This window comes from Mustelus asterias, chromosome 7, assembly GCF_964213995.1.
Source record: "Mustelus asterias chromosome 7, sMusAst1.hap1.1, whole genome shotgun sequence".
Lineage (NCBI taxonomy): Eukaryota > Metazoa > Chordata > Chondrichthyes > Carcharhiniformes > Triakidae > Mustelus > Mustelus asterias.
The window spans coordinates 62893102-63181459 of NC_135807.1; the positions used below are offsets into that span (position 1 = coordinate 62893102).

General features: G+C 43.0%; 1 protein-coding gene across 1 annotated transcript; it reads left to right on the forward strand.

Moving 5' to 3' along the window:
* Positions 1-93269: 93269 nt before the first annotated feature.
* Positions 93270-215365, forward strand: sntg1 (syntrophin, gamma 1). Its single transcript, XM_078215494.1, has 17 exons — positions 93270-93344; positions 95689-95823; positions 112928-112984; positions 125637-125694; positions 125800-125843; positions 125963-126004; positions 137590-137692; positions 141694-141776; positions 147818-147948; positions 149128-149257; positions 154240-154278; positions 162434-162550; positions 173478-173549; positions 185961-186113; positions 200961-201053; positions 207782-207892; positions 214397-215365. The coding sequence occupies exons 1-17, from the start codon at positions 93270-93272 to the stop codon at positions 214526-214528; spliced, it is 1575 nt and encodes a 524-aa protein (XP_078071620.1). The 3' UTR covers positions 214529-215365.
* Positions 215366-288358: the final 72993 nt, after the last annotated feature.

Genomic DNA, 288358 nt, shown 5'->3' on the forward strand with positions numbered 1-288358 from the left:
CGAGCTGGTCAGGTCCTAAAGGATATAACTGCTAGACTGGGTCTGCAGCAGGTGGTGAAGGAACCAACAAGAGGAAATAACATACTTGACCTCATCCTTACCAATCTGCCAACTGCACCTGCATCTGTCCATGATAGTATCGGTAAGAGTGACCACTGCACAGTCCTTGTGGAGACGAAGTCCCACCTTCACATTGAGAATAACCTCCATCGTGTTGTGTGGCACTATCACCATGCTAAATGGGACAGACTTCGAACCGATCTAGCAACTCAAGGCTGGGCATCCATGAGGTGTTGTGGGCCATCAACAGCCACAGAATTGTACTCCAGCACAATCTGCAACCTCATGGCTGGAATATCCCCCACTCAACCATTACCATCAAACCAGGGGATCAACCCTGGTTCAATGGAGAGTGCAGGAGTTCATGCCAGGGGCAGCACCAGGCATACCTAAAACTGAGGTGTTAACCTGGTGAAGCTACCAAACAGGACTACTTGCATGCCAAACGGCAAAAACAGCAATGTTAATGCTAAGCGATCCCACAACCAACGGATCAGATCTAAGCTCTGCAGTCCTTCCACATCCAGTCATGAATGGTGGTGGACAATTAAACAACTCAATGGGGAGGAAGCTCCACAAATATCCCCATCCTCAATGATGGAGGAGCCCAGCACATCAGTGCAAAAGATAAGGCTGAAGTATTCGCAACAAACTTCAGCCAGAAGTGCCGAGTTGATGATCCATCTCGGCCTCCTCCAATGGTCCCCAGCATCTCAGATGCCAGTCTCCAGCCAATTCGATTCACTCCACGTGATATCAAGAAATGGTTGATGACACTGGATACTGCAAAGGCAATGGGCCATGATAACATTCCGGCAATAGTACTGAAGACTTGTGCTCCAGAACTTGCTGCTGCCCTAGCCAAGCTCTTCCAGTACAGTTACAACACTGGCATCTATCCAGCAATGTGGAAAGTTGCCCAGGTATGTCCTGTACACAAAACGCAGGACAAATCCAACCCAGCCAATTACCGCCCAATCAGTCTACTCTCGATCATCAGTAAAATGATGGAAGGGGTCATCAACAGCGTTATCAAGCAGCATCTGCTCAGCAATAACCTGCTCAGTGACACCCAGTTTGGATTTTGCCAGGGTCACTCAGCTCCTGACCTTATTACAGCCTTGGTTCAAACATGGACGAAAGAGCTGAACTCTAGAAGTGAGGCAAGATGACAGCCCTTGACATCAAGGCTGCATTCGACTGAGTGTGGCATCAAGGAGCCCGAACAAAACTGGAATCAATGGGTATCGAGGGGCAAACTCTCCACTGGTTGGAGTCAGACCTGGTACATCGGAAGGTGGTTGTGGTTGTGGAGGGTCAGTCACCTCAGCTCCGGGGCATCTCTGCAGGAGTCCCTCAGGGTAGTGTCCTAGGCCCAACAATCTTCAGCTGCTTCATCAATGACCTACCCCCCGTCAGAAAGTCAGAAGTGGGGATGTTTGTCGATGATTGCACAATGTTCAGCACCATTCACGATTCATCAGATCCTGAAGCAGTCCATGTTCAAATGCAACAAGATCTGGACAATTTCCAGGCTTGGGCTGACAAGTGGCAAGTAACATTTGTGCCACACAAATGCCAGGCAATGACCATCACCAATAAGAGACACTCTAACTACCGCCCTTTGACATTCAATGGTGTAACCATCACTGAATCCCCCACTGTCAACATCCTTGCGGTTACTATTAACCAGAAACTCAACTGGACTCACCACATAAACACAGTGGCTACAAGAGCAGGTCAGAGCCTAGGAATACTGTGGCGAATAACTCACCTCCTGACTCCCCAAAGCCTATCCACCATCTACAAGGCACAAGCCAGGAATGTGATGGAATACTCCCCACTTGCCTGGATGGGTGCAGCTCCAACAGCACTCAAGAAGCTTGACACTATTCAGGACAAAGCAGCCCGCTTGATTGGCACCACATCTACAAACATTCAATCCCTCCACCACCGACGCTCAGTAGTGTGTACTATCTACAAGATGCACTGCAGCAATTCATCAAAGATCCTTAGACAGCGCCTTCCAAACCCATGGCCACTTCCATTTAGAAGGACAAGGGCAGTAGATAAATGGGAACACCACCACCTGCAAGTTCCCCTCCAAGCCACTCACCATCCTGACTTGGAAATATATCGCCGTTCCTTTGCAGTTGCTGGGTCAAAATCCTGGAATTCCCTCCCTAATGGCATTGTGGGTCAACCCACAGCACATGGACTGCAGCGATTCAAGAAGGCGGCTCACCACCACCTTCTCAAGGGCAACTAGGGATGGGCAATAAATGCTGACCAGCCAGCAACGCCCATGTCCCATGAATGAATTTTTTAAAAAAATATTTGTCATGAAACAAGTGAAAGGTACTCGGGAAGCAATAATGGGAAAGATGTGGAAGTGGTGCTGATCAATACATTTTATGTGGCATTATAAACAAAGGTAAATTAGCAACATACCATTTGTTAAACACTTAAGCTCATACTCTTGGTTCTTCATTAAATGAGCCGACATTTCCTATCATTTCCATGTGATGTATGGCTTCAACAGAGGTAGATGATGGATAAATAAATTGGGAGACAATGAAGTGGACTGAAATTGAAAGGGGAGTGTTGCTTGGAAGATTGAGTATGGGTAAGGAGAGATGTGATGGAGAATGATTGGCAAAACAGGGTGAATGGAACTTTGGTTTATGCCACAGGATATCATTGAATCAGAAAATGTACTCACTTGTCCTTGAACTAGATATGTCATTAAACGGCTTCCAATAGTGCATCCAAGAGCTAGACACAATGCCTCTGCTACTCACCACCTCAACTATCTCCCACATTTACCTCCTTAGTGTCATTTACAGGTTTCATTAATGATACTATCGCTAGACTATTAATCCATAAACTCAGCTAATATTCTGGGGACCCAGGTTTGAATCCCGCCACGGCAGATGGTGGAATTAAGAATCTACTGATGACCATGGAACCATTGTTGATTGTTGGGAAAACCCATCTAGTTCATGTCATGTCCTTTGGGGTAGAAAATCTGCCGTCCTAACCTGGTCTGGCCTACATGTGACTCCAGAGCCATAGCAATATAGTTGACTCTCAACTGCCCTTTGAAATGGCCTAGCAAGCCGCTCAGTTTCAAGGGCAACTAGGAATAGGCAATAAATGCTGGCCAGCCAGCGCGACATCCATGTCAAATGAATAAAAAAATTCACCACCCACAGACTCCCTAATCCCAAATTTAGAAGCCACCTTGGGTCAATATATCGCTCCAGCAAATCATCAGTGACAATAGTATGATTTAATGGAGAAGTAAAATGTTTAACAAATGCATTTATAATTCAAAACAAGAACAGAGGATGCTGGAAAAACTCAGCAGGTCTGACAGCATCTGGAAGGAGAGAAAGCAGAGTTGACAGGTGTTTATAATTCAAGCTGTTAACCTATAATTTCAAAAGTTGAAAAATATATAAAAGTTATAATTTCAAGAAATTGAAGTTTGAGGAGATTTGTAGCCAATAGCAAAATTCTCTCTTTCTCAAGGATAAGTACACAATGCCCTTTCATGTTTTGATAAGTAACAAAGCCGGTTAAGAGATTTGGGTCTGAAAGAGCAAGGAAACTGAAAACAATCTGAGATTCCCCAGCTTGCTGTACAAAATGTACTCATGTGTTTTGAGTCAGAGAGAAATGTTCAGCAGTGTCAGTTCTGCATTATCCAGTGAATCTTCATCTTTATTCTCATATTGTCTGTGGAGTTTTCAGCAGGTTTTCAATTTATTAATGTGTTTCAATAACATGGACACTCACATTACGTTTGCAATTATTGAAAGTGCTTTGAAGTGGCAAACAGGTTAACTGAGGCTGCCAGGGCACAGCAACCCAAATTGCAAGACCATAGACGTATCTGCATTTATTCCGGGAGACCATACAGTTTAAAATACTAGACGTATAAATCTTCTACAAATAAAAGGACATCTCTTGGTTCATTCCCTCGAACATGACAGCACAGCAATCCACTTTCCTCCTAGATGACTGTGCTAATTATTATCTTCTGACTGATTAAGTTAGTATCAAATAAATGTGCCCTTTGCTGTATGCTTCTAACCTTTATGATTAACAAAATTCAATGTCAATGCATATTTTAATTTATTTTTAAGAAATACAAAGTGAAAACAAGATAATTGGAATGTAAGGGGTGAGGTTGGAGGGGCATGTATGTGCCTGTCATCTAATCTTGTGCTTCTCCTCAGTGCAGCCTGAGGATCAATGTCACATGAAGATATTGCTCGCTGATTCTCTGCCAAAGGGGATCATGGGGCTGAAGCACCCAAGGCCCTCACCGACTCCCACCCCCCACCCCCCCACCCTCTCATGGCAGCTTGTTCCTAATCAGAAGTTGCAACTTTCTGCATCATTGGAGATTGTTTGTGCAAGTTGGTGTCTTCTATTTTCTATTGGTGCCGTGCTTTCAGGTGGAAGCCCAGAGATCTGGTATATGCAGAACAGCAGTATCAGGCAGGTGGGATCTAGCTACCGCTATTTCGCTGGGACCTGGCTTCATGTTATCCATGATCAGTGGGATGGTGGGCTTAATGGTTGTTGCCAAATTCTGAAAGGCCTGATGCAGCACCATGCGTCGTGACAGCCATGGCACTGATGCTCATATGCAAAGGCACTTTCTGCTCTCTCTCCGAGTGATGTGAGAAGTCTCACAACACCAGGTTATAGTCCAACAGGTTTATTTGGTAGCACGAGCTTTCAGAACACTCACCTGATGAAGGAGCAGCACTCTGAAAGCTTGTGCTACAAATAAACTTGTTGGACTTTAACCTGGTGTTGTGAGACATCTTACTGCCTTCTAGTGATAACAGCAGCATCAGCAGCAGTCCACATGGAGTTCGAGGCACCAACAGCTGCCAGGTTCCTTCCTTGCTGTGATTACAAACTGACATCCCTTCAATCTATGGTGTTTCGGCAGTGTCAGTTCTGCATTAGCCAGTGAATCTTCATCTTTATTCTCATTTTGTCTGTGGAGTTTTCAAATGATGCAGCGGATCTTTCAAGATTTTAATTTATTTTTAATTTTAATAATCCAGAGATGTTGCAGAGTCTATTAAATTTAAGGATCACACTAATGAAGACTGTAAAGCATTGATATGTCAATAAAGATTTAATAATTCAAATCAGAACCTAACTGCTTCTGTCAGTCATTATGAAGCTTTTACTCTTGCCTCACGCAGCAGTTGAACAGTTGAAGTGATGAATCTCAATTTTTTATGCCTGGAGCACAAAACATGGTTGACTGGGGATTAACGTGACACAAAACCCAATTCATTTGTAACCATCAGGAAACACAGATTTTCATCTCATTTCCTTAGGCTGAATTGGAACTTGGGCCTTCACAGGTGAAGGGCAGGGAACAAAATAAATGCTTTGTTATGTTTACAAAATATATGCATTTGATAGTTTTGCCAGTAGCTATCGGTTAGATTATGCACGAGGGTGAAGCAGAATTATTTGTCAGAAATCATTAGGCATTCCCTCCCACCCCAGTTAACTTTTATTGGAATTTCTGTATTAATATCATCCATTAGGAATTGCGGTTGTGCCTTTTATGAAGGGGCAGTTGATGCAAGACACTATAGAATGTCAACAGAAAATAAAATCTTCTGACATCCATATGGTGTCTTCCCAAGGGCAGGTATTTTTTTAAAGCTTTTCATAAGAGTGAGTTGAAAAATGTCAAAGGACTGTTCCTTGGGAGGGCAGTACACTGTGTTAATAACATTTTATTTCCGTCCAATATTTCCTCAGCATTCAGTACTCAGAACTGAACATGGACAATTGCTGGGTTCAGGTACTGCTCTAAAAATAGGTACAAGTAATATGTGCAGTTGTCCCTGTGTGGTCACTATTCGATTAATGTAAAAACACTAATACAGGGTGGAGATCTAATTTTATTAAGTTCCTACCTTATAGACTTTTCCAAATTCTCCCCAAAAAATTCTAGGTGTCGAATTCTCGTGAAAACTGGAGTAATTCACACTTTTTTTCAGTGCGAGTTCAGAGAAGAATCTCCCACACTGCATTGCAGAGGGGGCGGGGCTTATTCCTGCTGGAGAGGCTGAAATCAACGCGCTAACTGGGCCACTGCGAATGCGCTGATCTGTCAGCACCAAGATCGGCACATGTGCAGTAGCCCCGCACTGCCAGCCTCCCGATTGAGGGCCAATTCGATTGCTGGTCCTCAGTCAGTAGCCTGTAAAGTATTGGCACAGCAATGCCTAGTTTCACCAGGTCTTGCCATTATGTGACCTCTCCACTGACCTGTGAATTTTGGTAGACTCAGTTGTGGGATTGTGTGACAGATATATACCCAGTATAATTGCGTTATGGAATTTCTAACCCAAAGTCTATGAATGACAGGGCAATATAGGAGGAGAATAGAAAATTAAATTGCTGAAAATTGAACTGACGGGCAAACATTGTCAGATACAATAGTTAAAAGGATTGATTTGAGTTTAATTAAAATATGATTTATCAATTGTTATTCTAGCCATTTGATTTTCTGTTTGCTTTTTAGACAAATTTAAGTTCCATGATTCATTGCTTCGTACCAAACAAACTTCAGAATGTGAGTTGATCAAATCAACAGTCAATCTTGAAACCAGCGGAAACTTATGAGATTCATATACGCATGACATGCAGCTGACATTTAGTCCACAAAATATCCACGATCGTGAAATGTTTGTGCAAGATTCTTTAACATGCATTCAGAAAATAAATGCATAGGGCAATGGGAGAAGGAAGCTGTTCCATCAGCTTTTAATAGATAGAGCAACATAGACCTTCAACAATTTTATTGAACAGGAGAGCCAGCATAACTGAACAGAAGAGAGATGCTGATTAAAGTTAGTCCACAGGAGTTGCAGTTATTGTCCTTTCTAAAGAGTATGACTTGGCTCAGTGGCAGCTCTTTCACTGTCTGAGTGCTGGAGTTATAGATTGAAGAGCCAGTCCAAAACTTCAAAATATAACTCAGGCTGACAGGTATTCAAAGAATCATAGAATGACACAGCACAGAAGGTGATCATTTGGCCTATTGCCTCTACTGGATCTTTGAAAACGCTATCCAATTAGTCCCACTCCCCTGCTCTTTCCCCATTGTGCATCAAAACTTTCCCTTTCAAATATAGATCCAAGTTTCCAGTTATTCCTGAAAGTTACTATTGATCTGCTTCAGATTGCACAATCCAGATGATAACAACTTGGTGCATTAAAATAAGTCTCTTCAGTTACTGCCCCCTCCACTGGAATTTTTGTCAATTATCTTAAATCTTTGTCCTCTACGAGGTTGATAATCTCCCTACCGGCAGAAACTCTCCATCTATTCTGTCAAATGTCCTCGTAAGTGTGAACTCCTCTAATAAATCTCTCCTCCAAGGAAAACAATCCTCGTTCCTGGCAGAATTCTGATAAATCTTTTTCTACTGAAAGCTCTGCTCAGGTCAGTCAATGTCTGTGGAGAGAAGTTAACGGCGGCATCTATTCTTGTTTCCTGTCTTGTCCACCTAACTAGCCTGCTGAGAATTTCCAGCCTTTCCTTATTTTTATGACAGATTTCCAGTATCTGCAGTATGTTGACTTGCATTTTTATTCACTGCTTTTGTCACTCTTCACATTAAAAAAAATATGGGACCACTGATTTTATTTTCAAGAGCTGTCCAGCTTCAACGCCCTGAAGCCCAATCATTTTACATTCTAAATGGCCTTCTCCAGAAGGGAACTATCTCACTCTTTCTATATGTTTTTGGATCTTCATTCTTACTGAAGCCATACTGTTTTTAGTTCCTGCTCCAGGAACCTATTCCCAGCTATCAATTTCATCCCTCTCGTTGGCATTAGGCAAATCTCTTTGCAACCTGGTGGCTGGATTTTCCTATCCCGTGAAGGAGATCAGCAAAGAAAATGGTAGCAAAGCAGTTTGGTCAGAATTAAGTCCCACATTTGTTTTCAACGCTGTCCATTTAACACAGTACAGGGAAGGGAATGAACAGTTGCCCTTCTCAATGGCAACTAGGGGTGGGCAATAAATGCTGGCCAACCAGTGACTCCCATGTCCCACAAATGAATTTTAAAAAGACTCTATTGAGTCTTCAATTAAGCTGCTTGAAGTTGCAATAGCAAGGCCACAAGTTTTACATCAAACAACTTTCCAGCAGGCATCAATCATGCTCAATGAGTGACGGCATGAACAATAATGAAAGTGAGGCCCTGGGCAATTAAAATCCTTGGAACTATATTTAGATCATTTGATTCGGCAGATAGGTCTCAATGTGTGTACAGAAAAGTTGTAAGAATTCATCAAGGGAGAATAGAAAGGCAGGGGTCACCTCTGAGATTGGGAATACAACTGGCATTACCTGAGCATCGGAATATTGAGCCAGGCTCCTTGGACAGCGTCTGGGTGACAGGAATGATGCACCCGGAAAAGGGACTTTCGCCATTACAAATTGAGGCCATTGAGGCACTGCAGTAGCAGTATGCACAGTGAGGAAGGTTCCCGGGCAACAGGAGGACACCAGCCACAAAGCTGGGGCCATGCTGAAGAAGATGAGGCTTCCCAGACTGCAGGTTCTATCGGAACAGGCAAAGCTACCTGGACATGACAGAAAGGCAGTGTTGAAGGAAAGTGCAATTCTGCAGGGAGATGGTCACAGATACCTGTCAATCCATTGCTATGCCCATCCAGTTGCAGTCAATGCATCTGTGGTCTTGAATTTATTTGCCATCGATTTCTGGAGCATTTCACAATCAGCTGCACATCATTCCATCATGATGGTTGCCGATGCCCTCTTTGGCAAGGCTGGAGATTACCTCAAATTCCCCAGCAGTAGGGTCTCCTAGACTCAGAGGGCACTTGGGTCTTCCATGATTGCCTGTCAGCCACAAGTATAGGGCATCATTGATTTCACCCATGACAAGGCATCCTGTGATAGGCTGGAGGAGTCCACCAACAGGAAAACCTACCACTCCAAGAATGTACGGTGGTGTGCATCCACAAGAATAACATTCTGCATGTCCACGCATACCTTCCTGGAAGTTGCCATGATGCACATCATAGAATCACTTATTCTCCACCAGTCAAGCCTTCCACTGAATTTCCATCATATCTCATTCCATTCTGGGGGTCAAAGGCTTTGTTTTGATGACTCCTCAGCCCTGTGCATGTGCCAGAACTGAGTCCCAAAGGCAATGATGTTCATCTGCTGACAAGAAACCTCATCTACCTTGGCCTGCTCAAGACATGCGTTTGGTGCCTGGACTGTTGGGGTGATGCCTTGCATTATTCACCTGCTGAAGTTTCTCACATGATCATGGACTACTGCATGCTTCATAATATAGCTCAGCAACATTGAGTGACCCTTGAAAAGGTGAAGACAGTGCAATGTAGAAAACCCTCGGAGGTGGAGGATGAGCAGGAGCAGGATGTGGGAGAGAATGCCTTCTGCATGAGTTGCTCCAAGTGAACATGGAGGTAGCCAGGCCCAGGCTGTCACAATGAAGTTTATTGTTAGGGACAATCTGATCCAGTAAAGGAATTGTTGAACATCCCAGATTTTAACTTCTCCACACCTTCAATAGCCTAAGCTCTAAACTTTGTAATATCCTCCCTACATAAATCCATCTGTTGACCTCACTCTCCTGAAAGCCTACCTCTTTGACCATGTTTTTAGTCATCTTACTTAATATCTCCTTAAATGGCTCAGTGTCATAATTAACTTTGTGCTCACCAATCTATCTCTTACAATTGCATTTGTTCATAACAGTATTGGTATGAGTGACTGCTGGACAGTCTTTGTGGAGACAAAGTCCCATCTTCACACTGAAGACATACACAATTGTGTTGCATGGAATTACCAGTGAGCTAAATGGGAAAGATTCAGAGCACATGTGGTAGCTCAAAACTGGGCATTCATGAGGCACTGTGGGTCATCATGAGCAGCAGAATTATATTCAACCAGGACCTGGAACCTCATAGCCTGGCATATTCTTCACTCTGTCATTACCTTCAAGCCAGGGGATCAATCCTGGTTCAATAAAGAGTGCAGGAGAGTACCTCAGGTGCAGACATACTTAAAAGTGAGATACCAACCTGTGAATCGTCATCATAAGATAATGTGCATAATAAACAGCAGAACCAGCATTGCAATAGGTAGAGGTAAGCAATCCCACAACCAATGGGTCACAGCAAAGCTCTGCTGGACTGCCACATCTAGTCATAAATGGTGATGAACAATTAAACAGTTAACATGAAAGGACGGCTCCACAAATATCCCCACCAGCAAATGATGGGGGCAGCCAGTACATCAGTACAAAAGACAAGTTGAAACATTTGCAAACATCTCAGCTGGAAGTGCTGAGTGGATGATCCTCCGCCTGAAGTCCCTAGCATCATAGATGCAAGTCTTCAGCCAATTCAAGATTTCCAAGTGATATCAAGAGATGGCTGAAGGCACTGGATACAGCAAAGTCTGTGGGTCTATTACAACATCTCAGCAGTAGTAATGAAGACTTATGAACTAGCTGCACCTCTAGTCAAGTTGTTCTCGTACAGCCACAACATTGTCACCTAGTTGACAATGTGGAAAATTGTTCAGGTATGTTCTGTCCACAAAAAGCAGGACAAATCCAACCCAGCCAATTACCACTCCATTAGTCTACTCTCAATCATCCGCAAAGTGGTGAAAAAGGTTGTTAAACAGAGCTATTAAATGTCACTTATGCAGCAAAAACTGGTGTTCAATTTTGGTTTTACCAGGACCATTCAACTCAAGAGCTCATTAATAAGTTGGCCCAGATATGAGGCAAGGAGCGAGCGACTACCCTTGACATCGCGGTAGCATTTGATTGAGTGTGGCATCAAGAAGCCCATACAAAATTGAATTCAATCTGGATTAGGATGGAAAACTCTTCATGGATTGGTGTCATACCCAACACAAAGGAAGATGGTTGTATTTGAGGCTAATCATCTCAAGCCCAGAGCATCATTGCAGATGTTCTTCAGAATAGTGTCCTAAACACACTCATATTTAGTTGCTCCTTCCATCATAAAGTCAGAAGCGGGAATCTTCACTAATGATTACAGTGTTCAGTACCATTTTTAACTGCTCAGATACTAGGGCACTCCGTATTCATATGCAATAAGACATGGGCATCATTCAGACTTGGGCTGACAAATGATAAGTAACATTCATGCCAGGCAACTGTCAGACAATGACCATCTCCAACAAGAGAGAATCTAACTATCTCCATTTGACATTCAAAGGCATCACCTTTGCTGAATCCCCCGCCATCAACAACCTGGGTATTACTATTGACCAGAAATTTAAGGAACAGCCAAATAAATACTCTGGCTACAAGAGCAGGTCAAAGGCTGGGAATTCTGTGGACAGTAACTAATTTTCTGTCCCACCAAAACCTGTCTGCCATCTACAAGGCAGAGGTTAGGAGTGTGATGAAATATTCTCCACTTGCCTGAATGAGTGCAGCGCCAATAATGCTCAAAAAACTGAATACCACACAAGGCTAGCCATTTGATCAGCAACCCATCCATCAACTTAAACATTCTTTCCACCATCTCCAATGCACAGTGGCAGCCAGTCTGCACCATATACGATATACTCTCTAGCAATTTGCCAAGTCTGTTTTGAAAGAACCTTCCAACCCGTGACCTCTACCACTTTGGAGGATATGTGCAACAGATTCAGGGAAATACCAGCATTTGCAAGTTCCTCTCCGAGCCATATAGCGATTAGGGATAGGCAACAAGTGCTGGCCCAGCTGGCGACTTTCACAGTCCATGAAAAAATAAAAAGAAGCACTCCTGTGAAACACCTTGCAACATTTTATTAAGTTAAAGGCGCTATATAAACTTAAGTTGTTTATGGCTGCAGTGAGTTATGTAACTTCCTTTATGACTGTTAGTGGAATTAAACCTGCCCCATTTATTTTGCAGGGCAAACACCAGGCACCAATGGCAACTGAAAAAGATGTGCATAAGATCAATGTTAAAAGAGGAAAGTACCATTTCTAGACCTTCTCCAACAGCTAGGGAAGGAGCAGATGGTTAGTTTTATGCACACGAGATTGCTGTCCTATATGCAAGGCCGCAATCATATTTGCAGAATATGCAGACATCATGCCACTGCATGAGAAATGTACCACCCAAAAACATTATCCAACTCTTTTCTGCTCCCTATTCCTATCCTATGCTATCATTGGGTATCAAAGTCTGCAGCATGCTATAGGCAATAATTTTTCATTAAGTGACTTTTCCTCCCTGAAGTATGCAGCAAAGTACAAGGCAGCACAGGTAGGAACCAAAGCAGTGGTGCAGGGTGAATAAAAGAAAGCTGGCTGCATGAACTAAGTCAAGCAGAGCAAGAGAGACAGAAGGAAACTTTAGGAGAAGGATGTGAGGTATGACTTAGAGGGGGAACATTGTTGGTGTGAGCAAGATGTTCACACTACCAGAATGGAATGGGATGGAATAGATTGCTGAGCGAACCGGAATGAAGGAAGACAAAGGCAGGGCAGGTGGGAAAGTGCCAGATTGAAGGTGGGATGCCACTGTGAACTAAAGGGAAAGGCCATGAGTACCAGTGTGACTGAGAGGGAGAAGGGTAGCACCATGAACTTGAAATGAAAATTAGATTATACATTTAACATGCAATTAAATTATTTTTGAAAAATTTAACAATCAAATTTAGCAACAATTAGTACAGATATATGTCCATAAGGAGTGAAGGAAAATGCCTACAGTTTTGCCACAGTCTTTTTCAGTTTCCCAGTGGCCATACCGGTACAGTTCGCAAATCAACAAAGCCCAGAAAACAAACACAGGAGGAGCATCTGCATTTGCTACGAATGACGCTGTTGCTTCCACAGGAGATTTGTATTATTTATAGCACAAGGTTGCTACTGAAATCAGGCCTGATGTTGGCAGCAGCACTGAAACAGAAAGAGGCCATGAATTTAACAACATCTGGATCGAGTTGGAAAATGGCATTGAAAATTCAAGTGAAATTAAATCACTATGAGTATTATCTGTTAATATTTATAAATGAAACCGTACATAAAAGAATCCGGAACTTTACTGCATTATTTATATTTCAGTAAATTATTCCAGTTTTTTGGGGGGCAAAACATATCTATTATATTGGTGCTCGGAGTGTTGAAGAATGTTCGAGTTAATGAATCCTGAGGATAAAAGTGTCCTTGTCACCTCCTTGGCTGTGCAACAGGAGCAGAACATAATTACCTGGCATGAACAGGATGTACAATGCAGTCGAGGGATGTATTCAAACAAAGTGAGTCTGGAAATTTGGAGCAGAGCCTGAAAATTTTGATTCATGAATTAAGTATTGTGAAGTAACTATGCAAGTGTCAAAGCATCTTCCTGTGGCATTTCGAACTACACCATCAACCAATTTGAAATCATTTCTTCCATTAGGCTATTAATAAACTTGGCATGAACCTTGATTGCAAGGTATGTATTAGGTACATCTTTGTATGATGGAAATTTGGACAATTTCCTCATTTGATTAACAAGATGTGCTTACATATGTACTCAACTTAGATATTTTTGCCTTCTAGGCTATAAGGTATCAGCTATAGGCCACCAGGGAATTATGTATTACATTGGATGCAAATGATCATTAAACTATTGTTAAACCAGGATACAAATCCACAACTATCAAGTCGGCTGTGGAAATGAATTGTTATGTTTACCTGTATAGTTCACTGCCTATATTTGCTGCTTAAACTGCTGAGTGTTTCCAGAATTCTCTGTTTTTATATGATGTAGTAATAGTTTCATGAATATGTAAAGATTTTCTGCGGTTAGTATTTCTAGTGAATTTGTAAATGCACTTTTGATTAATTGAAACATATTGAAAAAGAAGAGCTAATGATCAGAGAAAATAGTCCTCTGTCTGTCTATGTTGTTGCGGGTAACAATGACAAATAATTGTTGCAGTACAACACTGGCAACTGCCCGGCAAAATGAAGAATTTCCATGGTAGGTCCTATCTACAAAGAGCAGGACAAATCCAACGCAGCCAATTCCTGACCCACCATCTATTCTCGATCATCAGCAAGTGATGGAACATAAGAACATAAGAAATAGGGGCAGGAGTAGGCCATCTAGCCCCTCGAGCCTGCCCCACCATTCAATAAGATCATGGCTGATCTGAAGTGGATCAGTTCCACTTACCCGCCTGATCCCCATAACCCCTAATTCCCTTACCGATCAGAAGGGATCAGTGACAGTACGATCAGTAATGTTTCCAGCAGGGCCACTGAGCTCCTGACCTCATTGCAGCTTTGGTCCAAACATGGGCAAAAGAGCTGAACGCAAGAAGTGAAGTGAGAGCGACTGCCTGGCACATCAAGTTTATATATAACTAACTGTGGCATCAGGGAGCCCTAACAAAATTAGTCAGTGTGAATCAGGAGGAAAATTTTCTATTGTTTGGAGCCATACGTGGCACAAAGGAAGATGATTGTGGTTGTTGGAGCTCAATTATCTCAGTTTCAGGACATCACTGCAGGAGTTCCTCAGGTTTATATCTGAGGCCCATCTATCAGTTCATTCATCAATGACCGTCCATTATAAACATCAGAAGTGGGGATGTTTGCTGATGATTTCACGATGTTCAGCACCTATTGCGTCTCCTCAAATACTGAAGCAGTTTATGAGCACATAAAACAAGGCCTGGACAATATTCAGGCTTGAGCTGATAAGTGGCAAATAGCATTCCATCACACAAGTGCCAGGCAATGGCCATGTCCAACAAGAGAGAATCTAACCACCTTCCTGTAATTGACATTTAATGGCATTAGCATCACTGACCACCAGCACCGCTACCCCCCCCCACCCACCATCAAAACACTGAGTGTTACCATTGTCCAGAAGCTGACTAGACGACCATATAAATACTGTGGCAACAAGAGCATGATGTGGAGATGCCGGCGTTGGACTGGGGTGAACACAGTAAGAGTTTTAACAACACCAGGTTAAAGTCCAACAGGTTTATTTGGTAGCAAATACCATTAGCTTTCGGAGTGCTGCGCTCCGAAAGCTAATGGTATTTGCTACCAAATAAACCTGTTGGACTTTAACCTGGTGTTGTTAAAACTCTTGCTACAAGAGCACGCCAGAAGCTGCAAATTCTGTGGCAAGTAACTCACTTCCTGACTTCCCAAAGCCTGTTCTTTATCTACAACGCACAAGTCAGGAATGATGGAATACTCTCCACTTGCCTGAATGAATGCAGCTCCAACAATACTCAAGCAGCTTGCCAATATCCAGGACAAAGTACCCTGCCGGATTGACACTCCATCTCCTTCAACATCAACTTACTGCATCACTGATGCACAGGTACAGCAATGTGTATCATCGAGAAGATAAACTGAGGAAACTTAACAAGGCTCCTTCAACAACACCTTCCAAACCACAAGCTCTACCACCTGGAAGGACAAGAACAGCAGATGCATGGCAACACTGTGATCTGTAAGCTCCCTCCAAGTCACACACAATGCTGACTTGGAACTATATCACTGTTCCATCACTGTCACTGGGTCAAAATCCTGGAACTCCCTATCTCTCAGCACTATGGGTGCACCTACACCACATGGACTGTAGCAATTCTAGAAGGTGGTTCACCACCGCTTTCTCAAGGGCAATTAGTGGTGGGTAATAAATGCTGGCCTAGCCAGCGGTGCCCACACACTGTGAAAGAATAAATAATACAAAGTAAACAGGAACTTTGAATCAAACATCCAAGAAACTAGGAAATTAAAAATATTGAGAACTGGATTGCATTGTTAAAATTGGAAATGAGAATAGGGATGAAAAATATAACCTGAAATGCTCAGATTTTAATTGCAGGAATGGGCAGAGGTAGGTTGGATACACTAGTCACTCAAAGTAGGTGGCATTAAATAAATCTCACTATAAAAATGACGAGTGTAATCCTAGATATTGGGTGTTATTTTATGACTTTTTGTCTAAGTGTCGGGTAGGCACGGAACTGGGAGAGTTCCAGATCTATGGTTTGGGCGCATTCTCAAGCCCCCCCCATACACATTCTGGCTGCAAGGTTTTGAGTGAGTCAAATGCTTGCTGCAGAAGCCCGTGGGCGGGGCTTAATGTGCCCGACAGCCGATAGAGGAAGGTATTGCGCATGGGCAGACCTCTGATTCTGTACAGGCGCATTAACAGCAGCAGGGGTCTGACAGACAAAGAGCGCTGTCAGGCCACTGCTACTGCAGGCTGCCTCAAGTACACCCCTCCGCAATCGCGGGGGCCCTCAGACTGACATGCAGCCCCCGCCGCCCAGACCAATCGTGGACCCCCCTCCCCTGCCGATCGCAGCCCTGCTGCCCTCCCCCAGCAATCGCGGACCTGCTGCCCTCCCTCCACCGATCGTTGCAGAGTGGCAGCTGGCCCCCTCCCCCAATTAGCCTCGTCCCCCTCTGGCCATGCCCTCTACTGGACCTGCCCCCTGGCATTGCCCAGTGGGCATTGCCCAAGTGCCCAGTGGGCACTGCCAAGGTGCCAGGCTGGCAATGCCAAGATGCCATGGTGGCACTGTCCAATCTGGCACTGCCCAAGGGGCACCTCCACCTCGCCTTCGGCCTCCCCAGGGGGCCTCAGTGGCCTCCAGTTCCACCAGTGAGGCCAACACGGCTGCAGGCATTTTCCTCGCTGGAGAGAATCTCTTCCAGTGAGGCCATAAAGGCAAGCGTGCCCGGATGATTGCGTGCCGGGCTTGCTAATCACATTAAAATGAGCATTTTAATCAATTTAAATTCATAAGACGGTGGCACAGCGGCTAACACTGCTGCCTCACACCGCCAGTGACCCAGGTTCAATTCCGGCCTTGGGTAACTGTGCGAAGTTTGTATGTTCTCCCGTGTAACCCGGGTGCTCCAGTTTCCTCCCACACTCCAAAGATGTGCAGTTAGGTTGATTAGCCTTGCTAAATTGCCTGCTTCTACAAATACATATAAAGCAAAAGAGTAACTCGGGAGAGAGTAGGGCTTCTTAAGGATCAACAAGGTCATCTATGTGCGGATCCACAAGAGATGGGTGAGATCCTGAATGAATATTTCTCGTCAGTATTTACTGTTGAGAAAAGCATGGATGTTAGGGAACTTGGGGAAATAAATAGTGATGTCTTGGGGAGTGTACATATTACAGAGAAGGAGGTGCTGGAAGTCTTAAAGCGCATCAAGGTAGATAAATCCCCAGGACCTGATGAAGTGTATCCCAGGACATTGTGGGAGGCTAGGGAGGAAATTGCGGGTCCCTACCAGAGATATTTGAATCATCGATAGTCACGAGTGAGGTGCCTGAAGATTGGAGGGTGGCAAATGTTGTGCCTTTGTTTAAAAAGGGCTGCAGGGAAAAGCCTGGTAAGTACAGGCCGGTGAGCCTCACATCTGTGGTGGGTAAGTTGTTGGAAGGTATTTTGAGAGACAGGATCTACAGGCATTTAGAAACGCAAAGACTGATTAGGGACAACCAGCATGGCTTTGTGAGTGGAAAATCATGTCTCACAAATTTGATTAAGTTTTTTGAAGGGGTAACCAAGAGAGTAGATGAGGGCAGTGCTGTTGATATTGTCTGCATGGACTTTAGCAAGGCCTTTGACAAGGCACGGCATGGTAGGTTGTTGCATAAGGTTAAATCTCACGGGATCCAGGGTGAGGTAGTTAAATGGATACAAAACTGGCTTGATGACAGAAGCCAGAGGGTGGTTGTAGGGGGTTGTTTTTCAAACTGGAGACCTATGACCAGCGGTGTGCCTCAGGGATTGGTGCTGGGTCCACAGTTATTTGTCATTTATATTAATGATTTGGATGAGAATATAGGAGGCATGTTATTAAGTTTGCAGATGACACCAAGATTGGTGGCATAGTGGACAGTGAAGAAGGTTATCTCGGATTGCAACGGGATCTTGATCAATTGGGCCAGTGGGCTGACAAATGGCAGATGGAGTTTAATTTAGATAAATGCGAGGTGATGCATTTTGGTAGATTGAACTGGGGCAAGACTTACTCAGTGAATGGTAGGGCGCTGGGGAGAGTTCCAGATCAAAGAGATCTAGGGGTACATGTTCATAGCTCCTTGAAGGAGGAGTTACAGGTGGACAGAGTGGTGAAGAAGGCATTCAACATGCTTTGTTTCATTGGTCAGAACATTGAATATAGGAGTTGGGACATCTTGTTGAAGTTGTACAACACATTGGTAAGGCCACACTTGGAATACTCTGCACAGTTCCGGTCACCCTATTATAGAAAGGATATTGTTAAATTAGAAAGAGTGCAGAAGAGATTTACTAGGATGCTACCTGGACTTGATGGTTTGAGTTATAAGGAGAGGCTTGATAGACTGGGACTTTTTTCTCTGGAGCGTAAAAGGCTGAGGGGGATTTTATAGAGGTGTATAAAATAATGAGGGGCATAGATCAGCTAGATAGTCAATATCTTTTCCCAAAGGTAGGGGAGTCTAAAACTAGAGGGCATAGGTTTAAGGTGAGAGGGGAGAGATACAAAAGTGTCCAGAGGGGCAATGTTTTCACACAAAGGGTGGCAAGTGTCTGGAACAAGCTGCCAGAGGTAGTAGTAGAGGCGGGTACAATTTTGTCTTTTAAAAAGCGTTTAGACAGTTGCATGGGTAAGATGGGTATAGAGGGACATGGGCCAAATGCGGGCAATTGGGACTAGCTTAGGGGTTTAAAAAAAAGGGTGGCATGGACAAGTTGGGCCGAAGGACCTGTTTCCATGCTGTAAACCTCTACGACTCTATGACTGTAAATAAAATAACCAGCTTCTCGCCCATTCCCAGAGAGTGGCTGATGGTGCCGGAAATCCTGAAGTCGTAAAATTCCACCCATTGTGTCTCAAGGCATAAAATACTAAAGCTAAGTGAGGATGAGTAACTTCACAAGACTTTAATTAAACTGCAGCTGAAGTGTTTTGAATTGGACATTCCAATACAGGAATGACATAAAAACAATGGAAAAGTTCCAATGTAGCTTCTTACAAAGCATAGTGAGCAAGCAGGAGAATAGGATTGAAAGTTCATGTCAAGAAAATATTAGGTTAAGTGCCGGGGTTGTAACATTCTATGATATTATGGAATTGAAATATACTAAATTGGACTAATCCAGATGTTTTCTCTTGGTTTTATCACTCTCCTTTGGTGTAACCCATTTCTTGAGGTCATTTTAAAAAATTCATTCATGAGATATGGGCGTTGCTGGCTGGCCAGCATTTATTGCCCATCCCTAGTTACCCGAGAGCACTTGAGAGTCAACCACATTGCTGTGGCTCTGAGTCACATATAGGCCAGACCAGGTAAGAGTCCCAAGGCTAGCCACACGGAGTCCCGCCGGCTATGGCGAGGTCTGCAAGGAATAACAGACTACAAGATTGAGGCATGTAAAATCACCGGCACCAATGCACCCCTCCCCGATTCGCTCAATGCATTCTATGCCAGTTTCGAGCAAGAGATCAGCAAGAGCACGACCTCTAGCCTGGAAGCCTCGCACTAATCTGAACCTGAGGTCACCATTGCAGACATCAGAGCAGCCTTCTCGAAAGCCAAGCCATGGAAAGCGACTGGCCCGGATGGGGTACCCAGATGAGCACTCAGATCCTGCATGGACCAGTTGGCAGGGGTATTCGCAGGCATTTTTAACCCCTCTTTACACCAATCTGAGGCCCCTACCTGCTTCAAGAAGATGACCATCATCCCTGTACCAAAGCGTGCCTGAATGACTATCATCCGGTGGCTCTGACATCCATCATTATGAAGTGCTTCTAAAGATTAGTTATGGCATGAATGAATATTCCCAGATTGCCTGGATCCACTATAGTCTGCCTACCGCCGCAACAAGCCCACAGCAGATGCCATCTCCCTGGCCCTACACTCAATCGTGGAACACCTAGATAACAGAGACACCTATGTCAGACTCCTATTTATTGACTACAGCTCAGCATTCAACACTGTTATTCCTACCAAGCTCATCTCCAAACACTGTGGCCTGGGGCTCGGCTCCTCCCTCTGCAACTGAATCCTGAAGTTCCTAACCCACAGACCACAATCAGTAAGGAAAGGAAACAACACCTCCTCCACAATCATCCTCAACATCGGTGCCCCACAAGGCTGTGTTCTCAGCCCCTTACTATACTCCTTATACACCTATGACTGTTGGCCAAATTCCCCTCCAATTCGATTTTCAAATTTGCTGATGACACCACTGTAATGGGTCGGATTTCAAACAATGACAAGACGGAATACAGGAAGGAGGTAGAAAATTTGGTGAACTGGTGCAGCAACAATAATCTCTCCCTCAATGTCAACAAAATGAAGGAGATAGTCATCAACTTCAGGAAGCATAGTGGAGGACATGCCCCTGTCTGCATCAATGGGGACGAAGTAGAAATGGTCAGGAGCTTCAAGCTTCTAGGTGTCTGGATCACTAACAACCTGTCATGATCCCTCCATGCAGACATTATTGTTAAGAAAGCCCACCATCACCTCTACCTTCTCAAGAGAGTAAGAAAATTTGTCATGTCCGCTACAACCCTCACCAACTTTTACAGATGCAACATTGAAAGCATTCTTTCTGGTTGTATCACAGCTTGGTATGGCTCCTGCTCTGTCCAAGAACAGCAATAAACTACAAAGAGTTATGAACAAAGCCTAGTCCATCACTCAAACCAGCCTCCCTTCCAATGACACTGTCTACACTTCCTGCTGCCTCGGAAAAGCAGCCAGTATAATCAAGGACCCCACGCACCCCGGACATACTCTCTTCCACCTTCTTCCGTTGGGAAAATGATACAAAAGTCTGAGTACACGTACCATTCGACTCAATAACAGCTTCTTCCCTGCTGCCATCAGACTTTCGAATGGACCTACCTCACATTAAGTTGATCTTTCTCTACCCCTAGATATGACTGTAATTGTACATTCTGCACCCTCTCCTTTCCTTCTCTATGTACGGTGTGCTTTGTCTGTATAGTGCGCAAGAAACAATACTTTTCACTGTATACCTATACATGTGGCAATAATAAATCAAATCAAATCAGAAATAATTTTTCAGCTGTACAGTTCCCATCTGGAGAATTATATTCTGATTTGGGCACTAAACCGAAGGAAGTGTTGGCCTTGGTGAATATAGAGTTTCAATTGAATAGTGGCCTCAGAAGTGGGTACAGCATAGTTTTACCAAAATATATATTTTTTATTCATTCATGGAATGTGGACATCGTTGCATTTATTGCCCATCCCTAATTACCCTTCAATTGAGTGGCATGCTAGGCCATTTCAGAGGAAATTTAAGAGTCAACCACATTGGTGTGGATCTAGAATCACATGTAGACCCGACAAGGTTGGCAGATTTCCTTCCCTAAAGGACATTAGTGAACCAGATAGGTTGTGACAATCCATAATGGTTTCATGGTCATCATTAGGCTTTTAATTCAAGATTTTTATTGAATTAAAATTTCACCATCTGCCATGGCAGAATTTTCACCCAATTTCCCAACAGCATCGACCTGGGTCTCTGATTACTAGTCATGTGACAATGCCATTATGTCATCACCTCCCATAATACCAGGGTTTAAAGGGTTAACTTAGAGGACAAATTGAATAAACTTGCTTTGTATTTCTTTTAAGATTTGGGAGTGATCTTATCATGGACTTTAAATGATGGAGTGGTTTGATAGAATTGATACCAGTGAAAATGCTTTCTTTGTCATGTAATCCAAGACAAGGAGGGATAAGCTTCTTAGAGCTAAGCCATTTATGAATGAAATCAGGAACTACATTTTATAAAAAAGGATGACGGAAATTTGGCACTCTTGACACTTGGATGCTGAGACAATTGAAATGTTCAAGACAATCCTGTTATGATCTGGTTCGGGTCCAGTAACTTTTTGTCTGAAGTCGACAAAGTTAGAAATCCAGTTACCCGCTGGAAGAATAAAGCTTCAAGATTCCATGGATTTAAACAAGCAAAATAAACTTTACTATACAACATCAGAAAAACAGCTCAATCTACAATATCTATCTTATACTCTAACATTCAGAATTAACAGGAGGTAAATATGAATTAACAGGCAAACTGTTGTTGAATACATAACACTACACATTCAATGACAAATGCGTCCAAAAACAGATCCCATAGATTTTTCACTAAACCACCCAGATGTCAATGGCCACTCTGAGTCACAAACTTTCAGTAAAACCCTGTCTTTCTCATGAGGGATTTCAATTCTTCACTTTGAAGATCTAGGGCAGAATTTTCCTGTCCCACCCGCCACGGGAATAGTAGCAGGTGGGACAGGACCATGTAAAGATATGTTGACCTCAGGCAGGATCTTCCGGTCTTGAGCTGAGCAAGGCCTGCAAATCCCACCCCTAGTCTCTGAATTCTTTCAGAAGTCACTCTGACCTGGACTGCCTCAATGACTGCTAAGTTGGTGATGTTTCCATTTTTTCTCTTGAAACTGCATTCCAAGGAGTTCATAAAGCTGCACTCCTGCCTCTAATTACTGGCATAATTCCAACTCTTTCACAGACAACTAACTTCAATAAGCTGACACTGCTCCTGGGTTGCTCCAAATCCCAGTCACTCGGCTGCACTAAGTTACAAATGGATCCCAGGGCTTCTACTGAGTTCTAACCTTCTCCGGCATGGACCCAGTAGCCTTCCACAACCCTCTCAACTCCACCTGAGTCCTCACTGTACTGAAGAGCTCCACTGGAATAGTAGAAGGTGAACTAGATCTCCTTGCTGTTTTCTGATGTTCCAATTTTTTGACTCGGTTTTCAATTGCAACCAAATGTTTGACAGTTTCCAACATTTGCTGTTTTTGTTTTAAACCATATTTGTTCCCCAGTTGATTGAAAATTGCTCTGACGAAAGGTCATCCTGACTCGAAACGTTGGCTCTATTCTCTCTCCACAGATGCTGTCAGACCTGCCGAGATTTTCCAGCATTTTCTGTTTTTGTTTGTGATTGAAAATCGCTTGGCTTCAAAATTTATCCTGGCAATCAAAAGATCTTGCTAGCTAATCTGAATATCATGCTTTGCACATTTTTAACTTTGAAATGTATGGAATGAAACAGTTGATGCTTTTAAAGTTGTTAGTATTTAATGGTAGGGCAGAAGGGTTTCATCTCTAGCTTCCAGCTCCTTTCCTAACTTATAATTCCCAGCGTGAGTACAACATCGCACTGAATGCCCAAAAACTCAAATAACATTACTCACACTTCACGGTTTCAATACCAGGTGAAGAGAACCTGTTTCCACCCCTGCCCATGATTTAAGGAGGCTTCAGTCATTTAGCTTTTCTACAGAATGATCTCAGATATCTGGGAAAATTACAACATTTGATTTGAATTATTGTCACATGTATTGGGACACAGTGAAAAGTATTGTTTCTTGCGCGCTATACAGACAAAGCATACCATTCATGAAGTACATAGGGAAAAAGGAAAAGGATAAGGTGCAGAATATAGTGGAGTAAAAGATGAAATTCGAAGGTATGCCGGGGACAGCTCACAAAAACATTACCTCGCTCGGCGTCATATTTTATTATTGTCTGCAATTCTTTGCACACGTTATAGTTGCTCATACTTGACTGAAATTGCTGGATAGAAACCATTGGCTAGAATATTGCTAATAGCAATATAAGGAAATACTGCAGAGGCATGATGAACTTTTTTTCCCATTTTATTCTAAAGGCACAGATCATCCTTCAGAGCTTATTTTATTACACAAGTCATTTTACAGTCATTTTAATTAATTAATTTTTGGCCCTTTGTAATATAATGCATGAAATATTCTGATATGAATAAATGTACATCTCCTTATTGCTCTTATGCCTTTCTTCATTCCAAATGCATGAGAGAACTGGAACAGAACTTCAAAAAAGAAGTGAGGATGTTACTTATTACCAAAATGTACATTTGATGCCAGTTCATCCATTAATGACTGAAAAATGCATTAAAGTATTTAAATGAAAAGCCTGTATGCTGTAATTGAATGAAGGCACTAACCTTTAACTAGCAAGCAGCAGCATGTCATATAAATTCACAAGTTTCACCAAGCATTGTTTCTACCCAAATGTCTACTAATAAATACATTTAGTTTACAACAGTTACTCTATAACCTGCTAAATTAAATAAGGAGTCAGCTTCATGGATACCAGTCACATCTTCCAGCTTTGCTCTTAACTCACTACTGGTAATACAAAGCAGCTGCAATAAACTCAAAAGGAAACAAAATGTTCTTGCTGATTACTCTTTACTGCTGCTTTCTGCCCATCATTTAAATGTTCAAGTCAAAATCTTGGCAAAAGGTTATCACGCAATATAAGCACATATGAGGATGTACTTCTTATATGAGTCAGTAAACAATTAGATAAGCCATAAGACTGTTAACTGCACTCCTTAAAACTTTTAGAAATGGTAATTTATCTTAAGCAAAAACAATAAACAGATGGTTTTGCATTATTTAGTTCCATTTACTTTAATAGAACTGTATGTTAAGTGGGCCATATATCAGCTGGCCAGTGTAATGACACCAGGTTAGTGCTACCATTCACAATGAATTTCTGTTCCTCATATTAACTCAACAAATGGAACACTGGCCAGGGAAATGTGGTGATGATCTTGGAACTGATGAGACATTTACAGTAAAATCTTTATTGCAACTACCTTGTTGACCTGCGTGTTTTCAATTTAACCAAATGGAATATGCAATAATTCAACTTAATGTATTAATGATTATTTTTTGGTCTGAAACCGTATGTAATGTTCATAATAATCTTATAGAATCTTGAACACCCAATAAGAAAAACTTCAGTATTTGATCTAATGTGGCAGCTTTTTCAGTGCAAATGAACGAGAGGCCTAAGATTTGTTTTAAATTTATTCATGGGATGTGGGTTTTGCTGGTTGGCCAGCATTATTGCCCATCCCTAATTGCTCATGAGAAGGTGGTGGTGCACTGTCTTCTCGAACCGCTGCAGTCCCTGTGGTGTAGGTACACCAACAGTGCTGTTAGGGAGGGAGTTACAGGATTTTAATCCAACAACAGTAAAAGAACGGTGATATATTTCCAAGTCAGGATGGTGAGTAACTTGGAGGGGAACTTCCAGGTAATAGTTTTCCGATATGTCTGCTGCTGTTGTCCTTCTAGATAGATCATGGGTTTGGAAGGTGCTGTCTAAGGAGCCTTGGTGAGTTCCTGCTGTGCATCTTGTAGATGGTACACATGGCTGTTATTGTGTGTTGGTGATGGAGGGAGTGAATGATTGTGGATCGGGTGCCAATCAAGCGGGCTGCTTTGTCTTGATGGTTTCAAGCTTCTCGAGTGTTGTTGAAGTTGCACTCATTCAGGTAAGAGGAGATAGCACATGATGTGTGCCTTGCAGATTGTGTGGGCAGGCTTTGAGGAGTCATGAGGTGAGTCACTCACTGCAGGATTCCTCGCCTCTGATCATCTCTTGTAGCTACAGTATTTATATGGCTAGTCCAGTCATTGTTGTCATAGCCTCAGAACCTGATCATAATGCCAGATTATTCATAGGATTGAGCACATGGACTGATATGTTATTGTAGTCTTTGAGCCAAATATTTATTAGAAGGTGAGAAGGGATCATAGGAGAGCAGTGGTTGGGGGATACCAGCAAATCTTGGAGATTCAAAGTGCCTGGCAGGACCTCATTATCATTTTTTATTTGGTTTTCTGCCCAGCAGTTGGTCGGCAGATGGACAGACTGACCAGCTGCGGGAAATGAACGACAAACGGGAAACCCAGCAGGGAATTGCATCGAGCAACCACTGGGACAGATTGTGGCAAATAGGAAAGGTCGTCAGTTGAAAGGGGAGCGAGCCTCAGATTAGCAATCAGAAAGGAGAGATTGCGGATTGAAGGAAGGTTGGGTCATCCGATTGCAGCAATCAAGCCTCGGAATTATTGTTTATGGGAGCAGGGGGTTCGGGTCAGCACTGAGGAGAGGCCACAGTCGGCAGAATGTTTGCTTGAGGGACCGGGGGAACACTCCTGTTCACGCTGGCTCACAAGGAGTGCTATAAAAAGCACTTGCCTTCTGCAGCCAGCTGCTCCCAACTCCATTTAGCTTCCAGCTTTCCTGGACACTGGGAAATCTGACCTTACACTGTCAAATTTACTTCAAACATCCAACTGGAATATGGAAGCTTGATTCAGATCTTATAGTCTGGTGTCCTACCTCTCGAGAGAGGGACATAGATATGCTACTAGGAAAATGATAGGCAAGTATACAGCTATACTAGGCTGTGCTTTGTAAATTTTATTAATCCCATCTCTGACCATTTTCTAACCATCAAAGTGAATCAACATCAATATCACATTGAAGTCCAAATTGTAACCGTAGAGGTCAGCTGATGTAAATCTTTTGAGTATATATATGTGTCTAAGTTGTTTACAAATGTATGAGCAAAGAAACATCATTTTAATTTTTTTTTAATGCCTCTCACATTGTACACAAGTAGTTGTCTTTGCTGCTGGATTACCAGGTTTGTTGTTTTAGATATTGTGGAGGTTTGGGATGTGACATGCAAAATGCGCTGGACTAATCTGTGGGCCTGACTGGAGTTGGATTCTGAAATCACTCTGGGCCCAATTTTACCATCAGGTTGCAGCCGTTTTCAGGTGCGGAAACTTGGTAAAGTCAGGCATGAGGCGAGTAGCATGATCTGCACCCGACTCCGCGCCAGTTCCCCCTTTATCAAGGTCCAAAAATGGCTGCAATCAGACCACGCTCGAAATGTTCGTGATGGCCATTTAAATGCATTTGCATGCGTTTAAATTGATTTAATGGACTGCATGCTCAGCTTTACTGGCACTTCCCCCTTTACCACCACCTTCGCCCATCCGGAATCGGCACAAAACAGACATGCTCCATAAAAGTCCGACTCCGGCACTCCATCAATGAGGGTTAGTGAGGAGGTAAATGCCTAGCATCCAACGGCTCTCTGCTCCTTTCATTGCAGCTATTTTGTTTCTCAGGTTCGGAGGGGGGGGGGCAGGTTTCAAGTGTATGTGGGGGGTGGGGGGGCTGTTGCTCAACAGGGTGTCCGATGTCTGATTCGCAGCACGGACCCGGGTCTCAGCATTGACCTCGGGTCTTTTGGATGCTGCTGGGTCCTAGTGCACTCAGCACTCTGCCAGCTGAGGGATGTGCAAAAAGCCCTTGCAAATTGCACTGCTGCAGCCTCTGAACTTTTCAAGTTGCTATGATTCTGGGGAGCATGTGGGTGGGGGAATGGGGGCTGCCACTCTGCCTGAGATCAGTGCGGGTGAAGGGGGTCCACTGCCACTCTGCCTGTGATCAGTAGGTGGAGAAGGTAGGTCCGCTGCCACTCTGCTTGAGATCAATGGGAGGAAGGGGAAACGGGGCTGCAATTGGTCTGGATGGCAGGGGTGTGGGGGGGATAAGGGGGTCAGTAATGTTGTGGGGGTGGGACAATGTCTGTCGGGGGGGAAGGGGTGGCATTATCCAGCCTGGGAGGGTAATGATAGAGGAGCAGCATTCTATCTTTTTTTTGCGCATGCGCATTTGTAGGCTCCAATGAGAGCTGCAGGGTTTCAGGCACGTTACGCCCCGCCCACAGGCTTATGCAGCATGATTCGGATGCAGGCAGAGTGTGTATGGGGACGCCTGAGAACGGGCCTAAAAGTTGGACCTGAAACACTCCCAGTTTCAAGTCCGCCCAGCACTTAGAATCAAAATGGTAAAATAAGGCCCTCTGTCAAAGCAAGATGGCCGCTGATATCTATCTGCACATGCGCAGAAAACTAATGACATCTTTTTCACAGGGTGGGATTTTACGGCCTTGCTCGTCCCAAAATCGTAAAATCCCGCCCGAGGTCAACGAACCTTTCCATGCTCCATCCCTTGCCCGCTCCAATTCCCATGGCGGGCGGGGTGGTAAATTCTGGTCAAAGTATCAGTTGGATCATATTTGGATACTGAATCCGTTTATCTAGTTTCTGAGTCCCGAGCTGGGCGTAGGGCCCGGCTTCCCCACAGTTTTCGGGGATTGGGATGCTGAGCGAGGGAGGCTTCCGATCCACCCAATGGTGGATTACAACCTCCATATCCACGTCATGGCAGCGCTTGGGTTTCTCCCCGGTGACAGACTGAAGAGCAAGAGATTCTGAAACTGTGGGAAGGCGATTCCCCTGACTGCCACGGCCCCCCATCACCAGTTGAATTAGAGTCTTTTCCTCTGCCCCTCATCCCAATCCCCAACTCCATTCCTCCATCTGCCCCACTGACTTGAAGAAGGCAGGATTTTAAAATCACTGTCTTGATAAGCATCTCTGCTCCTGGTGGTCCATTGCTTGCAATTACATCACTGAGTAAAACCGTGCCATTGTGCATACACGGCATTGCCAGCAAACATGGCCTTCTTAAAGTTACTGAGTGCTAAAGTTTGGACAAATGGATCAGCATTATGAATTAGTTTCACATAGGATGCCTAAAATCAACAGAGATGAGATTCATCTCATCTGGCTGGACTGCAAATGAAACTGTGATAAAACAAAAATGGGGTAACTTTCTAACTTCTTACCACTGGTGGGAGCATTGAGTAACTCATCTCCTGAATCCTCAAAGCCTGTCCACCATCTACAAGGTACAAGTCAGGAATGTAATGGAATACTCTCTCTGTGCTTGGATAAGTGCTGCTCCGACAACACTCAAAGAGCTCAAGAACATCCAGGACAAAGCAACCCACTTGATTGGTACCTCATCCAAAAACATTCATTTCCTCCACCACCGATGCACAATAGCAACAGTGCACACCTTTGACAAGATGCATTGCAAGAACTCACTAAGGCTCCTCAGGCAGCATCTTCCAATCTCACAACCTGGCCTGAGTTTTTATTATAGACTCTGGTACGTGCCAATTTTCAGTTTTGCCCACTGCATCACTACAGATATGGGGACAGTGGCATAATGGAATTGTTGCTGGGCCAGTAATCCAAAGCCACAGGGTAATACCCTGGGGTCCCAGGTTTGAATCCCACCTTGGCAGATGATGAAATTTGAATTCAGTAAAAATCTGGAATTAAAAGTCTAATGATGATCGTGAAACCATTGTCAATCATTGTAAAAACTCTTCTGGTTCACTAATGTCATTTGGGGAAGGAAATCTACTTGTCTGGCCTATATGCGACTCCAGATGCAGAACAATATGATTGACTCCTAAATGCCCTCTGACTAACTGCCTAACCCTAGTAAGCCACTCAGTTCAAGGGCAATTTGGAATGGGCAATAAAAGCTGGCCCAGCCAGTGACACCCACATCCAATGAATAAAAGAAAGTCCTTGACTGGTTAATACTTTGAATATCATCAATGTGGATATAAAAGTATCAGTAATCGCCATTAGTTACACATTGTTGCCCAATAGAAATTTGATTTTGATTTGATTTATTATTGTCACATGTATTAACGTACAGTTAAAAGTATTGTTTCTTGCGCACTATACAGACAAAACATACCATTCATAGAGAAGGAAACGAGAGAGTGCAGAATGTAGTGTTACAGTTATAGCTAGGGTATAGAGAAAGATCAATATAATGCAAGGTAAGTCCATTCAAAAGTCTGACAACAGCAGGAAAGAAACTGTTCTTGAGTCGATTGGTACGTGACCTCAGACTTTTGTATCTTTTTCCCGATGGAAGAAGGTGGAAGAGAGAATGTCCAGGGTGCGTGGGGTCCTTAATTATGTTGGCTGCTTTGCTGAGACAGCGGGAAGTGTAGACAGAGTCAATGGATGGGAGGCTGGAGGCTGTGTGATGGATTGGCTACTTTCACGACCTTTTGTAGTTCCTTGCAGTCTTGGGCAGAGCATGAGCCATACCAAGCTGTGATACAACCAGAAAGAATGCTTTCTCTGGTGCATCCGTAAAAGTTGGAGAGAGTCGTAGCTGACATGCCAAACCATTTTAATCACATGTGCTAAGTTACATTAGAAAGATATTTAGGTTGCAATTGTGAATAAAGAATGGATATTATCGAAGGTGATGCATTGACAAACAGAAACTTGGGGACTTCTTTGGATTTGAAAGCATTACTGGAGGAAATGCAAGTATTTCTGGGGGCTGAGGAACCTCTTTTATCGCTGCTACTTATGCACTTGTCAGTTCAAGGGCTACAGAAAGAAACACAAATTTTAAGAAAACAGCCCGCCAAGGAATTTAAAAGATCTGATGAAACTTTTCAAACTGGGAGCAGAGGGAGAATAGCAAACCGACTATTATCTGCTCTTTGAGAATACAACATTTCAATAACCTGAGTTCATCACAGCTGATGTCACCAACAAGTTATTTACTTGTTCACGGGATGGGGACATCGCTGGCTGGGCCAACATTTATTCCCCATCCCTAGTTGCCTTTGAGAAGCCATGATGTGGAAGTGACGGCTTTGAACTGGGATGGGCACAGTAAGAAGTCTCACAACACCCGATTAAAATCCAACAGGCTTATTTGGAATCATGAGCTTTCGGAGCTCTGCTCCTTCATCACCTGATGATCATGATTCCAAATAAGCCTGTCTTGTGAGACTTCTTACTGTGCCTTTGATAAATAAGAGGAGTGCATGCAGGGGGTCCAGGGAGAAGCCACTCCTGGCAATGAGGAAGATGACAAATGGAGACAATCAGTGCTAAGTGCTGCAACTTCCCTGAGGAACTTGCTAGTTCATGTTCATCCTCTTACTCTGCTTGCGGAATTATTTCATAGAATCATAGAATCCCTACAGTGCAGAATGAGGCCATTCGGGGAGAATGTGCGACCACAATCCCACCCAGGCCCTATTCCCATAACCCCACATATTAACCCTGCTAATCCCCCTTGACACTAGGCTCAATTTATCATGACCAATCAACCTAAATCGCACATCTTTGGACTGTGGGAGGAAACCAGAGCACCCAGAGAAAACCCACGCAGACACGGGGAGAATGTGCAAACTCCATACAGACAGTGACCCAAGCCGGGAATTGAACCCGGGTCCCTGGCGCTGTGAGGCAGCAGTGCTAATCACTGTGCCACCGTGCTGCCGCTCTGTGACGACGGAGCACCAGCAATATTGGTAACTGCTTTCTCTGCAATCTTCGGCTGCAGTTCAAAGCACTCGGAGCATTAGGCAGTCATAGCATTTCTTTGGTCCAGCTCAGTCTCTGACCTGCCTGCATCATCCCCTACCATTGGCAGCTGCAAGATAACAGAGAGAAACAGCACTTTGAAGTTGAGGAGAATATAAACTTCACCTATTGGTCTGATTTAATCAGTAAATGTAATTAGAAAGAAGAGCTGAGACAGCATGATATTGTAATGGTTAATCTGTTGGGTCAGAGGCAATTACACCTCACTGCCTCACTGTGTTGTGTTGAAGTGCTGGTCCAGAACAGTGCCTTTGGCACTGATGAAGAATATCGTGCTATGAAGAGTGCTGTAAAAACACAATCATTTCCAGAAATGATACGAATCATTCACAATTGGCTGCCACTGGTGTGAATTAGTTTTAGAGTAATTTACTGATCCATTTGCACTTGTTTTCTCACATTTTCTATACGTGTGCCATCATTTATACCCCCTACAACGTTCGGAAATGCAGAAACCTTAATCATACCCTTCATCCCCTATCTCTCCAACCCACTCCAGAAAACACTATGAAGTAAGGAGAGATTTGAATTCATGCTGTGCCTTCCTTGACACCCCAAAGTGTCTTACAGCTGCTAAAGTACCTGTAACGTAGGAAATGTGGCAGCAAATTTCTGCACACAGCAAGCTTCCACAAACAGCAACGTGATAATGACCAGATAATCTATTAATTTGTGAAATTGATTGAAAGATAAATAATGGCTGAGACACCAGATATACTGTTCTTCAAGTTAGTATCATGGGATCTCCTCCATACACCCGAGAGGACAGGCAGGACCTCATTTAACATCTTATCGGGTACTAAACCAGACTGTCAGCCTTCATTTGGGTGTGAGACTTGGCCCCAGAGCCTTCTGACTCAGAGAGAAGAGTGTTACCCAGTGAGCTATGGCAGATGCTGAATTAACTAATCCAATGTATTTATTGAAATGAAATGTGTAGAGTAGATACAGATCAGCACAAGATCATGGGCAATGAAAACCATAAAATTACATGATCTTCTAAAACTATATTCTGAAAAATGAACAGGGTCAAAACATAAGATACTAACTGCCAATGAAAAGCTGATGACAGTGACTTCCCTGCCGCTTTTGGCAAGAAACTGATCCAAAAAGTGTGATCTGTATTTATAATTTCTTCATCCTGTAAAATAGAATAGGTGGACAGTGCATCCTTTACTTCATGTTAAGTATTGCCAATGACACCACATCTAGAAAAGTTGGCTCTGCACTGTAATCTATCTGAAGACCTTTTGATCAAATCATGCAGACTAACGGGACTGAAGGTGGACAAGTCCCCGGGCCCGGATGGAATGCATCCCAGGGTACTGAAAGAAATGTCAGAGGTAAAAGCGGATGCGTTAGTGGTTATTTATCAAAATTCGTTGGATTCTGGGGTAGTGCCGGCGGATTGGAAAATGGCTAATGTTACGCCGCTGTTTAAAAAAGGAAATAGACAAAAGGCGGGTAACTACAGGCCAGTTAGTTTAACGTCTGTAGTTGGGAAAATGCTGGAATCCATCATTAAAGAAGAAATAGCAGGCCATCTGGATAAGAATGGTTCGATTAAGCAGACACAGCATGGATTCATGAGGGGAAAGTCGTGCTTGACGAACTTGTTGGATTTTTATGAAGATGTGACTAGTGCGGTTGACGGAGGGGAACCGGTGGATGCGGTGTTTTTGGATTTCCAAAAGGCATTTGATAAGGTGCCTCACAAAAGGTTGCTGAAGAAGATTGGGTCACACGGAGTTGGGGGTAGGGTGTTAGCGTGGATTGGGGATTGGCTTTCCGACAGGAAGCAGGGAGTTGGAATAAATGGGTGCTTTTCTGGTTGGCAGATGGTAACTAGTGGCGTGCCGCAGGGATCAGTACTGGGGCCTCAACTATTTACCATTTATATAGACGATCTGGAGGAGGGGACTGAGTGTAGGGTAACAAAGTTTGCAGACGACACAAAGATAAGTGGAAAAGTGAATCGTGTGGAGGGTGTAGAAGGTCTGCAGAGAGATTTGGACAGGCTGAGTGAGTGGGCGAGGATCTAGCAGATGGAGTATAACGTTGACAAATGCGAGGTTATTCACTTGAAATAATAGCAAATTGGATTATTATCTAAATGGAAAAAAATTACAACATGCTACTGTGCAAAGGGACCTGGGGGTCCTTGTGCATGAGACGCAAAAACCCAGTCTGCAGGTGCAACAGGTGATCAAGAAGGCAAATGGGATGCTGGCCTATATCGCAAGGTGGATAGAATATAAAAGCAGAGATGTCTTGCTGCATCTGTACAGGGCATTGGTGAGGCCGCAGCTGGAATATTGTGTGCAGTATTGGTCCCCTTATTTGCAGAAGGATATATTGGCCTTGGAGGGAGTGAAGAGAAGGTTCACCAGGTTGATACCAGAGATGAGGGGTGTTGATTATGAGGAGAGACTGAGCAGATTGGGTTTGTACTCGTTGGAATTTAGAAGGCTGAGGGGGGATCTTATAGAGACATATAAGATAATGAAGGGGCTGGATAGGGTAGAGGTGGAGAGATTCTTTCCACTTAGAAAGGAAGCTAGAACTAGAGGGCACAGCCTCAAAATAAAGGGGGGTCAGTTTAGGACAGAGTTGAGGAGGAACTTCTTCTCTCAGAGGGTGGTGAATCTCTGGAATTCTCTGCCCACTGAAATGGTGGAGGCTACCTCGTTGAATATGTTTAAATCACGGATAGATGGATTCCTGATCGGTAAGAGAATTAGGGGTTATAGGGAATCAGGCGGGTAAGTGGAACTGATCCACTTCAGATCAGCCATGATCTTATTGAATGGCGGGGCGGGCTCGAGGGGCTAGATGGCCTACTCCTGCTCCTATTTCTTATGTTCTTATGTTCTTAAGAAAAGAGGTTTATTACTATGCTGGAAAAAATAAACCGTATGCTGGTTATATTTATTTTGAACAAAGCAAATGGGCAACTAAAAATCTGAAATGATGGAAAAACGTAGAAACATAGAAGATAGGAGCAGGAGGAGGCCATTCAGCCCTTCGAGCCTGCTCCGCCATTCATCACGATCATGGCTGATCGTCCAATTCATTAGCCTAACCCTAATCCGAAAATGCACATGCTCCTTGGAAATGATTGATTAGGGGATTTTCACAGTAACTTCATTGCAGTGTGAATGTAAGCCTACTTGTGACTAATAAATAAACTTAACTTAATTTTACACACAATTTGCATTTGCAACTCGAGTTTCTGCAAACCTCAGCGCTAGATTTAAAAAGATTGGAAATAGGCCCCACCCACAAAATTGGTAAGGATTCCCCCAGTGTGGATTCATCGCTGTAGGAAATTTTCACTAATTGTGCTCATTTGTAACCATATAGGAATACTTTAAAAATTAAACTCCACTTTATAAACTTTTAAATGTGTTTTTGCTTTAATTCACTTGGAAGCTAATTCATGTATCCCACTATAATGAGAAGACATTAAAATTCATGATAAAACTGTACAAAATAAATTTAAAAATTGGATTACTAAGTGAAGAACGATTGGCATTGAGTAAAAATGCTTTTTTGTGGTAAACCTAATTTTAGCTCTTTACATCAAACTTCATCATATTACTGCTGTTAACTCTGTGTCAGAAGATTTTTAAAATGTTACCCGCTTCCCGATTGTGGTAATTCTTGGCAAATTGTGCTTTCTTTGATAGGAAAATGAGTTTGAGCAGAAACGCAAGGAAAAGAAACATTTCTCAAAATGGGCACAATTTGTGTGTGGCAATTGAGCACAAATTGGAACCTTTACCCTTAAATATATAAGGGAAAGGAACCCAGGGTTTGGTGGAATGTACTTGGAGTAGAGATCCAGGTTAATCAGGCCATAAAAATTGCAAACAAAGCACCGGGATTCATTGTTAGTGAGATAGAATTGAATGGATGGATGGATGGAAAAGCAGATAAAACAATGTAAAATTGTTATGGAAGTCAACAATTGGGGCTGAATTTTCCGGAGGATCAGAGGGGATTGTGTGGCTGAGATGAATTGTTCTCGCTCCCAGAAGGAAGCCTGTGCCGCAGTGATAAAGTGCTGCTGGCTGGCTAATCTAGATGTGAATGGAACCTCTGCTCCTCAGTGGGATGAATTTCCACCCTTGGGATTGGCTGGCAGCTCCAGTTGTCCCGGCAACACCAATGCTCAGGAGGGGGCACTCCTGGAACTGCAAGGAAGAGCAAAAAGAGGAATGATGACTGCCAGAGACAAGTCCTTTAGGGTGGGGAGTGATACATGAGCCCAGGAAAGAGAAGAGGGGGTGATGGAGGTTCTAGGTTTTGGAAGGCAGGTTATGAGGAATGGGGGGTGGGTTGGGGATATCTTGAGGAGTGCTCCTCATGCACACAGGACACCACCTGAATGATGTGCTCTCACCCTTCCGCCCTGCCCTTTTTTAACCTGACTATTGCAACAACCACCTGCCCACCCAACTGCATTATGGTACAGGCAGCATAATATCCTGGTCAATTGGATTGGTAACAAGTTCACTTGACCTTTAATTCTTTATTTATCTATGGTCGGCAGGCTGCCAGTTTTGCTGCCCGCCTACCTATTGTATTATGGGGACAGTTCGTGGATGGCCTGGAAAGTGATGGGCTGGGCACCTCTCATATTTTAAGTAACCTCCCCAGAAATTATATCCAGCGGGGGAATCGGAAATTCCAGGAGTACAGTGAACAGTTCCAGTCTCAATATTATAAAATTATAGAAGCACTGAGAAGGTGCAAAACAGATTCACCTGAACATGATCGTGAGAGCTTATCCCTTTCAGGAAAGATTGAATAGATTTGGCTCTTTACTCTAGAAAATAGAAGACCAAGAGATGACCCGATGGATGCCTTCACATTATAGAAAGCTTTGATGGGGAATACGTAGAGAAGATGTTTCCAATTCCTGTTAAATAAGAACTATAAGCCATAAATATGAGGTAGTCACTAATAAATTTAGTCAAGAATTCAGGAGAAAGTTGTTTACCCAGAGGGTGGTTCGAATGCGGAACTTTTTACCTCATGTTTTATGATGCTGATTGAGGGGTAAAATTGGTCAAGACACCAGGGATAACGACCAGGCTCTTTTTAGAAATTCCATGGGATCTTTTACATCTATTCAAGTTGGCAAATAAGGCTTTGGTTTAACATCTCATCTGGAAGACAACAGCACCTGCCCTACCTCAGCAATGCATCTTTGTGCTTCAGCCCTGGAGTGGGACATAAACCTGGGACCTTATGATTCACAGGTAAGAGCGCTACTAGTTGAAACACAGAGAGAAAGGAATAGACAGACATACTAATAACTAATAGGGTGAGATGAGGAGAGATGGGTTGAAGCTGATTTGGAGTGTAGATACCAGCAAAGACCAGTTGGACCGAATGGGCTATTTGTACGCAGTACTTTGTAAAATATTGTCATTGTACAGCCAGTATCCTGATGAGAAAGATAAATTGCAGATGAATGCATAGTTCCTCGTGCTGTTGCCCTGTGTATTTCATGCTGTTGTCCAATGTATTTCCAGCATTTTCTGCTTTTTTTAACATTTATTGCAAATGATATGCAACATATCACAGTTAGAACTGTCTTCAGTTAGTTTAATTAGTAAAGATAGTGGAGTCTGTCCATGAACAGAAGGTTGTAGGTGCTGCACTCAATTCCTTAGCAAAACATAACAGTGTGCACAAGATTGTCAAAGAGAATGGAATCTCAAAGACAGTCTGTCCCATTGCTCTGGATTACAAGATTCTGCTGAATGCGAATACTGCAATTATAAACAAGGAAAATGGAGCACCAAGCAGAGGGAGGGCACCGGGGTAAAAGATGTTGTGTTGGAGGCCTTAGAGATGGAAGTGGACTAGTGAAGAGATCCATTTTCCATGTGGAGCCATGCAACCCTCAAGGACAACAGTCAGAGGGGTTGGGACCAGGTGACCAGGGAGGCCAATTCCTGGATTCTGGACCTGAAGACCTGGCAGCTGTGCCGCAAAAAGCTTAATGTCCTCACAGAGGTGATCAAGGTAAGCATCTTTAATAGACATCTCATACCCACTTTACCACCAACCCCTCATGCCACACAATACGCCATACTCTCATTACTCACCATCATCAGTCCCTGGCATTCAGACTTCATGCCTAAAACCCACGTCACACTCATACTCATCTCCCACTGTTTCACACAGCCACAGCTGTGTCAGGCACATCCAAACACATTGCAATGCAATCTTTAACATTCTTCCCTCTTTGTACTAAGGTAAGGTCACACACAATAGAAGGAAAAGAGCAGGAGGCAAGGATCCTATATCTCTTAAAACCCCTGGAGAAGGTAGTTTTCCATAATGTGGTGGCTGGGGTGGTACTTGTGGCATCTGATGTTGCTGACAATATTGAGGGTGATGATGTGTTTCTGTCTCATGACCCTTCTCAACTCCCAACGAACCTTTTCCTGTTACCTGGCATGGCGGGCCAGTTGTAGATATTGTGGCCATGGAATTGTGCTTTTCACCCCACTTCCCCCACATCAGGTTTCTCCCAGTCATTTCATCTGACGCTCACAGCCACCAATTCAGATACTGGTATTGCATGTACCTCAAAGGCTTTGTTATCAACCTGTGGTTAATCACTCAGCATGATTGGTTTGCAGATAGTCCAGGGGAAAGGATCGTTCTTGTGACAGTTCATCAGAGGATAAGAGCACAGGCAAGTTCTGCTTCAGAGGTCTCAGATGAGGACCCTGATGGGTGGAATACACTCAGATACTGATGGGCATTACATTGCATTGACTGTCCTACTAGACAGCCTCCTGCTACTGTCAAAGAGTCTGCCTGAAACATGGTAGAGGACGTCACTGCAGATCTTCCTTTCTCTTCATCCTCTGCCTCATTTGCCTGTTGTCTTGCAGACCCAGAGACACCACAATTGCAACCCCCATTTATGTTATGGCTTTTGTTTGGATAAATCACCAAGTCCTCTGTTCTCCCATGAGTAAGCAGCAAATCTCACTCCAACTTGAGTAAATTTCTGCCAAAGACACACCGAGACTTTGCAATGGCAGAAAACCTTCAAAATGACCTATCCTGCAAGTTGGGTGCATGGTCCTCTAAGTAGTGTTTGGGATGTGCCCATTTTGCATGTGAACTCTTGCCGTTTGGTAAGGGACAAGTATACCTGTGTGGGGTAAAAATAGAAGACCTAAGTGGTGCCTTGACAGCATCGCTTCTCATGCTTCTGGCTCATGCAGGGGATGGATGCCAGAAGTGGCCAGAGGTGCAGCACACCCCAGTGGGAGGGCATTCAGCTTACATAGCACAGTCTCCATCAGAGCTACAGATCCAAGCCCAACTTGTCAACAATCCAGTCTGCTGTGGTCCATCTGCTGTGAATATGCTGAGCTGAGACCAAAACACATGTTCAGGGAAGCTCTCCGGAGCTTATTTACCATGAAAAGAGATTCACTGATGCACACAAAGCAACAGCTTAAACCAATAATCAGATATTGACCTTTGCATTGGATCACTGTCCTGTTGTACACTATAATGTACTTTAAGGGAATAATTTGTTACAGATTTAGAGTTCACTAAACATTGCATTATTTAAACATGACAAGTACGTCCTCTGTGCATTTCAAATTTGTTCAACTATAAAGCCATTTAACCAATGGAAAAAAAGTAGGTAGATAAAAACCTTACTTATTGGTTTCATCTCATCGCTCCAAGTTTATCCCCCTTCTGCTGTTTATATATGAAGATGAAGCACATGTATTATAAAATATACTTCAATAACTCTCACTGCAATCTCAGTGAAGCATGGAAACTTGGACTTCACAATGACTTTTAATTCCAAACATAGCCAAGGAGATATATGATATAGAATGCAGCAAAGAAAATGTCTGGTTGACATATATGCGGATGGTAAGATGCTGAAATACTGAGACCCTGATCAGCCACTATAAACGTAGTAGCAAGGTATTTTTCCCAAAACAACCAGTCAGACACCAAGCCTATCAGAAATCCCAGGATTAGCAATGACTTTGAAGAAGACTTGAAATAAACTTGAAATAGACTTGAAACATTAACACTGTGCTCTCCACAGATGCTGCCAGACTTGCTGATTCTTTTCAGCGCATTCTGCTTTTATGTTATTGATGCGCGTTATCATACACGAGGCTTGATGCTCAGGAAATAAAGGCTTTTATTTGCTGTAACAAAGCAGCTAACAATTATATACACGATCCCAGACTGAGGGGTCCCAGCCAGAGCAGGGACCTTTATACCTCTCCCAGGAGGCGGAGCCCAACTGGGATGTACCACAACACTACAATACAAAGGTGTAACTACCCCACCCTAACCCCAACAGCAACAAGTAGCACAACCCATCCCTAACCCAACAGCAACATATGTACATACTTGTAGTACTGGCCAGACCCTGGCTCAGTACTATCCAGTGGGAACCAACGATGGTTCACCACATTCACCCCTCCTTTGAAAACAAAGGCCGGCGGGGTACAAAAACAGAATAATTTGTCATCAGTCTATAAGTTCAGACGGTCAGGGGGACCGCACCGTCGTTGTGACCTCCTCAATACCGGCGGTGACACCGGAGTAGGCACTTGCGGTGGCGTTCTCCCCAAGGCGATGTCCAGCTGTTCCTCCACAGACTCACAGGCCGGTTGACCCTGAGGTGACGGTAATCCATGGAGTCCCGACACGCCCTGAAGTGGCGACCATCCTCTGGACTCAGGCAAGCTGTACACGGGAGTAAAAGGGTTCAGCAATGATCCCGATGCTGCCCGCGCCGTGTCCGGGGGGGAAACAAGAGTTAAGGGGTTTGTAACAGGGGGTATGGGAGTGACAGGGGTTGCTACGTCCCCTGCTGGCGCCAGGTCTCGGATCGAGACCGTGTCCTCTCGCCCGTCAGGGTATGCCACATAGGCATACTGAGGGTTGGCGTGAAGGAGATGGACCTGTTCGACCAACGGGTCGGACTTGCGGGCCTTTACATGTCGCCGCAGGAGGACAGGTCCTGAGTACGTCAACCAAGACGGTAATGAGGTCCCCGAGGAAGACTTCCGAGGGAATGAAAACATCCTCTCATGGGGAGTAGCATTGGTTGCCGTACACAGTAGTGAGTGAATAGAATGGAGCGCATTAGGGAGCACCTCTTGCCAACGGGAGACTGGAAGGCTTTTTGACTTCAACGCCAGTAAGACAGCCTTCCAGACTGTAGCATTCTCACGTTCCACCTGTCCGTTACCCCTAGGGTTGTAGCTCGTGGTTCTACTAGAGGCAATCCTGTATGAGAGCAGGTATTGCCTCAAGTCATCGCTCATGAACGACGAGCCCCTGTCGCTGTGAATGTAGCCGGGGTACCCGAACAGGGTAAAAAGATCACGGAATGCCTTGATAACCGTGGCAGCGGATGTATCAGAGCAGGGAACAACAAAAGGGAATCTAGAGTACTCGTCAATGATGTTGAGGAAGTACACATTCCAATCTGTTGAGGGAAGGGGGCCCTTAAAATCGACACTCAGTCTCTCGAAGGGACGAGTGGCCTTGACTAAATGTGCCCGGTCAGGTCGGTAAAAGTGCGGTTTGCATTCCGCGCATACCCCACAGCTTCTTGTTATGGACCTGACGTCCTCCACCGAGTAGGGCAGATTGCGGGCTTTTATAAAGTGGTAGAGCCGAGTGACCCCAGGATGGCATAGGTTATTATGGAGAGCCTGCAAACGGTCCTCCTGTATACTGGCGCATGTTCCACGCGAGAGGGCATCCGAGGGCTCATTGAGTTTCCCTGGACGATACATGATGTCATAGTTATAGGTGGAGAGTTCAATTCTCCACTGCAAGATCTTGTCATTCTTGATCTTGCCCCTCTGCGTGTTATTAAACATGAACGCCACGGACCGCTGGTCCGTGATCAGGGTGAACTGTTTTCCCGCCAAGTAATGGCGCCAGTGCCTGACGGCCTCCACAATGGCCTGGGCCTCCTTTTCCACCGCTGAATGCCGGATTTCGGGGCCTTGGAGGGTGCGGGAAAAAAATGCGACGGGCCTGCCCGCCTGGTTAAGTGTGGCGGCCAGGGCAAAATCAGATGCATCGCTCGCCACCTGAAAGGGGATGGACTCATCAACAGCGTGCATCGTAGCTTTCGCGATGTCGGCTTTTAATTTATCGAAGGCCAATCGGGCCTCTGGCGTTAGGGGAAAAGTAGTGGACTTAATGAGCGGACGGGCTTTGTCCGCGTAATTGGGAAACCACTGCGCATAATAAGAGAAGAAGCCTAAGCATCTTCTCAGTGCTTTTGCACTAGTGGGCAAGGGAAGTTCAGAAAGGGGGCGCATACGGTCTGGATCAGGGCCAATGACCCCGTTTTCCACCACGTATCCGAGGATGGCTAAACGGCGCGTACGAAACACACACTTCTCCCTGTTGTAGGTCAGGTTCAGGCGAGATGCAGTGCGTAGGAAATTCAGGAGATTTGTGTCGTGGTCCTGCTGGTCATGGCCGCAGATGGTGACATTATCCAGGTATGGGAAGGTAGCCCGCAGCCCGTTCTGGTCCACCATTCGGTCCATAGCACGCTGGAAGACCGAGACCCCATTGGTGACACCAAAGGGAACCCTGAGAAAGTGATACAAGCGACCATCCGCCTCAAAAGCTGTGTATTGTCGGTCCTCTGGGCGAATGGGGAGTTGGTGGTCGGCAGACATGACGTCTATGGTGGAGAACACCCGGTACTGCGCAATCTGATTGACCATGTCAGATATGCGCGGGAGGGGATACGCATCCAGCTGCGTGTATCGATTAATGGTCTGACTATAGTCAATGACCATCTGGGGTTTGTTCCCGCTCTTGACCACCACGACCTGCGCTCTCCACGGACTAGCGCTGGGTTGTATGATCCTTTCTTTGAGGAGCCGCTGAACCTCAGATCGAATGAAGATCCGATCCTCAGCGCTGTAACGCCTACTCTTAGTCGCAATGGGCTTGCAGCCTGGCACAAGATTCTGGAACAGGGAGGGTGTGGTGATCTTCAGCGTCGAGAGGCTACAGGCGGGGCGCGTTGGGCAATTTGGAGGCTGCCGTTCTCCCACTGAAAGTGAAGGGAGTGGCCCACCGTACTGTAGGGTTACACTCCTCAAGTGGACCATGAAGTTAAGTCCGAGAAGTATTGGCGCGCAAAGGTGCGGCAACACTAGGAGCTTGAAACGCTCGTAAACTGTGCCTTGCACCGTTAAAGTTACCACGCAACTCCCTAGCACGGTGACAGACCGGGACCTCAATGCGATAGAAATTGTCTGTTTGACAGGTTGAATCCGGAGTCCACACCGCTTCACAGTGTCTGGGTGGATAAAGCTCTCAGTGTTCCCGCTGTCAAACAGACAATAAATCAAGTGCTCATTTACCTGGATGTTCATCATAGATTTGTCAAGTCTATGAGGCTTGGCCTGGTCCAGGATGATCGACGCCACCGTTGGTTCATGAGCGCCACTGCAGGCAGCTGAAACCGACGAGGATGACCCCTGCTGGTCGTTCGCGGTCGGTGCCGACCAACATGGCCGCTCCCATAGGTCGCACATGGATGATGGCGCCAAACTCAGTGACCCCTGGTGGTCACACATCTCCGACTCCGTCGACCGTAATGGCGTCATCCTGGCCTCGCACGTGGACGAAACCCTTGACGATGTCGACGACGAAGAACCGGGCTCCGAGGAATCGCAGGCCGCACTGCTGTTCCTAGATTTAGATCGGCACACTTTCGAATAGTGCCCCTTCTTACCGCAGGCGGAGCACAACACAGCGTTAGCGGGACACCGTTACCGAGTACACTTCGCTCCCCCACAGAAGTAACACCGCGGGCCGCCCGGAGCTGCTGCCGTCGTCTGGCCCGAGTGTGAGCACGCCATTACGCAGCATTTCGAACCCGAGGGACGAAGAGGGATTGGCGACTGCTCCTGCCACGTTGTCTCCACGTGGTCTTCAGGATACAATACTAGGCTTTTGGAGGCCGTCTCCAGCATTTCCGCTAGCTCTATTGCCTGGGTAAGGTCAAGGTTACCTTTCTCCAGTAGTTTAAGTCGAATGTACGACGATCCGACTCCCGCCACAAACGCATCTCGGGCGAGGTCATTCATACTCTGCTCAGCCGACACAGCTTTGCAGTTACAGCCCCTGGCTAGCTGTAGGAGCTCGTTCGCGTATTCCTCCATCGTTTCGCCAGACTGCCGTCGTCGAGTGGCTAAGAGGTAACGAGCGTGTATTTCGTTGGGCGGTTTGATATGACGCTTCTTCAGAAGCTCGAGGGCCTTTGTGTAATCGGTGGCCGCACGGATCGCGAGGTAGACAGTGTCGCTTACCCTCGCATGGAGGACCCGGAGTCTGTCATCATCTGTGGTGACCGCTGCGGAGGCTGCCAGGTAGTCTTCGAAACACTTCAGCCAGTGGTCGAAGGTGTTAGAGGCACCCACCGCACGTGGATCTAGTGTAAGGCGTTCCGGCTTCAGTATCTGCTCCATACTCTTTTTTTTTCTTCGACGAGAGTTTATTTACAGCAAATAAAATTGATGCGCGTTATCATACACGAGGCTTGACGCTCAGGAAATAAAGGCTTTTATTTGCTGTAACAAAGCAGCTAACAATTGTATACACGATCCCAGACTGAGGGGTCCCAGCCAGAGCAGGGACCTTTATACCTCTCCCAGGAGGCGGAGCCCGACTGGGATGTACCACAACACTACAATACAAAGATGTAACAACCCCACCCTAACCCCAACAGCAACAAGTAGCACAACCCATCCCTAACCCAACAGCAACATATATACATACTTGTAGTACTGGCCAGACCCTGGCTCAGTACTATCCAGTGGGAACCAACGTTGGTTCACCACAATTATATATTAACTTTTTAAAATATTGCTGGGTAGGACACATGTCCTGCCAATTATAGGATCCCAACCAGTTGTTCGATTGACTTTAATGGAAGAGGAAATTGAGCAGATTGTATAATGGACAGCTGATTCCATATCATCAGTTTTACACCCCCACTAAAATTGAGAGTTAATCCCATTTTATTATTCTAGCCTAAACTCTGGTTTTATTTAGACATCAGTTCCATTTGTGCCTATCAGAATTTTCTGTATAAGTTATCCTCCCATGGTAGCAGTTCTGCAGTATAAAGGGAGCACATTCTGGAGGATTATTTGGGTAGTACTGATAGTCCTGTCTGGGGACTCAATCAGTTGATAGGTTGTGGACAACTTGCTATAGACTCCTGGCCAGTACTATAGCGGCCAGGCCAAGACTCACTTGGCCGGCAGCAAGTTACTTATTAAGGGGAATGTAGGCAATCACAGAAGGTGGGAGCCTAAGTGGCCAAGTTTATTCTTGTGGAACTCATTCGCCTTCTGATCCAACAAAAATAAATGTAACATTGCTATTGGTCTTCTCATTGTTCCATAAATCTAAAACTGGGCATTGACACCACACACTCCACCCAGGTGCTTCCTCAAGTAGCAGCTGGTCTCCTTTATCTGTTATGAGATCACTTTTTGCAAATTAAACAAGCAGGCTCTCTGACTGCCGTGCAGTCGGCACCATCAGAATTGCACTGGTCAAATCTAGAATGCACATGGTGCAATACATTTTTCCTTGCAATTTTTGACCACTGGCCCATTTCCAGCTGGCAGATTGAATAATAATCTCCCCCACTGATCTGACAGCGTGACTGAGATGAAGCAACATGTAAGATTGAAAAGATGTGATTGAATGAGGTCCTCAGGATTCATGATGGGAAGATCAATTTAAAGCTGCCACAATCAGAGGTATCTGCACTGGGGTTGGTGATCCACCCTGACCACATCTGCACTGTAGCTGACAGGAAGACCTTTCAAAGCCTTGTTATATTCTAAGAGATGATTGTCTCTGTGATGGATACCTATCTCATCAGCTTAAATCAGGATAAGGCCTTTGACAGAATAAACACAATAACATGATGGATGTCCTTTCCAAACTGGGATTTGGGGAGGCTCTGCAATTGGTTCTGACATTAGTGATGCATTTTCAATCTATGGGTGGGAATTGGAAATCTGGAGTCAGGCAGGGCTATTCTCTCTCCTCTCTCCTCTATCTTGTTCACATGCACTTGCTGAGTTCATCAGGAAGGATGTGAGTTTAAGATAGATGACAATTTCAGGTAGTGGAGGCACCAAACTCAAAGCCTCCCATCACATGGACAGTGTCGCTATCTTCTACCAGTGTTCAAACTGATGAGCATCAGCGACTAATTCGATTTAGCCTCAGAAGCAAATTAAATAACGGCAAAAGTGATGACATATTTTTGGGAATTGGACTGACTAATCCTTTGGTGTCTTCACTATCAGATCAGACTACCTGAAGGTGCTTGGGATGTGCTTCAAAGCGACCATGGCATGCACTAGAAAACTTAAAGGATCAGGTAGCCATCGTGAAACAAAAATCAGGCATGTGGGAATAATGCTGTCTCTCTGTTGAGGGCAAGAAGTGCACATCAGCTTGAGGCGATCTTGATGTTGATGTACATGGTGAAGGCCTGGCCCACACCCCACTTCTGCACCCTAGTGAATACCTGAGCCATCGTCTGCTTTGTCTAGGGATTGGAAATGGACCATGTCTGCAGAGTACAAGTCTCTAGACAAGGAGACAGTGGGGGAGTGGTGGAATGTACCCAATATCTCATCCTCATCCTGACGGCAACCTTTGTATGTAAGGGCAGTAAAACCTTCAGTGTACAAACACCAAGGGGACGATCTTACTGGCTCACCACGCCAGTCGATTGGCATGGTGAGCCGATAAGATCGGGTGAGAGGGCTTTGCGTCGATATAGGGCACAAGTCAATTTCAATATTTATGACCTAATTTAAATCTAATTAGTGAGTCCCAGCCACAATCGTTGGTGATGACCAGGGTGTGGGGGGGAGAGGGCGGGTGGGGAGCAGTGACAGATCTCACTGCACACAGTGCACTGGGAGATTGGGATACCTGCACAATGGTGCCTCTAGAGCTTAGCAGCCGGCTTCTTGGCCTGAATCACACTTGGCTCATTTTTTTCTAAGTGCCATATCATTGCGTCTGGGAGCTCACCCAAAATATGGGTGCAATTCTCTCCCGTTTTCATGCTCGTTTGGCACTTAGACATTTTTTGGTAAGATCGGCTTCAAGTGTTACTACATGCTGAGGTTTTAACTGTCCCTGGTGTTGTGAGGGGTAGGTCTAACCATGTTGTTGCAGAACGCTCCAAACCACCTGTCCTTCATGGAGATCTTTATGCCAAAAAACTTTTGACCACAAGTGTGTTAGGCAGCGGTATTTAAGTAACATCCTCAAAGCCCTGTGGGAAAGGGAGATGGTGAATCTTGTCAGATGGTTGCCAGAGCAGACTACCAAAGTCATTTGGCAGAATTCCTTATCACCAGAGCATCCAGCAAGCACCAGGACATATCTTGGCTGGTGGTGAGAAAGACCCTCCCTGTTCAATCCTTTCTGCACACTTGGAGTCTCAGCCTTCTACATTTGCTCTTAAGGAGCCTATGGTGGGGAAGAGATCATCATCTAGCTTCTACTTGAATGTGCCTTTGTCAAGAAGATCTGTAAAGAGATGCAGTGACTTTTGGTGAAGTGCATCCCAAACAGCTCAGTGTCACAGGACTCTGTGCTCCATGAGCTAACCCGAACCCTAATGCAGTGCAAAGAGTTGCCTGTCACACAGAGCTGCAGACTGGTATATCCGAAGGTTCAGGACTACGTGGTGAGGGATGCACTAAAGCTAGGGGCAGCCGCAGCAAAGGCGCAATGTGGAAGTCTAAGGTCTTTCAGTCATAATACACCGAGGGGCTGGGAACTGGGTGACAGCCTGATATATAATGAATATTATAAATGTTAACTGCAATTGTAAATATAGTGAGTAACATATAATATTGGAAGATACGGATTTGGTCTGCACCTTACGTGATGTCAACTTTGAATGGTCATATAATGTAGTTTCAAACATCACATTAATAAAATATATTTTTGAGAAAAAAAATCAGCAGTAGTGGGGCAATACTGGCCTCAGAATCGGGATAGTAAACCTACCGCCCAATTAATGCAAATATTCAGGCCCTAAACTAGCCCCACCATTCCAGTACCTAGCTGCAGATGTTCCAGCAAGCTGACATTCTCAGGCCCACCAGGGACAACTGTTCAGCATTTGCAGCTCACCAGTTGAACTCAAATAAGGCCCAAGTATTAACATTGTGGTAGACTCAATTGTTGGACACTCCAAAGTCAACAGCTATTCCTTTGTATGTTTTGGTATTAATCCAGCTACATCATACGTTTGGGTTCATTAAGCCTTCTCAGCTGGTTCCTCCAACACTTACTATTTAAGCAAATAAAACAACTGTGTACCGAAATAAATAGAGGCTAAATCTATTCTTTGTGAACTGTTCGATTTTTAAAATAATTAACTAGTAGTGCTGCTCTTCCTTAACCATAGGGATAAATAATTACTATAAAACAATAACTGCAGATGTACTTCTGAACCTCTATTGATTTGCATTCCACAGTCTAAATCTAGGAAGATTGAAGATTTATTTGCACAATTTCACCCTTTTGAGCTAAAAGCAATTTACAAAACAAAGGCAGGCTTTTTGTGCCTCGCTTACTTCTACTAACAATCACAGCTTTCTTTGTTGAAGGATCAACATTCTTCTGTATGTCTGACTGAAATCTAATGGTATTGATTTTTAAACAGGCTCATCTTAGTAACCAGTTGCAGATCACTACTAGACATTTGTGAGGGCTTCTACTGAGTTCAGGCAGATTTCCTGTATATTCACCATAAACCTTTACCCTACCAGGTCAGAGTGAATGGTAGACATATTTGTCATATAAACAAAGCAATTTAAAAACACGTGAACGAGATTATTCACTTTATAGAATGGACTTATCTGCCAAGCTGCCAACATTCCACAATCCATTTTGTTAGGCACATTCATGCACATTTTTAGAGCTCTTTCAGATTGAAGCATTAAGCAGGTAGATAAATCCTTTTCTGTTGAGATGACTGGCATTAGTGATGCACAATGAATCCTATACATGTTATCCATACACATCTACACATAAGCTAATTGCAGCATGATATACACCACAAGTGGGATGATTGTTTCTGACTTTTGCCACATAGCCAATAGCTTAGTGAGCAGTAGAAGAAGCAGAAGGCTTGACTAATCAGTGTGAAGGACATTAATTAGGTCCAGTTACAGGTCAACAATTTCCACTAATTAATTACCCATTCAATGATTTTTAATAGTAGTGTAGAATTAGTTGCCTGTGTTTCTGTGTTATCTGATCACAATCACCCTGTATAGCATTCAATGAATAGCAAAGAAGTAGCTGTTGTTGCTTTAGCTCCCCTCCACATACACGCTCCACCCTTTTCTTTTTACATTCTCTCCTTCCATTTTCTCTCCTTACACCAATTTTCCCTCTGTGCTGTTAACTATCGCCCCACTTGCACTCCTCCCCTTGATTTCTATTTCTTTCTCCCTCCCTTGCCCCATATTTTTCTCTCTCCTCACCAGTTCCCCTCTATCCTCCATTCCTGTAGCCTCACCTATTGCTCCTCTCCTCCTTTCCCCTGCCCTCCCTTCCTGATCAGAGCTTTGACGATTAGCCTGCCCCCTCTGCTGTCTTCCTTCTGCCTTTCCCTCCTTCTCCCTGTCTTTTTGTCCACTCCTTCCTTCTCTGTTACTTTTCTTTTCCTATAGAACATAGAACATAGAACATAGAACATTACAGCGCAGAACAGGCCCTTCGGCCCACGATGTTGCACCGACCAGTTAAAAAAAAACAAACTGTGACCCTCCAACCTAAACCAATTTCTTTTCGTCCATGAACCTATCTACGGATCTCTTAAACGCCCCCAAACTAGGCGCATTTACTACTGATGCTGGCAGGGCATTCCAATCCCTCACCACCCTCTGGGTAAAGAACCTACCCCTGACATCGGTTCTATAACTACCCCCCCTCAATTTAAAGCCATGCCCCCTCGTGCTGGATTTCTCCATCAGAGGAAAAAGGCTATCACTATCCACCCTATCTAAACCTCTAATCATCTTATATGTTTCAATAAGATCCCCTCTTAGCCGCCGCCTTTCCAGCGAAAACAATCCCAAATTCCTCAGCCTCTCCTCATAGGATCTCCCCTCCATACCAGGCAACATCCTGGTAAACCTCCTCTGCACCCTCTCCAAAGCCTCCACATCCTTCCTGTAATGTGGGGACCAGAACTGCACACAGTACTCCAAGTGCGGCCGCACCAGAGTTGTGTACAGTTGCAACATAACGCTACGACTCCTAAATTCAATCCCCCTACCAATAAACGCCAAGACACCATATGCCTTCTTAACAACCTTATCTACTTGATTCCCAACTTTCAGGGATCTATGCACACATACACCTAGATCCCTCTGCTCCTCCACACTATTCAAAGTCCTCCCGTTAGCCCTATACTCAACACATCTGTTATTCCTACCAAAGTGAATTACCTCACACTTCTCCGCATTAAACTCCATCCGCCACCTCTCGGCCCAACTTTGCAACCTGTCTAAGTCTTCCTGCAAACTACGACACCCTTCCTCACTGACCCCTTCTGGTTGTAAGTGGTGGATAGCAAGGCAGATTTACATTGGTAAGTTGTGCTTCAAATGTGGACATTGGGATTTGTATTGAAATTATAGACAATTGAGAAAATATGACTAAAATGAGGGCTTAGATAGATACCCTACAGTGCAGAGAGAGGCCATTTGGCCCATCGAGTCTGCACCGACCACAATCCCACCCAGGCCCTACCCCCATATCAACCCACTAATCCACACATCTCAGGACACTAAGGGGCAATTTTAGCATGGCCAATCAACCTAACCTGCACATCTTTGGACTGTGGGAGGAAACCGGAGCACCCAGAGGGGACCCACGCAGACACGAGGAGAATGTGCAAACTCTACACAGACATTGACCCAAGCCGGGAATCGAACTCAGGTCCCTGGAGCTGTGAAGCAGCAGTGCTAACCACTGTGCTATTGTGCTGCCCATTCTGTTACATTCTGTTTCCACTTCTAATCAACCCCTGTCCCTTAAACCTGCTTTACCTGAAAATTACATTTCGTCTTGACTCTGTTTATGTGTAATGACATGAGAGATTGACTGGTGGCCATTAAAAACATACATGGCTTATTTAAATGTAGCAGCATTCCCAATTAATCATAAATGCCCTATGCCTAAATACAAAATTATCAGATTTCCCAAACCAGCGACCTTTATAACCTTTCTGAATGATCTGGTAAAATTTAGTGCCAGTCTCCAGATAGATTTTTGATGAGCTGTAAGGATCCACCATAAACTGAAACCACTTAAAATTTCTTTCTTGTAGGATTTTTGCCTCTATCAAGAAGAGAAAATTAATCCTTTCAGAATAGAATGATTGAAATCTAGGACCCAAAAATTAGCAGTGCCCAACTGTAGCCAAGCACAACTACCGATCTTCAGTGAACTGTGATAAATAAATAAACTTGACAGTAGAAATGATTTCAAATCAATATTTTAAGAGATGCTTTAATAACATCTGCCTTTAGAAACTACCGTCTAAGCTGTGTGTCTCATCATTTTGTGCTTACACTTCATGCAGTAGATAGACTACAAATTAAAATATCTTCATGTACTTTTATGTGGCACTTGAAGAATCTTAGCTTTACATTGGCAATAGTCTTCTCAAGACTCAGTGTCATGCATGAACAACAAGCAGGATCTGAAGTGTTCTCAATGCTTGGAATATACTAGGTAGTAACATTTTCAAAGACTTTATAAATCATACCAGAACAAGAAATGTGGTACACTCCATTTAGACTACCTTTTGTGAAAGGGTAATGTGATGGCTTATAGCAGACAAAGCTTGTTGGATTTTCACACCAGTGTTTTTGATGCAATTTAAAATACTATAAATTGCCACGTAAAGCTAAAATGAGCACATTCGAGAAACCAATGATTCTGAATCATGTTTTAACATATTTGTGCAATAATAATTTTATCTTTCTCATAAATATCACAATCATCATTTCCATGTTTACGGACAATATACAGTTTTAACAATCTTAATCATTTTCTATAAATAATTTTAGTGTTACAGATGACATTTTGCTGACATAATATAGGAGAGCTCTAAATATCCCTGTTAAATGGAGGACATTAGTCTAAAGCAATTTAATTCAGTGTTTTCTCTTTAAAGTTAATGATTGTCGTCATCTACATATTATTAGTACCAGATCTAAATCAGCTACAGAGGTTGGTTGGTTGAAGAATTGTGAAATGGGCAGTGAATGTACAGTAATTATGGAGCATACAACCATATTGATAAATATCAAATATAAATGCGCATTCAGGGATTAACTCAGTTTTCAGAAATAATTAGCCCCTCCCTATTTCCACTTCAAATAACCAATTTTTATTCATCATTTCAAAATCTATATTTTTTTGTGAGACTGCTATGGATTTTGTTTTCCTAATTTGTATGAGGTCATAATAATGACAGCCCTGGTAAGAACTGGAAAATAACAGCTTACTGTGATTTGTTAGGTTGTTGCATCTCCTGACACCTACAATACTCTCCAATTTTGATCAGCGGAGGGTGAGTGCATTTAATTTGCAGATATTGTATTACAATTGAGTCAGAAAGTCTCCGTGACTTCTCAATAGTAAATATTTTTACATAGCCTTAAAAAGACAAGGTGATATTTGTTCATTATCAAGCTGAAATGGATTTGAAAATATTTGTATCTCAAACTAATACTACTCATCCAGAGATATGTGGAGAGTAATGCCGTATAAGCACTCTGGCAGATTTTTCTTTGTCTAGCTCTGATCTAGCGATATTGAATTGCCTTTTTCCAGCTCTATCTGCTGGATTGATTGCCAGATTATTGCAGTAAAGATCCTGGTACTGAAACCCTGAAGTATTTAGGGTGCAGTTCCCACAGTACAGCTTAATTCCAGTTCCATTTGATCACTATTTGCTACAGTCGCATTTAATTTAGTGTTAACTATCTCACTTGAATGTTGCTTTCTTCCATTGGAGATAAATGCATTGTTTCATGTGAGCCCTATTTAAACAATGGCCAAAATTTTACAACCCCCTCACCCCCCACCCGCCACCTGCCATGGGAATCAAAGCGGGTGAAGGGCGGACAATGGAAAGGTCCTTTAACCTCGGGCAGGATTTCACGGTTTCAGGATGAGCGAGGCCAGAAAATCCCTCCCAATTAGTTAAAAGCAGATGTCACCGTGCCAGCAAAACATGGATTTACGTCAATTACAATGAAGGGAACTTTCTGTTCACTAAAGAAATACACACTCTGATTCTGGGATTTCACATTCTAAGTGGGAACCCACAACACAGAGAGCATCAGTTAAAGATGGGGTTACAACAATGTTCAAAAACAGGAGTCCCCGATTTAAAAAAATCACTCAGCAAGGAGGAGGTGCAAGGTTGAATTCCCAGTTCATGCTGATTAGTTCATCATGAACAAAATGGTGTCATTGAGCTGGCCAACTGGCTCTTCTATCCTTCAGTAGGCCAAGTCAGTTAGGCTTCCTGCTAATGATCCAATTAACTCTGAACCATGATAACTTGTATAGACACTTGATCGCTCTGAAGTGATGGTTTCAATGATAAATATCCTATGAACACTGACAGTTTAGTTTCATATTACTCAAAATAGATATTCTACAGCACAGGGGGAATGGAAAGATCCACTGGGTTCCTGATATCTTAGGTGAAAGGTAACATATAAGCTCTTAACTAGTGGTACTGTGACTCAGGTGAAGATAAAATGAGAGGCAACGCAAAAATAGTTTGCTTTGCCGGCACTTTCTGGAACTATGGCCAGTTTCCAAGGTGAGCCCACCATGAATATTTAAATTTAAAATGTAGGCTCTGCCTACCCAGACGAGCAGTGGAGAATATCCTGATAGTTAGACCCATAAGTCTTTGGGTCTGGGATCACAACTTGTCTCACTCCTCTCATACAAATATCTTCTGCTTCTTCTGGTCAGCCTGACTCTGATCTAGCTTGTGTTGTGAGTCTGAATTCAAAGCAACTCCAGGCATTATCACATGGCTGTTGTGATCCAAATGACTTTGTTATTTGCAAATTGATTGCTGCATTTCCTGCATTACATAGAAACATAGAAAACTACAGCACAAAACAGGCCCTTCGGCCCCAAAAGTTGTGCCGAACATATCCCTACCTTTTAACATAGAACATAGAACATAGAAAGTCACAGCACAAACAGGCCCTTCGGCCCACAAGTTGCGCCGATCACATCCCCACCTCTAGGCCTATCTATAGCCCTCAATCCCATTAAATCCCATGTACTCATCCAGAAGTCTCTTAAAAGACCCCAACGAGTTTGCCTCCACCACCACCGACGTCAGCCGATTCCACTCACCCACCACCCTCTGAGTGAAAAACTTACCCCTGACATCCCCCCTGTACCTACCCCCCAGCACCTTAAACCTGTGTCCTCTCGTAGCAACCATTTCAGCCCTTGGAAATAGCCTCTGAGAGTCCACCCTATCCAGACCCCTCAACATCTTGTAAACCTCTATCAGGTCACCTCTCATCCTTCGTCTCTCCAGGGAGAAGAGACCAAGCTCCCTCAACCTATCTATAGGCCTACCTATAACCCTCCATCCTATTAAGTCCCATGTACTCATCCAGGAGTCTCTTAAAAGACCCTATTGAGTTTGCCTCCACCACCACTGACGGCAGCCGATTCCACTCGCCCACCACCCTCTGTGTGAAAAACTTCCCCCTAACATTTCCCCTGTACCTACCCCCCAGCACCTTAAACCTGTGTCCTCTTGTAGCAGCCATTTCCACCCTGGGAAAAAGCCTCTGAGAGTCCACCTGATCTATGCCACTCAACATCTTATATACCTCTATTAGATCTCATCTCATCCTACGTCTCTCCAAGGAGAAAAGACCGAGCTCCCTCAGCCTATCCTCATAAGGCATGCCACTCAATCCAGGCAACATCCTTGTAAATCGCCTCTGCACCCTTTCAATCTTTTCCACATCCTTCCTGTAATGAGGCGACCAGAACTGAGCACAGTACTCCAAGTGGGGTCTGACGAGAGTCTTATATAGCTGCATCATTATCCCCGGACTCCTAAACTCAATCCCTCGATTGATAAAGGCCAGCAAACCATACGCCTTCTTAACCACCTCCTCCACCTGTGGGGCCGATTTTAGAGTCTAATTACAACAATGATAAACTTTGGGATGTACTGAGATCATGATGGGTGGTACAGAAATTGAACTGCTTTCTTTATTTTCTCTTTTCCTTTTGTGTTTTCTTTTTCAATCCTTTCCAGGCAGTGATCCAGTCACACTGGGTGAGTTAAATAGTCAGGCAGAGTTGGAAGCATGAGCAGAGTTACCAGCACAAATATACAGCAACATGCGCAGGTGGAAGATACAGCCCAAAGAAAGAACTCATTGTGCAGGCAAGACCCCCTCCCATTCTGCTGAGGAGGACAGAGATGTGGCATTCAGTGGCCCAACCATGCAAAGAAAACTACTACAATAGCACATGGGTAGCCTACCAAAGAATTTCAGTGCCACAGCTGAGAGTGTGGAGGCACCTGCCTCCAGCTTGAGAGATGTCAACTTGCACGGCGCCAAAGCTTCCAGTGCAACATCCAAAATCTTGGAGGCCACTCTCTCCCACATTGAATTTTATTAAGTGATTCCCCATTCTGAATTAGTTGCAGAATGACTTCCAACAGCTGATCCTGCCACAATGGTGCCTGACTTTAAATAATGCAAGCTATCTTCACCTGGAGTTGTCTCTCATGGCTTGTTGAGATATTCAGCCCCTCAACAGTGCGGTTAATGCTGGCTGCAAGCTGCAATCATTTTAATTGGCATGAAGTTGGCATGCTACCTGCATCTGAAGCAATGTATGCAGGTTCATCCTCCAATGGATCCCAGTGCCTATTTCAGGGGCAATCACATTTCTTCTCCCGCTTTCTGATTGCAGATGACGCCTAATTTGAGACTATTCCAGCTGCAGTCAGTTTATTTTTTTCTTAACAATTATTATAGTGAAGATGCTGCATTGGATACAATAATGTTGAGATTGCCAAGTTTTTTTTTTGGATTTCCAATTAAGTGGAACACAATTGGAAAGTGGAAATGTGTGCAATTGGAACAAAACAGCTGTTATTTTTCCTCACCTGTTTTCTGGAACATCAATGCTTTACCACCTCCTTTGAGCCAAAATTTTGCAGGAAAGGTATACTATCTTAGTCAACAGATTTTTACCTAAAGATTGCTGTGATGATGGATTCATGCATCACTTTAATCCTGGTGTTCTGTTTATTGTTTCATGCAAAGTAAAATGTGTAATCAGGAGCTTGCAATCAGATACAGTTACATCTTCATTAAAATGAGTTTCAGTTTATGAAACGAATGACCAAGTGAATGAATGGTTTATTATTTCTTGTTGTTATACCTGTTGTTATACCTGTGCATACCATTGTGTTACTGGCTGGGTATTTGGGTGTGCCAGTATGATTCCACTTTGGCTATCTATAATTTATTTTTCTGAATGGTGCAAAAGTGACAATTTGTTAGAAACTAACTTGATTGAATTCTTTGACGAGGTAATGGCAAATGTGGATTAAGATACTGAAGCAAATATTATATGTTATGGATGTTTGGAAGTTATTCAGCAAAGCACCACAAAGGACATTTGTTAAGAAGTTGGAAGCTCATGGTGAATCCATCTAACCGACACATCTTTGGATACTAAGGGGCAATTTTGCATGGCCAATCCACCTTTGGACATGTGGGAGGAAACCGGAACATCCAGAAGAAACCCATGCAGACACGGAGAGAAGATGCAAACTCCATACACACATAGTCACCCAAGGCTGGAATTGAACTCAAGTCCCTGGCAATGTGAGACAGCAGTGCTAGGCACCATGAGGCAGCAGTGCGAGCCAAAGTGTCACCATGCTGCCCCAATTCAATTTCAGCTTAACGTTCTAGCTTAGTTGAATACCAGCTAAATAGTTGTCAGACGTCTATGGATTTAAATTGCTACCAGCTGAAGTGAAAAGTGACTGCTAGTCATGTGCATCATTGCGCAAATCACTTAGGAGCCTGATGTTCCTCAGAGAGCTTTTGGGCTGGATATGGTGTCTGTTTACTGTTTCAGCCAGTACAACAGATAAAATAGTCCATGGTTGACAATAATTAATCGTTGAATTATATAATAGCAAATAGCTCCACAATGTTGAAATATACCTTATGCAGGTGCAGTAGAAGAGGCTGCTGTGATACGATGACAGGCACCTTTAAGGGAACATGTCTTAAACTACTGTCAATCGTTTACATCCTTGATGGGATATGATGTATTAGTCCCATGACTTGTAGTTAGTATGCAAACAGCAGGATTGAAATTAGATGTACTATACTTAGTCTTCAGTGAGTATTTTTTGCATATAGTCTTATCTTCAGCTAAAAAAATCCACATTCTTGTTTCACCAATCCTTGTGTCTGAATAGTATGTTTACGTTGAATAAAATGAAGAAGAATGTATCAGAGGCAAACTTTACATCAACATTAAGCCACTTACTCATTCTTGCCGATATCATTCAGTCCTCAAGCCGACCTATTTCAGCACAGAGATCATTTCTTCCCCTCAAGCTATTCTGGAAGTCAGTGAAAACCAATGTTTAACCCAGTTTGACTGCTTGGAATTCTTGCGCATTACCATGATAATTATTAGGTCACTTTGGATTATTTAGTGTATTTTGAATTGCTACCTTTTAATTAATTAGAAATATGCTTAATAATTAAGCTCTCTTACTTAGTCCCACCGAGTGAGTGACCTACTCAGTTCTTATATTCATAATTTCAGAAAACTAGGCTGATGTCATGACTCAGATTCATTTTCTGTGTTGTGGATAAAGACTTATCACTCAATGACCCAGTTTCAAAGACAAGTTGCTATTTCTGTACAAACAAAGTACACTCAATACTGTATTGATAAACTCAACTTTTTTTTGTTGTCAGTATAAAATGCAATCAACTGTGAAGTCTAATAATGTTAGTCTTCAGGCATTCCAGTAAGTTCATATTACTCTGCAATAATAAGAAATATATATTGCACCTCAGTACAGCTCCCCATCGTCTTGACCAGGTCAGCATCTTCCAAGCCAATGTATAATTACTTGTAAGTACCTACGCTAAATTATCTATCTTATTTATCTATTTTTTTTATTTTTCATTTCTTAAACTACTTCCAGCATTTTTAGCCCATGTACTCAATTTATCCACGATCCCATTGAATACCAACAGATTTGACTACATTCTGTTTGGATAACTTTGTTTCACGAACGGATTTTATTACTTAGTAAGAAATTGATGTCTACTTCAATTTTGAATGATATAGTACAGAATACAGACCAGACCCCTGACTCTGTGTGACTGTGTAAAACCAGTGATAACTTATCTAGTGGTTATATCTCATTCGATATTCATTTCCATTGAAGTTAATAAAAATAAAAACTGGGAGAAATATAAGATCGGTTATTGATTTGCTCTCACTTTGCGCAAAGTCAAAATCTATCTCATATGTGCCCTAATTAGAACCACTGCATACAAATCTTTGAAGGGGGCAGGACAGGACGAGAAGCATATGGGACCCTTGGCTTTATAAATGGAGTAAGAAATCTCACAACACCAGGTTAAAGTCCAACAGGCACAAGCCACTAGCTTTCGGAACGCTGCCCCTTCATCAGGTGAGTGGGACTTCTGTTCACAAACAGGGCATATAAAGACACAATCTCAATTTACAAAATAATAGTTCGAATGTGAGTCTTTACAGGTAATCAAGTCTTAAAGGTACAGACAATGTGAGTGGAGAGAGGGTTAAGCACAGGTTAAAGAGATGTGTATTGTCTCCAGACAGGACAGTTAGTGAGGTTTTGCAAGCCCAGGCAAGTCATGGGGGTTACAGATAGTGTGACATGAACCCAAGATCCCGGTTGAGGCCGTCCTCATGTGTGCTGAACTTGGCTATCAGTCTCTGCTCAGCGACTCTGCGTTGTCGTGTGTCGTGAAGGCCACCTTGGAGAACGCTTACCCAAAGATCAGAGGCCGAATGCCCGTGACCGCTGAAGTGTTCCCCAACAGGAAGAAAACACTCTTGCTTGATGATTGTCGAGCGGTGTTCATTCATCCATTGTCGTAGCGTCTGCATGGTCTCCCCAATGTACCAGGCCTCGGGACATCCTTTCCTGCAGCGTATCAGGTCGGCAACTTTGGCCAAGTTGCAAATGTATGTACTGTGTACCTGGTGGATGGTGTTCTCATGTGAGATAATGGCATTCGTGTCGATGATCCTGTACGTCTCGCAGAGGTTGCTGTGGCAGGGTTGCGTGGTGTTGTGGTCACTATTCTTCTGAAGGCTGGGTAGTTTGCTGCGGACAATGGTCTGTTTATAAATGGAGGCATAAAAGTTCAAAAACAAATAATTTATGCTCAGCATTTTGAACATTTTGTTAGATCTCAGCCTCAGTCTTGTGGGTACCAAACTAGAGGCTGCAGGGGAAATATATTAGAATGGTATCAGGGATGAGGAACTTCAGTTATGTGTAAAGACTAGGGAAACTAACGTTGTTCTTTTTGGAATAGAAAAGGTTAAAGGGAGATTGGACAGAGATGTTCAAAATCATGACATTTTGACGTAGATAAGGAGAGATTGTTTCCAGTGACAGAAGGGACGATAACTAGAGGACACAGATTTAAGATAATTTGCCAAAGAATCAAAGGCCACATGAGGAAAAATACACACATTTAATGGGATCATGAATGATTGGGTGGTGGAAACAGATTCGACAATAGCTTCCAAAAATAAATTGGATAAATATTGAAGGGAGAAATTGACATGCCTTTAGAGCATGAGTAGGGTATTTGGACTAATTATTTAGCCCTTTCCAAGAGATGGCATTGACATGGTCTGAATTGTCTGCTCTTTATTCTTTGTGTATATCATCATTTGGAAAAGTACAGTTAATGAGGATGAATCTGTTAAGGGAAGGTCATTCATATCTCTCTGATTTAATTGACTTTTTTGAAGAGGATCCCCATTTGATGTAATCTATGTGGATTTTAGCAAGGCTTTTTGACACGAACCCTATTCCACAAGGACATCAATAACTAAAGAAAAATCATGATAGGGATAGGGCCAATAAACTGGCAGAAAGATGGAATAATTACTTTGCCTCAGCATTTACTGGGACACTGAGGTGGACATAAAATATTAAAAGAAGAGATCAAAAAGGTATTAAAGACATTTAAAATAGAAATGTGGCGGGGAAGATAATGAATAAACTAATCAAACTTCAAGAGGATAAAACCTTGGGTGCAGATAGATTGCATCTGTGCATATTAAAAGAAGTTAGGGAAGAGATTGCAGAGGTTTAATTACATATATATGTAACAATTTATTAGAACAGGGATTATTGCCAGATGACTGGTGGGTTAATGTTAGCTTTATATTTCCAAAGTGACTCAGAAAAAATCCCAGGAACTATAGATCAGTTAGCTTAATGCCATGATAGGTAAGATAATGGGATCTTTATTCAAGATGTAATAGAAAAAACAGCTAGAAACTAAAAATACAATAAACAGTCAGCATGTATTTCAGAAGGGAAGATCATACTCAAGAAACCTCATTAAATTCTTTATAGTAGTAACAGCAAGAGCAGGCAAGGGTGATATAGCAGACGGATGTTTGGATTTTCAAAAAGCCTTTGATGGTTGGCCACGTAGTAGATTAAGATCACAGCATTAGAAGTAACAGCCTAGCAAACTGGCGACAAAACAATAAATAGAAAACAGGGATTAAGAGTAGCTACCCAAACTTGCAAAAGCTGGGAAGTGGTGTCCCACAGGGATTGGTAATGGAACCATTGTTTTTCCTATTAACACTTGGACTTATGAATCAGAGGCACAATTTAAAAAAAATTACGGCTGACACCTAAAAATGTGGAACTGCTGTCACAAGGAGTGGTTGAAGCTAATAGCATGGATGTATTTCAAGTACAATTTGGGGTCTGAAGCGAGGGCTGGGGTGGGTTGGAGGTGGTCGGGGCCTGGGGAGTGGCTGAGTGGGGTGGGGCCTAAGGGGACCCCATATTGTATTGCCTCTCTTGCGGGATGAGGTCTCTGGCAGCGAGTGAGGCGGAGGGGGGGGGGGGTGTCTGAATATCCTCATATCTGCATGGTATGGGGGCTGACCCATGCTTTAGTGATGGGGGGAGGAAGCCACCCTTGTGCTGAGGGGCGCTCCCCTTGTCTGCGGGGGGTCACCATGTCTGTGTTGGGGGAGAGGGGTCTGTCTCTGAATGCTGAGATCAGCAGGCGTTTTTAATATCTTGCATATTTTTACATATCAAAGGTGGTTGAATTCCACCTGAGGCACTGCCCATGCCAATGAGAAACATTCCAGTTTTCCCGCTGGTGGGATCACTTAGATGAAAAAGTGGGAGAATCACGCCCATGGATTCCCCATGCATCCCCTGATCCATCCATGGCAAGTATGACATTAGTCATCCTGCATTCTAGTATTCCCATTTGCCTTTCCTTTTTATAACTCTCAAAAGAATCAACCAAATGATTATTAATTTCTTCACCTTTGGCTCAATGTCCATTTTTGTCCAATTGATAAGGCAAGAGATCGAAAAAAAAATTGCACTCCAAATAATAGGGATATATGATCAAGGTATTAAAGTGATGAAGAATTTGGGCAGAGTAGGTCAGGAAAAACTGTTCCCATTGTTGGAAGGAGCAAGAGCAGAAAAGGCACAGATTTAAGGTAGTTGGCAAAAGAAGCAATGGTGACATGAGGGAAAACCTTTTTCACCGAGCAAGTGATTAGAGTGTGGAGTGCACGGCCTGAGATTGTCATGGAGGCACATTCAACCGAGGCATTCTAGATGGTATTGAGAGCCATACATCACAAAATGAGGCCCTTCAATCTATCAGATCAACACCAGCCATCACCTATCTAACCCCATTTTCCAGCACTTGGTCCATAGCCTCAAACATTGTGAGGGTTCCTGTCTCTAACACCCCTTCAGTGAGGTCTAGATTCCTACCACCTTCTGAATGAAACAAAATCCTTAAATTCTTAAATCTCCTCTCTCTTGCCTTAAATCTATGCCCCCTGATTATTGACTCCTCTAGTAAGGGGAAAAGTTTCTTCCGGTCCACCCTATCTATGTTCCTTCTACTTTTGTACATCTCGATCAGGTTTCCCTCAGCCTTTTCTGCTCTAACGAAAACAACCCCAGCCTAACCAGCCTCTCTTCATAGCTGAAACGTTCCACCACAGGCAACATCCTGGTGAATCTCCTCTGCACCCTTTCTAGTGCAATCACATCCTTCCTCTAATGTGGCGACCAGAACTGCACACAAAGTTCTAGCTGTGGCCTGACAAGCATTTTATACAGATCCATCATAACCTCCGTTTTTATATTCTTAACAACCTTATCCACCTGTCCTGCTGCCTTCAGGGATCTTTGGACATGCACCCCGAGCTCAGTCTGTTTTCTGAAAATGAAGAATATGCAGGGCTATGGGAAGAAGGCGTGGGAATGTCATTAGGTCAATTGCTCCTACAGAGAGTTGGTGCAGACACAGCAGGCCGAATGGCCCCCTTTTGTGCTGTAACAATTGTGTGATTGTGCGAATTGCCATTCCTAATTCTTGTCAGTGCTGTGTAAAGTGTGGAGTACACTTCAGACTTTTCCTACTGGGATAATCATTGGCTTGTTTTGCTGGCTTGCTTGTCTGGGAATGGTTGAATTGAACCTGACCTTTGAGTCCACTTTTGGAGTCTTCGAGCCATTACGACTTGTATATATATATATATATATATATATATATATATATATGTAACTTTGGGTCATATTACTGTTATTATTTTGGGTATTTAGTCTATTTTTTAATGTTGGTAGTATTTGCACAAACTTGTTAGCAACAGCAAATGTGTTGCTAATGATAGTCCTGTCAGGGTTAGTGCCAAGACCTGAATGTTATTCATTATTGCTTTAGGTCATTGTGAGGTGGTCATTAGTAGTAAGTCTAAAATGCGATCTGATCAGTGCTGCATGAAATACCAGTATCTATTCTTGGTTGGGAGAAACTATACCCATTCATGAAAGGATCGAGAATTGAGAGGGCAAAGATTTAAGATAACTAGCAAAAGAAGCAAAAAAAATCTTTTCACGGGTGGTGAATGTCTGCAATGCAATGCCTGAGCATGTGCTGGAGACAGCTTCAATAGAGGCATTCAAAAGGGAATTAGACTGTTAGCTGAAAGCAAGAATGTGCAGGGTTATGGAGACAAGATGGGAGAACGGCAGTTGGTAAATTGCTAATTTGGAGAGCCAGTGCAGGCACAATGGGATGAATGACCTCCATCTGCACTGCACAGCAACAATTCTGCGATTTTACATTGTGCAGATATTTTTCTATAAGCTGATATTGCAGTTGCTTTTCAAGCATCATAATGTTTTCTATTAAATCCAGCTCATTTTGCAGCTTATTATATATAATGGGATATTCTTTATGCTTTGGAGGCCTCATGAAAGTTTTCATCCATCATATTACCATAATCTACCATCTTATTATGTCCTCAGGGAAGTCCAACAGGTTTTCTATGCCTTTCATATAGCCATATTGACTTATGATTATTACTTTTACTCTTGTTAAGTATGCTATTGTTACTTCCTTTCAAAAGACCACAGAAGTATTTCCAACCACATATACCTTTCTGGAAGGCAAGGGCTACTGTTTCTGATTTTTAAAAACAATACTTTCCAGTCTTGAGGGTGTACTTCTGTGAGCTGATAAATACGTTTATCCATTCCTTTTAACTTCACTTTCTTAAGTATTTTTAGCTATGTTTCATTTTGTTCCATTTTCTTTTCAGGAACATACAAGCTTTTTAGCTTTTATTTAAATTTAAATTTCTCCTTGAATTCAGATGAATCTCTTATCAGGTGCAAAATACAATAAACAGCAGAATGAAAACATTTTTTAGTGAAAACTATTATTATAAAGAAATAATTTGCATTGCTTGTAATTTTTACAACCCATCTTACCTTTAATAGTGCCACATGTTTTCATCATAATATCACAATCTAGTCCCTAACTTTGGTTATGTTCCTCTTATATGCATTACAATTACATTTGATAGTCAACCTTTTTATTCTTGTAATATAATTTTTAATTTTATCATCTTCCTTTTTCCCCATACTCTGAAATCTTTCAAAAGGTTTTATTTTATGCTAAATTGAACTCCCCAATGTTATCATTCAGGTCCACAATAGCTATAGGAATATGTAATAAATATGGACTGCGAAGTTCAACCCCACTAAAGGTGGCACTTGACCTCCAACATGGCATCTGTGACATGCATGTTCATGGACACTTCTGGTGGTAACCACTGTTGGTGCCATTTTAATAAGGATGCAAGCACATGGGCAAAGCTTGTCAGTTGGGAATCGGCAGAGCGTGGCATTAATCAACTTGCATCTCAGATTTGACATGCACGCTCTCATTTTTTATTTCAATGCTCCAGCTAACACCATCACTTCAACAAGCACATCTGAATACACATTCAGCAGCGGGAAGGAGCCCCTCCTAGTGCTAAGAAAAAATCAACTATTTTCAGGTTAGTTGCTGATTGATATTTTGCTGTCTTTGGTTGCCATTGTGGAAGTTTTTTTATTTTCCCTGTAACATTTAAGTTGTTGAAGTCCACTTTGTCCTGACTCAAGAATTTTGCACAAATCACTTACTCCCAAGAATGGTGCTGTAGTTTGCATCTCCTTTGGATTACACTATAATAGGAAAAATGAGCAGATGTGACACTGAACAAGACAAGCTGCTGGGAGAGGGGATGGGGCAGTGGTAGATGGGGAAAGGCACTCAACAAGTGGCCACGTTGGGCAAGATTGTTTAGGGAACAATTCTTTTTGATTTGATTTATTATTGTCACATATATTGTATTGGGGGTGATTCCCCAGCCTGAGGCCGGAGAACTCAAGTGAAGGCCGTGTAGCGGGATTCCCGTTTGGCGCCATGGCCTCCGCACGTCTCCGGCTGCCGAATTTCTGGCGTCATCAGCTCCATGCCAGAAATCGGCGCGGGGCTGAATAAATTATGTTAATTCTGAATCTGTAGGGGGGGCGGGGGGCGGGGCGGGGGGGGGGGGGCGGGGGGCGGGGCGGGGCAGGGGGGGGGGGCGGGGGGGGCGGGGCGGGGGGGGCGGGGGGGGGCGGGCGGGGGGGGCGGGCGGGGCGGGCGGGGGGGGGGCGGGCGGGGGGGGGGGGGGGGGGGGGGGGGGGGGGCGGGGGGGGGGGCGGGGGGGGGGGGCTACTCGCACCGGAATTCGACAGTTCTGGAATTCTGTGCATGCGCAGTGGCTCCAAACTGTAAACCTCCCGTTTGCTGGCCAACAATTGAGCTGGCCAACCATGGGACCACCAAAGTGCTGCCCATGCAGGATCCCCCACAGCCCAATCGCGGCCTACACAGCAATTCCTAGGCCAGCCCTGATCCCCCCCCCCCCGACTGTCCCGGAGCACCCTGATGTCCAGCCCCCACCCCCCAGCAGTGGCGATTCCCCCCATCCCCCTTATCCCGGCAGATCCCCCCTGCTAATCACCCCCCCACCCCACCTGGGGCCAGGCCCCCCCCGGAGGCAGGCACCCTCCCGGCAGACCAACCCCCCCAGCCGGCCCCAATTTCTGCCCTTCCTTCATCCCAGACCGATCCCAAAGCAGAGTGGCAGCGGGATCCCCCACCCCCACCGATCACCCTAGGCCCTGCCCATGATAGACCCCACCCCTTGGTGATGCCCGGCGGGCAATGCCAAGGTGCCCCCTGGGCACGGCCACTTTGCCCCTTCGCCAGTGCCTGGGGGCACAGGCCCAGGGGACACCACCCTTGCTGCCCGACCCCCTTGGAGGCCCCAATTGCCCTCCCTTCATTCTAGCGGGGTCTCCAGCTAGTTCCCTGAATGTGGGGAGTTAGTCTGAACCCTGCGGAATGAAGTACTCCTGGCGGGGTGGGAGATTCGATTGAGACCTGAAAGGTCCCGATAATTACCTAATATGCATATTTAAAACAGTTTCAAAACAGATTGAAATGACTTACCTGCCTTCCCGCCGGTTTCCAGCATGATCTGGCTGGTGCCTGTTCGCTGGCTGTGGGAGATGCGCATGCGTTCCTGGCGCATGCGCATTTTCCATCGCGACGTGACAGAAAAGTTGCAGGTCGCAATGGGAGAATCGCGGCCATTGTTTCTTGCGAGCTAATCAGACAAAACATACCATTCATAGAGTACATAGGAGAGAAGGAAAGGAGAGGGTGTAGAATATTGTGTTACAGTCATAAATAGGGTGTAGAGAAAGATCAACTTAATATATAAGTAGGTCCATTCAAAAGTCTGATGGCAGCAGGGAAGACGCTGTTCTTGAGCCGACTGGTACGTGTTCTTAGACTTCTATATCTTTTTCCCCATGGAAGAAGGCAGAAGAGAGAATGTCCTGGGTGCGTGGGATCCTTAATTATGCTGGCTGCTTTTCTGAGGCAGTGGGAAGTGTAGACAGAGTCAATGGATTTACTTGGACCTGAGTGAGAAGCAGTTTCCAAGTCACTAAAGATATCCTGGCTGAAATTTGTCATCTGCACCAATCACAACTGCAACCTCAGTGTGGAATGAGGGTAACATTGCCAGTGTCTGTGACAGTGTGGGGTGAGGGCAACATTGCCACTATCTATGACAGTGTGGGGTAAGGGCGACAATGCCAGCGTCTGTGGCAGTGTGGAATGAGGGTGACATTGCCATTGTCTGTGACAGTGTGGGGTGAGGATGACATTGTCAGTGTCTGTGACAGTGTGGGCTGAGGGTGAGATTGCCAGGGTCTGTGACAGTGTGGGGTGAGGGTGACATTGCCAGTGTCTGTGACAGTGTGGGGTGAGGGTGACATTGCCAGTGTCTGTGACAGTGTGGGGTGAGGGCGACAGTGCCAGTATTTGTGACAGTGTGAGGTGAGGGTGACATTGCCAGTGTCTGTGACAGTGTGGGGTGAGAATGACATTGCTACTATCTGTGACCGTGTGGAGTGAGAGCGACAGTGCCAGTGTCTGACCTTGGCCATAAACCTTTATGCAATTGGCTGTTTCAAGGCTGGCTCCCAGCTTGCTGCCTGTTCAGGCTCTGAATTCCAAGCGAGTTGAATACATTCATTCTCTCTTAAGAGGGATAAGCAGGCAGAGTGAGCACGTGGCTTTGTGAAGATTGCTGGTTTTCCTAACGTGAAGGAACTCCATGCATGTCATTTTGAGAGCACTGCCTATTAACTCTGGTACCAGAAGCTCTACTTCCTCATTGTAGAGGTGGTATGTGGCCAAACACAGAAAATCATGCAGATCCATGCCCTGTAAAGTTGCAGCTGTCATGATGCCTTCATCTTTCAGCAGTCTGCTTTACATTTTGAATTTGAGCCATCACAACAAACTAAAGGGTGGCTATTGTGCAACAATCTGCTGATGATGTGGCTCAGGACTCCAATGTAGATCTTATGATTACCGAGGCAGCGTACAGACCACAAAAGCCAGGACTCCGTGGGGCTGACGCGGATGTCTCGTCCACCAGTTGGAGCACTGTGCGACCCTCTGTCAGTTCCACTGGAGATGCTTGACAGAATCAAGTGTCTTTCCCTGTGATTGAGATCCTCAGCAGCGGAAGTCCCACCAGACAGGAGCTACCAGTCAATCAGAGGCCGACAGCTCCTCATGTCACCAGCTATCCACCAACCAGCCAAGGAGGAGAGGGAAGAGGCAGCCAACACAGAGCATTTCTGGCAGGGTTGTCTATGATTCACGTATCTCACAGGGTTTTTATTCCTGGGATGTGGGCATTTCTGGGAAGACCAGCATTTATTGACCATCTCTAATTGACCTTGAGAAGATGACAGCTTCACTCCTTTGGCGATACATCCACAGGACAGCTAGGGAGGAAATTTAAGGTTTTTTATCTCGTGACAGTGAAGGAATTGTAATGTAATTCTTCGTATCAAGCATGTCTTGGAGAGGAATTTGAATGTGGTTGTGTTCCCATGTGCCTGCTACCCTTGTTTGACTAGGTGACAGATGTTGGGGTTTTAGAAGGTGCCTCTAAGGGAGCCATGGTGAGTTGTATATGATACACACTGCAGCCACTGTGTGTTAGTGATGGAGGGAATTAAAGTTGAGGATAGTGAATGCAATACTTCTCAAATAGATTGCTTTGTCCTGGATGATGTTGAACTTATGGGCATTGTTGGAACTGCAGTCATACTGGACTGTGTCTTGTAAATGAAAGGACAGGATTTAGGAAGGCAGGAATGAGCTTACTTACAGATTTTCCAGCCTCTGACCTGTTCCTGTAGCAGCAGTGCTTATATGGGTGATCCCATTAGGTTTCTGGTCAATAGTAGCACCAAGCTCATGATGGGGATCCAGCAGTGGTAATGGCTTTGAGCGTCAAGTCACGATAATTAGGTTCTCTGTTAGGCCATCATCTAGCACTTATATGGCTTAACTGTTACTTGTAATTCATCAGCCCAAGCCTGAATAGTGCCCCATCTTGTTGCATGCAAAGATGTTTGGCCCTAGGACACAACCCAGGGGGAAACAGCTGTATCTGTGGATGAAGTCTCCAAGAACCACATCCTTTGTGTTAGTTATGACTTCAGCCAGTGGAGAGTTTTTCTCTAAAATTTCATCAACTTCAATTTACCTAGGGTTCCTTGTGGCTACACCCGGTCAGCTGCTGCCTCGATATCAAAAGGAATCACTCTTACCTCAACACTGGCCTCCACCACGTTTCATGCCTTTGCCCTGTTTGAATTCTGACAGAAAGAGTTTTAACAACACCAGGTTAAAGTCCAACAGGTTTATTTGGTAGCAAATGCCATTAGCTTTTGGAGCGCTGCTCCTTCGTCAGATGGAGTGGATATCTGCTCACAAATAAGGCAAACAGAGACACAAAATCAAGCACAGAACACTGATTAGAATGCGAATCTTTACAGCTAATCAAGTCTTAAAGATACAGACAATGTGAGTGGAGAGAGCATGAGGCACAGGTTAAAGAAATGTGTATTGTCTCCAGACAGGACAGCCAGTGAGATTCTGCAGGTCCAGGCAAGCTGTGGGGTTACCAATAGTGTGACATGAACCCAAGATCCTGGTTGAGGCCGTCCTCATGCATGCGGAACTTGGCTATCAGTTTCTGCTCAGCGACTCTGCGCTGTCGTGTGTCGTGAAGGCCGCCTTGGAGAACGCTTACCTGAAGATCAGAGGCCGAATGCCTGTGACCGCTGAAGTGCTCCCCCACAGGAAGAGAACAGTCTTGCCTGGTGATTGTCGAGTGGTGTTCATTCATTCATTGTCGTAGCGTCTGCATGGTTTCCCCAATGTACCATGCCTCGGGACATCCTTTCCTGCAGCGTACCAGGTAGACAACGTTGGCCGAGTTGCAAGAGTAGGTACCGTGTACCTGGTAGATGGTGTTCTCACGTGAGATGATGGCATCCGTGTCGATGATCTGGCACGTCTTGCAGAGGTTCCTGTGGCAGGGTTGTGTGGTGTCGTGGTCACTGTTCTCCTGAAGGATGGGTAGTTTGCTGCGGACAATGGTCTGTTTGAGGTTGTGCGGTTGTTTGAAGGCAAGAAGTGGGGGTGTGGGGATGGCCTTGGCGAGATGTTCGTCTTCATCAATGACATGTTGAGGGCTCCAGAGGAGATGCCGTAGCTTCTCCGCTCCGGGGAAGTACTGGACAACGAAGGGTACTCTGTCCACCGTGTCCCGTGTTTGTCTTCTGAGGAGGTCGGTGCGGTTTTTCGCTGTGGCGCGTCGGAACTGTCGATCGATGAGTCGAGCGCCATATCCTGTTCTTATGAGGGCATCTTTCAGCGTCTGGAGGTGTCTGTTGCGATCCTCCTCATCCGAGCAGATCCTGTGTATACGGAGGGCTTGTCCGTAGGGGATGGCTTCTTTAACGTGTTTAGGGTGGAAGCTGGAGAAATGGAGCATTGTGAGGTTATCCGTGGGCTTGCGGTACAGTGAGGTGCTGAGGTGACCGTCCTTAATGGAGATGCGTGTGTCCAAGAATGCAACCGATTCCAGAGAGTAGTCCATGGTGAGTCTTATGGTGGGATGGAACTTGTTGATATCATCATATAGTTGTTTCAGTGATTGTTCACCATGAGTCCAAAGGAAGAAAATGTCATCGATGTATCTAGTGTATAGCATCGGTTGAAAGTCCTGTGCGGTGAAGAAGTCTTGTTCGAACCTGTGCATGAAGATGTTGGCATATTGAGTTGTGAATTTGGTCCCCATGGCTGTTCCATGTGTCTGGATGACGAACTGGTTGTTGAAGGTGAAGACATTGTGGTCCAGGATGAAGCGGATGAGTTGTAAAATTGCATCTGGAAACTGGCAGTTGTCAGCGTTGAGTGCTGAGGCCGTTGCAGCAATGCCACCATCGTGGGGGAAGCTGGTGTAGAGTGCCGAGACATCCATTGTGACGAGGAGCGCTCCTGGTTCAACTGCTCCATGTGTGTTGAGTTTCTGTAGGAAGTCCGTAGTGTCACGACAAAAGCTGGGGGTTCTTTGTACAATGGGTTTCAGGATGCCCTCGACATAGCCGGAGAGGTTCTCGCACAGGGTCCCATTGCCCGATACAATGGGACGGCCGGGTGTGTTTGCCTTGTGTATCTTCAGGAGGCAGTAGAGATCTCCAACGCGGGGAGTATGTGGGATGAGAGCACAGAGGGTGCTCTGAAGGTCCGGATCAAAGGTCTTAATCAGAGTGTTGAGTTGACGGGTGTGTTCTTTGGTCGGATCTGTGGGTAACTGTCTGTAGTGTTCCTCGTTGTTCAGTTGTCGGTACACTTCTTTGCAGTAATCCCTTCTGTTCAGTATGACGATAGCCCTATGACGCTATGACAACAGATGAATGAACACCACTCGACAATCACCAGGCAAGACTGTTCTCTTCCTGTGGGGGAGCACTTCAGCGGTCATGGGCATTCGGCCTCTGATCTTCAGGTAAGCGTTCTCCAAGGCGGCCTTCACGACACACGACAGCACAGAGTCGCTGAGCAGAAACTGATAGCCAAGTTCTGCACACATGAGGACGGCCTCAACCGGGATCTTGGGTTCATGTCACACTATCGGTAACCCCCACAGCTTGCCTGGACCTGCAGAATCTCACTGGCTGTCCTGTCTGGAGACAATACACATTTCTTTAACCTGTGCCTAATGCTCTCTCCACTCACATTGTCTGTATCTGTAAGACTTGATTAGCTGTAAAGATTCGCATTCTAATCAGTATTCTGTAACTTGAGTTTGTGTCTCTGTGTGCCTTGTTTATGAGCAGATATCCACTCCATCTGACGAAGGAGCAGCACTCCGAAAGCTTATGGCATTTGCTACCAAATAAACCTGTTGGACTTTAACCTGGTGTTGTTAAAACTCTTACTGTGTTTACCCCAGTCCAACACCGGCATCTCCACATCATGAATTCTGATCCCAGGGTGTCATGTAATGCCTTACTGTCCAGTGTGCAATGATTGGCAGAGGAGATGAGGGAATAAAACCAGTAAAGGACCTATGTAAGTACTCTTAGATTGTGGTCATGCATTGGTCCCAAAAGTTAATTTAAATTGAAACAAAGATTTATTTTTCTATTCAGGCAGCTTGTCAATGCATTTTCTAATTCTGAAATTACTCAGAAAAATAAAATGCAATTCCCACAGGTAAAGTTATCTGTTTTTCTCAACCTGCATAATTGGCAATCCTTTTACATTTATGGAGGCACTAATTGATCTCGCGTGTTACCACAGTGCTACCACTGGCAAGAGGGTGTCATTAAATAATGCAAGTAAGAATTTGCATTTACGTAATGTATTTCACAGCCTCAGTATGTCCCAAAGTGCTCCACTGCCACTTAATTAAGTACCTTTGAAGGATAATCACTTCTGTAAGGAAACACATCAACCAATTTGCACATAGCATAGGTCCCACAATAAACAATCAAGTAAATGGTTTGAGGTGAGATATATATCTTTACAAGGCTACGAGGAAAACTCCCTTGCTTTTCTTTGGCTGGCAACTTGGGTTATTTTGCATACAGCTGAGAGGAGAAACAGGACACAGTTTCACATTGAATCCACGCCGAGTTCACGTAGGCAATTTGCATTCTAAATATAGACATATGAATTTATAACAGGAAGAAATGAGACAACAAGTGCATGTAGATACAAGGTATCCAGTATATTATGGATTATTGTCTATTATTCCTCTTTATGCTTCAAAAATTATGTTAACATTAATGTATTATAATCCCAATAAAAACAAAGAAAATACATTCCCCGCAACAAGGATGTTGCTCAGTTGTTAATGTTTATGTAAATATATCCTCACAAATAACCTTAGATACATAATATTTGGATATTAAATATGGATTTAATCCTTCAGTAAGGGAAATCAATCAAATCATGAGAGTCAATGTCATTGTTACATTTTGCAAGCAGGGAAATTCAAGATTCAGTAGTTAAATACAACTAACATGAATTGTTTTTATATTAATGTTTTGGTTTTGTTTTTAACATGGGTCATTCTGAGTGCAGGTGGAGTTTGATTTGTTCAAGGACATTTTCTTCAGTGATGTTTGGCATTTGTTTATCACTACAGTGGAATCTGATTTTAGGAATACAGCAAAAATGGAAAGCTCATGAAATTTAAAAAAGCCTACAAATTTTCACAGAACATGGGCATAGTGGTTAGCACTGCTGCCTCACAACTCCAGGGACCCCGGGTTCAATTCCAGCCTTGGGTGACTGTGTGGAGTTTGCACGTTCTTCCCGTGGAGTTTGTGCATTCCCCCTGTGTCTGCGTGGGTTTCCTTTGGGTGCTCCGGTTTCTTCCAAAGATATGCAGGTTAGGTTGATTGGCCATGGGAAATGTGTGGGCTTCTGGGGTGGGGTGTGGGAGAGGGTCTGTGTAAGATGCTATGTCAGAGAGTTGGTGCAGACTCAATGGGTCGAATGGGCTCTTCTGCACTGTAGGGATTCTATGATTAAGAACAAGCATATATTGCTGTCTGTGTGTGCCAACATTACCGTGCATATTTAAAAAGTATTACATTTTGCTAGCTTTACATTATTGACATTTTTGCCGTTCCTGCATCTCACTCCAATTCTTACCAATGAACAAAGCCAATCATAATTACGTGTTTTGTAAGCACACATAAGAAGATTGTGGAGATAAAATAAATGTAAATAGAATTTTAATCATTAAAGATTTGAATATATTTCACAGCTTTTTATCTAAACGTAACTAATGACAAACCGAGTCTGTTGTAATTGCGGCGATTGAATAACAGAAAAATGACTGTGATCCTGACAATTCAATCAAGCATTGAGATGTAACCTGATGAACAAAAAGCATATTCAATCATAGACTAAAGTTTTAAGTCCAATTATTTTATGTTTTGAAGTATTCTTTACCAGTATTCCAAAGATGTGCGGGTTAGGTGAATTGGCCATGCTAAATTGCCCCTTAGTGTCAGAGGGACTAGCTATGGTAAATGTGTGAGATTGTGAGGATAGGCCCTGGTGGGATTGTGGTCAGTGTAGACTCGATGGGCTGAATGGCCTCCTTCTGCACTGTAGGATTCTATGACTCTATGGGCCCAATTTTATCATCAAGTTTTGCCTGTTTTCGGGCGTGAAAACTTGGTAAAGTCGGGCGTGAGGCGAGCAGTGCGATCCGCGCCTGCCTCCGTGCTGGTTCCCCCTTTACCAAGGCCCGAAAATGGCCATGATCGGGACCATGCCCGAAATGGGCGCGATGGCCATTTAAATGCATTTGCGTGCATTTAAATTGACTTAATGGGCTGCATGCCCTGCCCCGCCCACAGGCTTGTGCAGCTCGATTCGGAATCGTGGATATTTTTTCAGGCAGAGTGCGTATGGGAGCGCCTCAGAATGGCTCTAATAGTTGAATCTTCAACACCCCCAGATTCATGTCTGCGCAGTACTTAGAATCAAAATGGTAAAATAGGGCCCTATGACTCTTTCGTCAAAGCAGTGAATATTTAAACAAGTTATTGTGGTTAATGAAGTTAACAATTTAAATTCAATGATGTCACCAAGCTTGATTTTACCATTTTCATTCTCAGTGCTGAATCTGGGCGCAATTCAAATCCGACTTGGAAATCTGCTTTCAGGCGCTCCCATACGCACTCAGCCTGAAAAAAAAATCACGTATCTGAATCGGGCTATGGGCGGGGTTTAGCACACCCGAAGCGATCGGAGCTCTGAACTGCGCATGCGCAGTTAGAAAAAAATTTGAAAAAGCGCGCCAGTGTCAGATCGGTCCCGGGCCGCAAAAAGCGGAGAAAGCGGCCCGGGAACGAAAAGCAGGAGTGATGGTGCATACACACATCACTGTCCGCCTCATCCACCCACCCCCCCCGCTACTAAGACCGATCGCGACCCTCTGCCCCCTTCCCCCCAACCGATCGCCCGCAGAGTGGCAGCGGACCCCCCTGCCAAAGACCCATATGCCAACCCCCACCAATGTGCGATCAGGCCTCCCCTACCCATCAGAAAGACATCTTACCCGCCTCCCTCCCCCCCTCCCCCAGAGAATGATCTGGCCTCACTCCACCCCCCTCCCCCCCCCCCCCCGAGAATGATCTGGCCTCACTCCCCCACCCCCAGAGGAACATCTGACCTGCCTCCTCCTCCCTCCCCACCCCCTCACCAGAGAATAATCTGACCCGCCTCCCTCCTCCCCCTAACCAGACAACGATCAGCCCTGCCCCCCCCACCACCACCACCACCAGACAACAATCAGCCCTTCCCCCCCAACCAGACACTGATAGGGCCTCCCTCCCTCCCCCCTCCTCCCCACCAGAGATACATCTGACCTGCCTCCTCCTCCTCCCCACCCCAACCAGACAACGATTTAGCCTTACTCCCCCCTCCCCCCCCCTCCCCCCCCCCCCCCAGAGAATGATCTGGCCTCACTCCCCCCCCTCCCCAACCAGAGAATGATCTGACCCACCTCCCCCCCTCCCCCCCCCCCCCTCCCCCCCTCACCACCAGTCTGAGTCAGAGAAGTTGGAAGCTCTGAACTCGTCTCTTCAGCAGTTGGAGCGCCCGATTCCGACTTTTATTCAGCAGGTTCATTTTGCCGCAATTCTGGATCGGCGAACGCGGTGGTAAAGGGGGAAATGCTGATAAAGTTGGGCGGCAGTTCATTAATTCAATTTAAATGCATGCAAATGCATTTAAATCGTCGTTGCGCCCATTTCATAGAACATAGAACATAGAACATTACAGCGCAGAACAGGCCCTTCGGCCCACGATGTTGCACCGACCAGTTAAAAAAAAAAAAAAACTGTGACCCTCCAACCTAAACCAATTTCTTTTCGTCCATGAACCTATCTACGGATCTCTTAAACGCCCCCAAACTAGGCGCATTTACTACTGATGCTGGCAGGGCATTCCAATCCCTCACCACCCTCTGGGTAAAGAACCTACCCCTGACATCGGTTCTATAACTACCCCCCCTCAATTTAAAGCCATGCCCCCTCGTGCTGGATTTCTCCATCAGAGGAAAAAGGCTATCACTATCCACCCTATCTAAACCTCTAATCATCTTATATGTTTCAATAAGATCCCCTCTTAGCCGCCGCCTTTCCAGCGAAAACAATCCCAAATCCCTCAGCCTCTCCTCATAGGATCTCCCCTCCATACCAGGCAACATCCTGGTAAACCTCCTCTGCACCCTCTCCAAAGCCTCCACATCCTTCCTGTAATGTGGGGACCAGAACTGCACACAGTACTCCAAGTGCGGCCACACCAGAGTTGTGTACAGTTGCAACATAACGCTACGACTCCTAAATTCAATCCCCCTACCAATAAACGCCAAGACACCATATGCCTTCTTAACAACCTTATCTACTTGATTCCCAACTTTCAGGGATCTATGCACACATACACCTAGATCCCTCTGCTCCTCCACACTATTCAAAGTCCTCCCGTTAGCCCTATACTCAACACATCTGTTATTCCTACCAAAGTGAATTACCTCACACTTCTCCGCATTAAACTCCATCCGCCACCTCTCGGCCCAACTTTGCAACCTGTCTAAGTCTTCCTGCAAACTACGACACCCTTCCTCACTGTCTACCACACCACCGACTTTGGTGTCATCAGCAAATTTGCTAATCCACCCAACTATACCCTCATCCAGATCATTAATAAATATTACAAACAGCAGTGGCCCCAAAACAGATCCCTGAGGTACACCACTTGTAACCGCACTCCATGATGAATATTTACTATCAACCACCACCCTCTGTTTCCTATCCGCTAGCCAATTCCTGATCCAATTTCCTAGATCACCCCCAATCCCATACATCTGCATTTTCTGCAGAAGCCTACCATGGTGAACCTTATCAAACGCCTTACTAAAATCCATATATACCACGTCCACTGCCTTGCCCCCATCCACCTCCTTGGTCACTTTCTCAAAAAACTCAATAAGGTTAGTAAGGCACGACCTACCTGCCACAAAACCATGCTGACTATCACCTATCAATTCATTACTCTCCAAATAACTATAAATCCTATCCCTTATAATTTTTTCCAACATCTTGCCGACAACAGAAGTGAGACTCACCGGTCTATAATTCCCGGGGAAGTCTCTGTTCCCCTTCTTAAACAATGGGACAACATTCGCTAACCTCCAATCTTCTGGTACTATACCAGAGGCCAACGACGACCTGAAGATCAGAGCCAGAGGCTCTGCAATCACTTCTCTTGCCTCCCAGAGAATCCTTGGATAAATCCCATCCGGACCAGGGGATTTATCTATTTTCAGACCCTCCAGAATATCCTGCACATCCTCCTTATCAACTGTAATACTGTCTATTCTACTCCCTTGCAACCCAGTGTCCTCCTCAGCTATATTCATGTCCCCTTGCGTGAACACCGAAGAGAAATATTGGTTCAATGCTTCACCAATCTCCTCCGGTTCCACACATAACTTCCCTCTGCCATCTATAACTGGCCCTAAACTTGCCCTAACCAACCTTCTGTTCTTGACATACCTATAGAACGCCTTAGGATTCTCTTTAACCCTATCCGCCAAAGTCTTCTCATGTCCCCTTTTAGCCCTTCTAAGCTCGCTCTTCAACTCCCTCTTAGCCAATCTAAAGCTTTCTAGTGCACTACCCGAGTGCTCACGTCTCATCCGAACATAAGCCTCCTTTTTCTTTTTAACCAACAAAGAAACTTTTTTGGTGCACCACGGTTCCCTAGCCCTACCAATTCCTCCTTGCCTGACAGGGACATACCTATCACAGACTCGCAGTAGCTGCTCCTTGAAAAAACTCCACATGTCGGACGTTCCCAGTCCCTGTAATCTCCTAGTCCAACCTATGTTTCCTAATTCTCTCCTAATAGCCTCATAATTACCCTTCCCCCAGCTAAAACCACTGGCCCGAGGTTCATGCCTATCCCTTTCCATCACTAAGGTGAACGTAACCGAATTGTGGTCACTATCACCAAAATGCACACCAACTTCCAAGTCTAGCACCTGGTCTGGCTCATTTCCCAGCACCAGATCCAATATAGCCTCACCTCTAGTTGGCCTGTCTACATACTGAGTCAAAAAACCTTCCTGCACGCTTTGAACAAAAACTGACCCCTCTAACGAGCTAGAGCTATAACAATTCCAGTCAATATTAGTCAAGTTAAAATCCCCCATAACAATTGCCCTATTACTTTCACTCCTAAGCAGGATTGACTCCGCAATCCTTTCCTCAACCTCTCTAGAACTTTTAGGAGGTCTATAAAAGACTCCCAACAGGGTGACCTCTCCTCTCCTATTTCTAATCTCCGCCCATACTACCTCAACAGATAAGTCCTCATCAAACCTCCTCTCTGACACTGTGATACAATCTCTGACCAATAATGCTACCCCTCCCCCTCTTCTACCTCCTTCCCTACTTCGACTAAAACATTTGAACCCCGGGACCTGCAGCATCCATTCCTGCCCCTGCTCTATCCATGTCTCTGAAATAGCCACAACATCGAAGTCCCAGGTACTGATCCACGCTGCAAGTTCACCCACTTTATTGCGAATACTCCTGGCATGAATCGGATCGCGGCCATTCCTGGGTCTCAGTAAAGTGGCCATCTCCGCGGACGCAGGCGCGGGGCATGTTAATGGCCTCGCAGCCGACTTTACCACGTAAAATAGGGCCTATTACATACAAAAACAATATATACTGCTGTTATAGAGATTAAAACTTCATTCAGCTCCTGTCCACATCAACCAATATATAATTTAGATCTGTATTAAGTGGCTAGCCAAACTGAAAATCTCTGGTGCAGTACAGTCTTGCTACTCTGTCTGATTGACTTACTAGTGTTCTATATATAGATACGTAGCATATGCCACCAGCTTTAAATTTGCAATGAATTATTATCCAATCTATTGTCTTGAATGTGTGTTACTGCTGCACATCATTGAACGGTTAATGTTGCCTTCTGTTTCTGAAATGAAAATGAAGGTTTGCTTACAGGAATTTACTGTGATAATTAGAACAAATTATAAGCACGTCTCTTTGGAGCAGATGCAGCCAACATTAATGTCAAAGTTGCTGTTGCATTTCAGAACACTGAATGCTTCAAAGTCGAAGGAAAATATTTCCTAACATGCTAAGCATCAGGAACAAACAGCTGTCTAGAGTTATAAACAAATCCTCACAAACATCTCTGCAATAATTAGACACTGAGAACATGCGGTCCACACAGACCATTTTAGTACAGTGCATTGTCCCCCAGCATCACTACTGGCATGAAATCCCATTGCTATAACCAATGGCTTTTCAATTAATTTAGCTTGTGCTAAACGCAATGCTGGACCTTCATTAAACTACAATACCAGGTGTTGTGCAGTTCAATGACAGTGAAGGGGTGCCCCAATGTAACTATAACTGTTTCAAAACCAGTCTGAAAATATTGCCGGTGCGGAATCAATTTAAATATCGATACAGATAGTTACATATCTAAGAGCTAAGACTATGAAGAATGTGCCAAAAGAATGGCAGAGTCTTGTGTAATGGAATGTGTAAGTAACGATAATTAGTGAATAGTGAATCCATTTTCCTGGAATGGAGATGCAACTCCAAGTAATGTCAACTGAGATATAATCTCAGATAGATCCTCAAACTATGATCACTTCAAGCCATTAGAATTAACTCCTTCAAATAATAGCTACATTAATATCTGATTCGAAATTAGTCCATATATTACATCAATAGATATGTTACATAAATAGATAAATACATAGATGATCAAATAATACATGTATCAATGTGTTTCCTGCACTTCTGGGATTAGTGGAATACCATAGAAATGCTGGATTGGAATTACCTATAGATATGCTTTTGAATTTGGCTTGATTACTTGTTAGGAATTAGGAAATGTTAAACAATACTTTTTTCTGGAAGACTAAATAAATGCATTGAATTCCTTGACAATCCACATTTTTACAGGTCTGGGATTAAGGTGTTAAATTACTTTTTCATTCTCCTTTTTATTTGCTCTTCTCAATAGTAAAATTACTCAGTGTCTGATTTTCTCCAAATATAAACCTGTCCACATGAGTCTTGTTTCAACCTTTCATTACCTGTAATACCAGTGACATGCTTAAATAGTAATTTCTTGAAGGATTTAGAGATTTGAATAAGACATCTTCGAAACATAAAGTAAGTAGGTTTATTTTGTTCATAAGCCAATTTACTTCAGGGCACTTATTCCCCCAGCATCAACATCAAATCCATCGCTAAAATTAATGGTTTTTCCACAAATTAATGTTTTATTACCCACAGTACTGAAAAATGTAAGCCCAGATTTTGCATTTGTGAAGCTGGTTGAACTGTCTGATTTGGCCATCATTATAACTGTGAAGCTGTCAATTCCTCTGGTGCCCTGTAGAAATGATGTGGCGTTGGACTAGGGTAAACACAGTAAGAAGTCTCACAACTTCAGGTTAAAGGCCAACAGGTTTATTTGGTAGCACAAGCCACTAGCTTTCAGAGTGCTGCTCCTTCATCAGGTAAGTGATGAACTCCCACTTACCTGATGAAGGAGTAGCGCTCCGAAAGCTAGTGACTTGTGCTACCAAATAAACCTGTTGGACCTTTAACGTTGCCCTGTAGAAATCCAGAGGATTCACTACTTCACTAAAAAGTGGGCTGTTGAAGTCCCCAGAAACAACAACTTTCTTAAAATCACTAAACTATTGAAAATTTCCATTTTATTCTATAGTATAGCTGTAGAGTGCTGCATCACTGTGGTGTTAGTCATGGACCAGTTAGTAACATGCTGCCTCTGAATCAAAAAGTTGTGAATTCAAATCCCACACTGAGGGAGTACTGCTCTGACAGAGGTGCCACCTTTTGGATGAGATGTGAACATAAGAGGTTCCATTTTCTCGAAGAGCTGAAGAGTTATCCCCAGTGTCCTGGCCAATATGTATCCCTCAATCAACATCACAAAAACAGAGGGCGGCATTTTCCCAGAATTCACAAAGGCTGATGGCAGGCAGGAAAAGTGCCGTTGAAGCCTTCAACAGCAATAGTGATTTTCTCCATCATTTAGTCCTGGAATTTGAACAAAAGACCTTTAAAGATCAGGTCCCATGATGTATTGCTGGTAGGCAGCTTTTAATTCATCCGCCCCGTCAGCAACTTAGATGAGGATCGGGGAGCCATTTAAGGGCCGCTCCAGCACAGAGATCAAAGGAGTTCACTCTGGAACTCGACCCACAAATCCACTGGCATTACCCCTGGCATTTCTGGAACTACCCCAGTACTGGCTCCTGCCACAGGCTTAACACTGGCCCTGGCACAGCATGGACACTGCCCCCAATAAACTCACCTGAGCAGTATTGGGACAGTGTCAGGGGGGAGTTCAGGGAGCCGTTCTCAGGCAGTGCCTGGATAGTTTCAGGGGGCAGTGCTCACGGTCAAGGCCCTCTTTTCCTTCTCCCACCCCACAGATTCCTGCACTTACTGAACCCAGCTGAGGTGAACGGCAGCAGAAAATCCTGGCTAGACTATCTGGTCATTGCTGTTAGTGGGAGTTTGCTGTGCATAAATTGTCTGTCAGTTCAGTGACAATGCTTCAGAAATATTAATGGCTGTAAAGTGCTTTGGGATGTCTGGTAGTCATGAAAGGCTCAATATAATTCTTGAAGGGCAGCACGGTAGCACAGTGGTTAGCACTGCTGCTTCACAGCTCCAGGGACCTGGTTTCGATTCCCGGCTTGGGTCACTGTCTGTGTGGAGTTTGCACATTCTCCTCGTGTCTGCGTGGGTTTCCTACCAGGTTTCCTCCAGGTGCTCCTGTTTCCTCCCACAGTCCAAAGATGTGCGGGTTAGGTTGATTGGCCATGCTAAAAATTGCCCTTATTGTCCTGGGATGCGTAGGTTAGAGGGATTAGTGGGTAAATATGTAGGGATATGGGGGTAGGGCCTGGGTGGGATTGTGGTCGGTGCAGACTCGATGGGCCGAATGGCCTCTTTCTGTGCTGTAGGGTTTCTAAGATAATGCAAGTCTTTTTTGTTAAATCCTCCCAAATTAGTTATCCGGTGAATGGTGTGTAACTGGGCTTTTAATGGTGTACTAATTCATAACTATTGCTGAAGAACCTCCCTTGTGTTGGTAAACTAATTTTACATTTGTGCAATGCCAAGTTTTTCCATTATGATAATAAATCCATTGGTTTATTCTGAGAAGATGATTATAATTTTAACATGTATTTATTATATTTCAGCTTCAATAAATGTGTCCCAATCATTAATCCACACTCTGAAAAATGGCTAAAAGGTGAAAGATAATTAGTGAATTTTCTTGCTGTTTACTGCCTATGAGAATTCTTTAATGTGATTGGCTACTTCTCATTGTAACTGGATGCCTGGGGATCCCCTTGACTTGGTGCCAGATTCGAATTAATAAAAGAAAATGTGAAATTTACCCCACAGGAATCACTCGTTCTTTATGGACAATTTTCTTTGAGTTTAGCCGTGATCGCTGTTGCTTTGCTGTTGACTGCAAAATCTGGGCTATTTAATATTCCAATGTTGGATCATGTACGCATTTCTTCCATCAAGTTATAATCATTGGATGTACTGATAAGCCATGCTGCAATGAGGGAAGGACATTCTAATACTTAAGACACTTGCTTGTGTTTTTCTCGATCAAAGCATAACCTAATTTATATTCAGTTCTTTTTCTGCTAATTGGAAATAAATTTCAATCTTCATTTTTATTTTGTAAAGCAGGATGTCAATGCATTGAGGGATAGAATATGCAAACAACTTTACATCATTTGCAACTTTCATCAATTATGCAAGCCCTCTCGTTCATTATAGCTTTATTAACTGCTCTCTGACGAGGCTGATGCCTTTCTCTCTCTGTGTGTTTTACAGGGCAACATTTTTCTTTGTGCTGTAGCACATGGATTTCAGGGCTGGGGTTGAGGAGGTAGGTGCAGTTCTGCCTTTCACCTTGCATGTTGGAATAAGACAAGATGGGAAAACTGCCCTGCATGTGCTGCCAGAATAGATCTTTGCATGGCAAATTTTATCTCCGGGGGACAACAAAAAAACTTGCAATATATTCCAAATACTGCTTCGAATGAATGCATTGAGAATGCAACAATGCTGCAAAATGTTTCAATGCCTCCGGCTGCTGGACACTGAACAAAAGTCCAATTATTTCAACAGGTGAAAAAAGCTGAACTGTTTACCTGTGATGAATTTACACAAAGGACAAGGCAAATGAAGAAGAAAACTATTAGAATTGTAAATATAACAGTTTTTTAATAGACTTTGAGCAGATTCTAGGAAAAACTATTTAAATGGCCCAACAAAATGACAAAGAAGTTCATGGAAGGTTTGTAATTTGTGTTAGAATTCTGGCTAGAATTACTCCTTAGGGATGCTTTATGCTCTTCTTCAAAATAATATAATGGCATCTTTAAGTCACCTGAAAGGGCAAATGGGGTCTTAGTTTAAAGTCTCATCCAAAAAATAACATTTCCTATAGTGTGACGATACTGTGCCTTTAAGAAATGCATTTATATCATGGTTCTTGTGGAGGGTATGCTTAAGAGTTTGCTCTGTTTAATGAGTGGCACTCAGGCTCCAAGCAGCCCACTGCTGAGAATGCAGAAGCATAATTGATCTTCGATTTGGGGTATTTGTTTTAATTTGAGCTAATGAAGTTTTGGTTTTTTTTGGGTTGTCCCCTGGGGTTTCAGAGGCGGGTTTAATTAGGTTGATTGTCAAGAGGGACACATGTGCTATTGGGAGGAGATGGGCTTACAGATGCAAGTAGGCAGTTTCTGTTTGGATCTCTAAGGGACAGGAGCTCTTCTCTTTCTGGAGACTGTAGTTTGGGACCTGCTATAAAATAAGTATCTCTCTCCAAAGGTGCTCCGGAGGCTGGAGGACTAGCAGCTTGTGTACCAGCACGTAGACCTGTCATTTGCTAACTGATTTTGAAGAAAAGTTTACGTCTGAGGAATATTGTTTAAATTGGAACTAATAGGTATAAACTAGCAGTTAAGAATGATATCTTGTCATGTATAAGTATTTCAACTGGTAAAAGTTACACTAATTATTTTTGTTATATTTAAACTGTATTGTTAAATAAAGTTTGATTTGATAAAAGTTTCCTAGTTGCTCAAACCTGTAGTGAAACACCATATCCTCACACTAATGCCAAAATCAAAAATTGGGATCTAGGCTAACTTCATAATAAGTCTCACAACACCAGGTTAAAGTCCAACAGGTTTATTTGGTAGCACGAGCTTTTGGAGCACTGCTCCTTCATCAGGTGAAACTACCAAATAAACCTGTTGGACTTTAACCTAGTGTTGTGAGACTTCTTACTGTGCCCACCCCAGTCCAATGCTGGCATCTACACATCTTAACTTCATAATATACTTTGGAGTCTCTGAACTGGTCCCTAACAACAGCATTAGAAGTACCTCAGTACTGTACTGGAGTGTCAGAATAGATTTTGTACCTAAGTCCCTGTTGTGGGCTTGAATCCACAATGTTCTGACACCATGATAAGAATTCTACTAACTTCAGCCATCTTACAGATGTGGAGGTGTAAGTAATGAAAATAAATAAGGAGCAGGATGAACATTAGCAATCATGGAACTGCATTCTTGAAGGCAGGAAGTATAAAACGTAGCTGCAGATTGTTGTCTTGGAGATGTGAGACAGACAATTTGGTGTTGGTCTGCGAGAGAGAGATTGTGGGCAAGATTTTCCATTCCCCCCTCCTCGCGGCACATTTTGCGGTGGCGAGGGTGGTCCACCATTGGCCAGCGGCAGGATCTTCTGGTTCGCACTCTGCATCACTGAGGTGGGGGTTTGCCATTGGCAGGTGTGAAGAGAAGTTGGATAAACTCGGATTATTTTCACTGGAAAGACACAGGCTAAGGGCGTCCTGATAGAGGTCTTCAAAATTGAAAGGCATTGATGGGGTGGATAGTCAGAGACTTTTTCCAAGAGTGGAGATGTCAATGACAAGAGGGCACAGGTTTAAAGTGAGAAGGGGGTAAGGTTAGGGGAGACGTGCGGGGAAAGTTTTTCACATAGAGGGTGGTGGGTGCCTGGAATAAACTGCCAGTGGAAGTGGTGGAAGCAAACATCTTAGCAACGTTCAACACGTATCTTGATAGGCACGTGAACGGGAGGTGGACAGAGGGATAGAAACCGTATATTGGCGCAGGCTTGGTGGGCTGAAGGGCCTGTGTTGTATTGTCCTTTGTTCTTTATTGGAATTGTGTTTGTTTAGTATTATAACTTACTTAAAGCTGTACATTTAGTTCAGAAATTGTGCATTGTAGGAAATGTTTGCCCTGTGCTTAGAAATTTCCTGAGTTCAAATGTTGGAGCAAGTGAACTGTGAGATACCTCAGGGAAGCTTGGTACCGATTGGCTTTATCAGTGAATGCCTGATCATTATTCAATACAGCCAAAATCTTACATTCTGAGTAGTAAAGAAATTATTGGAGCAAAATGATTTAGTTTACGTGAAGTCTGGGAAATATATTTATTCAGAATGGTTTATTTTTGTTGAAACCATTACCGTATTTTAAACTGCTGTTGAAGTTTATTCATGTTACTTACTTTCCACATTAGTTTTGCTCAGCTAGTAGCATTTTTACTTCTGAAAGTTTGGGGTTCCAGCCCCATTATGGACTTTAACATGTAATCTAGACTGAAACTTCACCAAAGCACCAAAGAGCGCTGCATTATTGGCAAGGCCAACTTTTGGTTAAGATAGTGGCCCTGATTTGGTCGTCAGTGGAGAAATACTGCACTCTCTGCTAAACCTGAAGAAACCCACCCATAAGAATCTAATAACATTTGTGGCATAGATTCCATTTCTCTTGAAATTAACTTGAATCTGGCATTAGGTCAAGAGGATCCCTAGACATCTGGCAGATATGATATTATCAGGAAGAGGCCAATCAGATTAAAGAATTCTCACAGACAATAAGCACCAAAGTTAAAAACACTGATTACCCTTCACTTTTGAATATAATTTTGCAGAGAGAAGAATAAAGAATGGGATATACATGTGGGATTAATCTAGAATTTGTAATACAATTTAAAAGAAAAAATCAAAATGGGTGGAATTTTTATCACAATGTATGTGGGTTTCACTGGCTACATCAGTATTTGTTGTTCACCCCTAAGTGACCTTGAGAAGGTGGTGGCAAACTGCCTTCTTGAACCACTATAATCCACATGGTGTAGGTACAGCCAAGTGCTGTTAGGGAGGGAGTTTCAGGATTTTGACCCAGCAACAGTGAAGGAATGGCAATATATTTCCAAGTCAGGATGTTAAGTGACTTGGAGGGGGAATTTCCAAGTGGTGGCGTTCCCATGTGTCTGCTGTTCTTGTCGTTTAAGAGGGCAGAGATTGTGGGTTTGGATGATGCTGTGAAAGGAGAATGGGTGAGTTCCTGCAGTGCATCTTGCAGATAGCACACACTGCTGCCACTGTCGGTTGTGGAGGGAATGCAAGTTTCTGGAAGGGTGCCAATCAAATGTGTTGCTTTGTCCTGGATGGTGAGTGTTGTTGGATCTGCAATCGCCCAAGCAAGTGGAAAGTATCCCAGCACACTCCTGCTTGTACCATGTAGATGGTGGACAGGCTTTGGGGAGTCAGGGAGTTGAGTAATTCGCCACAGGATTCCTAGTATCTGAACTACTCTTGTAGCCATGGTATTTATGTGGCTAGTCCAGTTCAATTCCTGGTCAATGTTAACCCAGCGTGTTGTTAGTGAGGGATTCAGTGAAGCTGATGTGATTGAATGTCAAGGGGTGATGATTAGATTCTCTCTTCTTGGAGATGGTCATTGACTGAAACTTGTGTAGCGTGAATGTTACTTGCCACGTGTCATTCCAAGCCTAGATATTGCCCAGATCTTGCTGCATTTGGACATTGACTGCTTCAGTATCTGACAAGTCAAGAATGATGAACATTGTGCAATCATCAGCAAACATCCACACTTCAGACATTATGATGGAAGGAGGATCATTGATGAAGCAGTTGAAGATGGTTGGGCCAAGGACACAAGCCTGAGGAACTCCAGAAATAATATCCAGAACCTGAGATGATTGACCTCCAACCCCCACAACCGTGTTCCTTTGTGACAGTTATGACTCCGACCAGTGGAAAGTTCTCTCCCTGATTCCCATTGATTCCAGTTTTGCTATTGCTCCTTGATGTCTAGGGCACTCGGTCAAATGCTGTCTTGATTTTTCGTTTTGGCTTTCTTTGCAATTTATTCCTCTAGCTTGCTGATTGAACTTCTTGTTGTTTCTTCTGCATTCCATTACTTTAGTAAATTCCTTCAATATTTTACTCTCTTGTCCACATCCTTTTAATTCTATTGTTGTCAAATTCATAATTGGTTATCACAAGAAAAACACCTGAAGCTTAATGGGTAAATTTAAATGATCCGATAGAAATTATCTTAGCTATTGAAGTGTATGTAATTCAAAATTGGACAGCTCTGGTAGAGTATCCATTCAATGTCATTTTTATGTTGGGGTTGTAATTGGCTGGGTTGGATTTGTCTAACATGCTGTGGACTGGACATAGCTGGACAATTTTCCGCATTGTCCCGTAGATGTTAATGTTGTAGCTGTGCTGTAAAAGAGCTTGGTTCGGTACGTGACTAGTTTTGGAGCACAAGTCTTCAGTTATTTGGTCAACTGTCCTGTGGATTATGAAATCTATGTTCATGCAGACGTTCAGTTATGAACAAAATATATGTAATAATTTTCTGTATTTAACCATATTATGGCGGTCATTGAGGATTAAAGTGTCACCAATGACCTTGGAAATGATCAGTCCAAAAATGTAAGTTCTCATGCGTGTAATCAAACAATTCCCCAATTTTAACAGAATGCATCAGTAACGTTCCTTCAAAATACCAGCCAGAATTTAAACAGGAAGAAAACCAAACTACATTAGAATATTAAAATGCATCACCCCTGATTGTGCTTCATACAAAATGTTTGCACATTTGCTGTTCTATAAAAAGGCAAATAAAAAGATGGAATCATTTTCTCCAGAAATGATTATCTTTTAATAAGTTGCCTGGGGTTTGTCTCAGTTTTTAGCATTGTTGGAAGATTTTTTCTCCTTCACAAAATAACTTTAATACTCCCTGGAAGGAATATTGCTTTTACTTGTAGCTTCTAATATTAATGCAAAGCTAAATGTTGGCATTAAGCATTTAAAATCATCTTATGCATGGGGCATGTTTTCCAATTTTTTTTTAATAATGTCAATTCTGATGTTAAACTACTGAAAATGGGAAATAAACTGTTTTTTTTCCTTTTCTCAGCTACTCCCTGATATCTGCACCAAGACAGAAGTGAAATTGGTAACATTTTTTTCAGAAGTCTGCTATTTTTTGTTAAAGTTTCGTTAGTGAGTTTTTTAAAGAATAATTGTGCAGGTTTCTAATGGATAAATTTATATAATCAGATAGAAATGATTCCCATTGAAATTGAATTCATCAAAAAAACTGAATGGCTTTGGTAGAGTATCCATTCGGTATTATTTTTTCCCCATACAATTATTACATTAACTAGTTTTGTGTTGCCAATGGATAGAGAAGACTGGTCTAATCACCCACCAACTACCATTGGAATTTTAAACAGTCTATTTCAGTGGGCTGATTGGTACATAATCAATGGAGTAGCACTGATTAAAGGAAGCTTTAAACAGAGTTAACTGTTTAAAAACTCCAGTGTGCTGTTCTGATGGATATTTCATTTCCCTTCTACCAAAATGAAAAGTCCCACTTTCTGGAAATTAACAGAATCATTGGAAATGTACAAGAGGCCAGAATTAATCAAATAGTTAATTTAAATATCGCCTCAATTACTTCAGGCTTTACTGCCAGCACTGTTCCCTTTGCAGAATGCTGGGTGCAAATACAGATCACAGAATTGGCCCTGTAATTTTCAATGACCTTTTTTAATGACCGTCCTGACCAGCAATACTGCGCAGGAGTAGATTTTGTTTTAAAGTTCAATCAAAATTATAGAAATGTATGGTACACAGTTTTTAAAAGATTAATTGTAATTTGCCCTTTGGTTTTCATTTCAACGTTCAATTGATTTCACATACTAAAGAAAATACTTGTATTCTTATACTGTGGATCTAAAAGCAGCCCATCACAATCTGGAACTGTCCTTATCACTGAATCGTGATTTGCAATTCATTGTTCTGCTTAATTTCCTACAGCCAACTGTTCTCCAGATTTGGATTAACACCTATGGCTGCCATTTGACTGGTTAGTGGCTGTTATACCACTTCAGGGATGCAAATGAACATTATTGTCCTGATTGGTCAGGTTTCTTTTGCTATGGCGAATGGAGTCTTACTGGATGAGCTCACATGATAAGTGTAATATTTGACCTTTACTTTTTGTGCCCCTAAAGTTGAAGGATGTTGGTCCTTGAGAACGGAATACATTTCAGTTCAAGCTCCAAAGTCAGCACCAAGCACTACCAGGTGATATATATGGCACAGTTAAATGCCAATTAAAGTTCCTTTAAGTCTGTCCCAACAATGTCCTTGAGCCCCAGTTTCAAAAGAATATTCTTACAGCACCAGTGTGTCACTTTTTCACACTAACCATCCTTTGTCCTGTCTGAGTGAATTTGCCAATCAGAGGTAAATGAGAAACACTATTGTGCTCTGGCTGTGTCCACTAGGAACTAGATTAAGACGTCCAACATAATTTTGTATAGGACCCTTACACCTAACAAAGAAAACTTGCAATTTTGAGTCTGGATTGGACTTAAGCCCAGTTTCAGAGGTAAAATGTCATTGTCTAACATACTGCACAGCTGCCTAGTATTACCAAAATCAAAGGTAAGATTAACACTCTAGTTTCTGAAAACAACAGCCATAGTTTTTAACAAAAACAAAGAAAGCTGGAAAATCTCAGCAGGTCTGGCACCATCTGTAGGGAGAGAAAACAGAGCTAACGTATGGTGTCTTCGTGACCCTTCATAGTTTTTAGTACTGTCAAAAGGACATTGACATGAAATATTAACTCGATTTCTGTCTCCATAGATACTGCCTGATCTGTTGGGTATCTCAAACGATTTCTTTATTTGTATTTAAGATTCCCACATCTGCAATATTTTACTTTTGAATCCATATTTTTCACATTGCACTGACATATCATCACAACTTAATTGTATTCACGTATTTTTTTAAATTGAAAAGTGGACAATCACAGAAGTTCTACAACACAAAACCATGATATGAGACAGTCTGCATTAAGAACATGAAAAGGATTTGATATTCATCTTCACCCATGATTTTTTTATTCATTAATGGTTTTGGCGAGGGAAATGTGTGTTTGAATTCCTAATAGATGCTTCAAGGAGGCAAGGATCTGCACAACAATTCTCAATGTATAATCTCAGCAGGTATAATCTCTCCTTTGTTCCAGCAAATAGAATGGTGAGGCTGGACTTACTTTTCAAACTAAAATAAGCATATTTTGACTTTAGACAATAGAGTAAGTTGGACAAAATCTGCTGGCAGTTAAATATCTACCCAAATTTTTAACTCCCAAGTTTGAATGGAAGCTAAAATCCTGGAGAGATGTGTTCTGGGCAGCTGAACTTGTATTGTTCCCTTTACAGTACTGGCCAACATCAAAATTACCCCTTGCAAATTAAAACCAAGTGCAGTCTTCAAATTAATCATAATTTGACAGAGGTGGATTAGGGGACTGAGACATGCAGATTGTTGTCCGTGACTTGGAGTGCCCTCCAATCAAAACAATCCAAATCACCAGGGCGTGGAGATTTCCCTTGATTTGTCATGTTGAGTTAGCAAACATAAATTAACCATAACCTCCCGTTCTCTTTGTACTTTGCCAATTTGATTCGATTTGAGTCTCCGCTGACTCAACGGAGAGATTATTCTCAAGCCTACCCACGGGACGCCAGAATGTTGTTTGCATTAGACCGGCAACGATTATCGGCTCGGTACAAAGAGAAGAGGAGGCAGGTCTGTTTCAATTAGTAATCCATTTTATTACAGTTGTTAGGCAGCTAACATATAAATCATCCGTCTGCTTAAAACATAAGAATACTGTTTGTATCAAAACGATGCAGCCTAAATGCACTCCCATTGGTTTCCATGACAACTCCTGAGTAATCACAGAATATGAGAGAAACTATCGGATCAGGAAAGCTGACACTGGCCAGGTGTTCGTCCTCTCTCTGGATGCTGCCTCCACATCTTTGACATAGGGTCTTCCTCTTCTGTGTGGTTAATCTCTAGCGTTTCACTGCAGCTTGTTCAGGAATCTTCATTCTTATCCTGTTCCTTATCTTTTCCAAGATATGCTGCCTCTTCCTTATTGGTTTAAACTTGTTCAGCTATTTCGTATCCAGCCCTCATTGGCCCCAGCCCAAGGTCCGAGGTAGAATTCCCTCATTGTTCTCTGGCTAAATAAGGACATATGCCTTAGAAATTTCCTTTGTAACTCAGTAAGTTTAACCAGTTCAAGCCAGTTTCAAGTTCTGGGTCACTACAATTCAAGCAGATTTGCAGACTATAGCTGCCCCTGTAAGCCCCGGCCAACAAAATGTAATTCAGTCCCCATTTTCAAGTCATACACTCTGTCCTTATCCCTAGGTTATAATTCAATTTCATATTATTATTTAACACCATGTAGAAATACTTGCATCTGTTTGAGAAATGGAAAAGTAGAGTTGGTTGGAGAATAGGAGTAGTCTATAATATAAGCTAAGGAGCTGGGAGATGAAAACCATCATTTGCAAGAGGGTTTAATTACAGGGTTACAGGTAATTTTCATTGGAAATGCAGCATAGGAATTTATAACGGAAAAACATTGGCAGATACTTTATGTGTTAGAGGCTAGAGGAAAAGATTGCATTATAAAACATGAATTTAATACTGTAAAGGATTATATCATCAATGGCCACTGCAGTATGTAATTGAAAACCTAATTTGGTTGCAGGAACAAAGCACGAATTGGTCATTGCTTTATTCCTTTGTCAAACAATCTATTGAAAGTTAGTATTCATTGTCACAACACAAAGCAATAAAATACTGGAGGAGTATTTGCGAAGAATATTCCATTAGGAAAGGCATGATTCTCCCTGATTGTGCTGTTTAACAATATTCAATCAGCAAACATTGTTTATTTCTGTTTCCCTCAGCTGTTGTGTCTCAGGAGTGATTCTAAGTCTATTCTAAATCGATTTGATTTACCAATCCATTAGTATAAAACAAGGAGAGTACTGCAAATCTTGGGTATTTGCTATTCATTTAACTTTTCTAAAGCAAAATATCAATCCATATCCCAGAACATGTACTTTACTGTCTTTGTTGAATAAAAAAAACGGAACTGCTAATTTTCCACGTTGTGTGGGAGCTGACATTTTTTTAATTCAGTGTTTCTTTTTGGTATGGAAATTTGGTTTGTCATTTTGTTATGGTCTAATCAACATTTTCCTTCAGGTTGTCAATCTTTCTTATGTCTCCTCCCCACTATCTTCCAGTGGGGGATCTTTATACTGCTCTGAATCACTAATATTGAATCCAATCATTGGTTGTCCAAATCCTATTAATTAGCCTGCAAATTGCAACTGATGACAGCATAGAACATACAGAAAGTGCAGGCAGATTAGGCACTGCTGCGGCCATGCTGATAACAGACTTACAAGGCACGCAATTCAACAAAGCGGCAATTTCACCATTATCTATTATGCACATAGAATTGGATACGAATGAACTGAAAAGTCATCACTGCCTTTACAAGAACCAGAAGGACTTTCAACTCCTCCCAAAATAAGGCTGGGAGGGAAGGACCAAACCATGTTTTGGGTTGGGGTCTCATTTGAATGTAGTTACTGAGATGTTGGCATCAGTAAAGTGTTCTGCTGCAGTTCACTGGTGGGAGGGCACAAAATCTTCCCTTGCCAATGTGGGTAAGGGGCATAGAGGTGAGCGGGAGCCAAATTCAAGTAGAATGTTGGTAGTAGGCAGCATTCCTGCTGTGGAAACAGTGGGGGCGATTCTCCCTAAAGTGCTGAATTGGCGAGAAAACTGGTCTAGATCACAACTTTTTTTCAGTGCAACGTCAGACCTGAATCTCCCCACTCTGTGCAAAGCAGAAGTCCCAATCGTGAATCTCATTAAAAACCTGGGGGGCGGAGCCTATTCACACCAGAGTCTGACAGCTCTGGAACTCTGTGCATGCGCAATGTACCCGATCTGTCAGACTCCCGTTTGCTGGCCAGTTCAATTGCTGACCAGCCCAGGACCCCTGCAATGCTGCCCCTCCAGCCCTGCCCCACAGCTCAATCGCTGGCCTCCATAACAATTCCCGGGCCAGCCCTGACTCCCTCCCCCCGTGCCCCAGAGCGCCCCGATGTCCAGCTCACCCCCCAGTAGTGGCGATCCCCCCCACCCCCCTCACCCCAGCTGACCCCCCCGGGGTCAGACCTCCCCTCGGCAGACCACCAGTGCGCTCCAGTTGCTGGCCTCCCTCCAGCCCAGACTGATCGCAGTGCAGAGTGGCAGTGGGACCCCCCACCAATCACGGCTAGGCCCTGCCCCCATGGTACTGCCCGATGCTCACTGGGCAATGCCAAGGTGCCCCTTGGGCATGGGCACTTTGCCCCTTGGACAGTGCCACGGGGCACACACTGGCATTGCCAGTATGCCTATGCCCAGGGGGCATGATTCCCCACCGTCCAACCCCTTGAGGGGCCCGATTGCCCCCCTTTACTCCGGTGGGGTCTCCCGCTAGTTCCCCGAACATGGGGAGCTACTCTAAACCCCGCCAGAATGAAGTACTCTTGGCAGGGTGGGAGATGCTATTGGGCCCAGAGGATTCTGTGCCGGGCCCGATAATCACATTTAAACTACATGTAAAATACGTTAAAAACAGGTTCAAGTGACTTGCCTCTCTTCCCGCCGGTTTCCAGCGCGGTCCCGACTGCGACTGTTCCCTGGATCTGGGAGATACGCATGCGTCGGGAACGCATGCGTGAATCTGGCGAAATGGCCAACATGATTCTCCCGACTGGAACCGCCAGAAAATTTGTGAGTCACAATGGGACAATCGCCCCCAGTGTTTCCACAACATCTTTCTTGGCTTTTTTGTGGAGTAATTATCAATGGTCCGTTCAAGGACACTTCTTTATAGTTGCAGCAGAAAGCTGTATCAGGCAGACTTTGAGAGGCAATGGAGCAACAGAGGTGCTCTTTCCCCACCCCTAATTTTCAATGATCAGACATTAATTTTACAGATGAGAAGTGGACAGCTGGCAGTTGATAATTCTCCCGCTTCCTTTCTCGTTATTCTTTGTCCTGTCCGGATATACTTCACTTGCTGATCATTCAGATTTGATCCAGCTGTTCACCCATATAAGTTATAGCATTGTTTCTATGATTAATAGACGATGCTACCTACATATACAATTCTAGAATGCAAGGCCTGGATTTTACAAGGAATGTACTGCTCACACCCACACCCCACCACCACCACTGCCCCTACCAACACCCATCAGAGGGAAAGTTGGCTCCAAACTGTCTGACTTTAAAAATGGCCACCCTACATTAATAGCGCAATCTGACTGGCAGCATCTCCAGTAGTGTCAGCAGTGTCAGCAGAACCGAGTGCTGCTGGGACTGTAACGAGGCCCACAGAGATCGAAGATGGAGACTGGACCCAGGTGAATCCTGGGATTTAAGGGCAGCAAGGAATTGGAGTGAGGAGGGATTTGTGTGGCCAATAAAGGTCAAAGACAAAGGCACTTGACTTGAAGAAAGTAAATTGTAGTGAAATAAAAATATAAGGGAAAACTGACCAATAGAATCATAGATATATGTAAATTGGATATGGAAAGAGTACAATCTAGTTTGGTCCAGTAAGGAAAAAGTAGACTCTACTTGTACTGAGTTCCACAAAACAAAATCAAATTTGAAACTAAGAACATAAAATGTTTTATGTAGACGTGTCAGAAAATAAAGAAGGCCCAGACAACCGTAAAGAATACACAGGAAAGTAATAACAGGAAATTTGAAGGAATATAAGAGAATATAATATTGTCACTGGACTAGTTATCCAGAGACCTAGGGGACCTGGCTTCAAATCCCATCATGGTAGATGGTGAAATTTGAATTCAATAAAAATAATCTGGAATTAAAAGTGATGCCCATTAAACCATTGCTGCTTGTCATAAAAGCCCATCTGGTTCACTAATGTCCCTTAGGGAAGTAAATCTGCCGTCCTTACCTGGTCTGGCCTACATGTGACTCCAGATCCACAGCGATGTGGTTGAGTCTTAAATGCCCACAGAGATGGGCAATAAATGCTGTCCAGTAACACCCACATCCCACGAACAAATAAAACAAATATTTCCAGTTGTCTTCAGCTCTGATGAAAAGTCACCCAGACTCAACATTAGCACTGTTTTTTCTCCACAGATGCTGTCTGACCTGCTGAGATTTTCCAGCATTTCCTGTTTTTGTTTTACATTAACATATCTGCCACATAGTTCCAAACTTCCATTCTCAGGTGTATTAACTCTAAGCTTCATTGATCCTACACAGACCTCATCCTCACCACCCTCCCCCCCCCCCCCACCCCCCACACACACACATACATACACACACACACACACACACACGTACCAAGGAGCAGAGTCATTAGTTGGTAATTAGACAACAAACAAGTGTTGGTCTGAACTCACTTTGGACAAACAACAGGTATCAGGAGCTACCATTATGTGGCATAATGAGTAATGCAGTTCACCAGAACATGTGAAAGACCATTGCCATTATCCCTCTGGCGTTACTGAACGATGATTTCATCAATTGATAGTGCAGATCTTAAGCAGCAGCTGCTTGACTTTCTCCAATCCAATCGTGGTAGGCACTGAGCCCTGAATATACAAGTACATGTTTTCATAACTAGCCTCCAGGAAATGCCTGCCAGCAGCTGTCATCCCAGGTTTCTGAGTTTACAGTGCAGATGTACAGCAAACATCTGCCTCCAATGTGATGGGTGGACCCTGTACTAATTTACAAGTGGCAGTCTCTGAAAAAGATGACTATTTGAGACATTTCATTTGCATCAGAAGCCCCATTTTCGAGTTGAACCAGTTCCTACAGGGAAACAAAAAACCCTGCCTCCACGTTGCCAATACATTTGAACATTTTAAAATCTGTGCTTAATCGTTTATGGGGAGAGGCGCCATATTTTTCATTCATAGTACACAAAACCATATCTTTGAAGGCTTTCTAATATTATTTTATACACAGTAAATCGTGTCGGAGTGCAACATTCTGTCTGTCGTATTTTGAAGTCAGACAGGAAGCTGATATCTCTTATAACAAAGGCAATGTCAACTTTGCTTAAATCAATCTAATCTTCTTTTTCAAGACAAAGACAGGAATTTGTTTGCTCCAAGATGGAACTCAAGAACCTTTTGAAGTGCGATTGCACTTAGCAAAGGACATTTTAACAATTCAGGAGCAAGATGTTATCTGTGTGTCCAGTGAAGCCTTCTATTCTAGTGTAAGTGACCATCTTTTGTTTCAAAAATGTTAATAATTGAATTCTGTTACCTTTGTTGTTTAAGATGAATGCTATTCATTTTCAAGGCTTACCAATGCTTGGAGATTGATTATGTTTTTGTGTTGGTATATTAATTTTACTAGTTTTATTGTGAAATGCTTGGCATTTATTTTATGGTCCAGTGCCCAACATATCGTATGGTAAACAATTTGCTACATTTTGTGCTGTCTCAGTCTGCAGGAGAGAAAATGCAACATATGCTTTTGGGATTTGTACGATGCCTTATGCCTTTGTGAAAATTTGGAGAATAAAACATAGCATGTGTGAAAATGACAGCAAGCTTCTATCAACATAAGGCAGCTTATTCTAATGACATTGATAAATGTCAATGTGGGTTTTGTATTTGTTTGTTGATAGAGATTTTTAGTTCATTAAAGATTAAGCATGAATTGACTTTCTGTCTTCTGCCAGTCTTCAACTCTGCACGGAATTCTTCCTCATTGCTTCACTATGGCCGGAATTCTCCGTTCTCACACTCCCCGCTATCGCTACTGCTGCCAGCGAGAATGGAGAGTTTGGTGCTCAGCTAAATCTCCATTCACTGCAGCAGAAACAGAGAATCCTAGCTGCGGGCAAGGTCGGCAACCGTTGCCGGAATTTCACCGCCTCGCCCGCCCGAGGCTCGTAAGATCCCGCCCGAGGCCAACGGAGAATGCCGTTCTGCGAGTCTCGCCTGCCCGCCTATCGGGCGAGGCGAGATAATTCCGGCCCATGTTTTGAATAGGTTTGTTTTTCTGGATATCAAAACTCTTATTGAAGTGAACCAAAAGCTGAACAGGATTTAAAAGACAAAATCCAGAAACAGCACTAAGGAAAGAATCAGGCAACAATCCATTCCATCATTTATTTTAGGGGAGATTTTGAGATATACTCAGTACAAAAGTGGACTGTGCTGTCCCTGTTTTTATGCATGATTCATGGAATCCCTACAGTGCAGAAGAGGCCATTCTGCCCATCGAGTCTGCACTGACACAGTACCTTACCCAGGCCCTCTTTCCCCCTCCTATCTCTATAACCAATTTACCATGGCTAATCCATCTAACCTACACATCTTGGGACACTAAAGGGCAATTTAACATGACCAATCCACCTAACTTGCACATCTTTGGACTGTGGGAGGAAACAGGACCACCCAGAGGAAACCCACGCAGATACGGGAAGAACATGCAAACTCCACACAGACAGTAACCCAAGGAATTGGAATTGAACCCAGGTCCCTGGAGCTATGAGGCAATGCTAACCACTGTGTCACCTGGAACTCAACATTGGGTCTGTGATATAGGCGCACATTCTCAATAGGAGCTGTGATGATATTATTTTGATATTTGGATTTTTGCACACATGCCTAACTCTCAACAGCAGTATACAGAGCAGACACATCATGACAACAATCATTAAATGGAGTATTGATCTGATAACAGTGCTTCCATTTTCAATCTGTGCATTCCAGCCAACATGCTGAATACTATATTAAACAGAATGATGCCCACCCCCCAGAACTATCTAAAAGGATCATGAACTTGCTGATTTGTTGTTGGATTCTTTCTTCTCACTTTTGGTGCACTTGTACACCGTTTTAGAGCTTTCTTTTACTTGGCTGCAATTTGGTTCTTTTAAAAACTTGTGCTGATACAAGTTGCCTCTTGGGTGGCTTGGAAGGTCTTTGACTCAGACTTAATCATAACTGGGAGAATGAAGAGGCTCCATGCAAAGCAGGATAATCTGCTAGAAGAAGGAGGAGGAGGAAGAGGAGAAAACATCTCAGCGACAGATCATATCCACTAAGGTTTTTAGGAAACAATTTGCTTAACTTCAGCAAGGACCAATACTTGAGACGTCTTCAATTCATAGACGAGGCCATGATGGAAATCTGCCAACTGCTGCAGCTACAACTGTAATCTCAAAGCAGGGCAAGGAAAACGTTGCCTGTGAATAAAAACAGTAGTTCTAGAAAAACTCAGGAGGTCTGGCAGCATCTGTAGAGAGTCCACTATTTTTCTTCTTCAGAACTGAAATGAAGGAGAAATGTTTTATTTTATTAAAAAAGGCAGGGGGAGGGGGAGGGGAAATCAGGTGGAGTAAAGAGGGAAGTTCAGGGATGGTTTAGAGATTGAAGGAGATTAAATTGCAAAGAGGTCAAGGAACAAATGGCAAAAAGAGTGGGAATTGTAGTAGTAAAGAATCAAAGCATTGTTCCAGACTAGGCGTTAATAGCAGAATAATGGTCAGCACTGCCTGAAAGCAAAATAGCAGAATGTGTTCATAGCAGAATAAAGGTCAATGCTGCCTGAAAGCAAAACCTGGAACTGGATATAGACTGGCACAAGGAGAAAAAGCACAAAATGAAGGACAGAGTTCATGGCCTGAAGTTGTTGAACTCATTTTTGGTCCCAGAAGGTTATAAAGTGCCTAATTGGCTGTGTATGCAGTGTATTGCAGTTTGCAATGTACTGCTGCATAAAGGAAGTTACTAAGGCTCTGAATGCCAAGCGGAACAGTTCCATCTCAATCCTTCTTGTCAGAAAAAAACAGGTGGTGTTAGTTCAAAGCTTTGCATGGATTTCAAGGCTCCTCACAGTACTATTGATTGTATGCACATTGCCATGTGTGCTTCATCTAAATTTGTCTATTTTCATGAAAAAGAGAGGATTTCTGCTCTTTCAATGTGCAGCTCAACACCTTCCTATAGTCCTACACTCCGTACCTTTCCTCTACCACTGACAATCGCATCATCCTCTTTCTGACAAAACAAAAATTAAAAACACCAGAAAATGCACATTCTAAACCAATTTTATAAGTTAATTCATGACAGAATGTATACAGGATTAAACCAATCTCTCAATTGTGCATTTCCTTAGTGCCTGTTTTCTGTGTCCTAGTGCTTCCACAGTGGTTGCAGCATAGGTGCAAGGCTGCTAACCTCCAATTGGATGGGGACCACCAGAAGCCTTGGGCCAAGAAGGCCTGGCTTCAGACTGCACAATCCCAGGAGATGAATATACGTCTGGAGTGCCTCCTGCAGAAAACAGACTTCTCTTATCTTCTTTCCACCTAAGCCTCCAATGCTTTATCTCAAAATCTTGGTGCTAACACTCCCACGCGTTCAACTATTGTTCAAAGTATCACGGCCCAGAGATTCAGTTTTCGGAAAAGCCCCAACATTTTTTACAGAAATGATACTCTTTTAAGTGGCATTCACCCTCAATGTTGGCCTTATGCTGATGCAGGCAGTGCTGGTTGCAGGGTTGTGCAGTGGGATGATACCGAAACTTTAAGAAATGTATTCGAGCCATGTTCTTGTGCAGGATCTGTTGTAGCAGTTTTATGCACTCAGAGCCTCTCTGTCCACCGAAATCCTGTATTTTTGCTGCAATTTGAACTAATGTTGCTTTGCTGTTTTCCTCTGTGATTTTGCAGATTGGGGCTTGATTGGGATGATTGGCGGGTATGGTCATGTGACAGCAAAGCTGGGCTTACACAGAATATTCAAGTTTAGATGCTGCTTTTGGAGTTGAGAAAGAGCAATGTCTTTTGGGACATGGTCTCAAAATAAGGGGGAGCAGATTTAGGACTGAGTTGAGGAGGAACTTCTTCACCCAAAGGGTTGTGAATCTGTGGAACTCCCTGCCCAGTGAAGCAGTTGAGGCTACCTCGTTGAAGGTTTTTAAGGCAAGAAAAGATACATTTTTGAACAGTAAAGGATTCAAGGTATATGGTGAGCAGGCAGGTAAGTGGAGATGAGTCCACAAAAAGATCAGCCGTGATCTTATTGAATAGTGGAGCAGGGTTGAGGGGGCAGATGGCCTGCTCCTGCTCCTAGTTCTTATGTTCTTTTCCCCTCTCAAGTTGGAGACTGGAATCTGCCAGGAAATTAGTCTCCTTTTTTTTGGAGATTTTGCTGTATGAGAGTGGATCTTTCTCTTGAGAAATGATGCTTTGGAAACTGCAGAGAGAAAGATATCCTTTTCTGTCTCTGGGGTCTGGAGACTGGGAGCTGCTGGAGGCTGGATTTGCTTCATAGAATCATAGAAACTCTACAGTGCAGAAAGAGGCCATTTGGCCCATTGAGTCTGCACCGACCACAATCTCACCCAGGCACTACCCCCTTATCCCTACATATTTACCTGCTAATCCCTCTAGCCTACACATCTCAGGACACTAAGGGGCAATTTTAGCATGGCCATTCAACCTAACCCGCACATCTTTGGACTGTGGGAGGAAACCGGAGCACCCAGAGGAAACCCACACAGACACGAGGAGAATGTGCAAACTCCACACAGACAGTGACCCAAGCCGGGAATCGAACCCAGGCCCCTGGAGTTGTGAAGCAGCAGTGCTAACCACTGTGCTACCGTGCCGCCTTCTCTGAGGTTTTGGTGTTTTGAAGATATATCCTTCTCTGAAAACTGTTGTCGGGATCTCTGTTCCAGAGGTATTATAAAGCTGAAAATCCAGCATCACATGAGCACACTTGTTTTTGTGCTAACTAATTCTGAAGAAGGATGCATATCTATGGGGTATTGCTTTAAATTGGAACAACAGAGATAGATCACTGTTAAGAATTATACTTTACCATGTCTAAATATTTTAATTGGTAAGTTATGCTAATTATTTTTGTTATATTCTAACTGTTCTTCAATAAAGTTTGTTTTGAATAAAGTTTCCTCGTGGATCACTTGACTCATTGCTGGAGTGAAACACCTTGTACTCGCCCTAATACCAAAATCAAAAGTGAAATCTTAGCGTCTAGTCTAAGTGCATGATACACCTTGGAGTGTTTATAAGTTTATTTATTATCACAAGTAGGCTTACATTAACACTGCAATGAAGTTACTGTAACAATCCCCCAGTCGCCACACTCCGGTGCCTGTTCAGGTACACTGAGGGAGATTTTAGCATGGCCAATGTACCTAACCAGCATGTCTTTCAGATTGTGGGAGGAAACCAGAGCACCTGGAGGAAACCCACGCAGATGCAGGGAGAATATGCAGACTCCACACAGACAGTGACCCAAGCCAGGAATCAAACCCAGGTCCCTACTTGCCACTGTGCTGCCACTGTTTCTGGTCTGGGCCTTAACAACAGTGCATTCATTTAAAGCAAGGGACAGCATGAACACTGCTGGAAGCACAATTTATGGCTGAGGGATTACTTGTGTACTGCAATTCCCACAGCTGGTTTCATGGGTTAGTCAATTCAACCCATGTGATGATCACAAAGTTGGCTGGTGCTCTGCTTAAGATGTTCTTTTTCAGATGCCCACAAGTTTGCAATCTCTATCTGTAACCTTTCAGAATTGCATCCATTGCCTATTCAGTAACAGTGAGATTGCTACCTGTGCAGTAGTATTTGAGTGGCTAAGGCACTCTTCTAGCTTTTCTTCTGCATACTTTCTAAAAATCTTCCTCTTTTGTGTCAATTAACTAATTCACATGGCTATGCCAAGTAGGTATCTGGCTGTGTGGATCTCTAATTCAAGATATTGAATAATCTACATCTATTTTCAAGGTGTGAAGACCGCTGGGGAACCTGAGAGGTCAAAGGTTGTGCACTGTAAGATCCAGATCACAAAGCCAATTTCACAAATGAGTCTGGAAATAGGTGCAGGTGCACACTTCAACATTTCAGGTGTCCGACATGGCTGACTAAGAAGAGGCCCTACCTAATGTTGGTGTGGCCTGCATATGATGGTGCAATTCAGGTGTGGGTTTCCCCCGCTAAAATTTCATTTTTGCCCCCATTTTATACTCAGTGAATGGACACAATAATTGTTCCTTTAAGGGCAACACAGCTGAATAAGGGTCATGTGATCTAGGTGACCAATCGGGACCCAGAGCAGGGAATCGCCCAAGGGAAGGAGTTCTCCCGGTGCACAAATACTTTGCAATTGGCTGCAAACATGTAGCTGACTTGTAAATAAATCCATTTTTATTCTACTAATGAAGCCTCTGAAAGTTCATCATGACAAGAATATTCAATTTAGAACTGAATAGACAAAACATTCCCAGCTCACTGGAAACCAGTTCAGGGGTGAAAAGTATGAAAAAGTCCCAGAAATTGATGCTGGGTCGAATCCTAAAGTGATCCCATCTTCTTCAGGCTTTCCCTGGTGCAGCATCGATAGTGAGTGGGGAACGCCTTTGCACCTAAATAATTAAGCAGTTGTAGTTGATAGGAAGCCAACAGTGAGGTGCTTTAGCTGTTGATCCTGGATTTCCCAGCCTTGGAACCTACAGCAACTTCCCAGGGCAACCAGTGAGTCACAATGACAACAGCTTCTTGAGGCTGGGAAGATTGTTGAAGAGTTGCAGACTTTGGCATTGAGAGACTGCTGGTTGCTACACTTCTCTCAAAGTGTTTTCACTGCTTGGCAGTGAATTGCCAACTTCTTGGAATGTACGTCACCTATCTGGCACTTTACTCACCTTCAGCTGCCAGCCTTCTTCATCGCATGGGGCCATCTTTTGCAGCACCACCTTCCACCTCTGCTGAGTGTCAAGAGTGGACACCACACCACTGCCAACTGGTCTAAAAGCAGCTGCTGCTTTCTCCTCAGTCACCTGGCCTTCACAGGGTAGATGTGATAAACATCACGATCCAGCTGCATAGAGCTGAAACCCCTAAAATAAGGTCAGCTCTCCTCAGGTCATACCTGAGCACTAGTGTCTCAAGAGGCTCAGGTTCTCATGGCAGATTGTTGCTGGCATCTGAAACTTCCTGGAAAAAGACCTCCTTCCCAGTGAAGCAGGTAGGTAGGGCAATGCAAGTGACCGATAAGATGTACCTCCGGTCTCTGCCTCTTGCTAAGCTGTGAGCTCTCTTCTCCTGCAAGGAGAGGAAGCAGAGAGTTGTGAATGCAGGCTTTGGTGGAGCAGGGGAAGGACAACAGATTGAGGGTGAGTATGGGTGTTGGCTGCTCAGTGAGATACCTAGAGCATTGAGTGGAGTTGCTTGGTGTGTTGACTTGAGTGCTGTGCAAGAGAGTACTGGGAAAGTCAGGGTTGGGCTTGGCATCTGAAAGTGTTATGCTATTCACCATTTCACCATCTTGAGGTCCATGGTGCACTGTCTCCAGGTTCGAGGGATCAGACTCCAGATGTTGACTTGCTTGGGCACTTCCCACGGTAGCACAGTGGTTAGCACTGCTGCTTCACAGCTCCAGGGACCTGGGTTCGATTCCCGGCTTGGGTCACTGTCTGTGTGGAGTTTGCACATTCTCCTCGTGTCTGCGTGGGTTTCCTCCGGGTGCTCCGGTTTCCTCCCACAGTCCAAAGATGTGCGGGTTAGGTTGATTGGCCATGCTAAAAAAAATTGCCCTTAGTGTCCTCAGATGCGTAAATTAGAGGGATGAGTGGGTGGATATGGGGGTAGGGCCTGGGTGGGATTGCGGTCGGTCCAGACTCGATGGGCCAAATGGCCTCTTTCTGTACTGTAGTGTTTCTATGATTTCTTTCTATGATTTCCATTCATGTCGGCTTTGGTTGGCTTCTATATCCCACCCTTGGGAAAGCTCATCACAATGTGGAGATGCCGGCGTTGGACTGGGGTAAACACAGTAAGAAGTTTAACAACACCAGATTAAAGTCCAACAGGTTTATTTGGTAGCAAATGCCATTAGCTTTCGGAGCCCTGCTCCTTCGTCAGATGGAGTGGATATCTGCTCACAAATAAGGCACAGAGACACAAAATCAAGTTACAGAATACTGATTAGAATGCGAATCTTGATTAGCTGTAAAGATTCGCATTCTAATCAGTATTCTGTAACTTGATTTTGTGTCTCTGTGTGCCTTGTTTGTGAGCAGATTTCCACTCCATCTGATGAAGGAGCAGCCTGTTCCGAAAGCTAATGGCATTTGCTACCAAATAAACCTGTTGGACTTTAACCTGGTGTTGTTAAAACTCTTACAAAGCTCATCACGGCATTCCTTCAGATTCCTCAAATGGACATCTGGGCATGAGTGAGTTTTCCGGATGAGTGTGGGTGGAGGGGTTGAGCGATGGGTGGGCAGTCTTCCCAAGTCTACTTTCCATTCCTGTGCTTGTGGAAGTCTGAAAAATCCAGTCATTGGTGAGCTTTTCCAACCCATGTCATAGTCCCTTTAATTAGAAATTCTTCCTTCGACAGAATAGACGCATCATCTGCCCAACCCCACAAATTGGTTGGGGAATTCAGAAGGAAAATGACAATTAATTTGCCCTGGTAATGAGCAACTGCCAGACACACCATTTAATGAGTTCCAAACTTGAAAATTGTCCCACCATTCTGGCAGGGCCTAGGGTGAGAAGATTCCATTCAAAGCTTCCGTCACCATCTTGAAATATTTTAGTGCTAATTACCAATCCAAAAGAGATCCATTCAAAAATCTGACACATGTCCCATGGTTGAGAGTAATACTGTTGTATGTTGTTTGTGATTGGCTAAGGAACTGTTGCAAAGACAAAAATCTGTCTGCACAATTACTTTTTATTGTATGAACATAACTATTTACATATGTACAAAACTACAGATGTTACTCAGTCGAAGCAATGAGCTTCCTCAACTCTTAGTCATGTGTGTGTCTCTCTGACATTATCATGAGGGCGGTACATTTTCTCCAGCCCAACACATTAACCCTTTTGGCCCTGAATACCATAACACTAATCTCCCCCAAGTCTTTGTCCAAATACATTTTATATTTATATTAATGCTATCCCTTCTCCCTCTCTGACTTCATACCTTTAAACTTTCTGGAAATTACACCCTGATCATGTTCTTGTCAGAGTTGGAACATAACAATTGACGTATAAACGAGGTTATCGGGTGTCAATCAGTTTAAACCATGAACTCTCTCCTTCAACTCTTAGTCATGTGACTCTTTCATCATGTGAGTGGTACATTCACCCTTTCAGCTCTGAGCACCCAAACACTACAAACATCATAGAATCCTACAATGCAGAAGGAGGCCATTCGGCCCATCGAGTCTGCACCGACTACAATTTACCCATGCCATATCCCCATAACGCCATGCATTTACCCGAGCTAGTCCCCCTGACACTAAGGGGTAAGTTAGCATGGCCAATCCACCTGACCTACACATCTTTAGACTTATCCACCTAACCCACACATCATTAACAAAACTAATAAGACTCACAATTATGTACACAAGACAAAAGAACGCCTCAATAGAGATTGACCCATGGAAGTATTGTCCACATAATGAGATATAAAACGTATTAGAAAGCTGGCACAAAGACAAAAATGAGAGAGTTACTGAATATGAACTTTGAATTTAAATTGATAGCCTTCTTGTAACACACAGCCATTTCAAGATGAAATGATTCTGTAATACTCTAGGTTCCCAGTGTTGTGAAGTCTGTCTCTTGTATTGTCGAGCAGATTCCATTCCACCAGATTAATTGAACAAGGACCCTTCAGGTAAAATTGTTGAAATTTTGGGTTTGAGTTTACTTATTGCCACTGTACCTTCCCCCAAGAATGGTTCTCCCTTTGTTAGTGGAATTCATATTAATCCAGCAGAAATGGTGCCATGAAACATACACTAATTTCACTTACCTTATAACACACTAAGTACTGCTTTCAGATGCAACACTGCATCATTGGAATGAAGACATTACATAGAAACATAGAAAACATAGAAGTTAGGAGCAGGAGGAGGCCATTTGATCCTTCGAGCCTGCTCCGCCATTCATTATCAACATGGCTGATCGTCCAACTCAATAGCCTAATCCTGCTTTTTCCCCATAATCTTTGATCCCATTCCCTCCTCCGATCCCTCCTCCGATGGGGAGGAGGGATCGGCCACAGACTGGCAGTGCCCCCCCCCCCCCACCCCCAGGGGCAGACACGTCACTCCCCTTCTCCGTCCCCCTGCCCCCCCCCCCCCGGGGCAGACATGTCACTCCCCTTCTCCACACCGCACCCCCCCCCCCGCCCCAGGGGAGACACGTCACTCCCCTTCTCCATCCCCCCCCCCCCCCCGCCCAGGGAAAGGCAGAGCAAGGCCAGGAACGTGCAGGAGGCTGTCGACGATACTACAGATCGGAAGGATGGTGGAGGGAGACCAGCGATCAAGCTAGGTCGGGGGTGTGCCTCCCAGGGGGTTCCAATCCCGGTGAGGGGGGTCTGCCAGCGGGGCCTGCCTCCCAGGGGGGTCCGATCGGGGGGGGGGGGGGGGGGGTGGGCTGCCGGGGTGGTTCGCGGGGGGGGGTCTGCGAAGGATGGTCAGGGGGGGATTGGCTTCGGCGGTTCCCCTGCTGAATTGGAGTCCCATTCGGACTTTTATTTAGCAGGTCGTTTAATGCGCGGACGCGAAATGGGCCGCAACCTGGTAAAGTTGGATTCGTCGGTAAAGTTGGGCGCGAGCTTCATTGAGCCGATTTAAATGCATGCAAATGCATTTAAATCGCTGCGCTGGCCGATTCGGGCGCGTGCCAGACCCGCCGCGCCCGGATCAGGACTCGGTAAAGACGGGATCTGCCATGAGTCGGGTGCAGATCGCGTTTTAGGCCCGACGCCCAACTTTACTGCCGGGCGCGAAACTTCGGTAAAATCGGGCCCAATGTTTTGGCATCAACTACTTCTTGTGGTGATGAATTCCACAGGCTCTACCCTGAATCCTCAGACTGACCCCTGCTTTTGGACTCTCCCATCATCGGGAACATCCTCCCTGCATCTACCCTATCTAATTCTGTTAGAATTTTATACATCTCAATGAGATCCCTCCCCTCATTCGTCTGAACTCCAGCGAAAACAATCCTAACCTAGTCAATCTCTCTTCATATATCGGTCCTGCCATCCCCGGAATCAGCCTGGTAAACCTTTGCTGCACTCGCTTGAGAGCAAGAACATCCTTCCTCAGAAAAGGAGACCAAAACTGCACACAATACTCTAGGTGTGGCCTCACCAAGGCTCTGTATAATTGCAACAACACATCCCTGCTCCTGTACTTGAAACCTCTCGCAATGAAGGCCAACATACCATTTGCCTTCTTTACTGCCTGTTGCACCTGCATGGCTACCTTCAGTGACTGGTGCACAAGGACACCCAGATCCCGCTGCACATTCCCCTTCCCAATTTACAGCTTTTCAGGTAGTAATCTGCTTTGTTTTTGCTTCCAAAGTGAATAACCTCACATTATCCAAATCATATTGCATCAGCCATTGATTTGCCCACTCACCCAACCTGGTGAGTGGGCAAATTATACCTGGTTTCCTTTGCTTGTTAAACATATGTTCATAAAACAATAACATCTTAAAAATGATTGGAAACATACAGCTACAAGTGATCTTCCGATTTGAGCAGACAAATCAATTTTCTAATTTCTGTCCCTATACTTGATGGACTTGCTATTTATCATTCTTTGCAGCAGATTCTATTTTGAATGTAGTGGATAGGCTTTGGTTCATTTTGTTTTTGTGTTAAGTATTTTCAGCCTGAAAATATGATAAGAACCTATTGCCCACACCATGCCAGTCATTAGGCACTTGCAAAAACTCCTTTACCCAGGTAGTGTCTGACTCCTTTGATCAGAAGTGTGCTCGTGCATCTTGGACTTCAGTTTGCACCACTGGGAAGCTGTGTAGTGTTAACAAATGCATACCATACAGATTAATTTTCCCCCCTGATGCACGACAATCAAGCACGAGGTACAAGGCTTCAGTGATTGAAGGCTTTTATTGGCAAACAATGGAACTATCTAACACGAGTACACCAATCCAGACTGGAGGGGTCCCGCCTGAGCAGAGGGTCTTATACCTCTCCCCAGGAGGCGGGGCCCGACCGGGATGTGCCATAACAACATCCACCACAGGTATATTAATCCCACAGTGTAAACACCCTAACCCAACAACATTATAACAACCCCCACAGTGGCAACACCCTAACCCAACTGTAACATTGGAATAACCCCACAGTGGTAACCAACGATGGTTCACCACATTCACCCCTCCTTTAAAAACAAAGGCCGGCGGGGTGCGAAAACAGGTCACATATATACAAAATTCACAAGTCCAGACGGTCTGGAGGACCGCACCGTCGCTGTGATCTCCTCAACACCGGTTGCGACACCGGAGCAGGTGCTTGCGGTGGCGTTCTCTCCAAAACAGCGTCCGGCTGTCCCCTCGAGGACTCCCGGGCCGGTTGACCCTGATGAGGCGGTGGTGCAGGGGATCCTGGAACCTTCTGTGGTGGCGCCGATCTCCGAGTCTCAGGCAAGCTGTACATGGGAGTATAACTGTTATGCACTGGTCCCGGTGCTGACCGCGCCACGTCTGGGGAAGAAAGAAGTGAAAGGGGGTTCGTGACAGGGGGTATAGGAGCGACAGGAGTTGCTACGTCCCCTGCGGGCGCCAGGTCTCGAATCGAGACCGTGTCCTCTCGCCCGTCAGGATATGCCACATAGGCATACTGAGGGTTGGCGTGGAGGAGTTGGACCGGTTCGACCAAGGGGTCGGACTTGCGGGCCCTCACATGTCGCCGCAGAAGGACGGGTCCTGGGTACGTCAACCAGGCTGGTAAGGAGATCCCCGAGGACGACTTCCGAGGGAATGGGAACATCCTCTCGTGGGGAGTAGCATTGGTTGCCGTACACAGGAGGGAGCGAATGGAATGAAGCGCATTTGGAAGGACCTCCTGCCAACGGGAGACTGGAAGGCCCCTGGACTTCAGCGCCAATAGGACAGCCTTCCAGACTGTAGCATTCTCCCTCTCCACCTGTCCGTTACCCCTAGGGTTGTAGCTCGTGGTTCTACTAGAGGCAATCCCGTATGAGAGCAGGAATTGCCTCAAGTCGTTACTCATGAACGACGAGCCCCTGTCGCTATGTATGTAGCAGGGGTACCCAAACAGGGTAAAAAGATCACTGAATGCCTTAATCACTGTGGCAGTCGACGTGTCCGCACAGGGGACAACAAACGGGAACCGGGAGTATTCATCTATGATATTGAGAAAATAGACATTCCGGTCCGTTGAGGGAAGGGGGCCCTTAAAATCCACACTCAGCCTCTCGAAGGGGCGAGTGGCCTTGACCAATTGTGCCCGGTCCGGTCGATAAAAGTGCGGTTTGCATTCCGCGCAAATCCGACAGCTTCTCGTTACTGACCTGACATCCTCCACCGAGTAGGGCAGGTTGCGGGCTTTTATGAAGTGGTAGAGTCGAGTGACTCCAGGGTGGCACAGGTCATTGTGGAGGGCCTTCAAGCGGTCCTCCTGCATGATAGCGCATGTTCCGCGCGAGAGGGCATCCGAGGGCTCATTGAGCTTCCCTGGACGATACATAATATCGTAATTATAGGTGGAGAGCTCAATTCTCCACCGCAAGATCTTATCATTCTTGATCTTGCCCCTCTGCGTATTACTGAACATAAACGCCATGGATCGTTGATCCGTGATCAGGGTGAACCGCTTCCCCGCCAGGTAATGGCGCCAGTGTCTGATGGCCTCCACAATGGCCTGAGCCTCCTTCTCCACCGCTGAATGCCGAATTTCGGGACCTTGAAGGGTGCGGGAAAAAAACGCGACGGGCCTGCCTGCCTGGTTTAGTGTGGCGGCCAGGGCGAAATCCGATGCATCACTTTCCACCTGAAAAGGGATGGATTCATCCACCGCGTGCATCGTGGCTTTCGCAATGTCGCTTTTCAAGGCCTTGAAGGCCAATTGGGCCTCCGGCGTGAGTGGGAAAGTCGTGGACTTGATGAGCGGACGGGCTTTGTCCGCGTAGTTGGGGACCCACTGCGCATAATAAGAAAAGAAGCCGAGGCATCTCCTCAGTGCTTTTGTGCTAGCGGGCAAGGGAAGTTCAGTAAGGGGGCGTATACGGTCTGGATCAGGGCCGATGACCCCGTTTTCCACCACATATCCAAGGATAGCTAACCTGCGCGTACGGAATACGCACTTCTCCCTGTTATAGGTCAGATTCAGGCGAGATGTAGTGCGCAGAAAGTTTTGGAGATTCGTGTCATGGTCCTGCTGGTCATGGCCGCAGATGGTGACGTTATCCAGGTACGGGAAGGTAGCCCGCAACCCGTTCTGGTCCACCATTCGGTCCATAGCACGCTGGAAGACCGAGACCCCATTGGTGACACCAAATGGAACCCTAAGAAACTGATATAGACGACCATCCGCCTCAAAAGCCGTGTATTGTCGGTCCTCTGGGCGGATGGGGAGTTGGTGGTAGGCGGACTTAAGGTCTATGGTGGAGAACACCCGGTACTGCGCAATCTGATTGACCATATCAGATATGCGCGGGAGAGGATACGCATCCAGCTGCATATAACGGTTAATGGTCTGACTGTAGTCGATGACCATCCGGGGTTTGTTCCCGCTTTTAACCACCACGACCTGCGCTCTCCACGGACTAGCACTGGGCTGTATGATCCCTTCTTTGAGGAGCCGCTGAACCTCAGATCTGATAAAGATCCGGTCTTCAGCGCTGTAACGCCTACTTTTAGTAGCGATGGGCTTGCAGCCTGGTACCAGATTCTTAAATAAAGAAGGTGTGGTGATCTTCAGTGTGGAAAGATTGCATGCGGGGCGCTTTGGGCAATTTAGAGGCTGCGGCTGGTTCCCTACTGCCAGTGAAGGGAGTGGCCCACCGTACTGTAGGATCACACTCTTCATGTGGACCATAAAGTTTAGTCCGAGGAGAATTGGCGCGCAAAGGTGCGGCAACACAAGGAGCCTGTATCGCTCGTAAATTGTGCCCTGCACCTCTAGGGTTACCATACAACGTCCTTGGATCGGTACAGACCGGGACCGTGATGCCATAGAAATTGTCTGTTTGGCAGGTAGAACCCGGAGTCCACACCTTTTTGCAGTGTCAGGGTGAATAAAACTCTCGGTGCTCCCACTGTCAAACAGACAATACACAGTACGACCATTTACCTTGATGTTCATCATCGAACTGTCAAGCCTGTGATGCTTTGTCTGGTCCAGAGAGATCGACGCCACCGTTGGCCCCCGGGCGTCACTGCATGCAGCCGAGGTTGATACTGAGGACCCCTGCTGGTCGCTCCTGGTCGTCGTCGACCATGATGGCCGCCCCCATGAATCGCACGTGGGTGAGGGCGCCAAGCGTAGCGACTCCTGGTGGTCATCCTCCTCCTCCGTCAGCCACGATGGCGCCGTCCTGGATTCGCACGTGGTCGGGCCTCGCGGGTACTGCGACGTCGAAGGAGATTGTCTCCGCTCTGGAGGGTCACAGGCTGCACTGCCGTTCTTGGGCTTCGACCTGCAAACTTTAGCATAGTGCCCCTTTTTACCGCACTGGCTGCAGATCGCCGTTTTTGCTGGATACTGTTGCCGTGGATGCTTGGCTCCTCCGCAAAAATAGCATCGCTGGCCGCCTGGAGCTGCCGCCGTCGTCGGGTCGATATGGGAGCGCGAGCCCGTGGGGCGAGGAGGGATTTGTGCTTGCTCCTGCCACGTTGTCTCCGTGTGGTCTTCGGGGTACAGAGCCAAGCTTTTCGACGCTGCCTCCAGCATCTCAGCCATCTCCATCGCTTGGGTCAAGTTGAGGTTCCCTTTCTCCAATAGCTTAAGCCGGATGTACAAGGACCCTACCCCTGCTACGAACGCATCTCGGGCGAGGTCGTACATATATTGCTCAGCCGACACATCTTTGCAGTCGCAGCCCCTGGCAAGCTGCAAGAGCTCATTGGCGTAGTCCTCCATGGTTTCGCCCGACTGCCGACGTCGTGTAGCGAGGAGGTAACGAGCGTGAATCTCGTTGGGTGGTCTCGTGTATTGTTTCTTCAAGAGCTCGATGGCCCTCGGGTAAGTGGTGGCCGCACGAATCGCAAGATAGACCGTGTCGCTTACCCTCGCGTGGAGGACCTGGAGTTTGTCGTCGTCCGTAGTAACTGCTGCAGAGGCTGCCAGGTAGTCCTCGAAACACTTCAACCAGTGGTCGAAGGTGTTAGAGGCACCGACCGCACGTGGGTCCAGCGTCAGACGCTCTGGTTTCAGCATTTGCTCCATACTCTCTTTACTGTCGAGAGTTTTGTGTTTGCCAATAAAATTGATGCGCGACAATCAAGCACGAGGTACAAGGCTTCAGCGATTGAAGGCTTTTATTGGCAAACAATGGAACTATCTAACACGAGTACACCAATCCAGACTGGAGGGGTCCTGCCTGAGCAGAGGGTCTTATACCTCTCCCCAGGAGGCGGGGCCCGACCGGGATGTGCCATAACAACATCCACCACAGGTATATTAATCCCACAGTGTAAACACCCTAACCCAACAACATTATAACAACCCCCACAGTGGCAACACCCTAACCCAACTGTAACATTGGAATAACCCCACAGTGGTAACCAACGATGGTTCACCACACCCCCTCTACCTTTTGCACATGCCTTTGCATGTAATTCTCTAATCTTTCCAAAAGGTGGACTGAAATACTTTACTGAGAAATTGCTAAGCTTCTTTACTGATAATTCTAACATACATACATAGTGACAGTCAAATCCCACCTCAATTCAACTGACCACACACAGTGCTTGAGAGGAAAAAACACCAATATCTTCCTATCAGTGGTCTCACTAACTTTGCAGCTTAGCAATTCCTGACTGGCTCTTGTTTGAGATGAGTGAGTTTCTCTTCGCCAGGATCCCTCTTTGGGCCTAACTATGCTATGACAATGCATTTCTTTGTCCAGGTTTTCTATGCAACCAGCTGTTGGGAGGGCTGTCATTCCAACTTCTTCCATGATGAGTGAGGCTTTCCCTGCCAACAGCTGAGGCTCCCCCTATTGGCAGGTGAGACGCCCTACCAGCAACAAGAAAGACTCCCGTCTGCTGGTAGTTGAAATTCCTTTTGCTGACAGCTGAGGTTCTCACTTCCAGAGTGTGAGATTCCCTATTGCCCTCATGGATTCATAAAATACTTCAGTAGATTCGTGTGAACCTTCCACTTAAGAAGATACTAGTTATATCTGTTAGAATGTGACATTTTATATGATGTGAAAATTGTTTAATATTTGAGTGCTTGTGTTTACAGTGTATTACACAATCTAAAATCCAAACTATTATATTCCTTCCATAGGAAAGAACAGTTACAATCAGAAGACAAACAATTGGAGGATTTGGTCTAAGTATAAAGGTGTATTTTTTCAATTGTTGTTAATTATTTGAAAAAGATTTTTGTTTAATGTCTAGTCACTGATATTTTGTGTTGTCAAGAAAATTGAAAATCACTTATCCAGTTAGAATTAATTTCCTTTGCATAATTTTTCAGTTAAGGCCCCATCTGTTCCTCTCTGCTCCTCAATCACATAATTATCAGGTGTGTGGCAATAAATACTCCGCACTGCCTTCTTGTCATACAGCTTGCTCAACCTGCAAACCAGAAGCCGTGTAATCTGGGAAGTGTCTCCTGCCCAATACATTTTCACAACTTCCCCAGAACAGCCAGCTGAGACTTTGAACAATTCTTTCTGAGGGGAAGGTTAACTGTGAAGGCCTGTTAAGAATGGGTTTTGTGGGGTTCAATTCTGTCTAAGTGCCTCCGGCAAAGTGCATTGCCCACCCGTTATAGAACCCATCTGATTTTCGTTTATAGAACCCATCTGATTTTCGTTTATAGAACCCATCTGATTTTCATTCCATTGATTTCAATGGACTGATGGATACCATGACTAATGGGCAATCCAATTTCCATCCATTTGATGGAAGTGAGAATTTGCCTAAAGATTTTCCAGTTGGGATTTAAGTGCTTTATGTCTGTAATTGACAAGCAAAACAATTTGAGTCTTTCTTGACCCTTAAGCTTGAAGCATTTGTGAGGAGAAAATTGCGCTAATGTTAACCAGGTGAACTCTGTATTAACAAGTGGTAAAGTCCACAAAATGTGGTCAGCAGAATCACTACTTGTTAACATTAGGCTGTTGTCAATTTCATAGGGTTCCCCTTGAATGGCTGGAGCACATGCCTGCTTCATGTGCTAGGCCTCTAAATTATGGAGCTGGGGTTTTATCTCATAGTTAGGACAATGATTGTAATTTTAATGGACATGTACATGCTGTCACTGAGAAATCCAAACAGCGGTCCTTTAAAGGGGCTACTGCTGGCTGTTCCATAAATAACCCTATCAAGTTTTCAACTTTTACTTTCATGGAGCTGGCATGTTCCCCTTGATTCTACAAGGATGCTGTGACCTGCTGCTGATCTGGAATTGTTTCCTATCCTTTTAATGGTCCCTCCTCATGTCCTGATTAAGTATACATGTTAACCAAAATTGCTCAGGCCTGATATCAGTGAACTGCTTCTGGACATCCATTTGGCACTAACAGCCCACCGAATCCAAGGAGGCCCAACCATCAATGTAGTTCCAGTTTCTTTGCTCCCCAGAATGGACAAGTGTCTGGGATGCACCATTAGTCAGCCACCCGTCAGTTAAAATCTACCTCAATCTATTTTCAAATCCATAATACTTATGCCTGTGACTGTATGTTTAAAAAAATGTAATCTTTGCTTTCACATGATGCTTTTGGTAATTTCAGGCAAAATAAGCACATTGGCCCAAGTTCAGGACTTCAGAGAGTTTTAAGACCTTAAGGGAGCTGTTGCCACTTGTGATGTTTAATGTAGCTTGAAACAGATGTAGGGAATAGCACATGACTCAATCAGCCTTCATCTTCTGTAAAGATCAGATAAAACCATCTGTCATTCATCATCTTTATTTCTCAGTATCTAGTGGCTATTTCTGGATCACAAAAAATGATTTTAAAAATAATGATCTTGTGCACCATTTGCAGTCTGCAGCTTTCACAATTTGACATTATATCAGCAAAAAGACCCGGAGGTACATTGAACAGTGATGAGGCACGTGCACTTCTGGCAAGCAACACAAGGGCATTGAAGATACCTTTCTATAGGAAAAAGTGTGGGGGAGGTGTGAATACAGCACAACCTACCAATAAATATCACTCTGGACATTGAGAATTTGTCTGGATTGATAACAAAAAATAAACAGCAGCAAAACTGACAGCTGATTTTAGAAATTATTGGAAAATAAATTATGTGGAGTGGAAAAGAATCTCACCTACGTTGCACTATTATCCAATCTCGTTTTAAACTAATTGATTTGAAGATAATCGCGTACCTGTATATTTTTGCAGTTTTGCAGTTAAAAAGTCAGAGCCAGTACAAAATGAGGAAGGAGAGGGATATATTTTCTTTAACAGTTCAGAAAATACTTAATAATCTTAATCATGAACCATGAATTATTTTAATTTGAGTAGTTTTATTTACTGTTAAATGAGCACTACTCTGTAGCTTGTATTTGCAAACAATTGAATCAATCATTGTGTGAATAGCGAGCAAATGTGAAAAATTCTAATCCACTTTAAATAATTAATACGAAAATGGTAAACAACATCCCAAAATAGTGAAAATAGGAGATAATGCGGCCGGGATCAAGCACAAATTTTAGTTTTTAGCTGCATTCTCATGTCCTATGCCAGTTTGCTCTGTTTTGAATACCTATGCAGAGATAAGGCACAACAGGCTCTCTATTGTACTTGTCGGTGTACCATGTAATAAAATGTTCTGGAGAATAGTGGCACTGCCAAAATTGATGGTGGAATATCCTAACAATTAGCATGCTTTAATAAGAAAATATAGTAAAAAAGGCCTGTTTCAGATCTGGTTGTATTTAATGTATGTATGTTACGGAACAAACATTAGGGCCAAATTGCTTTTTGAACTACTTACATGACATGCTGTTGTCTTAATATTCACAGAACATGTTGAGAGCCAACATTATCTCTCCTTGTGTTTCAATCTGTTATTAAGTTAATTAGATTAGCTGCAGGTATATCTTGTACTGTCGGTGTAACTGAGCCAGTAATAGCATTAGATGTTCTCTTTGCAAGATGCAAAGGAAATAGGTGCTTGATTGGTTTCGCATAGAAATGCAATAAGAAATCAGATGTAGCTAATCTTCCCAGTTCATTTTAATCCATTAACACTGTCAGGGCATTACATTTTCCCTTCTCTGATGTGTGTTATTATTTTGAATACCTTTTTAATCTGTGCAAGAACTTAATGTAGTTTTGGTTCTGTTTATGTGCTAACCTCAGCCATCAATGTGCATGCCAAATACCAGTGCACTGCAACATTCATGCAATATTGAATCAGGCATTCACCAAAATAATCTAAGCAAAATTATGGTACGGAAGAAAATAATGATACTATAGAGTGACAGATGCTCAGATCCACATGCTTTCCACCCCAGGGTTTAGAGAAAATAGGTAAGAACATTGTAGATGCTCTAATTATAATCTTCCAAAGATCCCTCGGTTCAGGAATTGTTCCTTTAAAGTGCACGTCACCATTTAAGAAAAGTGACAGGAGAGAGGTATAAAGCAGTTGGCCTAACATCTTTTGTCAGAAACAAAAAATGGTGGGAAATCTCAGCAAGTCTGACAGCATCTGTGCTAAGAGAATAGACCCTTTGGATCTAAGGGAATTAAGGGTTATGGGGATCAGGCGGGTAAGTGGTACTGATCCACGTCAGATCAGCCATGATCTTATTGAATGGCGGGGCAGGCTCGAGGGGCTAGATGGCCTACTCCTGCTCCTATTTCTTATGTTCTTATGTTCTTATCTGTCAGAGCTCCGTCAGACTGGGTGACTGCTTTGCAAAACACCTTTGCTCAGTCCACAAGCATGACTCCACCCTTCCTGTTGCATACCATTTTAACTCAACACCTTACCTTCATGCCCATATGTCCATCCTTGGCCTGCCGCAATTCTCCAGTGAAGCCCTCCGCATACTGTAGGAGTAGCACGTCATCTTCGGGTTGGGCAGGTTGCAGACCTCGGGACTCAACGTGCAAGTTACACAGCTGTAGATTGTGACCTTTCTCCTCCATCTTAACCACCCCTTTTTAAATATCCCATATATGTATTGCCTCAATGCAACCCCCCTCCTTCCCCCTCATACCAAGCCATTTGTCTTTTGTTCTTTAAGTTGCTACTTTTCATTGTGAGCTCTCACGCATTCTCCCTTCCTTCAGTTCTGACGAAGAATCAAAGGACTCAAAATATTAACTCTGTTTCTTTTCTAATAGACCTGCTGAGTTTTTCAGGTGTCCTCTGTTCTTGTTTCAGATTTCAGCATCTGTAGTATTTTGCTTGTTTTATTATTTATATGGATTTCCGGAAGGCATTTAATAAAGTCTGTCTTCGACTGTTAAATTAAGTTGAAGTTCCTGGAATTGAAGACACATGATTGACTTGGTTAAGAAATTGATTGAGTGGCAGTGGGTGGCGAGTAGGGAAATGGACATGTACTCCAGGTGACAGATGGGGTGTCTCACAAGGATCTGCATCAAGGCCTTAACTATTCACTATACTTATTCACAACTTACATGATGGGATATAAACCAGATGCTCAGCTTTGCTGATGATACAAAGATATATGACATTGCAAGTGCTGTAGAAACGTAGACATAGAAGATAGGAGCAGGAGGAGGCCTTTTGGCCCTTCGAGCCTGCTCCACCATTCATTATGATTATTACGAGAAGGAAGTATAATATTATGAAAAAAGATATTATTCAATAAAGTGAATAGGTAAATCTTTAGCAAATGGACTGCAAGGGAAGTTAATGTGTTATCTTGTATTTGAACCTAAAATAGAGAGAAGATGAAACTTTCTAATTAGTGGAAAGTGAGAAACAGTAAACTTCAAAGACACCTGAGAGCAAATGTTATGGTCTTGGCTGCCATGGGAATCAGAGCGGGCAAGGGGTGAACCATATAAAGGTCCGTTGACCTCGGGTGGGATTTTACGGTTTTGGGACGAGCGCGGCCATAAAATCTTGCCCTTGGGGTCCAGGTATATAGATCATTAAAGTATCACAACCAGGAATAGAAAATAATCAAAAGGCCTACTGGAGTGTTGGCCTTTCTAGAAAGAAAGAAGAGTACAAGGGAAGAGAAATCATACTTCAGCTATACAAAGCCCTGGTTGGGTGACACTTGGTCATCACACCTTAGAATACATTGGCAGAAAATGCTTGAAAATCTCAGTAGGTCTGTAGAGAGAGAATAGATACAATGTTTTGAGTCTGAATGACCCTTCGTCAGAGCTAACAGCAAAGAAAATCAGAAAGGATTTATACTATGAGGGTGGGAGGGGGGGGACAAAGGGAATGTAAATAAGAATGAAGAAGGCTGAGAGAGGTGCTAAGAGTGCCCATTAAGTGATCAGAATGTGTGAATGTCAGAGCAGAGATACAGATGGGTAAGGCAGTTGCCCTGAAAGGGAGTGGTGATGGGGGAGGTGGGGGGGGGGGGGGGGGGGGGGCAAGAAGGAGAGTGGGAATGGAGAAGTGGAAAAATGGAAGTGAGAATAAAGGATGATAAAATGGATGAATGAGATGAAAAAAAAGAAACAATGAAATAAAACAAATGGAAATGGGGTGAAGGTGGAGGGGAGACTTCATGCTCTGAAGTTGTTGAATTCGATGATCAGTCCGGAAGGTTGCAAAGTGGCCCAATCGGAAGATGAGGTGCTGATTCTTCAGTTTGCGTTGGGCTTCACTAGAACATTGCAAAAGGCCAAGGGCAGACATGCGGACAGGAGAGCAGGGTGGTGTGATGAAGTGGCAAGCAACAGGAAGGTCTGGGTCCTGCTTGCGGACGGATCAAAGGTGTTCATCAAAGCGGTCAACCAGCCTGTGCTTGGTCTCTCCAATGTAGACTAAACCGCATTGGGGGCTGGATATGTTGGCCTTGGAAGGAATGCACTGTAAATTTATTAGAATGATAGCTGGACTCCAAACATTAAATTCCAGGAGAAATTACACAAGCCAAGGTTGTATTCCCCTGAATTTAGACAATTAAGAGGTGGTTTAACAGATTAAAAGAATCATAGAATCATTGCAGTACCAAAGAAGGCCATTCAGTCCACTGTGTCCATTCTGGTTCTCTGCAAGAGCATCTCAGCCAATCCCACTCTACCCCATGTCCTCTGTAATTCTGCAACTACTTTTCTCTTATAATTATCCAATTACCTTTGAGATTCCCATCTCATGTCTCCTCTGGTTCTTTTGCCAATCACCTTAAATTGGTGCCGTTGGGTTCTTGATCCTTCCATCAATGGAATGGGTTCATGATCTCTTTTAAACACCTTTATCAAGTCTCCTTACATTCTCTTTTCTAAGGAGAGCAGCACCAGCTTTTCCAATCTATCCTTGGAACTAAACCCTGAACCATTCTCTCAGATCTTTCATCACCCGCTCTAAAGCCTTCATACTCTTCCTAAAGTGCAGAATTGGCTACAATATTCAAACTAAGGCTGAACCATTGTTTTATAATGGTTCATCATAACTGCCTTGCTTTTGTAATCTATGGGCCAGCGGTGTCTTTTCCAGCAGTGGAGGTGGCTCACCATTGGCCGCTGGTGGGATCTTTTGTCCTGCAAATGTCTAAAGAGTGTGGCGTGGTTTGCCCATCCTGCTGCTGGGTAACCTACCATAGGGGTCGCCTTCAGTGGAATTGGAAAATCCCACCAGTGGAAGGGTGGGAAAAGTCCCACCCAATGCTACTATTTAGAAACCCTGGGATCCAATATGTCTTATTAATCACTTTCTGAACCTGCCCTGCCACTGTTTGTACTCCTGCACCCACTTTAGAATGGTACCCTTGATCTTAAGTAGTCTGTCCTCACCCTTCTTCCAAAATGTATCACTTCACACTTCTGGTGACATTTTCAAGATATTAAAAGGAATAGGTAGGGTAGATAGTGAGAAACAATTTTCCCATTGGGGGGGTCTTGAATTCAGAGGTGTTGTCAAATAATTAAAGCCAGACTTTTCAGGAGTGATCCTAGGTTACACTTTTCCACCCAAGAGGAGGTAGAAGTTTGGAACTTACTTCCATGAATGGCAATCAAAGCCAGATCAATGTTTTATTTTTACTGGGTTGATAAGATTTTTGTTAGCCAAAAGATTAAGGGATATGGGACATAGTCTGTTTCATGAAGTTTGGCCATTAACCAGGCATGGTAACATTGAATAACAAAACAGGCACTGGGTAGCTAAATGTCTCTTCCTAGTCCTATGTTCCTAAAAATAGCAATTGTGGCTGCAATTTAGATTGGAGATTTACTAAGGAATCATTTGTGATTGATTATTGTGAGATAGTGGAGTCAATACACATTAGAAAGAACTAATGAGTTCTTATTGTCAATTTAACAAATCTATTTAAACATGACAACTTGAAGCAGAAACATTTGGCAGAAGAGCTCAAGCTCATTATCCCTTAGACAAAACATACCTTTTCCCTGCATACAGAATGATTCTCTCTCTAATTGAATAATTTCATTTGTATTTACAAAAATGACTACATTTGGATCCTTTTTGTTCTCCATTTTTCTTCTTCTCCTCTCATCTTCCCGTGAAGACTTTGATTTCTTGCTGAGATATTGATGTCCAGGATCGTTAGATATTGAACAGAAGTGGCAAACCTCTCCCATTTCTTCCCCTCAATTGACAGATGCTGAGGTCAAATGTAGAACTGATACCGTCACCTCAGATGAGATCAGAAAATGCAGCATAGACCAAGCATTTAACCTGGAATCTTACTAGCCTTTGCGGCATAGTTAGATAAATCTGCCAGCAAGCTACGATTTTTGTTCTGATAATATAACCATTAAAGTAAATATTCACTATCACCCCTTGTAACAAGACCTGGATTTTCTAGTCCGTTGACGTTATTTGGCATGGACCTTGAAGAAACCTGCCCACAAAGGGATGTCTGTGGCGTGGATTTCCCCTTTCCCGTTGTTTAGTTTAATCTGGTGCCAAGTCTCAGGCATCTCAAACAGCCAGCAACAACAATTCTCATTGACAGCAAATAGGAAGGTACAAAGTATGGGTTATTCTTCACTTTCCATTTCGCAGAGAGCAGGGTAAATATTGAGACACTTACATGGGATTAAGATAGAAGCTGAAATATTATAACCAAGCTCTTTAAAATAGTTATTTATTGTTTTAAAACAAATCTATGGAACTTTCTTTCAGGGACAGGGCGGATTTTCAGCAAAAATAACTTAGTGCACCATGAAAAACTCTTTCAAGAAGCCAAACCTTTCCAGGGTTTTGTTTTTACAGCAACACTAATAGTGTAAAATCAGAAAGTTCACCTCAAATCAGGTGATTTCTAGTAGAACCTGTGAAGGAATAAAGAATCACTGATCGTAGTTCTGGATTTTCACGTTTTTCTATGCATGTTTGAACACCAGGGCCGGAATTTTCCCAAAAACATTCTAACACGAGAAAACAGGAGTCCTCCACGCTGGTCTTTTCGCTGGTCTTTTCACCGCCCCCGCATCGCAATCTTCCGGCACTCTGTCACTTTTTAGACAGCTGGGAGCTTTGCGCTGGTATTGGGGGCGGGTTAACGCAGAGCTATGCATGCCAGTAAAGCAGGCTTCAGGGCATTCAGGCACCATTCCGCAGGGCACCCTGATCTTCTGCAGGTGAACCAGGAGACCACCGCCCCCACGCATGACGACCCTCCCCACCCCTGCCCCCCGCACGATAGCCATCCTCCCCCTCCCCCAGGTCATTGTGCATAGCACCCCTGTCACAGCCTCCCTCTGACTCAAGCCCCACCCCCTTGGCACTGCCCCGGCACACTTAGTGCCCAACCGAGCACTGCCAGACTGACAGGTGAGCACTGCCCATTCATGCCCCCGACCACCGGGGGGCTTTAATGGCCTCGGATCTTTCCTGCATGGCCATGAACCTGGTCCCCACTGGTGGAGACCAGCAGTGATTCTCGCCGGTGAGATGTCACGCCGGTGAGGTGGAAAGCACCCGAGAGCGGGGGAAGCAACTTGCTAATTATATGGAGATCCAGGCACTCTGTGCTAAAGAGCTTCCTGCCCTTTCTGGGCATTAAGCTGTTGTCAAGAGTAAAACGGGGCCTCTGATATAATCGTCCCAGTTTGTCAGGCTGATGGATGGGCATGCTGAGCTGGTAAGATTGCGCCCAGAAGTTGGTATTAGTTTTATGGTTGTAATGACAGTGAGCACGAAGAGAGGGATTATCTGTCCGTGCTCCCGCCAAGACCAAAGAATCCTGCCCGAGGTCAACAGACCTTTGCATGGTCATGTTCTGCCCGCTATGATTCCCGTGGCAGACGGGACTGGAAAATTCTGCCCTAAGTTTCAGTGTCATTACAACCATGTAATCCAGGCTAATAAATGGCTTGAGTTTCATGCTAAATGCACTTTGCTGAACCAGGCTTATTCTCATTAAAGAGGAAAATTTCATTGTAGCAGCTTTTACCTTGTTATGACAATCTCATAAGCAAACGAAAAACATGAAATTAATAGTATGTCTATCAGAAGGTAGTTCCTTCAGAGCGGAAGTTCAGAGAATATTAGCATTAACCTTTAAATCTTTCCCAAAATAAATCCCCAATTTGAATTCAAAACACTTGATACAAATGTCAAGCTTAGATAGCTTATTCCCATTTGTTTTAACTAAGCTGTTACAATGCCTTTATGACAACCAAGGACTTTGAGGTTAATAATATTTAGCAGATGTTATTAATTATTGAGAAAAATCTGGCAAGGTGTTGAAGAATTCTGTATAAATATTGTAAGCTCTGTAATTATTACATGTAATAATTATATTGACTGTAATTCAGAGGCCCATAAATTCTCCATAGTTTCTCTTGGTGGGTCCTGTAATTTCACTGGAAGTGGGGTGAAGCCCTGTTTATAGGATTAAACAAATGAGGGATGAGACTTTAATGGCCAGAAACCATTAGTTTCAGTTAGTAAATGCAGATGTACAAAGCCATGTTGCTCTTAACGGCTGGGTCGCATTAACTCTGAATTGGTGACAAGTGACTTTCAGCCTCTGGAAAACTGGACAGTTCCACTGGAATGCTGGTGTGAGTAAAGGGGTACTACGGGCATCTCATGCTAGGATGGGTGCAGTACAAAACAAGGGATGCCCAAGTCTGGTTTGCTATGTCATTAATTGTGCCACTCCATAATTTTTTGGAACATTTGATTTGCTCCATTGATGTTCGTATCAAAATCAATTTGAAGATAAAAAACTTTGGCTCTGACCTCATTAAAATCAATGGGAATTGTGCTTTTCCGGCACTTCAATCAATTTTCACTCCACTGCCACTTACACTTGATGAAGTGGCGAGACAAGAATATGATTTATAGATCTAAGACCCAATTTAAACTCCCAATTGTTGAAAATGTATTAATGATGCAAATAGTAAATAAGTAGGCTCTTTTGAGTATCCACTTCCTGGGATTTTACGTTTTAATATTGCTGATCCATGACCCAGATTTTGCAATAGCAACGATGGTGAAACTGTCAGCATTTACAATCATTACTTCCCTGAATCCGACAGCCATACAAGCGCAATTAAGTGCGTATATCTAGAAGTTGCTGTTAATGATTCTGTTCTTCTCTATTGGGTGCGTTGTTGAAGTCTCACTGGAGTGCAATCATTTAGAAATTCTGAACAGATGAGAATTTGCCCTTTTACGTTAGTCTCACTGGGAAAAGCCATTGAAAAAGTGACACTTTGTTGAATGATGTGTAACTGGGTTTTCAATGCATACTCAGGGTGTGATCTTACCGGCCGTTCACACCACGCTCCCACTGCAGCGAAGTCGGAGAATTTGCCTCCCAGCAAAATATCCATCCACTGCAGCGGGATGGGAAAATCCCGCTGGCGTGAGCAGCCATAACATTCCGGCTGAAGTGATTATTGCTGATAAATCTTTAAATCCCTGAAAAGCTAATTTTATATTTGTCCAATTTCTCCTCGGTTTATTTTTGATATTTCAACTTCTACCTGAATCCCATGTTTCCTATTTATTTGACTCTTTATGAGATGTAAATGTGATTGGCTACTTGATGACATCAGTGTTTCTGAGTGTCTGGGGATCCCTTTGACTTGGTGCCAGATTCAAATTAACAGTGAGAAAAGAGAATTCCATGCAACAGAGATAGCTGCATGTCTATCAGCAGCTTTCTTTGAGGTCAGCCATGAGTGCCGCTGCTGCACCGTTGACCCCAAAATCTTGGTGCATATGTCTGAATCCCACTCATTTTATGAGACTTGTTTTCTGAATTTAAAAATTGCTGAACCTCGCAGAAGCCACTACCATAACAAAAACATATTTTCTCAAAACTCTGAGTTGCTTGTTAATAACTATTTTTCAATTGGTTATGATGTGCCTATAACTCAAGATCATTTCAAGTTCTCTACTCAGAGATTTACATCATTGTGACAATCTCTACCATTACCTCAAGAACACTAATAAGTAAATGCAGTCACGCGTAGAGAAAGAGAATGAGTGATCTTCATTCCACATTGTGTTACAACCCCTGTAGAGACCGATAACTTCTAAAAAGAAAGGTATCCTCACAACACCAATGCAAAGAAAACAGATGGACACGATTTCACTTTTTAGAAGTGTTACTGTAACAATCAAGTCAAAATCACATAATTTAGACATGAATTAATAGGCAAATTATATTTAAAAAGGTAAATTTCACTTTAAAAGATCAGTACAACAAAGATATGCCTCACATAGTTGCAAGCATTTGCATCACTTTCTGCACAAATGTGTCACCAGATGCAATCTCACCATCTTTCCAACTCAGTATCTGGTACATAGGACCTCTCACTTTTCTGACTCAACAGAAGTCACTTTCAGCAGCAGACATTTTGATCCGAGGTCCTTGGATACGGTTAACTCTGACCAGGCACATGTCTACATATCATCTCTCACTTGGGTCATGACAGTCCTGATCATTGTTCTCGAATTTCTTTTCAATTGACCAAGCAACACACCTGGGTGAATTATCTGGTCTTCTGATACAAACGCCATGCTCATTAGTATTCCTGAGCTGTTCACACCATTTTTCAGGATTCAGTCTCTTTCACTCACTTCACCAAAATCGTCTGCAATTATAGTTTCTTCTTAACGTCCAACTATGTGTAGAAAGCTTTGCTTGCTTCCCCCTGACATGAAATCTGTATTCAGAACTCCAGATTCTGAAGCCAGCTGTAATTAAAGCTCTCAATTAGCTATTTATTTACCCTTTGCCTTTCAGCTCTCATCCCCTCAGCGACCTCAAGTCAGGTGAGCATTTCTACAAACTGAAATGCTTGGTAGGAAGCCCATTTACACCCCTTTCAGAGTACTTGCCAGTTTCACTTTGGAATGAAAGAGGCACTCCTAAATGAAAGCGCAGGATTTTTCCCAAAGCACAGGAATCATGTGTATGACAAAATATATCAGGGTATCAAAAGCACATCCCAGTCTTCCTCATTTGTTGGTGACAGAAACAGATTTAGTGTTGCTACATATATGCTGGATAAAGTAGAAGCTTGGAAATTATGATGTGCTACAATATAGTATGAGCATCTAATACATATTTTAATCAAATCCATCTATCCAGATTTTTGAATACCAATAATGACCCATTGACAAGATTAGGCACAAAATGCTTGTCTTCCAATGATGCCCATAACCTGTGAACAAATTGAAAGAAACACAATGAGAAGCCCCATGACATCTCTTCTCATTCACATCGCATTTCCATTTAATGTCACTGGTTTTATTTAAATGGTACAAAAGTAATTCTAACCAAGCACCCATATAAATGCATCTGTACTACTGCTCCTTATTGACAAAGATCACTTGATATTTCCTATTTGTAATGTTCTCTTCCAATTCTGTTTCTTCAGGGTGGAGCTGAACACAATATTCCCGTCATTATATCAAAAATCTCAAAGGAACAAAGAGGTATGGCATATTTTTGTATTAATTTATGGTGTTTTTATTTTCAGATCTCTAACTGAAATGGTTTGACACTAGACTTTTTTTTCCCCTCCTGTCCTATTTACAAAGCTGACCTATCCGGCTTGCTGTTTATTGGAGATGCTATTCTTCAGGTGAGTAAACTGCAATGTTTTCTTATTTAAGTAATTACTGCTGACCACAGATAATTGCAGTGAATTTAGGTTTGTCAGCAATATCTTTTCTTCCTTTCCTGCTTTCCCTGCACCATTAGATAAATGGAATAAATGTTAGGAACTGCAAACATGAAGAAGTGGTGAGTACAAGAATTTCCGATTTTTGTTCCTTTCTTCGGCTGTAAAAAAAGCATGTTATAATCAAGCTCATTCAAAAATGCATATACAATTTGACAGCTGTGTTAAACTGCCATTTTTTCATAAATTAAGGAGTTAGATTTATGTCTACATGCCTGGAGCATTGTTTATACCAAGAGGCATAAGTACCAATGTGATCACTATATACCACCAACTTCAACTTAGCAAAGTAAAATATAAGGAGGATTGTGAATGGGTAGAGCAGGCTCAAAGGGCCGAATGGTCTTCTCCTGCCCCTATTTTCTGTGTTTCATTTTATCGGATGAAACATCACAGAAAACTTCCTGAAATACATTATAAGAGTTAGAGAATCTGGTGAACTGGTGCATTGGCGATAATCTCTCTCTCAATATCAACTAAACGAAGGAGATAGTCATTGACTGGAGGAAGTGTAGTGGAGAACATGCCCCTGTCTACATCAACGGGGATGAAGTGGAAATAGTAGAGAGCTTCAAGTTTTTAGGTATCCAAATCACCAACAACCTGTCCTGGTCCCTCCATGCAGATGCTATAGTTAAGAAAGCCCACCAATGCCTCTACTTTCTCAGGAGGTGAAAGAAATTTGGCAAGTTTGCTATGACTCCCACCAACTTTTACAGATGCACCATAGAAAGCATTCTTTCTGGTCGTGTCACAGCTTGGTTTGGCTCCTGCTCTGCTCAAGACCGCAAGAAACTACAAAGGAAAGAAGCTCAGTCCATCACGCAAACCAACCTCCCATCCACTGACTTCCCGCTGCCTCAGCAAAGCAGCCAACATAATCAAGAACCCCAAGCACCCCGGAAATACTCTCTTTCACCTTCTTGGGAAAAAGATATAAAAGTTGGAGGACACGTTCAAACTGATTCAAGAACAGTTTCTTCCCTTCTGCCATCAGACATTTGAATGGACCTACCTTATATTAAGTAGATCTTTCTCTACACCCTAGTTGTGACTGTAACACTACATTCTGCACCCTCTTTCCTTCCCTATGAACTGTATGCTTTGTCTGTATAGCGCCCAAGAAACAATGTTTTTCACTGTATACTGATACATGTGACAATAATAAATCACACCAGAAACAAAAGGGCCTGGGCAGAGGTCACTGCCAAGGTCAGTGGGTACAATGTGGTTGTACCAAATGTTGCTTCAGTGCTGCAAAAGGTTCAATGATCTTCTACAGCGATGGCATGGACCCGTGCAGAGAGGTGTGATGGGGTGCCCGCTCCTCAGGGCATTCAGGGATGTAAGTGACTGTGTGTCAACTGGCACTGAAGTCTGCCCTGCCAAGGCTGGAATGTTAGCACACTTGGCCTCAGCGCATTACAACGTGCGTGTATGATTATGACACGGCCCGCTGTGAATGTGAGTGATAGTGTGTGTGTGTGTCTGAAATGGATCTTCAGGGAAAGAAAGCAAGTTGGAGCCCTGAATAACAGGTGGTATTGTGCCCAGCCTGTATGTCCTCATCAAACATGAGAGTGATGCACTTGACCTTGAGTGCCACCAGTTAGTTTGCTCCTCTGGTTGTGGAGAGGCAGGAGTCACGGATGAAAGCAAGATTACAATGCACAGATGCTTGTGCATAGGCACTGCAAATATTATGGAATCCTCATATCTGAAGTGGAAATTTGCAGCCAAAGTACCCATGGAAGGCAATGCAGATGGCACCATGTTGCAGGTCTCCATTGTGTCTTCAGCCCACCTAGCATGCATCGTGACTATGATGATTGAATGTACTGGTATGTTGTCATTCTCCATCTGTAAGTGCCACTGGTAACCCCAAGGACTCCCCGTTAATTTCCACAGAAGACATCACATCTGCACCGATGTCACACTGTTTCTTGGAACAGGTTCCAGTGCAGATACCCACACATCAATGGGCATTAGGTCATTGATTTTGTGGGGTTGTGCACAGTTGTGAGGACACTTTACACTCGCGTGAGGAGCTGGCTGATGCAGAGAGGTCCCAGGGCGCCGGCAGAAGAAGCAAAATCAAATGAAATTTGGGGACAACTCTGTAGTCACACAACATGAACTTGCAATGGGAATGGAAGTGTTTGTGCTCCAGGGGCCTTTTATCTTTTATCCTGTCCTTGGATGAGAATTTGATAAAAACATGTTTGCATGGGGAAAACAGGTCAGCAGCAATGAGCTGCAAATTGCATGGGCAGTGCAATATTGTTGGCCACTGCCTTGCTAGTAGTCTTAATTGGCACTTTAATTGTTTCCAGGCTCACATCCAACTTGCATGCATGCTGACCTCGATTTTGCACTCATGCACATCATTGGGAAGCACATCCAATTTTAATTGATGCTACTTTGGTGCGTGTCCACCCTCCGAACGTAAAATTCAGGCAATTATTTTTTTTTTAAATGTCTCTGTGACAACGTACATGTGAAGTTAATTATTCTGAAGCAATATGTGTTGAAGCAAACATAAACAAACATAACAGTTCAGAGATAATTGAGGCTGACACCAAGTGAGTGCTCGAAAAAGTATTTAGGTACTTTAATTCTGCACAAGTAACTTTGAAATATGATTAACACATTTTTGCCAGTTAGAAGACAAGGGCATAGCAGTTTGGCATGTATGCACAACAAATTACAAATGCAAACATCAAATAAGCGAAGTGTACGGGTTTCAAATCAAACCGATTCTCGAATCAAATAGGTATATTGGGCAGAATTTTCCCATCCTGCCCGCCACGGGAATCATAGCCGGCAGGGGGCGGACCATACAAAGATCCATTGACCTTGGGTGGGATTTCCCAAGACTGTATTTGGAGTCAGATGGGACAATAAGAGATACAGTAATATATCACACACACTCTCACTCACGCTCACAGCGGGCCATGTCATAATCGCACACGCACCTTGTAATGTGCTGAGGCCAAGTGTGCTAACATCCCAGCCATGGCAGCGCAGAGTTCAGTGACAGTTTACACAGACTCTCTTACACCCCTGAGTGTCCCGAGGAGCGGGCACCCCACCACACCTCTCTGCACAGGTCCATGCCATCTCTGCAGAAGATCATTGAACCTTTTGCGGTACCGAAGCTACACTTGGTGGACCACGTTGTACTCACTGACCTTGGCGGTGACCTCTGCCCAGGCCTTTTTGTTTCTGGTGTAATTTATAATTGCCACACATCTTACAAACCAGTGAAAAGTATTGTTTCTTGCGCGCTATACAAAGTATACCATTCATAGAGAAGGAAAGGAGAGGGTACACAATGTTACAGTCATAACTAGGGTGTAGAGAAAGGTCTGCTTAATTTAAGATAGGTCCATTCAAAAGTCTGATGGCAGCAGGGAAGAAGCTATTCATGAGTCGGTTGGTACGTGACCTCAAGCTTTTGTATCTTTTTCCTGACGGAAGAAGGTGGAAGAAAAAATGTCCAGGGTGCGTGGGTCCTTGATTATGCTGGCTGCTTTTCCGAGGCAGCGGGAAGTGTAGACAGAATCAATGGATGGGAGGCTGATTTGGATGATGGACTTGGCTTCGTTCATGACCCTTTGTAGTTTCTTGCGGTTTTGGACAGAGCAGGAGCCATACCAAGCTGTGATACATCCGGAAAGGATGCTTTCTATAGTGCATCTGTAAAAGTTGGTGAGAGTCGTAGGGGACATGCCAAATTTCCTTAGTCTTCTGAGAAAATAAAGACATTGGTGGGTCTTCTTAATCAAAGCCATCGGTGTGGAGGGACCAAGACAGGTTGTTGGTGATCTGGACACCTAAAAAGTTGAAGCTCTCGGCCATTTCTCGACCGAGAATGGAAGGAGCAAATCAGCAGAGAGATAGCTGACAACTGCAAGAAACACAAAGTTGTGATAGTAGGGGATTTTAATTTTCCACATATAGATTGGGACGGGGGTAGAGTTTGTAAAATGTGTTCAGGAGAATTTTCTACATCAGTATATAGAGGTGCCAACTAGAGAGGATGCGATATTGGATCTCCTATTGGGAAATGAGTTAGGGCAGGTGATGGATGTGAATGTGAGGGAACACTTTGGATCCAGTGTTTCAACCTGATCATGGATAAGGATAGATCTGGTCCTCGGGTTGAAGTTCTGAACTGGAAAAAGGCCAAATTTGATGAAATGAGAAGGGATCTGGGAAGTGTGGATTGGCACAGGCTGTTCTCTGGTAAGGATGTAAATGGAAAGTGGGAGGCCTTCAAAGGAGAAATTTTGAGAGTGCAGAGTTTGTATATTCCTGTCAGGATTAAAGGCAAAGTAAATAGGAATAAGGAACCTTGGTTCTCGAGGGAGATTGTAACACTGATTAAGAGGAAGAGAGAGTTGAATGAAATGTACAGGTAGCAAGGAACAGATCAGATGCTCAAGGAGTATAAAAAGTGCAAGAAGCTACTTAAGAGGAAAATCAGGAGGGCTGAAAGAAGACATGAGGTTGCTTTGGCAGACAGAGTGAAGGAAAATCCAAAGAGCTTCTATAGGTATGTTAGGAGCAAAAGGATAGTGAGGGATAAAATTGGTCCTCTGGAAGACCAGAGTGGTAGACTGTGTATGGAACCAAAAGAGATGGGCGAGATGCTAAATGGTTTTTTTGCATCCGTATTTACTGAGGAAACGGGCATGGAGTCTACGGAAATAGGGCAAACAGGTAGGGAGGTCATGGAACCTTTACAGATTAAAGGGGAGGAGGTGCTTGCTGTCTTGAGGCAAATCAGAGTAGTATTCCCACAGACCTTGAGAGAAGCTAGTGTTGAACTTGCAGGGGCCCTGGCAGACATATTTAAAATGTCAGTATTCATGGGGGAGGTGCCGGATGATTGGAGGGTGGCTCATGTTGTTCCGTTGTTTAAAAAAGGTTCCAAAAGAAATCCGGGAAGTTATAGGCCAGTAAGTTTGACGTCGGTGGTGGGCAAGTTATTGGAAGGTGTGATAAGGGATAGGATATTTGGATCGACAGGGACTTATTAGGGAGAGTCAACATGGCTTTGTGCGTGGTAGGTCATGTTTGACCAATCTATTAGAGTTTTTCGAGGCGGTTACCAGGAAAGTGGATGAAGGGAAGGCGGTGGATATTGTCTACCTGGATTTCAGCAAGGCCTTTGACAAGGTCCCTCATGGGAGGTTAGTTAGGAAGATTCAGTCGCTGGGTATACATGGGGAGGTAGTAAATTGGATTAGACACTGGCTCAATGGAAGAAGCCAGAGAGTGGTTGTGGAGGATTGCTTCTCTGAGTGGAGGCCTGTGACTAGTGGTGTGCCGCAGGGATCAGTGTTGGGTCCATTGTTGTTTGTCATCTATATCAATGATCTGGATGATAATGTGGTAAATTGGATCAGCAGATTTGCTGATGATACAAAGATTGGAGGTGTAGTGGACAGTGAGGAAGGTTTTCAAAGCTTGCAGAGGGATTTGGACCAACTAGAAAAATGGGCTGAAAAATGGCAAATGGAATTTGACGCAGACAAGTGTGAGATATTGCACTTTGGAAGGACAAACCAAAGTAGAACATACAGGGTAAATGGTAGGACTCTGAAGAGTGCAGTTGAACAGAGAGATCTGGGAATACAGGTACAGAATTCTCTAAAAGTGATGTCACAGGTGGATAGGGTCGTAAAGAGTGCCTTTGGTACATTGGCCTTTATAAATCGGAGTATCGAGTATAAAAGTTGGAGTGTTATGGTAAGGTTATATAAGGCATTGGTGAGGCTGAATTTAGAGTATTGTGTACAGTTTTGGTCACCTAGTTACTGGAAGGATGTAAATAAGGTTGAAAGAGTGCAGAGAAGGTTCACAAGGATGTTACCGGGACTTGAGAAGCTGAGTTACAGAGAGAGATTGAATAGGTTGGGACTTTATTCCCTGGAGCGTAGAAGAATGAGGGGAGATTTGATAGAGGTGTATAAGATTTTGATGGGTATAGATAGAGTGAATGCAAGCAGGCTTTTTCCACTGAGGCTGGGGGAGAAAAAAACCAGAGGGAATGGGTTAAGGGTGAAAGGAGAAAGGTTTAAAGGGAATATTAGGGGGGGCTTCTTCACGGAGAGAGTGGTGGGAGTGTGGAATGAGCTGCCGGATAAAGTGGTAAATGCGGGGTCACTTTTAACATTTAAGAAAAACTTGGACGGGTTCATGGATGAGAGGGGTGTGGAGGGATATGGTCCAAGTGCAGGTCAGTGGGACTAGGCAAAAAATGGTTCGGCACAGACAAGAAGGGCCAAAAGGCCTGTTTCTGAGCTGTAATTTTCTATGATTCTATGGTTCTATTTCCACTTCATCCCCGTTGATGTGGACATGGGCATGTCCTCCACCACACTTCCTGAAGCCAATGACTATTGCCTTTGTTTTACTGACACTGAGGGAGACATTATTGTTGTCACATCAATTCACCAGATTCTCTATCTTTTTCCTGTGCTCCATCTCATCGTTGTACGGTCGGGTGGCCTCCTTTTGCCATTCCTGAACATGAGAATTAGTCATTGGCACTGACTTCCTTCACCAGGATTCCCAGGCACTCATTGGAGAAATGGGGGAAGAGTGTCCACATGACCAGCCATTCCACCTTCCATGACCACCAGATGCTGAGGCCATGACAAAACACTCGGGCAGTTATTGGATTTCGTCCACTTCCGACCCCATCAATTGTGCATGCACTCCAAACATAATAGGTGCAATTTTCTCGGCCCACTGCGCTGTGTCTGGGGAGAGGGATCTGAAAGGAGAAGGAACTACTTCTCACAGAAGGTGGTGAATTTGTGGAATTCACTGCCCCATAGCGCGGTGGAGTCTGAATCATTAAATGGTTTCAAGAAGGAGACAGAAATACTTCTGATAAAAAAACGTGTTAAAGGGATATGGGAAACTGTTAGGTATGTGGATTTGAGATCAGGAAGAGATCAGCCATGATCTGACTGAATGGCAGAGCAGGCTCAAAGGGCTGAATTGCCTACTTCTGCTCCTAATTCCTATGTTCCTATGATATTAATCTTCATATAGATTGGGCAAATCAAATTGGCAAATTTATGATGAGTTCATAGGATGCACTCAGGACAGTTACTTAGAACAATATATTCTGGAACCAACCAAAGAACAGGCTATTTTTGCATTGTGCAATGATACATGATTAATTAATGATCTCATAGCAAAGGATCCTCTAAGGAAGAATGATCATACCATGATACAATTTTACATTCAGTTTGAGGGTGTGAAACACGGGTCTGAAACTAGTGGCTTTAAATAAAGGTAACTTTATAAAGGTATGAAGACAGAGTTGGCACCAACGGACAAGGAAAATAGGACCAAAGATAAAATAGTACATAGTTAATGGCAGACATAAGATACTTCATATCTCTCAATAGAGATATATTCCATTGAGAAAGATCTCAAGATGAATGAACCATCCATTGCTAATAAATTTCAGGATGATATCAAATTGAAGGAAAAAATGTACAATATTGTGAAGACTAGTGTTTGACGACAACATTAGGGAAATTGTAGAAACCAGAATAGGATGAGTTAAAAAAGGGAAATTAGAAAATGAGAGTAAACCAGTAAGATATGTAAAGGAGACAACAAGAGCTTCTATAAGTAGATAAAAAGAAAGGGAATAGCTAAATTGAAGGTTGGCCTCTTAGTGAATGAGATTGCAGAATTAATAATAGGACACAAGGAAAAGGCAGAGTCTTTGAACAAGTACTTTATATCTGTCTCCATGCCAGAAGACGTAAAAAGCATCCTAAGAAATGTAGGCTATCAAGGGACAAGGGGATAGGTAAACTAATGGTTGACCATTAATGACAGGCCAATTAGTTTAACCTCAGTGGTGGGGAAGCCTTCAAAATGATTGAGTGACAGGAAACAAAGAATAGTGCGAAGGTTTTTTTTCAGACTGGTGAAAAGTTTGTAATAGATTACCGCAGAGATTGATGTTAGGACCCCTGCTCTTCCTGGTAATTAGTAATGAGGCATACCTTCTGGTGGAGAGCATAATTACATCATTTTCAGACGATACAAAATTAGGAAGTATTATGAGCCGTGAGGAATATAGTGCAGAACTTCAAAAGGACAAATTAGTGGAATGGGTGTACAAGGGGCAGATGAAACGTAATGCCCAGAAGTGTGAAGTGAATCATTTTGATAGCAAGAGCACAGTGCAATAATATAAAATGAAGTCTACAATTCTAAAATGGGTGCAGGGACAGAGGGACCTAAGACTTTAATGTGCATAAATCATTGAAGGTGGCAGGACAGGTTGAGAGAGTGGTTAATAAAGAATACAACATCCTGGGTTTTATCAATAGAGGCATAAAGTGAAAAAGCAAGGAAGTTATGTTGGACATGAAATGTAAGTTTTCCCTAGGCTCATCAATGGTGATCCCAGGATCGTAGATCGTGTGACAGGATTACAACCTGAACCTCATCCTGTCAATAGGAAATTTATATGGGAGTTTTTCTCAAGGGAAATTCAAATTTCTGGTCCTGCTGCCTCAGTTTTGCTGTTTCCTGCCTCCATAACCAGCTTCTTTGGGACACTAAAATCTAGTCCAAAACCTGCAGAGTGATAGAGATTTAAGTGAATGAAGAAAACTTTGGCAATAGAGTATTATGCAGAAAAGTGTGAGGTTACTTGCATTTTGGGGGAAGAATAGGAAATCAGAATATTGTTTTAAAATGGAGAGAGACTGCAGTACAGTGAGGTTCTGATGTCCTTGTACATGAATCACAAGCATTTAGCATGGAGGTATAACAAGAATTATGGAATATTAATTATTCATTATTATATCATTATTGCAGCCACACATAGAATACTGTGCACTCTTTAAGGAGCAAAATACTTGTGTTGAAGGCAGTTTAGAGATGTTTCACTAGGTTGATCATTGTGTTGAAAGGGTTGTCTTCTCAGGAAAGGTTGAGCTGGTTGGGCTGATACTCATTGGAGTTTAGAAGAATGAGAGTGACCTTTTTGAAACATGCAAGTTTCTGAGGGTGCTTGATAGGGTAAGTTTTGAGATGAAGCATCCCCTCGTGGGGAAATCTCAAATTAGGGGGCACAGTTTAAAAATTAGAGGTCTCCCATTTAAGACTGAGATGAGGAGGAATTTCATTGAGGGTCATTAGTCTTTGGAATTCTCTTCATTAGAGAGCAGAGGAGGCTGGGTCATTGAACATGATCAAGGCTTAGTTAAACCAATTTTTAATTTAAAAAGGGAGTCAAAGGTTATCAGTTCAGCCGTGATCTTATTGAATGAGAAAGCAGGTTCAATGGGCTGAATGGCCTACTCCTGCTCTTGCTTCTTAGGCGCTTATCTTCTAGGTCTCAGCCCCACTGCTGGTCATGACCTCAGAAATACCTGCTCCAATTATGATGATCACCATTTTCTCCATGGGTTTGAGGTCATGAAGCCAGGTCCTATCTCCCACTGGTTGGCTGCTGTTACCTTCAGTTGTGTACAATCTTGTACTGCCAAAGATGGAAGCGTGTCAGTGACTTTGGTGCAATGTGCTTGTGACTGTCATTGTTAAGTAGCTGACTGTGAGTGTGCAAAGAGTTAGACATGGGTATGAGGCTTGTAATAATGTGTATGTCAAGCTATGAATGTGAGCCATCCTTGATAAGGTTACTGAAGGTGATGTATTGTTGAAGTTGTACAAGACATTGGTAAGGCCACACTTGGAATACTGTGTACAGTTCTGGTCACCCTATTATAGAAAGGATATTATTAAACTAGAAAGAGTGCAGAAGAGATTTACTAGGATGCTACCAGGACTGGATGGTTTGAGTTATAAGGAGAGGCTGGATAGACTGGGACTTTTTTCTCTGGAGCATAGAAGGCTGAGGGGTGATCTTATAGAGGTGTATAAAATAATGAGGGGCACAGATCAGCTAGATAGTCAATATATTTTCCCAAAGGTAGGGGAGTCTAAAACTAGAGGGCATAGGTTTAAGGTGAGAGGGGAGAGATACTAAAGGGTCCAGAGGGGCAATTTTTTCACACACAGGGTGGTGAGTGTCTGGAACAAGCTGCCAGAGGTAGTAGTAGAGGCAGGTACAATTTTGTCTTTTAAAAAGCATTTAGACCGTTACATGGGTAAGATGAGTATAGAGAGATATGGGCCAAATGCTGGCAATTGGGATTAGCTTAGGGGTTTAAAAGAAAAGGGCGGCATGGACAAGTTGGGCCGAAGGGCCTGTTTCCATGCTGTAAACCTCTATGATTCTAAGATTCTATGTGGTGAATGGAGCAGTGTCTGAGGCTAATAGTTTAGTTGCAATGATATGACATATGACGGCTTCACTGACTTTGACCACTTCTTGCAGCACGGCCTTCAGGTCCTCAGGATAACAGTGTTTACAATGATTTCTTTGGCTATCTACTTCCATTCCTTGCTAAACATTCATCTGGAGGGCCTTCTAGACCTCATTCCTCCTGTCCACCCCCCGAACCATGGTCTCAAATGCTGCATCAGAAAATCTGGGAGCCCGCCCTCTGCCATGCTGCACCATCTTCACTTTTATGTACAACAGGCATTCTTATGCATTGACTTCCTGCATGTGTTACAGCCAGAACGCACCACCCATTTCAGAGGTACAGGCTGGATTTAAATAATGCAAACTGGCTTAGAGTAGTACTTGCTGTTGAGGCATGCAACCACTGAAAGGCATGTCCAGTACTGGGCTCCCTTTCACCGTCATTTAACTTAGCAGGCAGTATGAAGTGTATCTGCACTATTTTGAATGGTTAACTATGCATCACGATGCCCGTGCCTGGTTTTTGGTGGTTATTGAATTTTTAGTCCTTGATCTTTTTTCATTTCTGTTTAGCATGTGCTCTTGAGAGTGAAATTCTGATGTACTGATGTCAAAATGTAGTCTTTGTCTCATTCCACCAACACATAAAGTAAAAGTAAAGTTTATTTATTAGTCACAAGTAAGGCTTACATTAACACTGCAATGAAGTTACCATGAAATTAGACCACTTGCAAATGTGGCTCATGAGAAGTAGAGATTATTCATTATAGTTTGACATTACTTTTTGATGTATATAATTCTTAACAATGATCACTGGTCTTTATATCTAGATGTACTTCAGTGTGTATCACTTTCATTGACCAACAATGTCACTCCTAGTATTTACATATTGTTGACAGTTCTGCACATATTTGTATCTTGCAAACCATTCTATTCTCTCCACCCATCTCACTGTTTTCTCTTTGCAGGCAATAAAAGTGGTAGACTTGCTCATTCACATATTCACTCTGTTGGGGGAAAAAAAGCAAAATACTGTAGATGCAGGAGATCAGAAATAAAAAGGGTAAGCACTTGAAAAACTCCGCAGTTCTGACAGCACTTGCGACAGACACTGCCAGACCCTGGGGAGTTTTTCTAGTGCTTTCTGTTTTTATACACAACTTTTAAAATTTTGGTACTTGTTATTTTTATTTATTTTCACTGACAGTTGAATGTTTAAGCTGATAATGTTACCACCCCTTTAGATAAAAATATTCAGTTCTAGCTGCTGGTTAAACTAATTCAATGCCGTTACCTTTACCCATGCCTTGTAATGAACCACAGGTTCAAGTTCTGCGTAATGCGGGCGAAGAGGTAACTCTCACAGTTTCATTTTTAAAGAGAGCACCTGCCTTCTTGAAGCTCCCTCTGTATGAAGACTGCACATGTAAGCACTCTTAATTTGTTTATACAATGAATTATACTGACTAAACACTGCTATTATTGTTCACACAGCGTTTGTCTATCATTTCATTGCACTGGTCCTCTAACTATTTAATTATTCAGCTTGTGCAGAGGGTCAACTTGAGTTAATCAGTATGTGATTTAAAAAAAGACTGCATGAATCTTTTTTGCTTGAACGCTGGGCTTAGGTCAAAATTTACTTGATTTAATAACCAATGGTCTATTGAGTCGATGGTACATTTCCCATATTTGAGGTGACTGAATCCAAAATTAAATTAAACTGACTTCTGCAGAATAGAAATGTACACAGCCACTGAAAAGCAGACTAGATTTTAAATCAATTGAGTTTGGTCTGATGAGAGTCAGATAAACACAACTATCAGTCTCCCAAAGGCAAGTGGTGGGGGAATGAATAACAGTACATCCTGCATTGCAAAACTCAGAGCTTCCGAATTCTGGATGCTCGGATCCTGGTGGTATCCCCCAAGTTGTGGTGGGGGATTCCTTAGAAGATCCCATGTACTGATTGTACGGAAATTCGTGGTACATTTAGACTTCTGAGGGGCAATTTCCCTGCGTCTGGAATGCCCCTGAAATTTTGGATTAGGGTTGGAGACTTCAGGTGGTTTCAATATACTTACTAGAATAGTCACCCAAGGAAGTTAGAAAGATTAAAACCAGTTCTAACTCCCAACTAGACTCCCCGACTACTCTTCCAGCTATTCTGCCAAGCCCTCAACTGCCTCCATTGGCTCCCCGAACATCTCCCTAAACCACCGACCAAACTACCCCTCTAACCCCTGACTACCCACTCCAACCTGACTACCACCCCTGACCCGCCTGAATATTGTCCCTGACCTGACTAATTCCCAGACCTCTTGACTACTCCCCAACTTCTGAATACACATCCGAACCCAACTACTTCCGACCCCTCTGACCCACTCTTCACCCACTCACCTGCTCTCTACCCCCTCACCCACTTTCCTTACATCCTTACCTTCTCTCTGTAGCTTCTCAAAGTGGCTTTGGGACATTTAAACTTACTGGAACACAGCAGCCAGTGTCATAAAAAGGGAACATAGCTTGGCTTCCCATCCCACCATCTTCCCACCTAATCCTGAGCTCACCCCCATAATATGGAACAAGGAGGGGAGAGAGGCTCAGAAATCAGCAACCAGCCCCTCTATACTAAAATGACCAATTAAGGGTCGACTAGGTTTGTTATCAAGCCTATTGACCCCAATACTACACTGCCCATGCCATAATATGTTTGACGTGGACTGGAGCGGGAACCTCAATTTTTACGCACAAATAGTTAAAGGGCAGGAAGGAAGGACAGGGTGGTTGCTCTTCTGGGGCTGCACCTTGCCGATTGTGGGGTGCCCTCCCCCTTAGACTGAAACCCCCTCTTTTCATACCTGTACTGTATCTTAAACCCTCCCAGTCCAAGATCCCGGAGGAGTCCAGCACATCAGTACAAAAGATAAGTCTGGGCATATCATGGCCATCTTCAGCCAGAAGTACCAGATGGATGATCCATCCCAGCCTGCTCTTGCGATTCCCAGCATAACAGATGCCAGTCTTAGCCAATTTGATTCACTCTGTGTTTTTAAGAAGCAACTGAATACAGCAAAGGCTATGGGCCCTGACAACATTCCAACAATCATGATGAAAACTTGTGCTGCAGAATTAGCCACGTCCCTAACCAAGCTGTTCCAATACAGCTGTAACATTGGCATCTACTCGGCAATGTAGAAAATTGTCCAAATATGTCCTGTCCACAAAATGCAGCACAAATTCAACCTGCAATCTGTCTTATCAATCTACTCTCAATTGTCAGCAGAGTGATGGAAGGTGTCATCGATAGTGCTACCAAGCAGCACTTACTCAGCAATAATCTGCTCAGTGACAGTCAGTTTGTGTTCTGCCAAGGGCATTCAGCCCCTGATCCCATTACAGCCCTTGTCCAAACATCAACATAAGAGTTGAACTCAAAATGTGAGGTGAGACTGACTGACTGCCTTTGACAACATGGCAGCATCTGACCAAGTGTACCATTGTGCAGCCCTAGCATGATTCAAGGTAACGGGAATCTGGGGAAAGTCCTCCATTAGTTGGAGTCATGCCTAACACAAAAGAAGACGATTGCAGGTTTTGGAGGCCAATCACCTCAGCCTCATGTCAGCATTGCAGGAACTTCCTCAGGGTAGTGTCCTGGCCCCAACCATCTTCGGCTGCTTCATCAATGATTTTCTCTCTTTCATATGGTGAGGTGTGGGGATGTTCACTGATGATCGCACAATGTTCAGCACCATTCGTATTGATACTGAAGCAGTCTATGACCATATGCAGCATGACCTGGACAATATTCAGGCTAGGGTAGCAAGTAACATTCATGCCACACAATTGCCAGGCAATGACCATCTGCAGTTATAGAGAATTTCATTGTCTCCCCTTCACAATCAGCATTGTGCAACTGCAAAAGATTATTCTTTTTCTGCATGGCCTAAGCAACATATTTTTCCATAACTCTGAATCAGGCTATAGAAGTTCTCTACTCTTCTCAACTTCTTCTGAGCTACCGCTTTTCACAGCAGGAATAACGACTGTAGCTGTTTCATTGCTTGAGAGCTAAATGAGCTTTCTTACAGATGAGCTGATACTGGTGTATTCTGGTGCTGAGGCTAACAAAATACTATTGAATTAACTCACTGACCTGAGACATTTTGCTGCTGGGAAAATGGTAAAATCAGCAAACTAAAACTGGAAAATAACACATCTATTTTTTAAAATAAAAATGTCTAAAAGGTTTGATAAAGCAACAAATTATCTTTTGATCACTCTTAACATTCTAGATTCGATATATTTCCCACTTTACTTTAGGTTTGCTGTTCGAAAGTTGTATTCTCTTCATTAAACAATTCGATACAATAAACATATGAAGAAAATGGATTTGTCAGCCTCATGGATAAGAATTGTTCCCAAGGGTTTTCCTTCCTGCTACAACTTGATGTTTTTATTGCCTTTTTTGACATTTTGCCACAGGCCAAAAGGTTTCATGAAGTCCAGGTGCCCTCAGTGAATTCCCAGGAAAGCATCAGAAGAAAGATTTGCCTTTTCATTATCACTGAACATCTCAAAGTGCACTGCAGTATCTGCCTTTGCTTTTGTGTTAAAGCCCTTGACTGGGACTTGAATCCAGATCCTGAGGACTCAGGAGGCAAGAGTGCTATCAACTGAAAAGCTGGTTGATGCTGTGATGAATTACTTAATAAGTTGCCCTACCTGGAACCATCTCAATATTTGTTGACAACTTGCATTAAATAATTCATATTATTTCAGGTGGTGTGTTCTTAAATCAAGTCTCTTGAGCAATATTAGTAATAAAAAAAGGTATTTCTCATGGTCACATCATTAGCACACTCATGGAAATGTTATACAAATATCTGCCTTTTTGCTAAATAGGGAACAAATGAAAATATGCCATATTAATGAAGCTGTGAGTAAATGTATAGTTCCTGATCTTCTTATACATGACAAACTCATCAATTGACCACGCATTCCTCTGTTCATCAAACACAAATGTAGAAATGGGTATAAGGTAATATTCCAGATCAATGTGAGGGAGGATTGTTTTATGCAATGATGATTTGAACATGGCTATGAAGATGATCAAATACTCCTTTGAAACTGGACCATGGAAAAGAACAAGTCACATGTTCTGCCTGATCAGGTTAATATGTCATCTGAGTAAGTATATAAACTTTTCTTCATCATGAGTTTAAATAAATGAAACAGAATACATGATAGGGAGGATTGTACATTGGATGGATGTACCACATGACCGTTTTTAATCCTGTGCTTCCCTGTTGTGTTAGCTGGAGGAATGCTGTAGTTTTGGATCCTTCCATAATATTTCTGAGCAGAAGGAAAACCTAAAGCAAACAACCTCAGCATATCAAACTATTTTACATTTACTTACAGGTGTCCCCAGTGACCAAAGCAGTGGTACATCTTCTCCACTTTGTGACAGTGGATTGCATCTCAATTACCATCCCAACAATACAGTAAGATGCATTTCTACCTCGAAAACTTAGGGTTTTTTGTCTTTAAACTAGTTGAATATGCAGTAGCTTCGATCCTGAAATGTATTTTTCTACTTATGTTATTTCAACAAAGGTGGTGGCGATGAGTACAAAGTGTTATTCCTCACTTTGTACTCGTGGTTATTATTTCACAAAAGCAGCAAACAAGGGAGAATATGCCACAGTAACTCAGTCACAAACTTCTTTCCAATATTCTCAACACAATAGGCAATTATATGTACTCATTTATAAAGATGTCAGAACCTTGGAGCAGTACCTGAGTTTTCTGTAGAATTCTTTGATAGGGGATTAATAGAATGCCAGCAGAAATTGTGTAAATGTCTAAAATAACCTTTTACCACATTTATCCTGGGATACTGTCAATCAACGACCAAAGTTATTAGAAATCAGTTGAAATTCAGGTGTGTGTTTTTTATTGTGGCCTGAAATGATACTGGCACTTAGGGCAACATGGTGACACAGTGGTTAGCACTGCTGTCTCACCGTACCAGGGACCCAGGTTCAATTCCGGCCTCAGGTCACTCTCTGTGTGGAGTTTGCACTTTCTCCCGTGTCTGCGTAGGTTTCCTCTGGGTGCTTTGGTTTTCTCCCACAGTCCAAAGATGTGCGGGTTAAGTTGATTAGCCATGCTGCATTTGCCCTTTTGTGTCAGGGGACCAGCTAGGATAAATATTTGGGATTATGAGGATAGGGCCTGGGTGGGATTGTTGTCGGTGCAGGCTTGATGGGCTGAACAGCCTCCTCCTGTACTGTAGAGATTCTATGATTCTCTATGGCACTTCTTCAAATCACCGTTTGCTGGGAAATGAGCAGAATTTCTTGAAAAATGAGATAAATGTCTAACAATGCTTTAAATGAAGAAATACATTAATTTACAGGTAAAATAATGTACTGTAAAAATGTGACAAAATGGTGAGCTAACAGTTAAAGAAATCAGACAATAAGAGATGACATTAGGTTGAATTTGAATCTCTCAACACTGCAATGCATGAATTATAAGGTATATTTTTCAAATGACTTCTCAACTGCTACTGGTGTGTATTAGTAAGTTTCTTAGGTACATCAGTGCTCCAATATGCACTGGCAATGGTGAGATACCTCATCATGGGTAAGGACTTGGAAAATCTACTTCGAATGCTTTTTGCATTGAATCCTCACAAGTTTTGTCATATGTATTTTATGAAACCATTGGATGACACATTGAAATGCATTCAGGTTTCTTGACTTGGCTGTACTGTGGTAGGAACAATACTGTTTTAAATAATAAACAAAGGCTGAGGTAATTCATTTATCCTTGATCGGTGAAGTTTGGTTGATTCTGAGAATGGGAGTCTTGTCTACTAATTGGAGCAACTGTTCTTCAGTGGGACACAGTGCTAAGAATTAGCACTCCAGAGACAATACATTGCATATAGGGTCATAGAATCTCTATGATGCAGAAGGAGGCCATTCGGGCCCATCGAGCTTGCACTAGCAACAACCCCACCCAGGCCCTATCCCTGTAATACACGCATTTACCCTGCTACTCATCTTTACACTAAGGGGCAATTTATCATGGCCAATCAACCTAACCCGCATATCTTTGGAATGTGGGAGAAAACTGGAGCACCGGGAAGAAACTCACACAGACACGGGGAGAACTTGCAAACTCCACCCAGTCATCCGAGGCCGGCATTGAACCCATGCCCCTGTGAGGCAGCAGTGCTAACCACTGTGCCGCCTTGCAAAATAAAATTCACAGAGACTAACATTTCTGCTGAAACATCATTGCACGGATAAGGTATGCAATTTTAATTGTGCAAACTGGAAGAGTGTCATTAGTGGGTAGCCCTTTCAGATCCTATAAAATAGTTCCTTTTGCTCTCACATCAGCTGTGACCTACAGATCTTTATCTGTAGATGGTGAGTCCCCTGTTCACACAGTTGTTCAATTTTCTTGGATACTGCACAAATCCACAGCTGCTGAGGCCCACATGGTACTATTTATACCAATTGAATGTCTGTGCAGCTTGTTCAGCAGAATTCTTGCAAATGCACCTGAGCTTTTAGAAAACTCACAGTATAGAGTTTTGTGTTCTTCCAAGTGCAAAAGGTGAAAAAAAGAAATCCTATTTAAGCCACTTATGTGCACTAAAAGGAAATACATTTCCTTTGTTCTTACATGAGAGCTAACAAACAGGTTTTCAATATTCCTGCTACAATGTTGCTGAAGTGTAATAAGGATTTTTGTATTGATTTTGAGAAATTTTTTAGGATGTTACAATATGTTATGTTGTTTAGGATGTTACTTTAAACCCAACAAACCTGGCCTAACTGTCAAAGTATCTAGAAAAAACATTAAAATCTAAGTATGAGCAAATTACTGCTTCTCTATGGCAGGATTATTAAACCTCAATGTGATTGACTTGATATTCACATATCATTGTTTCAATATAAGCTGAAATAAAAGAAATGTCAGGGAGTGATTATAATGAGACCACAAGAGGTTGGAACAGAAGGAGGCCATCTGGCCCCTCGAGACTGCTCCGCTATTCAATAGGACAGATAGATAGAATCCCTACAGTGCAGAAGGAGGCCATTCAGCCCATCAAGTCTGCACCGACCACAATCCCACCCAGGTCCATTCCCGTAACCCCATATACTTACCCTGCTAATCCCCCTGACAGGGTCAATTTAGCATGGCCAATCAACCTAACCTGCACATCTTTGGAGCGTTAGAGGAAACTGGAGCACCCAGAGGAAACACACGCAGACACGGGGAGAATGTGCAAACTCCACACAGACAGGGACCCAAGGCCGGAATTGAACGTGGGTCCCTGGCGCTGTGAGGCAGCAGTGCTAACCACTGCCATGTCCACTCTCCTGCCTTTACCCCATAACCCTTGATTCCTTTACTGATCAAAAATCTATCTATCTCAGCCTTAAATATACACAAGGATTCTGCCCCCACAGCTCCCTGTGGCAAGGAGTTCCAAAGATTCACAACCCTCAGAGAAGAAATTCCTCCTCAACACAGTCTTAAATTGTCACCCCTTTATTCTGAGACTATGCCTTCTGGTCCTAGACTTTCCCATGAGGGGAAACATCCTCACAGCATTTATCCTGTCAAGCCCCTTAAGAAAACTATATATTTCAATGAGATCACCCCACATTCTTCTAAATTCCAGTGAGCAGAGTCCCAACATGTTTAATCTTTCCTCAGAAGACAATCCTTCCATACTGGGATCATCCAAGTGAACCATCTCTGAACTGCCTTCAATAGAATAATGGGGTGAATTCGCCAGCCTCCCAGCTGTGTGTTTCTCGGCAGCGGGAGGTGGTATGCTGTTCACTGGTGGCAGGATTCTCTGATCCCATTGTCAATGGGATTTCCCATTAGTATCACCCCATGCCGTGAAAGCCATGGAAGGGGGTGTGCTACCAGCAGGACTGGAGAATCCCACCATCATGAAAGGCAGGGAATTCCTCCCAATATCTTCCCTTAAGTAAGGGGACCAAAACTGGTCACAGTACTCTAGATGTGGTCTTACCGTTACCTTGCATAGTTGCAGGAAGACTTCCCGACTCTTATGTTTCAACCCCCTTAAAATAAGGGCCAATGTTTCATTAGCCTTTCTGATCACCTGCTGCACCTGTGTGCTAGCTTTCTGTGTTTCGTGCACAAGTATCTCCAAGGCTCCTTGTGTTGCAACTTTGTGCAGTTTTCCTCTATTTAAATAATATTCTGTTCTTTTGTTCCCCCTTCCAAAATGAATAACATCGCATTTTCCCACATTATACTCCATGTGCCAACTTTTTGCCCACTTACTTAACCTATCAATATCTCTTTGTAAACAGTTTGTATCCCTCTCGCAACTTGCCTTTCCTTTCTACCTATTTTTGTGTTGTCTGCAAATTTGGCTAAAGTACATTCACTTCCTTCCTCCAAGTCATTAATATATATTGTAAATAGTTGTGGTCCCAGCACTGATCCCTGTGGAACCCCACTGGTTACAGGTCACCAACCTGAAAAAGAACCCCTTATCCCCACTTGCTGTTTCCTGCCCATTAGCCAATCCTCTATCCATGCCAATATACTATCTCCAACACCATGGGCTCTTGCCTTATGACTTAACTTTTTGTGAAGTACCTTGTCAAATGTATTCTGGAAGTCCAAATACAACACATCTACTGATTCCCCTCTATCCACTCTGGTTCAGACTTCCTTGAAAAACTAAATTAGTCAGGTACAATTTCCTTTTCATGAGGCCATGCTGATTCTGCTTGCCAAATATGCCACTGTTACTTCCTTAATAAATGATTCCAACATTTTTCCAACAATAGATGTTCGGCTCATTGGCCTACAGTTACTTGCTTTTTGCCTCCTCCTCCCCCCCCCCCCCCCCCCCCGCCCCCTTTTTGAATTGGAGTGACACATTGGCAATTTTCCAATCCTCTGGTACTTCTCCAGAATCCAAGGATTTTTGGAAAGTTACAACCAATGCATCCATTATCTATGCAGTCACTTCTTTTAGGATCCTCAGATGCAAGCCATCAGGGCCAGGGGACTTCTCTGCCTTTAGCCCCAGTAGTTTGTCCAATACTACTTCTCTAGTGATGGTACTTAATTCCTCCCCCATATTCTTTAGTACAGTGCAGCCCACTGTGATGGTTGGGGTCCATAAAAGCGCGGTCGCGAAAAAAGCAGGGTCGCACTAAATCGGGGTCGCGCTAAATTTGCCAATTATGAGTGAAAAAAAAGGGTCCCATGATTCATCGCGTTATATCCGAATTTGCGCTAAATCGGGGCGCGTTAAATCGGGGTTCCACTGTATTAATGGGATATTCGAAATATCTTCCACTGTAAAGACTGATGCAAAATATCTTTTTATCTCCATTTCCTTGTCCCCCATAACTCTCCTCATTTTCTAAGGGGCTTATGTTTGCTTTGAACTATCTCTTCCTTTTTATATATTTAAAGAAGTTCTTATTGTCAGTTTTAATATTCCTTGCTCGTTTTCCCTCGCAGTTTATTTTCTTTCTATGTTTTGGCCATCCTTTGCTGGATTCTAACCGAATCCCAGTCTTCGGGGCTATCACTGACTTTTGCCTCATTGTACGCTTTCTCTTTCAACTTAATACTCTCCTTAACTTCCTTGGTTAGCCATGGTTGGTTTATCCCTCTCTTAGAATCTTTCCTCCTTACTGGGATATATTTTTGCTCAGAGTCATGAATTACCTCCTTAAACATCTGCTGCTGCTGCTTGCTTACTGTCTGTCCTGCTAATCTATCCGCCCAGTCCACTTTAGCTGATTCTATCCTCATTTCATTTAAGATAAACAGTTGTTTCAGACCCAAGTTTCTCACTCTCAAACAGAATATTAAAATTATCATGCTATGATCACTACTTCCTAGGGGATTTTTTACTCTGAGATTATTTATTAATCCTGCCTCATTACCCATTACCAGATCCAAGATAATCTGTTCACTGATTGGCTCCATGACATACTGCTCTAGGAAACTATCCCTAATGCACTTTGAATATATTGTTGTAACTGCCCAACTTGATTAACCCAATCAACATGAAGATTAAATTATTAGTCACCATAATATTGCTCTATACTTTTTACATGCTCCTATTATTTGCTGATTTTTACCCTTTCCTACAGTGTGGCTACTATCTGTGGGTCCATACACTACTCCAATATCTTCTTTCCCTTGCTGCTTTTGACCTCAACCCAAATGGACTCGACATCCTCCGAGCTTAGATCATCTCTCAAAACTGACTTCATTTAATCTCTTATCAACAGTGCTACCCCACTACCTTTTCCTTCCTCCCTGCCTTTCTGAAAGGTTAAATATCCCTGGATATTAAGTTCCCAGTTTTGATCTCCTTTTAACCATGTCTCCGTAATGTGATCATATCAAATTATCTCAACTTATATTTGTTTGCAGAAAGCTTGGCAAAAATGATTATGAATGAGTCACAGTTAGAAAGTGTAACGTACATAATATTTTTCAGGATTCATTATCGTGTTCTTCATGGCCCACATCATCTGGCTTAAAGTGGGAGAAGCGATGGTGTGATCTTCGGTTGATCCCCCTTCTTCATTCTCGTTTGTCACACTATATTCCGGGAACTGATATTTCCAGGTAATGGTACTAATCATTATTTATTTTCAGCAACTTATTGTTCACAGTTGGCTTTTTGAATTGAGGAGCTGCAATTATATTTAAACTTTAAATATTTAGCAAATGTTCTTTTCCAGAATTATTATGGCTTGAATTTTCCTCCTGATGCTGTGACGGCAAATTATATTCCTGGATCAGGGCTCATTGCAATGGGCCTACCCTATATTAAGCTGATCTTTCTCTATACCCTATTTGTGCCTGTGCCACTATATTCTGCACCCTCTCCTTTCCTTCGCCTCTATGTACTCTATAAACTGCATGTTTTCTCTGTATAGCATACAAGAAACAATGCTTTTCACTCTATACCAATACATGTGACAATAATAAATCAAATCAAATTAGCCAGGCAGTGTGAGTAACATCTCTGCCTTAATGAAAGAGTACTCACTGCCGGCCAGGCAGGTGTAACAGTCCCACTGCAGCATGGAAAGAAGCAGTGAGGGACTTTAATGTGACAGAATAACTCCAGAAATGAACACACATACATATATTGTAGATCTAAATGATACCAGAGTCTAAAGTGCAGGAGTGAACACTCCAGGCTCACACCCTTTATTACTTGTCAGCTATGACTGCACTATCTAGACCTGCTGCGACCTTTCTCCAGCTGGTCTTGGAAACAGCAGGAAAAGGATATGTGGGTGGGAAATCAGGAAACCAGAGCCCAGCTTCCAATCATGAATGAAAATTAGCAGCAGATCCAGTGGATCTGAGAAACATGGTCCAGGATGAGGAATCAGTGGTACTGTTCAGTGTTCCATTTTTCCCACCATTTCTGCTGCAGTCCCATGTGATTCAGGGTGAGATTGCAGAAGACTATCCAGCTCATTGTGCCAGCCAGCTGAGCAAACAGTAAGTTATGTGTGATGAATTCTGGCAAAGTTACTTTTCACATCATTGATGGTTAGTTTCAGTCTAACATCAAAAAAGTGCTGATTTTTTTTTCAATGTTCTACATTGGAGTTAAATTGGATGTGAGTGATTGTTGGAATTGAAAGAAATGCAGAGGGGTGGACAGAAATCCTGTCTTAAAGGAACTTCACCCCAAAGAGAAAATTTGGGATCAGTATGTCTAAACCTTTGCTTGCAGTTCCATATTGGATAACATTTCCATTTATATGTTTTCTGGCATATTATTAGGCCAAATGCATTTCAAATAATTGCTGTGGATGGAGTATGCAGTGGTGTTATTCAGTGCCTCACTGCTGAAGATTGTATAGATTGGCTACAAGCACTGGCAATTAATGTATCCAACCTTACCAAGCACAATGTAAGTATACTTGTCTGCACTTCAGAAAAAAATCAAAGCTTTAGCCTCCCATCTCAGCATGCCAATGGTTTACTATAAGTGACTTATCTTGTTTGTCAATCGGGACATAAAAGGTTGATAATTGAAGAAAATTGTCCACATTTAACAATGGCAAAATGATGATGAAACAACCATTGGCTTGGTATGTTTCTAAAATGCTCACAAGTTCTGACAAACTTTGGTTATAATTACAGTGAGTGAGAGTAATGCACTATAGAACATTTACATGCTTATTTAACATTTAAATTATAATGTTCAATTAATATAATAGCATGTTTAATTACATCCTCAAAATCGCCTTGTTTAATATTTGATTGTGGTGTTGCCCTGATTCTGCTATTGTTCCCAATAATAGTTGTAGAATTAAAGAAGGGTTTATGCAGGCACCTTAAAACCACAAATTGTATCCCCACAATATTACTTTTGAAGATTGGATCTCTTACCGTCCCTGTCCCTCATCTATACCCCACACAGAATGGGCAGAGTGTAGTTGCCCATGTCCAGATCCAGCAGGCAGAACTGAAAGTCCATGATCCCGTGCACCTACATTTAATTCAAAGGTATTAGTTAGTCATAAAATGTATATGTCATATATGTTAATGTGTTATACAGATATTTTAAACAAATAATATTACCGTCCCACCCCTTTGGGTTGGCATTGCCGTCTCATGTCCTCCCCGCTATAGGGATAATTCAGGCCTTTGCCCCTGAGTTTGGGATTTGGCATGCAGCATCTCCTTTGTAATTCAATGCACCCACTCCTCTCATCCCCCACTCCCTGGCCAGCATCAAACCCGACTCAGTGCAACTCTTGGATTTTACATGAGCTGTCTATATTACCTGTAGAGACCACTGTGTGACTTCTCAATTCTGCTTGATGAAGCTAACCCTCATGTCTTCAAGAATATCAATTTGGATAATCTTAACCCAGTCCACGACAATCAACATTTAACTACCCAGTTGAGCTTTAATTGAAACCTATTTGACAATATTTGTCTGAGGTGTTGCAGAGACTGATATTGCCCACACTAATGCAGTAGGAAATGTTCTTTCAGGCTGTAGTTTGGTTGATTGCATTTAAAATGCCTCTGTGCCATAGCTGATTTGTGGTTTGGGAATATTCAACATTTCCACTGAGCAGAAATTAAAAGAAAATCAATTTCAAAAATGGTAAAGTAGCAGCTGGGAGATTGAAAACAAAGATTTTATTACACAATTGATATTCATAGAAATCATAGAAACCCTACAGTGCAGAAAGAGGCCATTCGGCCCATCGAGTCTGCACCGATAACAATCCCACCCAGGCCCTACCCCCATATTCCTACATATTTTACCCACTAATCCCTCTAACCTATGCATCTCAGGACACTAAGGGGCAATTTTAGCATGGCCAATCAACCTAACCCACACATCTTTGGACTGTGGGAGGAAACCGGAGCACCCGGAGGAAACCCACGCAGACACGAGGAGAATGTGCAAACTCCACACAGACAGTGACCTAAGCCGGGAATCGAACCCAGGTCCCTGGAGCTGTGAAGCAGCAGTGCTAACCACTGTGCTACTGTGCCGCTCACAGTAGAATAAATAAATTATTCTACCAGCGACGCCCTGAAGCTTCAGTTATACAACACAATTTTCATCAACTTATTGTATTTACAGATGGCAGCAATGCCATCTTCAGTACGTCTGTAGCTTGAGCAAAACTATCCAAGCAAGATTATTTTATGAATATCAGTGTAGGACTTCCTTGACCACCTTTCATCACGTTCCCATCTAATTTGTCCATTTGGAGCCGTGTCAATGTCACTCAAAATGTCCCAGAGCTTAAATTCAGCATTAAAATAGGGCATGGCATAGCTTTTCCAATCTGGAATGTGTATCTTCATGTTTAGTGGACCTCTTAACAAGTTATATTATTATTTTTCTGACTGTTAAGCCTTCCGGTCTGGTTTACTGCAGCTCTTTTGCCTTTTATCCTAAAAAATGTATTTTCGAAGTTATTTTTTACCATCTTTTTTGCAGCAGGAGAGTAGACATAAAGACATGTACACATAAAGTCATAAACAGCTGCAAAATCACTGAAAGTCGGACTGTAATTGAGATTCCAGCATAAGGTTTTGGAAAAAAAAGGGGCACGTAAAGTTTTGTTGGTATTTTGGGAGTAACAAAGCATCTAACTGTAATCTACAAAATCCCATGATGGTTGCCAAGTCAAGTTGAAATAAATAATGGCAGTCAGTTTTAACAAACCCTAAATAAGTATACTAAAATTGCACTGCTGTAACATGAAAGGAGACATGCTAGAGAGATCAGTAGGCATCAGAGTTAAACTACCTTTACCCATCAGGTGCCAACAGGCACACCTACACCTTCTGTAGGTTTCAGATCATCAGTCATCCAGTTACACATTGCAGCAACCGGCCTCAGCAGTGCCACTCTCACCAGTGCCCTCTGCTTTTCTGTGTCTGTCACCTTCTCATAGAATCATAGAAACCCTACAGTGCAGAAGGAGGCCATTCGGCCCATCGAGTCTGCACCGACCACTATCCCACCCAGGCCCTACCCCCACATATTTACCTGCTAATCCTACTAACCTACGCATCTCAGGATACTAAGGGGCAATTTTTAACCTGGCCAATCAACCTAACCCGCACATCTTTGGACTGTGGGAGGAAACCGGAGCACCCGGAGGAAACCCACGCAGACTCGAGGAGAATGTGCAAACTCCACACAGACAGTGACCCGAGCCGGGAATCGAACCCGGGACCCTGGAGCTGTGAAGCAGCAGTGCTAACCACTGTGCTACCGTGCCGCCCCGAGCACACGGTAGCACATTCCTATGTGCTCACATAGGAATCCTTTTTAGTATCATCAAATAGTTCACTGATGCATTGTTTAGCACGGCTAGTACTTCAAATAAAAATTAGAATGCTGGGTTGAAGACATACCTTCAATTCGTGTACATTATAAGATATTGGGTTTGATGTTTGGGTGCTTGTGTATGGCTTCAGCAAGAATGGGTAAGAAGGAAGACAAGTCATCAGACCTGCATGTTTTTATTCTATCAAGGGATGTGAATGTTGCTGGCAAAGCCTGCATTTTGTGGATAGGTCAAACCTGACCACTTTTTCACACAGGCAGATAAATCTCAGATGTGGCTGGTTCTGGAGCATAAGTCTTCAGTGCTATTGTTGGAATTTCATCTATTTCTGTGTCTAGGGCTTTCATCCATTTCTTGGTATCAAAGGGAATGAATCGAGTTGGTTGAAGACTGGCATTTGTGATGCTGGGGACCTCTGGAGGAGACTGAGATGGATCATCCACTCACTGTCTTGGACCGAAGATTGGTGCAAATGTTATGTCTTTTGCACTGATGTGCTGGACTCGCATATTATTCAGGATGGGGATATTTGTGGAGCTTCCTCCTCTGTTAGTTGCTTAATTGTTCACCATCATTCGCTTCTGGGGCGACAAGACTGTTTTAATCTACTCTATTGTTGCTGGGATTGCTTAGTTCTGCCTATCTAGCCTTGTGCTTGGGAGAAGCCTGCATATTCCCATAAAGTCGTTTTGGTTCTGTCAAGAGAGTCAACAGTTAATAATTTCTGAACCAACCTTCGTTTAGGGTATGTTCTCATTTATCATTTGTTTTTTTTGTTATGTAGGTGATAAGCAATCTTAAGATTGGTGGTGTAATGGACAGTGAAGGAAGTTATCTAGGATTGCAATGGGACCTTGATCAATCGGACCAGTGGACTGATGAATGGCAGGTGGAGTTTAATTTAGCTAAATGCGAGGTGATGCATTTTGGTAGATCAAATCAGGGCAGGACCTACTCAATTGATGGTAGGGCATTGGGGACAGTTATAGAACAAAGAGATCTAGGGATACAGCTTCATAGCTCCTTGAAAGCGGAGACAGGTGGACAGGGTGGCGAAGAAGGCATTCGGCATGCTTGGTTTTGTTAGTCAGAACATTGAATACAGGAGTTGGGATGTCTTGTTGAAGTTGTACAAGACATTGGTAAGGCCACACTTGGAATGCTGTGTACAGTTCTGGACACCCTATTATAGAAAGGATATTATTAAACTAGAAAGAGTGCAGAAAAGATTTACTCGGATGCTACTGGGACTTGATGGTTTGAGTTATAAGGAGAGGCTGGATAGACTGGGACTTTTTTCCTTGGAGCCTCAGAGGTTTAGGGATGATCTTGTAGAGGTCTATAAAATAATATGGGGCATAGATAAGGTAGAGAGTCAACATCTTTTCCCAAAGGTAGGGGAGTCTAAAACTAGAGGACATAGGTTTAAGGTGAGAGGGGAAAGATACAAAAGGGACCAGAGGGGTAGTTTTTTCAGACAGACGGTGGTGAGTGTCTGGAACAAGCTGCCAGAGGTAGTAGTAGAGGCGGGTACAACTTTGTCTTTTCAAAAGCATTTGGACAGTTACATGTGTAAGATGGATATAGAGGAATATGGGCCAAACGCAGATAATTGGGACTAGCTTAATGGTAAAAACTGGGCGATATGGACAAATTGGGCCCAAGGGCCTGTTTACAAACTGTAAAGCTCTGTGACTCTATATTACAAACTGATGGGATTGTACAGTAATAGACAAATGTGACTATCTACAACTCATGGTTGGTAAGTGATGTTGTAGCATGCATGTAGATTATGTTTCAGTGGTTTTTTGCATCAAGCACTTTGAACATTTTCCAATGCTTTCAGTTATAAATTACAATATGAACAAGCGCCCTACCCTAGCTCTAGGCATTAATGATCTGCACAGATGAATAGGTTTTAAATGTGTTACATAATTACAAATGAAACAATAATGTAAATGTTATATTTGTATGATCTTCAATTCATAAGGTTTTTTTTTAACTGTGCTGCTTTGCTACCTTGCTCACAAATTAATAATTCTAATTTAATATTTTCCCTCAGATTAAAAAGATAAACAGGAATTTTCCTGTGAACCAACAGGTAAGTTGGAACTTCTTTTAAAAAAAATCATATTGACACATTTGTCAGGTTCATTATATTTTGATTGTGTTTTTATCTTTGGAGCAAAATGTCCTTGAAATAAAGGCTAATGAATGATCCCCTATGTACATTAATTGCTCATGAATTCATTATCAACATTATTAATGAGGTTCTTTAGGAATTCATCAGCTTGGACTGTGCCACCAAGTAACCCTTGGAGTGCTGAACATTTTTTGCTGCTTTAAGTACAATACTTTTATATTCTTTGAGTTTAAATTCACTTGGCACAAAACTGGGGGTAAATTTGGTCTTTCAATTCAGATTCAGTGAATCCTATATTCTCTCAATCAAAAGTTTAAATTTAATAAGGGATCATGCAATTCTATTCAAAGATAATTTTGAGTGAAATGGCGAAGAAATTGCAGATAAAATCTAATGGAGATTAAATGTGATCTAGTCTATAGGTGCATAATATTTGTAAATGTGTATTCAGAGAGTGTTTCATGAGCAAAGTAGAGAAGTTAGTAATGTGCGATTATTGACTGAGAGGATGCTGCCAATAAGTCTTATTAAGTACATGGGTGCATTTTGAGATTGTTTGACTGTAGAGCAAACTAACTTATTCAAACCTCATATAGATCGGGGTGGTACAGTGGTTTGCACTGCTGTCTCACAGCACCAGGGACCCGGGTTCGATTCTAGCCTTGGGTCACTGTCTGTGTGGACACATTCTTCCCGTGTCTGCGTGGATTTCCTCTGGGTGCTCTGGTTTCCTCCCACAGTCCAAAGATGTGCAGGTTAGGTTGATTGGCCATGATAAATTGTCCCTTAGTGTCAGGGAGATTAACAGGGTAAATACATGGGGTTACAGGGATGGGTCCTGAGTGGGATTGTTGTCAGTGCAGGCTCGATGGCCTCTTTCTGCACTGTAGGAATTCTAGGGTTGTATGATCATTCATCATAGTCAGTTATGAGCAGCTTCACTTCGAAACAATTGTTGTTTTGATGAAGGTTTAGCGAAGAGCTACAAGGATGATTTCAGGACAGGCTCACTATGACAAGGACGCTCACAGAGGTGAATTGCCACGTGGACCAAAAGGAAGATGAGGGAAGGACATGATCTAACTATTTAAGATATACAAAAGGACTGCTGGGACATTAAGACAGAGGACATAGCCTAAAACAAAAATCAAAGTTGCAACAGAGACAAGAGATTAGATTTTTTTTTTCTCTACGAGTAGTGGCCGGAATTCTCCAACCTCACCTGCAGTTGGGATTCTCTTGTCTCGCTGCCGTGAATGGCAATTTGGCTGAGTGCCAACTTCTCCATTCTCACTGGCAGTGGTGGCGGGGTGTGTGAGACTGGAGAATTCCGGCCAGTGAGCCGGACAAACAGAAAGTCAGTAAGTGTACCAAATGGTTTGTGATGAACACTTTCACATCAAAACTGGATAATTATCTGACCTGAAATGTGAACAAAGGTTACAAGTCAAAGTGAGGTGGAGTCTGGGTTCTCCACAAGTCAAACTGCAAAGTCTGGAAGTCCATTGATACTGAGCTCTTTTAGAAGAGATGATCACATACCTTGCAGAATACAATCATTTACTGTTGCTGCGAGCAAGAAAACGTCATTTGTGGAAAACTACTGCCCAGAGTTGAATATCGGAGAAATTTGAATGTTTAAGTATCTTGGAGTTTTACTTCATTTATAGTGGGGATCAATGTGAAATCATTCAAACCTTTCCCTCAGGTAACAAAATAAGTGGGTTGAAGTTCATGATAGGCTAAAATGTACATGGCCAGTGAAAGGATTATAATTAATAGGGACTAACTCCTCTTTCCGGTTTTTTCCCATCCAACAAGGTATTTTGACTCCCAATTGCTCAATGCAACCCATTGATCTGTTTATGTTATAGTATTTTTTTCATTTAATTATAATATTGATGTACTGTCAGCATTTGTACAAAAGCCATCAATTTTATCTGGTGTAAATGGCCTGTGACCTTACAGAATGACAAATTTATAATAGTGTTTTATGTTCTTCTTGGGAGAACACTATTACAATTCTAAATCAAAGCATGGTTTTAAACAAAGGTATTGATCAAATCATGCTGCCTATCATGTAAGATTTACCTTTCAGAACCTTTATTAAGAGGAGTTGTAAGCAGTTTCAGCACTTAGCTGTGGAAGTTTAAGGAGAAGATACTCGGAGGTATACTTATTGTTTGTCATACTCCCCTGATATGAACTAACAATATAGTTATGAAAATATTAATTGTCTCTGAAAAAACAACAAATTATTCTGCTCTGATGGACGTGTGCATTTCAAGGAAAAACAGCCTCTTTGAGAAAATTTACAATCTGAATCACAGAATTTTTATGTCACAAAAGGAGGCCATTTGGCCCATCGTAACTGCACTGGCTCTCCAAATGACACCAGCTAATTCCCTCTTGAATGTCTCGATTGAAACTACATTCACAACACTTCCAGGCAGTGCATTCCAGACCTGAACCACTCATTGAGTGAAAAAGTCCTTTCCTCACAAATCCTCTCTGCCCAGTATCCCAGACCTACCTCACTATAGGATCCATTGGTCCTTCTTGTTGGGACTGGTTGCAGTCCTGGCAGTGCCCACTACTGAGCTATTGGCACTGCTAGAACTGCTGGAATTGCTGGCCAATTAAATTTGCTGACAGCTCCCTAGGATGAGGCTTACTCCCCAGCAGAGGGCAGGAGTCCCACCCGCCACTAACTGAGCCCACATGCAGCGTGTTTTGGCTGCGGGATGGGCTGGCATGGGGCAAGCCGGCTTCCAATCATCTTTCCTTTCGGGGTCAAAGATGGGGGTTAGAGGCATGAACTGTCCAACTTCCCCCAGAAAATGCAGCCCGCGGAGTCTAGAAGTCCATTGATACTGAGTTTGGTGTAAACGTAGAACAACGGCAGATGTGATTTCATAGAATCATAAGCGCAGAAGAGGCCCTTCGGCCCATCAAGTCAACACTGACACATTAGAAACACCTAAACTTCCACCTAATCCCATCTGCCAGCACTTGGCCCATAGCCCTGAATGTTATAAGGTGCCAAATGCTCATCCAGATACTTTTTAAAAGCTGTGAGGCAACCTGCCTCGACCATCCTCCAAGGAGGAGCATTCCAGATCATCACCACCCTTTGGGTAGAAAGATCTTTCATCACATTCCCCTTTAACCTCCTGCCCTCATCTTGAACCTAAGTCCCCTCATGACTGACCCTTCAACTAAGGAGTACAGCTGCTCCTTATCCACTCTGTCTATGTCTCTCACTGAGAGATGCAGTCCGGACATATTCATTCAAAGTGGAGACCCCCAACCCAGGATAATATAATTAGGAATTTTCTGGAAGCTTGAGATAGCCTGTATTGAGGCTTCAAAGGTGGCAGCTATCTTAGTCATGTTGTTAGAGTCCATTAAGAAAAATGGCTCCAGATGCTTCCATACAAACACGGTGCATGTTTGAAGTTGAACAACGACGATCCCTAAAAGGATTCCGGTAGAACTTCCTTTGTCACCATCCTCAAAACATCTGTAGCCATCAAGCTATGTTTTTAATGCAGATGACTATATTTTTAGTCAGAAAAATGTGATTTTCTTTTAAATCACAGTTAAAGAACTTCATCAATGTGTTGGTAAATTCTTGTAAACTATATCCATTGGAAAGACCTTTCTAATTTAAATACCTCAAAAAAGAAATATTGGGGCCAGCTTTCTACCCTGCACTCTCCTCGACCCCCCACCCCTCCTCAATACACACACACACACATTCACACAGACTCCCTACACATCCCTGTCCACATCCATCTGAAGTGCCCTCCTTCGATATGACATGGAGCTGCCGATATTTCCAGCTCAGGCATTAATACAGCACCGATGGTACTACAAGCACCATCACACCACTTCTTCAGAGCTTGCACCAGAGCCAGGGACAGAAATGATCGTGGACTGCAGGGCCATCTGGCTGCTGTCCAGAAAGACAAACTGAATGTAGTTGACAATTCCAACCTTTCCCTTTTGTTGTAAGCTCATCATATTCGGACACCCTCAAAGCTGGTGAGCTGCCTACACAGAGCACATCCCGCACTGACTGTTCATCAAATCAATTTAAATTGGGCATAACCACAAAATTGGCACAGGCCCTAGACCATTTCCTTTCAACAGACACCTGGATCACTGCCCTCCTAATGCTGACTTCCCATTGTTCTCACTCTCTTGTCAAAATCAAATATACTTCCTTCCCTTGAAAGCTGCAGCAGTCTTTCTCATAAATGATATTTCAAATTTCTTCATTGCTTTGAGTTTTGAATTTAGTTGTCTAGAATTCCCTGATTCATATCTCATTCGGACATCCTTTCCTTTCTCATTTACAAGAGCAGGTTAGATGTTAGCTAAAATTAAAGCCCATGGAAATGAAGGTAAATTATTGACCTGTTCGGGATTTGGTTAAGTTGTAGAAGACAGAATATAGCGATAATTGATATGTACTTGAATTGGAAGGAGGTGACTAGTGCTGTCCCACAAGAATCTGTGCTGAGGCCAAAACTATTCAATGCGTTTATTAACAGCTTAGATAACACAACAGTGAGCCATATTTTCAAGTCTGCCAACGGCACAAAAATAGGTGGCATGTGAAGTAATGTGGACGGGAGCATAATATTACGAAGAAACGATGATAGATTCAGTGAGTGGGCAAAACCATGACAGATGCAGTTCAATGCTGATGATCCATTTTCAAACTAAGAAAGATAGATCTGTTAATGTTTTAAATTCTGAGAATCTAAGAACAAAGAGAACCAAAGAGATTTAGTCTGGAATGTTATGGCGCTCACACCAGCGGGATTTTCCCATCCCTCTGCAGGGAATGGAGATTTGGCTGGGTGCCAAATTTTCTGACCTTGCTGCAGCGGGAGTGTGGCATGAATGACCGGTAAGACCGCACCCTTAGAGTTATATATAGCTAGATCACTATTACACGGGTGCAAAAAGACTGATAGAATATTAGAGGGATAGAATATAAAAGGGAGGATGTTTTGCTACACCTGTACAAAGCTTCTGAGCACCAAACTTTAGGAAGAATGGGCTGGATTTTACAGGCTGCCACAGCCCTCAACACCTCCCCCCTCCCCCCTTCCCACAGTAGTAGTGGTGGGTTGAAGCCCTGGAGTAGCCTTTAATTGGCCACCTAAGGGTCTTAATAGGCTTCCCCTGGCCCCCATGAAATTTTAAAATGTCAGAGGCGGAGAGGTAGACAGCAAGAAGGCCACTCTGCTGGATGTTATGTTTTCTCCCCCCTACTTCAAATCCAATGGTAGAGATTGTAAAATCCAGATTGATATCCAGCCTTGGAAGTATAAGTATAGATTCACCAGAATTCTAGCAGTTCTCCAAGATTTGAATTATATGGAGAGAATGTATTTCCTGGTCAGTGGAAGGTGAAGGGTGATTTTTTTGGGGGAGATTTTGAAAGGAATTGATAGATGGTGTGGGAGTCTGGGATGAGAGGGCATGCACTTAGAATTGGAGCTAGGTCACTCAATTTCGAACTTAAGAAAACAACTTTCTTGTGGGACAGCTCAAGCCACCACCTTCCAATTTTAGCATGTACCCGTTATCCCTACATTTTGTGAAAGAAGTGTGGAACTTACTCCCACCAAAAGGAATAGATTCTAGCACAATTAATAATCTTAAATTTGAGATTGATGTATCGTTTGCTACACTTGGGTATTAAAGGGTGGTTATCCATAAAAGGAAGATCGAATTAGGATGCAGATCAGCCATGATGTCAATGAATGGTGCAACAAACACAAGGTGAAGAACCACTCCCTGTTCCCAGTCTTATACATTTGGAGTGGGGGAGTATTACTAATTCCTGGACAGCATAACAAAGGCATTCAAGGCTTTCAGGTTATGATGGGTGAAATTGTTTTAACGCACAGGTAAATTTTGCAATGGTAAAACATTAGTTTAACCAATTATTGGGTGAAATCTAGGATAATGTTGTCTTGTAGAAATGGCTGACGAGCTAAAAGTGTCACACTTAGCCAGACCGCATTCGAGACAAATGACACTAAAGTGATAACTTAAGTTATATTTGTAATATGCTTTCAGAGTAGGCCAGTTTAAATGAATGCACAGGTCAGTCACATCTATGCAAAGTGATTAAATACCAACAACAATGGATTGCATTTTTGCCCTTTTCTTTTTATGCATACACATTCATTAACTTGACAATTATTCATAATTGACACACTGGACACAGATAAGTGCAGCACTTAGGGAGAAATAATTTCTGAGTTGCCATTAGCACAATGAAGAAATCACAGGTTAGTCACTAGTCTTGATGACACTAATATCTTGGCAGGACAAAAGGGAAATTCAGTACTTAACTGAAACTAGTCCAATCAGTTTGACTTGTATATATGCATATATACACACACACACACAAACACAAATTGCCAAAAGATAGTGCTATTACACTCCTCGTTAACGAAAAGGTTACACAATGGCTGTGATTTTACGACCCATGTTGCACTCGGCGCAGATTGCATTGGGGTGGCACAGGGTCGGAGAATCATGGGTGAGGGGTCTAGTGTATTCAACGCCAGTGTGAAACTCCATTGCAATCCTCCCAGCCACCATGCCCAGATTCCCATTGAATGAGGGCGGGAACCAGATTAGCATATTAAAATAAGCTTTAAATACACCTGGCCTGTTTGAGGCCGGATTCTCCCTGCTCCCCGGATTTTCCAACCCTCAGGCGCAGCAGGAACACAGTGACAATTAAGACTGTCTTCACAAATGGAGACCAGATGTGATGGCCATGTCAGGGGGCTCTGAGGCCATTGAAGCTCCCAGATGATTGGAGGAATGGCTTGGCAGTGCCCACCCATCTGGCAGTGCCAAACTAGCAGCATCAACCAGCATCCTGGGAGTGCCATGTGGCGCTGCTAAGGGGATGGGGCATGATGCAGTGGGGCCTGAGGGGAACATGAAGGAGGTCATAAAGTGGGGGGTTGAAGGGGGATCCATTAGACGGGCCCTGATGCTGGAATTGGGGGGGTTGCGGTTGGGGGGTGAAGGGTCCCAATGTCCATGCGGGAAGAAGGGGGTCTTTAATTTCACCTTGAGATCAGGGCATCCTTTAAAAATGGCGCCCAATCTCTGTGAGGCCCACCGCTCTCAGAACCAGTGTAAAAGTCACCCCTCTCCCAAAAAATGACTAAGGGTACGATCATACGAAAAAAATTCCAAGTGCCGAACTAGCGAGACAATGGGAGAGAATGGCATTGGTTCTTCGATGAGCCGTGAGTCAAAGTCAGTGCAAAAAAAAAAGCCTGGATGTGATTCTCACCAGTAGGGGGGCGGGCATAGCCTAAGCTTGCCGGTGAAGCCGGCTGCAGAGCGCTTGGGGCTTAATTGCACAGGTGCCCTGATTTCCCAGTGAACTGGGAGATCGCCTGCCACCTCCCCCTCACCCACCCCACGGACATTGCCCTCCCCCCCGATCGCTCCCTGTGCTGGTGAACCCCCCTCCCCGCCCCCCCACTCCCCCCACCCCTCTCACCCCCACCCCTGCCACCGCCAACCCCTGCCGATTGCTCCCTGTGCCAGCAAATGTCACACAACCTCCTGCTGCTGGGAAACACGTTGGGAGGGGGCCAGAGAATCTCACCCTCTATCTTTACACATCTCCAAAGCACCCTCCAAAGTACGAATGGTCTAGTTGGACCAATGAGCGGCACAGGCTTGGAGGGCCGAAGGGCCTGTTTCCTGTGTTGTACTGTTCTTTGTTCTTTCTGTCAAAGTGGAGACTGGAGTGAAAGTAATTTTAAGAACTGGCTGAAGGTTTGATTTTTTGGGGGAAAATGGGAGTTTAAAATGTGAATTGAGCACAAATAATGGCTTTACAAATCATTGTATAACCTTGAGGCCAAAAACTGATTCAGTTTGAAGGACAAGATAATTATACATTTAAAAGGCTTTAATAAATGATAAAGTAGAGAAAGAAACATGTTGATGTGAAATGCTTTTCAGATGAACGCTCCATACATCATTTTAACAGCACGTGTAAGTTATTAAAATGTAACACTAGTTAATATTGTTGATTTCTTTTTGTCAGATAATCTATATGGGCTGGGTAGAAGATCGGGAACCAGACTCGTTGCAAGATAAACTGTATACACCAAAGTACTTAGCCGTGAGAGGCTCTTGCCTTTATAAATTTACAGCACCTCCGGTATGTGGAACTGTTTAGTTATGACATCTTCAGCATTTTAAATTTAGTATGCATTTGGAAATATGTAGTTAATATATTTAATTGATTGTGATGAGATTCCGCACTGAAGCATGCCATATGATGTGAATTGCAAGTTACGGCTTTGATTTTTATTTTTTATCCCCTCCAATCTCGAAGAAGGGATAGCTTATTTACATTTTAGACAAGTCCGGACCAAATTGGATTCTTGCGTAGATATAAATTGAAGCAAGTTACTAAAAATAATATTTGCAGCAAAGAGCAATAAGGACAATTAAAAATGCGGAACAGAAATTTCGGTTCAAAGCAGATTTTGATCTTAGATAGATTTATTTAATAACAGGATTAAATCATGCTAATAACTTTTATTCAATTATTATTGGCCCTCTTCGTTTTACTACAGTCAAACTATTGAAAAACTAAGTTCAATTAGATTGTCATTATTAGACCCATCCATTGAATTCCTTTGTTTCATTAACACAGTTACTTCATAGCTTTTGTTCATAACAACTTGCTGCTATGCCTCAATGCCCATTTGGCCCTGGAGTGTATAGCAATCTCTTGTTTTACTTCTAAAAGGAGAACTTCCCAAATATTAATGTGTTCATTGTTATGTACCCCATCAATGGCCTGAATTTTACATTGGGGGCATGAAACCCACTCCTGCCCAAGATCATGTCAATGCAATATTATGCTGGCTATCCAGTGTGAAGCATGCTCTGTCAAAGGCCGAGTGCTGGTGAGGAAGCCGGTAGGGGGGAGGGCACCAAGAAAGGGATAATGTGGGCTGGCTTTACTAATGTGCTCCTGCATGGGGACAACCACAGTGGAGCTGTCTGAGGAAGCTGCTGACTTATAAAAAAATAAATATCAATGAAAAATATATGCCACAATTGTCTAGGCAGCACTATCATGCACAGACCTCAGTCTCTAGACACATTGCCCTGACTTTCATACCGCCCTGGATCCAGGTTGCAGCCAAAACATCACGGCTGCCTTGCCAGACGTAGAGGTAGATGGGCAATGTAAAATCCCCATCAATTGCTATTCAATTAATTTAAATTGACTTCTTGATTGTTGCCGGGTGAGCATCAGAATCAAGCCCATGCCTGCTGACTGAAATATTGTGTGATGGGGGGAGGGCTTAAAACAGGACCCACTCCACGACTACTCATGCAATTTTACATGCTTCTGAGTTGAGTGTGTGCCCATCCGATCAACGTAAGATTCTGGGGAATGTTTTTTTATGAACATATAAACATACGTGAATTGGGAGCAGAATAGGCCAATCGGTCCCTCATTCAACAATATCATGTCTGATTTGACGGTGCCCTCCACTCCATATTTCATCTATCCATGGTTGACTCCCTTGTTAGTTATGAATCCATGTACCTATGCCTTAAAAATGGTCAATTACCCAGTCTCCACTACTCGCTGGGAAAGAGAGCTCCAAAGCTTCACAACTCTCTGAGAGAAAACATTTTGTCTCAACTCCATCTTCCATAGGAGACCCCTTACTTTCAAATGGTGTTCCCCGAGATCTAGTCTCTCCCACAAAGAGAAACATCTTTCAGCAGCCACCCTGTCAAGTCCCTTCACCATCTTGCACGTTTCAATAAGATCACCTCTCAATCTTCGAAACTCCACTGGATACAGGCTCAGTATGCCCAACCTTTCTTCATAAAATAACACTCCAGCCCCCCATCCCAGATATCACTTCAATCTTCTCTGAACTGCTTCTAATGCATTTGTGTCCATTCCTAAATAAGGAGACCAAAGCTATACACAATGGGTGGTATCTTGAGCCCATGTTAGCTGTCCACGAGGTCCACCGCCGAAAACATCACATTGGATCTTCCCTGCCCCTCTCCAGCAGCACCATCACAAAGGGTGTGAACCTGACTTACATACATCTTAATATCATTAACATGCCCCTTCGCCATATCTTGACCCCCTGTTGGCGCGGTTTACAACAGGTTCACACAGATGTGGGGCTGATGATTGGGGTGGGGGGAGAAGGGGTCGATGATCGGGGTGGGTGTGGGGGGGGGGGGGAGAAGGGGCCGATGATTGGGGTGGGAAGGGGCTGATGGTGGGGGGATAAGGGGCTGTGATTGGGGTGGGGGGAGAGAGTGGAGAGGGGGTGGGAAGGAGCTGATGATCGGGGTGGTGGTAGGGGAAGAAGGGGCCAATGCTTGGGGAGGAGGTGGGGAAAGGGTGGAAAGGGACCGATGATCTGGGTGGTTGCGGGGGGGGAAAAAGAGCCGATGATCAGGGTGGGGACGGGGTGGGGGGAGAAGGGGCCGATGATCAGCGTGGGAGGAGAAGGGGTCGATGATCAGGGTGGGGGGAGAAGGGGCCGATGATCGGGGTGGGGAGAGTGTGGGAAGGGGCCGATGAGCAGGGTGGAAGGGCAAGGGGACGATGATCAGGGTGGGGAGCGAAAGGGCCATGATTGGGGTGTGGAGAGGGCGTGGGAAGGAGCCGATGATCGGGGTGGAGGTGGGGGGAGAAGGGGCCAATGATCGGGGCGGGAGGAGAGATGGGAAGGGACCAATGATCGAGGTGGGGAGAGCATGGGAAGGGGCCAATGATCGAGGTGGGGAGAGTGTGGGAAGGGGCCAATGATCGGGGTGAGGGGGAAGGGGACGATGATCAGGGTGGGGGTCAAAGTGAACACTCACTCCAGTTGGAGGTGGGGAGGGGAACCCCTGAGGTCACTGTGGTGGGGTGGGGGGAGGTTTATTGTCATCCTGATCGGGACAGCATCTCAATCTCTGTACAGCTGGATTTTGTCAGCGTGTTTAGGCCCCACCCCCTCAATGACGGCACAAATTACTCCCCTTTTTTTCACACAGAGTGGTAGAGTCTGGAGAGAAAACTGATTAGTTTCTCTGGAGAGAAACACGCTGGTTTTCTTGCCGGAAAAAACACACTGCCACTTTTTGGTAAGATTTTGTCCAATATTCTGGATATTTCACCAATACGCTGTACAATTGTAATAAAACATCCTTACTTTTATATTCCATTCCCATTGCAATAAACAACAACATTCCAATTTGCTTCCTAATCACTTACTGTATCTGCATGCTAACTATTCATGTAGCAGGACACCCAAATTCATCTGTACCACTGAGTTCTGCAATCTCTCTTCATTTAAATAGTATGTTGCTCTTCTGTTCATCCTGCCAAAGTGGACAAGTTCATATTTTCCCACTTTATACTTCATCTGCCAAATTTCTGCCCACTCACTTGACCTATCTATGTCTGTTTGCAGACTCCTTATGTTCTCTTAAGAATTACTTTCCGACCTATTTGTGTGTTATCAGAAAATTTAACAACATTACATTTGGTATCTTATCCAAGTTATTGACATCAATTATAAATAGCTGGGGTCCAAGCATTGATCCCTGTGGCACTCCATCCATCTTATCTTGCCAACCTGAAAAAGACCTAATTATCCCTGTTCTCTGAGCTAACAAATCCTCTATGCAAACTAATGTGTTAACCCCTACACCATGAGTTCTTATTTTGTGTAGCAACCTTTGATATGGCACCTTGTTGATTGCCTTCTGGAAATCTAAGTACAGTACCTCCACAGGTTTCTCTTTATCCACATTGCTTGTTACTCCTTCAAAAAACCTCTGATAAATTAGTCAAACATGATTTCCTTTTCACAAAACTATGTGACTGTGCCTGATTGCATTGAGATTTTCTAAGTGCCCTGATATAACCTCCTTAATAATAGATTCCAGTAATTCCTCTATGACAGATCTTAAGATACTTGCTCTGTAGTCTCCTGCTTTCTGCCCCCTTCCTTTCTTGAACAGGGGACCAACTTTTGTCATTTTCCAATCTGTCGGGACCTTTCTAGAACATCGGGAATTTTGGAGACTTAAAACCAATGTATCTACTGTCTCAGCAGCCACTTCTTTTAAGACCCTAGGATGAAGTCCATCAGGATCTGGGGACTTTTCAGCTTTTAGTTCTATCAATTTTCAGGTACCCTTTCCATCGGGATTGTATTTGTTTTAAATTCCACCCTCCTTTTCACCTCCTGATTCACAATTATATCTCGGATGTTATTTGTATTCTCTGCAGAGAAGACAAGCTCAAAATATCTGTTCAATTCATCCGCCCTTTCTTTGTTTTCCATTATTAAATCCCCATTCTCATTCTCTAGAAGACCAATGCTCATGTTACTTATTATTTCCTTTTTAAATACCTGTAGAAAGTCTTACGATCTGTTTTTGTATTACCAGCTAGTTTTCTCTTGTACGCTAATTTTTCACTCTTATTAATCTTTTAACCTTTTATTAATTTCTTGCTGTTCTTTATATTCTTTCCAATCTTCTGATCTGCCACTCACCTTTGTGGAACTATATGCTTTTCTTTCAATTTGATACTAGCTTTAATTAGACATGGATGGTGCGTCCTTCTCTTACTCCAAAATTCTACTACGGAATCGGAGCGAGCAATGGAAATGTCGGTTGTCCTTGGGCGGGATTTTCCAGTCTCACTTGAGCGAGGTTGTAAAATCCCGCACTTAGCGTCTTTCTTTCTCACTGGATTGCATCTTTTCTGAGTATTCTGAAATATCTCCTTAAATGTCTGTCACTGCATCTCTACCAATCTATTTTTTCACCTAATTCCCCAGTTCAATTCATACAATTATTTAAGTTCAAAGCATTCTGTTCAAATTTCTCACAATCTGTAATTAAAAGATGGATCATCAAGTTATGTGGAGTCATTGATTTCTCTCTAGGTGATGATTACCTATCAACTAGAAATAATATTCCCCCAGCAAACTATAACTAGTAGTAATTACATAACACTAATTGGCAAAGTATGAATCTGGCATGATACCTGTGTCAATATCTTATTACACATTGATATTGGCATAGTTAGGCTCTGGACATTACTGGCTACTTGCACTTGAGAGATTAAATGCTGTCATTTGAGTTAACATGCTTACTTAGTGGTTCTTAGAATAAGGGAGGCGATAGCCTTGTGGTATTATTGCTAGACTATTAATCCAGAAACTCAGCTAATGTTCTGGGGACCCGGGTTCAAATCCCACCATGGCAAATGGTAGAATTTGAATTCAATAACAAATACCTGTAAAAGTATCAATTGATGACTATGAAATCATTGTCGATTGTTGGAAAAGCCCCTCTGGTTCACTCATGTCCTTTAGGTAAGGAAGTATGCCATCCTTACCTGGTCTGGTCTACATATGACTCCAGAGCCACAGCAATGTGATTGACTCTCAACTGCCCTCCAAGAGCAACTATGGAATGGCAATAAATGCTGGCTGGCCAACGATGCCCATGTCCCACAAATGAATAAGACAAAATGTCGTTTTCCAGAATGATCCCCACCTAACGGTCTTGTTGGAGCACTGTCAACACAAGACTGCAAGCAACTCAAGAAGAGGGCAGTCTTCTTTGAACAAAAGGGAATGCTTGCATTCCAAGAATGGTTTTTGTTAAATAGATTCACTTGTTTATAATTACCTTTGCTTCTTGGTTAAGCTGTTACTCCCAGACTACCGATAGTTTCATGCTACATTGAAGATAGCCTCTACTTAGTTGGAAACTGAAATTGATTTCCACTCTCATGCCTTTACTCCTTAATGCTGCTGCAGTCATGTTCATTAAGTCTCTACAGAAATAACAGCATATACACAAAGTTGCCATACTAGATATAAAACGGTATAATCCACTCTATCATGAACAACTCAAAATGTAATTAGAATAATGTGATTGATGAACCAGATGTTATCCTGATTTGTTCAAAGGTTCATAAATGTATATTGGGTAACTATGCCGACATGTTTTAAATTCTATTGTTCATTGGCTGCTCTTTGGGGGAAAAATCAATCAGTAACTTTTCCCTCCCACAAAAAAACATTTTGGGTTATCTATTTCTAATCTTTTATTTATTTTTATCTTTGATGAACTTGAAGTCATGATAAAAGATACCAATGCCGGGAAAGGAAGAATTCAGTTTTAGTACCTCCTGTCGGTATCAAAAATCATGTCCCAATCCAAGCTTTATGCAGACTCTTTTTTTCTTCTGAATAATATACCACTCCACTTGTAGAATGAGTGGCCACATCCTCCCTGGCATTGAGGGTTGCCCAGAGATTCCATGGAAGGTTGAAACTTGGAATTTTACCACTTGGATCAGTTATCAGGTTGCAGTTAGTATTTGTACCATATTGCAAAATCTGAGCATTTGGTTATAACTGCCCTGTTTGTTGAGGAAGTGTAAATAAAGTCAGTTCAATAATAGCTGCCTGCTGTGAGTTCACATATTAGTCTCACTCTGTGTCATGGATGACAGAAAAATGGCAAAATGATTAGGATGGAATTTTCTTTTAATTCCGTTTGAGAAATGAAGAACGAAGAACACATTTTTGGAACTCTGGAAGTTGATTATGAGGAAGTTTAAAATCTCTGTATGCACATCGTGCCCAGGGACACTTTGAGTCAGCATGATATGTAATTTTGAAAAAAAGAATCATACTGAAGACACATTCGGGGAGAATAAAGGAATTGAAAGAGGACTCATATAATTATGAACAAAGGTTTCGTATTTAGCTGAGAGCGGGTTAAATACAGTATACTTTGTACAGCGTACAAGAAACAATACTTTTCACTGCATACTAATACATGTGGCAATAATAAATCAAATCAAAATAGGAGATGAGGATAACGTAAATGTTTTCCTCACCATGATGCGGCCAGATGCTTTTGATGTAGTTTGTAACCAGTGTTGTCTGGAAGACCTCAGTTTGATGGAATATTAATGAGATATGAGGCTCTGGGCTCATATTATGGCACATATTAAGAAAGGGAATGTGCTGAGAATTATGTTCAGTAAAAGAAAGCAGTTGCCAAATGAGACTTGCAGATTACATTTTCAGCACTACCTTTTCAAGGGCAATTGTTTTAGAGACTATTTCACATATCTAAAGAGAGAGCTTCACATATCTAGTGAAGGTTGGAGAGAGACAATATCAGTTTCATGTAGATTATTTGCTTGAAAGTAGAAATCTGTCAAAGAGAGAGTATGATAAACCTCTTATAGTCCAAATTCCTCTTACTGTCCAACTTGAAAGTCAGAGAGTGAAAGCTACAAAGAAACTGAAAGTTTGCTGGTATTACAGGATCCACTGGTAGAGCAAGGTGTAGACAAATCAATCAGTGTCACATGTCAGCCATTAAGTGGAGTTGGTCGTCAAAGTTCAGGTTAACTATATCAGAGATGTTAAGAAAATAGAGTCAATCAAATGAAAATGGACAGAGGTAGTCAGACAGAAAGGAAAAGAAGCCAGTTAGGTTAATTGAATGTATGCAGGTGGAAAGAAGAAATAAGTTGCTCTATGTATTACGTTTTGTCAAATTTTACAAGAGCATCAAAATTGCAACCCAACCTATTAAATTGTTAGGTATTGTTGATGGTTTAGTCATATTGTATTCTAGTAAGTTATCTATATGTATCATTTTACATCTTATTGTATAAATTGTTTCTTAAAGTGCAAAGAGAGTGTTGTCTGTTTTCAAATTTGAGCATGTTATTATAGTGCCCTCTCTGTTAGGGAGGGGTAAGTTAAGTTAGCTTAATAATGCAATCCACATGTTCATTTTACTCAGTGCGATAAAGAAGTGATGTTTGCAGTAAACCAGGAAATATACTGTCGAGAGATGGGGTTGTCATCAGTTTATGGGGTATGGAAGGTGTTCCAGTAAGACTATGGGATTTCCGACGGGTGGTTTAGGATTTTTTGAGGTCCGGTGTCATTGGGAGTGCTTCGTTAGCTATCGGTCGGTAGTGTTCTTGCAGAGATTCACAGGAAGCCACTTGAGCTGCCTCGATCTCAATGTCGCAGAAATAGTCCTCGAGGCATCTCTGAGCTGTAAATCTCCTATATTTGTGTGGCAGTGCCTGAGCCAGGTTCAGCGTCAGTTCTCTGTTGTTGGGTAGACCAGGGAGAGTGAAGCAATGTGCAGTATGTTGGCTTCCCCAAATGAGATTCACTCTCGGCTTGAGCCTGGCTCTGATGTTTGGGAAGTATTGCTGAAAAGTTAATGTACAGTTGAGAATGATGCCAATGTACTTAGGCAATGAGTTGTGGGTGAGTGTTCAGTCATAGACTGGACATGAAGTCCTTCCTTGGCCTTGAAGTTGTCCTGAAAGGCTGAAATGATTGCATTGCCAATATTTGATCAAAGTCTCCATTATCTGAAGTGGGCTTCCAGTGAGCTTACAACTTCAATAAGTTTTTTCTCAATGTGCTGACGTTACTGAAGAAACAATGCACGGAATACATAGCAGGATGGTCAGCATCTGTAAAGGGGAAAACAGATTATGACATTTCGGATATGTACCCTTCATCTTAACCTTCATCTGAAGAAGGGTCTATGGCCGAAACATCATAACCCTGTTTCTTTTTTTTTTACAGATGCTGCATAGCCTACTGTGTGTTTCCAGCATTTTCTATTTTAATTTCAACTTCAGAAAAGAAGAATACCTGCTGCTATATAAGTATGATTTTTTTTTTCCATGACTTTGAGTTATCCTTGAGTGAGCCTGACAAGTTGATGGTAATTGTGGATGAGTTATGGGCAATTTTGCATTTTATATGCATTCTCTGGAAGCTGCATTAAGATTATTCAAACTGATTTCATGATGAACCTTTAACCATGCCACAGGAGACTTGTATCCGAATAGTCTGTTTTTTTATTTGAAACCAAGTTATAAGTGAGAGTTCAGTGTCTACCTAGGACATCATCTGGAGTTGTGACTGGGTTCAATTGTTTTTCAGTACAGATCAAGTGTGCAACTGTTTGGACTCTGTTCCTACTTATGTTGTTGGGGTGATGGGGAGACAGGGGAGGAAATCATTTAGCACCAAAAACCAAGGCAAACAACTGTGCACATAAAGCAGCATAGCCTGTATGGGGAGACAGTGACATAGTGGTATTGTCACTGGACTCGTAATCCACGACCCAAGGTAACACTCTGGGGACCTGGGTTTGAATCCCACCACAGCAGATGGTGAAATTTCAATTCAGTAAAAAAATATGGAATTAAAAGTCTAACGATGACCATGAAACTATTGTTGTAAAAACACACACAAAAGCAGAAAATGCTGGAAAGTTTCAGCAGGTCTGACAGCATCTGTGGAGAGAGACTAGAGACAATGTTTTGAGTCTGGGTGACTCTGGGTGACCCTTCATCAGCACTCTGTCAGACCTGTTGAGATTTTTCAGCATTTTCTGTTTTGTTTCAAATTCCAGCATCCGCAGTATTTTGCCTTTATGTTGTTAAAAACCCATCTGGTTCACTTGATGTCCTTTAGCGAAGGAAATTTGCTGTCCTTGCCTTGTCTGGCTTGCATGTGACTCAGATCTACAGCAATGTGGTTGACTCTTAAATGCCCTCTTAAATGGCCTATCAAGCCACTCAGTTCTATCAAACTGCTAATAAGTCTATCGAGGAATAAAATGCAACAGACCATACAGCATCGAGGCATTGGAAGGGAAAATAGCAAATTTGGGGTGGCAATGGCCAAGTGGTATTATCGCTAGATTATTAATCCAAAAACTCAGCTAATGTTCCGGGGACACGGGTTCGAATCCCACCGTGGCAGATGGTGGAATTTGAATTCAATAAAAAAGATCTGGAATTAAGAATCTACTGATGACCATGAAACCGTTGTCAATTGTCAGAAAAACCCATCTGGTTCACTAATGTCCTTTACGAAAGGAAATCCGCCATCATTACCTGACCTGGCCTACATGTGATTCCAGAGCCACAGCAGTGTGGTTGACTCTCAACTGCCCTCTGAAATACCACTCAGTTCAAGAAATGGTTAATGAATGCTGGCCAGTCAGCAACGCCCATGTTCCACAAATAAATTTTAAAAATCCAGCTCTGTCAATCCTGCAAAGCCCTTCTTACTAATATCTGGAGACTTGTGCCAAAAGTGAGAGAGCTGTCCCACAGACTAGTAACAGCCAGATATTGTCATCTTCATGGGTCATACCTCAGAAACAATGTCCCAGAACGCACCATCACTATCTCTGGGTATTTCCCACCAAGATGGTGGCACAGCCTTATACAGAGGGTGTTTCCCTAGGAATCGTCAACATTGCTTCTGGATCCCATGAGGTCCAATGGCATCAGGTCAAATATGGGCAAGGAAACCTCCTGTTGCTTACCACATACTGTCCCCCACCCCCTCAATTGATGAATCAATACTCCTCCACTTGGTGGAAGCACTGAGGGTGGCAACGGCATAGAATGTATTCAGGTTGGGGGAGTTCAATGTCAACACCAGAAGTGGCTCGGTAGTACAATTACCAACCGAGTTGTCTGAGTCCCAATGGACGTAACTTACAGACCAGATCTGAGGCAGCTGGTGAAGAAATGAACAAGACAGGAAAAACATACTTGGCTTCATCCTGCCTACCACAGATGCATCTGTCCATGACAGTATTAGTAGGAGTGACCACACATGGTGCTTTTGGATACCCTCCATCATGTTGTTGGAAGTAGCAACTAATTAATGAGGAAAGGATGATGAAGGAGAAAAAGTGGGTTCATTGTTAACAGTCCCTTCCAACAATTCTCTGATGATCGAGAGTAGACTGAAGGCTCGGTTGCATTTGTCCTGCATTTTCCATACCGGACAAACTTGGGCAATTTTCCACATTGTCAATATGGAAACCAGTTGATTTTTTTGTCCTGTCGAAAGGTTTTTTTTTAAAAAAGCTAAATTGACATTTGTTTTCTTAATTATCACAAACACAAGTCTTGTTCCAGTCATGTTGTTTACATTCTGCATTAATGCTAAATGACTTTAATGATTAGATATCTAAATAATTTCTTTCCTCAGGTGACTACATTGGATTGGACAAAAGCAGTGAGGAGTTACACAGTCTATGAAATTATGTGCAAAATTCTTAAGGTATGAGTAAGCAGATTCTGTTAGTTTTTGCAGGGCTGCACTGATGCATTCTTTTAACAACGAGCAAATACCGTTCTGAACCATCTAACAATCTATGAAATTTCAAGCTATTGAGCTGTCTTAGTCTGACAAGCTTCCCACATCTAGTGACACATGAGGTGGACAAAAGCACATGTTTATGTCTGCTGCTGTTCTTACATTTTCCTGGAACAAGTCACCAGCCTGTCACCAGAGGCTATAGCTTGCCTCACATTAATGTGGCTGACCAGGAGATTCTCCTGTTCTTAACTTCTGCCAGAGCCACATTAGAAGGATTCAATCTGGTTGATAATCAACTTCTGTGGCCATCAAGTCATGGAGTGAATCTTGAAGCCAGAGCTTCTGGCTCAGAGGCAGAGAAGCTACCAACTGCACCCAAGACTTCCTAATATGTCATCACTAATGCTTCAAATATTACATCATTGGTTTCATTTAAGGTCTGTGAGTTTAGAAATGTTATCTTGAATTTACTTTTACAGTATCCTGGTTAGTTTTGTTGAAGTTTACATTTTGCGAGATTGTATAGCTGCTAACATTGGGTATTGTTAAAAGTGAAGTACTTTGAAATACTTGGTAAAACTTGTAAGGCAAATCCCTGAGCGCAGAGTCTTGCTAAGTGAAATTGTAGATTAGAAAACCAATCTCAGTGGCCAGCGCGTCAAATTTACAGATGTCTCATGTTTTTGTTTCTGGGCCAATAATAATTATGTCGGCTAGTGCCTCTGTGAAGGTGTCAGATTAAAGGATTTTATGTTAATGTGTTGAGTGTTTGTGCATTCATATTCATAAAACCTTTTCTGATTTCGTTTTGTCAAACTTCTGTTTTGTAAAAGCCAAAACATGAGCAGCAATTGAAAGGCAGTTTGATGTATTTAATTTTGTTTTTGTGCTGAATTGAAGCATTCTAAAAGGCTCTCTACAGCGTTAAAGCAGTTCTGGAAGCTAAAGTGGCTGAATGTATTCATCTTCTGTAAATGGAATTCCTTTGTGTTTTGTACTTTGTTTTCCCGTTTACATTTAGAAATTTGCTCAAACACACACTGGGTTTTCTGTGTTACTGAGGAACAAAAACGTGTAACTCATAACTCGTCATGAGTTATTCAGCTCCATTGGGGGCTGAATTTTATGTCGATTGGTGGTAACCGGGAGTTTGACCCAAAAATGTGTGTATATCACTGATACCTATCCCTGCGTTTTAAAGACGCCCCATAATGCTTCCTGTGGCCAATTAACACCCGCCTGGCGGGAAGCCAGCCAACTGCTGAGGAGAATCGTGGGCAGTGTGCCCAATCAGGCAAGAAAGGCATGGTGTCTGGAGATAAAGGGGGCAGTTCGTGAACCGAACGTCAGTCAGGGCCACCATTTAAAGTCACTCTGGCACTGGACTGTGACAGCTACAGCAGAAGAACACTTTTAGAGGCAGAAGTTTCTTCAACGCTTGTTAGATCCATTAAACTATTGCAGCACCAGCAGGTAAGATCAAGTTTTTAAATGGTTTGTTTTTAATTCTTTCATGGGATGTGGGTGTCGCTGCCTAGACCAGCATATATTGCCATCCTTAATTGGCCTTGGGCAGGTGGTGGTGAGCTGCCTTCTTGGACCACTGCAGTCCATGTGGTGTAGGTACACACATGCTGTTGTTAGGGAGGGAGTTCCAGGATTTTGACCCAGCAATAGTGAAGGAACAGTGGTATGCTTCCAGTTTCATCAGGTTGACATCCTGGCTGGAATTCTCCGACCTAGCCTGTGTCTGGGATTCTCCGGTCCTGCTGCAGTGAATGGAGATTTGGCTGAGCACCAAATTCTCCATTCTCACTGGCAGTGGTGGTGGGGTGGTCGACATCGGAGAATTCCGGGGCCTCATTTTTAGATATGACTGGTGTTGCTTCTGCTGTGCCTTCCTGCACTCTTCATTGAACCAGAATTGATCTCCTGGCTTGGTGATAGTGGTAGAATGGCCATGTGGTTACCGATTGTGATTGTGTGCAGTTCTGCTGCTGCTGATGGCCCACAGTGCCTCATATATGCCCAATCTTGAGTTGCTAGATCTGTTTGAAATCTATCCTATTTAGCGTGGTGTTAGTGCCACACCACATGATGATGGGTATCGTCAGTGTGAAGAGGGGATTTAGTCTCCACTAGGACTGTGCGGTGGTCACTCCCACCCGTACAGTCATGGACAGATGCGTCTACAGTAGGCAGATTGGTGAGGAGCATGTTATGATTTTTCACTCTTATTGGTTTCATCACCACATGCTGCAGAGCCAGTCTAGCAGCTTTGTCCTTTAGGACATGGTCATCTCGTCATGATGGCCATTATGTTGATAGTGAAGCATTCAGGACCCTTACCAGGGAGGGAAGAACATTTGAATGCAGCTGATGCATTCCCTTACAAATAACAAGTGTTTAGGAAAAAAAAAATCTGCCATTTAACTCTTTTTCTCTCCACAGATGGAAGAGAGAATGGAGCCACCAACTACAGACGGACCCTGACTAGAGATGGCTCTATGATTTGGTGATGACTCCCTGAAAGTCCTCTACCAAGCTGTGAGCGATAGATGGGAGATCCTCATGCTGGCAGATGGCATGAGGAGACCTGCCAGACATACCAATTAAGCAGCTTTGTTGAGGCCCTTCAGATATGCCAGGGTGAGTGTGTAGCCATATTGGAGATGGATCTAAATGGTGTGATGTGGGTTGATTATGGGATTGCCTAACGTCTTGCCCAAGTGTGGAAAATGGCATGATGCAGACATGCCAATCTTCATGCCACTGAAGTGCATTATCTGTTAGTTGACGAAGAACATTGATAAATGTTTACTGCCCACAAAGTGTACGTTGGCCACACATTTGAAGGCATGACTGTAGCACAGCTTATTCATCCCAATTTCCCATTTGATTTGCAGGAGAAGAGGGCACATAGTGTCCTGAGAGGGCTAGGACTGGTGGTGGACTGGCAAACCTGGCCATTCTCACCTCCATTGAGGAGAAGGTCCTGGAGATAGCAGACAATGAATGGAGTCAAGCTATTGCTTGAGGCGAGTTTGAGGAAGGCCCAGGGCTGGTCAGATTCCAAGGGTACATCGCTCTCACCAGGAAACAATGCAGACATGGGTGGGATAGGGAGAGGGTTGGAAACTCGGGAAGCTGTTGGCTAGATAACATTGATGGCTTCTGACTTTGGAAGTTTGTAGAATTCAGAGACAGTAAGTAGTCTCACAACACCAGGTTAAAGTCCAACAGGTTTATATGATAGCACGAGCTTTTGGAGCGCTGCCCCTTCATCAGGTGAGTGCAGGCACTCACCTGATGAAGGGGCAGCACTCCGAAAGCTCGTGCTACCAAATAGACCTGTTGGACTTTAACCTGGTGTTATGAAACTACTTACTGTGCATACCCCAGTCCAACACAGGCAACTCCACATCATGAATTCAGAGAGGAAGGTGTGTCTCAATGTTGAAGGGCCTAAAGTTCAAACCCTGGTTACCATCTCCCAGTATCCTAGTGTGTGCTTTGAGGAAGCGTGTCTCTCCAAATGCAACTCAAATGATGATGATGTCCCTTATTCTCCTTGTCTTATTTCCCCCACAGGACAAACATCAGCAGCTCCAGCCACTAGTCCTGAGGGAACATCGATAACCTCTTGAGGAGAAGGAGGAGGAAGCCTCAGAGGATGCAGCATCATAACCTTGCTCCACACACCTCACCAGCAGTTATATGCCCTCAGTGTATATGTGTGACTTGGATGTAAGAATCCAACAACTTGTGGTGAGAGTTCATCCCATTCACAAGACAGCTGTCAGAGACTGAGAAGGAGCAGGCCTCTGGAACTTGGAAGAGTTCTGGAGGTGATCTAGATGCTGAGTCCCAGACTGATGACGAACCTCTGGAATCATCAATGCGGCAGCAGATGCAGAATATGCAACATTAGGTATTTGGAGTTGTGGAAGAGATTGCAAGGTGTTGTGCACCCTAGCATGGATATTGGAATGTCCATCCAGGAGACAGGCACTTCAATGACCCACTCTTCAGAACTCATGGCTTCCTTATAGAGAGACTGACAAATGTAATGGAAGGCCAACTGATGGGATATTGGGTTTGCCTGCTAACCTGCAATCCATCGCATTGTCAATGCTCAGAGCCAGGGTGAGAGGAGACTGAGCACCTGGAGCCACAGGGGAGGCTAAAGGTCCTTGCTGTGACAGATGAGCAGCTGCTAATGTGATCGGGAGGCACCTCCCAGGGCATTTCTGACGCTCTTCTCCGTGCCCCTGCCATTAACACAATTCCATTGAGTGCCGTGGTGATAGGTGGGTGTCTTGCCATTGTGTAGAAGACTCTCCCCACACCAGGGCCCTCACAGCCTCAGGCAGCCAGTGGATGGCCACCAAACTCATTGCAGACAAGGAGGAATATTGTAAAAAGCCTGTCTCCAGCACGGTGGGCAGCATGGAGGGAGCTCAATGCCGTAGCACCTGTGAGAAAATTAAAAGACACATTAGTCAAACATGGGTGATTTTCATATCTTTGAGTTATGAAGAATATTGATCGAGTATAAAGAATTGCTCTCTTCATATGAGGCTCCATTTGTGCATTATCTGTGTGTGATATGAGGTTTTTGGAATTGGATAGACTAGATGCTGTGAAGGGGATTTGTCTTCATGTGGTCCCTCTGCTCAGCGTTACTTGCTGCCTCTACATTGCCCTTGGCAGACTCAGCCTTAATGTTCAGGAGAAGGAACTAACAGGTGAAGGGCCAAGGAGTTGTTGTTGAAGAGGAGAGATACATTGCTATTGGAATCTTCTCATGTCCCCAGGCATCCAGACCTTCCCACAAACTGTCTTGAACAGTTGGCTGGCCTAGTTCATCCTCCTCCCGTTATCAGACTCAATGTCAGTGGATGGACTGTGACCATCAAATCTTCTTCTGTCGGGACCTCCCCTTTCTGGAAGGCCAGGCTGTGTATGCACAGCAGACAGTGATCATATGAGACTCCAATAGAAGCATATTCCAGAGGGCCACCTGATCTGTCCAAAGGCTTGAAGGATATTTTGAGCAAACCAATGAAACAATTCCCTTGGGGAAAGTAATGTACAGCATAAAAGCTGCGGCGCACAATTTTATTTGCAGTACTTCCTGTTTGCCCCTCTTCCTAAAGAAAGGCCCTGATATAGTTTAAAATGCAATACAAAAGAAAATGAAGAGTGCTAACAAAGTCTCCCAGCTCTGTCCTGCTAGAATCAGCCATAGTCCCATATGCAGCGAATGCAGATTTGATTAAAAAATGTAACTCCCACTGACTGCTTTAATGGGCTTTTTAGAAATGGTGGGCGGGCTGCTGATTTTGGCAGCCGCCCAATTGCCAAATTGCAGTAGAGCGGCTTGTTGATGTTGGCTTTGTGATCTGATGTTATCACACTGGATTTTGCATACGTGGCACAGCTTGCAGTTGGGCTGGATTTTACGGCGTTGCTCGTCCCAAAACCGTAAAATCCCACCCCTGGTCAACGTACCTTCCAATGGTTCGCCCCTTGCCCGCTCCGATTCCCGTGACGGGCAGAGTTGTGAAATTCTGGCCATTGCCCCAATTTCCTGACATAAAATCCAGCCCTCAGAGTCTGTGAGAAACATGGTCAAGTTTCAGCCATATGGTCATCAGGAAACTACAACCCAAAAGACTATTTTGTGTGTATATGTTTCATTAAAAAAAACAAAAATAAGCATTTGGGGGAAAATAGCTATCGTCGTAGCTTGTCACTGTTCCATCTGTATATTCCTGAATTCCTGAGAATCAACTCTGCACGCCTATTAATGCTCATTTAAGGAACATTATTAATGACCATTATCATTGAGGCAGCTTTGAGCTACAAAGCTCTTGGAGTTTAGAGGCTGTTTTATCACATGGCAATGTTGTTTTCAACTATGTGGACAGTTACATCAGTGATGAATGAGTTTCTAAATTAAGACAGAGAGGATTTGTGTCCTGCATGTTAAACACTGACTAAAAGTTCGAACTATTGCTGCCAGTAAAAACAGTATTACTCCAGTGATAATCCATGCGTGGTATAAGGAAAAGTTGTCAGCATAACCAGGGAAAACATTTGGATACTGATGATTCAAATGACCCACCCACCCAGCCCCACCCTTTCCCTTTGAACCGGGATTAACTAGCTTGACTTTCTTTTTTTCAAGACTTTCAAAACTTCCAGAGAAATCTACAAAGCTTATCTAAGTACAGTTACCTTAGATCAATAGCTGTCTAAATCCCATAAGAAGAAATCTGTATTGCAATCTGCTGATGTACTATACACACTAGCAAATGGTGGATGCTAACTCTAGTTGACAGGGAGAACTTGTACAGCATTACTTAGAAATGGGACCATGGAAATAGCCCAATCAGTCCATGTTACTGTTAACCAGTGCATGAACAATAGATTTAATGCAATGTGACCACCTTGTATCAATAAATCCTACCCTTGCTTCTTTCAAGATCTAACTAACCTAGAACCATAGAAAATTACAGCTCAGAAACAGGCCTTTTGGCCCTTCTTGTTTGTGCCGAACCATTTTATGCCTAGTCCCACTGAACTTCACTTGGACCATATCCCTCCACACCCTCTCATCCATGAACCCGTCCAAGTTTTTCTTAAATGTTAAAAGTGACCCCGCATTTACCACTTTATCCGGCAGCTCATTCCACACTCCCACCACTCTCTGCGTGAAGAAGCCCCCCCTAATATTCCCTTTAAACTTTTTTCCTTTCACCCTTAACCAATGCCCTCTGGTTTTTTTCTCCCCTAGCCTCAATGGAAAAAGCCTGCTTGCATTCACTCTATCTATACCCATCAAAATCTTATACACCTCTATCAAATCTCCCCTCAATCTTCTACGCTCCAGGGAATAAAGTCCCAACCTATTCAATCTCTCTCTGTAACTCAGCTTCTCAAGTCCTGGCAACATCCTTGTGAACCTTCTCTGCACTCTTTCAATCTTATTTACATCCTTCCTGTAACTAGGTGACCAAAACTGTACACAATACTCCAAATTCGGCCTCACCAATGCCTTATATAACCTTACCATAACACCAACTTTTATACTCGATACTCCGATTTATAAAGGCCAATGTACCAAAGGCACTCTTTACGACCCTATCCACCTGTGACGTCACTTTTAGGGAACTCTGTACCTGTATTCCCAGATCCCTCTGTTCAACTGCACTCTTCAGAGTCCTACCATTTACCGAGTACGTTCTTCTTTGATTTGTCCTTCCAAAGTGCAATATCTCACACTTGTCTGCATTAAATTCCATTTGCCATTTTTCAGCCCATTTTTCTAGTTGGTCCAAATCCCTCTGCAAGCTTTGAAAACCTTCCTCACTGTCCACTACACCTCCAATCTTTGTATCATCAGCAAACTTGCTGATCCAATTGACCACATTATCATCCAGATCATTGATATAGATGACAAACAACAATGGACCCAACACCGATCCCTGCGGCACACCACTAGTCACAGGCCTCCACTCAGAGAAGCAATCCTCCACAACCACTCTCTGGCTTCTTCCATTGAGCCAGTGTCTTATCCAATTTACTACCTCCCCATGTATACCCAGCGACTGAACCTTCCTAACTAACCTCCCATGAGGGACCTTGTCAAAGGCCTTGCTGAAATCCAGGTAGACAACATCCACCGCCTTCCCTTCATCCACTTTCCTGGTAACCTCCTCGAAAAACTCTAATAGATTGGTCAAACATGACCTACCACGCACAAAGCCATGTTGACTCTCCCTCATAAGTCCCTGTCTATCCAAATATTTGTAGATCCTATCCCTTATCACACCTTCCAATAACTTGCCCACCACCGACGTCAAACTTACTGGCCGATAATTTCCCGGATTTCTTTTGGAACCTTTTTTAAACAACGGAACAACATGAGCCACCCTCCAATCATCCGGCACCTCCCCGGTGAATACTGACATTTTAAATATGTCTGCCAGGGCCCCTGCAAGTTCAACACTAGCTTCCCTCAAGGTCTGTGGGAATACCCTGTCCGGTCCTGGGGATTTATCCACTCTGATTTGCCCCAAGACAGCGAGCACCTCCTCCTTTAATCTGTAAAGGTTCCATGGCCTCCCTACCAGTTTGCCCTATTTCCGTAGACTCCATGCCCGTTTCCTCAGTAAATACGGATGCAAAAAAACCATTTAGTATCTCCCCCATCTCTTTTGGTTCCATACACAGTGTACCACTCTGGTCTTCAAGAGGACCAATTTTATCCCTCACTATCCTTTTGCTCCTAACATACCTTTGGAAGCTCTTTGGATTTTCCTTCACTCTGTCTGCCAAAGCAACCTCATGTCTTCTTTTAGCCCTCCTGATTTCCCTCTTAAGTAGCTTCTTGCACTTTTTATACTCCTCGAGCATCTGATCTGTTCCTTGCTGCCTGTACATTTCATACAACTCTCTTTTCCTCTTAATCAGTGTTACAATCTCCCTCGAGAACCAAGGTTCCTTATTCCTATTTACTTTGCCTTTAATCCTGACAGGAACATACAAACTCTGCACTCTCAAAATTTCTCCTTTGAAGGCCTCCCACTTTCCATTTACATCCTTACCAGAGAACAGCCTGTGCCAATCCACACTTCCCAGATCCCTTCTCATTTCATCAAATTTGGCCTTTTTCCAGTTCAGAACTTCAACCCGAGGACCAGATCTATCCTTATCCACGATCAGGTTGAAACTAATGGCATTATGATCACTGGATCCAAAGTGTTCCCTCACACTCACATCCATCACCTGCCCTAACTCATTTCCCAATAAGAGATCCAATATCGCATCCTCTCTAGTTGGCACCTCTATATACTGATGTAGAAAATTCTCCTGAACACATTTTACAAACTCTACCCCGTCTAAACCTTTAACAGTATGCGAGTCCCAATCTATATGTGGAAAATTAAAATCCCCTACTATCACAACTTTGTGTTTCTTGCAGTTGTCAGCTATCTCTCCGCTGATTTGCTCCTCCAATTCTTGCTGACTATTGGGTGGTCTATAATACAAGCCCATTAATGTGGTCATACCTTTCCTGTTTCTCAGCTCCACCCATAGGGCCTCTGTAGACAAGCTCCCTAATCTATCATGCCTGAGTACCGCTGTAACATTTTCCCTGACCAACAATGCCACCCCCCCACCTTTTATCCCTCTGCCTCTATCCCGCCTGAAACATTGGAACCCTGGAACATTGAGCTGCCAGTCCTGCCCCTCCTGTAGCCAAGTTTCACTAATGGCTATAATGTCATATTTCCACGTGTCTATCCACGCCTTCAGCTCATCTGCCTTCCCTACAATACTCCTGGCATTGAAATAGACACACCTCAAAAAATTATTTCCACCACACTCTACCCTTCCATTTGTGATTTTGCTTGAACTAACCTGTCTTTTTACCCCTGCTCCACTATCTGCTCTGGCACTCTGGTTCTCACCCCCCTGCAAATCTAGTTTAAACGCTCCCCAATAACACTAGCAAATCTCCCTGCAAGTATATTGGTCCCCTTGTAGTTTAGGTGTAACCCGTCTCTCTTGTACAGGTCCCACCTGCCCCAGAAGAGGTCCCAATGATCCAAGAATTGGAAACCCTGCCCCCTGCACCAGTTCCTCAGCCACGTGTTTATCCGCCCAAGCATCCTACTCCTGCCCTCACTGGCATGTGGCTCAGGTAGCAATCCTGAGATTACTACCCTCGGGGTCCTGCTTTTTAACTTCCTTCCAAGCTCTTTGTACTCACTCTTTAGGACCTCCTCACTCTTCCTTCCCACATCATTGGTACCGACATGTACCACGACATCTGGCTGATCACCTTCCCTCTTTAGAACGCTGTGCACGCGATCAGAGACATCGCTGACCTTGGCACCTGGGAGGCAACAAACCATGCGGGAGTCTCTATCCCGACCACAGAACCTCCGGTCCGTACCTCTAACCATCGAGTCCCCTATCACTACTGCTCTCCTCTTCTTCATCCCACCCTTTTGCGCTGTAGAACCAGACTCAGTATCAGAGTTCCGGCTGTCGCAGCTTGTCCCAGGTAAAGCATCTGCCACAACAGTATCCAATTCAGTATACCTGTTGTGGAGGGGTATATCCACAGGGGAACCCTGCTCTGCCTGTCCTTTCACACTGCCATTTCCTCTCCTTACAGTAACCCAATTTCCTGTGCTCTGCTGCTTAGGTGTAACTATCTCCCTAAAGCTACTGTCTATATACGTCTCATTCTCCCAAATTAGATGGAGGTCATCAAGCTCCTTCTCCAGTTCCCTAACACGCTTAGCTAGCAGCTGCAGCTGAATGCATCTTTTGCAGGTGCTGTCGTCAGGGATACCGGAGGTCTCCCTGATCTCCCACATTCTGCAAGAGGAGCATTCCAACATCTTGCCTGGCATATTTTTTTTTGCTCTGGGGAAATACAGGAATAAACTTTCTGAAAAGAAAAAATAACCTACTCTCGCCTCTGCCTGTTCTCGCCGAAGCCTGTTTTGAGCCAAAGCCCTTCAGCTCTCGCTCTGTCCCCTGCTCACTCCACTGCACGCTAACGACGCTGCCCGCTCAAAGGCGCGGCCTACTTTTAAACCCTCCAAAACCTTCCCAGGCTGCTGCTGGGCCTATTTCCTGTTTTGAAAAAAAACCTCCGATTTTTTTCACAAATTTAACTGAAAAATAATTAAATAAATTAGTGCACAAACAAGCTCCCTTACCCTCAGCCTGCTCCTGTGGAACAATGAGGCTGAAACCTCATTGGTTCCAACTGCCTGAGAAATAGGGAACCAATGGTTCAAAATGGACCAATGTCCTCCTGATGCCATTTTCACATAGACCTCTAAATGGATGAGCAGCATGCTCGCTGTCAGTTTAATTATGCAAACCAATTCTTAAACAGGTTTTAGGACCCATTTTGCAATTTTCAGATATAAATGACTGGGCCATGTTCAGTGAGTATCTTAACCAGTGCTTCTTAAAAGCCCAGATTTTTGGGGGGGGATGATTTGTGTGTGGCAAGAGGGAGAAGAAGTGCCAGCTGCACACTCAAGATTTGAGTGCGTTGAGTTCTAGCCTTCCTTTAATCTCAGACTTGCAGTTGTGCACTCACTTGATGTTTGAAGGTTGTTGCTGACATTTAAATAAATGCAAAAAAAAAACAGCTTTGGATGCTTCATTAGCTTTACTCCCGTTGGGCATCAGTCAAATGTTTCCCCTCTGGTCTCTACTTCTGTCTCCAGTTCTAGAGCAATCCACAGCCTCCAAACGGTATTTTAAAGTGTTTTTCTACCCCCTTATAATTATGTCCCATTGTATTAAATCCTTCAAATTTTGAAGTCTAACCCTATTTACACCATTCCATTGCTTCAAAATCTTAAACACTTCTCTGTCAAATCACCTTATCATCTCCTCTCTTCTAATAAAAACAGTTCTAATTGTTCAAGTCCTTTTTTTGGTTTTGTATTTCCAGGTACAGTTATCCTAGTGAATTTGTGTTGCACCTTTTGTATTGTTTTGACCTGTTTCCCATCATTTGAAGACCAAAACTACATGCACGACTCCAACTGTGACCTAAGATTTTACCGAGATTCACCATGGCATCCCAAGTTTTATATCTCATATATTATGTTTTAAAATTGGATAGATGAAAGCAACTAGGCCTTTCCATTAAAAAGCTAATGTTTCATGATACAATGCTGAGCTTAAAAAAGGTTTCAGTTGATATTTAACCTGTGAGAAAAGAAAAGGGTGCACATCGGCCCAGATCTTCCATTCCTCGGGGCTGGAAGGGGTCGGAGTCATACCCTAGGGGCACCCCAGAAGACGTGCTCCATGTAAGGTCTGCAGTGGAATTGCTAGTGCTGTATAAAGGAGGAGGAGGCTTCACTTGCCCCTTGTTCCTGCTCCGCACAGAAAGAACTTGAGGAGTATCTACACTGCATATTTCTTAGGCCCAGGTCAGAAGTCCAGGTGTATCTCCAGTCTTTGGTAAGTAAAAGGATGCGGAATGGCAATCCAACAGTGACTGCCACTTCATGGAAGTTCTGGGCCCTCGGATATCATTTTCCCCCTCAAAAGATGCGAGCAACATAGCAATTTTCTTTTGACATGCAGACACCTTTTCAGACCAATTGCATCATCATTTGGAAGTGAATTATGAAGAAAGTCTTGTCAGCACATTTTGTTAAAGATTCACTTCCTGCAATATTCAGGTTGCAACTGAAACAAAAATAACTTGCTTGCATCAAGTGCTGCATTTGCGATTTATAGCCTTAAATGTGTGTGTTCGGTGAAAATATTAATTGATGTATGCCAGATTATATAACTTCAGGTTTTCATCAGGACAGTGATCTGTGGGACCGGCGGAAACACTGTTTTAGTGTTCAGACAGAAAATGGAGAAGACCTTATCTTCAGTGTGGAATTAGAATATGAACTTATCCTGTGGGAAAAGGCCTTTCAGACGGCAACTTTCTTAGAGGTGGAACGAATGCAGGTACTACAAAATTTAAGCAATCAGAAATTATACCTAAGCTTCAATCTCTCTTTAATTTGTATTAATTGAATTCCTCTGTATCTATTTGACCGGGTTCATTTCCACAACTTCACCGACATACAGAATGGTAGTTTCATTGAACAATTTCCACTTACTGAGGGCATGTCTATGCTCTCCTGAACAGATAATTGTAGCAGTTACAAAAACAGAAAATGCTGGAAAATCTCAGCAGGTCTGACGGCATCTGTGGAGAGAGAATAGAACGAACACTGATGAAGGGTCAGCCAGACTCGAAATATTGGCTCTATTCTCTCTCCACAGCTGCTGTCAAAGCTGCTAAGATTTTCCAGCTTTTTCTGTTTTTATTTCAGATTCCAGCATCCGCAGCATTTTGCCGTTATATAATTGTAGCAGTGTTGCCATCATTGGTGATTTCAATCCTAATTTATTGATTTTGCATTATTTATTCATGGTGAAAAAAATCAAGGTGTTAGAAATGAGAGAAAAAAATTATCTCAACAATTCCCTTTTGTCCTGATGAATCACAGCATTAAAAAAGCTCTAATTAATAAATCATTAACAAGTGGAAGAGTTGCCAATGTTACTGTGGTGAAGTTACCTGATGATTGTGTAACAACATATGTGTGTGTGTGTCTGTCTGCCTGTCCTTTAGGAACAAAAATGGACTTTTGATCCAACAGTTGTGCCTTTTTTATTTTTAACTCATATTTTACTTTAAAAAGTTTACTTCTATGAATACATGGAAGTGCTGACTGTGATTTAAAATTAACATTGAATCACCAGAATTTTGTATAAATCCAGCCAGCTGCAGGAGGTGCAACATTGTCATATCCAGCTGACAAACTGCTTTCAGATTCTCCACAGATACCAAGCACTGCTCAGCGAGTGGAAACCACTCCATTTGCAATTTTTTCTGTTTTGTTGAGATGCCAGAAATGGCAAGAAAACGAACACAAGACTGGAACAAAGAGGGCTCTTTACTTTAGTGTGGCAGTGTAAAATAGGTGATATTTCCTCGATTTTCATTTCCTCAAAAGCCAGTGACACCACAGGATCAAACAGGCAACCCAGCATGGCAACAAAGAACAAATGTTCCGCAATGAAAAAGGAGCGAGGTCGGGTGGGGGAACGGGGGAGGGATGGGGCAAGGGGGAGGCAATCGACAGCGATGTTGAAAATGCAACTGACCTGAATCAAATAATAGTTGAGAAGAAAGCAGCAGCTTGAATGGAACGAACAATTAGGGGAAAAATAAGCTTAACATAAGGCTTTTATGATAAAATAGACCTATTGTTTTCCCTGAAATTAAATGGGCAATTCTAATATCCCATATTCTTGCCATCCTTATCCTGTTTATGGGAATATTACAAATGGAAAATTTTGACAAAAGCTGGTGGGGTGTTTGTGTTATATTCCCATTGAATTCCTATTCCCTACATCAAAACCTGGGGGTGGAGAGGGAAGGGTGTTAGTGGGCATTGGAGGGTCCAAAAAGTAGCAACCCCATGCCATGCTCCATTACCAGCCCTATTTCAAACAGTGAAAGCTGTGGGGCTGGAAACTCAGCTTGGGCCTCTCCCCCATGGGTTAAATCACAGTAGGGAAGGGAGGAAGTCCTATGTGGCTGTTTGTTGGCCAGTTAAGAGCTTCATTGGGCTCATTGACAGGCAGACCTACTGATACCTCCCCCACCACTGGAGTCATTGCAGCGAGCACTTGCCAACCTGCCCCTGGGGAGCAGTAAAATCCAGTCCATAAAATGGTCACAGTACAGAAGTAGATTATTCAGCCCATTGTGTCTGTGCCAGCTCTCTGCAAAACAATGCACTTAGGCCAACTCCCACCCATTTTTCCCCTGGCTCAATACATTTTTCTCTTCAGATAATTATACAATTCTGTTTTTAAGGTTTCGCTTGAATCTGCCTCTACCACACTCTCGGGCAATGTGTTCCAAATTCTAATTACTCAGTGCATGAAAATGTGTTTTCACATTTTGCCAGTGCTTCTTTGCCAATCACCTGAAATCAGTACACTTTGTTTCTTGTTCATTCTGCGAATGGGAAGGGTTTGACCCCCATCTATTCTATCCAGACCATTCATGATTTGGAACAGCTCCATTAAATATCATCTCACTCTTCACTTCTCCAAAGGGAACAGCTCCAACTTCTCCAATCTATCCAAATATCTGAAGTCTCTTATCTCTGGGACCATTCACATGAACCTTTACTGCACTCTCTCTAATGGCTTCACATCATTCCTAAAGTGCCCAGAACTGGACACAATACTCCAGTTGAGGACCAGTAAATGTTTTGCACAGGTTTATCATATCTTAATTGCATTATTTGTTTCTATGTATAAAGCTCAGGACCATATAGATTTTATTAGCTGCTTCCTCAACCTGCCATGTTATCTTCAATGATTTATGCATATAGACTCCCAGTTCCCTCTGCTCCTGCACCACGTCAGAATTCTACCACTCGTTTTATATTGCCTGTTCTTATTACTCCAATCAAAATTAATCAACTCATACTTTGTTGCATTCAATTTCATCTATCACACCCATTTCACCAGCCTGTATTTGCCCCCTTCAAGTTTATCACTATCCTCCTTATAGCTCTCAATAAGTTTTATGTTAGCTGCAAATTTTGAAGTTGTGTCCTGCACACCCAAGTGTAGGTCAGTAATATAGATTTAGAAAACAATTATCCAAACACCGACCACTGGTTAACCTCACTCTTCCAGACTGTAAAACAGCCATGCACCATTACTCTCAGCTTCCTGTTGCTCAGCCAATTTCGTAGCCATATTGCACTGCCCCTTTTATCCCATGGGCTCTAACTTTGCAGACAATGCTGCTAACATTTTATCAAGTGCCTTTTGGAGTTACATGTACACCATATCCTCTGCAGTACCCTCACCAACCTTCATTTTCACCTCATCAAAAAACTGAAATCAAGTTAGTTAAACACGATTTGCCTTGAACAAGTCAGTGCTGGTTTTCCACACTTACCCACATTTTCCCAAATGACTATTACTTTTGTCCTGAATTATCATTTCCAAAAGCTTCCCCACAACCAATGTCAGTTACTTAGCTTACCCTTACATAATTTTTTTTGGGAAAAGGTTGTAATGCTTGCAGTTCACCAGTTGTCTGACATGACCCCTACACCTATGGGGGATTGTAAGAATATGGCCTATACCTCCATAACTTTTATCTTCACCTCCTTCGTTATCCTCGGATGCTTCTTATCCAGTCCTGGTGATTTATCAATTTCAAGTGTAGCTAACCTATTATTGTCAATTTTTAGTATATCCAGTGTCTCAACAATTTCCTCTTTCACTATAACTAGGTACCACCTTCTTCCGCAAAAAAAATCAAAATATCCATTTAGAACTTTAGCCATGCCCTGGCATCTGTGCAAAATCCTATTGTAAGTTTCTAATCAGTTCCTCCCTTTACCACCCTTTTACTATGTAAATGCTTTTGGATTCCCATTTATGTTAGCTGCCACTCTCTACTGATACTCTTCCTTAGCTTCTATCTTTATTTTCTCCACTCACCTTCTGAACTTTATATACTCAGCCTGATTCTCAGTTGTATTATCCATCTGATATCCTATGCATCACTTTTATGCTTCATCCCATTCTCTATCTCTTTCTCCATCCTGGGAGCTCTGTATTTGTTTGTCCTACCTTCCCCCTCTTGGGAATGTATCTCAACTGTACCTACACTATCTCCTCTTTAAAGACAGACCATTGTTTCATTGTAGCTTCGACTCCAAATTCTTGATTCTATATAATGCGGTCAAATCCATTTTCATCCCATTGAAGTTGACTGTCCCAGATTAATAATTTTATGTTCTAGATTGTTTCTTGTTCTTTTCCATAGCTAATCCAAATCTTATGATACAATGATCACAGTCCCCCAAATGTGCCCCTACTGATATTTAATCCGCTTGACCCACCTCATTCCCCAGAACCAGAGCCAGCAATGTCTCATTTCTCATTGGACTAGAAACACACTAATGTAGAAAATTCTCCTGAACACTGTCAAATCTTTTGCTTATCTGCCATTTACATTAAATTTCCTGATATAGACTGGGATAGTAATAAGTCTCCCTCGATAAGTACTCTATAATTGTTCACTTCTCCATAATTTCCTTGCAAATGTGTTCATCTATATCTTTCCCACTAGTTGGTGACCCATTTACACCCAGAAATGTGGTGGTTATTTTTTTAGCTTCAATAAAATGGATTCTGCCCTTAACCCTTCTAGAATATCTTCTCTCTCCTTTCTTTACTTATCTTTCCTGAAACCCTCACGTCCATGAATATTTAGTACCCAGTTCTGTCCTTTTTGAGCCTGGTTTAATTTAACATCATTTATTCTGGTGAATTTTATGCATCCTGTCCATGAGCTGGCATCTTCAAATTGACAGTCAATAAAATTATTTCAACATGACTGTGAAATGGCACTGCCGATAAAAATGATGAATATTGGCAATACAATGCACCATCTTTTGTAAAGTTCTCCAAAGAGGAAGACACTCCTAATTCACTTGTCTGTAACGTTTGACTTAAGTGTGAACTAGCAACCTAACTACTCAAAATACTGGTCAAATTGCAAAGTCCAAATGTTTTAAGACTTTAAATAAAAGCACTGCAATTTTCATTACATTTCTGTTGCAATTTTTCTGCAGTACTTTTTTGCAATTACTATATGAAGTATATCAAGAAACAGCTGAAGCCACTGGGCTTTGGGCCCTGAAAACATCCCAACAATAGTACTGAAGACTTGTGTTCCAGAACTAGCTGTGCACATAGCCAAGCTATTCTAGTGCAGCTACAACACTGGCTTCTACCCAACAGGGTGAAAAACTGCCCAAGTATGTCTTGTCCACAAAAGTAAGGAGTCTAACAACACCAGGTTAAAGTCCAATAGGTTTATTTGGTAGCAAACGCCACTAGCTTTCGGAGCGCTGCTCCTTTGTCAGGTGAGTGGGAGATCTGCTCATAAACAGCAAACAGGGCATATAAAGATACTGTTTGCTGTTTATGAGCAGATCTCCCACTCACCTGACGAAGGAGCAGCGCTCCGAAAGCTAGTGGCGTTTGCTACCAAATAAACCTGTTGGACTTTAACCTGGTGTTGTTAGACTCCTTACTGTGTTTATCCCAGTCCAACGCCGGCATCTCCACATCCTGTCCACAAAAGACAGGACAAATCCAATCCAGCCAGTTACTGTCCCAACAACCTTGTTTTTATCATCAGAAAGGTGATGGAGGGTGTAGTCAACAGTACTATCATGTGGCACATACACTCAGTAAGAAGTCTCACAACACCAGGTTAAAGTGCAACAGGTTTATTTGGTAGCAAATACCATAAGCTTTCGGGGCGCTGCTCCTTCGTCAGATAGAGTGGAAATGTGCTCTCAAACAGTGCACAGAGACACAAAATCAAGTTACAGAATACTGATTAGAATGCGAATCCCTACAGCCAGCCAGGTCTTAAAGGTACAGACAATGTGGGTGGAGGATTCTAATCAGTATTCTGTAATTTGATTTTGTGTCTCTGTGCACTGTTTGAGAGCACATTTCCACTCCATCTGACGAAGGAGCAGCGCTCTGAAAGCTTATGGTATTTGCTACCAAATAAACCTGTTGGACTTTAACCTGGTGTTGTGAGACTTCTTACTGTGTTCACCCCAGTCCAACGCCAGCATCTCCACATCATCGCACATACACTCACACAGGTTATTCATGAAGGCTCTGCCTTCTCAAACTTGCCCCTTGCCTGAGGTGTGGGGATCCTCAGGTTAAAATCACCACCAGTCAGCTCTCTCTCCCAAAGAGGCGAGCAGCTTCTGGTCATCTGGGACTATGGCAGTTGTACTTTTTTTTACACAGCAATAACTTGTTCATTAACTTTCATTTTGGGTTCCGTCAGGGCCTCTCCTTACAGCCTTGTTCCAAACATGGACGAAGCTGATCTCATGAGATGAGGTGAGAGTGATTGCCTTTGACACCAAGGCGGCATTTGATTGAATATGGCATCAAGGAGCCTTAGCAAAATAGGTGTCAATGGGAAATGCTCTACACCGGTGGGAGTCATACTTAGCACCAAGGAATATGATTGTGTTTGTTGGAGGTCATTCATCTTCCTCCCAGGACATTGCTGCAGGAATTCCTCAGGTTGATGTCTTAGACCAAACCTTATTCAGCTTCCTTCCATCATTAGGTGAAAAGTGGGGATATTGCTGATGTTGCCCAATGCTCGCTACCATTTGCAACTCCTCAGGTACTGAAGTAGACAATGTCCATATGCAGAAAGACCAGGACAATATTCAAATTTGGGCTGATAAGTGATAAGTTACATTCGTACCACACAAGTGCCAGCCAATGACCATCATCAACAAGAGAAATCCAACTATCTCCCCTTGACATTCATCGTTGAATCCCCAGTACCACCATTCTGAGAGCTGCCATTGACCAGAACAGAATTGGACTGGACTGGCCATATAAATACCATGGCTCCGAGAGCAGGCATGAGGCTGAAAATTCTGCTGCAAGGAACTCACCCCCAAACTCCCCAAAGCCTGTCCACCATCTACAAACTACAAGCCAGGAATGTAAAGAAGTACTCTTCACTTGCCTAGATGAGTGCAGTTCAACAACACTCAAGAAGCTCAACATCGTCCAGGACATGAAAGTTCACTTAATCGGCACCCCATTCACCATCTTCAAAATTCACTCCCTCCACCACCAACGCACAGTAGCAGCAGTGTGTATCATCAAACAATGCACTGCAGCAACTCAGCAAGGCTCCTTCCTCAACATCTTCCTGTAACCTCTGCCATCTAGTAGAAAAAGGGCAACAGATACACGGGAACACCATTACATGCAAGTTCCCCCCCCAAGCCATACACCATCCTGACATGGAACTATATTGTCATTCCTTCATTGCCATGAGATCAAGATCTTGGAATTCCTTCTCTAACAGCAATCTGCACCAGATGGATTGCAATGACTCAAGAAGGAAGCTCACCGCCGCCTTTTCAAGGGCAATTAGGGTTGGGCAACAAATGCTGGCTTCGCCAGTGACATTCCCATCCCATGAAGAAATAAATAAGTATTTTTAAATCAGTTCATTTTAAAAAGATTTTATTTTCATTACTTATTCTTGGAAAGTGGCCAACACTTTTATTCTGTATCCTTTTTACACTTTTGAGAGTCTAATGTGAAGGCCAGATTTTCTCTTTTGAAGCAGAGAGCAACCGTTGGCAGGGAGATTTCCTGACATTGCAATCCTGCCTTATGCCTGGAAGTGTCCACCTCCCCCCCCACCTCTCCACCCCTCCCCCCCCACACCCCCCCAGCCCCACACTCTATTTCCATGATAGAGAAATCTGGGGCTGCTGCCTCCTGAAGCAAGCCCGGGATGGAAACAGAGGCAGGCAGTGTGCAATGTGAGGTGTGCAGTTAAGAAGGCCTGCCTCCATTTGCTGAGAAATCAGCCCAGTTTGGTAATGAGTGTGAGGTCCCTTATCCCTCACCCTCACCCACCCCCATAACTGCTCCATACCCCTCTCTCCCATATTCTTATATCTGCATATCTTGCCTCCTCCCCATACCCCCCATATGTCCCACATCTTCCATGTACCTCGATGTCCCCATAACCCTCTCTGACGCCGGAATTCTACCGCCTCACCTGCCACGGGAATCGGAGTGAGTGAGGGGTGGACAATCGAAATGTATATTGACCTCGGGTGTTAATTTCCGGTCTCGCTCAAGCAAGGCTGTAAAATCCTACTGTACTTCTCCTCTATAAACCCATTCCTTGTGTCTCCCACCTCCATGACTACTCACCCTGTATCCATTCTGTGCAGAACTCATGAGCCTTATAATAACATTGCAAAGTATTTGAGATGTTCATAAACGTGTCAAAGTAAACAAACAGCCATTCAAAAACATTCAAAAAGTATTCTGTTCGGAACTCACAGAATTGGCAGTATAAATAAACTTGCAGTCCGCTTGACAGCTGTGTGAACAACCCCTGTTGAGGTGAATACATTAATATGTTTGGAGCTCCACCTAACATTTACATTGGGTTCCATTGCAAACCATTTCATCAAAATCTACAGAGATGAATACTTTATGAAGTATTTGAAGTGACTCATAGAGCTAAGTTTTCAAGGAGTGGAACAGATGCCTGAGCTGTCAATGAATGAAAATAATTAAGCAGGGGACAAATTGATATAGTAAGAACTGAATATGAATATTGTTTAATACAGAATAGCACTTTATCCAGTGGATAATGTGCTCCAATGTCTCTGATGACTTTTCCAAAGCCAGTCAATTTAGTGGCTATTTGCCATTTAAGAACAAAGTCCTATTATCAATCACTTCACCAAAATTATATTAAACATGCAATATTTTATTTTGACCTTTGTAGTTGGCAACACCTATTGAACTTAACTGTCAAAAGCTTCTTAATTCCAAAAGTGGGCTCCCGATTTCACAAGGGAATTGAACATACATTTGAAAAGGAAAAATGTGCAAGGCTATGGAAAATTGAAAAGGAAATATTTGCAGGGGACCAATTGAATTGTTCTTCTAAGGAACTGGCTCAGGTACAATGGGCTGAATGGCCTCCTTCTGTTCTGTAAGATTCTATGATTAAATACTTTGATAGGTTTTTGATTGATTGTAAATCATTCCAGAGCAGTAAGGTTTCTTCATGAGAATTCTTTAAATTTAAACTGAGGAAACCATTTTCTAATATTACAAATGTTGTTTATGTTTGCCAAGAGTGAATAGCAGCCACAATAACTGATTCAGTTCTTCTTGCTTTTAAACTTAATGAGTGCTCCATTTTGTTTCAAATTTATTTGTTTCAATGGTGAATGAATGGGTCATTCTCATTCCAATAAAGAATCCTTGATTCTATCTACGTTTACAAAAATAAAAATTGTTCCTGGCATCAATCGGTACATGAAAAAATAATTTGATGTTTTGGATTAAAAACAGAAAATGCTGGGAAAATTATGACACTTCATACAAACTCAAAGTGTTAACTCTTGTTTCCACAGTTGCTGCCAGACCTGCTGAGTTTATCCGGCATTTTCTGTTTTTATTTCAGATTTCCAGCATCTGCATTATTTAGCTTTTACCTTGGTCTTTTGAATGTTGCCATGATTTCAGTATTCCCTCAATGTAGGTTTCCAGCATTTGCATTTCTCTTTAATGCTTTTGTAATCCTTTGCTTGTTCTAAGTCTATGTATCACCCTTACCATGATGTACTTACATTACTTACATTAATAAGTTAGAGGCACATGATGTGAAATCCCCTTGCGCCATGCCATGGGAGGGGAGCAAAGGATTAGGTGACTTGTTTACTCAAAGGCTTCAGCAAGTATGGGAACACCAATGCAATTGCCTCCGGATCTATAGTGTGATAGGGTGACAGGGCAGAGTCTGTGGAGAGGGCAAATTCGGTGCCATCCCTTACAAAGAACAAAGAACAGTACAGCACAGGAAACAGGCCCTTCGGCCCTCCAAGCCTGTGCCGCTCCTTGGTCCAACTAGACCAATCGTTTGTATCCCTCCATTCCCAGGCTGCTCATGTGACTATCCAGGTAAGTCTTAAACGATGTCAGCGTGCCTGCCTCCACCACCCTACTTGGCAGCGCATTCCAGGCCCCCCCCCACCCTCTGTGTAAAAAACATCCCTCTGATATCTGAGTTATACTTCGCCCCTCTCACCTTGTGCCCCTGACCCCTCGTGATCGTCACCTCCGACCTGGGAAAAAGCTTCCCACTGTTCACCCTATCTATCCCCTTCATAATCTTGTACACCTCTATTAGATCTCCCCTCATTCTCCGTCTTTCCAGGGAGAACAACCCCAGTTTACCCAATCTCTCCTCATAGCTAAGACCCTCCATACCAGGCAACATCCTGGTAAACCTTCTCTGCACTCTCTCTAATGCCTCCACATCCTTCTGGTAGTGCGGCGACCAGAACTGGATGCAGTACTCCAAATGTGGCCTAACCAGTGTTCTATACAGCTGCATCATCAGACTCCAGCTTTTATACTCTATACCCCATCCTATAAAGGCAAGCATACCATATGCCTTCTTCACCACCTTCTCCACCTGTGTTGCCACCTTCAAGAATTTGTGACTTGCACACCTAGGTCCCTCTGTGTTTCTATACTCCTGATGACTCTGCCATTTATTGTATAACTCCTCCCTACATTATTTCTTCCAAAAACTTCCAAAAATTCTGCACACATTGATCCAGACTTCATCATACACCCTGACAGGGACTGGAGTTTGGCTGGCAGGTCAGTCGATGCACCTAGCATCACAATGTGCATGCCCATAAAAACTGTCATGCATACGTCCCACTGCAGTCCTCGTTTGAGTTCTCTGCAGCAGAATGCATCTGGAATCTCACCTTAGAATCATAGAATCATACAATGCAGAAGAGGCCCTTTGGCCCATCAGGTCTGCACCGAAACGTAAGAAACGCCTGGATTCCCACCTAATCCCATCTACCAGTACTTGGCCTCTAGCCTTGAATGTTATGATGCTGATTCATGTGCTCATTCAGGTGCTTTTTAAAAGATGTGAGACAACCGGCCTCGACCACCCTCCCAGGCAGCACATTCCAGATGATCACTACCCTCTGGGTAAAAAAGCTTTTCCCCCACATCCTCCCTAAACCTCCTGCCCCTCACCTTGAAACCATGTCCCCTGAAACTATGACCCCTTGTGACTGACCCTTCAACTAATGGGAATAGCGGCTCCTTAGCCACTCTGTCCATGTCTCTCAATCTTGTGCACCTCAATCAGGTCACCCCTCAATTTTCTTTGCTCCAACAAAAACAACCCAAGCCTATCCAAACTCTCTTCGCAACTTAAATGTTTCATCCCAGGCAGCATCCTGGTGAATCTCCTCTGCACCCTCTCCAGTGCAATCACATCCTTCCTATAATGTGGCGACCAGAACTGCACACAACACCCTAGCTGTGCCTCACCAAAGTTCTATACAATTCCAACATGACTTCCCTGCTTTTGTAATCTATGCCCCGATTGATAAAGGCGGGTGTCCCATATGCCTTTTTCACCATGCCCTTCTGCCTTCAGTGATCTATGGACAAATGCACCAAGGTCCTTTTGTTCCACAAAACTTTCTAGTGTCCTGCCATTCATTGAGTACTTTCTTGTCAAATTACTCCTTCCAAAAACCTCACACTTTTCAGGGTTAAATTCCATCTATTACTTATCTGTCCATTTGACCATTCTGTCTATATCTTCTTATAGCCCAAGACACTCAGCCTCACTGTTAACCATCTGGCCAAACTTTGTGCCATCCGCAAACTTACTAATCCTACCCCCCCCACCTCGTCATCAATGTCATTTATTTAAATGACGAATAATAGGGGACCCAACACAGATCCCTGTGGTATGTGGACATTGACTTCCAGTCACTAATACAGCCTTCTGTCAACACCCTCTCTCTTACAACTGAGCCATTTTGAATCCACTTTATCAAATTATCCTGTATCACATGTGCATTTACCTTCTTCACATGTCTCCCATGTGGGACCTTGTCAAAGGCTTTGCTGAAATCCATATAAACTACATCAACTGCATTACCCTCGTCTAAGCACTTGGTTGCCTCTGCCAAAAATTCAATCAAATTTGTTAAGCATGAGCTCCCTTTGAGGAAGCCATGCTGACTATCTCTGATCAAGCTTTACCTCTCCAAGTGAAGATAGATGCTCCCCTTCAGAAGTTTCTCCAACAGTCTTCCTATCACTGACGTGACGCTCACTGGTCTGTAGTTCCCTGGCTTATCTCTACAACTCTTCTTAAAAGCGGAACCATATTAGCTGTTCTCCAGTCATCTGGCGACTCCCTCATGGTCAGAGAGGAATTGAAAATTTGGGTCAAAACCCCTGCAATCTCCTCCCTTGCTTCCCACAGTAGCGTAGAGCACAATTCATCCAGACCTGGAGATTTATCCACTTTTAAGGCTACCAATGCACCAATACCTTGTCCTAATCTTGCAGTGAGCTGGCAAATAAACCATCCTTTAGCCCTACCCTAGGTGCTGATTACTCATGTCCACATTACTCACCACATGCTGATCCCAACCTTATACTAGTCTCCAACCCTATACTAGTCTCCAACCCTATACTAGTCTCCAGTATAATTGGCTAAACTTCTAGCTGTGAGTATCAAATCAAGTGACAGGGTCCCTTCATGAGATTTGTTCTTACTCTCTTAACCTTGGGCTGCTGTGACTGGGCAGGCAGCAGTTCTTCAATGTCTGAAAGCAAGAGCCGAGAACCACAGAACCATAGAAGGTTTATGGTGGAAAGAGACCATTCAGCCCATCGTGCCTCTGCCAGCCAAAAAAGAGAAAAATAAACCAGCTGCTCACGTCAATACTACTTTCTAGCAGCTGGTCCTTAACCTTACAAGTTACAGCACTTCAAGACTATTAAGGGTGCAGGTAGCAAGATAATATGGTGCTTTCTTGACCTAGCTGGCTCCATTCCAGGGGTGGGTATTTCACACCCATCCCCTCCACCCAACCCTGCAATTACATTTCTGATGGAGTCAGGCCAGCTTCTGAAGGTAACCCGTTTCGCAGCAGCTCAGAAGAATTGAGCCCAGATGGAGCATTAATTTCTAGTCTGAAGTCTAAAACCATTTGTCAGGTAGTTCAAAAAGTGTTGGCAACTTCACATTGCATAATATAATGTTGTATGATAGGTTAAAATGTTTCAAATGCAGTGGTTAATGATATAATTTTGTTCTTAAAAGACAATGACCATTATGTTGACTAACATTGTGAAAATGGAATTGTTGAGATGCATTCCGAGTACATTATCCACTGGACAAAATACTTTTCTGCATTGAACAATAGTGATACTCAGATTTGACTCTTCCAGTGGTCACGTGAGATTTACTTTTTTTATTGATTTCAGACATCTCAGACATCTGTTCCCCTGTTTTTAAGCTTGAACAGATGGCTGATCTCTTTCAATGACTTCAAAGGTTTTAATGTATTCAGCTCTGAAGAGTTTGTTTCCACAGCTGTGCAATGGAAACCCAATGATGAATGCTTGACTGAGCTCCAAACCCTTAATGGATTTTTAAAAATTCATTCATGGGACATGGGCATTTCTGGCTAGCCAGCATTTATTGCCCATCCCTAGTTACCTTGAGAAAGTTGTGGTGACAACTAAGTGGCTTGTTAGGCCTTTTCAGAGGGCATTTGAGAGGCAACCACATTGTTGAGGATCTGGAGTCACATGTAGGCCAGAGTGGGTAAGGATGGCAGATTTCCTTCCCTAAAGCACATTAATGAACCAGATGGATTTTTAATGACAATCAATAATAGTTTCATGGCCTTCAATAGATTCTTAATTCCAGATATTTTTTATTGAATTCAAATTCCGCCATCTGCCGTGGCAGTATTCGAACCCGGGTCCCCAGAACATTAGTTGAGTTTCTGGTTTAATAGTCTAGCGATAATACCACTAGGCCATCGCTTTCCCAATTAGCAGGGATTACTGAGACGGTTGGCAAGGGTGCTATGAGTTTATTTATCTTAACATTTTATGATCACTTAATAAAATTGCATCTTTTGATGTAGTTTTTCAATGACTGTTTGCTTATCTAGACAAGGTATTTTTAAAAGTTATTTTTGAATGGATTGGTTCGTTTTGATAGTTTCATCTACACTTCAAAGACTTCCCAATGTCATTGCAGGGTTCAGGAGTTCTGAACATATTGGATACTGGGTGAGTGGGCATGGAGGGTGGTTGAGAGTTTATGGGGTGTGGGTGAGTGGGCATGATGGAGATGGCATCAAAGAGTGAGAGGCATGGAGGTGAGGGAATAAAGAGTATGAGGGTTATGTACCAAACTGGGTTGATGTCCCAGGAAACTAAGGTGGATCTTTTAGCCTGGTCTTCTCAACATCACCCTGCCGCTGTTTCTGACTCAGTGCTGTTCCCAGAGACTTTCACCCGAAATCCAGTCCTCTTCTGCCAGCATATAATAAAAGTACCCTGGTGGGCACTGCCATGCTGGAGGCAGGGTTGCAACATCGGGAAATGGCCCGATGAAAATCCAGGCTCTGTTTGAGCTCGTAAGTGATTATAAACTGCAACAAGTAACTATCCCTTCTGTGCACTGTATAAAACATTGGTAAGATATGTACAGATTCATAATGACTGATAAAACATCCAATTAATGACAAGACCTGTAGCCCCTCAGAGCTTTCTCTCTGTTTTGCTTTCACATCCATCCCAGTCCAGTCTTATTCAACTTTTATATCAGGAGGCATTGGAGAGGTGATCTTATGGTGGTTAGGGGAACAGAAAGTACATTAATTTAAATTGCAAGATTGGTACAAGGGGACACAGGCACAGACTACTGAAAAGAAAATTTAAATCATGTCAGGAAATCCTTCTTCACACAAAGAGTGACCATTATAGACTTCCAGATAGAGCAGTGGAAATGAACATCCTGGAACCATTTAAGAAACATCTGGATGTTGCAATTTAGAGACTTTAGAATCTTACCAAATGGATGAATTTAATTTCTGCAACATCTCCATTTTATCTTCTGACCATTCAAATAGTAAATGGGAAGATGGCCTCAAATCTTTATGAAACTGCCTAAAGTTCTATAGGAGGATTGATCATCAGGAGATGTTTCTATGATGTGTTTCAGTACAATCTCTCTGTGACCTAAATCTATAACAAGCGTTCCCTGCAATATTTTGTTTCCTACTGTTTCAGTGTAAGACCTACGCATGTGTGCTGGAGAGTCACCTCATGGGACTAACAATAGACTTCAATATGGGATTTGTATGTTTTGATGCTGCGTCAAAGGTAAGATAATAAATTGAAAGTTGCCTTTTCATTAACATTAATTTAGTTGGAAATTTGCACAAAGTTCCTTCTGCTCAATATTTAAGCACACAAGTACTAATTGATTTGTAAAGTTTTATCACGAAGCTGTCAAATAAGTTGAAGAAAGGCATTTTTTAATCACAGAAAACTCTGCATTCAGATACATTCCACCATATGGGTAACTAAATTTGAATGAATGCCCTGTAGTGACAAACCATAATAAGTCTGTATTTTAAGTGTATGTCTTGTTCAAGCTTTTGTGGGACAGTGTCATTTTCTTTATATTTAATTAAGGTTTGTAAAGACATTTGAAATTCACTGCCATGTCAGATAATATGATAAATTATTAAACGTTAATAGCAAAAGTGCCTTAACATTTTCAAATTATTGATGATTCAAATCCATTCATGTCATTTCATCTTCAAATCTGAACATAAACCAATCAGTTCCTTTTCATATAATATGTTGAAATACTTCTATTGTTTGTGAACCTGTTCAACTTACTCACTGAGTGAAGAGAGCTTCATCCATTGTCTTAATTAAACTCGTATATCACTGATGCCAGTCGGATGACTCACATGATAGGTTTTCCTCTTTCCTTCATCTAGGGAATTGGCATTCCCCAACAACAAAGGCAAGGGAAATGGGCCAGGGATCCATTGCATAGATTTCTGTTCCCATGACACTGCTCTTAGAACATAGAACATAGAACATTACAGCCCAGTACAGGCCCTTCGGCCCTCGATGTTGCGCCGACCAGTGGTACCAATCTAAAGCCCCTCTAATCTACACTATTCCAATATCATCCATATGTTTATCCAATAACCACTTGAACGCTCTCAACGTTGACGAGTCCACCACTGCTGCAGGCAGGGCATTCCACGCCCTTACTACTCTCTGAGTAAAGAACCTACCTCTAACATCTGTCCTATATCTCTCACCCCTCAATTTAAAGCTATGTCCCCTCGTGCTAGCCAACACCATCCGAGGAAAAAGGCTCTCACTATGCACCCTATCTAATCCTCTGATCATCTTGTATGCCTCTATTAAGTCACCTCTTAACCTTCTTCTCTCTAACGAAAACAACCTCAAGCCCCTCAGCCTTTCCTCATACGATTTTCCCACCATACCAGGCAACATCCTGGTAACTCTCCTCTGCACCCTTTCCAATACTTCCACATCTTTCCTATAATACGGCGACCAGAACTGTACGCAATACTCCAAATGCGGCAGCACCAGAGTTTTGTACAGTTGCAGCATGACCTCCTGGCTCCGAAACTCAATCCCTCTACCAATAAAAGCTAACACACCGTACGCCTTCTTAACAACCCTATCAACCTGGGTGCCAACTTTCAGGGATCTATGCACATGGACACCCAGATCCCTCTGTTCATCCACACTACCAAGTATCTTACCATTAGCCCAGTACTCTGTATTCCTGTTACTCCTTCCAAAGTGAATCACCTCACACTTTTTCGCATTAAACTCCATTTGCCACCTCTCAGCCCAGCTCTGCAGCTTATCTACGTCCCTCTGTAACCTCCGCACTTCCCTCCGCACTGTCTACAACTCCACCTACTTTAGTGTCATCCGCAAATTTACTAATCCATCCTTCCACGCCCTCATCCAAGTCATTAATAAAAATGACAAACAGCAGTGGCCCCAAAACAGATCCTTGCGGTACACCACTAGTAATTGAACTCCAGGATGAATATTTCCCATCAACCACCACCCTTTGTTTTCTTACAGCTAGCCAATTCGTGATCCAAACCACTAAATCACCCTCAATCCCATGTGTCCGTATTTTCTGCAAAGGCTTACCATGGGGAACCTTATCAAACGCTTTGCTGAAATCCATATACACCACATCAACCGCTTTACCCTCATCCACCTCTTTGGTCACCTTCTCAAAGACCTCAATAAGGTTTGTGAGGCACGACCTGCCCTTCACAAAACCGTGCTGACTATCCCTAATCAAATTATTCCTTTCTAGGTGATTATAAATCCTATCTCTTATAATCCTTTCCAATACTTTGCCCACAACAGAAGTAAGGCTCACCGGTCTATAATTACCAGGGTTCTCGCTACTCCCCTTCTTGAACAAGGGGACAACATTTGCTATCCTCCAGTCTTCTGGCACTGTTCCTGTAGACAATGACGACACAAAGATCAAAGCCAAAGGCTCTGCAATCTCCTCTCTAGCCTCCCAGAGAATCCGAGGATAAATCCCATCCGGCCCAGGGGACTTATCTATTTTTACCCTTTCCAGAATTGCTAACACCTCCTCCTTATGAACATCAATCCCATCCAGTCCAACAGCCTGCATCTCAGTACTCCCCTCAACAACACTGTCCCTCTCCAGTGTGAATACCGACGAAAAATATTCATTTAGTGCCTCTCCTATCTCTTCAGACTCCACGCACAACTTCCCACTCCTGTCCTTGGATTTGCTGTGACTGTCCTGGCAATGTAAATGCTTCTGTAGGAGATGCAGGACTAATGTGCTGATTTAAACAAGGTAGGAGAGGGTCTACAAGACCCCCCCCCCTGCCTAAACAGCCTCTCCCTACACTTGTTAGGTTCCTCAGAATGAAGAATCCTGAAGAAAACATACCAAAGAGTCTCAGAGGCTCAGCAGGAATCCTGGTAGTGGGCTGACAATATTTCACACAAGTTGCTACTGATCAGTCCAATCGAAAGGATTCAAAGGGTCTCCAGCAGTAGCCAAGCCCCACTGGTGACACACTGGGCAATGCAGTGATCTCTTTTCATCAAAGGACTCAATTAAATGTGATTTGAGTCAGTGGGTATAGTCAGAGAGGGACATACAGCTGTGAATGATGAAGTTTTCTTGTGCCTAATTACTAACTCTTATTTTTTTATGCCTTATGGATATGAATGGTACAGAATTGTCACACTTCCAACGTACATTTGTAGGGGTGTTTACGCCTTCACTTAACATGACTAACGTAATGAGGTCATTAAAATGATTTCCACGGTGATTTTTTATTGCAGGAACAGGTAAAGTGGTAGCATCATCCTCTAAGCTTTCTGAAACTCTTTGTTTGAACTTCCTTCTCCAGGGTGATAATGAATCTTTCTCTTCTTGCCCTTAATCCTGTCAATGGGACCTCCAACACTGCTCCAAAACATGTTGGGGCTTTGTTCAGTGCAATTACATGATATTGCACTTCCATCTGCCGCTGGAATCATAATTTGCTCCCTTTGTCAAGCTAAGTCTGTCTGTATCTCTGTCGATCCTTTTGAATCTGTCTCTTTCTGACAAACACCGGAAGATCGAGGGCAATGACCCAACAGCTTGGCAAGCATTGGCAGAGCTTGGCCTCTGTGGCTGCTTTTAACTGTTTTATAATTTCTCCGGAGTTCCACCAGATCCAGAAGACTGCTTCAGAAATGTTGGCATATATATTTCAGCATTCAGTCCAGTTTTGAATGTAGCTCCACAGTGTTTCACTCAAGTGACCATTCCTCTGTGTGAACTTTGAAGTCAGAATCAACGGCCTTTTATGTCAATCCAAGCTCAGTTCTATGTAGCACCCCACTTGCACGAGGGATCACTGTATAGCAGTTGAAAGCACAAGTCCTGAGTGATCTTTATTTGCTTCTCATATATTTTGAACAGTTAAGAATTAATGAGCGATACAAACCTAACAAAGATTAACCAATTTAGAATGGCTAATTAAAGACAAAGATGACCTGACAATCCACAAAACAACAAATTTACAAGCCTGTCTCAGGGGTGTAATAAGAATCATATCCAGTAGTTCTATGTCTAATATATTGTTAGGAAACGAGAAAGAACTTCCATTTTTTCACATCATCGGAGAATCCCAAATAGCTCCAAAGCCAATAAATTACTTTTGGAGCTGCATTCATTGTTGTCACATATCAGCCAATTTTCAAATGGCCAAGTCCAATGAACAAAACATGCATGAATAATTAGATAATTTATAGTTGATGTCAAGGCAATAAGAGAATCTTCTGCCCTTCAAATAGCAACGCAGAATATTTTATACCCTCCTGAACAGGCAACTGTAGCCTCAGTTGAATATCTCCTATGAATGACATTTCCCACCCTACAACACTCAGCATCTACAAACTTTCAACTTAGGCTATGTGATTGAGTGGCAGGAGTTGAGCTTGCTCACACAATTTACTGAAACAGAGTTAAGAATGCTGCCACTGATGTAAACCGATATTCACAAGTTTGCAAGTTCCTTGTATGTCAAGTCGTACACCAGCCTAACTTTCAACTATATTGCCATTCCTTCACTGTTGCTGGATCAAAATCCTGGAGACCTCCCTCTAACTGCGCTGTAGGTACACCTACGCCCCATAGTCTGCAGTGGTTCAAGAAGGTAGCTCACCTTCACCATTTCAGGAGCATTTAGAGTTGGGCAGTTAATACTGCCTATTCCAACAACACTCGCATCCCATGGATGAATTTCAAAAATAGGTTGCGCCAAGTGGATTTAAGAATGTGAAATATGGCTCACCCATCACCTCTGTGCTTGCTGATCAACACTGACTTCTGATCTGATAGTGCCTCAAATTTAAAACTCTCATCCTTGTTTTCAGTCCTTCCATGGCCTTGCCTCTTCCTATCTCGGTATTCTCCTCCAGCCCTTACAACCTTCCAGTATATCTTTGCTCCCTTACGGCCTCTTGAATATTCCCAATTTTAATCACTCTGCCATTGATGAGCGAGTTGTCTCCTGCCAAGGTTCTAAGCTGAGTAATTCCCTCCCCACTACTTTTTGCCTGTCAATCTCTCTCTTAGCTCCTTTGAGGCACTCCTTACAATCCAAGTCTTTGATCAAGCTTTCAATCATCTGCCCTAAGATCTCCTCAGTGTAGCTCAGTGTCAAAGTGTGCTTGATAATGCTCCTGATATGTGCCTCGGGACTCTTGCTATGTTGAAGGTGCTTAAAAAAAAGACAAGTTGTTATTGCTAAATTTCTGATAATGATGAATGGATAATTCTAAATCATTAAATACATGTATCATCACTTGAGAAATATGCAAATAAATAGCTATTTAATCCTATGCAAAAAGTATTCATGTCTATGTGTCTTTTGCTAGTAATAGATTTATTGGTGAAATTAATACTATGGGAATTATCAGATAAACCTGGGAGCATTTTGTTATGAATTTGATGAAATCACGCTCCCAAATATCTTGAAGTATTTTCCTTTTCAATCCTTGCCGCTCAGTTGTTTAGTTTTAATTATAAGTGGCTATCCAAAATTGAAATCACCTGCATCAGGGCTTTGTGTAAAACAGAGGAAGGTCAATCAATGAAAAATAATGAATGGATGCATTTTCAATGTAGAGGCAGAGACAGAACTCAATTAATGAATGACTTAATTTTCCAGTTATTAGCATTATTTTGCATATCCACAAAGCCATGAAATAGCTATCGCATTTGCTGAGTTAAGGTGATTAGTTCACCACTTGGTTTGTAGAGTGGGCAGTCGTCGGTAATGTGCAGCATTGTTTGTGTCTTTCCACAAGTGCATATGGGGCTTGTACTTAGGACCCAGCAGTGGGTTTAGCTGCACAGGGGCCCTAGTCTATCCTAAACTTACCTAGCAAGAACCATTCTCTCCATAGTAATTCAAACCTGTCATAAAACAGATGGGGTTTGTCACAGGAACTTTCCTAGTGAATTCCCGTGTTTCCAATTCCTTGATCCAAAGGATGTCTACTGGTAGATCTTGCTCAGGAAGGCTGCTCCATATGGGACACTGCAATGGAAGGGAGTTAGTAGATAGATTTAACAGGTCATCATGGAGTGGTAAGTGAGCTGCAGCATGGATAATTTCAGCCATCTTGTGGATTTTTGTCAGGCAATGGTGGAAGTGTGGGGGATTATTGTTTGTGAGGACAGAAAGCCAGAGGAGAGGTATTGTGCAGAGAATTCCAGTTATGACATGCATTGTTGCATTCAATCGAGTATTAACAAGATGTGTGTATGATGGCCTTTGCCAGACAGGTACATCATATCCTGCTACAGAGTATGATAGGGCAAGTGATGAGGCCTGTCGTGTTGTGGCAGCAGTGCCCATGTAAATCCAGCAAGTTTAGTTAGTAGATTGTTTCTGATTTTGTTTTCTTCACTTGTTCCCGGAAGGACGGAATCTATTTAGAGTCAGTTCCCAATATATTGCGCTGGGATCATGCTTCAAGTCTCTGACTGTTCATGTTGATATGCAATTCCTTTTTGGCATCGGCATTGTGGAAGTGGAATATGCTGGATATGGTTTTAGAGGAATTCAACGTGAAATACCATTAGTCCATCAACTTTGTAACATCTTTTTAAGGACCTGGTCCAGAGTGCAGGAGGATAGAGTTTGGGTGGCACAATAGATGTCATTTTCCAATGTTGACCAGAAGACCAGTAAACCTGGAGCTCAACTGGTTTACTCAGAGTATGAGTAAGGAATGAGTGAATGAAGAGTGAGGAAGTTAATATCACAATGATTTCTCATGAAGTTTCTCATTTCTCATCTGTCCTGCTAGTTAAACTAAGCTAATTGTAACATATTGCACGTTTGGTTGAAGATTAACCCTTCTGCTGAGTAAATAATAGTCACAAAATTGAAATATGCTACAAAATAAAATGTCAGCATTGTATCATCCAACAGCCTCTTCACCATTGCCTTTCTGTTCTCATGTTTTTACAGGTTGTCCTCTGGAGATACAAATTTTCACAGCTGAAAGGCTCTTCAGATGATGGGAAAAGCAAGATTAAGTTTTTATTTCAGAACATTGACACTAAACAAATTGAAGCGAAGGTAATGTGGTGCGAAACTGGTGTCAGGCCAGACAAACCTGTGTTAATGGTGTTTTTTTTAAAAAAAATGGTGCATTTATATTTTTTGTGGCACCGGAACATTTTCATCAAATTGAAAGTAAGGCAGGCTAACCATCCACTTCACTCAACAGATTGAAAAAGATGAGGTGAATGAGTGAACTTTCCCAAGAGAACATTGACCTGAAAAGTACATGTGTTATTCAATTAGATAGGTTGGCATTCTCCAGAGAAGTGATTACATTGTCTGTGTTTTCAGCTGGAGAATGGGCAATTGAGGTTGCCAGAGAGCATGTCACATGGATCCCCATGTGCCCAACTAATCTAAAATCTATTCAGGTTGGCTTCTAGAAATCAGCACCTGACATGTGACACAAATTGAAGAAATTTTGTGCAATAGTACCGTTGTATTTCTATGGAGAAAGTATATTTCAAAAAAATAACTCTTTCGAAGTTGATTTTGCCCCATGTGTATTGAGAAAAGAGATTTTACTTTTCCAAACAAAAAAAAACTGCACGTGCAATTCCATTAAGAACTATCTGAGATAGATGTTCACCCCAGGGTCTGAATTTTACCTTCTCTTCAGAAATAAGCTGAGATGTGAGAGATGATGTAAAATGGTGGCGGATGGTGCCAGGAGCGAAACCCTACATCTTCCCACCACCACAAGATATTGCCAGAAGTGGGAGTGACTGCGGCCCGAGATGGGCAGCCAATTATTTCAATTAACCAGTTCCTGTCTAATTTGGATGTATTTGGCCCTCGCCCCATTGAGCACCCTCACCCGAAGGCCACCCTTGCCCTTATCCACGACTACCTGAAATCTTATGGAATTATGGTCGCTAAGTCCAAAGCGCTCCCCCAGTGAAACATCGATCACCTGGCCCGGCTCATTCCCCAATATCAAGTCCAGTATGGCCCGGCACTATCAGCAACTCCACCAATCTTCGTGTCATGCCCAAACTTACTAATCTGACAACACACATTTTCCTTTAGATCATTTATATATACTACAAACAACAGAGGTCCCAGCACTGATTCCTGTGGAACACCACTAGCTACAGGTCTCCATTCTAAAAAGCACCCTTCCACCACTACTCTCCGTCTTCAATGACCAAGCCAGTTCTGCATCCATCAACACAGCCCACCCCGAATCCCATGTGATTTTAGTTTTTTACCAGGCTGCCATATGGGACCTAGTCAAATGCCTTACTAAAGTCTATGTAAATTACATCCACAGCCCTCCCCTCATCAATTATCTTTGTCACCTCTTCAAAAAACTCAATTAAGTTGGTGAGACATGACCTTCCGCTTACAAGACCATGCTGCCTTTCACTAACTAGTCAATTTTCTTCCAAATGTGCAAATATCCTGCCCCTCAGTATATTCTCCAAAAGCTTCCCCGCCACTGATGTCAGACTCACCGGTTTATAATTTGCTGGATTATCCCTGCTTTCTTTCTTCAGCAAGAGAATAACATTGGCTATTCTCCAGTCCTCTGGATGTGAAGAGATCTGTTAAGTCCCCAGCTATTTCTTCCCTTGCCTCCCGCAGTAACCAGCGACTTGTCTACCTTAATGAAATTTAGGATACCCAACATTTCCTCCTTCAATATATTGATATTCTTTCGAGCGTTCACACACCCATCACTGACCTCAACATCTGTCACGTTCTTCTCCTTGGTGAATACTGAAACAAAGTACTCAGTAAGGATCTCACCTACTTCCTGTGGCTCCCTCCATTGTCCTTGAGTGGACCTACTCTTTCTCTTGCTACCCTCTTGCTCCTAATATATGCATAAAAGGCCTTGGGATTTCCCTTGACCCTGTTTACTAAAGACATTTCATGGCCCCTCTTAGCCCTCCTAATTCTGTGTTTAAGTTCCTTCCTACTTTCTTTATGCTCCTCAAGGGCTTTGTCAGTTTTTAGTTGCCTAGACCAGTCATATGCTTCCTTTTTTCTTCCGACTAAGCTTACAATTTCCCTTGTCATCCATGGTTCCTGAATCCTGCCATTTCTATCCTCAATTTTTGTGGGCACATGCATGTCCTGCACTTCAATCAACTGGCCTTTAAAAGCCTCCCACATGCCAGACATGGATTTGACCTCAAATAGCTGCTCCTCATCCACATTCCTGATACATGAATCAGGAAAAATTATTTTGCAGATCTCACAAGTGATTCGAAGCACAAATGAATGTTGCTATTTATTGCAAGGGGAATCGAATGTAGAAGTAGGGATGTTTTGTTACAGTTGTATAGGGTAGTGGGGAGACCAAATCTGTGGAGTACTGTGTTTTGTTACTATAGTTTTAGCCTTCTTATTGAAGAAAGGATATAAATGCATTAGAAGCAGTTCAGAGAGTGTTCACTCAACTGATTCCTGGATGAGGGGTTTATCTTATAAGGAAAGGTTGGATAGGCTGGACCTTTATCCATTGGAGCTTAGAAAAGTGAGAGGTAATCTCATTGAAATATATGAGACCCTGAGGGTACTTGATAGGACAAGTATTGAAAGGATACTTCCCCTTATGGGAGAGACTGTAACCAGGGGACATGGTTTAGAAATTAGGGGTCTCCCATTTAAGATGGAGGTGAAGAGAAATTTCTTTCTCTCAGAGGATCTTCTGGAACTCTTTTCCCCAGAAAGCAGTGGACGCTGGGTCATTGAATATTTTTAAGACTAAGTTAGATTGATTCTTGATTGACAGTGAGTTAAAGGATATAGGAGATAGGAATGATAGTGGAGTTGAGGCCACAATCAGATCAGTCATGATATTGAATGGCGGAACAGGCTCAAAGGGCCAAATAGCTTACTCCTGCTCCAAATTTTTATGTTGTTACATATGACATTGGCGGCAAGACATACCAGGATGCAAAAGTGGAGCATGGGGGCAGCATGGTGGCACAGTGGTTAGCACTGCTGCCTCACAGCGCCAGGGACATGGGTTCAATTCCTGGCTTGGGTCACTATCTGTGCAGAGTCTGCACGTTCTCCTAGTGTCTGCTCCGGTTTCCTCCCACAGTCCGAAAGACGTGCTAGTTAGGTGCATTGGCCATGCTAAAATTTCTCCCTCAGTGTGCTCAAACAGGTGCTGGAGTGTGGCGACTAGGGGATTTTCACAGTAACTTCATTGCAATGTTGATGTTAGCCTACTTGTGACACTAATAAACAAACTTTAAAAAAAAATGAGTGGGCCACTCAGTCCTTTGAGCCTTTTCCAGTCTTTAACATCTTTTTGATTTGATTTGATTTATTATTGTCATATGTGAAAAATATTGTTAGGAGTTGGGGGTAACTTTCAAATGGTTCTTGTCAAGACTGGCAATTTTAAGGAGAGTGTGCTGTTGTATATAAATGTGATGTGGGATTTTCAAGTGTCAAAATACTAATAAGGAATGTATTTTCTGTAATTTAAAGTATTAGTTGCCTTCTAAATAATGTTTAGCCAAGGTTTATTTTAGTTGCAGTAAAAGTCTTAAAACCTGAAATCCTGTTGTGCGATTCCTTTAAGTTGGTCATTGGAAATTCAAGTGTATTTTTAAAAGTTATCTGCCTCTCTCAGGATTGTAACAATATCCTAACTAGGAAAGAGGGAGACTGAACCTCAAAGATAAAGTAACCTCGTTGCACTTGCTGACATGCTTAACTTTATGCAGTTCCTGGACCCTGGCACTGAAAAAGAACAAAGAACAGTACAGCACAGGACCAGGCCCTTTGGTCCACCAAGCCTGCGCTGATCACGCTGTCCTATCTGGACCAACCGTCTGTATTCCTGAATTCTTGACCTGCTCATGTGCCTATCCATTTAAGTCTTAAATGTCGCTAATGTGTCTGCCTCAACCACTTCACTTGGCAGTGTATTCCAGGCCTCCACCATCCTCTGTGTAAATAAAACTTCCCCCACACATCGCTGCTGAACCTTTCCCCCCTTACCTTGAACTTGTAATTGTCATTTCTGCCCTGGGAAGAAGCTTCCTTATCTATGCCCCTCATAATTTTACAAACTTCTATCAGGTCGCTTCTGTCACTGCTGAGATGTTTTAGTCTTATCGGTACGGAAAATCATAAATTTTCAAACACTGGAAACATTCCATGTTAATGAATGCTAATGAAATTGCTTTGATTTTTTACAATGTGGTATACATCACCAATCCATGCACCATGAGATATGTGTAAGGCCAAATATTTCTTTGTAACATTTCATGGATATTGAAATGCTGAAATTTTTTCCAGTGTTACAGTAATAATAATACTGAGATCTTTGGAATAGTTTTATTTCTGTAATATCAATTTTCTTTCACTGAAATTCATAAATGAGGGCTCTTAAAAGTTTACTTCTGTACTACTTGTCTTTGCTATTCCCCAATTTTTCCTCTTTCTCTTTTATTAAACACCATTTTAATTTTATCATTCTGACTAATAATTTGTAGAACTGATTCCATTTCCCCAACACTCCCATCAATGATGACACTTGCCATTTTACCTGGTTTCATGATAGGTTGTTTAGTTGGTCCTATATCAACTTTAAGCAGCAAGAATAAGGGTCCAATTATCCCATTGGAATTCTGAGGCAATATGCAAAGTTAACATAATGGAGTCGGTTGCTGAAGGTAGTGTAGTTAACACAGTGTAAACGGAGTTTCTAAAGTTTGATATTGTATCACAAAGTAAAAGGACTTCAAGCCATAGAAGGAAATACCAGGAAAGGTAAATGAAGGCTTAAGAGGGAAGAGGGAAATAAAAAGATGGATTTTAGTGCAAGAATTCCACAATTCCTGCTGACAGAAGGCACAATTGCCAGTAATGAGACAAACAGAGAAAAAGCCCAGGAGGCAGGAATCAGAAAAATCAGTAATTTGAGACTGCAGAGTAGTAGAGGTACCGAGACAGAGGCTGAAACAGGTAATCCTATAGAGGTGGAATTGGAAATTGTTGGTGATGAAGAAGTTATGGGGTCAGCTCAGAATCATAATATGCCAATACCCTAAGTAAACCAAATCCCAATCACTCATCTCCACTGATCCCACATCTCCAAAGCTGATCTGCTTTGACTCCTGATCCCTCACTGCCTTAAATCTAAAATATCATCCTTGTATTCAGAACACATTTGGAATATTGTGTGCAGTTCTGGTCACCTCACTATAAGAAGGATATGGAAGCACTGGAAAGAGTGCAGAGGAGATTTACCAGGATGCTGTCTGGTTTGGAGGGTAGGTCTTATGAGGAAAGGTTGAGGGAGCTAGGGCTGTTCTCTCTGGAGCGGAGGAGGCTGAGGGGAGACTTAATAGAGGTTTATAAAATGATGAAGGGGATAGATAGAGTGAACGTTCAAAGACTATTTCCTCGGGTGGATGGAGCTATTACAAGGGGGCATAGTTCGTAGTGGGAGATATAGGAAGGATCAGAGGTAGGTTCTTTATGCAGAGAGTGGTTGGGGTGTGGAATGGACTGCCTGCAGTGATAGTGGAGTCAGACACTTTAGGAACATTTAAGCGGTTATTGGATAGGCACATGGAGCACACCAGGATGATAGGGAGTGGGATAGCTTGATCTTGGTTTCAGATAAAGCTCGGCACAACATCGTGGGCCGACGGGCCTGTTCTGTGCTGAACTGTTCTATGTTCTAACTAGTCCTGATATCCCCCTCCCTTTCTCAGTAATCTGCTCCATCCAAGATCTTTGCATTTCTAAATCTATCCTATCTGAAAATCTAGTCAACCCATCATTGGTGGTCATACCTTCAACTTTCTAATCACAGCGTTCTGGAATTTCCTCCTTAACCCTGACTCCATAATCACCTTATAATCCATTTCGAGTCAAGCTTTTAATCATATTTTCTAATGTCTCCTTCTAATTAGAATTTCATAATGCACCTTGAAATGTTTTTGAACATTAAAGGTGTTATGTAAATGCAAACTGCTTTTGTATGTTGTTAGTTTTCCACATTTGGATGCTGTTATCAGTCTGCAATCACTGGGAAGCTTTGTGCTAGACGTGAATTACTGTAATCCTTGAACTAGAAGAAGGAAATGGCAAATACGTTTGCATTTTATAAGGAGTGGAGCAGCTGTGCCAATTGGCCCTCCAAGAATACTTCTAAAAATGACCTCTCTATGCCACTCCTGACCCCTCCACCTCTTCCCATTAGGTTAGCCTGATGAGAAAGCTGTAACCACTATCTTACTTGGCAGATAGTTGCGATAACAATTTGGTCCCTGTAATGACGCTCAATCCCAATTTGTGTGTTGAATGAAGGAACACGTTTGTTTGTCTGTATGTGTCCTTCTCACCTGTTCAGCTAGAGCAGGTTAAAATTTTCATGTGTGGAATTGTGAGAGGTGTTGGCAACTGAGTCCTGTGAATCTGTTTAGCTATCTGCCCAAATGGTTATGCTATCAGGCAGGGTTAGAATAAATCCTTTGATTTAATACTTCAATCAGAAACCACAATGCACATTTTATCCCTCTGTTTTTTTGATTTCAGGAACTGGAATTTTCCAACCTTTTTGCAGTATTGCACTGTATACACTCCTTCTTCGCTGCTAAAGTTGCTTGCATGGATCCCCTCTACGTTGGAAGTCAGCCCATTGTTGGGAAGGCCAAGTACAGTAACTGACGGACTCCTTTCTATCCATTATGAAAGAATCATTGCTGCTCTGCTGAAGATAAATATTTAACACGTCACAGCCATGAGGGGATTCCTACCAGGCTTCCAATTCAGGAGAAATGTTGTCAGCTTTCATTCCTCTCCTGCACCAAATATTGCAGCCAGCCACAGAATGAACTGAAATCTGAAGAATTTACAGAGTTGGTACCTTTACTCGTGTTGGTACAGTGCTGACATTTCCTCATGGACTGCAACCGAATATCATCATGAGATACTTCCTGAATTAGGGGTGTCACTGACTAACTTCATGTACATAAGATTTCTTATTGGAGGGTATCTCTGTGAAAGCACCTCTGCAATTCAATGTACTTCTGTTTTCCAAAGATGGAAATTTTTATGAATTTACAGGACATTGAAGTATTATGGACATGTGCTTTATCCAAGGTGTTACAGATAAGGAATATGATGATTAGAAATTAAGGATTCAAATGGGCAAAGCAGATCATTTTTATGTGAAATAATTTTTGTAGTGGAAATGCCCTTATTTTTACAATAAGCCCTAAATGTATACTGGTTCCGTGTTAAGCCTCAGAACAACAAAAAATCTGAACTCATGAGAAAGATAATGCAAATTAATTCATTGTGATAGATAAAAATAACAATAATTTATTCTTACGTGAACTGTTTACATAAGCTGCTAAGATTGAGCAAACATTTCTCATTATGACCATCATTAGCTAAAGTATAGCGTAATTTTAATTCCTTATGAAATATATATGTAACTTCCATATTTATCTGTACATTTTGAAGTACGACCATTCTGATAAAAACTCCTGGTGGAATTTTAATAACATATGATGGAGTTTTTCTTTTAATCATGACAATAACCAATAATAACTGAACAATATGTCTCTAAAAGTCCTCCAAGCAATTGATTGAAATCATTTCATGCAAAATTTGCATAATCTGATACACTTTTGTTTAAATTGCATAAAGATATGCTACAGCCCTCCAGAATTTACTTTAATTCTCCTTGGTATTCTAGCTATTATTTGAAGTACCAATAGCATGCAGATCCTTCCATTAGCTTTTGGCTAAGGAATCCTCCAAATTTCTTTAAATACTTCATGACTGTGGATTCTTCAGTTCCTTGTCCTGGCTTTGGACATACCAAGTTTTTTTTTCTCCCTGATCGCTCCTGTAGAATCTGTATAGCTCTTTCTAAGCTAACTATTTAAGCTGACTGCCTGTAGATTTATTCCACTAGCTGCAGGCTAGAACAAATCATCCAGCTACATTTCCCTCACAGAACCTAACTAAAATTAAACACCGCTCACCATACAAATGGTGAACAATGAAATCTTCATTTTCTCAGCTTGAAGTGCAGGCCTAATTGACTAATAACACCTGTGGTTCTCTCAATCCAGTTAGATGCAGTCTATTCCACAGCAAAGCTGCAACTGCCTGCCTGTTCCCCAAATTCAACTGCCTGCATCTGTCAGCAAGCACAAAGCTAAATAAAAAATAAGATCCTCCTAATGAAGGCTCCACCCTAAATCACTATCTCTATGCCAATGTAGCATGCTTTGGACTGATTGAGATGGACATGAAAACCAATTATTTTAACCTCAACATAATTCTTTGATTTGGGTCGGTGGGGAGAATTGGGTGGGGTGAGGTCAATTTGGGTTGGGAGCTAATCAGGTCAGGTAATGGAGAGCCAGGGCTTGGGAGGGGATAGTCAGATGGTCAGGGAAGTAGTCAGGTAGTCGAGGAGGGATTAAGGTGTCAGCATGACTGATTGGGGCATCAGTTGAATCATTACCCAGGAATTAGTTTAGGATTTCTCTGTCTAACATTTCCTGGGTAACTATCTAGGTAAGGCATTCAGAACCGTCTAAAGCCTCCAATTTTAACCCGAGCTTGAGGTCATTCTGGAGGGCCCCAGGGAGCAGGGGAATTTTCCGTCGGAAGTTCAAACTTTCCGGATAATTTCCACAGATCCAATGCATTGGGATTTCCCAGGAGTCCCGTGAGCACACCCTCTGTGGTACATCCAGTCTCTGACAATCCGGATTCCACAAGATATGGACTATTATATCTACCTGTGAAGATATTTCTACAACTTTTACTACATTATTGCAGACCAGTGACACAGGTGAGTGAAACATTGTTGTTTTCTTTTCTTAAGATCACTGGGGTAGTCGACTACTATTAATGAAGCTGCCGTGTTGTGTTTCGCCCACATTGCTCCTTTAGGGCAGCACGGTGGCACAATGGTTAACACTACTGCCTCACCGCGCCAGGGACCCGGGTTCAATTCCTGGTTTGGGTCACTGTTTGTGCGGAGTTTGCACGTTTTCTCCGTGTCTGCGTGGGTTTCCTCCGGGTGCTTCGGTTTCCTCCCACATTCTGAAAGACGTGCTGGTTAGGTGAGTTGGCCATGCTAATTTCTCCCTCAGTGTACCCGAACAGGCGCCTGAGTGTGGAGACTGGGGAATTTTCACAGTAACTTCACTGCAATGTTAATGTAAGCCTACTTGTGACACTAATGAATAAACTTAAACTTGAGACTGCAGCTGGATAATCACATTCTTTGCATGTCAGTTTTTAATGTGCCACACAACAACTCGAGTGTTTTCAGATTTAAGAATGGATTAAAGTGAGCCTCCCATCATGCCTTTTAACCTTCAGCTAATTACTGTGCTGTCATAGTATCCACTTACTCTGAAAGTATTTGCTGTTGTTTTTGTCAAATCTCAGCAACATTTCCACCATTTCCAGGCAATTCATGCTGAATCTACTTTATCTCTTGTGCCTTAACTGTCAGTGGGTTAATCTTATGAACCACGAGAGATGTATGAGATCACTGCACTTGACATTTTATATTCAAAAGGGATTAAGCTATCACATCTGTTGGGTTTAGTGGCCAGGCATTTTGATAATTCACAAAGACGTTAGTCTAAAATGCCCTCTTTCATTCTTTTAGAAAATATTGCGTGACTTTCATTCCCATTTTTCTTTGCGTATTCATGCTTCTCTACTTAACAGGAAAGCACTCCTTTGTCAAGTTATTTTTGTTGTGTTAGTGAATTCACAGTGCTCAGATAGCATTGTACAAACTTAATATAACAGTTATAATGTAAAGTTTGTTGCAGTTAATGGACACAAGAGCTCTTCAATCAATAAGTTGAGTGAAGCATTAACCATAATGTCTTCAGAGCATAAAGTGACTTTGGTGCCATACTGATTTTTAATCAGAAGATAAAGAAACCTTTTAAGGTATTTTCAGAGGAATGAGTCTGAATTAATTTACAATGGAATAGGATTATGATGTTTTGCTAGATATTTAAATCTCATTATTTTTCAATATTGCCACAGCTCAGGGTTTGAAGACAGGCTCAGGATATCCCTATAAAGCTAGATTGAAGAGATGTGGACTATTGCAAACTGATCCTGTGATGTATATAGATAAAACACACTTGTATATTTCTAGAGTGCACTCTAAGCACTCAGCAATTGATTTTATACTAATCTATGTCAATTTGACCCAAGCTTGCTTAGGTACTCTGCTTTATAGTTTTAAAAAAAGAGCTATGGGATTAAATCATCAAAAAACACAGTAGTCCCTTCAGAAATTGAACTGAATTCCTTATTGCACATAGGGACTCAAGACCAAGAGCACTTGTTGTGTTAAGCAGGATTAGAAAATGGCAATTGGACCGAGGTGTGGAGAGTGGAAGGGAGAAAAGGAAAAGGAGAGAGAGAGAGTTTGGGAAAAGTGAGACGGAGAACCAAGAGGGGGAAGTGTGAGGTGCCAAGGGGAAAGGGGGCTCTTTAATTGGAGGTGTAGGAAAGTGGGAAGGAGTGCGGGGGAAACCAATGAACAGAAACGATAGAGGTACGTACTCCAGAGAGACCTTGGATGATATTTTAATTCATAGGGAGGGAGTTTATGATGGTAATCTTGATCTTAGCAGGGAACCTGACAAGTTACTTGTGGGGCGGAGCAGAGAGTGGGAAGGGGAGCAGAGAGTGGGAAGGGGAGCTGGAGGGGGAGCGCAGAGTTGGAGGGGGAATGGAGAATAGGGAGCGAGGAGTGGGAGTGGAAAGTGGGAAGGGGAGCGGAAAATGGGAAAGGGAGCTGGGAATAGGAGTGGGAATGGGAATCATAGAGGTTTACAGCATGGAAGCAGGCCTTTTGACCCAACTTGTCCATGCTGCCCTTTTTTTTAAACCCTTAAGCTAACCCCAATTGCCCGCATTTGGCCCATATTCCTCTATACCCATCTTATCCATGTAACTATCTAAATTCTTTTTAAAAGACAACATTGTACCCGCTTCTACTACTACCAGTGTGAGGGTTCAGAGGGGATGAATGGGATGATCTCTATTCGACAGTATGGGGAGTGTTGTTTTGCAAGTTAGCTCTTAACTACATTATGTGGCCTCCCCAGTATAGTTCAACATTAACCCCTAATTTCTTCAGACGATTTGAGCCAATGTTTGTGGAAACAGAGGCAGTTCTTTTCTCTGGTGTCAGCCTGCCTCCACTCCCAGTGTGGGTCTGCAATAAGGGTGGCAGGCCCATCTCCAGGCAAATTAAGTCCTTGAGCCTGGGAAAATCCCACTTCTTCCTGGCAGATAGGCCATGGAGGTGGGATTGCAATGTGAAATGTGTCCTACCTCCTGATTCCAACCTCCATCGGGAAAATTCGATCTGAGGTTTCAGAATATCATTGTCTTACAATGATGTTGTACCTGCCAGTGCCCTCCGATATGGATTCTGTGATAGTACACAAGAGGCAGGGATAGGGGAATTAATGTGCATGGAGCCGGTGAATGCTTGATCCACTGCAGGCACGTTTCAGGACAGTTGTCATCATAGAAACCCTACAGTGCAGAAGGAGGCCATTCGGCCCATCGAGCCTGCATCGACAACAATGCCCGTGGGGTTACGGGGATAGGTCACCTAGGCCCATCCCCATAACCCCACATATTTACCCCGCTAAACCCTCTAATCTATGCATCCTGGGACACTAAGGGACAATTTAGCATGGCCAATGCACCTAACCCGCACATTTTTGGACAGTGTGAGGAATCCGGAGCACCCGGAGGAAACCCACGCAGACACGGGGAGAACATGCTAACTCCACACAGACAGTGACCCAAGCTGGGAATCGAACCCAGGTCCCGGGAGCTGTGAGGCAGCAGTGCTAACCACTGTGCCACCGTGCTGCCCGTGTGCAAGTTATCGATCTCACATTACAACATTGGTTCAAGCTAAGGATTGTTCCCCCTACCCATGGAGGATGAGAGAGCAAAATTCAGCCCTGTGAGTTTTGGAGTGCGACTACTATGAAAATCAGCCTCAGTGTTTTACAATATGTTAATAGTGATATCAGTGGGATGATTAATTATTCTACCATTGTGTTGCTGTTACCGAGATTTGATCTCATGTCCATAGTGGCTATTTTAGAATACATTTTATGTATTCATGCAACACTTACATGAATTTAAGGGTAGTGTGTTTGATCTAAAGAAAGTTATAGTGGATTAATTATTTTAACACTTAGCTATTCTACTGTCAAAATCTGATTTTACATGCTAATTTAGTTAATTAGTTAACCGACGACTGGCCCATATTTACGGCTGACATATTTAATTTATTCAAAAATAAAATACTGCGGACTCTGGAGATTTTAAATAAAACAGGAAACGTTGGAAACACAGCAGATCAGGCAACATCTGTGGACAGAGAAAAATGTTAACAGGATGAATTTTTTAAAAATTCATTTGTGGGACACGGGCATTGCTGGTTGGCCAGCATTTATTGCCCATCCCAGGTTGCCTGAGGGCAGTTGAGAGTCAACCACATAGCTGTGGCTCTAGAGTCACATGTAGGCCAGCCCAAATAAGGATGGGCGATTTCCTTCCCTAAAGGACAAATGTAGACCAGATGGTTTTGTTGCGACAATCGACATCAGTAGATCCTTAATTCCAGATACTTTTTATTGAATTCAAATTCCACTGTCTGTTGTGGCAGGATGGAACCTGGGTCCCTAGAACATTACCTGAGTTTCTGTATTAATAGTCTCGTGATAATGCCACTGGGCCATTGTCTCCCCAATGTTTAGGCATTGATAGGGGTGAGTATGCGGACAGGTGGGCATGTCAAATTCAAGCCACCAAATGGTCCTACATTAGGTCCTTCCATGTGTCTAAACCTTTCAGGTAGCTTGGGATTCATGACTTTTCTAAGTTTTTGGGTGATTCAGTGATGTTAAGATATCTTTCCTGTACTTGAAGCTTTAGCACTGAGACCCACTGTCTCTCCCTAGGGAATCTTTCAGCTAGATTTGATATTTAGTTCTGGAACATTTTAATATCTTTGATTTAAGTTGTTTCAATAATCTCTATTATATTGAAAAGGTCCCTGACATCACTGACCCACATTTGAAGAAAGATTGTGGACCTCCTAAAAATGAAGATTGAGATCTGAGCACTCTGAGACCAGAAGATGGACTTCCTGAGAAAGAAGGTGGATCTCCATGAACATTCTGAGGCAGGAAAGTGGAAGAGGCTCAACATCTGCATGTCAAACATGTGTGCACTGAGGAGTTTTCCTGCTGCCACCATGGAGAATTGAGCATGGGTGGTCGGGCCTTTGACTGCATCCCATTAGTGGGATTCAAAGGAGCTTCACGTCGGCTTCCAGTGGGTTTTTCCAATCTGTCATGGTGGGCACCAGCAGAAGAAGTGGGAAATTCACACTGGCTTCAAACCAGTTTTTGGGCCCCTCATCAAGTTGATCCCCATCACCTCGTCCCTGCCACCTTCGCCTTTGAACCGGCTGGTGGGAGCTTGGGAGAATTGCATCGCCTGCATGGGTTTTTCCGTGCCCTTGCTGAGTTTCATAGCGGCAAAGGTGCCCTGCAATTGGCTGGCGGCAGGATCATCTGATCCCACTACTGTCAATGGATTGCCCATTCTATGCGCCATCCCCCTCACTGCCACCTAACCCACAGCAGAGGTTTGCCATCTTCCATGGAACTGGAAGATCCCACCGGCGAGAATGGCCAGTAAATTCTGACTTCTACGTCAATTTTTCTTTCATCTTATTTATTTTTTGTATCATTGTTACAATTGTTATATGTGCACTTTATCCAGTTAGGGCACACTTCGGGTCCTATTCTACCATTTTGATTCTAAGTGCTGGGCGGCCTTGAAACTGGGAGTGTTTCAGATCTGACTTTTAGAGCCGTTCTGAGGTGCCCTCATACGCACTCTGCCTGCAAAAATATCTGCGATTCTGAATCGCGCTGCGCAAGCCTGTGGGCGGGGCTTAATGCACTCGAAATCCTGCAGCTCCGAACGGCGCCTCCAACTGCGCATGCGTAGAAAAAAAATGATAAATGCAGCTCCCCTGCCACATCCCTCTTGGGCCAGATAATGCCTCCCCCTGGCCCCCACAGACATTGCCCCAGCCCCCACATTACTGACCTCCTTATCCCGCACCTCCTCCACCACCCAGACTGATAGCAGGCCCCTCCCCCTTCACCCCCACTGATCTCAGGCAGAGTGGCAGTCAACCCCCTTCCCCCCACTGATCACAGGCAGAGTGGCAGCAGACCCCCCTTCCCCCTCACTGACCACAGGCAGAGTGGCAGCGGAACCCCCTTCCCCCTCACTGATCTCAGGCAGAGTGGCAGCGGACCCCCTCCCCCCCCCCCCCCCACTGATCACAGGCAGAGTGGCAGTGGACCCACCTTCACCCTCCCCTACAGAGAGCGGTCGGACACTCGGCACTTACCTGCTCACTAACCCTCACTGATGGAGCGCCCGAATCGGATTTACATGAAGCATGTCTGTTTCGTGCCGATTCTGGATGGGCAAACACGGTGATAAAGGGGGAAGTGCCAGTAAAGTTGGGCATGCAGCCCATTAAGTCAATTTAAATGCATTCAAATGCATTTAAATGGCCGTCGCACCCATTTCGGGCGCGGTCCCGATCACGGCAATTTTCGGGCCTTAGTAAAGGGGGAACCGGCACGGAGGTGGGCACGGATCGTGCTACTCGCCTCACGCGCGAATTTACCAAGTTTTCGCGCCCAAAAATGGGCGCAACATGATGGTAAAATCGAGCCCTTCATGTCATTTTGATCAAGTAGGTTCGTTGATTTTAGTAGGAATTTGTTCTGATGCCCTTATCCTCCCAAATTGGGTCAATGCACAGAAAACTGTTGAGATGCTGGTTGCTATTTCTATTAGACTTACCAGATTATTTACAATGATTTAAGTTCACATGCTGCTTTGTTTCCAACATCTTAAAGTTCTGGTTTCTCAATAAACATGGAGCATAGCCTAGGAAGCACTTGGTTTCAAATCAGAAATAACTTCTGAAGAGATTTCTAAATTTCTTCAAAGTCTCCGGAGATGTGATCCAGTTAGATTATGGGACTCTTCTTATCTGTGGGGATCAAACAACTCAACTATCCTTTGCATTCGATATCCACAAATACAGTGTCCAGAAATGTTGTTTTAAGATCAGTAGTTCTGAGTTAGTGGGAGGTATTTAAAGCAAATCAAAGAAAAACTAATTGATTCTTCCCTTAATCTTGGCACGAGCACTATGATGAAATTTCCCTTTCAAAACAAAATGTTGATAATTATTCAGATGCAACTTTTTGTCATAACGAATTGGGAAATGTTAAAATATACTGGGGGAGATTTTGAGCCTGCACTCTCCGTCTGCGGGAATGACAGCGCGTAATCAAAATCCGTAGAGCACGATTCATGCCGGTGAGTTTCTGAGTTGCGATCTTACTGGCTCCTTGCCAGTGGAGTGGCCTGAAACGCGACGGGACTGCAGAAAGCTCATTTTAATACATTAGCATGTCATTAGTGAGCACTCTCTCCAGGACGGGGGTGAGGGGGGCGGCGGGGAGAAAGGGGTGATGACCAGATGCGGGGACAAAAGGGTCGATGAATTAGGGGATGGAGGAGGTAAAGAAGTGCTGACTCTGATCGGGGAAGGGAGAGGGCCCCCTGTGACCTCTGTGGGGAGAAGGTTTACTCATGTTCTAATTGGGGCACCCTTTAAAGATGGTGCCCTGATCTCTGAGCAGCGGGTTTTGCTGGTGTGCTGAGGTCATTCCCCCCCCCCCCCCCCCCCCCCCCACCTCCCGAATGACAGCATGAAACACGCCCCCTTAATTTTTGGGGGAGAGTATCATAACATCAGGAGAGAAACACGCTGGTTTTCTAGCTGAAAAAAACACTCTGCCATTTTTTCGTAAGCTTTCGCCCATTAAAGTAGCACAAGCCAAAATTCTCCAGCATCTGGTCTCAGGGTTATTGATGGGATTTCTTCCACCAGTGTCCTCCAGCACTAATCCCACTCCAGTTTCAGGGTCATAGGGAGGGCACCTCATTTACATGATGCTTTGGGAACATATGTGGCAGTTATATGTCCAATGTCCCCTGAAGATTTGGCCACTATCTGCCTATGGTGAGGCATGGGTTTCCCCAATTTTCTACATTCCCCCCATTCCTCAACCTCAGCCATTGTTCCTGCAGCACCCCCAGATTTGTCCTTGTGGAAATTGGTACATCTTACTCAATGCACTGGCCTTCACTGATGTGCTGCATCCCAGTCCAAACTCAAGGCAGGAAATCTGAACTACCCTGTTTTTCTCATTTGCCTCTCAAGAGGTGGAGGGTGGCTCTGTCCCTTTAACAGAAAGGAAGAAACTCTGGGAAATGTCAGGGAGAGAAATGGGAGACTGGTGATAGCCTTGAGCAGTTTTACAGCTATCAAATTTAGAAATTCTAACACTCCATTAAATATACAGATGCTGAAATATGCAGATAACAAACACCTAATTCATATTATGAGATAAAGTATATAAGATGTTGAGAGGCATAGATCAGGTGGACTCTCAGAGGCTTTTTCCCAGGGTGGAAATGGCTGCAAAGAGAGGACACAGGTTTAAGATGCTGGGGTATAGATACAGGGGAAATGTTAGGGGGAAGTTTTTCACACAGAGGGTGGTGGGCGAGTGGAATCGGCTGCCGTCAGTGGTGGTGGAGGCAAACTCATAGGGTCTTTTAAGAGACTCCTGGATGAGTACATGGGACTTAATAGGATGGAGGGTTATAGGTAGGCCTAAAAGTTAGGGATATGTTCGGCACAACTTGTGGGGCCGTAGGGCCTGTTTTGTGTTGTAGTTTTCTATGTTTCTATAATTCCTTGCAGGGGCAAAGTGAGTGGGTCAGGTAGCTTAGGTGTTTAAAGTATGGTGCAAGATGGTGCCAACAGCATGGGTTCAATCCCAATAATGGCTGTGGTATTTTATGGAATGCTGCCCTTGCTTACCCCATGGTTGACATGGAATGGCAGTCCTCGAGCTTAATAAGCACTTGTTGCTCTAAAACAGAGTGATGCATGTCTGGACCCTTGAGATATATGACTAATTACCTTTCACAGTGCCTTCATTGCAGTGTGAATGTAAGCCTACTTGTGACTTATAAATAAACTTTAACTTTAATATTACCATACCTGTGAAGAGACAAAATCAGAAAAGGGCCAAACGTACTTTGGGGATTATTTTTTTAAAATGAAAGGAAGTTAACAAATGAAGGGGTAAATTGGAATGCTAAACCATTAGGCTATATTGCAGTTAGATTGCAGTTTTGTGTATTCCATGATAGTAAAGACATAAAAGTCAAAAAGAAAATGAAATGTAGATTGACCAGGCTGATACCAGAGATGAGAAAGTGCAGAAATGAGAAAAGATTTGTGATTCTAGGGGAATTTTCATTGGAGTGAAGGGACTTTGATCATTTTGTTCTTAAATTATGAAGGGTTTTGAAAAAATGAATGGTAAAAGATTGATAGTTTGAGGCTGGAGTTTTGATGATACATTCAAATGTTAAACAGACTCTATGATGGCCAAACTGGAGTCTTGAGCTCAACTGTTATTTTGACCTGTATTTAATGCAAGATGTCATCTTGGTAAATGGGTTGAAGCATGCACTAGGAGCAGTTTCCACAGAGGCTTAAGGTACTGAGTGATGTTTAAATTGCCCACTGGCGCTCATTGAAGATGCTGCTTGACATCTTGGTGGCTAGCGCTCAAGGAACACAAAGTCCTAACAAGAGCCAGCTGACTGGGAGTAAGCCATTGCTGAGGATTACAAATACTATTTAAAGTTACATCACTTTTCACTTAACAGTCCTTGAGCTTCAAAGGTGACTTGTGAACATATTAAAAGATTGCCTGAGACACCTTATCAAGACTTCATCTACAATCAAACAATATGTTTAACAGGAATTTTCTGATGGCTTTACCTAAAATATGTAAATGCTGTGATACTTTACCTTTGTGGAGATCTTGTATGAATGATCAGAAGAAAGGGAGTGCTTGGTCATCAGCACCTTGCAAGGGTCTTGGTCTTGGCAAGGATTTGGTGCAAAGCATGAAGGAAGGCACGGTAGCACAATGGTTAGCACTGCTGTTTCACAGCTCCAGGGACCTGGGTTCGATTCCCGGCTTGGGTCACTGTCTGTGTGGAGTTTGCACATTCTCCTCATGTCTGCGTGGGTTTCCTCCGGGTGCTCTGGTTTCCTCCCACAGTCCAAAGATGTGCGGGTTAGGTTGATTGGCCATGCTAAAAATTGCCCCTTAGAGTCCTGAGATGCGTAGGTTAGAGGGATTAGCGGGTAAAATATGTAGCGATATGGGGGTAGGTACTGGGTGGGATTGTGGTCGGTGCAGACTCGATGGGCCCAATGGCCTCTTTCTGCACTGTAGGGTTTCTATGATTTCTATGAAGGAGCTGAGAGCTAGAAGAGTGAGGAAGGCTCATTGACCCCATGTGGATGCAGGCATCCTGCTTCCTATGGATCTGCTCCACCAGGACCTCAAGTGCCCCATCTGTGCACACTCTCACTTATTCTTTGAAACATTATGAGCCCTGCCACTAGATTGTTATCCAGCAGCCTTTATTTTATATTCATTCTTAGGATATGGGGAGTGTTGGCAAGGCCAGCAATTACTGTCCAATCCTAATTGCCCTTAAGAGGGTTGTACTGCCTCCTTAAACTGCCGCAATCAATGGGATGTGGGTATACATGTCATGCTGTTAGGCCAGGATTTTGACCCAATGATAGTGTGGTGAACCATCGTTGGTTCCCACTGGATAGTACTGAGCCAGGGTCTGGCCAGTACTGCAAGGATGTACATATGTTACTGTTGGGTTGTGCTACTTGTTGCTGTTGGGGTTAGGGTGGGGTTGTTACACCTTTGTACTGTAGTGTTGTGGTACATCCCAGTCGGGCTCCGCCTCCTGGGAGAGGTATAAGAGTCCCTGCTCTGGCCGGGACCCCTTCAGTCTGGGATAGTGTATATAATTATTGGCTGCTTCATTACAGTAAATAAAAGCCTTTTATTTACCGAGCATCTGGCCTCGTGTTTGAGAAGCGCATCAGATAGCGAAGGGACAGCGATATAGTTCCAAGTCAGGATGATGTGTGACTTAGAGGTGTACTTGCAGGTGGTGGCGTTTCCATGCATCTGCTACCCTTGTCCTTTCAGATGATACATGTTGTGTGCATGGAAAATTCTGTTTAAAGATGCTTGGTGAGTTGCTCCACAACTTTAATGGAAGTGGGTGTGTGGGCCCCACAAATACTGCTCCATGAAAATTAATTCTACTCAGCACTTATGTCCTAAACCTGTTGGTATCTATTTTAACAGCTCCAAGCAAGCTCACGTTATGATAATTAGCAATTAGGACCAAAATCATATCTGACAATCCTGATTTGCAAACAGTCATAAATTTTGTATCAAATTTATTTCATCCTTTAGCCAAAATAACCCCCTAATTGTTCTGCTTTTGGAGTCAGAAGTGAGGGAACTATTTATTTAAAATTGTCATTAAGAAATTGAAGAGAGAGGTTAGAAGTAACTGGGAGAATATTATCCCTATCAGGCCCGCTTAATCGGCACAAAGTAAGAGTTTGGGGGACCAATTCCCAAATGCAATTTTGCTTCCTCCATCCCTCTTCCCTCCAGATGGGCCCAGAAAGCCATTAGGTCCTTAAATCTACCAATCAGCAGTCACTCAGAAAATACAACACCATCTGAGCCAAGCGGCATCTGAATTGGCTGATTTTGAGAGCATGTTATCCAATCAGCTGCAAGCAGCAGGCAGATACCATGATGGATTGTGGTCTGTGCTGGGGAACCTTGAGCTGACAGATGTTAGGATTCACTGATGCTGACTTTTCATTTTTATCCCTTTTCTGTTTGAATTTATCATGATTGGCTTTAACAAAATGCAATTTTCGCTGTGTGAACTCATTTTAAGATGGCAGTGTTAGCCAGAGTAGGATTACAAATGGTAAGCAGTGAATTACTGCTTTTTTTTTCAGGTATTGCACCGCTGTTTACACATATTTAAGTTTTCCTGAAAAAGATCTTCAGAGGAAAATATGACCTATAGAGTTAGATATTTTATATAGTTCACCTTTGTAACATTCAGAATTGGAAGTCAGCCAGAGTGGGCATTTTAATTTGTCGACATCAAAAATTTCTCCCTGATATTTCAAACTTGTGAAAAAATCAAACTCTTATTGAAGATGTGTGGAAAAGCAATATTTCAAAGGGAACACAAGATCAAACAGTAAACAGTGAGAGTGCAGACATTCAGGTCACGTCACCCATGTGGAAAAAATGTTAAAAATTGAGAATCTTTAAATGGGGTACACATCACACTTTACATCAGAGGAAATATCTAAGTCACATATAGTAGATGACTTTACAAATACACCCAATGCTATATATTTCGAAGCAACTTCAATCAAAATTTGAGTAGTTCGGCATGAAAGTTTGTACTGGTCAATTGCACTCAAAGAACAAAGAACAGTAAAGCCCAGAAGCAGGCCCTTCAGCCCCCCAAGCCTGTGCCGATCATGATGCCCCAACAAAACTAAAAAAAAAACCTTCTGCCCTTACTCAGTCCGTATCCCTTTATTCCCTCCCTATTCATGTATTCATCCAGATGTCTCTTGAATGCTGTTGATGTGCCTGCTTCCAACACTTCCTCTGGCAGCGGGTTCCAGGCACCCACCATTCTCTGCATGAAAAACTTCCCCCGCACATCTCCCTTAAACTTTCCCCCTCTCATCTTGAACCTTGTAATTGATACTTCCACCCTGGGAAAAAGCCTCCACCCTGTCTATGCCTCTCATAATTTTGTAGACCTCTATCAGGGTCTCCCCTCAGTCTCCATCTTTGTTCGTCCTTTCTGCTAGTGCATTGTAGCAAAAATATATCTAATTTCAATTCAAGTGACTCATGTTCAGTAAAATAATGATGCAAAATGAATAAGCATTACAGAAATCATAATTATTAGCAACACTGAAAACCTATTTTCTCCAGTTATTGACTTTGTTGATGAGCAGGTCACAGGGTGTGTTGCCAACCAGTAACACAATGTTGTCTCCATGTTTCAAAAGTTATACATAGACAGAATATTCTAACCAGTCTCCATTTGGTATTCACTTACAGATAGCAATTTGCATAATTAAATGTCACCCTGTCTAGCAGATACACTGCTTTACTCCAGATGTTTAACAAGGTATGAACGCATGTTCTCAGGCTTGTTTCCAAAACTTCATGCCTGACACTGCCACGTTAACTTAATGCCAAAAGTAATTGTAGAGAAATAAAAACTGAAAATGCTGGAGGAACTCAGGCAAGTCTTGCAGTATCCGTGGAGAGAGAAACAGAGTTAACGGGCCCGATTTTACCGTCGCATTGCGCCATTTTTCGGGCACAGCAACTTGGTAAAGTCAGGCACACATTGGCATGCATTTAAATTGATTTAATGGGCTGCATGCCCAACTTTACCGGCACTTCCCCCTTTACCACCCATCCAGAATTGGCGTGAATCAGGTATGTTCCATATAAGTTCAATTCGGGTGCTCCATCAGTGAAGGTTAGTGAGAAGGTAAGTGCCTAGTATCCGAAAGCAATCTGCTTGAGGTCGGTGGGGGGAGGTGGTGGAAGATGGGTCTGTGGCCACTCTGCTTGAGCTCGGTGTTGGGGGGGTGGGGGGCGAAGGGGGGTCCGCTGCCACTCTGCCTGAGATCAGTGGGCGTGAAAGTGGATCTGCTGCCACACTGCCTGAGATCAGTGGGGGTTCACTGCCACTCTGCCTGAGATGAAGGGGTGAGGGGCCCGCGATCGGTCTGGGTGACGGAGCAGGTGGAGGGATAAGGCGGTCAGTAATGTTGTGGGAGTGGGGCAATGTCTGTGGGGGCCGGGAGAGGCATTATCCGGCCCGGGAGGGATGTAGCAGGGGAGCCACAGTCTATCATTTCTTTTTGCATGAATGCGCAGTTGGAGGCACCGATCGGAGCTGCAGGGTTTCGAGCGCGTTAAGCCCCGCCCACAGGCTTGTGCAGCGCAATTCGGACTCGCTGATATTTTTTCAGGCAGAGTGCGGATGGGGGCACCTCAGAATGGGTCTAAAAGTCGGATCTGAAACACTCCCAGTTTCAAATGTGCCCAGCACTTAGAATCTAAATGGCAAAATTGAGCTCAATGTTTCAAGTCCGTATAACCCTTCTTCAGAGCTGGTGAAGGGTCATCTCAACTCGAAACGTTGGCTCTATCCTCTCCCCACAGATGCTGAGATTTTCCAGCATTTTCTCTTTTTGGACCAGGAATACTTCATTGCATTCATCAACATGACAAAGCATTTGACTCAGTAAATTACAAGACTCAGTGCATTGTGCTACAGAGATTTAGATGTCCATGAAGCCTCATTACAATCCTGCAACTGCTTCATGATAATATGACAACAACGATCTTGAGTTAGAGATCTGAAACAGCCCCCTTCAAAATACAGGCAAGGCTGTGTGATAGCCTCCACACTATTTACAATCTACGTGGCAGTGGCTATTCATCTCATCAAAAATCAACCGCCCTCTGGTGTGAGTATTAAATACTGCCGAGATGGAAATCTTTAACCTCAGTCAACCCCATGCCAAAACTAAACTGACCACCATGGACATACATGACCTACAGTTTGTGGAAGACTGCAGTGTCATTGTCCACTCTTTACCAGTTTGCAAACCACTCTTGCTCTCTTTAATTCTGCTCATAAGATACTGTCCTTGAATGCAGCCAAAATAAAATGCATACATCAATCCAGACCTGTTCAGCCAAATATTGCACCCCTGCCCCATATTCATTGAAGGAGAGACTCTGAAAAATGTTGAGCAATTCCCATGACTTGACAGCCAACTCTCTTAAAAAAAAATCATTGATGAGAAAATCCAACACCAGATCAGCTGCACCAGCTCTGGCATTTACGAACTATGGCAATGAGTGTTGGGCAATAATGATCTCCGCAAGTCAACAAAACCCGAGTGAACAGAACAGTTGTCATCATAGCCCTGTACTGCAGTCAGACCTGGACTGTCTCTCAGTCACACGTATGGGTGTCAGAGAAATTCACTTAGCAATATCTTTGCTGAATCCTTTCGTTTCAATGGGAGGACTATTGAACAAAAGTTAGCTCTTTCCTGAAGCCAGCTGGATAGGAATTCAGGTGAAATGTCTGCAAAAACCAACAATAATGGACTGGACACTGTGTCTGAATGGCCTAATCGGATGGGCAGGATTCCAAAGGGAGACAAAGAGCCTGATTTTACCATTTTGAGTCTAAGTGCCGAATCTGGGCGTCAAATAGATCCGAGCCAGGAATCCTCTTTCCAGCGCGCCCATACACGTTTTGCCTGCTCCAGTCCGATTCGCGCTGTGGGCGGGGCTTAACGCTGGCGGACCGATTGGAGCTCTGAACTGCGCATGCGCAGTTCGAAAAAAATCTGACAGAATGTGCCTGGACGCAAAAGAAAAAAAAAGCAGAAAGCGGAGAGAGTGGCTCTCTGACGGTCATCCTCTGGTCGGGGGGGGTGTGGGGGTCCGTTGCCAGTGTGTGGCCGATCGGTGGGGAGGGAGGAGGCAGGGGGTGTCCACCCCCACTCTGCGGGCGATCCCTCTTCCCCACCAGAGGAACGAATCCCTCCTGCCGGAGTGGACGTGCGGCCATGCCATCCCACTGAACCTTCAGGATGAAGCAATTCCTCGCTAAGAAGATGAAGCAGAACCGGCCGATTCCACAGTGGATCCGCATGAAAACCGGCTACAAGATCAGTACAAGTCCAAGAGGAGACACTGGAGAAGGGCCAAGCCGGGCCTGTAAAGGGATACACCATCATTGGTACACTACCAGCCACAGCCATCTCTCCCGCTCTCTTGCCCCTGCAGGGAAGAGTAATCTGTGGCTGGTAGTGTACCAATGATGGTGTATCCCTTTACAGGCCCAGCTTGGTCCTTCTCCAGTGTCTCCTCTTGGACTTGTACTGATCTTGTAGCCGGTTTTCATGCGGATCCACTGTGGAATCGGCCAGTTCTGCTTCATCTTCTTAGTGAGGAATTGCTTCATCTTAAAGGTTCAGTGGGATGGCATGGCCGCATGACCACTCCGGCAGGAGGGATTCGTTCCTCCGGTGGGGAGGAGGGATCGCCCCCGCAGAGTGGCGGTGGATCCCCCTGCCCCCTCCCTCCCCACCGATCGGCCGCAGACTGGCAGCGGACCCCCACACCCCCCCAACCAGAGGATGATCTGGGTCCCACCCCCCACCCCCCTCCTCCTCCTCCCTGCCCCCCCCACCCCCACCGCCCCCCCAACCAGAGGATGACCTGGGTCAGAGAGCTGTTGGAGGCTCTGACCCCGCTCTTTGGAAGCTGCAGCGACAACTTCAGACTTTTATTTACCAGGTCGTTATAAGCGCAGATCCGGATCGGGCCAGAAAAGGTAAAGTAGGATTTGGCGGTAGAGTTGGGCGCGCGGTTCATTAAGTCGATTTAAATGCATGCTAATGCATTTAAATCGTCGGGCCCCCCGATTCGGGCACGCGCTGGACCCGCTCCCGGATCAGGTGTCGGTAAAGCCGCGTTCTGCTCGGAATCGGGTGCAGATCGCGGTATTGGCCTGACGCCCAACTTTACCGCGATTCCGCGCCCGAAAACGGGCCCGAAGCTTTGGCAAAATCAGGCCCAAAGAAAACATTTCAATAACACTTTGAAACTTTTCTTAGTGTGCAGGAACATTGACATCAATTTCTGCAAGGAGCTTATTCCTAATTATAGAAAATGGTGATAATTTGTCCATCTTTGAAGAAGCAACGTGTGCTGTGGATAAAGGGGAACCGGTGAATGTAATGCACTTACGCATTTGTTAAGGTGCCACATCAAAAGCTATTGCATAAAATTAAACGTCAAGATGTAATGGCTAACATATTGGCATGGACAGAAGATTAGCTAGCTGACAAGAAACAAGTTGGCATAAATCAGTCTTTTTCTTGTTGGTGGGATGTGACAAATGATCTGCCACAGGGATCAGTTCTGGAGCCTCAACTTTTTACAATTGATATCAATGATTTTGATGAAAAGGCTAAAGGTATGGTTACTATATCTGCTGACAACACAAAGACAGGTAGCAAAGTAAATTGTGAAGAGGCCAAAAGAGGCTATAAAGAGATGTAAATGGGTTAAGTGAGTGGGCAAAATTCTGGCAAATGGAGTATAATGTATGCAAATGTGAAATTGTCCTTTTTGACAAGAAGAATAAAAAAGAAGCTTCATCTAAATGGTGGGAGATTTCTGAGTTCTGATGTGCAGAGGGATCTGGGTGTCCTGGTACATGAATCACAAAAGGTTAGTATAGAGGTATAGCAAGTAATTAGAAAAGCTAATAGAGTGTTATTGTTTATTATGAGAGGAATTGATTACAAAAGTAGGGAGCCAAGGGACCATATGGCCTACTCCTGCTCATAATTTGTATGTTTGTACATATGTACATATGTTTATATGTTCATATCAAGCTGCATCATGCTTTGAATCCAAATGCCAGAATGATGAAGCAAAGCAACAGTAGAGAAGGGAAGGAAAGAAAGCAACTCCTGCACTCCAGATCCCACAGGCTCATAAGGTATCCTGCCCCATAGGCCCCAAGATCTGTGGGTTGAGAATGGGCCCATTCAGTCACATGAAGACCCATGGCAAAAACTTGCATCCCTGAGTAGATGTCATCCTTGAATCGAGAGACAGTCAACACACCCTTTCAACAAAGCAGCACTCCCAAATTAAAAGTTATTTTTTAATATCTGGTGGAAACAAGCTGCAGGTTCAAGATCAGGTGGGCCTCATGCCTACTCATTCCAATGCAAGGATATTTCCAACCCATATCTTGGCATTTCTGAGTCCTGTGAGCTTGGCGATATAATTTATTTGTATCTAGGTCCACAAAGAATATTGTAATATGAAGAGATACAATTTAAAGGGATATTTTAAAAATTTTGATTTGATTTATTATTGTCACATGTATAGTGAAAAGTATTGTTTCTTGCGCACTATACAGACAAAGCACACCATTCATGGAGGAGGAAACGAGAGAGTGCAGAACGTAGTGTTACAGACATAGCTAGGGTGTAGAGCACAATCAATTTAGTGCGAGGTAGGTCCATTCAGAAGGCTGATGGCAGCCGGGAGGAAGCTGTTCTTGAGTCGGTTGGTACGTATCCTCAGACTTTTGTATATTTTTCCTGATGGAAGAAGATGGAAAAGAGTATGTCCAGGGTGCGTGGGGTCCTTGACTATGCTGTCTGCTTTTCCGAGGCCGCAGGAAGCGTAGACAGTGTGAATAGGTGGGAAGCTGATTTGAGTGATGGACTGAGTTTCATTCACGATCCTTTATAGTTTATTGTGATCTTGGACAGAGCAGGAGATGTATCAAGCTGAGATACAACCGTTGAAATGTTTCATGTACTTGTGACTTTATGTATGCTAGTATCAATTCCTACTGCAAATTGTTTGAATAAATAAAGAAACTGGTAACTCTTTGTCTATTCATAGAATCCCTACAGTGCTGAAGAGGCCATTCATCCCATCGCGTCTGCACTGACCCTCTGACAGAGAATCTTACCCAGGTCCTCTTCCCCGCCCTATCCCTATAACCCCACACATTTACCATGGCTAATCCAACTAACCTATACATCTTGGGACACTAAGGGACAATTTAGCAAGGCCAATCCACCTAACCTGCACATCTTTTGGACTGTGGGAGGAAACCAGAGCACCCGGAGGAAATCCACGCAGACACGGGGAGAATGTGCAAACTCCACACAGACTGTCACCCAAGGCTGGAATTGAAACCCGGGTCCCTGGAGCTGTGGGGCAACAGTGCTAACCAGTGCTAACCACTGTGCCACCCTGATTAACACCGAGGATATCTCTCACCTTTTTAATTCAGCAACTTGCCAATTATCCTTAGTCCAATTGAATATGATATTCCATAAGATTTGTATCAATATTCAGAGTTACTAAAATAACAATGTAAACAAAAGAATGTAATGACAATTAGGAGACTCCTTTCACTGCTGGTGAATTGTTTAGTTTGCTGCCTCATATTGGATGTTGTTAACTGTGAATTTGATTTGTGCTTTGTTGTATGCATTGATCTTCCATTCCTGTGAAATGCTGTGATACATCTGCACCCAACAACAGAGGGATTTAATTATACATTATCACTTGTCAAAAGGAAGTTTTACAAAAATTAGTGCTGAAACTTCATTGTTTAATCGTGATAATTACTTGGAGAATCCACACGAAACAAATTAATATGAGAACTGATTTGCTTAGCCAGCCAGTCTGTAATTAAATATTATTCCTGCTTAGTATACTTCCATGGTAGGGATCTGTGTGAAAGTAATTCACCTGCCAAGCACTTGCTAACATTAACAAAATACTCTCACACAAAGGTCTGTTGATTTGCTATTTGGAAGCACAGGAGGACACACTCTCAAGTTATTGTTCCATCCAGCATTTTAGCTTTCTGTTAAAATAGTTGCATGTTTAAATTTGAATTTTGTATTTAAGCCTGGTTAAAGGTGTAAGCTGCCAGCAGGATATACAAAATGAATGCCATGTCTTGAAATCTTAGGTTTCATCAACCATACTTAGTTCTGGTGATTTCAGAGTATAAAAACTCATTTTGCATTTTGTTTGCAGGCTCTGCGGAATATCACCAAACTGCCCCGCAGAGTCATGCTTATAGATCCAGTATATTGCAACAATGTCATATTGCACATTCAAATTCACCACACTCACTGCAAACATATGTTCTAAATATATCTTAATGAATTTAATAAACATTTAGTAAAACCACTTCTATCCACAGTTACAAATAATGCCTGATTTGAAGTGACGAGCAGCAGGACACCAACTTGACATTGCAAACTCTTCCATTCACCTACACTTGGACGATGAACATACTGATAGAAGTGTTTCGAAACAAAGCTGCTGGCCATATTCTTTGTTCCAGAGAGCAGCTCTGAATTTGAAATTTGGCCAACACATTTTATTGGCACTTCACGGAGGGATGTATGTTGTCTGGAAAGCTAATATTGGCTTATCACTTGCACCAATTAATTCAAATAAATCATCAATATTCTGTCATTCAAAACAGAGTGTGAATTTCTTCTACCTGTGTACATAGGGGGAAAATTGAACAGCCCCAAAAAATGACCACGATCATTGAGGTGCATGATTGCTGCAGATGCAACTAGCATTAAACAGGCAGTTGATGGCAGCCTTGGCAGGGGGCTTAAGTTTGTGGAAGCTGGCACCATTTTTTAAATTTATCAGTGTCACAAGTAGGCTTACTTTAACACTGCAATGAAGTTACTGTGAAAATCCCTAGTTGCTACATTCTGGCATCTGTTCGGGTACGCTGAGGGAGAATTTAGCCTGGCCAATGCACCTAACCAGCATGTCTTTTGGACTGTGGGAGGAAACTGGAGGACCCTGAGGAAACTCGGGAGAACGTGGAGACTCCACACAGAGAGTGACCCAAGCTGGGAATCGAACCTGGGTCCCTGATGCTGTGAGGCAACAGTGCTAACTACTGTGCCACCGTGCCACCCCATTTAAAGTTAACCCAAAGCTCTTAAAGAAGAGGTCCATCTTGGATGGAGCAGGTACTGAAAATATTTCTGGAAGGGAGTCTCCAGGAAAAACAACGAATTGTGGTGCCGCAAGGGGGACAGAATGTGCTCCTGGGTTCTCTGATGTTACATTGGATACCTCGGTGAAGGAGGTGGAGAGGAGGACTGATGTGATCTGTCCTCAGGAGGCACCCGTAAAGTGATGTGTGTGAAGTCAATGGTTTTGTGAACCCCGTTGAAGAGCTGCAAACCTCACAAAGGCATGTGCGCACTGTGCCTGCCTTTATCTGGTAAGAGGGAATTAAATATATTCAGCTGTCTCAGATTATAGAGCCTCATTTACCTTCCTTACAGAACAGTGGGCAGTAAATATCTCCAGCTCCAGCTGGAAGGAACCTGGAGGAAAGGAGTTCACATCCCTAGGCACCTGCATAGCCACTGTCAATGCTGCCCTTGCACATCTCTGAAGCTGCAGCTCTTGCTGCAACGGCTGTCAGACTTCAGTCAGGCTGCCCTACTGAAGATTTATGACAACTGGTTGTTGCTAATTGGTTCAGGCAGGGGAATTGCTCTCTGAACACATTGGCAGCTGGCCTCCTGCTGAAATCCTTTGCCCTTTCCTCCTCTTCCCTCTTTCAGGCAGCTGTGTCACCTTTGTTTATTCTCCCTGTCATGTTGTAGTCCAAAGACTATGCAAATGTCTCCACCTATATCTGGGAGCATGTGGTTTGTACAGGATCCTTGAAGTCAGCATCAACTTCTTCAGCATGTGCCCCATGCAACATTAAAGTCCTCCAGAATCCAATAAAAACTTCCATAATTGCAACAAGTTGCAGTAGAAACCAGTCAGAAACTAAACAGCACTATTGGGAAGTCTTTCCAGCTGCTGAGCACATGTTCAGCTGTGACTGTTTCAGTGACATGTCCATAGATTCCCTGCAGTGCAGAAGGGGGCCATTCGGCCCATTGAACCTGCACCAACAACAATTCCATCCAGGCCCTAGCCCCATAACCCCACGTATTTACCCTGCTAGTCCCCCTGACACTAAGGGGCAATTTACCATAGTCAATCCACCTAACCTGCACATCTTTGGACTGTGGGAGGAAACTGGAGCACCCAGAGGAAACCCACGCAGACACAGGGAGAATGCGCAACTCCACACAGACAGTGACCTGAGGCTGGAATTGAACCCGGGTCCCTGGCACCATGAGGCAGCATTGCTAACCACTGTGCCACCCACTGTTAGCTGGAACATTGAGCTCCAAAATGACAGCACTGGTATCAAGTCATGATTACATTTTGAATGATCTGCCTAGCCTTCATACTACTGGTGGATGCTCCCAACATGCGTGCTAACAACAACCAGTGTGGTTCATGCCAGGAGAATTGAATTTAATGACCATGACGGTGGCCCGGTTCACCAGCCAGAAAACTGGTGACAGCTCCACAGGTGCCAGTTCTGGGAATGCCAATTGAATGAAGTGCCTAACAGGCCGTTAACTGCCTGCCATCAGAGTTCCCAGGCCTTTAAATGCAGAGAGTCCAACTCAGAAGCCTTGCAGCTCTTCAATCCAAGCCGTTCAGTGAGGAGCACTGGCCACTTCTGCGGGAGGCCTTGTCTAGTCGTGACAATGGGACACTGGGAAAAGAGGTGAGTGGGGCAGATTCAACCGGCCCAGTGAGCAGGAGGTGGCAGTGTAGGAGGTCAGTATCACAGCCCTTGGAGAAGACCAGCAGAAGCAGAATAAACCTCCTCGTGGCCTTTAATTGCCTATTAAGAGCTTCAATTGGCCTTCATGTGAGACAGCTGACCTTGATTTTCTCCGCCCCTGACTTGATCAGGGGGGAGTGGGAAGTCAAAGGGTCTCTGCCCTGCAGTTTCTCTCCTTACTAAATGACCTCCTGCCTGTTCCTGGGAGCAGGGTTGGAGACTAATGATTAGTTTTACCCAAAGTGTGTACATAAATGCCATTTTGGAGCTAAAGTGACATTTGTAGTAGCAATAAACCAGGCATTATGGAGTTTATTTTTGTAGTCGTAGAGGCCACCACAAACATTTAATGGTATAAATGACAGCAGTGATTAAAGTAGCTTTAACTCCGGAAATCCAATATTATCAATGTCTTGAATCGGGCAGAGCTATTTCAACTGTTTTGGTGAGAGGCTCAGTGGGTTTTTGCAAAGGTTTGTTGAAATTGGACTGCGGTTTAAGTAATGGTGTTTCTGTTAGAACTTTCTGGCACTTTTGCAAATGGATCCTACAATATACATCTGTAATAACAATGTGAAATATATCGCTTTCAAAATGTGTTTATTTTGTTTAAAACCTAACTTTGAACATTCAGTATTTAAGAAAGTGGCAGACAAAAACAAACGGAATATTGAAATTGATTCTTCACCTGTGATGGTAGATGTTAGTGTCTGAAAATTGAATTGGAAAAAAGTTACAACTGAAAACTTGTTTATGCATTTGTTTATCTGTAAACTTTATTACTTATTATCGTGTCTTGCTTACAAGTTTTCAGAGTGTGACAACTCGGGGATTTTCACAGTAACTTCATTGTAGTGTTAATGTAAGCCTACTTGAGACACTAATAAATAAACTTAAATGTAGGGAGCTAAAACATCTGGCCAACCTTGCAAACTAAAGAGCACCTCTTGGCCTGTTACTCGAGGAATTGCATTGAGCAGCATTGCAAAATGTCTTGGACAGTCCATCTCCATCAGTCAACAACAATATGACAGTGCAGTATTTTTCCTGAGAGTCAATGGAGCAATTATTGTGACATATCAATGTCATGCAATAATCCACACAGCCTCAAAATGCATCAAAAGCTGTAGCATATGCCAAGCACATTTCAAATATAATCCACCCTCATACATTGTCAAAAATGAAACCCTTTGCTATTTCAGACACCGATCACGGAGCTCTCGGTCGATCACTTGTTTGTTTTCTGTTGCAGTGAATCAGCAGAACAGAAAATGAAGTATTGTTGAAAAAAAATCAGAGATTGGCTGCAGTGCAGCATTGGCTATAAGCTCTGGGAATGGGTTACCTGGCTATACTCTCAACTGTAAGGAGACAAAATGAGAAGAGAGAGGAAAAGAAAATATTAAAGTAATTGGGTGAATATGTAGGTATGATCTTCCGTTCAACATATATTAATTACTTTATCTCATAAAATTCTCAGTGGACTTTGAAACTTCCTCCAAGTTAAACATTTTTTTTAGATTGCTTCTATCACTTTACAAATTGAGTGATGTGATTGTAGGCAATTTGTTGCATTGAATTCAGTTGGAAACATAAAATGATTGTTGACAAAGTCTCCGTTCGGCCATTCAGTGCTCAACAAAACGTAGCCAAGGAGCTGGGATTAATAGTAGCACTATACACATAACACCTCTTTCACTGCATATTTAGGCTAGTTGGGCTAAAAGCCAAGTTTAATTGTTAAAGTAGTTTGGGTTTGATGAAATATAGGAGCCCAAAACTACTGCTGACAGAAGCATTATATAAGTGGCAATGCACTGATTTAACTGCTGACAGGAATGATGTCCATAAACAGGCTGAGGTTTCTGATAAATACAAGGATTGCATGCAGCTCTGAATTAGAGCTGTTGAGAGTGTGATACAATGCTTTTATACTGTACTTTTCCTGACACAAGCTAATTGATTGCAAGGTGAAAGCTGTGATTATCTTGCCCAGATGATACATGTTAACGAAAAATTCTATAGTGATAAAGCTGGAAGCTCCATTTAAGATACATTGATTCAACACATTTCTCAGTTCCAAGGTTGCTGGTTTCTCATGGGATTGCATTAAATCATTCAATATCAGGGAACTTAGTACAGGGCGACTCAGCTTCTGATCTCATTACAGCCTTGGTCCAAATATAGACAAGAGGTAGGGTGAGAGTGATTGTCCTTGACATCAAGGCAGCAAATGTGTGTGGCAATAAGGAATCCTGGCAAAATTTGAAGTCAATGTGAATTTGGGGGAAAACTCTCTATTGGTTGGAGTCACACCTGGCACAAAAGAAGATGATTGTGGTTGTTGGAGATCCTTCATTTCAGTCCCAGGACATCACTGCAGGAGCTCCTCAGAATAACATTCGAGGCTCAAACATCTTTAGCTACTCCCTCAATAACTTTTCCTTCATCATTTTGATCAGAAGTGGAGATTCTTCACTGCTGATTTCACAATGCTCAGTGCATTCCTAAGATACTGAAATATTCCATGTCCATGTGCAACATCAGGACAGCTCCCCAATTCAATCCTGTCATTGGGAAGATTTTCCAAGGAGGGCTTGGAATTGGATTAGCTCACCACTCCACAGAGACAGGCAACCAATTATGCTTGTTATGGCCCAAATCAGGGGTGATTTTGCGGCCCCACCAGAATCTCAATGGAAGCGGCCACTATCGGCAGGTTAGTGACTGCTATTGATGGGGCCACAAACAAGAAAGGTTGCAATCGTAGCTGATCTTGATCCAGGGGAGTGGTTTCCCTTCATCATTATGGACCTACAATCCAATATTTTCTTTATATTTGCACTGTTGTGCAGCCCAAAAAGGGTGCCTCTATATTGAGGCGTTCTCATGACCTGCGCCAACAGTACCCACCTCTCCTGGTGCGGCTGCTGAAGGCTCCAGAGTTGCCAACTCTTTGAACGAGGCTGCAAAATTAAGCATCCTTAATAGGATGGCAAGGAGGTGGATGTTTTCTATTGCACTGAATAGGATGAACACATGCTCAAGTGCAGGCAGCCATTCTTGAACTAACTTTATTTACACTATTCCAAGAAAGGGAGCAGCAGAGAGAGCAATATTCAGTTCTTCCAATATACTACGCACCATTCACACTTAAAAAAGCAACTTATACAGTAAAATGTAAATGGCACATGTACATAATTTCCCAGAATACAATATCTCTAAACCAACAACAGTACCTGAAATTTAATGGATTCAGTTGCTTATTTGTTTCTACTGTAATAATAAGAAAAACATTAATGCCATTACTGACAGAGTAATTTACATGTACAAAAATAATCCTTACACCAGTATGTGTTTCACAAAAATATCACCATTTGACAAGAAATAATGAATAGAACAACATTTTTCTTCTTCCTTCATACATACTTTCAATTAACCTCTCTTGCTTCTTTCTCTTCTTCTGAGTATTTTTGTCAATTTCCATTAACTTGGCTCTGCTCCCTCTCAATAGCTGACTGTTTCAAATCTGAATTTGACTACCAACTCCAGTTAATGGTTGAGACTGTGACATTGATAGATTGATTTGTCTTAATTGAATACCCTGACTCACTTTGCTCAACCAGGGACTCTAACTTTCAGTTCCTTTGTAACTTTCACTTTCTTTTTGACTTGCACTTTGGGTTGTTGGAGGAATTTAGTTTTTTAGTTTATTTATTAGTGTCACAAGTAGGCTTACATTCACACTGCAATGAAGTTACCGTGAAAATTCTCTGGTCGTCATATTACAGCGCCTGTTCAGGTACACTGAGGGAGAATTTAGCATGGCCAATGCACCTAACCAGCACATCTTTCAGACTGTGGGAGGAAACTGGAGCACCCAGAGGAAACACATGCAGACATGAAGGGAACATGCAGACTCTGCACAGACAGTGACCCAAGCTGGGAATTGGACCCGGGTCCCTTGCCGCTGTGAAGCAGCAGTGCCAACCACTATACCAACGTGCCTCCTTTTAGGACTGTGAGAGGTTACTTGTGCTCTGCCTTTGTCAGATTTCCTATTTCAAGAAAATGATTGACGTGACACTGGTGGAGTCTCTCTAATATTCATTATATACCTGAATGCTCTTAGTTTCTTTTTAAAAACTCCAATCACTTCTCCTTATCATCCCAGTGGCATTTCACCATGATTTTCTGACCAGCCCAGAACTCTCTAAGTTTCATGCCTCATCTTCCTCTGATTTGCTTTCCTCTTCCTTTACTACCAATCTCAGGCTTTAGCAAACTAACCCTTGTCTGAGGAGAGTGTTTAAATACTATCTCAGAAGGTGAGCAGCCTCTTACAGACTGTGGGGTTACTCTGTAAAAGAACAGAAAATTATCAGGCCTGTGTCAAAGAGAAACATGGAAATTACTGTCCAGACTGTCACCGAGCAAATACTTCTGCAAAGACTTCTTCACAATCTGTACACTTCCTTTCGGGGCACTATTCGACACTGGGTGATATAGTGGTAGTGTGTGTCTGACTCCATTCTTACTCAGAAATTATTCAAACTCTTCTCACAGTGCAATAATTTTGGCACTTCTGCTATTGGGTATAGGCTCAAACTTTATCCACTTGCTATAACTATTGACCAAAACAAGGTACTCCTTCCCTTCCATCTCAAAGAAATCAACTTGTACCTTTTCCCATGTTTTTCTTGTGTTTGACCATGGAATGAAAGTTACATTTGTTGTAACATTTGACTCACTTTGCTCAACCAGGGACTCTAACTTTCAGTTCCTTTGCGACTTTCACTTTCTTTTTGACTTGCAGGGCCCTATTTTACCATTTTCATTTGAAGTGCAGGGTTGACATGAAACTGGGAGTGTTTCAGATCCAACTTTCAGACTTCTCAGGCGCCCCCATATGCACTCTGCCTGTGAAAATATCAGCGATTCTGAATGGCGCTGCACAAGCCTGTGAGCGGGGCTTAATGCGCCTGAAATCCTGCAGCTCCGATCGACGCCTCCAACTGCACATGCGCAGAAAAAAAATTATAGAATGCAGCTCCCCTGCCACATCGCGCCTGGGCCAGATAATACCTCCCCCAGCCCCCACAGACCACCCAACGTTACTGACCCCATTACCCCCCACCCCCTCTGACACCCAGACCGATCGCGGGTCCCTCTTCACTTTCCCCCCCCACTGATCTCAGGTAGAGTGCCAGCGGACCCCCCTTGTCCCCTCCACCGATCTCAAGCATCTTTGCCACCTCCGACGAAGGGTCATCTGGACTCGAAACATTGGCTCTATTCTCTCCCCACAGATACTGTCAGACCTGCTGAGATTTTCCAGCATTTTCTGTTTTTGTTTCAGATTCCAGCATCTGCAGTATCTTGCTTTTATCAAGAGTCAGAAATTTCCTCACTTCTTCAAATGCTTTCTGACATTCCACACACCATTTCCAGCCTATTCCATCTTTGAACAATTGACAGAGTGAAATGAATGTATTAGCTACATCAGGGATGAACAATGAATGTTCTAAATTCTTCTTTTGTAAAGATGCTCAGTTTAGGGGAAACGCAACTCGTTTATTTACAGGTTAAAACTATGCAAAGGCTTGGGAGGTGGGGGGCATGGTGATTAAAGTGACCTGGCCAGAGCTGACAGGTAGGGATTGATCACAGGGGTTCCTGAAATCAACATGCCAGAGGTGATCTTCAGGTCTGCTAGGGCTAAAATGGGAAGTCAGGTCATGACGGGGCTAATCCCAGCAGAAAGTGGTGAGGTAAACCCGTTTCCCCCAGCCTGAGCCCACCCAAACTCCAGGACCCCTGAGGGACCCTACCTTTGCAGCAGAGTACGTGGTCTTAAGCGGAAGGGGGGCTGAGTGGGGCCGGGTCACCCTCTTGCCTGTGTGTTGTTGGGGGGGGGGTGGTTACCCATTATTTGTGGGTTGGGGGGAGGATGCCCCTCTTTGGCGAAGAGTTGGTGATGCTCTCCTGGTCAGTGGGGAGGCCACAATTTATTTTTTTGTGGGAGGGGGGCCTGTCTCCGACCGTGGAGGTTGGGTCACCATTTAAAAATGGCGCGTTTCTGTGATGCATAAATTAGCATCCATCAGGTGGGTGAATCTCACCTGATAGACGCCACTAATGCCAACGGGAAGCCCTCCAGGCTTCCTGCTGGCATGGGCATTTCATCCAAATTTGGGTGAATCGCGGCCCACATCTTTTGTTCTCTGATTTTAAAATCCCCTCAAACATCACCTGAGATTAGGCCATCGACTTGGTGATCCAGGTATGCTACACTTGACAAAGTGAAGTAAGTGTTGTGCATTTTATTTTATCTTTGATGTCATGCTAATGAAGTCGAACTAGGACTTCTTTCAACTTTACAATGTGCTTTTTTTCTGTCTTACTGCTAATTACAGCATCATCTAAGAAGCAGCACACTACTTCAATCCCACTTTGTATCTGACCCATGATGCTCTGGAACATTGTGGGAACAGAAATCATCTCAAAAGGTAATCTTTCATACTGGCGCAACCCTCTGTGTGTATGAATGGTCAGCAGTTCCTCGTTCTTGCCAGTTAAACCTAATTGAAAATATATAATGGACAATCTATCTCAGTGACCATCTTTCCGTTGGCTAAATTAGAAAACAAATCATCACTGGTCAGCAGTGGATGAATATCATTCTCAATCACCTTATCGACCATTTGTTCATAATCTTCACAAATCCAAATGGACCTGTCTGTTTCTTGAGCTAGCACATTGGGTGTGGCTCTTTTCTTTCTTAATTGCCCCTGTACTTTCAAACCTATTGCGCCGTTTACTTACTGCTTATACCTGTGTATGATGCACTGGCCTAATCTTGTAAAATATTGGTTGGATATTGTCCTCTCTTTTGCTTCAGCCTCGTGATGCCTAATTTTATAATTTGGTCCTCCTGGTTCCAAGATTACTTTTTGCTCTCTCAGTACTTTCTCAATGTAAGGCATATTCTTGAAGGTCTTTACTGTAAATAACTCAGACCAGTTTAACCGTATTTTCTTAAGCCAGTTCCTTATCATCAGGGAGACTTTGATTCCCTTCAACTATTAACAATGATAAGTAATTGGGTATATCTTCATGTTCTCCACTGAACACCAAACCTCACCTCACACTGGAATATTGTTATTGGAATAACTGGTCAGTTTCAAAGCAGTTTTGCATCAGGAAATGTGACCCAGAGAATCTTTTTGTATTCTCATTCAAAGATGACAGACACTGCTGCAACTATATCAACAATGAAAGTGAGTTGTGAATCTCCAACTTTCATTTCTGCTGTGGAAACTGGACTTTTATCTTCTGCCTTTGTTTAAACTGAGCTGAATTATTTACAGTAAGGATCAGTAAGAATACGTCTGTCCTATTGCTCTCATCTTCCATGTGGTGTTTTTCTTGTTCCCTGCCTGAGTACAACTTTTGATCTTCCTGCTCGATAACATCAATATCTGATTCCATATCGATCATTGGTGTATCCGAGGATTTCCATACTCCTGAACAAGCTTTAAATCTGCCAGAACCTCATGCCTGACTGTTAACGGGGGCTTTACTGTGACCCGCAGCACTACTGTTTCCTCTACTCCTACATGCCAACTGGGAATGTCTGACTTTTCCACAGGCATAACACCTTGACTGGCAAGGGGGGTATTTAAATAGCTTTTGGTGACCATGGCAATGGTACCATCTAAATTTCTGACTCAGAGACTGAACCTTGCTGCAGTGACCTGGATCTCATTGAAATCTGGTGGACCTCCCTTTCCAGTTCAGATAAAGAACTCACTTGCAGTTTTCAACTGCTTCTTTCTGATATGTCCATGGCTGGCGTCTATGCAAACGCCCACCTCCTGGAAGATTGCATTCCCATCATTTGGTCCTGATGTTGGGATCCAAAAGTCTGCAATAAAATTACTTGGGACGAATGGGATCAAAGGTTATGGGGAAAAGCAGGATTAGGCTATTGAGTTGGAGGATCAGCCATGATTGTGATGAATTGCAGAGCAGGCTCGAAGGGCCAAATGGCCTCCTCCTGCTCCTATCTTCTATGTTTCTATGAGACAAAGGCCAGGATATTCCATGCCCCTCCCCCGCAGAGGCAGAGATGACTCATCGTGGGCTGCCGGTGGGATCTTCCTGTTCCCCCAAAATCATTTCCATTTCTCGCCAGCTGCATCGTCAGGGAACCCACCCTGGGGGTGTCACCTTTGGCAGGATTGGAAATTTGCACCGGAAGAAGGACTGGAATATCTACTATATTCAATCATTGCACATAATACTGATGTACCAACCATAGAATGAACGTAGACAGATGGAATATATCTTACACCGCAACCAGAATTGTTATAAAAGACTCATAGTAAATTCACATTCTTAGGATTCCAGAATAATTGCTGTCTGCTGCTACTTAACATTTCCCCAAGAACAGACAATGGAATGCAATTCAATAATCATGATGGCAAAGCCATGCCGGAGTAAGTGATGACAAATGCTAAGGAGGAATTAGCAACACTTTCAGCAGTGCAGGACTGAAGATTAGTGCACCAGGAACTAAATGCAGGTGCATTACATGAAGTGTCACTGCTGCACCATTGTTTAAAGGTACTCAAACCAATTTACTCACAAGCAAGCCTGTCAACCATTGCCTTATGTGGAGCTCCAGTTACATTACAGCAAATGACAGGTAAATCACAATTGGCAGAACTTCTTGACTTTGGCATTATGCATGTGTTGTTCTGTTCAAAACAAACTCGCTAAGTATATTAACAGTATTTTTGGAGCCTGTACCTTTTGAGTGATTATAGACTTCTATTAAGCTTGACATAACATAATGACTTATGGTAATGCAATTTGGCAATCCTGGTTTGTTAATTTGAAGTTGGGGGACTCTTGTTCAGGTCGTCCTTCAGATACAAATAATAATTTGACAAATGAATATTCATTGCTCTGAACGAGCTTGGATTTGTGAGGAAATAGAGGCTCTTAAGATTTAAAAATGCATAACATTCCAAATCAGTGAAAACCCATTACAAAATATACCAAAGGATATACCGAGCCTCATGCTTCTAGGGAACAATGTGGATCTCTCACTGGCAATCTGAATACGTGTGTAGCATTCGATTGACCATGGTCATGACTAAATAACGTTGATACAATTTCTGGATTCCTTGAAGAGTTACTCAGTAATCGACCAATGTCCCAGTAAACTAGAGAGAGATACTGAATGAAAAAAATGATACAGAGTCTATTTGTGCATCAATCATCATTCTGTTTTTCATGCCAAGGGAATATTCTGATTCAAAAACCTACTTCCAGAGAGGCATGTCAAAATAAATTAATCTTTTGCCTTTGGCATGGAAGAACTGTTTCCACTTTCAATATGCATAAAGATTACATTTGTTTTAAGTTGAGCTGTTTTGAATGAGTTTGTTTATTGGAGCACAGAGTGAACTATTCTCTTGTGTCAGGAAAACCTATGATGTATTTTGTATCTTATCTAGATGCATTCAACAAAAACAGTGTTTGAAAAGTTCATAATAAAAAAAACAGAAAAAAATTGCAAATACTTAGTCGGTCAAGTAGCATCTTTGGAAAGAGACAAAGTTGATGGAGGTGATCTTACCAAAAATAGTCTAAGTCATTCTTTGGGTGAAGAAATGTCTCCTCACCTCCATCCTAAACGATGAGGATTCAGGGTAGACCATTTAGGATGGCGGTGAGGAGACATTTCTTCACCCAAAGAGTGGTGAGCCTGTGGAATTCATTACAACAGGAAGTAGTTGATGCCAAAACATTGAATGTATTCAAGAGGCGGCTGGATATAGCACTTGGGCTGAATGGGATCAAAGGTTATGGGGAAAAAGTAGGATTAGGCAATTGAGTTGGATGATCAGCCATGATCGTAATGAATGGCGGAGCAGGCTCGAAGGGCCAAATAGCCTCCTTCTCCTATCTTCTATGTTTACAGAACGGCGGGAAAACAAGAGAGTTTCAGATCTATTTTTTGGGTGAGTTCAAGGGTGGAATTTTCCCATCCCGTCCACCACCAGAATCAGAGCGGGCAGGACAGGACAATGAAAAGATTTTCCGATCTTGGGACAAGCACGGCGAGAAAATCCTGTCCCAAATCTGCTAACTTATCCATTCAGTGCATACAAAAATAGCAAAATCAATAGGGAGAGGGGCAGGACTTAAGTCACCTGAACGCTGGCTGAGAGGAGCAGAGGGTGTCATTGCGCATGTGCAGGTCTCTAGCAGCAGACACCTGTCAGTCAGCCTCTGCTGTTATCAGTCAGTCTCCCAGCCTAAAACACAGCAACCGCCCTCCCCACACCCTCCAGGTTACTGCAGGGGCCCTATCACGACCTCCCCACCTGCCTGGACTGATTCCCCCTCCTTCACCCACCCCCATGGTCGGCCACCTGATTTGTTAAAATTGTATGAATTTATTCCTTATAGTAACCACAGTGACAATCAAAGAAATTTCATAGAATCATCGGATGGTTACAGCACAGAACAAGGCCAAGTGGCACATCACATCTATGCTGGCTCCCTGCAAAAGCAACATTCCTTCACCTATTCCTGATAGCCCTGGCATTTCTTTCTCTTCAAATACTGATCCAATTCCCTATTTATAGCCACAATTGAATCTTCTACCATCACCCTCTCAGGCAGTGCATTCCAGATCCTAACCACTTGCTGCAATAAAAGAGACTTTCCTCATGTCGCCATTGTTTCTTTTGCCAATCATCTTAATTTACTGTCCTCTGGTTCTTGATCCTTCCACCAGTGGGAACAGGTTTTCCCTCTCTACTCTGTTCAGACCCCTCATAATTTTGAACATCTCTGTCAATTCTCCTCTCAACCTTCCCTTCTCTGAAGGAACATTATCTGTGAGGTATGATTCCGTGAGTATGACTATGTCAGGCTGTTACTTGACTGGTCTGTGAGATAGCTCTCCCAATTTTGGCATAGAATCATAGAATCCTACAGTGCAGAAAGAGGCCATTTGGCCCATCGAGTCTGCATCGACCACAATCCTACCCAGGCCCTATCCCCATAACCCCATGCATTTACCGAGTCCCCGACTAAGGGGAAATTTAGCATGGCCAATCCACCTAACCCACACATCTTTGGACTGTGGGAGGAATCCAGAGCACCCTGAGGAAACCCTCGTAGGCACGGGAAGAATGTACAAACTCCCACACAGACAGTGACCCAAGTCGGGAATCGAACCTGGCTCCCTAGCACTGTGAGGCAGCAGTGCTAACCACTGAGCCACCTTGCCGCAGGCTAGTAAGGAGGACTTGACAGCACTTGGTTTGCCGTTGTTATTTCTGGTGCTTAGGTCAATGCCGGGTGGTCCTTTCGGTTTCATTCCTTTTGTAGCGATTGAGCACAATCGATTGGCTTATTAGGCCATTTCAGTGGGCAGTTAAGAGTCAACTATATTGCTGTGGATCTGGAGTAACATGTAGTCAGACCAGGTAAGGATGGCAGATTTCTTTCCCTAAAATACATTAGCGAACCTGTTGGATTTTCACACCTATCATGATCATCTTAGACATTTAATATTAATGCAATATTTTTATTGAGTTTATTTGGTTTTATTGAGTTTTTAAATTCCACCATCTGTTGTCTCCAAAGATGTTCGGGTTAGGTTGATTGGCCATGCTAAACTGTCCCATAGTATCAGGGAGACCAGCAGGGTAGATATGTGGGGTCACAGGGCCTGGGTGGGATTGTTGTCGGTGCAGCTTTGATGGACCAAATGGCCACCTTCTGCATTGTCGGGATTCTATGATGGGATTCGAACCGAGATCCCCAGAGCATTACCCTGGGTCTCTGGATTACTAATCCAGTGACAATACCACTGTTCCACCGCCTCCCTTATGGCAGAGGTGGAAACAGGGGGTGGGGGCAGGGGAAGCAGAGGGTAGTTGGTTGCGTGGAAGCCTCAATGGCTTACTGGTTTACTGCTGGGGGGCTGTCTCCATGAACCTACCGGACTTTACCCGTACCATGGGGCCAGTCCAATATTGGAAGGATGCCAGTACCACCCCCAAATTAGCCCTTGGAAGACTGTCCTCCAAGTCTCCCATTCTTATCTGTAGATCCATCTTGGGAGCTAAGGGGCTGCAGGAGGCAGAGGGCATCTACCTCAACCAAGATGGCACAGTTGGAAGCGAGCAGTAGTTGTACAGCTTATCCTGACGGGCTGAGCCACATGACTGGATAGCTAGACCTGTGCATGTAGACCCTCTGTTGAGGGGGGTGGGGGGAGTGGGGGGGAATGGAGTGGGGGGAATCTTGCCTTTGCCTTTCACCATCTGCAACTTGGTGGCCATCCCGTCTGCCCTGGGAGGACATACTGCTATGGAGAAGGCGGCTGCTACTGATGTTGCTCCAGCTACAGCTTGAACATGTTGCAGTGGCAAGCCCCCTGCCCTCGACCCTTAACAGTGTAACTGCAGAAGCTGCTCCTGCTCATATCTGAAATTCGGCAGCAGTGAAATGTAGCTGAGGGTGGGTGAAGTGCTGGTGCAGGTGGAGTGCCTACAGGCAGTTGAAACTCAACAGCCAAGCAGTGATAAGGCTCGCTGACAGAAAGCGTGCTTTGCAATGCAACCTCTCAGAATCATAGAATCTCCACCTGGATATTTCTGCAGCTCTTTCGTGCAACTGATCAAAGCTTTCACAGCTTGTCAGTTTCACTGTCCCTCCCACTGTGCCCTCACCAACTGCTGAGTTGAAAGCACTGGGTGAGGCTGCTCGCCTGTTGGGAAAGAGGAACTCCACTGGGAAAATTCCTCTTAAATGCCTTCCTTTCTCAGCCACAAGAATTCCTGACTTCTCCCCGGGAAAATCAGCAGGAGGTAGGAATGCACCAGCGAACAGAATCAATCAATTTTTCTCTCATTTTCCAGATTCTTCCTCCAGAGAAATCAGATATTTTACTGACCTGGAGGAATCCCAGTATTTTTACTTTACTTTTTGTGATAAAATGTTGGGTTTTATCGAGTTGTTTTTCTGTCTTCATTAATCACAGGTCCCATAGTTAATCTTACCATTGGAAGCTGTTTTATGTTAATAATCTGCATTACATTGAATTATGTGACTGGAGGATCAGCAATTGCTCTATTTACAATAGTTTGTACTCATATTACCTGTACTCCTAACAGGCAGTGGTGCCCACTGTCTCAGGGAACATTTGTTAGGTTTTCATTAACGCATGATCTATGATTTTAGTGAATGGACAATAATGGACTGTGTGCCAATGATATTCCAAGTGCATTCCCTACAAGTGAGAATCCTGATTATAAAGAATTAATTGCATAAGTCATTTCAAACTGGATAGGTATTGAACCCAGAATGGACCTTTCAGATTAAGACACTTAATATACTTACTTGTCATTAAATAGAAATATTGGAATAGACTCTGTCTTCACTGCTTGGGCATGGAACAGAATGAAAAACCTGATGGCGAAGTTCATCCATTCTCAAGTCAATTCCTGAACAGAGCCCATTACATTATCCTATAACAAATTTTCATGGAAGGAAAATGATTTCGGTTCTGTTTTCAGCCTGTGAACTACACTATCAGATTCCCCTGTCTTTGCTCCCTTGAGGCAATGCTCATCTTGGTGATGAGAAGAAAATCTATCTTAAAAGTTAATCTGTTTAGTGAATACTAACAGTGCAGAAAGGCAAAAGTTCATAATGGTTAATGACCTTACTTACATCAATCAAATTGTGTTCCTATTCATCAATATGATGCTTAATGTAATGGGCACAGAATTCTAACTAGGTACAATTATCTGAATAATTAAACAATTATCAAGAAACCAATCTTTGTAACTGATGAAGTTGAAATAGTTACCAAAATTAAGCACACTGAACATAAGTTAAATGTCTTTAATTAAAGAATTTGATGTATAAACCGGCTACTGTGCCCTGGCATGACTCAATCTGATTTCCAACCAATAAAATGTGTTCTTGTTGCATGTAGGGAAACACAAGAGTCAATTACGACACAGCAAAATCATACCAACATTGATGAGATAAACAACCATGTCTCTTTACTGATGATGTTTTAAGGATAAATACTGCCCTGTATTGGAGAACAAACCCTTCCCTTTTCTAATTTGTGCCCAAGAGGGCTTTTATATCCATTTTACATTCACATGGTGAAGGAGGAAAAATATACAGATGGGTACACATAAGATGATGGCCTGGCACACAAACAGTCACCTGGGAAAGAGACATTAAACAGACACTGACTTTCAGTACAAACAGCCACCTGAGATTAAAACATAAAGGACCGACAGTTATCCAAAGTTAAACATGCAGGAATCGAATCTTACAGGAAGCTAGCCAGTGCTTAAAGATAAGGACAATAGGGATAGATAATGAGATTAACTACAGGTGGGATCGGGAATACATAACTGCAGGAAAACCAATTACTGCCAACTACTGTATGAATAGACCGAAACTAAAGTCATTGATAGTCACTGATGTAGGAAATGTATCCATTCATAGAATAATGCGATGTTAACATGCTTATGTCTGTATCTGTTTGTATTGGTCTATAACGATGTGTTGATGTGTTTAACGATCGATCACCCACTTGATTACAACGATGTGATAATGGCTAGATGTCCAGTCCATCTATTGTGTAAAGTGTATAATGATGGACCATTCCTATTGTCTCATTGAGAGAAGGTTTTGCAGCTTGTTAGTGCCTTTTCTCCACGAAGCTTCGTTAAATAAAACTGTATTGTTGAAACCTTCAAGTCTGACTCACAATCTCATTTTTCCCACAACACATGGTATCTTTGACAGTGCAGCACCATTTCAATAATGTATGGAAGCATAAGCATAGATTAGGTCCACATAGTCTTTTAACTCAGCAATGCAAGCTCTACCATAGCGATTATAAATGGAAGAAAGTTGTGAACTATGCATAAGTTAATTTAAAGGAATAAGATGGGAGAAGCAGTGGCCTTGCACAGATGTCTTAAATGCAATGATTTCCAGAATGTCAAGGGGGCTAGATTGGATTATTTCTTCTGGCCTTGTCAACATTGCTAATGGATAGTGGAGAACTCTGATGAAGAACTTCACTATTTTTATTGGGAAGATTATGTTATGCAGACCAGTAACCCTGGTGAGATAGAGCCCAGTAAAAGTGGCAGCACAATCGGAATGGGAACAGGTTTATAGATCTGGCACTCAGTGCATCTGGACCTTCCTGTTAACCTCCTACAACATTTTTATGTTGCTGAAGGCATACAAGTGCAGTGTATAAAATGTTGCAGCTTTCGGCAGGTTCATCTCAGGATTTAGCTGCCAGGATGTCAGGGCTTCCTCATTTTTAAGAAATCATTACTGACATGCCTTTGTGAAGCCTGATACCATGGGGTTTAGCTTGATGTTATGGTAAATTCAGAGAAAGAAAAAACAAAGACAGATTACTATGTTGTTGTGGAGAAGGATTAACACAATAAGTAGTACTGATAATGTGTTACTACCAGTTAGTGAATGAGAGAATTGCATGTGAAGGTAAAGTCACAGAAGTTGCAAATGAAGTAGCTGTGCTCTTGATTCTCCCTCGCTGATGGCCACTGTGGCCTTTTCCCCCATGTTTTTCACGGTCTCCTTTCTAATATAAGGTTAGTACTCGAATGTTAGGTGTCAGCCACTTATTATTGATCTATTTTGGTCAAAGGCAAAATACTGTGGATGCTGGAATCTGAAACAAAAACAGAAAATGCTGAAAAATCTCAGCAGGTTTGACAGCATCTGTGGAGAGAGAATAGAGCCAACGTTTTGAGTCTGGATAACCCTTCATCAGTCCCTTTGTCTATTTGGTTACTTGGGAATGTTTTCTTCTGCAATGAATTTTAAAACAAAGTTAGATATTACAATGGTTTGGTGGCAGTTGGTAATACTCAAGTGTCAGCATGCAGTATACAATGGGTTTGATGACATGAGCAATTGTCATTGGGAAGTTGAACTCTTGCAAGATTTTGGCACAGTGATGTACTGGAGTGTAAAGGGCAAATTATTGCTGTGTGGCCACTCAGCATAAGCTTGAAAAAAAAACTTCCTCTTCCAGAAACCATGTCCTAGGAGCATGTTGGCAACCATGGACTTCCATTGGATTGCTCCATGATTGGCAAAGTACTGCAGTGGTTACCTACTGCCTTCTGCAGTCTGACCAAGCAGAAAACTCTCTTACATTTAGCGCCCACCATCAGAGTATTGGAAGGGTTTACAGGATAATAATCAACCTGTTTGTTCACATTATGAACACACCATCAAGTGAGACTCAAACCAGGAGCTTCTCGCCAGCAGTAGGGATGCTGTCACTGCACCTTCCCTTTAAACAATATAAGAGAGTAATATTGTCAGTGCAACATATGTGTTTTGTGTATCATATTAACTTATTGCCACAGTAGGTTCTACTTTTTTTCTCCCAATCTTATATGGTCCTCCAATATCATCCTCCACTCGTGAATGTTATGGTGTGGAGGCGACCTAGACATTCACTTTCAGCTGTTGATTTCTATTGCTCATTGTGAAGGACCCTACCCTCAGTATCACAGAACGTCCTTCTGGCCATATTGGAGAACTGGGACATTCTGTCATCGGAGAATTGGGACATTCTTTTGGCCCCAGTTCTCTTTTTCACCACACATTTCTTCATTTCATAAACACCTTTAATCACAAGGCCTGTCAGTGTAGGTTGCTGCACAACTTTAAATCCTGCAGCTGCAAAATTATTTTATTGCCCCAACAGAGGTGTTCAAAATATTCATCGGCCAAATTTAAGTCAGATTGACTCTGGAAATTCAAATGGGCTCAGCACTACGCAGGTCGATTTGGTGAAAACTGTGCATTTCTTAAATTCTGGGTAAGCTTACACTTAATCAGTATTTTTAGTAGCATAATCTAATGGATTAATTCAAATAGAGTAACAGTTTGACAATTTGTCACATTCACATAAACCACATTTTCAAAGGGCAGTTCTATTTGATGCTTCAGAGGAAATTTTCTCTTGTTAATATGTCAACTTATTAACTTGATAAATAATGAGAGTGCTTATGAAATTCATAACTTGATTATACATTACATTTTCAAATTATTTATCTCAATGCTCATTCTAAATTGGACAGACAGGACTAGACCATAGAGACCATTAACCTAAAAAGAGAAAAAAGCTGTCATGCACTGCATTTGAGGAGGAGTGTGGCATGTTCAGGAGTGCTGGGCACAGGGTGAGACTGATGCCGTGATTTACCATACTTTGAGTTTGTGATTTGAGTCAGGTTGTCAGAAAAAATCATGGAAGAGGAAGCAGTGCGCTACTTTTCAAAGTGGGAGTTCGGTGAAGAACGATATGAGGGAAAAGTTCACTTTTTAGTATCCAATTCTAGAATGGAAGAGTGCAGGTAATTGAAATCTTAGTCACCTTCTCAGTCGTGGAATAGCAAGTGCTATCAGGTCTCTTAATGAGAAGGAAAAGAATGTGAGAACACAACAAAGTAGTTCGAAAATTCATTCAGCTATGAAGCCCGCTCCAAGCACAGAACATGTACAATCTATTATATTTTGCACTCAGACTCACTCATTTCATTTCCAGAGTGAAAGTTCAGTCAAAATAATCTCTTCACCCAAATGTTATGAAGCCATATCCACATTACTTATTTATTCATAGATCATTAATATTTAAACTCAATGGCGACTTTCAGTAGCTGACACTCCCAATCCTCTCTGCATTCCTTAATAAATGAGCCATCATATCTTATACAGCATTTGGTTATTTAATTAAAATGTGAGGTACAGTGCTTTAACTTCAAGTAAGTAAGTGGTGTAGGGAGTTAAGCATTAATTCCATCTCTCGACAAAATGCAATCCGGATTGATGGGTGAGAGTCTCCTCTCTGCATGGACAGAATTTTCCCAGCCCTAAGGTAGTGGGAGTCTGGGGGGTGGGATGGAGGGGAGGGGTGGGGGTTGGGGGGGTGGGGGGAGGGGAGGTGTTGAGAGAGGGGTTGGGGGAGAGTATGTTGGTGCTGGGATAGCTCTTTGACACTTTTAGGCCATAGGGGGAGATTCGCAGGGGCAGGATAGAATGTGAATTGTCTATGTAATCGACACAATCAAAGCTCTCATTAGGGGTCATTTAGAGCATTTAGTGCCATTTTTCCAGCAGTAGAGCCCCCTCCCACTCCATGCAGGGCCTGCCAAATGGAGGTGGCCTCTCTGTGGCAGTCTGAGAGGGTGAGCTATTGGATACAAAGGTTCCATTCCTCAAAGTGGGGGACCCCTTAAGGAAAGGATGCACCTACAGAACAAAATAATGCCACTGTTGGGGTGTATGGTGGGGCCATGGAGGGTTCGGTGTTGGGATTGGCGAAGTTTACCATCTGATTGGAGGGATATGCCTGCTTTAAGTGTATTGATTTTCACCCCTCCATTTTGAGGCACCCTCTCGTTCTCTGACCAGCATCAACAGTGTCCACCTCCCTCGGTGAGGCTGCGGAGACTCCAGAATTGGCAACCTGTGATTTGGCGAGCCTAAGGAGACCCCACTGTGGTCCTTAATTGGATCAAGATTGTAGACACCAATTAGGAGGCTGCCTCTAAGAAAGTAGGCCGCCAGTCTGGATCCCAGCGAATGGGGGCTCACCACCCACATTTGGTTCTGACAGTGAAGTCTCACAGCCAGCAGAAATATCTTGTCCTATGTCTCACATGAACTGAATTTGAATAACCTCAGGATTAAAGAGCAAAATCTGGAAATACACAGCAGGTCAGGGAGCAGCTGTGGAGACTTAGGGTTAGTCAGTCAATTCGTGTTTCAGGTCCTAGTCTTTCTGATTTTGTTTTCATATTTCCAGCATCTGCAGTATGCTGCATTTTGGGCATGCTCATCCCTATTCTTAGCACAATTATTTGTTTATAATTGACAATGCACCCACTTGATTGGCACCACATCTACAAATATCCACTCCCTCCACCACCGACACACAGCAGCAGCAATGTGTACTATCCACAAGATGCACTGCAGCAATTCACCAAAGATCTTAGACAGCACCTTCCAAACTTGCAACCACTTCCATCTGGAAGGATAAGGGCAGCAGATACATGGGAACACCACCACCTGCAAGTTCCCCCCGTCCAACCCACTCACCGTCCTGACTTGCAAATATATCACCATTCCTTCGCAGTCGCTGGGTCAAAATCCTGGAATTCCTTCCCTAATGGCATTGTGGGTCAACCCACAGCACATGCAGCGAATCAAGAAGGCAGCTCATCACCATCTTCTCAAGGGCAACTAGGGATGGGCAATAAATGCTGGCCAGCCAGCGACGCCCATGTCCTACGAATGAATACCAGAAAAATTGACACAAAATAGCACTGTCTTTCAGGGAAGACAGTTTAGGAAGTAAAACATTTCACAGTAAATACAAGGTGAATTACCCTGAGCCCTTCAGCCTAAAGCAATCCTTTCCAGCTGGCTATACTGTACCTGATTTAAGATATTTAAATCTAAATGGCTGAAAAAAGTGCAAATGTGCCCTATCCACCAGTATTTATAACCTTCACCTTGCTCAGATCAGAAATAACTAGGTTAAAATTTGCCTTCGCATCACACAATTATATGCAATGTTCCCTGTAAGCCGAGCTCAAAAGCTGACTCCTTTAAGATGCAGCGTGTGCATGGCCACACAAAGAAAATTTGAAGAGACCATTGCCTACTTTCTGGTATGTCAGATCCATTGGTAATTTACTGATATTAAAATATCAGACAAACATTAATAACTGATATAAATAGCCCTCTTACAATGTAGACTCACAGGGCTGAATTTTATCTGCCCCCAGCAGTAGGCGCATTTACTGCTGGAGGTGTGGAGGGGGAGAGGGGGTGCATGTAAAATACGGTGGACACCCATTCCACCCCTGAGCTCACCTAAGTAACACATAAATGCTACAAGACATGATGTTTGTTGTCTTGGAGATATTTAGTTCATTATTCTACTGACAAATTGTAAATTTGTTGCATTCAAAACTACACTGACCCCTTTGGGGCGACACGGTAGCACAGTGGTTAGCACTGCTGCTTCACAGCTCCAGGGACCTGGGTTCGATTCCCGGCTCGGGTCACTGTCTGTGTGGAGTTTGCACATTCTCCTCGTGTCTGCGTGGGTTTCCTCCGGGTGCTCTGGTTTCCTCCCACAGTCCAAACATGTGCGGGTTAGGTTGATTGGCCATGCTAAAATTGCCCCTTAGTGTCCTGAGATGCGTAGGTTAGAGGGATTAGTGGGTAAAATATGTAGGGATATGGGGGTAGGGCCTGGGTGGGATTGTGGCCGGTGCAGACTCGATGGGCCGAATGGTCTCTTTCTGTGCTGTAGGGTTTCTATGATTCTATGATTTATTATTGAGAGTTTAATAATCTTTAGCTGAGCAGGAACTAGGCTGAATCATATCTTGAAGCCAAGCTCAAATGTCAAATTGATGTAAGAAAATGTGCCTTTAAGCTTATCTGGTAACACTTACTAGCAGTCTGGAATTTAATTCTGTCAGCTTGCAACAATATATATGAGAAATCTGGTTATTGAAATGTTTAATGCTTATCTTTGCATTGTGTTGCGATTAGCTAAACATAGTAAGTTGTCATAATCTCAAAACCTTAAAAAGATTACAATGATAAGTTTGTAATAACCCTGTACAATAAGTAACATCAGCAGATTGTGAAAAATAGTGGTTTTAAGAATCTTGTTGAATTAGTGAGATGTAGAAGGAATGCTGGAAGTGCAACCGTCCAGCAGAAGGTTGCTTTTCATCTTTTTCCCTCTCTCTCCTAAAATAGTCTCTTAGTAGCCAAAGCACGGATAAACAGGGATAGGAGCCAAGGAGAATGCTGCTCTCAGAAGTCTCAGTCAAGGTCTATTGGCACAGGCCTTGGAGTCTTGTAGCCTCATATGGAGACAAGTGTTTGGCAGAAGTGGTGCCAGGCAATTCATTAAGCATTGGTGAGGTGACCTCGAGGCTGAGTGATAGACAGGGGAAGGTTTAGCCTTGGGTACCTATCCCTTGGCAATTGGTTAAATGGAATTGAGCAAGTGATTGAAATGAAATTATTTCTCACCAGCGCTGAGAAATAAGATATGTAAACAGGGCTCCTCTGTAGCCCAGTAGCAATCATCAAGGTAATTCTGTACTGGGACCAACTTTGTAATGTTGCTGAGGAAACTCTTCAAACCTGCTCCCAATGTCTCCAATGGAGTTACTCTAAGGTTGAACCTGAGATTTTCCCAGTACTTCCTTCCCTGTTAGTAATCTCTAGCTGTTACACAAATTCACTGGAAGAAAAAAACATATTTGTTAACATAGTTTCTTAAATGTATTAGATAAACCATTTAATCTCTTTCTTTTTACATTTATTTCAATCACATTTATCCACAGGAGCATACAAGAGGAAGTGCAACGACAGATCTCCAATAGAATTAGAACATATACAAATAATAAATATTTGTAAAAAATGGCATATATAGGCAAACAAAAAACATAAACAAAACAATCATTTATTATGTGAGCAGTTTCTGTAACAGCACATAGATGGATTTATTGTTTGATTCCTACCTGTTTAATCTGTGTTAAAGGCTTATATAATTCCATAGAAAAAGTACCATAGAATAATGTCATAAAGAGACTGGGTATGTTTCCATAAATTACTACAAATCCAATAGACGTATTCATCTTTTCTGTTAATTATGTACCTAGGGAGTAGAGATTGCTCATTTTTATACTCTGTTGTTTCTACTCCAGTAGTATCCAACCAAAAATAGTAACCACTAATCAAACATTTCCATTTCAGAAGAAAATCTGTTCATCTGATTCCTAATACTTGCCTTGCCTTGTCTTCCAAGAAAGGACTATAGTCTGAATTTAGCAATAAATATAATGGAAGGGCTATTAACGCTCATGTTACTAAAGAGCAGGTTCCACATGTCAACTCTGAGATGTAATACAACCAAAAGCAATTCACCAATAAGAGACACTCCAACCCCTTGGAGTTGCCCCTTGACATTCAATGGTGTAACCATCACTGAATCCCCCACTGTCAACATCCTTAGGGTTACCATTGACCAGAAAATCAACTGGACTCACCACATAAACACAGTGGATACAAAATCAGGTCAGAAGCTAGGATTACTGTGGCGTGTAACTCACCTCTTGACTCCCCAAAGCCTATCCACAAAGCACAAATCAGGAGTGTGATGGAATACTCCCCACTTGCCTGGATGGGTGCAGCTCCAACAACATTCAAGAAGCTTGGCACCATCCAGGACAAAGCAGCCTGCTTGATTGGCACCACATCTACAAACATTCAATCCCTCCACCACCGACACTCAGGAACAGCAGTGTGTACTATCTACAAGATGCACTGCAACAATTCACTAAAGATCCTTAGACAGCACCTTCCAAACCCTCAACCACTTCCATCTAGAAGGGCAAGGGCAGCAGATAAATGTAGCCTGCCCCATTCAAGTGCTGATCTGGTGTACAACTTCAGCTTCTGGTGAGCTGGTATCTGCAAAGCCCTCGCCCCCTTGTCAGGCTACCAGCTATTCATGTCCAGTGTTTCACCATGTGGATAGAAACATAGAAGAAACATAGAAAAACTACAGCACATGTCCCACCTTCATGCTATCCTGTAAGTTACCTGGGCTGGTGGCTCCAAGCATGAGATTGTGGCGGTGTTTTAGCATCATCAGTTTCCTATTGCTTTCCCACCTGTTTCACTTCCATCATTGCCTGGTCAGGTTGCAGCTCTTGGGTGTCTGAAAGGGGAAAGGCACAAGAATCAGGCTACATTGAAGGAGTTGGTGGAAAAGTAAGAGGCGCTGGTCGACACCATATGAAGCTGGTGAGCCAGAAGAGATTGTAGGATGAGGGAGAAGTGGGATGTGAGAAGGAGAATTCATTATGAATATGCCATCACCTTCAATGGTTTCAGCTCCATTGCTGGCCATGGCCTCAGCATGGCCACTCCATTGATGGCACCGCCTGCATTACAAGGGCAAGGAAATGCAATCTGTCCCCTGTCATTTATCTCCTGCTGTCTCTATTTGTGCACCACTTTGGCCATAATTCTAAAATGATATTTGCAGACATGAGTGGATTTGTAGCAGGTCAGGCACCTTCTGAAATCTGAAGCAGGCTTTGCTGTGGCTCTTTAAGTACTCCATGGCATTAACATCCCACTTCTGTGGGCAATTAAAGAAAGCGGGTGTGATGACGGCATGCATCTGTCAATGAAATGCTCTCTTTTTAAAAAGATCCCAGCAAGTGACAAAATGTCTGCAGGAAATATTGTTTGTGCGGTGTGGAGGAATGTAGACACTGAAAGGTCCCCTGTTACCCAGACTCTACCCTGAAGGTCATTCTGGAGACTGCTTGGACAAGAAGGGAAGTGCTATTTTCAGAAGCTGGAAGGAGAAGGCCAGTAACTGATAAATCTGGCATGGTTGGAGCTCATGATGTGGAGATGCCAGCGTTGGACTGGGGTAAACACAATAAGAAGTTTAACAACACCAGGTTAAAGTCCAACAGGTTTATTTGGTAGCAAAAGCCACAAGCTTTCGGAGCCTTAAGCTGCTTCTTCAGGTGAGTGGGAATTCCCAGTTGGAGGTCACTGGGGGTACTGATGTTGGATGTAAGCAAAGGAGAAATGGGAGGGTTTCATAAAGGCACAATGAGTGACTTTAAAATATCGCCTCCAATTAGTACATTTGTGTGGGTATGATAACACAATGGTTATGTTACTCAATTTGTCATCCATAGGCTTGGACTGTTGATCCAGAGGCATGAATTCAAATCCCAGCATGGCAGCTAAGGAATTTAAAGTCTATTTATTAAAGAAATCTGGAATAAGAAGTTCATATTAGTAATGATGACCATGTAACTACAGAATTACTGTGAAAAAGAATCTAGTTCACTAAGATCCAATGGGGTAAGAAATCTGCCATGTTAGGCAATCTGGTCTATATGTGACTTCAGACTACAGAAATACAGTTGATTCTTAATGGCCCTCAGAAATGGTCCAGCAAATAACTCAGTTCAATTCAAGTTGGTAACTTGCCAGTACTTTGTCAAGGGCAATTAGGGATGGATAATAAATACAGCCACTGATGTCCATCCAGTGTATAAAGAGAAAAAAAAACACTCTTCTGTAACTATTTTGCAAAAAGATTAAATGACAATCTCTGCATAATGTAGATGTTGAATAGCTTCTACACAGTTGTTCCAGCTGATGACTTTCATCACCCACGATTCTTTTAGAGTGAAGGAGCTGAAAGGGGCTGAGGATTTTTCAACGGAGGGTGCATGCTCTGAGGGAACGCCGTCAGAGAGAGAGCACCGTCACAGTGTACTCAGAGTGCGATCAGAGAGAGCACCGTCACAGTGTACTCAGAGTGCGATCAGAGAGAGCACCGTCACAGTGTACTCAGAGTGCGATCAGAGTGAGCACTGTCACAGCACACTCAGAGAGAGCACCATTATAGGATTTAAGTACACTCTTCACCAGTACTGAAACTGGAGGTCATGTTGAACTTGTATAAGACATGAGTTTGGCTTCATCTGGAGAACTTAATCCATTTCTGGGCACAATACATGAGGAAGGATGTGAAGGCATTGGAGAGAATACAAATGAAATTCTCAAGAATGATCCCAGGGATGAACGACTGTAGCTATGATGATAAATTGAAGGAATTGGATCTGTTTTTATTATATATTTAAAAAGGTTGCGGGCACACAATTTGATGGTGATGCCCTTGGGGGGTTTGCAGAGGCTGCCGTTTTACTTTCGGTTTGTACTCTGTGCAGCGCAGAGAACATCTCTGTTGTGTGTTGGTTTGAATCTAGGTGTGCAAACCCATAGCTTTTTTGGGGTTTTTAGGAACATATTTTTAATTTTTTTTTACTTCATCCTTAAAGTTACAAAGCCAGTGCTCAGAATGGATCAGGTAAACCTAAATCCATTCCTTGCTTGCTCTAAAAACCAAATTGAAAATCCAATTGAATCCAATTCAAAGTCCCCTTAAGTGAGACAAACAAGATCCAAGCTGACAAGCTGAAGCATTGCATCCCATCTTGGGCTTGATCTGATGCTTGATCTTAGCCAAAAGGCTGAGAAGCCCATAACCCCTGTTGTTACAACATTACTGTTTTCCTTCGAGAAAAGAAGGCTGTGAGGAGATTTGACTGAGGTGTTCAAAATCCTGTGGGTATGGACAGGGTAAGTAGTGAGAAACCTTTCCCATTCAGGAGAACATCAGGAACTACAGGACATTCAAAATAATTGGCAAAATGATGTGAGAAAAGCATTTTTCACCCAGCGGGTGGTTGAAGTCTGGAACAAACTTTCTGAGAGGGTGGTGAAGGCAGGTGTTGGAGGTGTTCACAAAGAAATTGGATTCCTACCTGAAAAAGAATGTGCAAGTGTTATGGAGGTAAGGCAGGGGAGTGGGCTTAGGGAGAATACTCTTTCAGCGAGCCAGTGTAGACACAATGGGCTGAATGATGCTGTAAAGAAACAAACAACCCAGTGAGGTCAGGAGTAGAGGTAGGTAGGACGGTGCATGATGAGATGCACTCTAGTGAAGGAAATGGGGCTTAACCAAGGCTCTGATCTTTAATAAACCGACTAAATCTCATCATTCATGCCATGTAACCAAATTAAGCTCTACGTACCTTACAAGATATAGGTTAGAAATTATATAAAGATAAAGGGTTATTTAGTTTATTGATCTAGTCATGTACACGCTTACCAATTACTTTAACTAAATAATTATCTCTTTAATTTTGCCTCTGCTTTGTATTATAAAGAATTAATCCATCATGCACTTCACATTCTTTATTTCATGTTTTTCCTGCACAGATCTTTGACAACACTATAAATATACCAATAATCTGCCTCAGGGAACGACATGATAATATATCTTAAATATTTTCTGAGGTTTGTTCTGCCTGCACTGTAGAGGAACAGAAATTAGTACATTTCCACTTTGAAGCAGTTCATCTTTTGTGACTGCTCTGTAATTTATGCATTCCCCAATAATAATAACTTTTGAAGTTAGTCTATCATTTCTGACATATCTGATTCTTGTGTTGCTGAATAAAAGCTTGACCACTTTGTCATAACACGTCTTTGCAAAGATACTCATTTGGAAACTATTCTTTATTGTTTCAGCAAGTTAGGGTAATCATAAAATCATGCCGATCAAAGTGGTTCGAAAGGATTTTGAACAAACTCTGTTGTAATATACCGGAGGGAAAATGATGACATGCTATTGTGCTGTCGGCTGTCTATTGTGTGGTCAGATGTGGACCATACCTCAATGGTAAGGTCAGTTAAAATAAATGAGAGGCATTCATGCTGTGGAAATCCAGCCTGGAATGTTTCAGACGGGATAGGATGGAGCAGTAGTAGGATTGAGAACAAAATGGCACAGATTTAAGGATAGCTAACCAGAGAAGCAATGGCACCGTGAGAAAACAGTTTTTCAGACAGTTAGTGGTTAAGATGTGGAATGGGCTGCCTGAGAGTGTGGCAGAGGCAGCTTCAATCGATGTATTCAACAGCAAATAAGATTGTTATCTGAAAAGGAAGAATGTGGAGGCCTCTGAGGAGAAGGCAGGGGAGTGACACTGTGTGTAAAACAAGCTGTTGATTTGTTATTGCTCATTTTACATAACTGAAACATAATCAATATTATTCCAAATTTCTTCAAGAGGTGAAAATTTCAACTTCTACAAAAATCAAGAAAAAGAATAGGAAATTAACATCAATGACTTGGACTTACATAAATCTCAAAGTAACAGTACCCAGATGTCTGACTGGACTTCCCAAATATTATTAAAAACTCTGTTCCAACCAGTCATTATAATTTTATCACAAAAATAAATTGATTTACAGCATCAAAAGCCTGACAAAAGTACAAGATGATTACATTGACTGACGATACTTACCTAAACACAATTTCACTTTATGTTGAAACTTAATCAATACTGTAATCATGCCTGAAGCTGGCCTTCCAATGGGTTAGTTTTCCCCAGCACGAACCTCTCCAGTATTTCAAAGTACACTGAGAAATAGAATTAGGACAATATTACGAACCTCCGTATTGTAGTAGAGGTATTAGTGTTAGCCAAAAATAGTTCACTCACATTTCAAGGCAAAAAGAGCAGATTAAAGTGCATTTGATGGGAGTGTATTGTAAACAGAAAGATAACTTCTCAGCACAGTGCACTATGTACTCAATTGTTGCATTCACAAATAGTTATTTTTCCATCCTTGTTTGCCGTTCAAAGGCTTATTCCTCACAGATACTTTGAGAACATGATTAGTTGTTTTACTGGTAGTAGGAACAAGGTCATCAAAAGCAGTGACACATAACTTTTGGGGAATGGAGACAAAATAGCACAAGGAGAACAAGGGAAATGGGAATGAAAGAACTCAAGGCAATGAAAGGGAGAGTATCAGTGAAATTCTGTAAGTCATTTTATTTCTTATCAGTATTCTCAGAGCACCAAGAGACAGATAATGAAGTTACATTTTTCCTAAGGCATCAAAGGGATCGCCCTCTTTGGATATTCCACTCACACCTCACCAACCCCCCAACTCCTCCCTGCTGCATATTTTCCAGCAGCTCGCCATTGACCTGCAGCGGGATCTTGCTGTCTCACTAATGTCAACTGCGATTTGCTTTGTCCATCAGCCGTGTTGCTGGGGAACCCATTGCAGGGGGTTGTCATTGATGGAACCAGCAAATCCTGCTGGCGGGAAAGACAGTAAAATTCGTCCCGCAAATTAATGCTACGGCAGATCAAAAATAACAGGTTTGTATAACATAGAGGGGTTCAATAATTTCCTTATCCTTGTATCTTAATCTCACCCAGTGTTGGCTGATTATTTTTAGCAGTCACCCCAGACCTGACAATTGGATGGATGATGGTTGTAATGTGATATTTTTAAGCCACTTTACTTCAGCAGATAATACTGAAACACCTCCACCATTATCTAACTTGAATTCTGTGGGATAACCATCAACTTCTACTTTAAGACAGCAATAATGATTTTCTGTTAAGTCCTTCTCTTGGAAGGTTAATTTTTTCTCCATTTCTTCCATTTCTTGAATTTAATTTGATCTTGTTATTTTCTTTTCCTTCCTGTGAGCTATTTGTATTTTAGTTTGGCAGACATTTTTGAAGTGTCCTAACTTTCCACAGTTGTGGTATTCTTCTCCACCTGCTTCCCACATGTGCAGGGATTCCCCCCTTACCAGGAACATCTCAGGATGGTGGTTTCCCAGATTTCATGGGCTTTTTCTTTGCCCACTCTTTTTTTGTCCAACATATTAAATTGCTTCACTCATTTTTTTCAAAGGGTATATCACTTTCACCATGAACAACTGCTCTGTTTAGTTTTCTAGCTCAGTCTACTGCACTAATTGTTGTGCCTTTGTGAGAGTTAGATCTTCTCACATTTGTACAAGATCTGATATGGTTTCATCTAAGACCCCAACTAATCTACAATTGCGGAATAATTCATCTCCGAGGATTCTGTAGTCACAATTCTCCACTAGCCAATATAAGTCAATTATGAATGAATCCAGGCATTCATCTGGCCTTTTATTCCACTCTTAAAAAAAAACACAATTAAATTATTAATATGTAATATCACTAAAGTTCAATGATTTAAATTTTGCTTGCTCAACGATCATACTTATGTGAACACTGAAGTATGCATTGAATACCTGGAAGACTTCACCACTTAAGGTTGAAGCCACATCGATGCCCTGTCTATTACAGCGTGTGCAATGGCCCTGACTGCCAAGGGTAAAGTACTGTCCTGATCCTTTTGTTTCTTCTTATGTAAACCTGAAGCTGTTCTGAATCTGGAGAATCACTTCCTCCAAATGTCCCACTGTTGAGCCTCTTCCGAGCCTTCAGTGCTTCAAAACGTTTTTAGGAATGGTAATGTTGTCCATGCTTGACCTAAGATCTTGATCTGTTGCTGCTTCTGTAGTTTGCCTTGTAGCTTGTGATCTACACTCACTGCTGCCTGAACTCTGGGTCTGTGTGTCAGTTCGCACCTGCTAATGGAGTGTGATTAAATACTCTTCATTTGCCTAAATGAATGCAGCTCCAACAACACTGAAGAAGCTCGACATCGTCCAGGACAAAGCAGCCCATTTGATTGGCACCCCATCTGCAAACATTCACTCCCTTCTGACCCCAGACAAACAGTGGCAGCAGTATGTATAATCCCCGAGATGCACTGAGAAAACTCACCAAAGCTCCTTAGAAAGCACCTTTCAAACCCACGACTGCCACCATCTAGAAGGACAAGGGCAACAGACAGATATGAACAACACCACTAGTAAGTTCCTCTTCAAGCCACATAAGATCCTGCTTGGAAAAATGTCACTGTTCCTTCACTTTCGCTGGATCTGAGTCTTGGAACTCCCACCCTAACAGGATATACATACGCCAGATAGACTGCAGCAGTTCAAGAAAGCAGTTCATCACTACTTTCTCAACATCAATCGGGGGGATGGGCATTAAATGCTATGCCAATATCCCATGAATAATTTTCTTCAAAATGGGAACTGAATTAGAAGTGTTTAAAGCTGAGAAGTGACATATTCTATTCCACGCCATTGATAGCTCTCATCATAATAAACAGAATTGATTTGTTGTCAGCACGGCCTGTTTGATAGTGCTTACTTCTTGCTTCCAAGTTTATGGGTTCAAGCCTCAAGCTAAGATCGTAAGATCACAATCTGAGGTGGTGCTCCTGGGCAGTATGGCGGGAATGTGAGATATTTGAATGTGTGATCTTTTTGATTAAATATTTGACCGAGACCCTATTTGCTGATTTTGAAAATTCAAGTTAATGTTGAAGTTCCCACGATACCATGCCAAAGAAGTGTGGGTAGTCATCCCAGTCTCCTGAACAATCCTGGTTTATACAATACCCACAAAATCAGATTTGCTGACCATTCATCCCATTTATTGTTTGAGGAAATCTTCCTGTGTGAAAAACAGGTGTCAAGTTAACCTACAGACTTGTTAGACATAATTGAAGCACACTGAGATGAGGTAAACTTGACGTGAATAAAAGTTCTTTTTTTAAAAACATCATTATCTAGAAAAAGAAATTTGTTTGGGTGCAGAATTCACACTTATCTGCTTTAGTACACATCACAAGATTGCTACTATGAGAAATGACTCAAGTTCTCTGTTTCCCAGGCAAAAGCTTGGCATTAATTCTCATATATTGGATATTAAATATCGATTTGTACATACCACTGAGAACTATTAAAAACAGCTGTGTAGACTGATTGCAGGCCTTAATTAATATTCCACAGAACTGATTTCTGCAACCAAGCCAGGAAATAATGTATTGCTTCTGATGTTTTATTTTTAAACAGTAAAATCACTCTCACATAACGTGGCCTATATAAAATCTCCTTAACTGAGTTAATTAAAACTCTCCAGTAAGTTGGGCACAATTTTTTATTGAGACGCAGGGGAATTGGTTTCTTTCACAGAATTGATTTGGTTTTAAAATGAGAAATAAGTCACGACTCGTAGGCCCTTACTATAACCTGTTACCAATTATTGACTAGCATCACACAAACTAAGTGATGCAGGGCTGAATACGGATAAATGGAGGGCAGCTGCAGCAAAATGGAGTTTCTATCAAAGCCCCCATTTTCTCAGGTTGGGAATGGTGGGGTGTGATTCTGTGCAGAGTGTTAGATTTCCCAAGTTAGGTCAGGCCCTCATTGAATGGCTTCCCCAGCAAGGCTAAAGTGGGAAGGGCATGAAGTTTCTTTGCTAACTATCTGTCATTTGAAAAGTTGAATCAACCAGCAGCTCCTATCAGATTGCACTTGGCACCTATGAGGAAACAGTTGTCAATATGTACTTCCAGGAGCAGTACAGGAGAAGCCTGGAGAACATAGCTTTGATGTATGGAACTACTGCTGAGATCAGTACAAGAAAGGAAGGATTATTTTATCTTTGTGGTTGCCTCCACCTATGAATAAAAACTCAAGCTGTATGGGAAGCAATAGCCCAGCAAGTCACTGATCTATACAAAAGCAGATGGACCTAGGAACAAATGAGGAAGCATTACTGCAGCTTTGAAAACATGCTAAGGCAGTTTACTCAGTGAAGCAGACCTATTGTTATGATCCAGTTAGGAATCAGTAATTTTTGGTTTAAAGTTTGACATCTCAAGAACTTACTAAGAGAAATAAGATTCCACGGTTTATAAACAAATAAAATAAACTTTGCTCCACAAAGTCAGAAAAGGAGCAACAATTACAATACCTACCTTATACTGGGAGATTCGGAATTAACATGAGGTACATGTTAATCAACAGACAAACTGTGGTTGAATACGTTACACAGCACCATATATGACAGATTTCTCAGCAACCCACTCAGATGTCTGTGTCCACTGTGAGTTACACAACCTCTCTCCCTCATGAGGAATTTCCAATCTTCACTTTCAAAGAGCTAAGGAATTATTAACAAGTAAAATTTAAATTTGAAAAAAAATTACCCGTAACACCTTCTTTCTCTTAATAAATTTAATGTTAATGACAATGTAGTTGGGTAAGCAAGATTTGGCTGCAATGTTCCCTTATCGCTCACCTGTAGCTGCAGCACTATCAGCTCACAAGGGGTTTCACCACTGAAAAGCATCTCCCACTACGGAATCTCAGGTGTTTCCTGTGTACACCACCCAATTTTAATCATGATCCCATGAGAAACAGAAAAAGCAAGAGAGCAGAACTGATGCCCACATCCGTTCTGCTCTTGAGAATGGTGGACCACTGGTCAAATTCCACCAAACGGGAGGGAAAGAATGGCTGGATTAAAAAAGTGAGACAAAAGAAGAAGTGAAAAAAACATTGATATTTTAATTCTACATCAGTTAATATCTGAAGGAATGAGACTCCACATTTGTAACAACGTGGCAGTATGGTTGATTGATGGTAATTAAGTTATCATGTCATTGAAAGATAATTTTGGATATTAACATTTAACCACACATTTGATATTTATCAGTCCTGAAGAAGGGTCATATTGGACTCAAAATGTTTGCTCTATGTCTCTCTTCACAGATGCCGCCAGACCTGCTGAGTTTTTCCAGCGCTTTCTGTTTTATACCTTTGCCCTTTTCTCTGTGGAGTCACATCACCAAGTAACAAATGACCCAACTAATAGCCACTCTGCATGTGAGAAATTGCAAGGATGACACTGGAACCTTTTGCTCCAAGGTGATTAATTTCACACCACGCTATGCAGCCAGCATTATTCAGCTTCATTTTTCTGTTATGGGTATGATTGACTTTATTTGCTATTTAACATAAAATATGTAGTTAGGCCACATTTGGAGTAGTGTACAATTCTAGTCGCCACACTACCGGAAGGATGCATTGGAAAGTGGGCAGAAGAGATTTATTAGGATGTTGCCTGGTTTGGAGGAAATGGACTATGAAGAAAAGTTGAACAAACTTGGATTGTTTTCATTGGAGCGTCAGATGATGAGGGGAGACCTGATAGAGGTTTACAAGATTATGATAGGCTTGGAAAGCATGGATAGTCAGAATCTTTTTCCGAGGGTCAAAGGGTCAATTACTCGGGGGCATAGGTTGAAAATGAGAGGGGGAAAGTTTAAAAGAGATTTAAGGGGCAAGTTTTTCACAGAGGGTGGTGAATGCCTGGAATGCGCTGCCGGAGGAGGTGGTGGAAGCAGATTCTACAACAACGTTCATGAGGCAGCTGGATAGATGAATGGCTAGGCAGGGAATAGAGGGATTTGGACCACGTAGAGGCAAGAAAATATTAGATTAGAGAGGCATCCATGTCGGCACAGATTTGGTGGGCCAAAAGGTCTGTTCCTGTGCTGTACTGTTCTTTATTCTTTGATGCTAACACTACATTTGAACGTTTAAAATTTTTGGACATGTGCACAATACTCTCACTACCCCTTAGGCCCCTCATTTTTTTATCATAATTGACTATCTCCACCTTCCACCTTCCACCTGCCCCTGCCCCTGCTCCCCCCCTAGAATACCAGGTCCTTCCCACTTCAATCCTCCAATTCCTCATGCTCTCCCCTCCTCACCACTAACTCACTCTTGCCAGTCCAGAAGCTGCCATTCTTCAAACACCACAAAAATACACTTTCAGAGACTTCATTTGTGAACAAAATAGGGATTTATTTAGTGATCTTCAAGAGCAGCAACAAGTTTGTAGCTCGCTCTAAATTACCTCTTCCTGGGGTGATTCCCCACTCTGACTCCTGATTGGTTACCCAAACCAGGTGACCCTTAGTCTGCCCTCAAAGGGACAATCACCACAACCACAGAGTTCAACAGAAAAATACCATTGACTTCAGACACAACTGCACAAAGCCGACTGGTGCAAAAAATATGAACTGGATGCCATGCGATTCTTATGCACTGCTGCCTATATCATCAAGGTAGGACTTTATTAAAAAAGGGTTTTACGCTAACATGTATTCAGAATATACAACCCTGTTACAAATATGAACCTGTCACACAGAGGGCATGAGGCCCGACGCACTGCAAACACGCTGCTGACATCTCTGCATCTCAAGTCGCCTTTTGCATTTTGCCTAAGTTACTCACACACATGGGGCCCGATTCTCCCATTTTGAGGCTAAAAGCCCATGTTAGCGGGACAATAGGACTGTTTCCCATTGGCACTGGCAGCATCTTTCAAGTGGGATTCACCCACCTGAAAGATGCTAATAAGCTCATTTTGAACAACCTGCCAGCCAGCTCCACTGTTATGGGATGGGGCCACCATTTTCAAAGGGAGCCCCAATCTCTGTGCTTGGAGACATGCACCCCCTCCACCCTAATAAAGGAAATACTGGCTTCCCCTGACCAGGAGGAGCAGCACCAACACTTCACTAAAGAGGGGCACCCTCCCCCACCACCCACAAATAATAGGTAACCCCAGGCATGAAGGTGGTCCAGCCGGCCATACGAGGAGGTGGGAGAATCGTCCCCCACATTTCCCGCCTTTGTGGGCTTCATCAAATCCCCTCCTTTATTTCTCTTCTTGCAGCTGATTTGACATTGAATTCACACAATAATTTGTACCCAGTAATTCATATTTCTCTCTCCGTCTTTGTGTTGTTAGTTTCACAATCTTTCCATCTGATTTGTTAAGGAGATACAGTTGCTTGCCTTGTTCATATAGATCCCAGAAGTCCTCCCTCATTGTGTTGCTATCGACTTACATTTTTAAGAACATGCCTTGCAAAAAAAAAGCAAAGCTCTGAATATGCCAAGGCAATCTAAATAATGGCCAGGCATCTTTAGACACCTGAGTGATATTCTGTGCCTTCTTGCCAGTAACCATATCTGCAGAAAGAACTGAAATTTCACTTTGGAATTATGTTAATAGATGCTCTTCTTCACAATGTAAGTGGTGACAACAGGCACCACCACCACTTGTGAATTTATGTATGTATCTAACTAACTAGCCATAATGCTGACTGGTTGTTCAGAACCATATAGTATCATATTTCACTTTACAATGGGGAACAGAAGAATGTCAGGAAGACAGAAAGCTAGTTTTGTTTGATTTTCCACCTCTGTCAAGTTGCTACCAACTGTTTCTGCAGGTCATGGTGTACACATTGTACAGAGAAGGAGGCGCTGTGTCGCACTGCCACTGCCCTTCAGCCTTTTATTTCCTTTATGGCAGAATTAGTGGGGGGAATTTTCACCTTCACCACTTGGGCAGTAATAGCAACTGGAAACTGAATCCCCTCTGAATAGCAACAAGTGTCTTGCGAGAAACTGTAAGAAGATGATAAGATGGAGCAGCAGAAGTAGACTATTCGGCTCATTGGGCCGGAATTTACCATTTTCACTCTAAGTGCTGAATCTGGGCGTAATTCAGATCCGACTTGGAAAGCTGCTTTCAGGCGCCCCCATTAGCACTTTGCCTGAAAATAAAATCATGGGTCTGAATCACGCTGTGGGCGGGGCTTAGCACATCTGAAACGATCGGAGCTCTGAACTGTGCGTGCGCAGTTAGAAAAAAAATTGAAAAAGCGCGCCTGCGTCAGATCGTTCCCGGGCCGCAGAAAGCGGATAAAGCGGCCCAGAGCGAAAAGCGGGAGCGATGGTCCCCACAGACATCACTGTTCCCCTTATCCACCCCACCCCACCCAGACCGATCACGACCCCCTGCCTCCTTCCCCCCAACCGATCACCCTCAGAGTGGCAGCGGACCCCCTGCCTTCCCCGTCCCCCCCACCAGTGAGCGTTCGGGCCTCCCCCCCCAAACCAGAGATATATCTTATCCGCCTCCCTCCTCCCCCCGTCCCCAGAGAATGATCTGGCCTCACTCCCACCCCAGAAAATGATCTGGCCTCACTCCCTCCCCCCGTCAGAGAATGATCTAGCCTTACTTCCCCCCCCCTCCCCAGAGGATGATCTGGCCTCACTCCCCCCTCCCCCCAACAGAGAATGATCTGGCCTCACTCCCACCCCCCCACACCCCCCCCCCCAGAGAATGATCTGGCCTCACTCCCCCACCCCCCCCACCCCAGAGCTACATCTGACCCGCCTCTTCCTCCCTCCCCACCCCCTCACCAGAGAATGATCTGCCCCCCACCCCCACCACTGACCTGAGTCAGAGAGCCATTGGAAGCTCTGAACTTACCTTTTCAGCAGCTGGAGTGCCTGAAACAGACTTTTATTTCGTATGTCCATCTCGGCGCATTCCGGATTGGCAAACGCGATGGTAAAGGGGGAAATGCTGATAAAGTTGGGCAGACAGTTCATTAATTCAATTTAAATGCATGCAAATGCAATTAAATCGTCGCTGCGCCCGTTTCAGGCGCGAATCGGATCACGGCTATTCCCGGACCTCGGTAAAGTGGCCATCTGCGCGGACGTGGGCGCAGATCGTGTTAATGGCCTCACGCCCGACTTTACCACGTTTTCCCACCTGAAAACGGGCGCGACGCAATGGTAAAATCGGACCCATTGAGTCTCCTCATCTGAATCACTGGATCATGACTGATCTGATATGATAATCCTCAACTCCACCTTCCCAACTTATCCCCATATCCCCTGAATTCCTTCCTGAATAAAAGTCTGTCTATCTCAGCCTTGGACATACTTGAAAGAGTTAAAAATCATGCAAGTTTAGAAATCACGTAGGTTGCTAAAATTCTACAGAGAAGCTTCTGATGACAAACCATTTGCCTTAGCTACAGATAACAGTCAAAGGCCATGTCTGTATTAATAATAAGGGAGACTTTCTTCACACAATGTGCATACAGCAATGAATTGAACACGGTGCAGCTGCAGCTCATGTAATCACTGGTCAAACATATTCTTATCATTCATGTGTCTGGAAGTTAAATAAAAAGAACTATGTGCTTGGTGGTCGTATAATTAATTAGATGTGCTCAAATTGTAATTGGATAGCTACACTCATATGTTATGCATGATGTAATCCCAATTATTAGTTATGAATAGATATTTTTTAAACAAATACACCTTTGATTGATAGATGTTAATCGCTTGTAATTGAGCCAAAGGCTATAATAGCCATTGTATTTCCTTGTTCAGGGAGTCAGTGAGCCCCTAATGGCCAGCAGATTTCCTTGCTATAACATGAATAAAGATCTTGAACTTGAACTCCAAGTGTCACTTGGTCAGTTACAAGTGAGGTACACTATAGTCGAATACCTGTGAAGTTCCCGCAACAATACTTGTAAGACCAATGGTTCTGTTACCATGTGCCTGCTACTCTTGTCCTTCTAGGCAGAAGAGATTGTGTGTTTGGAACATGCTGTCAAAGAAGACTTGGTGAATTGCCGCAGTGCATCTTGTAGATGGCACACAGTGTGGTGTTGGTGGTGGTGAATGTTTAAAATGGTTGATGGGATGTTTTGTCCTGCATGGTGTTGAGCTTCTAGAGTGCTTTTGGAACTGCATTCATGAAAGTAAGTGGAGAGTACTCCATTTCACTCCTGACTGTGCCTTGTAGATGGTGTAGTGGGTTTGGGGAGTCAGAATGTGAGTTACTTGGTGCAGGATTCTTAGCCTTTGACCTACTTTTGTCGTCTCTTGTAGTCACAGTATTTATATGATTGGTCCAGTTAAACTCCTGGTCAATGGTAAGCAGCCTGCTGCCCCAGAAGCTGATGGTGCAGGATTCAGCAAATAATGCTGTTGCATGTCAAGGGGAAATGGTTAGATTCTCTCTTGTTGGAGATGGCCATTACCTGGCATTTCTGTGGTGCAAATGTTACTTTCCACTTATTATCCCAAGACTGACTGTTGTCCAGATCTTGCTGCATTAGGACATGGACTGCTTACGTAACTGAGAGTTGTGAACATTGTGCAATCATCAGTGAACATCCTCATTTCTGACATTATGATGGAAGCAAAGTCATTAATGAAGCTTCTGAAGATGACAGAATCTGGGAAATGAGACTGAGGAACTCCTGCAGTGATGTCCTGGAACTGAGATGACTGACCTCAAACAGTTTCCACCTGATTCCTATTGATGTCAATTTTGCTAAGGCTTCTTGGTGCTACACTCAGTCAACTATTAGCTTGATGTCAAAGGCAGTCACACTTACCTCTTGAGCCTAGCTCTTGTCCATGGTTGGACCAAGTCTTTAATAAGATCAGGTGCCGAGTAGTCCTGTTGGAGCAGTAGTGAGGAGGTTATTGCTGTAAGTGCTGCTTGATAACACTGTCAATGATGCCTTCCATCATTTTTTTGATGAGTAAACAGATGGGCGGGAATTGATCAGGTTAAATTTGTCCTGTATTTTTGGGACAGGGTATACCTGGGCAATTGTCCACATTGTTGGGTATTAGCTAGTGTTGTAGTTGCACTGGAACAACTTGACCTGAGAAATAGCAAGTTCTGGAGCACAAGTTTTCAGTAGCTGGGATATTATAAGGGCCCATAACCTTAGCTGTATCCAAAGCTTTCAGCAATATTTTGATATCACGTGGAGTGAAGCAAATTGGTTGAAGACTGATACCTCTGATGCTGGGGACCGCAAGAGGAGGTTGAGGCTGAAGATTGCTGCAAATGCTTCAGCCTTGTGTTTTGCACTGATGTGCTGGGCTCCCTCATCATTGAGGATGGGTATATTGGTGGAACCTCCTCCTCCGGTTAGTTGTTTAATTGACTACCGCCTTCTGATGGGACTTAGTTTTTCAAAGATCCCAGGGCTTAGTTCCAGGAGAGTACAGCTTCTGGGCACTGCAGAATTGTGCCTGGCTGGGTTGAAGACCTGTCGCTCAATCTGATTGGAATGTGTAACCAGGCAAAGAAGTAGAGGATGTTCTGTTGCTGTGTGTGATAATCTGAAGACAGTTGCAGGGTCAAGGGCAATGGAAATTTACTGAAGGAAGTTTAAGAAATGTGGACAGTATCAAAGCAAACTTGAACTCCATGGGTTAACCAAAGTATTCAACATACCATTGGATATTGTAGCCTAAGGTATATTTTGATCGGACAGCAAGGTGCCATTAGTTTTACATTCCGTCCACTTTTGAAAGAAAAGTAAAAGTTGTTAAAGGAATCTTGTTTGTTCAGTTGGATGGATTGATTTAGCCCGTCATCTTACCAACAAGGATCAATCACGTATTCATGGTTGTATGTATGGTTTTATTTCTTGTAACTTTATTAGTTTATTTCTCACATTAAAGCATTTTAATCATTCTTGAATATACAATAAAATCTTACAGGCACAATCGTGTACCCTGTGTAATTCTTCATAAATCTCAGGCGCAAATCATAAACCTTGGACTTCATAAGTGAAGTTTTACAAAGTGCTCTTTATCCCAGTGAAATCCCTTCAGCCCATTTATCAACCAAGGAAAATTATCCCCAGTGTATGTTGCCAGCAGTTTGTTTTGATTTGGGACCTCGTGCCTTGCGTGGGCTTTGCACCATCTTAGTTTTTGCATGTTCATTTATTATTCCAATGTCTCTTCATTATTTCACAGCAATCCCCTTTGGAGATTGCTCAGTCCACTTACCTTGGTGGATTGAAGTATTCATTTTCTCTTTCCTCTCCTCACTTTTTCTCAAAAGGAAGTGTTTAATTCTTTTCTCTTTTCCCTCTTACATCCTCCAACAGCTTTCATTTATTTTCAGTTGTAAGAAAGTTTATCTTTATCTTATGTATGTTTACAATGTGGATGTGGATTTTGGCTTTCCCCGTACAGTAAACTCCATTGTCTGTTTTTAATATACTGGGGAGAGACTGGAGAAGTGGTTTGACAATTTCAATGCATGAACTGCCCAATAAAATATCAATAAAAGCAAATTACTGCAGATGCTGGAACCTGAAACCAAAAGAGAAAATGCTGGAAAATCTCAGCAGGTCTGGCAGCATCTGTAAGGAGAGAAAACAGCTGACGTTTCGAGTCCAGATGACCCTTTGTCAAAGCTTTGAACTTGTAAAAAGTCACAATGTTGAGGAACTATGCTGTTGTCTGCTTTAATATCAAAGCTTTGACAAAGGGTCATCTGGACTCGAAACATCAGCTCTTTTCTCTCCATACAGATGCTGCCAGACCTGCTGAGATTTTGCAGCATTTTCTCTTTTGGCAATAAAATATCAAAGTGGGCTTTTCAGATTACCTTTGGTTACACAGGGCTCATATGTTTCCTGGAACTCACCAGTCGAAGTGACAATTGAGGGGGTTGGAACCATGATGATGGGTCAGAACTTAATGTCAAAGATGGGAATCAGGAGGCGAGACTAATGATGCTATTGTTCTTCTGCATCTGCCTCAGTAATGCCAGGAGGTTGGATCTTCCAGGTCCTAAATGGCGAGGTGACAGAAGCGGAGGAGATCTAAGGCCAGCTGGTAGGTTAAAAGTCACCTGATATCTTTTGTGGATTGGACTTACTCCCCTGTCTCAAGAGGAAGTAAAAGGAACATTCCAGACCGATGTGAATCAATGTCCCTCACTGAAATCAATGCAAAGGTTATTATCCTCAGATCGAATCAATCATTCAAATACAAAGATACTGGCTGACTCAAATGCACAAGCTGTTAGACAACAGCACGGGACATTGGAATCAACATGCACACTGCCTGTTATTTGGATAGGACTTTGAACTTGTAAAAAGTCACAATGTTGAGGGGCCATGTTGTTGTCTGCTTTAAATATCAACTAGAAGCTGTTTACAACATTTCCACTAAAGCAACCAAACAAGCTGCATGTAATTCAAGCAGCCAAGGTAATTAACAGCAATATTTTGTAAATAGGAGATCCCAACAGAGGGGACGACTCTTCCTGAACTGTTCCAAATTTGAGTTCACCTGAGAACCAACCTCCTAGAAATTCGATAACAGGAAACCTCACAGCCTGCTGAGAATCCTTTGTCTTACAAGACCTTTTTTTCGACTTCAAAACATCAACTTCCTTCAAGAAATCAAGACTGCCTCCTGGGAGACCAGAGATTGTAAAGCAGAGATTGAACTAACCATTATTTGTATAAGAACATCTTTACCTACAGCCAATCTTTGTGCGTATGAGTGTGCGTGAGATGTTATTTTTAAACTCATATAAAGCTTGCTGCATGAATTATTTAATTTTGGATCCACACTCTGAGGCTAAGAAAAGCTGTACCTCTGACTTACAAAACATGCTGATCACAGCAGCAAAACCAAAATTTTATCCTTCTCCAGTGTATCAATTTATTTTTTCAAATAAAAGCTAAATAAGGTTCTTGCTAGGTATAGATTTGCAAATGATAGAGACAAACATCGATGAAGAGTATCAAATTTGTATATAACATGATAACTTCTGTTCCACAACCTGAGCACTTAAACAATATTGAAGAAAGGACAGAATTATCAGAAATATTTCCAATTTTGTCAGAAGTCCACAGCTGGCAGGTCAACTCCACCATTTTCACCACAGATGCTGCCTGACCTGCTTAGTGCTTCTAACGTTTTCTGTATTTGTGTCAGATTTCCAGCAGCTGAAGTTATTTATTTTCTACTTGTACAGTCATTCTCTTTCCTTTTTAATCTCCCTCTGGTGCTTACTTTGGCCATCTTCAATGAATCACTTTAAGCACTTTGCTCGTGTCTCAAGCAAAAGATCAAACATGTGGGCGGAAGGTCAGCTTGAGATGAGCAGGAGAGCAAACCCTCAGAATTTTGGAAGTATCTGAGTAAGCAGTCAGGAAAATAGATGGAGTTGAAGTGAAGGGCACATAGATGCCGTAGGGTGCCCAGGGGAATGTCATTGGTTTTAGCGTCATTAGATTTTGACCTTAGATTTTAAACTGGCCTTTCTCAACAGGGAATTGGAAAATAACACAAGTTTAGATGATGCTAGAAATACTGATCTGCTGCTATTTTACTACAGTGTTTTCCACTGATTATATTAGCCAGTGTAAGACATTTAACCTCCATTCAATCTATAACTAAAGCTTAGATGGCTGGCATTGAAAATAAATATTTGAAAAAGCGCATGAAGCCAGGAGTCCTGGATTATTTGGATAACACACAAGTGCTAACTAGTACCCAAACTACAGTAAATATCGCATCCTAACAATTGTCTGATAGCCACCATTTACTTCAGTTCTATTGGAAGTGTTCTCAGTCTGTGAGTTGTTACAGGTTACTGGTAAACAGACATAACAGGACAAATATAACTTTAAACATATTGGTGAAGCCTCTTCAAAATGAGGTCGAGGTTTCGATGGAAGAGTCTGTCATTGCTGAGATCTATGACTGGAAAATTAAATAGAAATCTTCGCATTTTAATCGATGTTCCCTTGGGAGGCCACTGTAGTAATTGGAACAGTACTGGAACCAGAGGTTTCTGTAAAGTTTCAGCAAGTTGCACATCTTTGTTATAGTTGTCAGACTGGATGTATCTGAGAGTTAAGCAGCTTACAACCGCATCTGCTGCCTGCAAGAGGATTTGAAAGAAAGGAACGTGTTAAGTAATGATCATTGAGAAATTTTAGAACAATCCAAAATTGATAAATTAGGTTGGTTTTGTACTTCAATACAGTATCTATCTGTTTCAATACTGTGTCCATGAGAGGCCTGCATTAAATGGCCATCTTACCATAATTTTGAACAGGCTTGAATCTCTTGGCTGTAGTTGAACAGGTGTTCCACTCTACCACATTTTTAGCAGCAGAGCACCAACCCTGGAATTTTGCTGCATCTTCTTCTAAAAATGCATTTCCCATCTTTGTGCACAGTTTGTCTTGAAGGAACTTGTGCCTCCTTCACATTTCTCCTGCCTAGAAAACAGTTGACACTTTCCTAGTTTTGGCAGCAGGTTAAAAGATGTATAATTTGCATGGGGATTTGAGTTTGGCATTCTCTGGTTAAAATGAACAGTCTCTAATCTAGCACCCTCCACTGACTGTGAGCAGAATAGTGAAGGAGAGATGATTAATTATTATACTTTATGGAAGTTGCTGTACTCTCCTGAGTTTGAAGTTTGTTAGAGTATCGCCGTCAGGAGGTTAGAACCTCACATCTTTGTACAATATATATGGCCTCATGGTTAACTTTGGAAATTTTAAAAACTGGACAAAGACCCTTTTTAAAATGGCTGCCGCTATGTCTGTCTGTGACCCTTGAACATAAGAGCTAATATGGCGGTTTTGCCGAAATTGATGCCTTGTTATTTGTGAAGAGACCCTAACAATCCCCATGTGGTCTGCAGAGGCCAAATTCAAAGGGAACTATACAAACGACATCTACATTTCATAAGCCAGGCCTGGTCAGCCAACCTCCCATTCAAGACTTATCTGTTGGAACTTGACAATCTCAGGGACCCAGATAAAGGGATATGCATCATTTGCCAAAGCCACGCTGGAGAGATGGGAGTCCTATAACATGAACCCCTAGCTGGTGGAACCAGTAATATTGCTTTGTGGTACTAAGAAACTATTTTTCCATTTACCTAGAAGGTGCACAAAAAAGAGGCTCTGCCCAGGCTAAATCTTGCTCCCCATATATACTGTTTTACTGTAACCTCTATACCATTACCCACAAAACTGGTTCATCTCTGCATGCTTATCTCATCACAGAAGTGATCTCTAATGGAAAAGTGAATTTTCCAGCATCAGTTTCCAGCTTGCTGACCTCTGAGAAGGAATTCACCATTGGACTTTGATCCTGGACTCTGCACTCAGGCGAAACAATAATTCCTTGCTCTACAGTCTTGGGCCTGTAATTCTTTCTTTCTCTATCCTGCTTTTATTCTATGCCTGCACAGCAGCTACATAGCATCCATCTACTAAATTCAAATTGGGTAATATATTTAACTCTTCCAAACTTTTAAATAAATCAATTTATCTTTGATTTACCACTATAAACTAGATGTTAATTCAACATTTTTAGTATCCTTCCTCTTTCATTCCGACATGGACAGAGACATGAAAATCTGGCCCTATGTCTCATTCATGGTGTAATAAACAATTGCACTCGTTCCCTTCCTGAAATGAAAGCAGCAAAAGTAGATCCTTCACATACCTAAACTGTCTGATCTGTAACCACAAATATTGCCGGGAGTTAACATACTGTCTTGAAGCAGATTAAATCTGCCAACCTCTCACTATGAATTGGTCCTCCCCATCCTGCTCTGCAGCCAGGAAGGATTCCCAGCCTCCCAGCTTTACTGGCAGCAAATGTTTCACTGGACGAAAGGCCTTGTTTCAGGAAAGTATTTTTTTTAAGTGTGTGCAGTAATCATCAAGCCAGATAATACCTTCCACTATGACTAAATGGAGCTCTCTGAGCCCTTTGTTGAATTTTGTCAGGGGGCAGTCTTCAATGACGTGAGTCAATGATTGGGGTGCACCACAAGTTGCAGTTTGGGTTCCCCACTTGTACCAATTTGCTACACAAACGCTGTTGCCTGTGCGGAAATGGTTAAGGAGAGCCCAATGTTCACCTGGCAGATTGAAGCTGGGTGGATGGTGCGGGATGTGGGATTTGTAATGAGGAAGTTGTTTTTTAATGGTGCCATGTTGGTTCCATTCCTGCTCCAGAGGGCCTCCACTGCTATTCCTTGGCATGGTGGTCTTAACCATACAGGCTAGCATGATGGGAAGTGAGTCGCAGTTGGATTGTGCAGCGGCAAGCTTGGATTGATGTAAACCTTCTCCAGGAGCTTTCTTGTTGCAAGCTTCATCCTTAATGTGAGGGGAATGAATGTTGCTCAGGAATGGGAGCCGGGGAATTGAGTTGATCAAAGGGTACCCAAGATGATACATATAGCTGTGTTGAGCTGGATATCTACAAGACTGGTATGGGATGAGTTGTACTCTATGGGTGCACAGTACTCTGCAGTCAAGTAGATAATGGTAAAAGCTGAGGTCCTTAAGGTTTGAGCATCCAAGTAATAGATAAAGAAGGAAATAAAACCTAAAACAAGATAGTTCTGTTATAAACATAGAACTTTTAAATTCAGGAAAACATCAGTCACCTCACTTTAAGGAATCATCAAACACAGTTAATGCAAGCCTGTCGAGCTGGAACTTATTCAGTTTATATGGGTGAATTACGTCTCAGACTAGCATGAAAGCAATTAATTAAATTTTATCAATTAGTCAATATTATTGAAGTTCATGAATGCCTGTAGTTGCTCTTTGTTAACAGCTCATCTGCTTTTTTTTCAGACACTGGTTTGTTCCCATTCCTTCTAAAGAAAATGTGCACTCAGTTCAGTCCTCGAGGGGACTCGAATTTTATTTTTCTGTGGGTGTCAGCCATGTTCTCACTGGATGTACACATTTTGCAAATGGACCTTCATTTCCACTTGTTTCACGAGTTCAGCTGAACATTTGTTTGCTGTTTTATTTTCATATAGTTCTGCAAGTCAATGAATCTTTTCATTCAGCTCAGCTTTTCATTCTACCAGTGCCGTTTATGCTTCAGGGTCGGATTTACAATTTGCGATCTTATTTCTGTCTTTTCTTTCTCCATCTACAGTTTGGAAAGTTCTACGGCTTTTCCTTTCAATGCCTCCTTTTTGACATTCAGCTGCTCACTCAGCCCTTCAGTCTGTTACTTGTAGCTTCCGGCTTCTTCCTGGAATATGGAACAATGCTGAGACTTCTCTGCCAACTGGTTTGTCAGGTTTTTTTGGACTGACATTCAATTCATTTTATTTCTCTTCTGATTTTCCAGAGGAACAAATTTTTACCTGGTGGATTCTTGTAGTGCATTGAAGACTTTCAACAAAATTTAATTTTCTTTGCGAAACTCGCTTATATCATTTTGAGATTTCCTTTAATTCAATAGTCTTTGTGAGTTTCTTCTAGTGTGTTTCCATTTAGGATGCTATTTAAGATAGTCTTCATTTCTTCATGTTGCTTAAGCATTTTTAGGACAATCAACTGTTCTTAACTGTTAATTTTCTTGCTGACCTCTTGCCAACTCAGTCTGAGCTTTAGTGCATCATTTTGTTGCTACTGTTCGTTCCAACCTGGCTTTTTCTGAAGTAACAGTCAACATCCTTTTTAGTTCTTCATGTTTCTTCATGGCTACATATTGATTCTTCAAGGAGTCTTTCAGTGTCGCAACTTCTCTGCGTGCCTTTTCTGCCTGTTATTTTGCCTGATTGCGTACCTGGTTGAATAACCGTAACTGCTGCCTTGATTTGCTAACTGTGGAATTGAGGGTTATTATTTCCTCCTGATACCTTTGCTTCATCTCTGAAATTAATTTGTTCAGATCTGGAAGAGCTTGGTCCATTGAAGACTTCAGTTTATAGTGCATTTTCAAAGATATATACTCAGCGGAAACCTTGCACTTCCTTTCTTCTAGTTTAGCTCTGAAGCGAACATTTTCTTGTAGAAGAGTGGCACTTACATTTTACATGTTTTGGTTCTTTTGAATTACTTCAGATAGTTTTTCTTCATTCACAACCAGCCGCTCACTCTGCATTGCCATGTGCTGTTGCAATTTGGGTACCATGTCAGCATTTTCAAAAAACTCGTCTCAGCTGCTTCTCAGCTTCTTTCTTCTGCTCTAAACTCTTCGACTTGTGCATTTCATGCACTAATATGGTCTGCAACCATTTTGTGCTTCAGAACAAAGAACAAAGAAAATTACAGCACAGGAACAGGCCCTTCGGCCCTCCAAGCCTGCACCAACCATGCTGCCCAACTTCACTAAAACCCCTACCCTTCCGGGGACCATATCCCTCTATTCTCATCCTATTCATGTACTTGTCAAGATGCCCCTTAAAAGTCACTACCGTATCTGCTTCCACTATCTCCCCCGGCAACGAGTTCCAGGCACCCACTACTCTCTGTGTAAAAAATCTGCCTCGTACATCTCCTTTAAACCTTGCCCCTCGCACCTTAAACCTGTGCCCCCTAGTAATTGACTCTTCCACCCTGGGAAAAAGCTTCTGACTATCCACTCTGTCCATGCCTCCCATAATCTTGTAGACTTCTATCAGCTCTCCCCTCAACCTCCGTCGCTCCAGTGAGAACAAACCAAGTTTCTCCAACCTCTCCTCATAACTAATGCCCTCCATACCAGGCAACATCCTGGTAAATCTTTTCTGTGCCCTCTCCAAAGCCTCCACATCCTTCTGGTAATATGGCGACCAGAATTGAACACTATATTCCAAGTGCGGCCTAACTAAGGTTCTATAAAGCGGCAACATGACTTGCCAATTTTTAAACTCAGTGCACCGGCCGATGAAGGCAAGCATGCCGTATGCCTTCTTGACTACCTTTTCCACCTGCATTGCCACTTTCAGTGACCTGTGTACCTGTACACCCAGATCCCTTACTTGAATACTTTCTCTGGAGTCTTGTGTCATCCTTGCTCTGGGGTCTTTAGTTGCCCTCAGTGCTTTATTGGGAGTTGCCCTCTTTCTGGCTTCTCTTCGAATTTTCTCTCTATGGTTGTTTTTATTATAGTTACATCTTTAAAAGTCATTGCCTCTTCAGTGCAGTCACTGTTTTTTTTCTCTCAGGCTGTCTGCAGCTGTCTGTTTCTTCTCTGCAAGTTTCCCACACTTTCATATTTTGGCAGGCTCCCTGCTAGTAGTGGCTGCTTTTGTTTTTAACTTTTGAGACTGCAGCAATTACTTCTCTGGGCTGCAAAGACCAATTTCAGGGCAAATCTTTTTACTCTGCAAGATTTCAAATGTCCCGCACTGTGGGAGACATGGCAAGCTTGTGCTGTGATCAGGATCCTTTTTTAAAAAAAACTTAAAGCTACAGCATCGCTTTTTGTTAGCTCTGCTTGCAGTGAAGGGGATTTTTAGTTTTGTTTTTAAACTCTACAGGAACTTTTAAAACAGCAGCAATTCATTCCTCTGTACAAGAAGCCAGGGACCAGATTGAAAAAGGTTCCCTTTCTAGAACATAGAACCCAGAACAGTACAGCACAGAACAGGCCCTTCGGCCCACGATGTTGTGCCGAGCTTTATCTGAAACCAAGATCAAGCGATCCCACTCCCTATCATCCTGGTGTGCTCCATGTGCCTATCCAATAACCGCTTAAATGTTCCTAAAGTGTCTGACTCCACTATCACTGCAGGCAGTCCATTCCACACCCCAACCACTCTCTGCGTAAAGAACCTACCTCTGATATCCTTCCTGTATCTCCCACCACGAACCCTATAGTTATGCCCCCTTGTAAGAGTTTTCTCTTAAATTCTGCAGATCATTTCCCCTTTTTTAAACAGTGCTGTGCAGATTTCTCCCTTTACTCTTCCAGCTGATTATTGTATATGTTGTTTAACTTCAGTGCAGCATGGTCATCACTGTTGCAGTTTGTTGAGCCACCTATGCTATAATATCAGCACAATTTTTTTGTAACTTGCTCACCATCTTATGAATTGATCAGGTTCTTTGACGCTACGTGACTCAGGGTCTTGCAAATATTTTGTATTTTTTGCTCACTCGAGTTTGTTTTCTCTTTACTCCACATCACTCAGGAGTTTTGCAATGGACTTCCACTCACGCTGATGGATTCCTCAACTTTAAAGTCTGTAGCAAAGCATATTCAATTGTTTTTTTTCAATTAGTCTTCTTACGCACATGTCTCCCTGGCCAGATTTCAGATGCTTTTCATGTCTTGGGATTCTGTTCTAGGTTCATCATTTAAAACAGGACATGGAACTGGCCTCAATTTCAGGTTCCTTTCATATCACTGCCGATCACCACATTGTGTTATGATGCTTCCGTTGAGTGAGATCTTTTAGAAATGACCACCACCGTCACCCATATTGCTTTATAGGTTTGTTTGCAATGTCTTTATTATGAGATCTTGAGAACTGTATGTTTAAATATTGTTTATATTTAACAATTTATAGATTCCAGATATTGTCATGCATGGTGCTGCTCAATATAGGCTGCTTCCACACTGTTATCTCTGACTTTATTACCATGTGACTCTATGCAGCATACTGTGACCAGTGCTATTCTCCAGTTTCATGCTAACTTGTGATCTACCGAGCACCTTTCATTACAATGGCATGCAGGCACATAATACAACAGCAGTGATGGTGAATTTATTCCACATATCCTTTTATATTTTAAGTTTTCAAATATTTAATTCAATTTTAGTTCAAATATTCAATTAAATTTCAAATTATATTACAATTTTGGTACACGAGGCATCTGTTATAATCTTGTTGCTCTGTGTGAAAATCTTTCTTCTACCTTCACTCTTTTAATGATAATTTTGAGTCCCTTCCTCCTTGTTACTATTGAACAATCGATTTTTCAATGTTTACCTTTGGATATTTCAACAGTTACAAATACAGCACTTATGGTCTTTCCTTTTTTGTCTATGGGTTATAAGTGGGAGGACTGTGGGAGGAAACCTAAGCACCTGGAAGAAACCCATGCAGACACTGGAGAACATGCAAACTCTGCACAGACAGTCACTCAAGGCCGGAATTGAACCCGGGTCCCTGGCTCTGTGAGACAGCAGGGCTAACCCCACTGTACTATCTTTGCTCCTTCAGCAAATTAATTTACAGTAGACTCTGTCCTTTCATCCACATTGTTAATATAGATTGTAAGAGTTGAGGCCCCAACACTCATCCTTGTGACACTCGACTCGTTATAGTTTACCAGTCAGAAGATGATCCATTTGTCCTGACTCTCTATTTCTGTTTAGCTAGTCAATACTCTATCCGTGCATATTACCCCAATACAATGAGCTTTTAACTTGTGTAGTAACTTTTCATGCGGCAAAGAATGCCTTTTGGAAATCTGAATACACTGCATCTACTGGTTCCCTTTTATTGATCTGCTTTTGTATCGTCAAAGAACACTAATGCATTTGTCAAACACAATTTCAACATCATGTTGACTCTGCCCGATTGCATTAGAATTTTCTAAATGTCCTGCTACTACTTCCTTAATAATAGATTCTCGCCTTTTCCGAGCAACAGATGTTAAGCTAACTGGCCTTTAGTTTCTTGCTTTCTGTCTCCTTCCTTGCTTGAGTAGTTGTTACATTTGTGGCTTCCCAATCCACTGGCACTGTTCCAAAAGCTACATAATTTTGGAAGTTTACAACCAATACATCCTCTATCTCTGCTGCCATTACTTTTAGGACCCTCGGATGCAGGCTATCAAGTCTTTAAACCCAGTTTTCCTTGTGCTTTTTCTCCAGTGAAATTGATTGTTGTTCCTCCCTCCCTTTTGAAAGAGGAATTACCTCTTGATTTTCTACTCTTTTTTAGATACTTTTTGTATCCTCTACTTTGAAGGCAGATACAAAATACGTACTCAAAGTCTCAGCCCATTCCCTTGTTTCCCATTATTAATTCTCCAGTTTTATCCTCTAAGGGACCAATGCTCTCTTAAGCTAATTTCATCCTTTTTATATATTTGTAGAAATTTACTGTCTTG

Coding starts and splice junctions, on each gene's coding strand:
- sntg1 (XM_078215494.1), top strand. CDS start 93,270: ATGCGTCGGGAACGCATGCGTGAATCTGGCGAAATGGCCAACATGATT. Junction 147,949..149,127: donor CCGGGAACTGATATTTCCAG/GTAATGGTACTA, acceptor GCATATTATTAG/GCCAAATGCATTTCAAATAA. Junction 186,114..200,960: donor TAGAGGTGGAACGAATGCAG/GTACTACAAAAT, acceptor CTACTGTTTCAG/TGTAAGACCTACGCATGTGT.